General features: G+C 40.5%; 2 protein-coding genes and 1 non-coding gene across 3 annotated transcripts; 1 reads left to right on the top strand and 2 right to left on the bottom strand.

Moving 5' to 3' along the window:
* Positions 1 to 57,003: 57,003 nt before the first annotated feature.
* On the bottom strand, positions 57,004 to 175,046 carry LOC124775287 (juvenile hormone acid O-methyltransferase-like). Its single transcript, XM_047250125.1, has 6 exons — positions 174,886 to 175,046; positions 117,593 to 117,821; positions 105,480 to 105,700; positions 102,813 to 102,945; positions 88,638 to 88,785; positions 57,004 to 57,188 (listed from the first exon to the last, which is right to left on the bottom strand). Exons 1-6 carry the CDS (start codon positions 175,044 to 175,046, stop codon positions 57,004 to 57,006), a joined length of 1,077 nt encoding a protein of 358 aa, XP_047106081.1.
* Positions 148,249 to 148,321, top strand: Trnaa-cgc. Its single transcript has one exon. It is a non-coding gene; the product is annotated as a tRNA-Ala (tRNA).
* Positions 175,047 to 237,274: 62,228 nt separating the features above from the next.
* Positions 237,275 to 270,760, bottom strand: LOC124775286 (juvenile hormone acid O-methyltransferase-like). Its single transcript, XM_047250124.1, has 3 exons — positions 270,752 to 270,760; positions 256,792 to 256,939; positions 237,275 to 237,459 (listed from the first exon to the last, which is right to left on the bottom strand). Exons 1-3 carry the CDS (start codon positions 270,758 to 270,760, stop codon positions 237,275 to 237,277), a joined length of 342 nt encoding a protein of 113 aa, XP_047106080.1.
* Positions 270,761 to 273,711: the final 2,951 nt, after the last annotated feature.

Genomic DNA, 273,711 nt, shown 5'->3' with positions numbered 1-273,711 from the left:
AACAGTTTGCTCCATGGGAACAGTTTTTAAGTATCTTTACAAAAGTTTAAGGTCGCCTATTCCGGTCCAGAAGGGTGTCTATTATTCAGAAACACACATTAACAATATATTTCCAGCAGCCATAACGACTTTAGCTAGTAGTAAATTTCAGTTTAAGAGGATCCTATGGGATTTATTGGTGACCCACTCCTTCTATTTCATTCCTGAATTTCTTACTAGAAGCGTTTGATGGGCGCTTTGTATATATTTATAACATCAAATAACACGAGCTTTTCGTAAAATAAGACTTCTGTACGTCTTCAGACCCGTAATGTGATCAGTATAAGTAAGTGTTGTGAACCGATTTTGTCTTTGGTGGTGCACGGTTAGAACAGCCTGAAAATTATAATATACACCCCAGTGTACTGTACGAGTACGTTTACATGTTTCGTGGCAAGTTGGTTACTGATTGCATACAGATTAGAATACGAGTTGCTGTTTTCCTTTTCCTGTGTATGTCAATGGCGCTGCGTTAATAATCACTTGGAAAACGCCCCTGGTGGATGAAACCGGTTCTAGCGTTCAAAAACAAAGTTACAACTGATGCCGTGGCATGTTTTCAGTTGGTTACAACTCGCGGATACCATAAACAATCATGTTAAAACGTAACCCTTAACTGTACATAATTTAACTTCCAATAGTCTTTCCCTGTGTTTTTGTATGATTTTTTATGCAATAACTTTTATCAATCATCCGTGCACGCCGTTGTGCTCTCTAGCAGAAGCGCATTTGTCTCTATGTTAAATAGTAGCATCATAGACCGCACAGTAATTTTTGTGACACTGGACATGTTTGTACTACATTTTACGAGTTACTCACTGTAACGAAATTCTGATGCTATGCTCAGTCATTTTCTTTTCTTTTTAAACGGTAAACATTGTAAGTAGGTAGAAGTATTTTCGAACAATATTTTTTCTGTCTATTTTAAATACGAAAATCATGAGTTAGCAATCGAGACAGAGCATCTTTTTATAAATGTGCGATCAAGACAAATTTTATATTAAAAATCAAGATAAAGTACTCCACAAACTTTGATCGTGTCAGGTCTCATAGAATTTTAGTTAACGTTCCTTCGAGGGTTTTACTCTAAATGGCACCAAGCGTCTGGCCCTTCGTTATCTGGTGGTGATGGTGGTGGGAGACCCTGCATCCGTTATGTGTCAGTTTTAAGTGGCATATAAGTTGCTCCTACATAGATCGTATAATTTGTGGTCGTTCCTGTGACCGCCGGAAGAAATCTTTTGGTTGTTTCTTAAATAAAAATTTAAAATAACTCGACTGGTTACACGGATAACGCAATTCACGCCAACGTGTACTGAGACCCACCATTTACTTTGGCAAATTTGTTACAAAAACACAAGCGCGCGTTAGCGTTGCGTCCAATAAGCTCCACGTTTACCAGAAGAAGAGTGACATCTGCCTCTCCCTTTTTTTCATGTGGCTGGAGAAAGTGAGACGGCGTCAGAAATAAAATCGTTCACACGAGCTTCCAATCGGTAGTGAAGGATACTTGAAAAGAAAATATAAAGATGAAAACGCTACATAAAAGCACGAAACCTAACGGAAGGTTATTTTATCGCAACTTCGGGAGTTCTGACACAGTACAATAGCTGTAAGAGAACACTATATCATAAGGCTAGTGATAGAAATACAGGAGACTACAAATCTATGTAGCCAAGGCGAACCCATTTATGTTAATAGTATTAAACTTTGTTAATCAAACTGTTCTGGGTTGTTGGCCGCATTGTCGATACATAAACTGTCGGACGTTTCGGCCACTATTGTAGACGGCCTGTCTCAGGGCTTTATGCTGAGCTACACTGCCTAATAAGAGAGACGTTAGATAGCGGACAGCGCGCAAAGCGACTTACACGTGCGAGCGGGGCACCGCGGTGGTCGTACGCACACTGAGCGCGGGCACGCCGCTGCCCGCATTTGACGAATACGCAGTGCTACGTCACAACTACATTCCGTTTGTGATTCACCTGTTTCCACCAATGGCAAGAAGTAATCTTAACACCAGTGAGATACGTCTTTACCCACCAATGACAAGCAATAATATAAAGACCAACAACGAACGCTGAACACCCCTTCTCCTATCCTCAAGTGCCCCATCAAATTACGTAAAGCTATTTCCTCCGCCTCCTGAGGAAGGTCGTTTGCAGTAGTGACCGAAACGTCGGACAGGTCGCTTGCAGAAGTGGCCGAAACGTCGGACAGTTTTATATATTGATAATGCTGTCAATAGCTCAGAAGAATTTTATTGATAGTGACAGCTATCGGGCTCTGTAAACGTGTTAACGGTATACTACGCCTTCCACATCGCTGGCAACTGGTTCTATACAATGCTGGTGACTATTTTGAAGGACAGTAACAAGTGCAAACAAGCAACTCTTTTGTATCGGTTGTGAAGAAATAGTTGCCACTATTTAACATCCAAACCTCGCATAATACTTATGGTTATTTGGCTTTCTACACTTATGTATTTTACTAATGTTTTAAATTTCACTGTGGAAGCTATTATACAATTTTATTCCTTAATAGAAAATGCTGTTTTAAGGGTTTGTTTGTTTTTCTTTGCTAAGTGTAATTACGAAGTGGCTTTCGTCCTCTGGTGATTTAAAGAACTAATAGTGAAATACTTATAAATTGGCTGTACACTTCATACAAAATGGCCTTAATTCAGCATACATATTTGTTGCTCAATAAGGTTTTAATTTGTCCTACATCAGGTGCAACTGCCACAAAAAGATCGTTACATGGGATGTTGATCGAACTAACTGACTATGGCATCGGGAGTATTATACTCGTATTTGTTATACTGTAATACATTCAGACAATTGAGTTAGGTACACATTTTATGTGTCTGTATGGCCTGTTCCTTAAAAGATACTTAACGACAGAAGGATTGGACATATGGCTGCAGCTTGTTTCACACTACCGTCTACGTGTAAGTCGTTGCTGAGCTGTGCTGACCCCGGCTTGTGTGTTGCTTTAAAACTTGGCTGTTACTCTGCGTTTGGTTTCCCGCGGTTATTGCGGTTATGCCGTGGTTCTTCCTCTTTTTACGTGTGGCAGCAGCGGTGTGTATCGATATTTGCACCGTATACCATCTTCGGTCTGGTGTCCATAGTTCCGGCTTGGCGGTGTGCAGTCAATCGGTCGGTTGGAGCGGATCAGCAAGCAAGTGTCTGCGTGGCACATTCGGCCGGGCCCGCTGTCGGTCTCTGTGCAGTGTCAGAGCATGTGGGGGCTGTTCCGAGTGCTACGAAGTTCGTGGCTCACCGACCCAGGACATGAAAGTTGAGTTGTGATTTAATTACCGAAGCCACGTCTGTTCACGTTGTTCCCTTGGTTGGTGGTTCGCTGTTGGTGGTATTCCTGGGAGCAACAGCGAGTGTTCGAGTTGGTGAAGATTTAGCCGCCGTGTGGTGGAATTAACTACATTTGCCGGTTTGAAATTCAAGTGCACCAGCGGAATTTTCTGCCTTGTGGCCGTTAGGATTCCGGTTACCTGCCCAACTCGCTGACTAAATTCAGGCGGTGTCCTTTCCTCACCTCTTGTCACTGTCCAACATGGTGTGTAGTTTTTGACAGCTCAATGTATTTTTGGTTGTGGGCGGCTACGTCTGTAACTTTTTGGCTTTGGAATTCTCGTATACTGGTCGGTGGTTAGCAAGTGGTCTTGTCGGTGGGTCCCTGACTGTCTCTTGGTTGTGTTATCGGCGAATCGAGTATAGTTGGGCCGACTTCTTGTCTCACCTAAGCGAATTTTAAGATTTCAAGGGCAGACCGAGCGCCCTGGAAACTTATGAGCACCGTTGCCTATACTGCCTTTCGTGTTGGCGTTTAAGTGTGTATTTTTAATGGCTCATAGCCGATGGTTGGAAATCGTATGCTTGTAATTGTGTTTTTAAGTAAGTAAGTTTTTCTGAATTGGGCAAGTCTTACATTGTCTGAAGATAAAGCTTGGGCCTTTTGCCTGTGGAAAATTTATTATATTGTTTTAAAGCATCGGCCTTCAGCCGCTTTAAGTTTTAAGGATCTTACTTATCAAGTATCACCCTTTGGAAGATAAAGCTGTGGGCTTTCTGCCTGTTGAGAATTTATTGTAGTGTGTTGTTTTTAAAAGCACCGGCCTTCAGCCGCTTTAAGTTTTAAGTTTCCTACTTATCAAGTATTACATTCTTTCAAGATAAAGCTGTGGGCCTTCCGCCTGTTGAAAATTTATCGTAGTTGTATTGTTCTTAAAATGATGGGCCTTCAGCCGCTTTAAAATTTTCGATTCTTACTTATCAAGTCTTACATCACTTGGGCTTAAACACTAATTAAGGTTAAAGCCTGGAGCCTTCTGTCTCAAAAAAAATATTTATAGTTGTTGTATTTCATTCATGGGCCTTCAGCTGTTTTAGAATTAAAGGCGTTTTCTGTCGACAGTCAAGCTTAGAAGTGGCGCTGTAATGTTTGGACAACTACATAAAGTGTAATGTTTGGACATTAACTTACAGCCGATCATTCTGGCTCCCTTCCACAGTTCCTACTACTTGTCCTGTCCTGCGGGTTTAGCAGGACGTCTCAGCTGCTTTCAGGCATTTTATTCAGGTCATCGCAACTGCATTTGTAAGACCCTTAAGATCCTAGAATATGAGCAGTAGAGTACTGAAGCTCCCAGGACACTTTTGATATCAAATTGATATATAAATTTATTCAGTTGATCAATTATAACTCCCACCCCCACCCCTACAACAGTCCCACCACCCACTACCACCTATAACCCCACCCCAAATCCACCACATACCCAAGTGACATCATGTGTTTTCCTCAGCCTGCACATCGCTCCCCAACGCCTTCCCCTCACCCATTCCCATTGGTGGGAATTTCAAATATGATTGCAATTTCGAATTATGGCGAGAATATCGAAATTTGGTGGAAATTTGTTTGTCCCACCGCTACCCTGACATCCCATCTCTCCCCTATCCCACAAAGGAAGTGGTCTGAAATTCAAAATGATGTTGCTATTTCCAGGACTCGAACTCTGGGCCTTTTGGACAGAAAGCCCAAGTGCACCCACAACACAAGGAAACTGTCCAGATGCAGGAGAGGAAGGTTAGGTTAGTGTATTTTATTTATTTTGGTTGGGAAATTGAACTACAGATTGGTCTTAATGACATAATTAATTGTAGAGATCAGTCCTAATTACATAACTATATGCATATCACTGCGTAAGTAATGCAGAAAATAGCAATAGGACTCAAAAATTTCCATACAACTGACGTTATCTCTCTGGGAAAGATTTCACAATACCACTCAACAGAGAGGAGTTTAATAAGTGTATTACTTGTAAGCTTGCAGCTGAGGACTGTAACTGTCGCTGTTTGGCGTCAGAGTTCGCTACAGATGCCTGCTCGACAATCACATTACAGCCCAGGTAATGGAAGCCAATACATGCTACTGCAGCTGATGGAAAACGCTTCACTGTTTTAATTACGCAGTCAGTTGGTCGTGAAAAGAAAAACTAGCACTCATAATCAATGGAGAAAAATGTAGTTCCTAAAGATGGCAGAGGGGTGGCAGTTGAACATGCATTTTCCTCATAGTACAGCTAAGAACTAGCAAAATTATAGGCACTTCCACCTCCCATAATTCACTCCCCTACCTCCCTCACCCCTCCTTCCACCTTTGCGGGGTGGGGGGGGGGGGGGGACACAAGTGCTTTCAACTGCTACAGTGTGCCATCTGTGGCATACTGCCATTCTCCTTGTCCGCTGGCTGCACCCAGCCTTCAGGTGTTGGTCTAGGCAACGGCCCTTCGCAAACATAAAAGGATGTAAAGCCAACTAAACAGTATGAGATAACTCAGGACCATCCCAAGTACAAACTGTTCGTTCATCTAAAATGCAGCTTCACTGCACTGCCCCTCACACTGCCCCTTCTGTTGTGGGGCAGCTGCCCTGGTGACCTCACACACAGAAGGTCCACCCCAGAAAGTGGCTACCTTTCTGAACGTGAAAACGCTTCACTGTAACAAAAGTATTTAATGTCAAGGCACTTTTTGTATGCGAGCATCTTTTAAAAAGGAAAATACACTCAATATATCTTCAATTTTTATAGTCCTGTCTTCCTCAGTTGCGTGTAATATTACGGTATATTAATAATTTTACTTGTAAGCTTGCAGCTGAGGACTGTATCTGCTGTTGTGGAATTGGGGAAAAAACCGCAAATTGGCGTTCATAAGGAGAAGAACAACACCAAAAATGCAACAGGAGCGTAATATGTAGGAAATTGTCCACGCAACCTGTAAGTAGAGTTCAAATCATTGCTACTTTATAGGAAATACGAACCACCAGAACTGTTTATAACCTATAGGCACAATGAAAAAAATTTAAATAAAATAGCTAACATATGTACATATTCCAGGCCACTGTGATGCCTTGCAGAAAATAAAGGCGAAACGCGTATGGCACAGAAACTGTGTTTTATTCAGTTGCTGTCAGACGGTCCATAAGTAAAAATTATTAATATACCGTAACACTCAATATAGTTTTTACGTTTGCTGCAGGCTACAATGCGCATCTTATTATTTTGCGACACCTAACGAAGTGAAAAAAAATTACAGCACCGCCATCGATCACAGATGACCAGACTGCTGAGGCCTATACTGTAAGTAGGCTATTTAGATTTTTATATTGGTAACGCCACGTAGCGTTCTGTATGAAAATCACTGGCTGTGCTGTGTGCGGTCTGTGGCTAGTTTGCATTGTTGTCTGCCATTGTAGTGTTTGGCAGATGGATGTTAACGGCGCGTAGCGTTGCGCAGTTGGAGGTGAGCCGCCAGCAGTGGTGGATGTGGGGAGAGAGATGGCGAAGTTTTGAAATTTGTAATACTGGATATCATGAACTGCTATATATATTATGACTTTTGAACACTAGTAAGGTAAATACATTGTTTGTTCTCTATCAAAATCTTTCATTTGCTAACTATGCCTATTAGTAGATAGTGCCTTCCGTAGTCTGAATCTTTTATTTAGCTGGCAGTAGTGGCGCTCGCTGTATTGCAGTAGTTCGAGTAACGAAGATTTTTGTGAGGTAAGTGATTTGTGAAAGGTATAGGTTAATGTTAGCCAGGGCCACTCTTTTGTAGGGATTATTGAAAGTCAGATTGCGTTGCGCTAAAAATATTGTGTGTCAGTTTAAGGACAGTCATGTATAATTGTTCAAAGGGGACATTTTCATATGTCGACCCTAAACCGAGGATACCACACTGGAATCTTCTGATTTTTTTCCTTGTAGTTTGTGTAATTAGTGTAGCTATTGTTTATTGCTAGCGCGTAATTGTAGAGAGAATCTCCTTTGTAGTTGCTTTTTGTTGTGGCATGCATGTAGATTTGCACCAAGTATTTCGCAGCTGCACTTGCAATTAACTAGATATTATTTTCAGTTCTATGTTAATGTGTTCTCTTATTTTTGCTCTTCAAATTGTGTTTTTCTGTGTTATCGTGTGAAATATTGTGACAATAATGGCGTGTGAAAATATAATACTAGGCTCCAAAGTAAACTGAGACATGACAGTGGAGACGAAAGCAGTGTGTTAGCGCCACCGTGTAATGAATTAACTAATGTTCAAAGTAGTAATTTGGTAATGGTGCATAGGGAAATGGAGCGGGCTGCAAATAATGGTGTAGGCAGTGAAACAATTAGTGAACAGGGAAGCATTATCGATCGATCGGTTGGCAACAGCTTGCATCAGGAATCCGAAAGGACAGGACACATTCTCGCAAATACTGTAGATTCGGGTTTTGGGACCTCACAGTTTTCTGAAATAAGTCAAGACACATTTTCTGCTTGTCAAAATGTGAATGTTGCTGGTGCAAATTCACTGCCGAAAAGCACTGAGGAACATGTTTCAGACACCAGTGCGTTGTTATTACAATTAATACAACAAATGGGACAAACACAGCAAAAGCTTCAAAAGTTAGACACAATGGAACAAAATCTTCGAAAGTTAGACACAATGGAACAACACCAGAGACAAACACAGCAACAGTTAGACGCAATGGAACAAAATCTTCGCACCACGCTTGAACAAACACGTGAAGATTTAACTACTGAGTTACATAAAATAGAATCGAAATGTAAAAAAGTCTGTAATGACTTAAAAACACGAATTTGTGAGCATTTCTAACCTATTTTTTCGCGTCATGAATGCATTACAAAATCACGAAGCAGCCATAAAAGAACTTCAATCTATTGTTCATGAAAATTACGACACCTTGCAAGCTAAAATTGACTCAGTTGCATCTACCGATTCGGTTACGCAACTTGCAAAAACTCAGAAAACTTAAAGGACACAGTAGATACGATTTCAACACAAATGGACACTCTGAAACTTGGTTCAGAAAAACACACAGAGGAAATAATTTCACTATCGGATAAAGTAGCCGAACTTTCAGATCAGTTCACTAACTTATCTACATAGGTAGATGATGATCTGAATGACACAAGACCTGTAGCCTTCATGGACACTGAAGAGTATGAACAAATTAGAAAATTCAAACAAAATCAAAATCAAATCAATACACAGTACAAAAGAGAAACCCGGGAAGTACAAGATCAGTTGGTACAACTAATACAAGAATTACATATTTCAGAGGACACTTGCACTCCAGTACGGGAAGAGGGACATAGAAATACAGAACAACCACAAAATAATAACACAGGACATTTCGGAAATTATGAAAGAAATTGGCAAGGTGCATTGAATTTTGAGATGGAACCGCCGAAACGACGTAACAATGACCGATATACGACTCGCCAACATGATGATTTTGACTATAAGCTGTTCATTACTAAACGTAAATTCAAAACATTTAAGAATGCTGGCAACGACATTCATCCACAAGCGTGGCTCCATCAATTCTCTCATTGTTTTCGTCCCAACTGGTCATTAGAGCACAGATTAGAATTTATGTATGGCTACTTAGAGAATGAGCCAGCTGTAAGAATGCGATCGATCATTCACGACTGTCACAGTGAAGGAGAGTTTTATCATGCCTTCCTCTCAGCATATTGGTCTCAAGCTACACAACACCGAGTAAAACATAGCATCATAATGATGAAACATTTCGAACAATCTGAATTTTCCAGTCTTGTGAAATATTTTGAAGACATGTTGCATAAGAATCAGTATCTGTCAAACACATACAGCTCCTCAGAACTCATCTGCATTTGCTTAATCAAATTGCCTGAAATTTACGACATATTATTTTAGCAGGACGTTGCAAAGACGATATTGAAGCTTTTTAGGGACTATTACAACAACTGGAAATTGACACTGACAATCGCGGAACGCGAAAACAGGAGCACAACAATTACAGGTCACATCCGTCACAATTCCACGATGACAGAAATAATAACTGGACACGACAAGGCTATTCTTACAACGTAAATCGTGACCAAAACAGACACCACCCGTATGACAGCTGTTGGCAGAATAATAGTTACAGAGAAAGATCGCATTTCCATAGTAATGAATATGACAGAGATAACCATAGAAACAGACAATATGGAAACCAAAATAATTATTATGAAGGGAGACAGAATAACTTCAGACGCGACAGTTCAGCGTGCAGTTACGAGTCAGGGAGAAATTCTCCACCACTTGACCGACAAGAAAGAAACAATGGAATCTACCAACATGACGACATACGATACGATCATAACGACAGACCTGAATTGCATCAGAACTGGCGGGATTCAAACAGAGCAGGGCCCTCTTGACAAGGTGAATTTGTAGAAGTTAGGTCTCCTAATCCCAATAACGACGCGCTCCAACAAGGGAACAGATAATGACGCGCACTGCAGGCAGCCGCGTGCGCCGGCTGGCTCAGAGAAAAATAACATAGACGCTAACCTTGAGAAAAATTTTAGCATTCCTCACCGACGTAAACCGCATGATAATTCCGTTCAAGTTGAACCTCTGCGTACTAGGAAGAGTAAAGGATTGCACCACATTTCACATGTAAAACCGTTTATTGAAAGATAATCTACTTTTTAACTTTGTATTTGCCATAATACTTTTCACTTCACATTTCTAGTATTCATTGTCAGACTTAGAAACTGTTACCATGCAACAATGTTTGAAGTTAAATATCCAATCAAGAAACAAGAGAAATTATTTAAACAGAAATTACGAATGTATTGTTATAGTGAACAGACGTCACAGTGTTACTGCATGTGTACATTCTTGCTTGTTAGTTGCACGATTACATAACGACTATAAGGCTCACATACTTAGAACATATACCGGCACTGCTAATGAGATTTTCATGCAACATTTTGGTTTACTTGAAAAGAGATTCTTTATTTGAAGTACTTTCTGTGGGATTAAAGATGACTTAGCACTTGGTTTCTTTGACAGCTACACAGTTATATCACGACGCTACTAATGTGTGACACTATTTACACTGTTGCTTTTGTGCTGTATCTGCTTTATATCTGCACAGTTTTTCTGAATTCTTCTGGAAAGTAAAACATGTTTAATAGTAACTTTGTGGTATAGCTACAATAAGACAGCCTTTTTTTGTTTTGTAGCACAACAATACGTTACAGTGTAGTACTTTCTTGATCACTGTACTGTACGTAATAACTATGATATCTATACACAAAGCATTTCACTTTTGTTTATCGTGAGGTAAGTACATTGGCTTCTGCAGAACTTAGCTTTCGGAGGAAAATAACTATGACACTTCGACAGAGATTATCTTCCAGCAAGACGCACATTTAGCGCTACAGGACACGTATTTGAGTGATTAATTTTGTACTTAAATCATTTATTTTTAAAGATATTTGAAGTACAATGATACAAAGGTTTTCCGTGATACATTTCATTCCATTGCTGTAATCTGTAACACCTGAGGGTATAATTACATTAATCCTCAGGGGGGTACACGCCATTTTGTGTACCATGTGTTTGGCAAGCACAGAGAGCCCTAGCTAATATGGTATTTGCTTATACAACTTTACACATCGGTACCATATTTCTCTAACACACAAATTACACAGCTATCTGATCATTTAACTGAGAGATAAACATTTTTTTTACTACATCAGTGACACATGTTTATGCAATTACACAGTTGGGTAACTTCACACTTATGAAATTGTATTTTGTCTGTACTTTGTAAACTGTTCATATTTTTTTTGGAACCATTGTGATACTATGAGAGCTTTGAATGATATATTTGGTAAGGGAACATAATTTTAAAGTACGTTTGAGGTAGATGACACTATTGAAATGTGCAGAGAATTTTTTTTAGGTTTTCACATTATTGCAGAAAGCTACGACGATTTTGAGATTTGATTGAGGTGCTATGATGTTATTTTTATGACGACGATGTGTATTATGCTGTTGAGGTATGTTTATGATCAATAAGCTGATGCTATATGAGGAATTTGATAATGCTACATATTTATAGTGATGAAATATTGAAGAATGTCGATGAATATGTATGTGTAACAAGGTAAGGAATAATGAGTAGTGGTTAGGGACTCTGACTTGTGGAAAAGTATGTTGGAAACCAAGAATCGTACTTTAAGAGTTATGAAATGTGTTTAAATGCGTGAATGTATCACAATGCCGGCGAAAATTTTTTGGGCACTGTTATATTCATAAGATTTTGTTTCTACACATTTGCAATGCAAATTCTCGACCCATGAAATTTTGAATATGGGACTGCCACTGTAGTGCAAACTGGTGTTGTAAATATTTCAGTAAGAAAGCCAAGTGACCTTGACGTAATGCGTCTTGAGTGGCCAGCTGTGTCAGACGCCTGGAGAAAAAGCCATTAGTGTGTGCCTTTTCAGAGGCACAGGTAAAAAAAAATAAATAAAAAAAAGAAGCCATTATCCTCACTATTGACATTTCTTTGTCGAAAGCATCGCAAATACGAGACGCTCAAACTTGAAAACATATGATTACACTGTGGACCTCTTAATTTATGATATTTACTAAAATTACTAATGAAACGATGAGAAACATTTCACGGTTATTGTCTTGCTAGTTGAGAGAAATGCCATATGGCTTTCTTTATGTATTTATTTACTCATTTTGTTTAATATCTAGTTTCTAGCTGCACTGCAGCATTGGTTAAAATAAAATTTAATAGATGTACTAATATAGTTATTTTATGCCTACAGATCCGGTCAATTATAAATTTATGATCTACTTCCAAGAAAATGAGGGCACATAAATAGACATTTCCCTTCACAGGAATTGCATAAATAATTTTTTTGCGATTTGGTAACTTATCTGCTAGCGTACTTTTTTGTGATTCATCACTCTAGTGTTAAGATGTGACATAGTTATTAAACATGAACATTTTTACTGTAATATTTTTTCTGCTTGAGCTTTGTCATGTTTAGATATAAGTTATTGCATTTGCTGCTGCTGTTTTCCAGGCATAGTACTACTAAATTTCACTTTGTATTACTCTGTTAAGCTAGTTTTACTACTGATTTATTTTTCTTGTTGCTGCACATTGGCTCATATTAGTTGTAATGTTGCATTGCTTGGTAATTTAGATTTACTGCAGCTTGCTTTGCCAATTTGAATTTTTTTGTCACTGCTGTTTTTGTTAATTGTTTTGTGCTGTTGCATTGCCTTGCCCCTTAGTTTAGCATCTGAGCTCAGTAGATTTCAGTTAGCTTAAGAGGGGATAGACTATATAAGAGAATGAGTTGCGATGAAATGGAAGAAATGCATTGAGAAATTTTATGAAAAAAGTACAGAAAGCAGGTATAGATAGCACTTTTTGAAATAATGAAGAATGAAGGGAGATCTCCAAGAAGTAAAGAAAGTTTTGTTTGCAAGATACTGCAGTAAAACAAACCATGTCCTTTCCCTTTCTGTTATTCTGCTATGTGTTTGTGTACTGTTGTATATTTGTGTTCTTCCTGTCCTTATGTGTTTATCTGATGAGAGTTACATTGTAGAATTTTTCTGATAATATGTTATTTACTTTGAAAAGATGTTTAGACATTATTTATTCTGTTTTGTTGCTCATATGTGAAGGTGATGTTTCAAAAGTTATTCTGATCTTTATGTATGTACTTATGTCATAATTCCTGTAACACTGATGTTTCTGTTTATTTCTATTCTTTTGTAAACCCTGTACTACTACAGAGTTATCTGTATTGTTATGTTCTTTAATGATGTATTTTGTACCTTTGTAATCGTTTTCTTATGTTATAAAATTGTAATTGACACCAGTTCATCATATTATTAACTTGTAAGTTCCACTTCACTGTACACATTTCTGTTGGTCATAGTATATGGACAATATGTGGGAAGTAGGGACTGTTAGTATTTGCATGTGTGTTAATAATTCAGCAAGGGACTGGGAAACAGCATTGCTGATTCTAAGGACAATTTCAAAAAACTTTGTGAGTGCACAAGTGGTGGTTATGGACTTGCTATATTATCTGCAAGACTCTTCAATGGTGATTGTGCACCTGCACAGTCACAACAGATGGCTGCTGGCCATCTCTAAAAGGACTACAGAGGGTCTGCATCTTTGATGACCCACCAATACCATTATTTCTACAAGGACTACAGTGGGTCTACACCTTTGCTGACTCACCAGTACCATTATTTCTACAAGGACTGCAGTGGGTCTGCACCTATGGTGGCCCACCAATACCGTAATCTCTACCAGGACTACAGTGGGTCTACTCTGTGATGACCTACCTACCAATATTCTTCAAAACTTCGAATGACTCTGCTGTGGGTTTGCTCTGTTGTGACCCATTACCTGTCTGAATGTCAAGAGTCAGCAATGTCTTTCTGTTTGAAGGACAACACTGCTTCTTCAAGACAGCATGGAAATCCACTACTTCCTTGTGCATTGTCTTTTACTATTCAGACTTTGAGAAAAACACTGCAATTTTACTGTGATGAACGATCAGGACTGTCTTTATGGACTGTGAGAAAGTTTTAGCTTTTGACCAACATTGTATCGATAAATGTGTGCATTTCATTTCTTTGTTATTGTAATTATGAAAAATTTTTTCAAATCTGTATTGGCCACTGCCCAAAACAATTTCTAAAATTTTTTGTGGGGAGCATGGGGGCTATGTAAGTAGGCTGTTTAGATTTTTATATTGGTAACGCCACGTAGCGCTCTGTATGAAAATCACTGGCTGTGCTGTGTGCAGTCTGTGGCTAGTTTGCATTGTAGTCTGCCATTGTAGTGTTTGGCAGATGGATGTTAACGGCGCGTAGCGTTGCGCAGTTGGAGGTGAGCCGCCAGCAGTGGTGGATGTGGGGAGAGAAATGGCGGAATTTTGAAATTTATAAGACTGGATGTCATGAACTGCTATATATATTATGACTTTTGAACACTAGTAAGGTAAATACATTGTTTGTTCTCTATCAAAATCTTTCATTTGCTAACTATGCCTGTTAGTAGTTAGTGTCTTCCGTGGTCTGAATCTTTTATTTAGCTGGCAGTAGTGGCGCTCGCTGTATTGCAGTAGTTCGAGTAACGAAGATTTTTGTGAGGTAAGTGATTTGTGAAAGGTATAGGTTAATGTTAGTCAGGGCCACTCGTTTGTAGGGATTATTGAAAGGCAGATTGCGTTGCGCTAAAAATATTGTGTGTCAGTATAAGGACAGTCATGCATAATTGTTCAAAGGGGACGTTTCATAATACATGTGCAACCTGCATAAAACTGAGGGAAAAATACTTCCACCATGTTGCAGCGATAACTACTGATCACCGCAGAATGTTCTCATCATTTAGAAATCATCAATGGAGTAAAGAAAAAGCGAGAATTTAAACTCCAAAGAAAATACATTTGTGTTAAGCAATGTTTTTCAGCTTGCTCGACAAATTACACAACCTGAGAGCCTCACGTTCAAATCAATGTCTGTAAAAAAAAACTGTTATATGTGTGTGTATTACAAACATTTCAGACACGTGAAATAACATTACAGAATACAGCCCTTCGCTCCATTTGCTCCACGTCAGACAAAACACAATCATTTTACATTCGACAATAACAAGCTATAATTGAAGAGTACGGTGTTCTTTTGTACACTATGGCAGGACCCGTTTTGCCAGTGTAATGTTATATCACACTGGCGTTTAGAAACAATTCATGAGAGTCTATCTTGTAGTAGAACCTCCTATAAGTTTTTACTGTGTCTATCTCTTCCGATACATCGAAAGTATATACTGTCTGCATGCTTGCATGTGACATTTTTACTCGATAACTGCCCTCTACTGACCTGTCTGTAAAGATTCTGTCATAGAGCAACTATCATTTGCAATAGCATCAGATTTTTGCGTTCTAGTTTTATCAGCAATTTGATCATGTCAACTTGTTTCACACAACATACTCACATGTCGGGAAAAGCACTATCATTTCAATGCTCTACAACGAGCTATAATTAAGGTGGTGTCTACCTTATAATTAGAGATTATGGAGTATGAAATAACATAGGACTTGTGGTAAGACATATTTTTAAACACACAGTCGCGATGATAATAATAAAAACAGTGGTGATTCCATGAGAATAGATACAGTGGAGTTCTGTTGGTTTCATGTGCAAAATTGGTGTAGTTTTGAGAGACCTATATGTATGCAAACTTTAATCAGTTATACCACTCCTTATAATAGAACCTCCTATAAGATTTTACCATATATCTCTGTCTCCTGATGTATCAAAAAACAAATTTCATCTTTGTGTTGAAACCAAGCACATTACATATATACGTATCACTCCACTGGAGCTGGTGGGCAGTGGTCGAAGTCTCTTGCGCAGATCTGCACAAAGTTTTTCAACTATACTAGAGGAAGACCAAATCCAACAGACTATAAATCACAAGAGAGGGTTCCTCTGTTATTCCTTCATAACCAATTTAGTATATTGTTTTGTCTTTTTTGTTGTTGTAACAGTTCCAAGCAGTATACAATTACAGCTTTGTGCACTGCCACTTTTTCTGTTATGTCCTAAAGGTCTGTGTCACGTGCTAAACCGACATTATTACGTTTCAATCCATTGGTTCTTACAGAAAGCTGAACACCACATGGTGTAACTATGCAGCTACCACCACACACAGGTTGGTACAAATAAAATGCACACTTGACGTTACCCAATGAGAAAAGTCGGGAATACATCGCAACATGTTGAAACTGGAACAGCTTGCGGGATTGTAGAACATTTCCAACAGCTATCAGAAGGTGGTACCCTGTACAGTTAATCTCATCTTCCACAGTGATGGGATAGTGGATGCCTCAGCGTTCTGTTTCGAAGAACATTGTTTCCTCATTTTTCAGTCATGTACATGATTACTGTTCTGGTGTTGACCCTCACTGGAAGGTGTTTTCACAGTACATGTGAGGCACTAATAATAAAAAAGGTACTGTTATCTTATTGGTGGAAAAAAACATCTGAAGGGTATTGCAGCATATGGAAATAGGATTAGTCTGCAGAATTGAGGAACGTATCCAAATAACTGGCAAGGTGATGACCCCAACGTTTAATATTATGCTCCACAGTGACAAGTAGCAGATATTCAATGTTCCGCCTAGGCTCTGTCTATCTCAACCAATTTTTTTTTAAGCGTGTCAGAAGCATCGTACATAAAATCAGAATTATTAACACATACATATCAAGTATATAACAAATACAGAAAGAGTGTAAAAGTATACAGATATATAAGCAGGGTCAAGTAGTTTTTTATTTTATGAAGTCTTGGACCAGAACCTGGCCACAACCTGCACATCCGGGGTGGCATTCATCAAATCCTTCATGGCGCAGGTGCTTGGGCACAGCACACACTGCGTGAGGTGGGTGGTGGTTTGGGTGTGTCCACAGTCACACAGCGCCGGTTCATTTGAGAGGCCCTATTTGCGCATATTCTCTTTGGATCGTGTAACACCAGAGATTTCCATGTCGTCCATCATTCCATATGGCCAGGAGGGAGTACTTCGTTTGGAACTAACCATTCCCCAAGGTGCGCGTTTTCTTCTCGCCACATTGCCAGCCTCATTTGCTGCGGTGTCCCGACGATGTTTTCCACAGTGTGCAGGAAGCTTTTTCTAGATTTTAGTCGACAGCTGGCTGGCTGGTGTTTGTATAGCGGGTGAGCAGGTGAGGTCAACGCCTTTGTCTTTTCCTTCCTGCCCGCTATTTTCCTTCTAATATCTGGTGGGGCCACGCCTGCCAGGCAGTACAATTTATCAGTCGAGGTTGGTCTCAGACAGCTTGTGATGATGCGGCAGGATTCATTAAGCGGTATGTCCACTTGCTTGGCGTGGCTAGAATTGTACCACTTTGGGCACGCGTACTCCGCTGTTGTATAGCACAAAGCAAGAGCTGTGGTTCTCACTATTCCAGGCTGTGCCCCCCATGTAGTTCCCGTTAGTTTGCGCACAATGTTGTTTCTCGCGGCTACTTTATGTTTAGTGTTCATGCAGTGCTTTTTATAGGTGAGTGCTCTATCCAAGGTGACGCGTAAGTATTTTGGTGTTTCGTAATGTTCCAGGGGCACTCCTTCCCAGTTAAGTTGTAGTCTTCTTGCAGATTGTTCTTTAGGTGGAAGGTGCAGGTTTGGGTTTTCCCTGGGTTGGGTTTGAGATGGTTCCCCTTATGGTAGGTGGCAAGTTGTTAGAGGGCTTCTGACAGATTCTGTTCAACAGTTTCAAAGCTGTCTGCTTGAGCGGTAATGGCGCAATCATCTGCAGGTATGAAGCTTTCGGTGCCTTGGGGGAGGGGCTGGTCATTAGTATATATATTAAAAAGTGTTGGGGCCAGTTGTAACCTTGCCCTCAGTTATCGACCTTAATGACAGTGAAAAATTAAACCGCGTGTATCTAATGGAAATTTGGGAAAAGCAATTGTCACCGAAGTTAATCTGTCGGTAAAGAGGGAGGAAAGGGTTACATCTAAATGAAAGGAAAAATGCAAATGAAATTGATGAAAATTAATTTTGAGAAAAGGGTAAAATTAATAAAGAAAGTAAATGTGCGGCCGTTACGTTAACAATTAACTAGCGGTAATTAGATATTTGAGATTTGGAGGAAAGTACGGTCGCCAGTCCTGTGGACAATTACTATAGTAACTGAAAAAGAAAGGTTATTACACATATAACTAGCACTAGAAACGTGGCAACTGAAGGATGACACGTGTAGTGTGTAAACTGAAAGTTTGTCAGAAGTAATAAATTTCGCTACACTCTGACTTAATTTAGCAAAAGAATTAATAAAACCGGAAAATTGAAAGTTAATTTAGTGACTGAAATTAATAGTGAGCTTTGTTTCTGAAGCACATCGAAATTCAGTAAAATACGGTTAGTCTTGGGCTACCTCAACAATCATTTCAAAAGCTACTTGAATCTACGCAATTTAGAAATAAGAGATTTAACTTTGAACTTGAATTAAATGATTCTGAACAATTAACAACAGTAAAATTTAGTACGTACCAAGCTGAACTGCAGTCACAGGTAAGCTAAAATATGCTAACAAAACTCGCACTCTTAATTTGTGCTTGTGTAATCTAAATATTGTAGGCAGCTATGAATACCTTAACTGAAATTTGAAATTAAAGCAGTGAAATGGAATGATATTACTTTAATGCTGACGTCTGAATTTCAACGACACTCGAGTTCATTTCGGAAACGGAAGGGACCCTGGTTGGTAATGCAATTGGGACAATGAGCAACAAAGGTTCATGCTACGTTGCTGTAATTTAGTTAAGAAAATGGAACAGTTTGAAAAGCTGAGGTCTGCCATACAGTTCTAAAACTTTACGTGCTTCCAGTCTTGTTGGTTGATTGAAGGTTTGAAGCCGTGGATCGAGGAGGTGGCGACAGTCACTCATTGTCGCTGTTGCAGAAGCTGGATGTTGGCGCGCCTTCTTCTCCACACGGCCTCCAGCCGAAGCGGGCTCTTGATGTGTGCCAGCTAACGCTTCCCGTCCGCGACACCATGTCCAAAACTATCATAGCAAGTCGAGCCCAATTACATGCTGCCAAACCCCGAAAGCGTGGCAACTCGCGGGAGCGTCACACAACACACCTGCTCCACTGCACTACCCCATCCAGACTCCACGCGGCCGAGTTCACACTACCAAAGATCCTAAACACTTTGGTTCTCCACGGGACCTAGCGATGTATTCGTTCGATACCATAGTTTTCCCTAGCCAAGACCCAGCGTAAAAATACAAATAATATTTGCAAAACAACCAATTACACATCGACATAAATGCATAAATAAATAAATAAATAAATAAATAAATAAATAAATAAATAAATAAATAAATATATGTATATATATATATACAAATAGTAAAACAATTGCAATATATAAAGACACAGAAATGTCATATCTTGAGGTAACAAGGTAACAAAACAAGGAATAAAATTATAGTACAATAGATGGAAATAGGAGGATATGCATTTCCAGCGTTACACAGTACGCTTCCTTGGGGGAATCTCAACCAAATGGTGTCATTCAATATCATGTGGCAATGAAAAGCTTATCAGTGGATGGATTGGACTGTCAAAAGTCGTTCAATATGGGATGATGTACTCTAATACACACTGCAGTTGACGGTGTGCAAATTTTTGCAGTTTCACCAGTCGTTCAGTAATTTCAATGCCAGCCAGTGATACAGCACAATGCTTCCCAGTTTCTGTACCATCACTAAATCACCCCTCCAATACTTTGTAAGTACCATATACCAGATTGTGAATGCAGATAGACGACTGTCCAGTACGTCCACTCGGTCATATACACCACATACTTGATTGCGAAAGCAAATAGATGACTGTACAGTATGTCCATTCAGTCACATACACCAGACTATACCACTTGTTCCACAGTTTCGACGCCACACAGTAGAATGATTACCAGATTCTGTATCATCTCTAAATCACCCGTCCAATTCTATGCAAGTACCGTATACTGAATTGTGACTGCAAGTAAATGACTGTGCTGTACATTCTTTCGGTCATATACACCAAAGTATATTAGACAGTGTTCCATACCGATGCAGTTAGGTTATCTATATATTCCACCACATCGATCATAGCGCAGAATTTATGGTTACAACTGGTCATCTTTCCCTGTATGATAGGTGTCACAGAGTATTCCAGGATTTGTAGGATAAAATTGGAGATTGGCAGAGCCCTCCCACGTTTTCCTTGACGAATCCTCCCTGCAACACTGTCGCCAATTTAATTAATTTATTTTTTATTTATTTACACGTCAAATTCCGTAGGACCAAATTGAAAAATAAATCTCCACGGTCATAGAGCGTGTCAGTTCATGAAATTACAACTTAAAGTAATAACAGATGAAAATAAATGTTCATGAACCCGAAAAACGTCAGTCCGTAAGTTTAAGTAAATGCAATCAACAATACAATAAGAATCAGCTTAATTTTTCAAGGAACTCCTCGACAGAAGGAGTGCCCCATGAGGAAACTCTTCAGTTCCGATTTGAAAGAACGTGGATTACTGCTAAGAACTTTGAATTCGAGTGGTAGCTTATTGAAAATGGATGCAGCAGTATACTGCGCACCTTTTTGCACAAGAGTTAAGAAAATTCGATCCAAATGCAGGTTTGATTTTTGCCGAGTATTAACTGAGTGAAAACTGCTTATTCTTGGGAATAAGGTAATATTGATAACAAGAAATGACAGTAAGGAATATATATATATTGAGAGGCTAATATTAAAATACCCAGACTCGTGGAGAGGGGTCGACAAGGGATTCGTGAACTTACACCTCGTATTGCCTGAACCGCCCGTTTCTGAGCCAAAAATATCCTTTTAAATATAATATCATACGACATAAGCGAATGAAAATAAGCGAAGTAGACTAATTTTCGTGTCGAATGATCACTCAGTTATGATACCGTTCGAATAGTGAAAGTGGCAGTATTAAGTCTTTGAACAAGATCTTGAACGTGGGATTTGCACGACAGCTTACTATCTATCTGATACCTAGAAATTTGAACTGTTCATTTCCACTTATCATATGCCGGTTCTGTAAAATTAAAACGTCAGGTTTTGTTGAATTGTGTGTTAGAAACTTTAAAAACTGAGTCTTACTGTGATTAAACATTAGTGTATTTTCTACAAGCCATGAACTTACGTCATGTACTGCACTATTAGAAACCGAGCCAATGTGGCAATAAGAAACAGGTGTGGCCTCAACACTGACCCTTGGGGCATCCCCCACTTGACAGTACCCCGCTTAGACCCCTACATCACAGCCGTTATCAACATTGTGAATAGTGATCTTTTTCTGCCTGTTGCTAAAGTAAGAGGTGAACCAGTTGTGAGCTGCTTCCCGTATTCCGTAATGGTCCAATTTCTGGAGCAATCGTGTGATATAAAATGATCAATTATCCTTACATACAAGCCTTTTCAATAACTTTTAATAACACTGATGGCATAAAAAATGGTTGACATGGCTCTGAACACTATGGGACTTAACATCTGAGGTCATCAGTCCCCTAGAATTTAGAACTTCTTAAACCTAACTAACCTAAGGACATCACACACAACCACGCCCGAGACAGGATTCGAACCTATGACCGTAGCGGTCACGCGGTTCCAGACTGAAGCCCCTAGAACCGCTCGGCCACACCGGCCGGCACTGATGGCATAGAAATAGATCTAAAATTATCTGCATTATTCCTTTCTACCTTTTTATAAAGCGGCTTTACTACTGAGTACTTTAATCGCTCAGGAGACTGACCACTCCTAAAGGAAAAATTACAAATATGGTTAAATACAGGGCTAACATGTGCAGCACAGTACTTTAATATTCTGCTGACACTCCATGATAACCATGAGAGTCCATAGACTTTAGTGATTTAATTACTGACCTATCTCCTTCGTGTCTGTATCACAGAGGAGTATTTCAGACATCAATCTCGGAAAGGCATTTGCCAAGAAAGTTATATAATTTCCTGTATAAACTAAATTTTTATTTAAGTCACCAGCAGTGGTCAGAAAAGATTGTTAAATACTATACGTATATCAGATTTATCAGTAACAGAAATATTTTTATTGCGAACTGACTTTATATCGTCGACCTTGTGCTACTGACCAGACACTTCCTTCACAAGTGACCACATAGTTTTAATTTTATCCTGTGAATCTGCGGTTGACACCTACCACATTCCACGTCTCGTGAAAAACAGGGCGAGCTGTGTCTGTAACTGCCATTCAGAAAAGACTGTTCCGCTTCAGTCTTACCCACGGCATCCATCCAAATGTACAAGATGTCTCCAGATCAGTGCATATCGAGGTGGGTAGCACCTCTTATCGGTGTGTAGTAGACCTGGGAGTGTTTCAATCATATAACGGATGGTTAAGAATAAACGTGTGGTTTATACACGATGGAGCTCCAGACAGACGGGGTTTGAAACATTTCATGTATATCAACTGTGTTATCAATTATGAAGTATTATTACACTGTCTGGAGTAACTACCAGGAAGGTACCAGCATGAGAGAAATGATTACAGGGCATAAACACGCATTTCTGTAGCTACAACGTACTGCCCCTAAAAATGCTATATTGTTAAAGCCATATGGTTTCTGAAGTATTAATCATGTGGAATGCAACGCTCTTAACACTCCAATGCACGATATATTTGTGTGACATCGGACAGTTACCCTGCAAGTTTCCTACCCCAACCACTAATTCGACAAACCTTAAAATGATAAAACTACTTCCTTTTGCACTACTCTGGTGACCTAGGAAGGCATCGTCAGTGTATAACCATTGCTCGAGCAGTTTAAAAACCAACTAGAGCGAAGACACGACACTGCTGTCTGTCTCTTATGAAATTAATGGTTTTTATATGTCTTTTTAAGGGGAGTTGGAACACCGTATCCTGACAACGTAAAATTTAGTGACTTGGCTTCAATGTATTTCCGGAACCCCTGTTGCCATTGACATGAAACTTTTACAGGACATTAAACTGTATGTTCTGAGTTTACTGAACTATAATAATTACATTTCAGCCACTGCTTTCGGAAATACAATTTTTTAATCACACAGTTAAAATTTTGTGTACTTTTTTGTACGTTATTCTAAATAATTTTAGTTCTACATAACAGTATGTTCTTCTGCTAGTTCAATATACATATACATATATATATATATATATATATATATATATATATATATATATATATTATTACTCCCTAACATTTGAATACTCTATTCCAAGTGATTTTTGAGATTAAGTGAAAAATGCAACCGAAAACCTAAATTCTCATGAACGGCTTCTGAAGTTTCGAAAGACTGTAATTCACTTAATATATGCTAATATTTTATTTTTAGTCACTCAGAAGCATCCTGCACCATAGTGTGTATCATACTCTTGATCTTTTTCCAAGTTTTTTCTTCTTTTCTTCTTTCTGGACTCCTTAGTGGCCAAATGCGCTGCATACTCTGCTTTATCAATGTAAACCTTGTCCACTTTTCAGGTTCTCTGATGCAGTTTCCTCCAGCATTAATTCGCACATGCTGTAGCACTTTCACCCTACCAATGTTGCCATCAATAAACGCAATAACAACATCACTGAGCCCCCACTTTAGTGTCTTCATTCCAACAAAATCATTTTTTGGTAAGGGAGTCCATATAAGTTTATTGACGACTCATTGGGATTTTGAGTCTCACCATGCAGACACTTCAGTAATCCAGGATTTTCCAGGTCTCTGTAAATAAGTTTTATAATATTCATGACTGCTGCTGGGATGGAATGATAGTGGCTGTATGAAATGTTTCAGTAGTGGGCATTGCGGTTATTGCACCATGAATCACGTCCTGGAGGACAAAGGTGGCGTACTTGTTTTTCGTTCCCTTTACTCGAAAATCTATTACCATGAAACCCAAGTTTCTTAAAAACACTTCATTTTGGCGTCATACTTTACTTTTTGAGAGATTTACCAATATATTCGTCACTTTTCCTCTTAAAAACGTTAGCACTTCGACGTACAACGCGTGTTTATGCTACGAAAGACACGATACTGTTTTTGACAGTGCTACCAATGAAACACATAATTTAACCTTTATAACACAGAAATCCACAGCTTTCAACACAAAAAATACCGGTTTTATTAGGTCTTGAAGTAATGCACGTAAAAATTTTAACACCATCGGTGTAGATTATATATATATAAAAAATTCTTCGCATGTGAGTTTATAAGTTTGAGATATAAATAATCATTTTATTCAGAAAATTGCAAATTTTATAATGAGATAAAAATCCGTTCTGTGTCGGCAACGTATGAACCCTCAATGAGATTTGCCGATTCAGTTGCGCTTACTATTAGTATTAGTATCGGCTTTAATGGATACAGCTATGTCTCACTAGGAAACAGAGTGAGAGAAAACCGACTTGACTATTTTCGATAGCTGATACATTGAGGTACAACCCATGCCCTGCTACACGAAACTGCACACAAAGAAGTCGTAACATCTTACAAGGGAGTAAGCACCACGAACTGCAGCCAAAGGAAATGTAACTGTCTTATTGCTGTTTATTGTAGCATTACCACAGCTCTGGTACCATTCCTCTTGCACAAAGAAGACCTGGTCTGATGTTAGGTAGTTTTGCTCGTGTGGGATAATACAGAAATTTCGTCGTAACTCCACATATCTTGAGTACAGCCTTCTCACACTACTGGAGGTGGCATTCGCGGCTTCAGCCCACTCTCCTACAGAACACTCTAGGGAATGGGTTAAGTCTGATAAACGCATTGATTCTTATTCTTAATATTTAAGGAATAACATTGGTTGTGAGAACCAACTATAATTCAGTAATATCTAGATTTGACAGCATGTGTGAGAACACAGCTACGGATTGTTGATTCATGTTTTCCGTATGTATATGGTCATATTGCTGGCATACCCATGCGTTGTTTGATTTTTTTACGAGATTATGTATGAGTTCTATACACCAACCTACTAAAAAATCCTAAGAATTCCCCCCTTACCAATGATCTACGTGCATGCATTTTTGGATAAAAAGTTCATGAAAAATATAGTAACACTCGCCTCGTACCTAAATGAGAGTTAAAGAATGGTATAGATAGGAAACTCGTAGTCTGGGAAAAAATAAGTGTACTGCAATGAAACATCAGTGAGCTTTCCTGCAGACTCATGTAGGGATGCACTTTGTGGAAACTCAAAGTCTGGCAAAGCTCTACACATTCATCTGACCCTCCCTCCGCCGTGTAGGAATATGCAACAGGAAGTTGACATGTGTACAGAATTGATTTCTGCTGCTGCTCTCATATCTTTTCCCATAAATATATGCTCTTATTTCTTACCAGACGAGCTTCGCTACCTTTTTTTACTCCTTCCACCGTTGATACGTCTCGAAAACCATGTCAGGACTTCTACAAACTGTAGACTTCGGGTTTTTTATCCTAGTAATATGTTATCCGTTAGCGGACAGTGTGTCAACTGCATTGAGTATCCTGGAATGTGAGAATTTCCCCTCCTCGTACCTACATAGTACACTCCCCTGGCAACGTAATTTATATACAAACAGCAAGTTATGCTTTTGTACTGCAACCATCCACCGCTGACAGCTCTCCATGCATGCGTGCATGATAACAGCTGCGGAGTATCGGTTTCAGCAGCATGTATGTTATTTTAGATACTGCTACAGCCCCGCAAATAACGAAAAACTCTTTGCAAAACGATTCTATTTCATTCTGCTAATGAGCATAACATCTTCGATGCAAATTATATTACTAACATTTCGTAACAATATTGTCCATGTTCTCCAGTAATAACAAAGGCATCCTTCTACGCCTATCACAGCTCTTAAAGATGCACGATAAAGGCACTTTACCAACCAAATTTCGCTATTTTGTGTGCTATATGTCCGCTGGATGGATGGAGCATCCTTCGTGAGTATTATTCTTATGTACAACGTAGAACAGAACATTAGTCGAATGGTGCAGTATAGCTCTGTACTCGAATGCGGCCACTCGCTAGCAAATATTCTACAGAAGCTATGCATTACCTCTATTTTCTGTATGTCTGTGTCCATGTGTTTGTTGCAGATGGCTCCAATAAACCCGACCCCCGTCTTCCCGCTGGTGGATCCACCACGCATTATATCCAGAATTGTGTCAAGAGGATTAATCGCAAACCACTGTGTCTCGGATAGAGTTCGAAGTGGATCCACAAGCGAGAGGACGAGGTAAGATTTATGACAGCCATCCATGACAGTCGCATAGACATAGACATACAGAAAAATAAGCACATGCATTGCATCTGTAGAATATGTGGTTGTGCGTGACTGGGTGCATTCAAGGACGGTGCGATACAATACCGTCTGACTTATGTGCTATTCTATCTTGTACTTAGGAGCAATACTCACGAAAGGAATGTCACCCTCCGTAAAACTAACACCTCGCATGCAAAATAGCTGAACTGGAATGATAATGTGCCCGCATTGGAGATCTTTAAGAGTATAAAAGGAAGAGTGATAGGCGCAGCAGGATGCCTTGGTTTGTTGTTAATACTGGAGATTACGGGCAATATTGTTAAGAAATATCGGTAATACAACTTGAATCGAAGATGTCATGATCTTTATCAGGATTAACTAAAATATGCTTACATCCCGACAGAATCGTTTTGCAAAGATATAAGAAACTATCACCCTCGATTACGGTAATGAAACCAACATTTACCTAGTTTTCACCCCAAATAATTGAGCCTTCGTCAAAAGATGTATCTGAATCTATAATTTGTCTAAGAGGGCATGGTCTAGAAATAAAACTAAAACAGTCTGAATAGGCGTAGCCACATTTTAAAAATGCGATACATAAGTCCTACGTCAACATGAAGACTTGACTTAAGCTCTGACGTGCGCCTCATCTCCATGGACGCCGTACGGTGAGCCTCGGGAGCTCACGTTAAGCTAAGTGGGACTAGATAACGTGCTGCAAATCAACATGGCCCGCCGTGTTGATTTGCAACGCGTTATCTAGACCTACTTTGTTTCACGTGAGCTCCCGAGGCCCGCCATGTTGATTTGCAACGCGTTATCTAGTCCTACTTTGTTTCACGTGAGCTCCCGAGACCCGCCGTGTTGATTTGCAACGCGTTATCTAGTACTACTTTGTTTCACGTGAGCTCCTGAGGCCCACCGCACGGCGTCCATGGAGACGAGGCGCACGCCAGAGCGTAAGTCAAGTCTTCATTTTGACTTAGGACTTGTGTACCGCATTTTTAAAATGTGACTACACCTATTCAGGCTATTTCAGTTTTATTTCTAGACCATGCCCTCTTACACAAATTATAGATTCAGGTATATCTTCTGAAGAAGGCTCAATTACTTGGGCTGAAACCAAGGTAAAGGTTTGTTTCATTACCACAATCGAGGCTGATAGTTTTTTGTATATTAGATTATCACGATTGCTGACTGTGCTGCAATGTTGAAAGTACAAAAGGTTTTACAAAGAGTTTTTCGCTATTTGCGGGGCTTGTTGTTGGCCCACCAAGTACATCACCCAAACAGATGACTATTATCACGTAGCCTATGGTCACTGCTGACCATAGAAGCGTACAGAAATAACGGCTGAGATTGTGAACTTTAACAAATTAAAGAGAATAACAGATAGAATAAAGATTTACAATAAGTTTCAGAGATTGAAAGTGACCAACTGCACAAATGGTGGCCCTATGCAGAGCATTATACTGGACGATATAATTGAGTTAGAGTGGAGAGCCAGAGAAACTGGTACACCTGCCTAATATCAGGTAGGGTCCCCGCGAGCACGCAGAAGTGCCGCAATACGACGTGGCATGGACTCGACCGATGTCTGAAAAGGTGCTGGAGGGAACTGACACCTTGAATCCTGCAGGGCTGTCTATAAATCCGTAAGAGTACGAGAGGGGTGGAGATCTCTTCTGAACAGCACGTTACAAGGCATCCCATATATGCTCAATAATGTTGATGTTTGGGGAGTTTGGTGGCCAGTGGAAGTGTTTAAATTCAGAAGAGTGTTCCTAGAGCCACTCTGTAGCAATTCTGGACGTATGGGGTGTCGCATTGTGCTACTGGAATTGCCTATCTCCGTCGGAATGCACAGTGGACATGAATGGATGCAAGTGATGAGACAGGAGTCTAACGTTTGTGTCACCTGTCAGAGTCGTATCAAGTCGTATCAGGGGTCCCATACCACTCCAACTGCACACGGCTCACACCATTACACTAGCCCGAACAGTTCCCTGCTGACATGCAGGGCCCATGGATTCATGATGTTATCTCCATAGCCGTCCACGTCCATCCGTTCAATACAATTTGAAACGAGACTCGTCCGACCAGGCAACACGTTTCCAGTCATCAACAGTCCAATGTCGGTGTTGACAGGCCCAGGCGCGGCGTAAAGCTTTGTGTCGTGAAGTCATCAAGGGTGCACGAGTGGGCCTTCTGCTCCGAAAGCCCGTATTGATGATATTTCGTTGAATGGTTCGCATGCTGACGCTTGTTGATGGCCCAGCATTGAAATCTGCCGCAATTTGCGGATGGGTTGCACTTTTGTCGCTTTGAACAATTTTCCTCAGTTGTCGTTGGTCCCGCTCTTGCAGATCTTTCTCCGGCCGCAGCGATGTCGGAGATTTAATGTTTCAACGAGTTCCTGATATTCATGGCACACTCATAGAATGGTCGTAGAAAAAATCCGCACTTCATCGCTACCTTTGAGATACTTTACCCCATCGCTCTTTCGCCGACTATAACACCACGTTCAAACTCACTTAAATCTTGATAACCTGACAGTGTAACAGCAGTAGCCGGTCTAACAACTGCGCCAGACACTCGTTGTCTTGCATAGCCGTTGCCGACCGCACGCCGTATTCTGTCTCTTTGCATATCTCTGTATTTGAGTACGCATGCCTATAGTACAGTAGTTTCTTTGACGCTTCAGTGTAGTATTGAGATTGAGGTGAAGAAAGAACGTTTACGAGAGGTAATGAAAAAGAAAGCCGACGCGCGAATACGGCGTCATGACGCGAAATCGCAGTTTGCTAAGTTCGCAAATGGCGGCCTCGTTCTCGTTAATGATAACGAGAAATCAAGCGAGATTGATAATGAGATTCCAAAATTTAAATTGATTTATGGTGGACCATTTAAGATTGCCAGTATACCTCACACGAATCCTTACTGTTTAGTTTTTCCTAATTCTGGCAAGCTGTTAGGCGTTCGTAACATTTCTGACCTGAAGTTGGATCAGACAAGAACTGATTATTCTGAGAAATAATTTCCAGTGAACACCTAATTAAAACTGTAATTTTCAAAATTCATTCCAAATTTATTTCTTGGACCAGACTATCATCAACGAGAAATTTAGCATAAAGAGTAAATGTTCTGGAAGCAACTGAAATGAAAGGGAAACCCAAGCTGTGACCAATGTGTGTAAATGTCCCTCTGATATTTGCATCATCTGTAAGTTTGTAAATAATATGTTGTAAAAATTCTTTGATACCATGTATTATGTAGGCGAATACCGATGCACTCAGAAAATGTGTGAGTTTCAGGTCTGTGTATGCGTGTTAATATGGACAATTTTGAGTTACCCACTTTGACAGAAATATGAGGACTCATTGAGATTACTCGGAAGTGACTTTTTGAAGCATGGAAAACAGGTGAACGTTCTGGAATGTCACAACACAAACTGAGAAATCAAGCGTGCCACTGTGCCATACGCAACAACGCCAGGTCGGCACTGAGCCTCTGCGGGCTCTTAGAACGCTGTGGCGTCCTTTGTAAATAGGCGTGTGGAACGCGGTGTTTCCCTTTTCAGCACAACTTCTGTAAACCTTTGTTGTAGACATTTAAGTTTGCTCGGGACGCTTGCTTGAAACACAGAAACTGTCATAATGAGAAACGAAATCTGTTAATAATTATGATATTTATGAAAAATTGTCTAAAGTAAACGTTGTAACAAGAGATTTCTTCTCTCGCTTCTTATTCTTTTAGTCATTTTTTGTATACCTTTAACTATATTCCTTACGTTTTCTTGTACAGCAGTGACTGGAGTTTTCATTTCAAATGTATGGATTTTTTTAAATGTCATGGTATACTATGATGATTTGAGTTATAATGGTTCAAATGGTTCAAATGGCTCGGAGCACTATGGGGCTTAACATTTTAGGTCATCACTCCCCTAGAACTTAGGACTACTTAAACCTAACTAACCTAAGGACATCACACACATCCATGCCCGAGGCAGGATTCGAACCTGCGACGGTAGCGGTCTCGCGGTTCCAGACTGAAGCGCCTAGAACCGCTCGGCCACACCGGCCGGCTGAGTTATAATGCCACAGTGCTGTCATTTTAATTAAATGCCCTCACTTATTTATGACAATTAATGAGAAGCTTAATGAATGATTAACAAATTTTATGTAAACAAAATTGAATGCATTTACCCACCTGCATTTCCTTTCGTATTCGTCGGACATTCCCGATTCTTTTTTCCCTCAGGAAAAAACTTAAATAATGTAGGGCATATGTACACCAAAAATGCAGATGAAATACCTTCTGTACCATACAAATTTTTTCGCCGTTTAATATCCGTCCATAACTTGTGCTGTATTTTTGATTCTGAATGTGTAAGCTTTATCACAGAAACTATATTTAATACATAATCGATTTAACGGTGTATTTATTTCTGTCTACACACATCAAAAAAGTTTTGCATCACCTCGGTTCCGAGAGTTTCGTAACGTGTACAGAAAATTGGAATAGAGATCAACATAAACATCATTTCCGATCTTTTTATTGCTTATGAAAACCTCAAATTGCATGTTGTACCACCATACGGCGAGACCTGCAGAGGTAGTTGTCCATATTGCTGTACACACCGGTACTTCTAATACCCACTAGCACGTCCTCTTGCATTGATGCATACCTGTATTCGTCGTGGCATACCATCCACAAGTTCGTCAAGACAGTGTTCTACAGATTGTCCTACTCCTCAACGGCAGTTCGGTGTAAATCCCTCAGGATGGTTGGTGGCTCACGTCTTCCATAAACAGCCCTTTTCAGTCTATCCCAGGCACGTGCGATAGTGTTCATGTCTGCAGAACATGCTGACCACTCTAGTCGAGCGATGTCTGAAGACGAATGTCTCGCCAATATGTTGCCGATATGATTGCGCTATCGTTCGGAGGATGGCATTCGTGTATCGTACAGCCATGAGCACCAGCGACATACGTCGACCCCACATAATGTCACCCCAAAACAGCAGGGAACCTCCAACTTGCTGCACTCGCTGGAGAATATATCTAAGGCGCTCAGGCTGATCGGGTTTCCTCCAAACACGTCTCCGACGAGTGTCTGGCTGCAGGCATATGCGACACTCATCGGTGAAGAGAACGTGATGCCAATCCTGAGCGGTCCATTGGGCACGTTGTTGGGCCCATCTATACCGCGCTTCATGGTGTCGTGGTTACAAAGAAACACCTCGCCATGGAAGTCGGGAGTGAAGTTGCGCATCATGCAGCCTACTGCACACAGTTTGAGTTGTAAGACGACGTCCTGTGCCTGCACGAAAAGCATTATTCAACATGTTGGCGTTGCTGCCAGGGTTCTTCCGAGCCATAATCCGTACGTAGCAGTTATCCACTGCAGTAGTAGCCCTTGGGCGGCCTGAGCGAGGCATGTCATCGACAGTTTCTGTCTCTCTGTATCTCCTCCATGTCCGAACAACATCGCTTTGGTTCACTCCGAGACGCCTGGACACTTCCGTTGTTGAGAGCCCTTCCTGGCACAAAGTAACAATGCGGACACCATCGAACAGTGGTATTTACCGTCTAGGCATGGTTGAACTACAGACAACACGAGCCGTGTACCTGTTTCCTGGTGGAATGACGAACTGATCGGCTGTCAGACCCCTCCGTCTAATATCCTCTGTTCGTGTATATCACATGTCTGGCCGAGTTTAGTGACATCTCTGAACAGTCAAAGGAACTGTGTATGTGATACAATATCCACAGTCAACGTCTATCTTCAGGAGTTCTTGGGTCTGGGGTGATGCGAAACTTTTTTTGATGTTTAAATAATTGATCGTAATTATAATGAATATAATGTAAATTGCTGGGTAATAGCCAAGGGAAGTTTATTTAACTGTCCCGAAAGCATCGACGAAATGGCAGTAGCTGTCCCATTGTTTATCTTTGCATATGGAGAGTCTCTGTCCCGTTGCGAGGAGAGAGGAAGCAAAGTCGATTGAGTCATGAAAGAGTGCGGAAGTGTTTGTTGGACACTCCCGCAAACACAGTGTGCAGCTATGATCGCGCCAGTGTATGCTCACCAAATTCGTTAATTCGCGAGTATTGACAGCACGGTAGGAGGGGACAGGCGGAGGAAGCTGCAACTGTATCTATTGCCTGCCCCATAATTATTTTTTCTATGCACCGTGTTTTTGCATTGGATGGCATCAATTAGACAGCAACCTTACACATCACAACAGACACCTACTTGGAGTACAAATACAGATCACGACCATTGTGGAATAATGTTAATTGTGAACAGTGCAGCCCCACACTGTGCGAATGTTTAACAGAATACAACGAATTCTACCAGATCAACTTGGTATTGTTGGTGTGAATGGCTCCTCTCCCTGCTAGACAACAATTATTAGAGGAAACATCATCGCAGGCAGCGCAGAGAGCAGCAGATCAACCGCCACGGGAAAGACCAAGTACGTGGGTTTAGGCACACGGTCGTTAAATATCCAGCCCCGTTCCTGTGTGTAAGGAGTGTTGTACAGTCTCGAGTCCTAAAGGCTAGCTTTTATTTGTACTGCATATCTACCACCATTTCCTCCCAGGCGTGTTACAAGTCTTCTGTTTCCACGCCAGTGGTTATTTGCCTAAAATTCTTTGCTATTACCTTTCTTAAGATTCTGGGGACTCAATGCCATAGAGAACTGGCGACCGTTTAATTGTTTCATGCAGGAGTTTAGTTTATCTGGATATATCACAGTAACTACCATTAACGAAACGATAGGCAGATCAACATGAAGCTAACGAATTAAGCTGTGAGATGTGTGAGAATCAAACTTTTTACCAAATAATGTCCTTATAATCGATTGAGACAGACTGCAGGTCGGTTAGGGGCGCGTGACATTCAGTTTCACTTCGAGAGTTAACTGCGGTTGTCTGAGAGTTCTCACCCTGTAGGTCTTGATGTCAGATGCCGAGCAGGACTCATGACTGGCCAGCGCAGGAAGCATTCAGGGAACCTTATAAGGACTTACCAGGAAAACAGTAACAGAGCTGTCATGGAAAATGTGTCTACTGTAAGGAAGTTTCCAAGAATACTAGTGAAACAGAGAGAATTTTTTTGGAGAGTTTAAAACGTTATACTTGAGTTTACAATCAGATTCCAATAAATTCCATGAATATACGGGGACATCTGAGCCTACATTTGATTATATTTGGAAAAAGCTCGGTGCACACTTGAGAGTACCTGCACCAATTTCCATTCAACTATATTGCCAGAGGGAAAGCTTATAGTTACCTTGAGATAAGTAGATCTGAAATTTTTGTTGGTTTTTCACAATTTTATTTTTAACGAAAATAGTTTAAACAGTTGCTTGTAATATAATTGCGTACGCTTCCGCGGCCAGAGTCAGTCGACATAAAAGTTTTCTGGGTGTGGTACCGCTTCATAACGTATGAAACTACTGCTGCTGGAGAAAAACTACCGTTTTGGCCACGGTTGCCGCAGCCGTCTTCTGGGTCTACTGGTGCGTCCTAGCTATGCAGTGTCCTTATGTTTTGTTGTTACTGTTCACTACGCTTGCCATTATGTCATAATTTTAATAGTTCGTTTCGTAGATCGAGCCCAACAGACCGTACTGTCAACACGAGGAACGAGCACTACCGGCGAGTGACTTCCGCCGCGGGGAAGACGTCCAGCATTTGATAAATAGGAGCCAACTTCTCATTCAATGGTGACCACCAATCACCGCACGTAACACAAGAGCCAATACACAAAAGGGGTTACGCTCTCCCTCCACCGCAATAACCTATTAAAATTAAGATCCCTCTCCTTCTTCCTTAAGTGACCAATGTAACGAACTATCTTTTTAAAATTATGACGTAATGGCGTGCGCAGTGAACAGTAGCAACACAATATAAGGCACTCTGCATAGCTAGAACGCACGAGTAGCTCCAGACGACGGCCGCTGCAACCGTGGCCGGAACGTTGGTTTTTCTCCAGCAGCAGTAGTTTTACACATTATAAAGCGGCAACATACCCAGAAAATATGTCAAATGCTTATAACATCTTATAGTGTAAAGGCAAGCACAACAGAGGTAATTTGAGTAATGTGTGATGTGTAAATTATCAAGACTAATTTGGCTGATACTGTCATAGACTGGGAAGAGAAGAATAACCAGTCTGATTCTCACTCGCAGCTTCAGTCAACCACTCACCGATTTTTTTCCCTGAAAACACAATTTCTGTATTGTAGACAACTTCTTCACAGAAGACAAAATACTCATGAGAAACATATGACCCTCATCTTGTTTTAATTTCTCATGTGGTTCATTTTCATTTGAACTTTTCTCCATCAGTAAAAATTTTTGATTTTGGAATGCCAGCATGTCTTATTGCTTCCTTTTTGTAGAAGCCAATGGGTAAGATGTGGGTTGAGATAATCCATCAGTCTCGTAATGTTCAACATAGCGATCTCGGTAGACGAAATAATAGTTTGTCACCAGTAGCAAGAAATGTGTGAGACATGTTTGTGAATTACTTTTGTCAAAACAGTTTGACACAATAAAAATGTTTATTAACATTAATCTTAAATACTTACAATCGACCTATTTTTATATTGACAGTGACTAGACAGCCAAATTTCTGGCCTTTATTGTACCACTGTGATAATTTTTTCAATGGACACAGCTCATTGCTCCCTGAACGCTCGAGAAACACAAATTGGCCTCCATCACATGTGCACGCGCTGCTGGACGCTGGTATTGCTAATTGCAAATGCCCCCCAAAATGCTTGCATCCAGGACACTATATCTAACCAAGTTTGCGTTGCTTGTTGCAGGGGAAATCACAATCATGCTGCTTGCCCCACTCCATTCAGACCACGCCTAAGGGCCAGACTTCAGCAGCTTAGGGAAACAATTTCTGCTAAGGAGACGATCATACTTGGCACTTACAGCACAATGAATTATAAATTAATAATACAAGAAAATGTTTTTAATGAAAAGTTTCGATTTTTGATTAGTGTGAAATTTATTAACTACAGCTACCTCAGCTGTAATTAGAATTATACAAATGTAGCATCGTAGCTGAATTGATTTTAGTCAACACTAGGTACATAGCCATGTAATTACATCTAAACAAGTTCAGAAACTACTACTGGCGTGTGCTTAATTGTAGGCACAACATCTACCAGTAACAAGCAAGAATGTGTGGACAACATCAATCACGTTCCCAAACCTTGGCTTAACATTAATCTCATTTAACTTTTCTACTGTGTTCAGCACCAAAAAAAAAAAATCACTCATAAGTATGAGAAATATTTATGAGCAAATAGTAGGTTCACTCAATCAAAATTGGAAGTTAAAAAAATATGAGAAGATACCAAGTGAGCATCTGTATATGATCTACGAATTTGCTACAGATTCTAATTTGCAAATTAGTATAGTGTATTTTGCATACTGTTTGCTCTTCCTGGAGCCTGTGTATGAATGTAGCCCATGCTTAGCGACCAACAATCGCGCAATATCACATCATTAGAATTATTGCCATTTAACATACACAAAAAGGAAGTAATATATAATGGGGTACTAAAAGGTAGTATTTTCGTAATTTTGAGTTCCACCAAAGTACAAAAATCACGAACATGAAGTTTTAACAGCTTATTGTTTTAGAAAGGAAACGTTCTTCTGATAACCTTATTGAATTAGTTCCTTTATTTTCCAAGTTATTCACCAAATTGTGTATTCGCGATGTAAAGACGAAAACCCTTTAGCGATTATGAACTCCTTTTATTATTTAATTGCGGAATAGGAATTTCAGCACCTTATTCGCAACATACTACGGGGTGTCACAGAAGGAATAGTCAACATTTAGGAATATTACAGGTATTCTCATTTGAAACCAAAAACTTCATATGGACATATGTCGCACTTAGAGTGTTACTATGCAGACTGCAAATCATGTTATTGATTGAACACTAGATCAAATACTGCACTAGTATGAAATGTTCCCCTGGTAATTTGGTTATGCTTAGTGATCATACAATCTTTTACTAGCATCTGATGCAAAAGCAATTCCGAGGCTTCATATCAATTACAAGGTAATAATTATAAACAATTCTGTTGGTGGAACATTCCCAACTGAGCATTATACCAGAGGCTGCAAATCCCGCTACAGTTGTAAAGTTCTTTTATTATCACACGACCGGCTTCAGGCTCTTATAAGCCCATCCTCAGGTGTCGTAACATGGTGCTGTGACCCCCAAGAGCCGAGGTGGTACACTTTCACCGCGGCGCTCGGGGGACACACCACCAAGTTACGACACCTGAAGATGGGCTTATAAGAGACTGAAACCGGTCGTGTGATAATAAAAGTAATAAATATAACTAATCTCTGAAGTATTTTCAGTCAGAATAAATTAAATATCGTTAAAACTTGTTTATTTTCTTCAAACAAGAAAGAAATCTATGCTTGTGTGTCCTTTTCTTATTGATGCAGAGCTAGGTAGCACATACCGCATTTCCAATTATGTACAGATACTAGGCATTGTACAGAACGAATAAAACAGTTCGCTTAATAAATAAATTCCTATTACAAAAATAATTAATTGGTTGCTACTATAAATAGCCATAAAATCTTGTTGAATGTCTAATACAGATTACTTTTTTGCAACAAATTCTGAATAAGAACAACATCCATCAGTCTCAAGACGAAATATTTAGTGAAAGAAAATCAGTAATCGATTAACACGACAGAACCCACAGATATTATAACTACAGCCTTCACTGTGTATCGATTTCAATGCAAAAAAACATTGATATTCCATTTAACAAAATTATTCTGTGATGTATGTTATTTTTTTCATGATGATGGCAGAACTGATGATGATACTATCTAGTGACCGGTAGTCAGCACTAATATTGCACTTTTAAAAATTGTTCAAATGGCTCTGAGCACTATGGGACCGCTGTGGTCATCAGTCCCCTAGAACTTAGAACTACTTAAACCTAACTAACCTAAGGAAATCACACACATCCATGCCCGAAGCAGGATTCGAACCTGCGACAGTAGCGGTCGCGCAGTTCCAGACTGTAGCGCCTAGAACCGCTCGGCCACTCTGGCCGGCTATTGCACTTTCAAGTCGATATAGCAGATAATATCTATCTCGAGATACACGCTTATCTTTGCACAGGGAAGAAAAAAGAAAGAGGTACGTGTTAGTAATTACTGTTATCACCTGATACTCAGGTTGTTAAAGTTATTAAATATTGTTATGAAATGTGACTTAACAGCAGAGCCATATATCAGGGGAGAAACAATGTAACAGCCCCCATAACGTAGGCAAAATTCACGATAATCTGATGGTAAGACTAAAAAATGACGGGTACTAGCTAGCTATAAGAAAATGTGGCTTACCATTGTGTGATCACACTGGTTCGTTACACTGTTTCACTTAAGCGCCTTTTAGTCTCCACTGTGTGATAAAAAATGTTAGCATTATTAGCAGAAGATGACAGGTGTTTTGTACAACACCTTACAGTCACAAAACATTCCTCTAAAAATGTTAAATGCCAGTATAATTCTGACAAACCTGGCATTACCCGAGTATTCATTTTTTTGAATTTTCTGGTAGATACAGCAACAAAAAATGAACTGTATTTGTAGTGAAGTATCGAAAAAATTTCATTTCCATGTATTCGTGAAAACACCTTTGAAATTGTGAAACAGTCGTATCAAAGAAATATGCACGATGTACCGATGTATAAGTACAGTATTCAGATTAAGAAACGTGATCACGGATGGTTTCTGTACACTCGACTCAGCTAACTCGCGTGTCTACAAAGCGGTTCTGTAAACGTCTCTATGGCAACAGCTCTTCATAGCTCTATAGACGGCCGTCGTTTCCGCCTACAACCGTTCGCGGTGCATAGTTGAAAGCTGTCAAAGGTGTTTCAAGGTGTCAGGGATTTCCTTAAGTTGACTGACTGTTGGAGTGCCTTATTGTTACCAGTAAAGAATAAGTGTATTAAAATTTCATGCGTGTTGTGGCGTTTTTTTCACACATCTCAGTGTTTTTGACGTCATATCTCTCGAACTATATGTCGTGTAGTAATATATTTGTGTAGGCACTTTCAACGGCATATGTGGATTATGACAGCGAAATATGTTGTTGGCAAAGACGTAAAAAATGTAAACGTCTTAACACGATGCGGTAGTTTTTGCGCGTCTCAGTGTTTACGATGTCATATCTCCCGATCTATATGTCATATAATGATATACTTTAGCAAGTACATTCAGTGGTATATTGGATACCGTCTACAAAATCTGTTGCGCATATAAGTAGTAGAAAAGAAGTAATAAATTTAAATTTCATGCGCAATGCGGCAGTTTTTCATAAATCTCAGTGTTTATGACGTCATGTCTGCTGAAAAATACGTGGTTCCATGATGTAGTTTTTAAAGTGCATTTAGCGGCATACGTGGATACTGCCTAAGAAACGTATTGCGAAGTCAATACGTCACACACGACATGGCAGTTTCTCACGCATCTCATTGTTTAAGACGTCATTACTTATCTCCAGAACTATAATAGGTAGTTGGTTCTTACCCCCAAAGCGATTGTTGCCTGACAGTAAGGGCTACGTGTACTAGACTTGTTTGAAACTGATCTAGGTGGCTTGGAAGGAAATGTGAAACTTACATACATACATACATACACATACACACACACCCACACACACACACACACACACACACACACACACATACACACACACACACACACACACACACACACACAAACACACTGCATTTTTATAATATGTATGGACTTACAACAAGGTACAGTCATTAAGCCCATGAAGATACTAGCCCCAAAAATTATAACTACAAAAAAATTTTAATTTAAATTCTAGCACCACGTTTTTATATTGTAGCATTAAACAAAATGTTGGTCCAGCGAACTTAGGACAGCAGTTAAATACATAGTTTTGCTCCAAAATTCAAGATACAACAAGACTCTTAAGACAACGATAGTTAAAACTTTTCAGTGTCATAGCATACGAGGCAATAAGGTTCTTTAAGTTCAGAATGGTCTGGACTCGATTTCATTTTGTTGATAATCACTCAGTTAAGAAGAATGAGGTAATAATTACAATAAACACGAAGCTCTCATTGGAAGGAGCCCAATGTGTTACACAGGCCTTGGTACCGTAGCCACAGTCCATTAGTAAATACACAAATAAGGAAATGTCAAAGGCTACCCTGAAACAGCTTAGTGGTACCAATACTAAACTAGGAATTCTTGCCGCGCTAAGAGAGTATAACAACCCTTTGTGCAAGTTTCACCAGCTGGCTGCACATGAACAATGTGCCGTCCTGCAAGGCTTCAGTTACAGAACAGCTTTAAAATATACGTGCGATTCATACATGGTTGTAGGTAATCATACAACTGTCCATCCACAACTCACACTCACACGAAGTCTATCGCTATTAGAACCAGACGACACAACGTAGGGTCAGGTGCCCTAAACATGATACAGCCAAAACTTTCCAACCATCTTATACATCGAGTCTGTACATAAGAAAACTATACCTACTACAAACATTCCTACTGCCAGTTATAGAGCCAAAATTTAGGAATAGATAATCATAATTTCCTTTTTCAACAGAAACATCACTTTTGAATTAAAATACTGAAGATAAATATGCACAAAGTTCTAAAATATTTGCCACATTTACACAATTAACGAAATTTGTGCTACATAGATAACTGTGCTGTGTAGGTTGGATTATTCATTATTTACAGATTTATTATAATGAGATAATTGTTAAGCAATCGCTATAAGTCTTAAATATGATACGCTTCAATCCAAAATACACGGAGGTGACAAAAGTCATGGGATAGCGATATTCACGTATACAGATGACGATAGTATAAATTATACAAGGTGTAAAAGGGCAGTCCGTAGGCGGAGCTATCATTTGTACCCACCTGTTTCATGTGAAAAGGTTTCCGACGTGATTACTGTCGCGCAGTGGGAATTAACGGGCTTTGAACACGGAATGGTAGTTGGAGTTAGACTATGGGACATTCCAAATCATTAGGGAGTTCAACATTCCGTGATCCACAGTGCCCAGAGTGTGGCTAGAATACTAAATTTCGGGCAGTACCCCTTACCACGAACAATGGTGTCACCGGCAACGTTCACATAACGACCGAGAGCAGCGGCGTTTGTGTAGAGTTGTCAGTGCTAACAATCAATGTGGGGCGAATGGCTAACGTATCCATTATGACAGTACGAAGAAATTTGGCAGCAGAAGACCGGCGCTAGTTTCTTTGGTAGCAGCACAACATCGCCTCTCCTGGGCTCATGACCATAAACGTTGCATCCCAGACGACTGGAAAACCGTGAGCTGATCAGGTGAGCCCCGATTTCAGTCGGTAAGAGCTGATGGTAGGGTTTGAGTGTGATACAGACCGCTCGAAGCCATGGACCCAAATCATCAACAAGGCACAGTGCAAGCTGTTGGTGGCTCCATAAAGGTGAGGCGTGTGTTTACAGGGATTGGACTGGGTCCTCTTGTCCAGCTGAATCAAGCACTGATTGTACATGGTTACGATGAGCTGCTTGGAGACCATTTGCAGCCATTCATGGACTTCTTTGTTCCCAAACAACGATGGAGTTTTTATGGATAACAAGGTGCCATATCACGGGGCCACCATTGTTCACTAATGTTTTTTAGAACGTTCTGAACAGTTCGAGCGTATGACTTGGCCACCCAGATCGCCCGACATAAATCCGATCGAATATTATGGGAAATCATCAAGAGGCCAGTTCTGGCTCAATATTCTGCAGCGGCAAACTTTTAGGAATTATAGGCGACTGTAGAGGCAGTACGGTTCAGTATTTCTGTAGAGTACTTCTAACGACTTGTTGAGTCCATACCACGTCGAGTTGCTGTACTACGCCAGGCTATGGTTGGACCAAAGCTACGACAAGTACACAAAAAAGAAAAGAAACTAAGGAGACTTATTCTGTTTCTGACATCTCTTTCAAGAGTGATGACAGCGTAGATAATGTCAACCCATTTGGAGAATCCACACTGGATCCTTTTGTAATGACAGATCAAGACCATATTGTTGGAGGACGTTGCATCTTGGCTAAATTTCAAGGAGGAAAGAGGAATTCATACAGATACAGATATGTCTACAGCATACAAAGAGTAAAATAAATATCTCTTATTAATAAAACTGATTTGATACGGAAACTGGCGATTTCTTATATTCCTACAGAGGTCGTAAACATATTATACGAGGGACCTGCTTCATGTTTAACGGTCCTGTTGATGTAAAACAGTGATTATCTTTTGCGAATCTCCTATTTTTGTATTACTGTCAGTATAGTCAGTTCGACTGTAAACAGTTCCTATCCATTGCTGGTTGACGTTATAGTACTCACATTAAAACAGTAAAAAGAAATAGACATTTCTGTAGTTCAGTCTGACATATATTTCTTGCCATAAATTTCCTAGAATTACGCCCCATAGGAATATCCCATTTGCATTTATGTATCGCTTTGTGGGTTCTCTATCTCATTTTTAAGATCTCAATTTTCCTCTTCTGTGTACATAACAACATCACATTTATATTATGTTTTGGAACTACGTATCACATCTAAGAATTTTAGTCCACGAAAATGATACACAGTTTTTATTTTTTCTAGTCTGCATTTGTAACTTTAAAGAATTAAATACATTTATTTTAAAGCAAACTCTCTGAAATTTACAATTTTTTCGCAACAATTACTCTTTTTCTTTCAAGCGTACAGACAAATTTTCTCATTCTGTATCATATTTAAGTCATCTTAGCTTATATCCGAATCTGTTAACACAGTTTAAATAACTTGAAAGTTATTATCAAAAATTATAACTATTGTAGGGCTAGTGATAGCTTCAACATCAAAAATTATTATTATGGCAACACATACACGAAAATGTGTAAAGCTCTCTCTGACCATATTATCGTTATCTACACTTTTTCTCCAGAAGTTGCTAGGCTATCTAGCGAAACTTTATTGTTGTTACCATAAACTCTCATTAGATGGTTCATTCCATTCAGCAGAACATGTAACTCTTCTTCACCTTCTATCAGGATAGCAAGGTCATCATCGAATCATATCATTTACGTTCTTTCACCTTGAATTTTAATCCCACTGCTGAACCTTTCTTCTGTTTCCATCATTGCTTCTTCGGTGTACAGATTGAACAGAAGGGGCGCAAAACTACATCCTTACCTTGCACGCTTTTTAATCCGAGCACTTCGTTCTTGGTCGTCCACTGCTAGTATTCCCTCTTGGCTCTTTTACATACTTTATATTACCAGTCTTTCCCTATAGCTTACCTCTATTTTTCTCGGAATTTCGAATTTCTTGCACCATTTTACATAGACGAACGCTTTTTTCAGGTCTACAAATCCTACGAACGTGTCTTGATTTTTCTTTAGTCCTGTTTCTATCATAAACCGCAACTGATCGTCATCTAACACATCCTCAATTTTCCTTTTCATTCTTATATATATTATTCTGCTCAGTTACCGGAATGTATGAACTGTTAAGTTGATGGTGCGATAATTCTCGCACTTGTCAGCTCTTGTAGTACTCGGAATTGTGTTGATGTCGCCAAACTCATACATTCTACGCGTGAATAGTCGGTTTGTTACCACTTACCATGATGATTATAGAAATTCTGATGGAAGGTTATCCATCCCTTCTGCCTTATTTGATCTCAAGTCCGCCAAAGCTCTTTTAAATTTTGATTCTAATATGGGTTCCGCTATCTCTTCTCAATCGATTCCTGTTTCTTCTTCTATCACAGTGGACAAATCTTCTACCTCATAGAGCCTTCAATGTACTCTTTCCACCTGTCCGCTCTCTCCTCTGCATTAACAGTCGAATTTCCGTTTCACTTTTAACGTTACGACTCCTCTTTTAATTTCACTGAAGGTTATTTTGACTTTGCTATATTCCGAGTCAGTCCTTCGGTCAATTATTTTCTTTTTAGATTCCTTCACTTTTTTCCTGCAGCCATTTCGTCTTACTTCCTCTGCGCTTCCTATGTATCTCATTCCTCAGCGAATTGTATTTCTGTATTCCTGAATGTACCTGAACATTTTTATACTTCCGTCTTTCATCGATCAACTGAAGTACTTCTTCTGTTACCCATGGTTTTTTCGCAGATATCCTCTTTGTACCTATGTTTATCTTTCCAACTTCTATGATTGCTCTTTTTAGAGATGTCCACTCCTCTTCAACAGTACTGCCTACTGAGCTATGCCTTATGGCAGTACCTATAGCCTTAGAGAAATTCAAGCGTAGCACATCATTCCTTAGTACTTCTGTATCCCACTTCCTTGCGTATTGATTCTTCCTGACTAATGTCTTAAACTTCAGCCTACTCTCCATCACTGCTATATTGTGATCTGAGTCTATATCTGCTCCTGGGTACGTGTTACAATCCAGTATCTGATTTCGGAATCTCTGTCTCACCATGATGTAATCAAACTGAAATCTTCCCGTATCATCCGGCCTTTTCCAAGTATACCTCCTCCTCTTGTGGTTCCTGAACAGAGTATTCGCTATTACTTACTGAAATTTATGACAGAACTCAATTAGTCTTTCTCCTCTCTCTTTTCTCGTCCCAAGCCCACATTCTCCTGTAACCTTTTCTTCTACTTCTTCCCCTACAGCTGCATTTCACTCCTCCATGACTATTAGATTTTCATCTCCCTTTACTGTATTACCCGTTCAATATCATCACACACTTTCTCTGTCTCTTTGTGTTTAATTTGTGACCTCGGCATGTATACCTGAACTATTGTTATCGGTGTTGGTTTGCCGTCGATTGTGATGAGAACAACCTTATCACTGAACTGTTCACAGTAACACACTCTCTGCCCTACCTTGCTAGTCACGACGAATCCTACTCCCGTTATACCATTTTCTGCTGCTGTTTATATTACCGTATGCTCATCTGACCAGAAATCCTTGTCTTCTTTCCACTTCTCTTCACTGGCCCCTACTATATCTAGATTGAGCCTTTGCATTTCCCTTTTCAGATGTTCTAGCTTGCCTACCTCGTTCAAGCTTCTGACTTTCCACGCCCCAACTCATGAACGTTATCCTTTCGTTGGTTATTCAATCTTTTTCTTATTGTCGCGTTCTCTTTGGCAGTCCGCTCCTGGAGATACGAGACTATTCCAGAATCGAGACTATTCCGGAATCTTTTGCCAATAGCGAGATCATCATGACACCTTTTCAATTACAGGTCAGATGTCGTGTGGATACACGTTATGTGTCTTTAATGCATGGTTTCCATTGCCTTCTGTATCCTCTTGCCGTTGTTCATTGCTGATACTTCCACCCTTAGGTGCAGTTTCCCATCCCAAGGACAAGAGAGTGCCATGATTCTCTGTCTGTTCCTACGTCCTCTTTGAAATGGCTGCTGGAAGAATGAGGGTGACATCCTATGCTGGAAATCTTCAGCTGTCAACGGTCATTATCAATCAATATTTAAGCTGTGGCAGTTTTCGAACTCGGGACCGATGACGCTACCGCTACACCAGGAAAAATTAAGTCTTTTGTATGTGACCGCAATTTTTAAAATATTCAGTTATATTGTAATGTTCCTGCACGCAACAGATAACTTACCTCGTCTTTCCGTTGGAACTGCTTGAATATTCTGCATCCAGCAACATGCAAAAATAATTCAAAAGAAATACTGCGATCCATGCAGAGTGCAACGCATGTTCACAACTAATGATGCAACCACTCCCCTTTTTTCATAGAAATTAAATGTAAGGAGTGGTTTAGCCAACAACCCTTTTAAGCGGTGAAAAAAATTAAAAGAATCAATAAAAACTTTTAACTCGCTATATTCCGAAAACTGACGATTCGCACACTGACAAACCTCATCAGACCTTTCTTTTCCTTGAACATTTTGAAAACATTATGAAACGTCCCCTTTGAACAATTATACTATACGGCTTAACCTGACACACAATATTTTTTAGCGCAACGCAATCTGACTTTCAAAAAATCGCTACAAAAGAATGGCCCTGACTAACATTAACCTATACGTTTCACAAATCACTTACCTCACAAAAATCTTCGCTACTCAAGCTACTGCAATACAGCGAGCGCCACTACTGCCAGCTAAATAAAAGATTCAAACTACTGAAGGCAATAACTACTAATAGGCATAGTTAGCAAATGAAAGATTTTAATAGAGAACAAACAATGTATTTACCTTAACAGTCATAATATATACAGCAGTTCATGACAAATTACAAAACTCCGCCATCTCTCTCCCCACATCCACCACTGCTGGCGGCTCACCTCCAACTGCGCAACGCTACGCGCTGTTCACATCCAGCTGCCGCTGCCCAACACTACAATGGCAGACAACAATGCAAACTAGCCACAGACTGCACACAGCACAGCCAGTGATTTTTATACAGACCGCTACGTAACGTTGCCAATAAGAAAACATAAATAGCCTACTTACAACATCAATTTTTCTACAATTTCGTACATCAATAATTACGTATCTGGTGACAACAAAGATATGAATATTACTTTCAATGTGTGCACACACAAAATTGAGTAAATCCCTTCAGCGCTCAACTAGGCGCACCAAATTGCAAATGACAGGAAATCCTCGACTAATACAGAGCTCTGCTCCGCCGCCACCATCGCGGTCAGGGCGCGCTGCAACCTCTCCTGACGCGCAGCTTCTCCCCACGCCAGGCTGCGTCCCACTACTACCTACAACTGACTGTTCGCTCGCTACCACTCGCAATAATAATATCTCAAAGTTGCTGTATGCACGCAGCAGCAGAATCAATAGCGAACTCTCCAAAAGACGCTATGAACGTCCTACTTTCAAACTCTATCGGTGCACAATCCGTTTAAATAGTAACTAGAAAATGGCGATATGGCCACTCCAAGACAAAGTATCTGTTTCAAACAGAAGCATACATAGATTCCTTCCGTACTACGAACTTGAGTAAACGCGCTATAATAGCTGCCGTGGTTCCGACCAAGGACCAGATGACTGATCTCGTCTGTGTCTTGACTGCTGCCAATAACCACCTCTGCCACCAGAGAGGAAAGAGCAGAAAACAGTAGGCAGTATAGGTACCCGATGGCCTTGGGCCGCTAATGCAAACCTAGGCAATAGTGCCGCATACGGAACAGTTCATCTCCTTATGGTACACTGAGTGTGCAACTGGTATTGAGCCAAAGAAATTTCCATTACATAAAAGTACATCTTTCAGCTATGTTTTGACAAGAATATAAATAACCTCCACTGATTTGGATCATAAACGTTCAGTGTCACAACAAACAGCCATATGTTCTTCTATAAATAATTTTACTTATTCTGTTTCTCTCTTCCCGTACAAAGTGAATGAGCCCGTACAATTTGGCAGGATCTCTTGTCAGAGTCAAGGCACGAGTTAAATACTTAGATCGTTTTAACTAAATAATTGTGGTACATAATCTTTTTCTATCTTGTAATCATCACCATCATCGCATTCATTTTTGGAGCTGCTCTCCTCTGGCAAATTCTTAAGAATCGTAGGTGGGTTTGGAATAGGGAGAGATTCACAATGCATAACTGGTCGTAAGGGCGAAGAAATATTAGGATATTTTATATCCTTCTTTCTTTTTGTGTCCAACACTAACCATACAACAACAACAACAACAACGATATATATCTTTTTGCAACTCCCTCTACACTATGTGAATTGCAAAATGCACTGATTTCCTCTTCACATTATTCCACAATCTCAGTCCCTCAACATATGTACTACGTATCTTGTGTTGTGCTCAGCTTTTGTCTTGATTGCCAAGCCTTATACGAAAAAAGTTTGTTTAGCAGACATTTTTCACAAAACTATTAATGACCATTCTTACCAATTACACAGTTAACACAAACATAATAGAATACGTTTGTGTTATTCAAACACTTGTTGAAACTCATTTCTAAGAAACTGGAAAAGTGCATCTAACAATACAAATGTAGTCTCACGACACTGTAGCATGTCCACAATCAATTAATACTTCCCCCTAACAGTCAGATGGTTGTCACAAGTGTAGCCAGCTACTCCATGTTATTAAAATACAATTTTCCTTACTTGCAACAAAATTTCTCCTGGCCAAACATAAATCTAAATGAAAAATGAGTTTACTTCGCTTGTGAAAAAGCTGTACACGATACAAAAAAATTAATAACAGATCCGAAATGAGTACGAAAAAGTTCTCCAAGAACAGTGAAAATTTCACAGATTCAAAAATTATATTGGGTTGTATAATCGAGTGCCTTTAAATGTGGCACAAAATCCAAATCGTTCAGATACTTTTGAACATAGCGCCGTCCTGGACTGTAGGGTCAGCAGTCTTGCAAGGTAAAACTGGTGTACTTCCAACGTTTTTGGATTTTTTAATTTTTCTAATTTAATTGTTTTTAATTGCCCAATAGCACAACTGGGTTATTTTCACATCTCCTAATTTTTAGTTTTCCACCAACGCCATCTTAAATTTTATATTCTACCATCAGCGTCATTGTGATATGGGACACACACTCAAGGATACTTCAACGCAATAAAGACAAGGCATTAATTATCAATGAAACACTCACCCTGGCTTATAATTTCCAACATATTTTATTTAACAATTGCATGGCAACAGCAGACTGTTGTTACCCCAGAATAATATACATAATTACCCTAGAAATTGAAGCATTACTAAACAGACAAAATGTCTACGGGCGTCAAAGCCCATCCCAAACAAATAATATCAGAACCCTCTTTAGATAAATCTTAAGAACTATACAAACAATAAATGGTTTACTGACAAACACTCCCACAGAAGCAAGACACCTTTCTAAGATATAACAGCAGTAAGATATTAAAAACACAGTAGAATGAAAGGCATCCTTCAGATATTACAAAATTTCAGTGACAAGTAGTACCATATCTGGGGTTCGAAAACTACAACTCAGATCAAGCCTGAATGAAATCTGAAAGGAACGGTGAAGAAGGAAAGACGGACGCCTCGGCGTCACCAGGAACAAATAATGAAATACTCAACTTAGATTCAACGAACAACTGGTGTCTACTGGCAAACACGGCGACTGTGCTATCGGTTACAGTTCAAACTGGCCACCGTCAAGGCGTCGTCCCCCAGTTAAACGATCAGCCACAACAGACGACGCGCACCGCTGATTATACCACGGAAACACCAACATAAAACCAAAACAGGCAAACCTCATTCAGACAGGTAACCACTGTTCAATACGTTGTGCACCAGTGGTCAATACGAAACAGACTACAAGGGAGTCCAAACACTATACTCGTAAGATCCCTTAACTGCAAACAGGACGAAACTCAATAAACATGTATACAGCAGAACTCTAAGAACCTGAATAAATCCCACCGTTTAATTCTTTAGCGTATCTGGTTGCAGGCTGATGTATATGAAAGGCACTTTCACATGTTCACATCGTTTAGCAGCACAGACGATAACATCGCCCTCTCACAAGACGCAATACAGACACGCCGACCGCACGCAAGTCTCTGTCCGCAGCGCCACTGCCGACGTGACAGAAACAGGCAGAAAACGCGCGAAGAGCGACCGTCGACAACCAGACTGCACACCGGAGCGCCAACCAACCGACCAAAACCAGCCCTCTCCCCATTTTTTTTTCCTTATTGTGATTTCATTCCCCTGCGCCATATGGGCAGGGGTGGGCTGTCAGCGGCACAATCCGCCGCTTTTCAGCCGAGTGACATGACAATAATATGAGAATAAAATGTTACATAAAATGCGATAAAAAAGGGAGACGTAAGACAGAGTAAGGGGAGATAATGGAGGTAAAAATACTCTGACATGGAGGCGTTCATTGGGAGACAATTAAAAAAATCGACATAAAGTTAAAAAACACAGTTGGCAATTCTCAAAACACTAAGAAGACACTGAAGGCAAACGCACAGATTAAATGTCAGCCACAATGTTAAAAGCACTCCAGAACAACACACTTTAAACCCACTTGGAGCACATACGATAAAGAATAAAACTGACAGGTGGGACCTGCCCAGGGAGAGGCCAGAGAGGACGGAAAAGGAGGGGAGAGCAAGGGGCAGCAGGGGAGGCGGCGGGATGAAAAGAGTAGGGGTGTCAGCGGCTACACCAAGAGGCAGGAAACAGATGGGGCAGGAGATGAAGAGGGAAGACAAGGCAGGAGGGAGTGCAGAGACACTGAAGGGGAGCACAAGAGAGGGAGGGGGAGTAGGAGGGGAAAGACACGAGAAGCAAGGGGGAGAAGAGGGAGCCCTGAGGAGGAGGTAGAAGGAAGATGGGGTTAGAGTTGGTAGGAAGGGTACATGTCAGGGCGAAGCTCATCATCCGGGAGGGGTAGATGGTTGAAGTTGTGTTGGGAAAGGAGGCAGAGGGTATGGAGATGGACAGAGGGTGGGACACAGCGGTAAAGGCTCAGCAATGGGCTGGGGTTGGAGAGGAAGGGAGACACGAGGGGGTGAGGGGGATCAATGTGGTGGACAATATATAGTGTGCAGATGTGTTCAAGGAAAAGGAGAATATGAGGGAAGGCGATGAGGTCGTAGAGGATGTGCATGGGGGACGGAAGGCCGATGCAGAAGGCAAGGTGGAGCGCACGGTGTTCGAGGATTAGGATGGATTTATGGAACCTGGGAGGGGCGGAAATCCAAGCCACGCTGGCGTAACAGAGGATGGGGTGGATCAAGGATTTGTACGTGTGAAGGATGGTGGAAGGATGCAGACCCCATGGCCAGCCGGACAGCAGTTTCAGGAGGCGGAGTCTGTTGCGAGCTTTGTGTTGGAGATGGGGAGTCCAGGTGAGGTGGCGGTCGAGGGTGAGGCCAAGGTATTTGAGGGTAGGAGTGAGGTGGATAGGATGGCCATAAATGGTGAGGTAGACATCATGGAGATGGAAATGGCGGGTGGTTCGACCTATGATGATTGCCTGGGTCTTGGAGGCGTTGATACGGCGGAACCACTGGTTGCACCAAGCAGTGAATTGGTCAATTTGGAGGGTACGTTGGGACCGTTGAATGTTAGGATAAAGGGCTAGGAAGGCGGTGTCATCAGCCAACTGGAGGAGATGACACCTCTCCCCACAGCGTGGTGTGCTTAAATAGCCAAAAAGCGACCAAAGAGGAAAAACCACGGCTACGCGATACAGAATCGGTGGCAGATATCTTAAATGAACATTGCAGATGACGCTGTCGTTTATCGAGTAGCAAAGTCATCAGAGGGTCAAAACAAATTGCAAAACGATTTAGAAAAGATATCTGAATGGTGCATAAATTGACAGTTCACCCTAAATAACGAAAAGTGTGAGGTCATGCAGATGAGTGCTAAAAGGAATTCGTTAAACTTCGGTTACACGATAAATCAGTCAAATCTAAAGGCACTAAATTCAACTAAGTACCTAGGAATTACAATTACAAACAACTTAAACTGGAAAGAACACATAGAAAACGTTATGGGCAAGGCTTACCAAAGACTGCGTTTTATTGGCAGGACACTTAGAAAATGTAACAGATCTGCCTACACTACGCTTGTCCATCCTCTTTTAGACTACTGCTGTGAGGTGTGGGATCCTTACCAGATAGGACTGACGGAGTACATAAAAAAGTTCAAAGATGAGCAGCATTTTTTGTACTAACGCGAAATAGGGGAGAGAACGTCACTGAAATGATACAGGATTTAGGATTAACATCATTAAAACAAAGGGGTCTTCGTCGCGTAGCTATCTTCTCACGAAATTCCAATCACCAACTTTCTCTTCTGAAAGCGAAAATATTTTGTTGACGCCGACCTAGATAGGGAGAAACGAACACCATGACAAAATAAGGGAAATCAGAACTCGTATGGAAAGATATAGAAGTTCGTTCTTTCCACGCGTTGTACGAGATTGGAATAATAGAGAATTGTGACGGTGGTTCGATGAACCCTCTGCCAGAAACTTAAATGTGATTCGCAGAGTATCCATGTAGATGTAGATGTTGATGTAGTGACTCTCCACGTTCAGGAAGACATTCGGGGTTTGATAAAGGTCATTTAAACACATTAATCCATTTTATAAAAAGTTGTTTCTGCAGATTGAAAATATCATTCTGGAAACATTCCCTAGGCTGTTGCTAAGACCTGTCTCCGCAGTATCCTTTCTTCCAGGAGTGCTAACGAGCGAGGTGGCGCAGTGGTTAGCACACTGGACTCGCATTCGGGAGGACAACGGTTCAATTCCGTCTCTGGCCATCCTGATTTAGGTTTTCCGCGATTTCCTTAAATCGTTTCAGACAAATGCCGGGATGGTTCCTTTGAAAGGGCACGGCCGATTTCCTTCCCAATCCTTCCCTAACCCGAACTTGCACTCCGTCTCTAATGACCTCGTTGTCGACGGGACGTTAAACACTAACCACCACCACCACCGGGAGTGCTAGTTCTGAAAGGTTCACAGAAGAGCTTCTGTGAAGTTTGGAAGGTAAGATACGAGGTACTGGCAGAACTGAAGCTGTGAGGACGGGTCGTCAGTCGTGCTTGGGTGGCTCAGTTGGTAGAGCACTTGCCCGCGAAAGGCAAAGGCCCCAAGTTCGATTCTCGGTCCGGCACACATATTTAATCTGCCAGTAAGTTACAGTAAGGTATTTCTTTCGCCCTCGTACCTTACATTATTTGCGATAATGTAAATGCAGAGGGAGTCACACCTAGTGATACGTGGCTGGCGACCACAGGGCCCCGAGCTGAGTCCTGGCATTGCTTCCACTTACTTACGCCAGGCTCCTCACTTTTATTTTTCCTATCTGGCCACCCTCGGCCAGCTCTTGTTCTTTTCCGACCCTGACGCTATTAGGTTTCGAAGGCTAGGGGTCTTTCATTTTCCAACGTATACTTCTCATGCAGCGTTTGACCCGGAGCGGGCGGCTGCAAAAGGCGTCTGTATCCCATGTTAGGGGCGGCCTCCGGAACTGCGGAAGTCAACGTAATACCACTGCAGATTTTCTTCCCTGCATAATGCAGTCTCCATTTTATGCACAAAAAATGGCTTCCTCTCATGTTAAATCAGTGTCCGGAGGTAAAATAGTCCCCCATTCGGATCTCCGGGGGGGGGGGGGGGGGGGGGTGACAACTTGAAAGGAGGCAAAAAATCAAAACGAGAATTGGTACCTGGAATGTCAGAACTCAGCTACCAGCAGGAAAACTAGAAAACCTTAAAAGAGAGATGGAAAAAAATCATTTGGACCTCGTAGGAGTTGCTGAGGTAAGATGGAATGAACATGGAGAGTTGCAGTCAGATGAATATGTATTCTACTACTCAGGAGAAGAAGTAATAGGAAATAATAGAGTAGGAATGATTATGACAAAGGAATTGGCTAAATGTGTGGAATATGTAGACTATGCAAATGACCGGGTTATTGGTGTAAGGCTGAAAGGAGCACAAAAAGATTTACTGATTGTCCAGGTGTATATGCCAACTTCAGAACATGATGACCAAATTGTAGAGGAAACATACAATGTAATAGAGAGAATAATGGACGAAAATAAAAAATGCTGCAAAATGGTAATGGGAGACTGGAACGCCATTGTCTTGGAAAGAGAAATGACAGAGGTGAATGGTTAATTGACTTCTGCAGGGAAAGGCAGCTGATAGCGGCAAACACATGGTTCAAGAACCATAAGAGGAGGCTCTACACTTGGAAATCACCAGGGGATAAATACAGAAACCAAGTCGATTTTATACTGGTAGAAGAAAGATACAGGAATGGAATCAAGAAGGTGCACACATTACCAGGTGCAGATATTAATAGTGACCACAACTTACTTATAGCAGAAATAGAAATAAGAATGAAAAAACTGAAAAAGGCGACAATGGTGAAGAAGTGGGATCTAGAGAAGATAAGGTTCAACAAAGAACAAATTACAGAAATGCTGTCTCGGGACTTTCTAAACACATTACGAGACAAAGAAGCACCTGATATTGCCAACGAGTACTGGAATATGCTGAAAGAAGGAATCATTAAAGCAGGACAGCAAAATATAGGATATGTAAAAGGGAAAAGGTCAAAAAAACCATGGGTCACACAAGAAATGATTTCCAAGATGGAGGAGAGAAGAAAATTGAAAAACAAGAACACTGAAGATGCAAGAAAGATATACCGAAGGTTAAATAACGAACTGCGAAGAGAAACAGAGCAGGCTAGGAAAAAATGGCTAAAAGAGGAATGTGATGAAATTGAAGAACTGGACAGGAAGGGAAGATACGACTTACTATACAGCAGAGTAAAGACTATGACATGGGAACAAAACAGTGCAGGAAGTGCTACTATGGTAATTTTGAGTAAAGACGAGGAGGTAGTGTACAAAGATCGTGACGATGTCCTCCAGAGATGGGAAGAATATATAAAGGAGCTATATGACGCAAATAGCAAACCAGAAACTCTGGAACTTGAATCACACAACAGTGCAAGTGATGAAGAGAAAGGACCGACCATCATAATGGAAGAAGTAAAGTCTGACATTGCTGCAATGAAAAATGGCAAAGCAGTAGGTACAGATACAATACCGGGAGAAATACTAAAATGCTTGAACCACAATGGAATAAGAGATATATTGAGGTTATGTAATAAAATATATGACAGTGGTGAATGGTCTGAGGACTTTTTGACAACAGTAATGATTCCATTGCCGAAAAAACAAGGAACCAAGAAATGCAGCGAGCACAGGACAATCAGCCTCATTTCACATGCAGCCAAAGTGATGTTAAGAATAATTAATAAAAGACTTGAAAAAGTAATAGAGGAGAATCTCGGCGAGGAGCAGTTTGGCTTTAGACGGAATACGGGCACCAGAGATGCAATAGGGCTCCTACGAATCTTGGGAGAAAGGTTTATTGAAAAAGGAAGAGACCTATGTATGTGCTTCATCGATTTAGAAAAGACATTTGACAATGTGGTTTGGGACAAGCTGGCGACTATTATGAGGGAAAACAGAGTGGGCTGGAAAACCAGAAGACTTATAAACTCATTATACCTTAATCAAAAAGTTACAGTTAAAGTGAGAGGAGGAAGTACAAACTGGATCAGACCAGGGAAAGGAGTAAGACAAGGATGCTGTTTATCACCTACTATTTTCAACCTGTACTTGGAAAATATGATTGACCAATGCTCATTAGATGACAAAGGAGTAGAAATTGGAGGAAGAAGAGTAGGGTGCTTGAGATTTGCTGATGATATGATCCTTCTAGCCACAGGGAAAAAAGAATTACAGGATTTGGTGGACACCATTGCAACTAACGGAAAAAAATATGGAATGAAAATTAACACAAATAAAACAAAGGTATTGGCAATAGGAGGAAATAAGGAAATAAAAATTGTGCTGAATGGAGAAACGCTAGAACAGGTGTAAAATTTTAAGTAACTTGGAAGCAGGATAGACACCGACTGGAACTGCACCACAGAAATTAAAACAAGGAAAGCAATGGCAAAAGAGGCGTTTTATAAGAAAAGGAGAATCTTCTGCAGCGGTCTCGACAGAGAACTCAGAAAGAGACTCATAAAATGTCTTGTATGGAGTGTTCTTCTATATGGCGCTGAAACATGGACTATGAGGAAAAAAGACAGAGAAAGGCTGGAGGCTTTTGAGATCCGGACATGGCGGAAGATGGAAAGAATAAGTTGGATGGACAGAGTAAAAAATGAAGAGGTACTGAGAAGAGTGGGAGTGATAAGACAGTTACTAGATGTAATAAAGAGAAGAAAAAGAAATTGGATTGGGCCTATATTAAGAAAGAATGACGGACTGGTAAAAACAGTTTTAGAAGGTTATGTAGAAAGGAAAAGGAAGCGAGGAAGGAAGAGATTCCAGATACTGGATGACATGATGGGCGGTACAACATACAGCAGCCTTAAGAAGGAAGCAATGGATCGCAGAAAATGGAGAGGCAAAGGACCTGCTAATATAGCAGATATCTGATGATGATGATTAAATGCACAGGTTTGATGTCATTTTCCTTTGTGACACTTCTCCAGCTTATTCTGCTTAGAAATGTAAACACTTTAAGTTTTCTAGTGGCACTTTCTTCACAAACCTAAATAAATTCATGCCACTACTGCCCACTCTGAAAACATTTAGATATGCATAGATATCAAATATTGGGCAACAAGGATCTTCGCTGAAGATTGCTTTTCTGATCGGCCCTTAACTTCAAATACCACACTGTCCGATTACGAGGGCGCGTTTAAAAGTAATGCATCCGAATTTTTTTTTATTTTTTTTTTCAATATCGGCTGTTACATGACACTGATATTAGCCGGTAGACTTTTCCGCATCGCTGACGTAAGTTCCAACCCTCTGCCGCTAGAGGGCTCCAAACTATAGTATGTAGCATGGCGATGTGTATCGTAACAGTGTAAGTGTACTGCGAGATACTCAGAAACCCGAAAGCGCGAATTCCAAGAGTTTGTCCGCATATCGAACACCCTGTCCTTCAGCACGATAATGCCAGACCACACACGAGCGCTGCGACATCTGCTACAATCCGACGTCTTTGGTTCACCGTCATCGACCATCCTCGATACAATGTCGACTTGGCTCCATCTAATTTTCAGCTGTTTCAAAACCTTAAAGAACAGCTTTGAGGACTTCAATTTGATAGGGTTGAAGCGGTGCCACCAGAGGTGAGGGCGTGGCTCCGTCAACTTTGTCAAACATTCTGCAGTGACGATATTAACAAACATGTCCCTCGTTGGAAGAAATGTGTTCTTCGCCAGGGTGCCTAGGCATGAACAATGAAGATGCATTATCTTCATGAGGTTGGATTATTTAAAAAGTTGTAAGAGTATTCACATAGAAAATTGGAGACATTACTTTTCAGCAAGCCCTATTAGTTCACACTATTTGCGGGGTAAACGTTCTGCTTGTGGCATTGTTGGTATTGCAGGGTTCACAAAATTTGCCATGAGAATAAATTATGCAATAGTAACCCCTTTCGTAATAATCTGAGCTGCATCTCTCAGTGAATACCAGTGAAGGTATAAATTACAACTCTTCTTAACAATATATTTCCTTTCACCACCCTTGTCGACATGAAGAACGACTAAAGGTGCAAATCTTTAGTAGTCTCTCTGTTCGGTTACTTCACTCCGTTCGATTGGTAAGCTTTCTGCTTACACTTCTGTTGGTCTTTATACTAAAGCAGCAAACCTTTAGTAGTTCTTCATTTCCACAGAGGTGCGAAACGAATCATTTATGCTCCTGATGTTAAAGTGAGAGAGAAGCCAACGAATTAAGGGAGCAAAGGAGCGTCATGTTGACATCCTGGTAATTAAAAACGGAACACTAGCACAGTTGGAATATCTTTGGCAGGAGTATCGTCAAAACTCTACAGATCAGGATACTCTCATAGTGCCATTTACACCTGAGAGGCTTTTCCAAATAGATAGTTTACGGGAAGATAATTACATATAAATGTCTATAGTTTAATTCTCTGTTAACAACAGACTAGCCGGGGTTGTGCTCTGTGTTTGTCATTTCCGTTATTAAATATTGTTTCTTGTTCACGCGGTGGTGCAAAACTCCCAATTACAGTTTTCTGGCCATAGCCACCATTATGTTAAAGTGGATGTAGTATTTCGGCCCTTCACTGCTTCCAACGTCCTTTGATAATCCATTCAGTTTCTCCATATGCTGTAGCCAATCATCTAAGAAATTATCCTTCTGGTCTTCCGGAACTCGGTTTAGGAATGGACATACTGACTTCAGAAAATCTAAAAAAATAAAAAGACAAATATTAGATTACGATGAAAAATAACAAAGCATACAAATATTATATTTGAATATTAGTTTAAGATATCGAAAGCAGCATTTTATCAAGATAAAGTTCGCGAAAGAAGGATGTTCAATGCTTCAGACTTTATCTAACGAGGCACTGTTTATCAGTTGTTTATTCATCCATAGAGCATTTACAGACTGTGTCAGACATGTCATCTTAGTAGAAAAACAAAACAATTTAAAAAAAATTGAAGGTATAGCTCTAGGGAGCTTACATAATTAATTTTCCCTTTATTGTTTTGTTTTATTCATTGTGTTTAGTGGTAAACGTCAAGACGTTCAGATAGTAGTTCTACCTGAACATTAATTTTTCATTGTTTCTGTTTATATCCATGCTATAAAAGTGCCTGTTTTCGACAACACAGGGTGATTTTTTTCCCTCATGTACAAAGTCTATGGATTGATCGACGAGATGATACGGAACAGAAAAGATCTAATGAACTTATGTCCGGAAATTCATGATTTCCGGGTATTCGATCATACACTGTTAACAGACTGCGGTCTAATGCACGCTGCACCATGCAGCCATAGCTACAGTATGTCTTGAAAATGATTTTCGAGTGCCTCAAGGCATGTATGTACGCGCTGTAGCAAGCTCTGTCTCACACGTTCACGTGGGCCAGGCTGCATCGGAACAGTGTCATAGGCAGCATGAATATCCTCCTTCCTTGTCTGCATATCTGGAATGATTCTGTGTACAGGATACTTTTGAGATGGCCCCATAACCAGAAACCACACCGGTTGAGATCCAGTAAACGTGAAGCCATGCAACTGGACACCCTCGTCCGGTCCACCGACCTGGCAAGACACGATTGAGATGCGTCCAGTAGGCTGGAGAACCATCATGTAGCCGCCACGTAACCCTTCGAATCATCAATGGCACTTCTTCCAGTAAGGGAGGCAAAGTCACCCGCAAGAAACGCCGATAGTTCCGGCCCGTTAGGCGACGCTGAAGGAAGACTGGCGCCAAAAGACGATCGCCAATTATCCCGGCCCACACATTCCGGCTGCTCTGATGCTGATAATTCGCTGTCACCATACCATGGGGATTCTGCATATTATAGCACAGATCACTGATAAGAAAGTTGAACATACCAATTCTCGTAAAGGTGGTCTCAGCTGTGAATAGGACAGACGACACAAATCCCAGAATCGTGGTTGCCTGGGGAAGAAACCAGTGACGAAACTGCTCCCGACGAGGAAAGTCTGTCTCTAGAACGCCCTGCGCACGTCTGAAGCGATGAGGGTAGTAACAACTGATATAGAGAAAGTTCCACACGGTCGTCTGGCTTACCCCTTACTGGCGGGCAAACCGAATGGTACGGTCGCCTTCCTGATGTGTTAATCATATTTTCTTCCAAGTCTGGTGTTCGAACATTTCGGGTACGTTCTTCATGGTTTCCTGTTTCCTGAAACAACCCTGTCTCAGACAAATGGCGATACACTGTTGCAAATATTGAATGCTGTGGCTACTGTCGGTTAGGACAGCTCTCCTGATACAATCTTGCTGCTCCCGCCCCCTCGCCCCTTTGCCATTTGCCTTTCCGCAAGTGAACACTATGTCGGAACCAATGCGTACAACACTGTATCACACCCACTTCAACATGAATCACATAGAGAAGTGAATCGGATACAACGTTACCAATTACTATGGCAGGAGAGGGCTCTAGGGCATGACATCTGAGGAACTGTACCACCCTCTAGAAGAAAACCATGCATACTGTAAGTGTGGCTGCATGGTATTGCAGCGCGTATTAGACCGCAGTCTCTGTGTCAAAGTATGATTGAATAAATGATCTCTAGCGTGGAAACCATGCACATTCGGACGTATTTCATTAGACTTTTTTTCAGTGTACTCTCAGTACATGGTGAAAAAAAATCACTCTGTAGAGACTGAACAATCGAGTTGTAGGACCGTGAGTAACATGAGGACGCGGACTGCAGACATGTGGCATGGCTGGTGCGTTGGTTTTCATGCGTTAAATCATGGATAAATCATTTAAATTAATACGTGCTGAGACATGGCTTAGCCACAGCCTGGGGAATGTTTCCAGAATGAGATTTTCACTCTGCAGCGGAGTGTGCACTGATATGAAACTTCCTCGCAGATTAAAACTGTGTGCCGGACCGAGACTCGAACTCGGGACCTTTGCCTTTCGCGGGCAAGTGCTCTGAGCTACCCAAGCACGACTCACGCACCGTCCTCATACCTTTACTTCTGCCAGTACCTCACCTCCTACCTCCCAAAAGGCAAAGGTCCCGAGTTCGAGTCTCGGTCCGGCTCACAGTTTTAATCTGCCAGGAAGTTTTAATGTAGTACGGTATCTGGTTTCTCTTTAAAACAGAATTTGCTCCGGTCATAATATTTTGTCAATCTGGTTTCCCGTTAAAACAAAATTTGCTCCAGTCATAATATCTGGTCAATATACGACAATGTTTTCAAAATTTTAGAAAACATTTTGTAGATGGAGCATAGTGATCGGTATAAAATGCTAAAGAACCGTAATTACACGGATCTCGCTCCGTCTGCGGTCACCAGCAGCCATAACGGCAGAAAGAGCCTAAAGATGGTTCGAGGAACGAACCGAAACCTGTTGCTAACAAATGAACAATCTGGAAACGCGATCAGGACTGTTTTCATTTAATTTTTAAGACAATGTTGTCATTGGAACAGTACGAACACATAAATGTACTGTTCGCTCCATTCCGCACCCTATAATTTTTTTACTATTTAGTAAATTAATAGCCATACTTGCTCGCATTCATTCATTGGATTAACCACGTTGTATAGCGTCATGTTCCTGAAGTAATACATAAATAACTTTATGAAATGAAGATATTTACAAATCCATTACACTGTGTACTGACACACCTATTATAAGTGTGCTTTGTTCTGACCGGTCGAGAACTGTAGCCCTCGCAATATTCAAATCTGACAGCTGGCGTACATGTGTTTGAGGTTAGTTAGTTTACAACATTATGTTAAATTTAAGGGTTGTGCATATTAGTGTGTTTCACGTAAATGAGTACATTTCTGGGTGCACGCATACATATTATTCAACAACATTTTCACGGTATACTTGTGGGAACTAAATGTCAGAGAATGACTCAATATTTCATATTGCCCAATGTTATTGGCTGTCTGTAGGTAAGATTGAAAGTTGTGTAATATATTATACGGCATACTGACGGATGTACTGAAATAAGATTTTAAGTAAAATGTCTCATGCTAATGGCGCTGGCTAATATTGAATGCCTGTCAGAGCTGTCTGTTACGGTGTTTATTTTGTGCATTTTGATGCGTTGTGAAATGGAAATGGGTTCGAAATAGAGGAACGGACATTTATTATTGAAAATACTTAGTGGTTTCCAGTCTCACAATAGTACTTAATTGTTGCATTGCACATTTACACAGTAAAATAATACTGATGGAGAAACGCTATTTAGGAACATATTTTTTACTATATTTGATGTATTCCCCGTAATTTAGAAAGACATACTACAACAAGAATGCAACACATAACATCTAGCATATATACCAAGACTACATACATTGGGCCAGGAGGTCTAAACATGTCAACTCAATGCTGACACACATAACACATATTTCGAGCACGAACATTCAACACTTCCTGTTGAACAAATGTTTTATGTGCTCACAATAATCATGAACACTACATCGTTTTGGAGCACTACGCATTGTACTCTATGTTGTTAAACCATACAGTTTTTCAAATACCTGGAATTTGTCTTTACTGAGAGCCTTGGTCAATAAATCAGACCCGCTTCCTCCGCACACAAACAGTTTATAACCGTATCCTTCTGTTTTAGGCGATACCTAGTAAAATGGTACCCAATATCAATGTGCTTGAAACATACACTTGTTATTTGCTTCTGAGCTAGCTTGACAGTTCCCTTGTTGTCGGAAAACATTTTGGTAGACTCGATAATCGTATGTGGCTCAGTTTCACGTATTAGAGCTCTTAATCATAACACTTCTAGTATGGTGAAAGAAAATGCCATATAGTCAGCCTCAACAGTAATCAAAACCACTGTTGGTTCATTCTTGCAAGACCAAGATATTAATCCTCCCATCAACCTGAAACAGCTGCCTGTAATAGAATGTCTGTTACGCAGTTCTTTTCCCCAGTCTGCATCAATATAACTTTCCAGGTTCTAGTTCACTGTCTAACAATTACTTAATTGGTAATCAACGGTTCCTTTCAAATATATAAATTTTCTTTTAACTGCAACCCAACGTTTAATTCTAGGGTCTTAGCAAATTTTGTTCACAATATGCTGCAAATAAGGTAATTGCTTTTTCACATTCTACCTTCGTTTTCTACTAACAGCTTTGTGGCAGGCGTGCCGAGAAATGCGCGAGCTGTAGCTAGTGCCGGCCGAAACTAGCGGTGCCCGCCGCCACAACACCCGCAGATTTACCATTTGGCCAGATTTTGGGAATGGTGCGAAGTACACGGGCTCGCACAAGACAAAGTGGAGACCAGTGTGAGCTGAGCAACGGACCAATATAGACGTGTATCCATGTGTATAATTCTGTTTGCCGCAAACCAAAGCGTCGAGCTCTGGACCAAAGTGTCGAGCTTAAACTGAGTTCCCCACAACGCGATCTGGATCTTCTAGACAGTACCACGCGTATCGTTACGTCGCGACCACAAAGTACACGGCGCTCAGTGGGTGGGAAGACCGTTATCGGTTTTGTCTGTTCACGCGTCCATTGTTTCATCGCCATTACACGATCGGATCACGTGCTCTATAGTTAAGGAGTGTACAATCCCCATCTCACTCGTATGGTTTCTTTCCTTGTGGTGCACTCGTAAATATCATTCGTAGAAAAAAAAATGGTTCAGATGGCTCTGAGCACTATAGGACTTAACATCTGAGGTCATCAGTCACCTAGAACTTAGAACTACTTAAACCTAACTAACTTAAGGGCATCACACACATCCATGCCCGAGGCAGGATTCGAACCTGCGACCGTAGTGGTCGCGCTGTTCTAGACTGAAGCGCCTAGATCCGCTCGGCCACACCGGCTGGAGTAGAAAAAGACTCTAATTCCTTTTCTGTAGCTTTCTTCCAATAAACTGCACTCGGGCTAATCAAGGCTTCTTCAACTGTAAGAGATTACTGTTGAATATTTGAGCATCCACACACATTTTATATTCTGGATACAATTTAGATTATATTCTACAAGATGAACGCCGCAAATTTACGTCCATTGTTGCTGGAGTTTCATGGTTCTCATTATCCTTTTCATCTTCAGTCAACATATCTGATTCTACCTGAACAGCTCTTTCATGTACATTAAATCCAAAATTTTCTGGTGCTTTTGAACGTCTTGGACATCTTATTCAGATTAATATGTGCACATACTTTTTCGCTGTACGTTTCATTCTCACCAATTATAAAAATATTACCTCTCTGCTAGTTAGTCCCGTTTTTGATTCAGGCTTTACGATTCAGTAACCTTGGAAATCTTCACATTTTCCAATAAATATGATTTTCAAATTTAGAGCACCATTTTCTTCTAAGTAGTTTGGGAACTTGTACCATGGCCTTACATTTAAATATTCTTAGATGGTCTAGATCTGGCTTCTTTCCAGTCCAAATTTCATATGTGGTCGTGTTTGGTAAGTCTTTAGTTGGCGATTTACTATTCAGATACTCTGCACTTTATTCTGCTTCTGCCCAATAACATATGAGTAATTCTGGATCCTTTAAACATGCTCCTTGCTTTTTACAGAATTTTTCTGTTAGCCTGTTGTGCTACTGCGTTATGGTCAGAACTAAAGCAAGGTGCAGTTTGATTTCTGATTCCAAGTTCACTCAGTCGTTGTCTAAAGTGTATATTGACGCATTCGGTACTATTTTCTTACCTGATAACTTTTATATTCTTACCACTCCTTCTTTCAGCCATGACGCGAAAGTGGCAAATATCTCGCTCACTTTGTCCTTGGTTCCAGGGAAATAAACGTGGGTATATCTCGAAAAATTACCAATCAAGGTAAGGAAACAACAAGTGCTCTGATAGATTCCTTTTAAATGCGTCCAAACGTCTGTGAGTATCAGCTGTGAAAGCTCAGTACATCTATTTTTACTTGTTTTAAGCGATAATCTGGCTTGATTTCATTGTAAACAAATTTTACAACGAGAGTTACAACGCTTATATTCCTTTAACTCTGTTGCCGTGTGTTTTAACAAGGCCGTACTTCTCCTACTATGATGTCCAGTCCTTTATGATATAAAAAACCTTTTGCGGAATGTAAAGGACAACTATTTCAAACTTCAGGAACATCTAATTCATAAATAACTTTTTCTTTAGTATCTGTGGGTCTCACACTGGCCCTTCTGATCAATTATTTCTCCACAATTTAAATAGAATAATTATCTTGTAGCCCTTATTCACTATTTCACTAACTGAAGGAAAAATCTTTAGCAGCATTCTTAATATAATGTACATTATGAGCTGTAATGCCGTGTGATTCTGCATTAGCATTCAAATTAAAGTTTATCTTTCTTTCCCATTCACATTGTAATGAAGAAACATCCACTGTTAGGCGAACAATGTACGTTCTAGGTGAAACATCGTATAAAACTCATTGGCCTTTGGTTATATTCAAAGACACTGCACAATCAAGGAACTAACCTGTACTCTTACTCCAAATTTCGCCAAGAATAATATGCTGTGCCTTACCTTTACTGTTTTCTTTCCTTTGTGTTCCCTTTGAAACAAGACTTTTTCTTGTGTACTTCTTTTTCCTTGGCATTTATAACATCGAACAGGTTTCTTCTTTTTGTATTTTAGATACGAAGCCATTCCTATGTCCTGGATAGAATATTTTTATATATTCTTAATATCTTGACTTTTACGCTGTCGCCTGTAATTGGTTTACCTGAATTCTCTAGGCCCATAATTATGTGGGAGAACTTAGAGGTAGTTCCGCTAGTAACAAGGTACCAATCCATTTATTAGCGACGTCGAATGCATTATTTCTTAAACGATTCAAAGTAGAAGAAGATTTTGTTCACATATTCATCAACATTTTTACATTCGTCTAGGCGTGTGGTGATAAGCTCTCTTTGCAAATTCATTTTCCTAATCAAACTTCCTTCTTCAAACGCTCTTCTTAGATTGTCCCATACTTCCTTCGCCGTACTGGCCTTTTCTGTGTGAAGGTAATTAACATGATCCGACTAGAAGAATTAATTTGGATTTTGCCTTACGATCTTTGTTCTGGAAATCTAAATCTCTGAAATTCAACGTTCCATCAATGACATCCCAAAGATCGTCCAAGTGCAGATAAGCTTATACTACAGACTTCGAAGCTGCATAATTATCTCGACCAATGAACTTGAAACACGTATGTAATATAGCAGCGATGGCGAGGCATTGTAGCATCTGTGACCAGAGAGTTTGCGCTTGACCGCGCGAGTGTTGCGAGCGGGTCTCAGTCAGTAGTCGTTGCGAGTAGCAGTCAGTCAGTCGTTGCGAGTCTGTCAGTTCTGTAGTCGTCATGCAGAGCGGTCGGTCAGTAGTAGCAGCCCAGTGCGGTTGTGTGATGTAGGCGGTCGGCAACACTGGTCAAGATGAGGAATAAGGTATACTGTTAATTAATATAATCATTAGATAATGAAAAATTTTATTTATTGTAATTATTCTCCAACAAGTCTCCCAATAATAATTTTTTATTTCAAAAGCATTTTCTCAAAAATTTAATTTTTTTTTGAACTCAAGATTTCGTTGCACTTCCCATTTCATTCCACTTCTTTTGAAGAAAAATTCCACTAAAATCACAAAAAAAAGAGAATATTATTATTTGCAATGCAGTTCCTCCAAGCGGTGCGCAACAACAAGAGCAGATATGTGACATCCATTTATTCTGAGGTAAGACTTTAATTCTGATTGTTTTACACAGGGCCAAACACCGATATTTCGGTTTAATTGTAATTTCTTGTCACTGAACGGACTTTAAATTTTGTGAAGAATTTATATTTGAGTCAGATTGCGTATTTCACATTTTTGTTGCCACTTTCAATACCTCTCATTGTGGGCGAGGTTACGCTTAGAGCAATGACCATTAGCATTCATAATTAAATATTGTCGTGTTTCTTTCCTTCAAAATTTTGTGGGGAGGTTACACTTGGCGACACCCAGTCCAGGATCGTATTTCGTTGAGAGTCTTTTGAGCAACAGTCAGATATCTGCTCTTATTTGCTTAAATATAATTAGGATTTGGCGCAACGCTTTTATTAACTTGTGACTTTCTCTCTACAGGTCAACGGCAATTCGTTGCTCTATTGTATTTGTGTGTTGCTTTTGCATATGTGCTTAATTGTTTTGTGAATAATTTTGACTATTGTTAAAATGCCGCGAAAGACTGTGAATAGTGTATCGCGAAGTATTTTGAATGAAACTACCGACTCAAACAACTTTACCGATAGGACATGTGACACGCAATGTAATGATGACAATCCTGCGTTCACTAACAATCAGTGCATTCCAACCACTAATGATGCCTTTTACCTTAATGATGAACAAACGAACTCAATTGTCTCGTCTGTTAATTTGACGACAATTGATGACGCGGGACGCTCTATTGCAATGAGCGCTGCCGAGCTTAACACACCCGATTCGGAAAACTCAAGTAATGTACAGACAAATTTGTCTAATGAAAATGAACAGATCACACAAAGTAGGACAGATTTATTTAATTCCGAAACAATGACTGATAGTATACATTTGACTGACAAACCTTTTTGTAAATTTCAAAATGACCAAATGGTTACAGAAAGTGAAACAATTCCAGATCCACTATTGAACAGCACAGAGAATAGAAATGCTGACGTTGAGTCGAATCCAATTATGGCTTTGTTGCGACAAATGAGTAAACAACTTAATGAACAGAACAAAAAACTTGACAATAATGACAAAAAACAAGACAAACTTAGTGAACAGGTCAAACAAGATAATGAAAAACTCAATCAACAGTTAAATGAAAAATTAGACGACAGTTCCAGACAGCTTAGTGAACAAATAAGAGCCGTTGCCGCGCAGTGTCATGACACTAAGGAACAGTTGCGAGTGGAAATTGAGGCTTGTTCACGAAAAAATAGCGAAGAAATAAAGTCTGTTGCACAAGAATTAAGGGAAATGCAAACAGCCGCAACAGAAACACTCAGAGACGAAATTAGCGGAGTCGCTAAACAATGCTCTGAAAAAGCTACACAATTACGGGACGAGTTTAAAGCAATGACGGTAGAACTTTCGCGCTCAGTGGACGCAAAGATAGACGCGAAATTCGAACAGCAGAACACCCAGATTAACGAGCGCTTTAATCAGCACATACAGAACAGTGATACGCGTTTCCGCAGATTTATTCAGGATCAAAACAAAGTAAAACGACAAGTCATGGAAACAATCACTGCACAAAGACAAGAGGACAAACGTAAAATATTCGCGAAAGCGAAGACGTATGTAGACAATAATATTACTACAGTGTCCGACAAAATTAATACCATAGAACAATTGAACGCGGAATTACGGGATGAAATTTCTGACCTTAAATCAAAAACAGATACACACACAGTAAATATTCAAACAGTGACAGATAGATTCGAACAATTAGATCTAACACAGGATTGTGATGTTATCAAAGGTGATGTTAAAAAACTGAGCGAAACTACGCGCAAGCTGCAAAAACAGATTAATGCGTCTGATTCTAAAACCGATGATCAGGTTAAAATACTGACTGAAAAATATGATGAATTGGCCAGTCGTATTGATGTTATCGAAAATACTAATGACAATAAATCAGACGATACTGCACCTGTTTCTTTTATCCAAACACCTGAATTTCAAAATTTACAGCAGACAATTAATGAGATCGATTCATCTAACAACACGTTACGTAGGAAGTTATCAAATTTACAACAAGAAGTAACAGAAATGAAAAACACTTCTGTTAATAACATGCCACAACAGACGCCACTTTATGAACATGTGTCAGACTTACGCAGCGTGTATAATGTGAACAATTTACAGCAACTACGCGACTTAAAATCCGAAAAGCCACGCGACTTAAAATCTGAAAAGCTACGCAACTTGAAATCCGAAATCACACAGACAAACAGACTTTCACACAAACCTGAACGTATTATCAAACTAAGTGACGAGAACGTAGATTTCGAGCAATTTGCATTTGTAAGAAAATCTAAAGAATTTAATAATGACAGAACACAGGTACACGCTTTGAGCTGTATACGACAATTTGTTTTTATGCTTTCACCGCTATTGCCTGTAATGCAGAAGCTAACTTTGAACCAGATGCGACAATTTATTTTTGTATTTACAACAGCATTGCCTGTAATGAAGAAATTTGAATTAGCACGGATACAACAATTTGCCTTTGAAATTTTACCGCTATTGCCTGTAACACAAAAGCTAAAATTTATTCTCAGTGCGTAATAGACCTCAGGGGATTCATTACGCTTTAATGAATATGTGCCGTAGCGAGCATGGGGCCCCGAGCTGTAGTAGTGCTGTTTCATCTTTAGTTTTCTGCACTGCTGCCTTCTCTTCTACTATCCTATATATCTATCCAAACTGCTCTTTAACTATTGCTCTTTGTAGAATTAAGAAACGTATGAAATGAAAACCGGATACGACAAATCTTTTACCGAATGTGACAATTTTATTAAGCACTCCCGTAATGACAACTACCGCCGTAATTTTAATAACAGATAAAATCGTAATCATCAGTATGTGTAAAATTATTAGTAACAGGAACCACATTTTGGTAACAATAGACGTTTTTCACCACAGCAGCATGAAAGTCAGCCGCTTAGCATACCTAACCAACAATGCAGTCTACAAGGTCAACCAAACTTTAATGTTTCGCCGCGTGCACGTATAGTCCCAGCTCCAACAAATAGTAACGCATGGCAGCAAAGAAATAACTACGTACAGACAACACACCATTTCAACTCGTATCGCAATGCGCCGTATAGAAATTACTATCATGACAGACGTAAAAATAACGAGCACAATTTTCAGCGTACATTTAATAACAGTCGATCTTATGAGCAGCAACAACATCAGCAACAACGAATAATCATGAAGGAAACAGACAATAGGTGTCATCGATAGCGTAATACGTCAGTAAGAAATAACAGAACAGTTCATATAGTGGATATGCCACAACATTCTCCCGTAAATAATAACACGTACGATAGATTTTAACCAGATACAGCACAGATTGCATACTACAGTAACGCAAACATTACTTTTGACACGCAGAATTTTGTTCACGAGAATGTAATTTGAAACATGCTCTGTTGAATGCACCACTATTATCGCACCCAGATCTTACTAGAAATTTTTCCATTGCCACCGACAGTTCCAACACCGCTTTAGGCGTACATATTTTCCAGGAAATAGAAGAAGATGGTTCAATAGTAATCAAAAACATCGCATTTGCAAGCCGCATTCTGTCACCTGCTGAACGAAATTATTCTGTTACAGAATTGGAAACATTATGTGTTGTATGGGCTTTCACGAGATTTAGGCACTTTCTTTATGGCAGACATACCACCGTTTACACAGACCACAGAGCGATACAATTTTTGCTTTCAGCCAAATTCACTCACGATAGATTAAGTAGATGGAAGCTGTATTTACAGGAATTTAATTTTACGATTGTTCACATTCCCGGCACACAAAATGTTATAGCAGACGCACTATCGCGTTCTCTCGGCAACAATCAGCAAGACATCGTAACCAACTTCTGCAAAGCAAATTTCAGCGTCATGTACATTCAACAAGTTGCATTTGAAAATTTCATTTCGTCGTCATTACGAGACATAGTATTCCTTTTTTCTTTCACATGCTTTGGTCAGCTGCGCGAGCTAATGCTTCTGTCCGTCAGCTGTGTTGTCTTCTGCTGTCACTACCAATTTACGACACTCACAAAACATAAACAAATGTTTTTCAGCAAATGATTAATTTTGACACGTGCAAACTATTACGGATAGTAACAAAGTAGAATCGGAACACAAAAGAACATGTCCGACCTCATTACCATGTTTTTGCTACATCTTTGTCGCTGTTGAACTCACTTCAACATTTGTTACTTTCACTCCGTTACGCAAAGCTACTGCTAAAACTGTTTCGAAAGCATTTGTAAAACATTTTCTATCTCATGTAGGGCATGTAATGAAAGTAATTTCTGATAATGGATCTCAATTTCGTAGTAGTGTATGGACACGCATGTTACGAGCCAGAAACATTTCTCCGATTTATATATCCAAGTACCACGCTTCTTCGAACCCTTGTGAAAGATTAATGAAGGAAATTGGTAAGCTGTGCCGAATATACTGCCACAAAAGACATATTGATTGGGATACACACATACTCTCATTCCAAGATGTAATTAATTCCATTCCAATTGAATCCACTATGCTATCTCCGACTGTTATACTGAAAAACGTTGAACCACCGAACAAAATTAAAGAATTAATAGAATTTCCCAAAAGTCGTCGCCTACGACACCACGAAATAATTGACATTGCGCTGAAGAACCTCAAACGTGCCGCAGAGCGCCGGAGAAGACAGCAAAAACAGGTTTGTACACGCCGCGACTTTCACGTTGGACAGAAGATACTAGTACGTACACACTATTTATCCAGCAAATTAAAAGGTAAGTGCAGTAAATTTGAACTTATATACGCAGGTCCGTATCGGATTCGCAGCATCCCTCACCCCAATGTAGTACACGTCGAAACTTTGAGAACCAGAAAATCGAAAGGCAATCACCATATCTCAAACATTAAACCGTTTATTGAGTGAAACCACTGTATGATTCAACACACTATGATGCCATTTACTAAAGCAATTATATTTATGTGACTACTTATTGATGATTATCGTGTTTTTTCTTGGCAAGTGCCCGGCAAGGTAAGGTTAGCAGGTCGCTTTTCTTGTCGTTACACATCAGACCGTGCACATTTTCCATTTTTTTTGTGTATGTGACTGTACTCCAGTTTTGTTTGTATGTACTGTGAAATAGTTAAGATATAACACACACCAGTTGACTTTGACATTTTTTGTTGCCCTATGACACCTCAAGATCGTGACTGTTTTACATTTTTTTTTTTGCTGCTGCATTGTATTATTCTGTGTACATTTTTGCATCTGAACACTGTCAACGTCTTTAACATATTACGTTTTCTGTCATGTTATGCTGTATGGTTAATTGTGTCACCATAAACCAGTCATTATTTAGTGGGTATATGATTTAAATGCAAGACATTAATCTTTGTTCATGAATTTCAGAAAGGAATGATGATTCTAAGAAATAAATTTACCATAAATGGGAATTTCACCTAGGGAATAAACAAAAGAAGATGCAATAACTTTATGAGGAAGAGTAAATGGATCAGGATTGGCAGGCATTAACAAGAATATACAATACTCATCACAGAATAGCAGTCTTAACTAATTTTTTCTTTCAGAATACAAGGTGATTGATGCAGGCTGTCAGACTGAACTACACATCTTAGTTTTAGTGATGAAATATGCTAGAGATAAGGAATAGTTGTATAATGAGTATTGAAGTGATTTTTTGCAGATGATAATGAATACTGATGAATAATGACGAAGGAAATGATGTTATGAATAATGAAGTTTTTCTTTACAGGTGATGATGATAATGAAGTTATGATGATATGGATAATGAAGTTTTTTTCTTTACAGATGAGGATAAGGTTGAAGTTATGTATTTACGCTATGTAGTTATTTAAGTATTTGTTGCAGTTTGCTTTGACAGCAGGTGTTACATTGCATAGTAGGATGACTGAAAGTTTTGGAAAGGACAGCGATGGAACACATTTTTATACACATTTCACTACCTGTTAATTCAAAGTTCACTACTTTTCAGCATAGTGTGCGTTTCTTCTTTCAGGTCAATAATCCATTTTGTATTTTTTCCAGGAGAAGCTTTTCATGATACTTACTAAACCTGTTACTTATTATACCTGTTCTAGTACTTGCATTTTTATTTTTTACCCATTTGTGTTTATCATTTATAAATGTGATCACATATACTGCCTTGTTACATAACCTTGCTACAGCTGACTCATGACGAATGACGTTACCTATCCTCATTTGCAGCAATAGGTCAAAAGCAAATAGTGTTATGTTTCAGCAATTAATTATCGATCCCAACGCAATGCATTGCTACCAAAAAAATGTATTACCAGTCCCACATAATGTCACTAGTTTATGATAATTCTGAATAATACTGATCAACTCTGAATAGCATGTCACTTGAGTAATGACCTCTTAAATGAGACTATATTCAAAATAATGCTTTGTCACTAGCTAATAACTGCCACTGTTTATTGTAATGATACTACTTATAATGCCTGTGATTATTAATGATTTGACTGTAATTAACTGATTTTAATAATGACTTTGTAATGATCTGAATACTACTGAAGGAGGAACACTGTTTATTGTAATGATACTACTTATAATGCCTGTGATTATTAATGATTTGACTGTAATTAACTGATTTTTAATAATGACTTCGTAATAATCTGAATAATACTGAATGATGATTCTATTCAATACTTGCTGGCCACTGAGTGCCAATAATTAATGTCACTCCACGAATTGTGATTAATTATGCCATTGATTAGCTCTTGTTTCCAATGTTGATACTTTGTAACCAGAAAAGAATGTGACTGTTTAATAATGCTTTGTAATTAGAAGAAGGCTAATGATTCTTAATAGATTAGAATGACAAATGATTAATTAACTGTCATTAAGATGTTTTGTAATTAGAAGGCTAATGAATCTTAATTACTGTTTAATAATGCTTTGTAATTAGGAGAAGGGTAATAATTCTTACTACATTGGTATGACACAATTAATTAGCTATGGTACTGTTTCATAATGCTTTGTAATCAGGAGAAGGCTAATGATTCTTATTATATTAGAATGACAAATGATTAATTAACGACAAATGATTAATTAACTGTAATTAGACAAATGATTAATTAACTGTAATTAGACAAATGATTAATCAACTGTAATTAGGAAAAGGCTAATGATTATTATTGGAATGACGAATGATTAATTAACTGTAATTAGGAGAAGGTTAATGATTATTAATTATTCTGTAACTGAAAAGAATGCGATTATTTCATAATGCTTTGTAACCAGGAAAAGAAGGCTACTGATTCTATGTACAACAATTAATGAACATTTTTCTGTAATACTACATACTTGGTACAGAAATGTTCAATAACTGGGCTATGAATGCCACAAACTACTAATTAAGTCTGTAATTGTCAATATTATGTGACATAATGTCCTTCTCCTCATAAGCTAACTACCCTGAATTACTGCAATGTCCATTTGTCCTGTTTATCCCAGTGATCATGGAGCACTATATTTGGTTTTGCACTAATTCTACGTTGGTGTGCCTTGTAAGAGTGTGGTGTTGACACGACATGCTGTCCACCACCGTGAGCAATGAAGACGTTATTATGGTCCCACTGTTTGGTGTACCTAATGTACTGCCAAAATGAAAACATGGAACATTACTACGACAGTTCAGTGTCTTTGCTACACTGATAAATTCTGATGGGAAAAGATCTTCAAGTTGTGTCACTTGGTGTTGTACTTCTGTGGAAAGATATGGACTTTCAGAGCAGCTGTGTGCAATCTAAAGTGCTACAACCATGATGCAATCCTTCCCTTTCCTATCCTGATTCTTGTCACATAAAGAAAAAATTTTTTTGGTAACATCATTTATGTTCATAGGTTATATATTTTTCGATTCGCTGAACTCCAATGCGAGTACACTTATGTCACTTGTCAACATAATATTTTTTGCCAGTCTGTTTATTTGTTCTGAATATGCTAAAGAATTTTTTCAGTGCCTGTGCACTTTATCTGTCAAATAATTTGTATATACTTTTCTGATTTGCTACTATGTTTTGTACTCACATTTTGTCTTTGTCTGATATATTTTGTACTTAGTGCGTGTGCACAACATTTACTTTATGTACTACATCTAATTATTCTTGCCAGTCTGTTTATTTGTTCTGCATATGCTAAAGAATTTTTTCAGTGCCTGTGCACTTTATTATCTGTCAAATAATTTGTATATACATGTTTTTCTGATTTGCTACTATGTTTTGTACTCACATTTTGTCTTTGTCTGATATATTTTGTACTTAGTGCGTGTGCACAACATTTAAATATTCTGTAAGTTGTAGAATTTTGTTAATTAAAGAAAAATTTTGCCGCGCTTGGCAAGTCCAAATGACTCACCATCGCTGCCAAATTTTTGCCCCCCCAGTGGAGGGTTATGAAACACGTATGTAACATAGCAGCGATGGCGAGACATTGTAGCATCTGTGACCAGAGAGTTTGCGCTTGACCGCGCGAGTGTTGCGAGCGGGTCTCAGTCAGTAGTCGTTGCGAGTAGCAGTCAGTCAGTCGTTGCGAGTCTGTCAGTTCTGTAGTCGTCATGCAGAGCGGTCGGTCAGTAGTAGCAGCCCAGTGCGGTTGTGTGATGTAGGCGGTCGGCAACACTGGTCAAGATGAGGAATAAGGTATACTGTTAATTAATATAATCATTAGATAATGAAAAATTTTATTTATTGTAATTATTCTCCAACAAGTCTCCCAATAATAATTTTTTATTTCAAAAGCATTTTCTCAAAAATTTAATTTTTTTTTGAACTCAAGATTTCGTTGCACTTCCCATTTCATTCCACTTCTTTTGAAGAAAAATTCCACTAAAATCACAAAAAAAAAGAGAATATTATTATTTGCAATGCAGTTCCTCCAAGCGGTGCGCAACAACAAGAGCAGATATGTGACATCCATTTATTCTGAGGTAAGACTTTAATTCTGATTGTTTTACACAGGGCCAAACACCGATATTTCGGTTTAATTGTAATTTCTTGTCACTGAACGGACTTTAAATTTTGTGAAGAATTTATATTTGAGTCAGATTGCGTATTTCACATTTTTGTTGCCACTTTCAATACCTCTCATTGTGGGCGAGGTTACGCTTAGAGCAATGACCATTAGCATTCATAATTAAATATTGTCGTGTTTCTTTCCTTCAAAATTTTGTGGGGAGGTTACAAACTTCATAATCTGCCTCATTTGGGCAGAAGTTCTTTGCGCAGTTGCAATACAAGTACTGTAAGTTATGGACTTCTCACAAGTAATATTAAGTATACCACAATTTACTGGTCAAAGTTATTCAATTCGGTCTTCCTAGGACCATAACCAATTGAATTTTATATCTGTACAGTAAAATAATATAGGCGGAGAAATACTGTTCACGAAGATAGATTTTATTTATTATATTTAATTTGCTCCTGGCAGTTTGCAAAGGCAAACACACAAAAGCATACAACGCAAAATCTAGCATAGATAGCTAATAATACATATAATAGGTGAAAAGGTCCATACACATTAACTCATTGCCAATACACATAACAAATCTTTTGTTCACCAAATCTCAACATAAATGGAACGAATATAGCAGACACCATGAGAAAATGGAGCAATTCTATCAGTTGTTGTCGAAATATAGGGAAACGTACCTGGGAGCACATAAGCTTCATTTAGTAAAGAAATTAAATTCATTGTGGAAAAATTATAAGAAAGAGCTGAAAAGAATTACAAGTGCATCGAAAAGCGAGGCTGATGGTGCCGAGCTACTGGAACCACCACTTTGGTGCGTTGGTGGCTTGAGCTTTATACAAGGGCAAGAAATTTTTTAACGCAATTTGAGTAAAATTATGTGTACTTCTTGTTTTCAAAACTGGATGTAAATAAGTAAATACTAACCATATATAATCAGAATTATAGATGTAATCACGTGAAACAGTATATCTAATGAGCGAGCGTCCATCGTCAGAAATATCCGATACTCATTTCGCTCCTTATTGTCAAGTCACTTAGGACGTTTACATGTGTCAATTCTCCTCTCTTATTATATCACTCCTTTATTCGTTTACGCTTTCTCTTTTCTTGCATGAGTGCAAAACCAGCCCAAGAGCCATATAAGAGCTGGCATCAGAATTTGCCATGTTTGCACATCCGGGATTTGACACCAACATTGTGCCAATCGATTCATTGTCTGGAACCAGCTGCTGATATGTTGCACAATATTGCTGCCCAATATTATTAATAGTTTAGGGGCCACTTAATGAGATCAGGCAATCACTTGATTCCACAGTCATTAACACTGTTTGAACTTAGGTCGACCATTCACGCACCTCTTAAGGTCAAGTCGCACTTCCCATCATGTCATGTCATGTTAAAATATTCCACTTCAAATAATTGCACTCACACTGGCCATCACATCACGTCACATCATGGCAACATCAAAGTTTCTCGGGTACAAAGTTTTGAGACAGCTGACGTCATCGTCCGTTGTTGACTATGTGACCTCAGGTCATTTCTTCCCAACACTCAGCTTTGCGCTTCGTTTCAGGTTACGTCGTAATATTATTTCCTGGGTGAACATTTATGATTGATAGGGGGAATTTTCATCAGGATGACTCACTTGAAAGCTACAACACGACAGCAGATGTACATATTGGCGACCCTGCCAAGATGAAAGAACGTAAGTTTCCAGAGTTGTCTAACGAATAAAATTTACCTATCGAATGGGTATTTTTGTTAATGTTCAGAAATCTTTTCATCTATTTGTTGAAAATTTTGTTCTCTGAAACAGTTATCTGTTTGGCATACATTTTATTACAGACTATCGTTGCTTATGCTGAGAACACAGGACAATTTGCGTTAAAGCATATGATACACGTTATCTTCTCTCCTTCTTTAAGCACTTCATAGATCAGTAATGAGTGCATACTTGGCGCGGTTCAAAAGAGTTTCTTCACTTCATTCTTGATATAACTCACTGTGAGGGAAAATAGTAAAGAATACTTTGTCATGATTATGTGATAATTACCGTGATTAGTAAGGACAATATGGAAAGTAATTTTTTGATGTTTGTGGTCTAAACACGAATGACGGTTGCTAATAATTACTTCTTGCACTATTCTGCATACTGAAACAAGAGACTGTCGAAAGTGGTGAAACACTTCTGAAATTTAAAGTATAATCAGCATTTTGTTATTTAAGTTTAAATTTGGAGTGATATATTTTTTTCAGATAAAAGATTGGCAGATGTTAAGCATCAGAATATTTGCGACTGTTGCAGAGTGAAATAATTTACTTTTCTTTCTAACTTTTTTTAGTGTTAAATTGATAAACATTTTCTTCTTACCGTGTGTTGAGGTGTTGTACTGTGTCTTAAGAACTGGATCCTGCATTGCTAATTTTCATTCTTAATCATTGTATATTTTGGCATGTGACCTGATTTTCTGGATTTGGATGTTTGTTCTTTGGAAGTGTGTTTTCTGTGTAGAAAATTGGTGCTGATATACTGTTTATTTTGTTCAACTTGGAAAGTCGTCTGAGCGGCTCTAGGCGCTACAGTCTGGAACCGCGCGACCGCCACGGTCGCAGGTTCGAATCCTGCCTCGGGCATGGATGTGTCTTATGTTCTTATGTTAGTTAGTTTTAAGTAGTTCTATGTTCTAGGGGACTGATGACCTCAGACGTTCAGTCCCATAGTGCTCAGAGCCATTTGAACCATTTTCAAAGTCGTCTGCTCATAAATAGAAGCAAATCTGGAACTTCTGTGATGTGTTTCAGCAGTTGATTCTATGATAGCATAGACAGTGCTACAAATGGTTGATTCAGTTATTAGTGTCGATTTCGAGGGCATCCTCCTCCCCAGGTACCCTTTATCGCAGTTGTTCTGCACGGAAGTGCCAAACAAACTGGTATAGGCATGCGTATTCAAATAAAGAGAAACGTAAACAGGCAGCATACGGCGCTGCGGTCGGCAGTGGCCATGTAAGACAGCAAGTATCTGGCGCAGTTGTTAGATCGCTTGCTGATGCTACGGTGACACGTTATCAAGATTTAAGTGAGTTTGAACGTCGCGTTATAGTAGGCGCACGAGCGATGGGACACAGCATCTCCGAGGTAGCGATGAAGTAGGGATTTTCGCGTACGACCATTTGACTAGCATACCGTGAATATCAGGAATCCGGTAAAACATCAAATCCCCAACATCTCTGCAGCCGGAAGAAAAACCTGCAAGAACGGGACCAACGACTGAAGAGAATCGTTCAGATTGACAGAAGTGCAACCCTTTCGCAAATTGCTGCAGATTTCAACGCTTGGCTATCAACAAGTGTCAGCGTGCAAACCATTCAACGAAACATCATCGATATGGGCTTTCAGAGCAGAAGGCCCATTCTTGTATCCTTGATGACTGCACAATACAAAGCTTTACGCGTCGCCTGGTCCCATCAACATTGACATTGTGGTGTTGCTGACTGGAAACGTGTTGCCTGGTCAGACGAGTCTCGTTTCAAATTGTATCGAGCGAATGTGTGTGTACGGGCGTGGATACAACCTCATGAATCCATGGACCCTGCATGTCAGCAGGGGACTCTTCAAGCTGGTGGAGGCTCTGTAATGGTGTGGGTCGTGTGAAGTTGGAGTGATATGGGACGCCTGATACGTCTAGATACGACTGTGACAGGTGACACGTACAGAAGCATCCTGTCTGATCACCTGCATCATTCATGTCCATTGTGCACTTCGACGGACTTGGGCAATTCCGTGGTGTCCGTTCCCTCCAGCACTACTTCCGATATTAGTCTAATCCATGCCACGTCGCGTTACGGCATGCTCGCGGGGTCCCTACACGATATTCGGCAGGTGTAATAGTTTCATTGGCTCCTCAGTGTAGAAGACTGATGGAAGAGGGATTTCAAATAATTTAAAGCATACCAAATTCATTGGTTACTTTAAATTCATCTCATTTAATTAAATTTATCTCATTTAATTTTTGGTTGGAGCCATCTAGAACTTAACAAGCTTTGCATAGGATTTAGGGTCTCGTGTGATGTTAAGGATACTGATGGATCGTGTAGAGTATTTGAGTTATTGTGTACAATCTGGCAGCACTTCATATAAACACCTTTCAGAATGTTGTTAGTTATTTCAATTTTACAAGCATTTTCCTTAACCTATTTTCATCTCTTCATAGTTTCCCGAACGAGAGTCTGATCGTATGTGAGGTACACCAGTGGCAACACGCAATCCATACATTTATTGCACGATAACAATGCTGACGTCACTGACGACAGTACCACTAAAGTAGAGTTACTAAACACAGTTTTCCGAAACTAGCATACCAACGGAGACAACGTAAATATTCCAAAATGGCAGTCTAGAACAACTGCCAACATGAGTAACTTACAAGGGGATATCATCGGTTTAGCGAAGCACCTAAAACACTTAAGAAAGGCAAATCTTCCGCTCCAGATTGTGTACCAATCAGATTCCATTCAGAGTACGTTGACACAATGGCTCTGTACTTAGCAATCATATACAGTCGCACTCTCGTGGAAAGATCCGTCCGCAAAGACTGGAAAGTTGCACATGTCATACCAATACCCAACAAAGGAAATAGGAGTAATCCGCTAAATTACAGACTAATATCCTTAAGGCAACTTGCAGAAGAATTCTGGAACATAAACAGTGCTTGAACATTATGAATCGCCTCGAAAACAACGATTTATTGACAAACAGTCAACAATGATTAAGGAATATCATTCTTGTGAAACACAATTAGTTCTTTATTCTCAAGAAGCAATGACTGCTATCGACAGGAGACGTCAAATTGATTCCATATTTTTAGATATCCAAAAGGCTTTTGACACCGTTTCCCCACAAGTGACTTCTAATTAAATTGCATCCCCATGGAGTATCGTCTCAGTTGTGTGACTGGATTCGTGATATGTTGTCGGAAAGGTCACTGTTCGTAATAACTGACGGAATGTCTTCGAGTAAAACAGAAGTAATGTTCGGCGTACCCCAAGGAAATGTATTAGGCTCTCTATTGTTCCTAATATGCATAAACGATTTAGGAGATATCAGAGCAGCCATCTCAGATTTTTTGCAGTTAATGCTGTCATTTACAGTCACATAAAGTCATCAGATGATCATATCGAATTGCAGAATGATTTAGACAAGCTAACTGTATTGCGAAAAAAGTGGCAGTTGAGTCTAAATCATCCATATGATCACTAAAAAGAATCCGCTGAATTTTAGATCCAGGATAAATCACAAAGTTCAACAGGCTGTAAACCAGCTAAATACTTAGGGATTACAACACAAATAACTTAAATTGGAATGAGTTCACAGATAATGTTCTTGCGATTTATTCCGCATGAGACAGGATTCATGAAGGACATCTAAAAAGTTCAAAGAAGGACATTTCGTTTTGTATTATCACGAAATAACGCGGAAAGTGCCAGGGATATGATAAACGAGTTGTGCTGGCAGGTATTAAAACAAAGGCAATTTTACCTGCGGCAGGACCTTCTCATGAAATTTCAGTCTCCTATTTCTCCTCAGAGTGTGAAAATATTTTGTTGGCGAACACCTACATAGGGAGAAATGATTACCATAATAAAATAAGAGAAATCAGAGCTCGCACAGAATGAATTAAGTGTTCGTTTTTCCCGCGCGCTGTTTGAGTGGAACTGTAGAAAAGTAGCTTCAAGGTGTTTCGATGAATCCTCTGCCAGGCACGTAATTGTGAATTGCAGAGTAATCCTGTAGATGTAGATGTGAATGTTGTAGTACTGATTAGTAAGAGACCCAGTATTTTAGCTTGACTTGTTGTGTTACCCAGCGCATGTGTTGTTTTGTGGGTAACTAATTACTATATACTGTGGTTTGAAAATATTAATTTTGATACTGATGATGTTGTAAAAAAAACAGAATTTCCAGTTTGGGTGCTTCACAGTACTCACTGGTAATCTGGAATCACTGAAACAAAGTAAAGACTACATGATGCAGATAGATGTTTACTGTTACAATCGTTTTGATAATCATTTCCTTTCATCATTAGTGTAGTGTGTGACTCAGTAATGGTTTCTACTTTTTATGTACTATAGCTTTATGCTTTACACAATTCACATTTTATAGGCAAGTTGTGTAAAGGTAACAATGTAACCTTGTATCATGTAAATTAATCATCATTTTATGAAACGTTACGAAGAGAACAGAAAGGGCGAGGGGAAATCGTATCAACGGACTTGATAAGAAAATAAAAACGAGTAATCTAGAACTGAGCAAGAAATTTAGCTGAGAATACAGAAAGTAGTGTTGCTACCGTGCAGGGACAGTTACAGAAATATGAATCTGTTAATGGAGAGGTTACCGTGAAATTCAATGTATTTAGCATTCAGTAGAGGTGGGACTTCCACACAAAATTTGATGTAAGAATTTCTAATGTTGAGACTAAACTTTCCATTGTTGCACAGAATTGGTTAATCTCTGGCGGATGTTAATGAACAAATAAGCAGTTGCAAAACAATTTTCAGAGTTTTAGGGAAGAGTGTTAAAAAAATAAGACAGAAGTTGGGTTTTAAGATAACGAAGATTGAAATGATCAGGAGGAGAAGGGAATTAGGACAAAATTGTGTATGACTGAAGAAAGGTTAAGTGAAGTTAGTGCATGTCACTGTTACAGTAGGGATCACGTACTGCACAGTGATATGGATTCAGATCATGAAGACGAACCAGATCCTTTGTGCCATTACGGAGTTGGAGAACCCAGAGTAGTCATAGAGATCTTGATCAAGAGAATGAGATTTCTGAGGGTGTGTCTGAATTTGCTTATAGTAATTCCTTACCTGTCAGGAATACAGCAATTGTCATTCACCCTCATGTTTGTTGGAGCAATTTGATTTTAAACTTCTGCCTAGTCTCCCTGCTGCCCGCAAGACTGAATTTGTGTACGGTTACTTGGAAAGTGAATATGCTGTGCAGATATATATATTGACTAGAAATTGTGAATCCTATGAGGTGTTTAGGCCTATGTGCCTGCCTGCTTATTGGTCTGTGGCAGCACAACACTGACTTAAACACGGTCTTGTAATGATGTAAAATTTTTGCAATTGTGGTTTATACAATCCTGCTTGATTATTTGAACATATGTTATTGAAAAATCAATTCTTATACAGTCCTTATAGTCTTGCAACATCGATTCGTATCTGTGTAATGAAACTTTTGTCATATTTACATCAAATTATTCTAGCTGCTTGAGTAAAAGGTGACTTAGGTTGTCAGAGTTTATTACAGATGTTGGAAAATGATAATAGTGATGAGAATGCTCCTGGAAGGAGTAATAATCAGTCTGTGTATCTTGATTGAAGTCTACAAGGGATTAGAAATTACGACCGCGAGCAGTATATTGACGACGAAATAAATGTGGTAATGGGAAGTGGTAGCATCGAGAATCATGATGATAGGACAGGTAGAGACGGTTAGAATGGTAGACGCTTTATTAACAACAGAGGTAGCGGGGGATATACCAGGGATGGCCACTGGAGTGATAGGAACTAAGGTCTAAGCACTGCAGTCAGCTGATCCACGGAATAAAGTGCATGTGGAGAGCCCACCAACACGGGACTGACACTTCCATACGTAGCCGATTTCGATGCTGGAAAAATGACAGAGAATAGCTATGAACAGGTAGACATGCTGAATTTGAAGATGTAGAGTAACTTTTACCTCGATGAGAAATGGGAGAATGTGAATACTTTGGTGAATACAATGCTTCAGATAGATGTTAATGGAGTTGTTTTGTCTTTTGTTCTTGATAAGCCTAGCCAGACATAAGTTGTTGATAGAATAAGATTATAAAATGAGACTCTCAAGAAACTGATCAGTAGTTTTGTTACTCAGGCAGCAAAATAACTGATGGTGGCCGAAGCAGAGACAATATAAAATGCAGAATGGCATTAGCAAGATAAGCGGTTTTCAGAAGGAGAAATTTTTTAACATACCATAAATTTATATGTCACGAAGTTCCTCCTGAAGAACTTCTTATGGAGTGTAGCCCCGTATGGAAATGAAACTTAGACGATAAAGAGTAGACGCAGCAAGAGAATAAGAGCATTTGATATGTGGTGCTACAGAACAATGCTGCAGGTTTGATAGGTATAACTAAAGGAGAGGTATTGAATATAACTGAGGAAAAAAAAAGTTAATGGCGCAACTCGACCAAAAGAGCGGATCAGCTAATATGAGACGTCCTGCACTATTAGTGAATAGTTAGTCTGGTAATTACTTATGGGAGAGTAACATTTTCAGAGCCCAAGTATTCAGTGGAGAATGCAGGTTCATAGATTGTAGTAATCACGCAGAGATGAAAAGGCTTGCTCAACATTGACTAGTGTGGGGAACTTCATCAAACCTACCATCAGATTGAAGATCACAACAATAACAACAAGAGTAGCGAGGCCTTTGCCATAACGGACCTGTTGATATTACATGTATGCGCTATCAACTGAACCAAACAAGGCCATATAATTGGAAAGGTACACTTATTTTAACGAGACCATCACCATGTTCAAAGAGTAATAACAATGAAGTCTTAAATACAAATTCCACGGAATATTCAAAGGGCAGATGCGATTCATTTTGGAATGTTAGCACCATGGAATAAATAAACAACGGCTTTCCTGCAATGTCTGCCACTGTCTGCCACTGGCGTTTGTTTAGCATCTCTGCAATGCTTTCGCGTCTACTTATCGCGCTGCTCCTTACTGGCTCTATCTCGTCTGTTAACCCAACTTGGTAAGGATCTTAGAATGATGAGCAGAACTCACGAGTAAGCCTTAAGAGTGTTTTGTAAGGTACTCGCTTCGTGAATGAATTACATTTCCTAAAGATTTTTCCTTTACTTAATTCTAGATGAGTGGTCGCAAACATTCCTGTTTAAGAGCCAATACTTACATTGTTGGGCGGTAGCTAATTCTGATTTAGTGATCGTCATACTTTTCTGTAGAAGAGCCAATACTGGCATTGTGGGGTGTGTGATGCCATGACTAATAACGATATATAATTTTTTTCTTTTACTACCTTGTACTCCATAGATATGTTTCTTATGACGTAGAATATTTTTCATTTGGTTATATAGTGTAGCACATGAAGTGTGTGTGCCTATACCGGACATTCTTTTGTTAGACCGGTTTGAAATCTGACTTTATGGTGGATGTTCTCAACGGACGTTGTATTATGCAAACGCTGTTGGTTTTCCAAAACGATGCCTGTGGCAGTGACAATGCACTCGTGAACAGACAGTATAGTTGTCGGTTTAGAATTGAGCAGCATTACATAAATTGTGAATTTAATATTGCGCATTTTCTTGACTACGATATATGACATGTGCTAAAATACTAACTGCCAATGTGGAAACTGTGAACTGTTTTGCTATATTAGTGACTGTTTTCGTGAGAAAAGTGTTATTATTAACCATGAATATTAACGGTAGATGGACTGTCTAGTTTCGCAATTGGCAAAGTATAGCAAGTGGAAGGTTAATTTAAACACGATGTGGAGTGTGCCAAACTATCCCCTGTGAAAGTTGCAGGTGAACTAATACGACCTTCAGGTGCTACATCAGCAGTTACTTTGTTCCGGCCTACGACAAATGGATGCTACGTCACTTATTACCACTGCCAGCCAAAACAGCATGAAAAGAACGAGGATATTTTAATGCCAGGGACATGACTGGATGAACTTACAATAGTCATATCAGCAACTTCACACTGCTTACACCGCCGTCGCCACAGCACGCCGACCCAGAACAGATAAGACTCAAAAAACATTCCCCTCTTCGAGAAACACAATTGTAAGCAATTTAATTGCTTTATGCTCTGTAACAGACTAATGTCTGTAAATAAAAGTAGTGTATTGTAAAGATTGTTCACCTTCAGTGATTGTTGACCCGATCACTAACAGCAGTTACTCCCATCATCTATTTGGTTTTGCTTTTCAGTGTATTCGTACTAGTCGTTGCATGCGTTGTATGTGTCTTTTGGAAGGGAGTGCTTCGATGTGTATATACAGTAATTTAGACAGGAGAATTGATGTGTTGGACTGGCGAAATGTGGCCAGACGTGTAAGTTGAGGCATCTGCCATTGAAGTTATTTACACCGACCAATTACAAAGATGTAGCTTATTCGCCATTGGTTCAAGTTAGCGTATTAGAAGAAACTTTGAATCTGACAACTGTCATAGTACGCGATCTTAATGTAATATTTCCATTCATTCATGTTTAGATGCATATTGATCTGGGTTTAACTGTTACAGAGGAAACTTTGAATCTGACAACTGTTATTGTATGTGATCTTACTGTAATATTTCCATTCATTCATGTTTAGATGCATATTTGTCTGGATTTAACTATTACTGGTAAGGAAAGCTACAGTACATTGTGTCATTATTTATCAAATTAACTTCAGGTTGTTTTACTGTTTTCCAATATCAAAGGATTTTATTATCAGAATTTTAACAGGGTTGGGAAACTTCGCATATAGAGGTATGCTTTTGAAGTTTCCGGAAGTAAAACGGGTTCGTGGGGTTTACACAATATTAATTTGCTTCATGTAGTTTTTCTTTAAACCTTTTCTGAATACAGATTCACGGTCATAGTCAATCTCCAGGAATCGTTTCCTTCACAGGTGGCACCTGGGGCCTCCTATGTACTGATATTATTATTAATCAGTAACCTACACGTTACACACCTACAATAGACTAGCTGTAGAAAGGGCATGATGAGTTGGATGCCGCCCTACCCCCACCCCTCCCCCCCACAAAAAAAGAAAAACATTCTGATCGTTAGAAGTTGTCACCATTCGAACACTTCGTGTCGACTGTTCTATTTTCGAGACTACTGCCACCCTCACAGACCCCAGAGTTGTGACACTGTAATTGCATGACGAAGTGTTGTTGTCTTGTGTGTCAGCAAACGATTAATTGACTAATAACAGCAACTGTACTTATGTTTAAATGATGAGTACCCAGCATTCCCCTGGTATGTATTTGTTCCATTCCTCTACTGATTCATCTCTGCCTTCCTCATCTCTCTGTCCTTTTCATCTTCCTTATTCTCTGTCTGTCTTTTCTCCACCTCTCTCTGTCCACCTCCTCCATCCACTAGTCCTAGGAGGATAAAAATCACAGGGAGACCAAGAGATGAATACCCCAAGCAGATTCAGAAGTATGTAGGTTGCAGTAGTTCCCTACTTTCCGTGGAATTAATACATGTTCGTTTTCAGAGTGCCCATCTAAATGTTAACCTGCCTTCCTTTTGTTGCTGATGGATTACTTACCGCATTAGAGCAAGGGAACTGAATGCTATTGAAGGTTCAATCTGCGTCTTTGCAGTACACCATATATAACGGCGGTCAGAATTTGCTCACATTTGTTTAATTGGAGGCCATAGTGGAGATGTGGGAGCATGTCTCACAATTTTGGAGTGACTCGATGTGCTACAAGAATTTATTTAAAGATTTTAGTAATTGTACTGAACAAGATGTTTCACAGAATTGTTGAATATTGTCCTAAATGTTTGAACTAATAAATATTGACGGACAGCTTCACAGGATTGCCTGAATTCCGATGCTAAGAGATCGGTTCGGGCAATTTGCGAGGAAATTTTGCGCGTCAGCGCGTAACTCGGAAAACTGTCTCGTCAGTAGCCTGAGCAACAAGGTGCACCGGCGAACGACTACGAGGTGGTCGGACCTTCTGCTTCATTAGTTACGAGCACCACACGCAACAACAGCAAGAAAAACAAGCAAGAGATGCAACAAGATGACCTACGCGAAGAGAAGTACAAGAACCAGCATATCCAAAAATGAAATAGGTAAGGCAGTCAGTCTGCTATAAGCTACAGTACGCGTAGGTCAGAATCCCCGAGAAGGCACAACGACAACACGATGACGACAACAATGTTTAAATGAGCTTGTGTTTTGATAACTTGCAGCAGACTTTAATTCTGCAGACATTAAATCCCATGAGTGTTGTTTACCAGTTGAATGATTGCATTGTGTTATTTAAACAGAGCAAACATTTACTAATGAAGATTGTCTTCGGGTTAATGTTTTTGTATTCTCAAAAAAATATGTAATGAAATGTTCAACTTGAGTGTAAAGTAGTACAGCCCTCCCCCCTACCTCTCCCCCCTCCCACACACACACACACACACACACACACACACACACACACACTTCCTCTCTGTTAGTTGTGTTGTTCACCCCTAATGGAGGGAGAATAATTGGCACTCAATATCTAATTTAAATTGAAGTCTCTCCCTATGACAAGAAAACCAACCAACAACGACACTATGAAACACTCTGCACATCTGCTCCTATGGCTCGTTCTACGAGAAGTTGGGTCAAACCTGCAACCAGCTCGTCCCGGAACTGGGCCACCAACAACACTGCCGGGCTGACGAGACATTGTCCGGAACTGATGCGAGAATAATTTTCTCCACAGAAGCCTGAGGACACCTCATCTCCACCTCAGATGAGGACAATCTTGCTGCGAGAGAAAATTTCTCCACAGCAGCTGGAGGGAAAGTATCTTCATATTCCCTGAGGCCAGTCTACCAGAGTCCGGGTAGTTATAACATCACATCGAGGGGTTCATCAGGAGTAACATTCTAATGTTTAACCTGCACACATACTGAGCAAGGAATGCACACTAGATAAGCGATTAGCGACTAGAGAGACAGGGGGTCTGTAAAAGCATTTGATTTACAGTTTGGGCCCACTTTTGCTGCTTTCACCCAAACCTCCAAGATGTCACACACTCAGATCGGTACCACGTATTGTACGTCGATAGAGCATCAACCAAAACACCGATTTAGTTCGAGCTACGTGCTGTCATCTGGTAGAAGATGCGTAAACGGTAATTAAAAGTAACACTACGGAGCATTGGAAAAGCGTATCTGTGACCGATTGTTTTGTAGATCTCGGGGTGTGTTAGTTGGTAGAGTGTGAGGTCGTCGTACCATAGGTCCCGGGTTCGCACCCCTCTGATTAAAAATCCTTTTAAGTGTTTAGGCGTGAAATTTATATGAGAGAAACTTCTGCTAATAGTGGATTCGTATGGACCCCACGAAGACATTAGTGTTCTTTGTGACAAGCACACACAAAATAACCTACCAGGAAACAAAATCGCAATTCACGTAATTCCAGCAAACACAACCTTCATTTATCAACCGTCCGATCTTCATTTCTTCAGAGTGTACAAGCATATGACGCGTAAAATGTCTGATGGTGCTCTAGATTCTTCGGAAAAGATTGTCAGCAAAAACGGAAAAATCTTCTTAAGCTGCAGCCCGTCACATACAGTCAGTTTGGTTCTCCACATTTGCATAATTCTCACCGTCATCGGTGGATAATGCCTTTAAAACTTCGACAAAGTTCTGTTTCAGGCACAATCTTTCATTCGGCAATCTTCAGGGTGGATGCACAAATGTAAACTTTATCAAATGGTTCAAATGGCTCTGAGCACTATGGGACTTAACATCTGAGGTCATCAGTCACCTAGAACTTAGAACTACTTAAACCTAACTAACCTAAGGACATCACACACATCCATGCCCGAGGCAGGATTCGAACCTGCGACCGTAGCGGTCGCGCGGTTCCAGACTGAAGCGCCTAGATCCGCGTGGCCACACTGGCCGGCAAGCTGTATCAAATGTGCTTGGTGAACAAAAGTAATTTTCTTCATACGCTTCTTCTTAAGCAGCCAGTATTGTGAAGCCTTAATTCCTGAATGGATCACGCTCTTTATTATTACGGCTATTACTTTTATTATTGTGTCCATTATTATTATTATTATTACTTCTGCACATGTGATGCAACTGTTTCTTCCTTTCTGTTCTGGTTGTATATTATGTGAAATTGCAAATGTACTCTGTAGGTTTACCACGTGCTTTCAATGAAAAGAAGCGAAAACAGACTGCCAAGTGCACAGTTCTATAAACATGACGTAGTTCCATATAACACTTTCATTCGTAATATAGTAAAGAAAAATTGCAGTCATTGGGTTTTAAACCCAGTATGCTTAGTACAACAATCAAACGTTCTACCAACTTCCCCACGGAAACTATACATGACAGTTACTGATCGTAGTGCTTTTTGTGTGCTCCATAGTTCTCATGTTGCTTTTAATTAACGTTTACGTCGTTCTACTGGACGACAGCACATAGCACAAACTAAATCGGAGCTTTGGTTGACACACTATCGACATACAACGATTGGTACAGGTGTCGGACAGCTGGGGGTTTTGGCGTTAGCTGCACCCAGGCACATGTAAAGCGTTGTTTCTGAGACACTGGCTGACACTAAAGGTAAAGGAGCTGCTCACCTCTACGCTGCATCTCACTCGGGAAGAAGACCACCTGTGGCGCCACGTCGCAGTGCAGCACCTGGTAGCCCTCGCTCTGCAGCAGCTGGCGGAAGTCGCTCACTGGGTCCTCACTGTGCTGGTACGGAGAAACGAACTCCTCCACGTCCTGAGAGGAACGGCAAAATCCGTGAACATCGACACTCCACTACAACGCTTGCAAACGATTTGTCTTCAGAAAAGAATACATCACATTCTGCTCCCAACCCCATGCCTCATGGCACATATCCCCGTAACAGACCTAGATGCAACAACTGTCCCATACGTCCCTCTATAACACCCCCCAACTTCCCGGGATTTGCGAAATTACAAGTTAACAATGACCGTGAATTATGAATTTTCACCCGTGTCGGGATAAGGCATCCGAATCCGAAGTAAATAATGAATATTCCGCGGGAAAAAGGAGACGTTATAACTTGATCGTTATTGAATGAGTAATTACATTCCATAACGATCGGTAAATGAAATAATGGAAATAATGGAAATAATTTGGAAATAAATTTTGCCAGTGGAAATTTTGCCAAAAGAAATGATTAAGTTGTAAAAGCAATTAAAAAATCGGTCGCCAGCTCAACTGATGAGCGACACTACTGTTAAGTACGTGAATTATTGTGTCAAAGATAAAGTTTACCTGTTTGTAGAGCAGCAGGTGGAATGTGAACTTTTACATGAGTGCTGTGTCAGGCTCAGTAGTCATATAAAATAATGTCATAACAATCTAACTACACTTAAACATTAGTGGTTAACTTTCAATAAGTATTTTGATAGTTATTTTGTTCATAATTTGTCAGCTAAGTGCAATGCTGACAACAAAGATAATTATCTATCTAGATTTTGAATAATGGACTGACATTCTGTCTTTAAAATTACGTACTTTGCACAGTTTAATCTACTGGTAATGAAATATATTGTCAATAATTGATTAACTATGTTTTGAATGATAATAATTCATTAATTGGGCGATTGTCATGTGGAATAAGCTTTATAATTTCATGAAATATCCTTGAACTAACTTCAGCTGAAAAAAATGGTTCAAATGGCTCTGAGCACTATGGGACTTAACATCTGAGGTCATCAGTCCCCTAGAACTTATGAACTACTTAAACCTAACTAACGTAAGGACAACACACACACTGATGCCCGAGGCAGGATTCGAACCTGTGACCGTAGCGGTCGCGCGGTTCCAGACTGAAACGCCTAGAACCGCTCGGCCACACCGACCGGCCACTTCAGCTGAATATGCATTGAAATAAATCTTAATAATCAATTTTATTACTTCAGTCTATTATTAAGTTACTACGGTTGGCATAAGCTTATTAAGTGCAACAATTAACTATGATAACCAATCGTTCAAAATAGTCTGAAATTTACTCTTCGCCGTCTATGCTAATAATTTGATAATTAACATATTTTCTCTTGATTATGGCGTGACACGCTCGGTTCGATAAAATAAGTAAGGATCGGAAGGAACCTACTTGGTGATATTGTCGGGTGGAATGCAACACTTCGATTATACAATACTTGTCATTAATTGTTCAACTTCAGAGAAAAGCAGTCACTGGCAAGCCTTCTACAATTTTATCCTACGAAAATTACGTAGGTCTTACTTCCCTCGTTGTCGGTGGATCGACGGAAGTCCACGGCGGCGACACAATGTGGCAGTGGGCTTTTACTGTTGCGACTTGGGCCCACAGTGCGCTTCAGATTTAAGCCCTCGTTTCTTCAGCACTATGCCCATTAGTCCATAATAACTTGCCGAGCCATGCTTCCAGATATGCCGACCATAACTTTCCCGTCGTACTTAGATCCACACACTAGCCGTTAGATGTAACATAGCTAGGAATAGCAGCATTCGACTGAACATCTTACTCCGAGCACGGCGTCACTGCTACTACTGCCCGCTGGCGCGCTCCCGCACCCAGCGGCATGGCAAAACAATCTCTCTGACTTCAACGTTACCTACATATGCTCTGACTTGCCAGTGTTAAATAGTACATAATTTAAACGTAGTACTTACAATACATGTTTACACTAGACAATACATCGTATACAAACCGTTTCATGTGTTAAGTAAGCGAAAAAATTCATAGCAAGGACTGCGTTGTAGCGTCACACTTCCACCATCACCTACTCCAGTCCATCAAAGGCAGGGCTACCTGTGAAACCAGTGATCCAAAAGCTAAGCTGCAATTACTGTGCTGCATTTATGTGTGTGTGGCTGCTAACAAGCTGTCTGTCTGCATGAACGGCCACTGACAAACGGTGGCCAAGAAACAGCTGGACAGCACATTGCTGAGCATGCTGCCAGCACAACTTTCTTCATGTAAATGGTTGCTTCACAGCCTGCACCACCTCGATCCTTCCCACCAGCAACAGCATCTCTGAACTGCTTAGGTGGGAACTCTCCCTGCAGTATATTCTACGTTCCCGTAACCCTCCTGGCCTCAACTGTCGTTAGTCTTTGTCCTAATCTTTAGCCCCTCGCCTGTTTCTGTTCCAGCACTACACAGACCTCTATTCACCAATGTACCCACAGTCTTTTTATTAGTCTCCTTTCCCGTTAACCCCCTACCCCACCCTCCGTCTAACCTCCTGCCTGCACCTACCTGCCCTACTCGCTCTCCATGGTCCGTGTAAGCTCCCACAGGTAGCACTTTAGCGTCCCCCAGTCCACACTGCTACCCCTCCCCCTCCCCCTCCCCCCGCCCCAAGGCTTCTCATTACCCACACCACAGAGTTCCGTCTCCCATTATGCGCAGCTGATCCCAGTGTTGCCTCAGTAGCCAGAGAGGGCTGTGGTCTCTAAGCGGTGTAAAAATTGTAAGGTTCTAAGTCGATGCAGTCAAAAGATACAGCTATGTACGTCACATATTTCCATATTCGCAAAATTCATTCATCAAGACCTATAGGATACTTCCGTTGACCTACAATCATGAAATTTGGCTAGTAACAGTACCATTCTAAAGCAAAAAAAAAAAAAAAATATTCGAAAGTGCTTAATTTGTAAAACTATAACACGGAAAAATAGTTTTTGGTCATTTTTCATCGGTCTGTTTGTCTGTCCGTCCCTTAAGACAAACTTTGTCTCTAAGAGGTTGGCGTATCATATTCAAGGTCTATGGCCCCTTCGCAGTGTAAAAATTTAAGCTTCTAAGTCAATACTATCAAAAGAAATGGCCGATTATGACAAATTTTGATACTCGAAACCTCACTCACCAAACCCTATGGGGTACTTCCCATTGACTTAGAACCAAGAAATTTGGCAAGAATCAAGGTTTCACAGTATAAGTAAAGCAAAAATCAGAAATTATTAATCTTTAAATATATAACACGAAGAAAAATATTTCTTTTGTCATATGTTATCGACTTCAAATTTGAAGGTAAAACATTATCGAAAGTCTTGGAATCCCTGCGGCCGATATCTTGCCAATATCAATGTCGATAACAGGAACAACTAGTCAGCATCATCATCGATTCCCATAATGGGGGGAAAATGACACCGTGATTCCTGCAGGGCTGTCCATAATTCCGTATGAGTGCGAGGGGTTGGAGATCTCTTCTGAGCACGTTCCAAGGCGTCTCAGTTATGATCAAAACGTTCATGTCTGGGGAGTTTGGTGGCCAGCGTCAGTGTTTAAATTCAGAAGAGTGTTCCTGGAGCCACTCTGTAGCAATTCTGGACCTGTGGGGTGTGGAACTACCCTGCTGGAGTTGCCGAAGTCCGTCGGAATGCACAATGGACATGAATGAATGCAAGTTATCAGACAGGATGCTTACGTACGTGTCACCTGTCAGGGTCGTATCTAGACGTATCAGGGGTCCCGTATCATTCCAACTGCAGACGCCCCACACCATTACAGAGCCTCCACCGGTTTGAACAGTGCCCAGCTAACGTACAGGGTCCATGGATTCATGAGGTTGTCTCCACAGCCGGACACGTCTATCCGCTTGACACAATTTGAAACGAGACTCGTCCGACAAGGCAATATGTTACCAATAATCAAGAGTGCAATTTCGGTGTTGTCGGGCCAAGGCAAGGCGTAATTCTTTGTGTTGTGCAGTCATCAACGGTACACGAGAAAGCCTTCTGCTCTGAAAGCACATATCGATGAAGTTTCGTTAAATGGTTCGTATACTGACACTTGCTGATGGCCCAGCATTGAAATCTGCAGTAATTTCTGGAAGGCTGTCATGCTGAACGATTATCTTCACTCGTCATTGATCCCATTCTTGCAGGATCTTTTTCTGGCCGCGGCGATGTCGGAGATTTAATGTTTTACTGGATTCCTGATGTTCGCGGTACACACGTGAAATGGCCATAGGAGAAAATCCCCACTTTATCGCTACCGCGAAAATGCTGCGTCCCATCGCTCCTGGGCTGACTATAACACCACATTCAAACTCACTTAAATCTTTGTAACCTGCCATTGTAGTAGCAGTAACCGATCTAACAACTGCACCAGACACTCTTTGTCTTATGTAGGCGTTCCCGGCCGCTGCGCCGTATTTTGCCTGTTTACATCTCTCTGAATTTGAATACTCATGCCTCTCCCAGTTTCTTTGGCGCTTCAGTGTAGCTTAAAATTATTCCACATGTGGTTCAATCTGCATGGGTGTCAGATTTTCTATAGGCAATGAGAGTAGGACGTTTTGGTAGATTATATCTCACTTCTAGCTCACTAGCTGATTCGTTCCTCGTGAGCTAGCTCACTAGAACTTACACAGAACATAACAAAACAACTACCTTTCAGGTCTAAATCGCTTAATTTGTTTTAAATTACTTAGAAAAGTTAATAAATCTGAACATTTTTTCGTATCACGTTCACCAATTTCCAAATTATTATTTTTTTTATACAAAAGGTGAATGCAAGGAAATAAAATTTAATATTTCATATAAAATGTAAATGTAAGAAAATAAAATTTAATATTTCTTTATAAAAAGGAAACGTAAGAAAATAAAACGTAATGAATTATGGTGAATATAAGAAATCTATTCTTTGCTCAAAATTTTCCTAATTATTTCTTCTTGAGCAGCCATACGGTTTTTATGAACTGTCGATTGTACTTGATTTTTGAGTGTTCTTCTTTTACCAACAGTTCTACCACATCCACATGTAACCTTAATTTTCTGATGTCTCGATACACTTTCTTTACAAATCCATCTTTTCGTTACTTATCTTTATGAAATTCATTAATATTCTTTTTTCTAGACAGTCACCACACTGCTTTAGCTGTTTGATATTGCCCGTTTAAAGATTATGAAATTTAATAGGACAAAATTAACTTCATTCCTAAAAAGTGCAAAACGTTCGCTAGCGAACACCTTCCACTGTGTTAGTCCTATAAACAGAGCTTCCGGGCTCTGACCTCCCGTACGTCAGTGCATCTTGCTTCTGAGATAACAGAGGGCTCCATTATTTCGGGATGAAACACACCACCCGCCCTTTAGGATGGGTCTTAAACTTGCCCTTTACATGGTGATAGATCGTACAGAAGCGAGAATAGAAAAAGTTTTGTCAAATAGCTAGTTCTTCTCTAACCACTGACGCTTTGATTATTTCATGAGATAATGGTCAAAATCCTTCAGTCTTCATACTGGTTTGGAGCTTTGACACAGTAAATATCCTCTAAAATGGTATATATATTAGGTATTCGAGTGACAAAGTACATTCTACAAGCACTACTCCATCAGTTCATTTTGGATGTAAATAAGTTATTTTCTTCACATTTTCATGTTTTATTTGAAGTGAAGAAATGTGAATAACATGTAAATGATAGTATGAATACTGAAGACAACTTTAAAAACAATTAATTTATGTTTAAAGTAAAACATTTACCGCTATTATTTTCAATGGATCGTCCATCAGCGCCATCTCTGAAAGAAGTTTTGAACTGCTTTAGATTGGCGCGAGAGAATGTTTCACGTAAGTCATACTACAAATAGAGCAAAAGAATGTTTACGTAAGTTCACTGAGTGCGCAACCTTTCTTTCACTGATGGAAATTGTTGCTCTAGGTCAGTATTATCTTTATCTAGAGGCCACCTGCCACCGGATAAAATACGAGTTGCAAACTCCTAGTTCAGCTGAATCAGACTTGTCCTTGTCCTGCAGCCAGCGCTTTCCATCGATCTCACGCAAATCTTAATTGATTTTGAAAATTCAAAATGCTAATATAATCTACATAAAAAGAGCTATACACAAGAAATACAATGAGTAATCATTTTCTAATTAACATCTAAATTTTCAGTTTTGTTTTCTTTATCTTCCTGAAAATATTTTAAAATGAAATGAAAACATGATGTTAAAACTTCTTTAACTATTTCTAATTTTTTATTCATTTATATAGTTAAAAACGTTCAGTAAATATTCTGTGCCAAGCATTGTAAGTTACATTTTTCTTACTATACATTCCTACATACGTTGAAGTATCTGAAGGAATTTGTTCATTAAAAGTTCCACACAAAGATTCCTAGTCCTTTCCTGTGAACTTACAATATTATTTCTACACGTCACGTTAATCACATGGATAGGATAGTTCGTTATGAAATTACATGGAATTATGTCAGCATCTGATATGAGTAGTGTAACTCATTTAAAATCGAGAAATGGATTGTATGCTTTGAGAATATTATTTGGTGGGTTAATATTCCAGATTTACTGTGGGAAAATTTCATTTGTTCCATTTAATGTGGTCGAATAACGAAGAGTGAAGTAACTGATTATTTTTACGATTTGTCTGAAATGTAATAAATTCGAAATATGGCATATCAAATTCTGCAGAGTTATGTGACATGTAGTTTGGAATTTTTCTTGCTACTCAATCCTGCTACTTCTACAGTTGTACTTCATAAAAAGATATCTTAACTTTCGATTTTTTCAGAATATTTTCTCGTTGTTCTAACTCGTAAGTTGGTTCATATTTCATAGTTAGTACACGAATTTCCATCAATTCTATTACAACTTTTCCTAGGAAGTCTATCTATAATTTCATTGCAACTACATTATAATCAGGCCATCTAAGAATTGCCTCTCCAGAACTAGAAGACCTAGTAAAAATTGCGTTATCGCACGTAATTTCTTTATAACCTTTAAAAAATCCACCAACAATTGATAATAGATAAGGTACTTTATTTTTCTTACTGTTTATTTTTCTGTTATCTAGAATATGTAATTCTAAGCTTATTTTATCAGTAACAGATGAAGTCAAACACAACAAAGCTGTTGAAGAAATCAAAGAATGTGCTACTTTTGAATACATTGTGGGAAAGGCAGTGATCAATGTCTTACAAATATTTACTAGTAAAAACAGTCTTGGTCACGATTTATTTATCAAGGTGACTGTGGTCGTCTTCAAACCTACAGGTTGTATACAAAGCTTTAATTAGAGGTCTACATACATTAAAGAAGATACATAAAGTTATAAAACTATAAAAAGGTGAATTACCATTGAGTAGGAACCTCCTTCTGTTGGCGAATCAATACTGGAGAAACCAGTTTTTCTTCTTTATTGTTATTTTAATCACCTTATAGAAAGGTGGGCTGTCAGCAGCATATTACGCTGCTCTTCAGCCTTGAGTGGTACAAGAAATATGACATAAAAGGTGGTACAGATAATACAATAAAAATGGCAGGCAAAAACTCTAGACACGAAAAACAATAAACACGAAGCCGTTCACGCTGTACGAGAAAAAACACTAAAACCCATTGACACGGCGCACAAAACACAGACGACTGCGACGGCACAGGTGGTGGCGTAACGGCGAAAGCACACTAAACTCAAACGAAGGCACACACACGAGACACTGATGGCGATGATCTCCAGCGCCCAAATGACGACTGAGCGTGTAAGAGTCTGGGGACCAGCCAAGAGAGGAGAATGGGGGCTGGGAGAGGGAGAAGGGAGAGCAGAGATGCCACAGGCAGGGGAGAGAGGGGGGAGGGACTAAGGGACGAAGGGGGAGGGGAAGCCCAGGGGAAGAGGGGTGGAGGAAGCGCGGATGGGGGGAAAGGAGAGAGAAGGGAGGGTGGGTGCCCAAAGGAAAAGACACAGGAAGTGGGAGGGGAGGATCAAAGTTGATAGGAGGGGTAGATGGAGGGGAGGAGGACATCATCAAGGAAGGGGATCTGGCGGAAGCCACCTTGGGAGAGGGTAAGGAGGGTGGAGAGATGGAGACCGGGTGGGACATGGGAATACAGGCGCAGCAGCAGGCGGGGGTGGGAGAGGATGAGGGAGACAAACGGGTGAGGAGGATCGTGTTTTTGGGAGGTGTGCAGGATCCGTATCCAGAGAAACCAGTGCACATCTCACTGTATATAATGGAGGCTCCACCCACTTCAGACTGCATGATGTCATTACTAACATATGAGTTATAAGTCGAATTACAAATAAAAATTTCTTAGTTAAAAGAACATTTTCAAGAATTAAAAATAAATACACACTAAACTTAGCTTATTAAACAGCTATTGTCAATTAAGAAGCGTTAAAAATATTTAACTATGTAGGAAAAACGAACTTCGGTTTGGCAGTACATGGGATGCCCTCTCAAGGCCTGTTAGTGAACCATTTGGTACCAGTGGTTGCCATGGTGAAGTTGGACGCCGTTGCAAAGACGAGGCAGCAGGCTTCTTTCCACTGATAGTTGTTGTAAAGTCGATTGTCGAACTAGTGTTTGCCATGGTGAGGACAAACGCCAGTGCAAAGATGTGGCAGCAGGCTTCTCTCCAACTTCACAAAAGTTCAACAATCGACTTCACTATGGCAACCAGTGGTTCCAAATGGTTCACAAACAGGCCTTGAGAGGGCAACCCATGTACAGCCAAACCGAAGTTCATTTTTCCTACATAGCTCAAAATTTTTAACGCCTCTTAATTGACAATAGCTGTTTAATAAGCTAAGTTTACTGTGCATTTATTTTTAATTCTTGACAATGTTCTTTTAACTAAGAAATTTTAAATTGTAATTCGACTTATAACTCATTGGTTAGTAATGAAATCATGCAGTCTGAAGTAGGTGGAGCCTCCATTATGTATAGTAAGACGTGCACTGGTTTCTCCGGTATTGATTCTGCAACAGAAAGAGGTTCCTACTCAATGGTAATTCATCTTTTTATAGCTTTAATGTATGTAGCCCTCTAATTAAAGCTTTGTATACAACCTGTAGGTCTCAAGATGACCACAGTAGTGGTCGAAATCGGTCACCTTGATAAATAAATAGTGATCAAGACTGTTTTTAATAGTAAATATCAAAGAATGTGCGATTCTACATAAAATGTTATTTCTTTCCTTTACAGTCACAAAATGAAACAGTTTTGTCACATTATTATTGGATTTTCAATCATACGTTGGATAATACGATTCTGATTCATTTCGATTAGCTATAACAGTTCTTAAGTTCACCAAAAATTGTGTGTAGTTTGGATGAAGTCATCAATATTTATTTCAAAATGGTTCAAATGGCTCTGAGCACTATGGGACTTAACATTTATGGTCATCTGTCCCCTAGAACTTAGATCTACTTAAACCTAACTAACGTAAGGACATCACCCAACACCCAGAGATCACGAGGCCTAGAAAATCCCTGACCCCGCTGGGAATCGAACCCGGGAACCGGGGCGCGGGAAGCGAGAAGGCTACCGCACAACCACGAGCTGCGGACAATATTTATTTCAATCTCTGTACCCTCGTTGCGTACATTTAAATTATTTTTACTTTTCTCATTTGCAAGGAAAGAGTTTTTTCATTTCCCGCCACTTTCAAGTTAAAAAAGTGACCTAGGAAATGTGTTCGCATTCCCAGGCCCACTATCTTGGATCGCCATTTGAATTCTGATGTCATGTCAAATATCACATTATATCCTAAGTGATAGTACTTTCGACAATAAGCGAAATTGTCAGATTACATGACATATACACACATACTTTGCAAGAAACTGCACAAAGCATGGCAAAGGATAGCTAATGTTGTAGCACACATTAGGGTTTCTCTGCCACACGAAAAGCTGTCCCGAGTAGCGATGAGTCGGCAACGTCTGACTGAAACGAACATGGCGCCCTTGGTAGTAGAGGGGGCGTGGCACAATCGCTTAAAGCTGTCACTGCAGAGAAGACTCACCTCGCGAAGGACAGGTATAAGTAAAGACGCGGAAATGTCAGACTTCGCGTGGCTGGTGCGTCCATGTACTGGTCATCTGATTACGTGCGTTGCTTGTATTCGAAACGATTTACTTTTGTGTTTGTGTTGCTGCACCATAAAAGGTCAGAGAAGCATAATATATCCTCTTAAAGTGCTCGAAACGCTGAATATTTCGTTATAATTGTATCAGTAGCAAATAAAATTAACAGAGGTTCGTTGAGGCGAAGAAAATGGTAACGCACAAATCTTGGAAAACTTTTTAACGAAACACTCAAGGAATCAGATGCATTAAGTACAAGAAGTCTGTGCTAGCAGAAAAGGACGTAATTTGCCATTGGAATGATACGACTCTTTGTTTCCTAGTAGTAATTTTAGGCAGTTTTAATAATTTAGTGATACTGTGCAGTCACTCTAGTTATATTTGTTATCATTTATGGGTGAACTTTCTTGTAAACTGGTGTCTATCTCGGCTTCCCCTGCGACGCCGCCAACCCGCAACGTACCTCTGTTCAGCGGGTTATCGTCAGTCCAACACCTGCGGTCATGCTGGTTCCCGCGGTATCTTACTCAACCAACAGAGGGTCTCCCGGTAAGCAGCTAGAGGGCGCAGAACAGGAGTCACTCCAGACATGCACCCCTTGTTGCATCCGCTGCAGCTTCGCTAGCCAGTAGAAAAATTATAACCTTCCGCCGCGCGAGTTTTCTCCCGGCACGGATCCGACTAGAGACAATTCCGTCTGCGCCAGCCAGCGACTGAAGTACCACCACTGCTTGGATACAGCCTCAGATGGGACGTCGCCCGCGACCTGCACTCCGAGACTCTGTGTTCCGCGCCGTGGACTAGTAGCACTGCGCGTGATATACAACTTTGCATACGTACTTTGTTTCGAAGACAGACTTTTCGTTGTTCACGAGAACGTAATCTAAACTCTCAAGAATCTATTCTGGCTTCGTTGAAGAACAGTTGTTTGTGACGAAACTTTCCTACACAGAACTAAGAAGAATTTCTGGAGAATGTTTGTTTTCTTCTGTTGTACTCTATCAGAAACAGTAACTGTTTCTGTTCGAGGTTTACCTATTCACATAAATAAAGTTTAATTATGTTTACTTGTGATATTGTGGAAACATTCCGAGTGAGGAACACTTTATTGTAACAACTAGAATGAATCAGCGCAAAAGCGTGCATCTTCCTCTGTGTTAGAATTTATCTGGCCTTAAGGATATACAGGGTGGCAATTACTGAAATATATGAAATAAAATCGTCATAACTTCTGAACGGATTGCGTTAGGACGTTCAAACTGCACTGTTGGCCGCGTGGCACAATGGGAATTAGTATGCCCATTGTTGTTTTGTTTAGTGACGAGGCCCAACTTCACCTGGATGGGTTCGGCAATAAGCAAAATTGGCGCATTTCGGGACTGAGAATCCGCATTTCACAGTCGATATGTCTCTTCCCCCTCAACGGGAGACTGCGTGGTGTGCAATGTGCAGTCACGGAACAATCGGTGCGATGTTCCTTGATAGCGCGGAGACTAACGAACGGTACGTGAGGGTTTTGGAAGATGATTTCATCCCCATCCCAGATTTCGGCAAGGTGTGGTCATGGAAAACGGAGTTCGGCCCTATCGAAGCAGGAGAGTGTTTGATGTCCTGGAGGAGGACTTTGGGGCACACATTCTGGCTCTGGAGTACCCAGAGGCCACTGGCATGGGCCTCGACTGGCCGCCATATTCTCCGGGTCTGAACGTATGCGACTCCTTCTTGTGGGGCTGAAAACAGCCATTTAGGAAGTCATGGACAGCATCGAAGTTCCACCACTTCAGTGGATCATGCAGAATTTTGCTCTTCGTCTGTCTCTCATCATCGTCAATGTGGCAGATATATCGAACATGTCATAATCTAAATCTGAATATCTGTGGAGACGATGTTGAATAAATTGTGTACACGCCGTAGTTTGTAAGAAATTTACGTTTTATTCAAATAGTTCAATAATTGTCTTCCTGTAAAAGTCATACTTATATACTGGTGCAGAGTATGCGCCTAAAAACTATTTATTATGGAATTTCCCACAAGAGGACGTCGGAAGCCCCTTTTACATGAACGATTTTGTGGCCTCCTTTGACTACACGTGGCAAGTGAATCTACTGCAGCGCCCTGCCATTTTATTCCTGTAGCGAGTCTCGTCTGTCGTGAGTTGTTGCTCTTTTTGACACATCAGCGCCGAAATTGCTTCCTTGTGAGAGCTGTCTGCTCAGCAGTTTGTTTCCTGTTTGGTGAAAATGAGGTTATCAGGAACATCCCTTTTTACTAAAATAAAATCTACATATAGTAACAGGTGTAAGAAACAGCAATGAAAATCAAGTCTGTTAATGACCAAGACGAAGTTCATAGAGGATGTTCTGGATAAAGGGTGTATGCTGAATTCTCCACACTCTAGAGCAATGAAAAAATAGCTTGAGTGTTACCCAAACACTTCGAAACATCTACATTTAGTTACTCTGTAAAATCCACTGAACAATAGAAGTTTTGCATTGCCCCTTTATTTGGAAATCCACGGCACACAAACCAAAAATTGGCTCTGAGGCAAGCGTGTATTTTTATTTGCGATGTGTCTAGAGCACCAAATCAGGAACACAGGCATTTGTGTAACGGCAAAATCCTCTGTTTCCCATAGGAGGTTTTTCACAGCACTCCTGAGCCAAAGTTAATACATGGTGGAATGTTTCGTTGCTCGGATGCACAGTTGAAACCGCCCTCTGTGTACCATCGATGAGACTATCCAGCCAGCCCTGGTCCAAATTGATCCACTCTCCAATGACGATTCTGCGTAACTGGCAGAGTACGTGGGAGTTGTCGATGTCCGACTGGTTTCACAGTATCGAAAATGAAGAAGAGCTAATAGCTCATAAAATGCCAGTTTTATAGTCCATGTTTACCTGACAATTTTTCTTCCTGTCCTACTCCTGAATACTGACCATTCCTCCCGGGACTCCCCCCCCCCCCCCCCCAATCAGGTTTGTGGCTCGAGTTCAGTAGAGAATCGTAATTAAGAGGGTGTACTGAAATATAGTTGCTCCTAATTTTTTAATTTGAAATCTCGTAACGCTATTTAAGTAAACCAAACTTTATTAACATTCTACTTCATTGTTCTTCATGTCTACATATTTGCTGCTCAACAAAGTTACCTTGGTGACGAACACGTGCCCCCAATGAGAGATCAGTTTGTTGACAGAGTCACTGTAGAATGTCTGACTTTGTTGACTGAGCTAAAACCTTACCTCTAACTGCACTGATTCATCACTATCAAAATGAAGTCCTCGGAAGTGTTTCTTAGGTTTTGGAAAGAGATGACGCTCTGCCACATACAATGAGGTTGTTGTTGTTGTGGTCTTCAGCCCGAAGACTGCTTTGATGCGGCTCTCCATGCTACTCTATCCTGCGCAAATCTCTTCATCCCGAAATAAGTACTGCAACCTACATTCTTCTGAATCTGCTTATTGTACTCATCTCTTGGTCTCCCTCGACGACTTTTACCAGCTTCATTACGAGCCCGAACAACCCAGCATCGCACATTACTGATGTCGATACAATCATCACTGTACACAGTTTTCATTCATCTACAGATTTCAATTAGAGGCATGTTGTCTGCGGTTAGAAACTCGATTACAGCATTTCGTTTGTTACGCACCTACTTAGTTAACGTTACACACCTCTCTTTTACACGCAACAGCTCGAAACCATGTCGACCGAGTAATGTGCAAGATCTTTAATGCCTCGAACTGTATAGAGAACAGAATTAAAAATTCGGAGGAATTACTTTTTAGCACGCCCTCGTATCTGCAGAACAGTGACTTACTAGGCCCATCAGCGCTCAGAAGTTAGAAATTTTACCGTAGCAAAGCAAGTTGACTACTCCTGAGGTAGGGCATTTTTCGTATTATTAATCATCATTTGCCAAGTATTTCTGAGATTTAGCAGGACGTCAACTAGACCTAAGATTTACCTGCATGTACTGGGCCCAACGCGAGTCTTTCGCCATTTCTTCAAACGCTGTGTAATGAGTCATGTTAGCCATTACGCTGAAGACAGCCTCTCCGCCAGAAACCAACAGCTTGTGAATGTTCTGGACAGCACGCCTGTGAAAATATTAATTAATTAGGGGGCTTCGCCCCAGTGGAAAATACGCAAGACTTGTTGAATTTTTCTAAGAATCGTACGAACGAATTACAACAAAACTATTTTGTGGTGAAAATATACAATAACAATACTGAAAGCCCAAAAAATAAGATGTTTTTAATTCCATTAAGTAAGTTATGCAAAAGTGGTTAAATTAATGAGCTTCAACTTGCTGTTCCCTGCACCGAACACATAATGAGAACAAAAACATTGTAAATGTGAGCACAAAAATGAAACTAAATGTGACGGTAACTTCAGTGTCGTTATAGGTATTCAGTCTAATCATTCCTTGTTCTCTGTTGATATCTTGTGCTATTTGAAAGCTATCAGACTGCACACACCTTGGTGAAAATTCAGAATGGCACTTCATTAATCCCATAAAAAAATTCTGACTACAACTTTTTTGCTCCTGTACCGTTTTATTTTTACTGTGACCAGCAGGAGCTTCTCCCCTGTACCAATCGCTAGTTTCCTTTCCTTCTTATTCCGTTGAGTTCAAAGCGTGAATGAGATTTTTTTTTCATGTCTCATGGAGATTAAAGGGGCTTATTTCCTCCAAAGTAGTTTTACAGCTTCTAGATCTATACTACTCTCCCCGTAGTCTCTCGTACAAAGATGCCTTGCAGAACAACCTGTAGCGAATCATGAACTTTCGTGGTTTTTTATGCATATCGAGAAAGAACATATTCAGTAAACAGTATGCCTTTGCAGCTTTTATTTTTCTTCCAGTTGACTTGTCGAACATGTGCCATCTCCTCTCCTGATAAAAAAAAAAAAAAATGTCGGTTCTAACGGGAGACCAGACGTGTGCTCCATCCTTTAAAATTTGTCTTCATCTAAAGAGAAAAAAGGAAACATTTTATAGTGAGCGGACGCTAAAAGGCTTCAAAAAGGGGCTGGATTGGCAATAAAATATTGTCACTTCTACAACGTCGCTGCAGTACGCAAGTTACTATGTGGAAAGTATAAGGTGGCAGTGTCTTTCCGGTGTGAGTTAGGGCAGCTCGGTGAAGGGCAAAGCAAAACACCAGCCTAGAAGGCAAAGCAACGCTCTATTTCTTTTAGAATACCATATCTGGGTGAATTACGCGAAAAAATGCAGTCATACGAGATGTAAAATATTACTTCAGCGTGTTTTACATTTTCGGATATAAGCAGTAAACCCAGGCAAAAAGCTCTTGTGAACAAATATAATGAAGCGGCTGGATACTGTTTTACATGCAGTGATTGCCGTAAGAAATATATAGGACAAACCGGTAGGTCATTTCAAATATTTCAGGAACACCTTATCTTAAATAACCCACGAGCTAAATTAACAGCGCACTTAGCGAAGAGGGACACAGCATCACAAGCCCTTCAGAAAATTTAAAAATATTCCATAAGAAAGCAAAAAGCCACATTTTGAATATGTTAGAGAGTAGAAATTTTTAGCTATAAAAACGAAAACGCTCAACTCACGTTGAATAACCAATTGGAATTAAAGCACCATATCAGTCTGGCGAATTTTGATTGTTTGTATGATTTCGTTTAAGAACGTAATAAAATTCTGTATTATTCTCGTGTGTAAAGATATACCCAGCGCTCCTAGTCATGAGTACATGATGTCACACTGTCCGTATGAGGCCCACGAGAAAGACAGCACTATGGGACTTAACATCTGAGGTCATCAGTCCCCTAGAACTTAGAACTACTTAAACCTAACTAACCTAAGGACATCACACACATCCATGCCCGAGGCAGGATTCGAACCTGCGACCGTAACGGTCGCTCGTTTCCAGACTGCAGCGCCCAGAACCACACGGCCACTTCGGCCGGCTGGCGATGTGGCCTTAGGCAGCGAAACTTATTGTGTTTTAATGAAAAACAATTTAAATATCTGTTAGCGGACTCCTTCCTAACGTCATGCCTTTCAAAAGCTGCGGTTGGCCTGATTATAAAATAGTTCATTTCTATTTTAAACAGTGATCTTTACCTTTTGCCTTCCCCTCGTAGTTACATGGTGCTCTGTCAATTCGTTTTAATACATAATACATTCAAAAATGATTGAAATTGCTCTGAGCATTCCGGAACTTAACATCTGAGGTCATCAGTCCTCTAGACTTAGAACTACTTAAACCTAACTAACCTAAGGACATCACACACATCAATGCCCGAGGCAGGATTCGAACCTGCGACCGTAGCAGCAGCGCGGTTCCAGACTGAAGCGCCTAGAACCGCTCGGCCACAAAGGGCGGCTAATACATTCTTCTGCCACTCTGGCAACAAGCCTTACATAATCTAGTTTTATCAGTAACATAAGATATAAATATCGATAAACTAAAAATGTTATTGGAGAAAATGTATGACTGATTGTTACGGCATTTCTTACTCTTGGAAGTACCACAACAGCAATAGTTGGAGTGTTCAAGTTTAACCCCTCTTGAACTACAATCGGAGAATTAAGACAGGCCAGTTGTTGCACAGTAGTTGGTAAGGCGACAAAATGAGTACACACCTGTTGTCGGGGACCCAATGCAGCAGCAGCAAACAGAACACCTTGCCGAAGGGCGCGTACTGCCACACGGCGGAGTTCTCCAGGTCGGGCTCAACCACGTCCAGCTGCTCGTACGTGATGGTGCCTGGCAGCGCGTTGTGTTGCCTGCAGAACTCCAGCATCTTTTTGCTGATGTTGCAGGCCACCAGCTTCGTACCCGGTGGCAGCCGCGGGGCTAAAACCTGCCAGTGCAGAAATGTACTTTCTGATTTGCTCTTCTAAGCTATACAGCTTATAAAGTTAATCAGTGCTTCCGTTTCTTTTAAGAGGCAAAGCGATCCACAGGTATTGCAGATCTTTGATACAACCGTGCTGTGCAATTTCCAGACATGTCGAATATTGAGAAAAAAGGAGGGCGATGAAAGAGGCCACAGTTGTCGAATGGAGAGCACGGTGCAGATTACAGAGCGTCCACTCCGTGTGTCGTGGCCTGGTACATGGGGGTGGGTCGCCGCGTTGTCCGCGGAACATAGCTCACCGGGCCAGCTAAAGCCTGAGAGTTGTATAGGGCGGTCGGGAACGGTCTGAAAAGCTTGCAAGGGTGTTACAGGGTAGGTTGCACTGGTAACTGATTATAAATCGTTCCCGATTCTGTTTTTGTTGAAGATAGCTAAACAAGTCGTTGAACGCGTGAATTCAAGCAGGGTACCGGAGAAGCTGTTGCCAAATGTGTTCTTCGCTCGTTTCCTCAGACAGCACAAACGTAAACCGAGCGAGGTGGCGCAGTGGTTAGCACACTGGACTCGCATTCGGGAGGACGACGGTTCAATCCAGTCTCCAGCCATCCCGATTTAGGTTTTCCGTGATTTCCCTAAATCGTTTCAGGCAAATGTCGGGATGGTTCCTTTGAAAGGGCACCGCCGATTTCCTTCCCAATCCTTCCCTAACCCGAGCTTGCGCTTTGTCTCTAATGACCTCGTTGTCGACGGGACGTTAAACACTAACCACCACCACCACCAGCACAAACGTAGCTTCTCCTCACCTATCTTAAACTTATAACTTCCGGAAAAGGCACATTGTAACTGGTAATAAGCATTTGAAGAAGTGATAACTCACGGACTAACAGATGTCTGTGCATTGCCGCACTTTTGCCTGTACAAATGCTTGAATTGCTAATTAAATCGGACTTGCCGCAACGTATGAATTTTGTTCTCAATAGTAATTTCTCAGTACAGCCTACCCTGCAACCCCCCTACAAGCTTTTCAGACTGTTTCTGTCAACCCTGCGACAACTGACAGATAGTTCAGGCGGCGAGTCATCAACCGAAGTCTATTTGAAAACCCGCCGGTATCTTGGAAACTGCACCGGTGGCCGGCTTATGTACACAGGGTGTGCTTGTCGGGTCCACGCCTTCAGTGAGCGTTGAACTCTTATGTGAGAAATATCGGCTGCGTTTGGGATTTATTGGAACTGGATTCGTTTCCAGATTGGTGTCTCTTTGTGTCAGAACACTGCTCATAAACTGGCGAAAACACAATGTACGTACAATTAGTTTCTTTTTAGGGTTCCTTACTTCAGCCGGTAAAAATCGAACCTCTGTTGGATTACTTTTCTGTCTGTATGTCTGCCTTACTGTAAAAATTTATGTCACATGCTAAGATCTACGGTCCCTTGACGGAGTAAAAAAGTGAAGCTTCCAAGACAGTGAAATCACAAGGTACGGCCATTTATGACACATTTTGACATTTGCAAGCTCACTCATCAAAACTATAGTTACTTCCAGTTCACCTAGAATCATGAATTTAGGCAAGAAGCAAAATTGCACAGTTTAAGTAAATTTGTAATTGTATCACTAAAAAAAATATCTTTTTGTCATTTGATATCCGACTTCAAACTTGAAATTAAAACATTCTCGAAAGCCTTGCAATTCCTGAGACCAAGATTTTGCCAGTATCAATGTTGATAACAGGCAAACGTTGTCGATATTCTCGGTTTCCGGTACAGATGAACATAATTAAGATTGTATCGAACCCTCACAGCGTGAGACCTAAACGCAAAGGCCAATGTTTCGTTATACTGGAAGTTAAAAAAAATCGTACCGTATATTGAAAGGTGGCAATATGGACTAAACCAAGAAAAAAAACTCCAGTATACATGGGCTATAAAATGTATACCTTAAGTGCTATGAGCATTTGTTCATATAGGCTCATGTGAAACAAATTTCTAATACTGAACAAATGGTCACAGCTCTTAATATATACGTTTTAGAAGCCATGTTTACTGGATATTTTTGTCTTGGTTTGGACCACACCATCGCCTCTCAAAAATAAAAACTCCGTCCGAACAGGCCCTGAAAGACCCAACGGTACCGACTGGCCACCGTGTCATCGTCCGCCCACAGGCGTCACTGAATGTGGATATAGAAGGGCACGTGGTCAGCACACCGCTCTCCCGGCCGTAAGTCAGTTTACGAGACCGGAGCCGTTACTTCTGTATCAAGTAGCTCCTCACTTTGCCTCACAAGGGCTGAGTGCACCACGCTTGCCAACAGCGCTCGGCAGACCGGATCGTCACTCATCCAAGTGCTAGCACAGCCCGACTGACGAAACCGGTGTTACCACTGCGGCAAGGCCGTTGGCATCGCCTCTCAAATTATGGGATAATTTTGTGACATCTTGCATAAATAATCCCTGTTTAATCGTGAGCACCATGTTTTTTCTTGCTTTCGAAAAGGATATATCGATCTGTTACTTATTACGCAATGGAAAATTCAAGACAGAAAGTAACAGTACTACGAAAAAGATAGTTGATGCTATATTACGGAGGTACCGAGTCGAAGATAGGCACAACAAAAATACTGTCAGAAAATGAGCTTTCGGCCAACAGGGCCTTCATCGAAAATAGTCGGAGATTATGATCATGTATGTGTGAGCTGCGATTGCGAGTGTGTGCGTGTGTGTGTGTGTGTGTGTGTGTGTACGTTGCCTATTTTCGACGAAGGCCGTGGTAGCAAAAAAGCTCACTTTCTGATAATCTTTTTGTTGTGGCTGTCGGCGACTCACCATCTCCGCTATATGGTGAGTAGCAACTATCCTTTTCTTGTTAATTATTACAGGTGCCTGAAATTTGGTGCACCTGTTGTGTAAATCTGGAGATGAAGAAGGAATATGCAAGTAGCATAGAAATCCCACAGAATGTCTCAAATCTATTGTCGTACATAGGATGTTATGTATAGCTTTCTTTATTAAAATTCATGAAAGGGTGTGATAAATGTAAAGTCCTTGTTGCTACTGGTGATGAGTTCCCTGTGAGTGGGATGGACAGTGACATTATCTCATTTACTCAATATGTGCAGCGGCGCATTAAAGCTACCATTTACTGGTAGTCTGGCATATCAAATTGTTGTTGAAGAAGAAGATAGTGAAGTAGCTGTAACAGTGGCAGCGCACCACAGCCCACGGATAAGCAATTACACCGCGATTCGAATATGTTCGTAGGTAGTATTGTACAATATTGCATTGTCATAGGGATTATCCACACCACAAGTCGTTGCATCAAGAATTGCATGGCGCCGATTTCCATAACCGGGTAGTGGTTTTGTAAGTAGGCTGTTTATGTTGTCTTATTGGCAACGTTACGTAGCGCTCTGTATGAAAATTGCTGTGTGCAGTCTGTGGCTAGTTTGCATTATTGTCTGCCACTGTAGTGTTGGGCAGCGGCAGTTGGCTGTTAACAGCGCGTAGCGTTGCGCAGTTGGAGGTGAGCCGCCAGCAGTGGTGGATGTGGGGAGAGAGATGGCGGAGTTCTGAAATTTGTAACACTGGTTGTCATGAACTGCTGTATATATTATGACCTTTGAACACTAGTAAGGTAAATACATTGTTTGTTCTCTATCTAAATCATTCATTTGCAAACTATGCATATCAGTAGTTAGTGCCTTCGGTAGTTTGAATCTTTTATTTAGCTGGCAGTAGTGGCGCTCGCTGTATTGCTGTAGCTTGAGTAACGAAGATTTTTGTGAGGTAAGTGATTTGTGAAAGGTATAGGTTAATGTTAGTCAGGGCCATTCTTTTGTAGGGATTTTTTGAAAGTCAGATTGCGTTGCGCTAAAAATATTGTGTGCCAGTTTAAGGACAGTCTTGTACAATTGTTCAAAGGGGACGTTTCATATGTCGACCCTTAGCCGAGGAGACCTCGCTGGACTCTTCTGATTTTTTTCTTGTAGTTTGTGTAATTAGTGTAGCTATTGTTTATTGCTAGCACGTAATTGTAGAGAGAATCTCCTTTGTAGTTGCAGTCTTTCATTGTAGTACAGTAAAACAGTTGTGGCATGCATGTAGATTTGCACCAAGTATTTCGCAGCTGTGCTTGCAATTAACTCCATGTTATTTTCAGTGCTATGTTAATGTGTTCTCTTACTTTTGCTCTTCAAATTGTGCTTTTCTGTGTTATCGTGTGAAATATTGTGACTATAATACGGAACACCCACAAAATAATAACACAGGACACTTCGGAAATTATGAAAGAAATTGGCAAGGTGCACCGAATTTTGAGATGAAACCGCCGACACGACGTAACAATGACCGATACGCTACTCGCCGACATGATGATTTTGACTATAAGCTGTTCATTACTACACGTAAATTCAAAACATTTAAGAATTGTGGCTCCATCAATTCTCTCATTGTTTTCCTCCCAACTGGTCATTGGAGCACAGGTTAGAATTTATGTGTGGCTACTTGGAGAATGGAGTTTTGCTATTTGGGGAGAGAAATAACTGATGATGGTCGGAGTAGAGAGGATATAAAATGTAGACTGGCAATGACAAGGAAAGCGTTTCTGAAGAAGAGAAATTTGTTAACATCGAGTATAGATGTAAGTGTCAGGAAGTCATTTCTGAAAGTATTTGTATGGAGTGTAGCCTTGTATGGAAGTGAACCATGGACGATAAATAGTTTGGACAAGAAGAGAATAGATGCTTTCGAAATATGGTGCTACGGAAAAATGCTGAAGATTAGATGAGTAGATCACATAACTAATGAGGAAGTATTGAATAGGATTGGAGAGAAGAGAAGTTTGTGGCACAACTTGACCAGAAGAAGGGATCGGTTGGTAGGACATGTTCTGAGGCATCAAGGGATCACCAATTTAGTATTGGAGGGCAGCGTGGAGGGTAAAAATCGTAGAGGGAGACCAAGAGATGAATACACTAAGCAGATTCAGAAGGATGTAGGTTGCAGTAGGTACTGGGAGATGAAGAAGCTTGCACAGGATAGAGTAGCATGGAGAGCTGCATCAAACCAGTCTCAGGACTGAAGACCACAACAACAACAGCAACTTGGAGAATGAACCAGCTGTAAGAATGCGATCGGTCATTCACGATTGTCACAGTGAAGGAGATTTTTATCATGCCTTCCTCTCAGCATATTGGTCTCAAGCCACACAAGACCGAGTAAAATATAGCATCATAATGATGAAACATTTCGAACAATCTGAATTTTCCAGTCTTGTGAAATATTTTGAAGACATGTTGCACAAAAATCGGTACCTGTCAAACCCATACAGCCCTTCAGAACTCATCCGCATTTGCTTAATGAAATTTCCTGAACATTTAAGAAATATTATTTTGGCAGGACGTTGCAAAGACGACATTGAAGCTTTTCAGGGACTCTTACAAGAATTAGAAATTGACACAGACAGTCGCGGGATGCGAAAACAGGAAAACAATCACTACAGGTCACATCCGTCACAATTCCGTGACGACAGAAACTGGACACGACAAGTCTATTCTTACAACGCAAATCGTGACCAGAACAGACACCACCCATATGACAACCACTGGCAGAGTAATAATAGTTACAGAGAAAGATCGCATTTCCGTAGTAATGAATATGATAGAGATAACCATGGAAACAGACAATATGGGAACCAAAACAATTATTATCAAGGGAGGCAGAATAACTTCAGACGCAACAGTTCGGCGCACAGTTACGATTCAGGGAGAAATTCTCCACCACGTGACGGACAAGGAAGAAACTACTGAATCTATCGACATGACGACAGACGATATATTCGTAACGACAGACCTGAATTGCATCAGAACTGGCGGGATTTAAACAGGGCAGGGCCCTCTCGACAAGGTGAATTTGTAGAAGTTAGGTCTCCTAATCCCAATAATGACGCGCGCCAACAAAGAGACAGACAATGACTCGCACCGCAGGCAGCCGCGTGCGCCGGCTGGCCCAGAGAAAAATAACATAGACGCTAACCTTGAGAAAAATTCCAGTATTCTTTACCGACGTATACCGCATGATAATTGGGTTCAAGTTGAAACTCTGAGTACTATGAAGAGTAAAAGATTGCATCACATTTCACATCTAAAACCGCTTATTGAGAGATAATCTGCTTTTTAGCTTAGTCTTTGCAATAAAATTTTTCGCTTTACGTTACTAGTATGCTTTGTTAGACTTAGAAACTGTTAACATGCGACAGTGTTTGTAGTTAACTATCCAATCTAGAACCTAGGATACATATTTAGACAGTAGTTACGAGTGCATTGTTATAGTGAACAGACGACACAGTGTTATTGTGTGTGTATATTCTTGCTCGTTAGTTGCACAATTACGTAACGACTATAAGGCTCACATACTTAGAACATTTACCAGTACTGCTAATGAGATTTTAATGCAACATTTTGGTTTACCTGAAAATATGTTCTGGATTTAAAGTACTTTCTGTGAAATACCAGATGACACAGTGGTTAATTTATGTGATAGCTACACGATTTTATCACGGCACTAGTAATGAGTGACAATTTACAATAATGCTTTTGCGGTGTATCAGTTTTATATCTGCACAGTTTTTCTGAATTCTTCTGTAAAGTAAAACATGTTTTAGTAGTAACTTTTGTGGTATGGCTACAAGGAGACAGCTTTTTCCGTAGGACAACAATACGTTACAGCACAGTGCTTTCTTCATCAGAGCAATAAGCGTAATAACTAAGATATCTATACGCAAAGCATTTCACTTTTGTGTATCATTAGGTAAGTACATTGACTTCTGCAGAACTTAGCTTTCGGAGGACGATAACTACGACACTTCCACAGAGATTATCTTACAACAAGACGCACAGTTTAGCGCTACAGTACACGTATTTGAGTGATTAATTTTGTACTTAAAACATTTATTTTTTAAAGATATTTGAAGTACAATGATACAAAGGTTTTCCGTGATACATTTCATTCCATTGCTGTAATCTTTAACACCTGAGGGTATAATTACATTAATCCTCAGGGGGGTACACGCTTACTTTGTGTACCATGTGTTTGGCAAGCACAAGGAGCCCTAGCTAATATGGTATTTGCTTATACAACTTTACACATCAGTACCATATTTTTCTAACACACAAATTACATAGCTATCTGATCATTTAACTGAGAGGTAAACATTTGTTTTACTACATCAGTGACACATATTTACGCAATTACACAGTTGGGTCACTTCACACTTATGAAATTGTAGTTTGTCTGTACTTTGTGAACTGTTCATATTTTTTCGGAACCATTGTGATACTATGAGAGCTTTGAATGAGGTATTTGGTATGGGATCATGACTTTTAAAGTACGTTTGAGGTAGATGAAACTTTTGAAATGAGCAGAGAATTTTTTTTAGGTTTTGAAATTATTGGAGGAAGCTACGACGATTTTGAGAGTTGACTGAGGTGTTATGATGTTATTATTACGATGACTATGTGTATTATGCTGTTGCGGTACGTTTATGATCAGTAAGCTGATGCTATATGAGTTATTTGATTATGCTACGTATCTGTTATGATGAAATATTGAAGAAGTGTCGACGAATAAGGTAAGGAATAATGAGTAGTAGTTAGGGACTCTGGTTTGTGAATAAGGTTGTTGGAAACCAAGAATCGTACTTTAAGAGTTATGAAATGCATGTAAATGCGTGAATGTATTACAATGCCGATGAAAATTTTTTGGTCACTGTTATATCAATAGGATTTTGTTTCTACAGATTTGTAACGCAAATTCTTGCCCTGTGAAATATTTTTATATGAGACTGTCACTGTAGTGGAAACTGCTATCGTTAATATTTTGGGAAGAAAGGTAGGTCTCTGTAAGCACCCAGCTGCGCGACAGACGCCTGGAAAAAAAAGCCATTAGTGTGTGCGTTTCAGAGGCTCAGGTGGAGAAAAAAGAAGAAGGGAGGCCATTATTCTCGCTATTGACATTCCTTTGTAGAAAGCATCATAAATACTACACGCTCAAACTTGAAAACATGATTACACTGTAGAGTCCTTAATTTATGATATTTACTGAAATGAAATGATGAGAAACATTTTATGTCTATTGTCTTGCTAGTTGAAAGATTGTTTACTGCATTATGAAATGCCATATGGCTAGTGAATGACGTTTCACGCCTTGCTTCACCTATTTTGTTTAATATCTAGTTTCTAGCTGCACTGCAGCATTGGTTAAAATAAAATTTTATAGATGTACTAATATAAATATTTTCTGTCTATGGATCGAGTAAATAATAATTTTTTTCGAAAAAATTAAGGAGCACAAAAAGACATTTAACTTCACAGGAACTGCATACATAATTTTCTTTTCAAGTACTTGGTAATTTATTTTGTAGAATTAGTTTTTGTGGTGCACCACTTTAATGTCACAGATATTAAGATGTGAACAGACATTTCCCTTATTTGCGTTGTTGTCTTTAGTGTACTATTTTTTCTGCTTGAACTTTGTCATGTTTAGGTATAAGTTATAGCATTTGCTGCTGCTGCTTGCCAGGCATAGTGTTACTGAATTTCACTTTGTATTACTCTGTTAAGCCAGTTTTACTACTGATTTATTTTTCTTGTTTGCTGCACATTGCCTTATATTAGTTGTAATATTTCATTTGCTTTGCTAATTTATGCTGCTTGCTTTGCCATTTGTATTTTTGATCATTGCTGTTTGTGTTAATTGTTTTGTGCTGCTGCATTGCCTCGTCCCTTAGTTTAGCATCTGAGCTCAGTAGATTTAAGTTAGCTTAAGAGGGGGTAGACTATATAAGAAACTAGCTATGATTGATTGGAAGAAATGCATTGAGAAGCTATAAGAAAATGGTTTGGCCAAAAAAGTAGTGTACAGTGGAGAAAAACTATTTTAGAAAGAGGATGTGAACAGAATACAGAAAGCATGCTTGGATGGGATTTTTTTGGTGGAAACAAATGTTTTGGGTTGGACTGCAGTACCAAATGTTACACTGAAAACAAACCCTGTCCTTTCCTCCTGTGTTATTCTGCTATGTGTTTGTGTACCCTTGGGTATTTGTGTTCTTCCTGTCTTTATGTGATTATCTGATGAGAGTTACATTGTAGAATTTTCCTGATAATATGTTATTTACTTTGTAAAGATGTTTAGACATTATTTATTCTGTTTTATTTAATGCTCATGTGTGAAATTAATGTTACAAAAACTATTTTCATTATTTTATGTATTTACTTATGTCATAATTCTTGAAACACTGATGTGCATGTTTATTTCTATTCTTTTGTAAAGTCTGTATTACTACAAATGTTATCTGTATTATTATGTTTTAATGATGTTTTCTGTATCTTTGTAATTGTATTCTCATGTTATACAATTGTAATTGTCACCAGTTCATCATATTATTAACTTGTAAGTTACATTTCACTGCACATGTTTCTGTTGGTCATAGTATATGGACAATATGTGAGAAGTAGGGACTGTTAGTATTTGCATGTGTGTTAATAATTCAGCAAGGGACTGGATAACAGCATCGCTGGTTCTAAAGACATTTCAAAAAAATTTTTTGTGAGTGCACAAGTAGTGGTTTATGGACTTGCTATATTGTCCTTAAGACTCTTCGATGGTGATTGTACACCTGCACAGTCCCAACAGATGGTTGCTGGCCGTCTCTACAAGGACTACAGTGGGTCTACACCTTTGATGACTCACCAACACCAATTTCTACAAGGACTGCAGTGGGTCTGCACCTTTGATCACCCACCAATACCATTATTTCTACAAGGACTGCAGTGGGTCTGCATCTTTGATGGCAAACCAATTCCATTGTTTCTACAAGGACTGCAGTGGGTCTGCACCTCTGGTGGCCCACCAATACCGTAATCTCTACCAGGAATACAGTGGGTCTACTCTGTGATGACCTACCTACCAATATTCTTCAAAATTTCGACTGACTCTGCGGTGGGTTTGATCTGTTGTGGCCCATTACCTGTCTGCATGTCAAGAGTCAGCACTGTCTTTCCGTTGGAAGGACAACACTACTTCTCCAAGACAGCATGGAAATCCACTACTTCTGTGTGCATTCTCTTTTACTGCTGAGACTTTGAGAAAAACACTGCAATTTTACTGTGATGAACGATCAGGACTGTCTTTATGCACTGTGAGAAAATTTTAGCTTTTGACCAACATTGTATCAATAAGTGTGTGCATTTGATATCTTTGTTATTGTAATTATGAAAAATTTCATCAAATCATTATTGGCCACTGCCCAAAACAATTTGTAAAATATTTTGTGGGGAGCATGGGGGCTATGTAAGTAGGCTGTTTATGTTGTCTTATTGGCAACGTTATGTAGCGCTCTGTACGAAAATTGCTGTGTGCAGTCTGTGGCTGGTTTGCATTGTTGTCTGCCATTGTAGTGTTGGGCACGCTCAGTTGGCTGTGAGCAGCGCGTAGCGTTGCGCAGTTGGAGGTGAGCCGCCATCAGTGGTGGATGTGGGGAGAGAGATGGCGGAGTTCTGAAATTTGTAACACTGGTTGTCATGAACTGCTGTATATATTATGACCTTTGAACACTAGCAAGGTAAATCCATTGTTTGTTCTCTATCTAAATCTTTCATTTGCTAACTATGCATATCAGTAGTTAGTGCCTTCGGTAGTTTGAATCTTTTATTTAGCTGGCAGTAGTGGCGCTCGCTGTATTGCTGTAGCTTGAGTAACGAAGATTTTTGTGAGGTAAGTGATTTGTGAAAGGTATAGGTTAATGTTAGTCAGGGCCATTCTTTTGTAGGGATTTTTTGAAAGTCAGATTGCGTTGCGCTAAAAATATTGTGTGTCAGTTTAAGGACAGTCTTGTACAATTGTTCAAAGGGGACGTTTCAGTTTATAAATGGACACGTCAACAAATGCAATCGACCTCTACGTTATTTGCCGAGGAACAATTTTCCCGTGAGTTTACAATCACAAACTATGGTTGCGTTAACCTGGATAATATGCATTACTGGAGTGAAGACAATCCCCACTGGTTGCAGCAAGTTGCCCATCAGTGTCCTTGGCCGGTTTACATATGTTGTGGCGTCATAAGAAACAAACTTATTAGTCTGTATCTTATCGACGGCACGTAGAAGGGGCACAAACGGGAACTATCGGTACAACTGTAAGATATTGCCCCTGACGTTCGACAACGAATGTGGCTTTAGCATGACGGTTGCACATTGCATTACGCAATTGAAGTACCAGAGCTATTAAACCGTTTTTACACTGGTAGGTTGATCAGGAGAAGTGGCCCTGTTAATTATTCTGCTAGGTCGCCGGATTTGATGTCACTGGATTTCTTCCTTTGGGGATATGAAAAAGATGAAGTGCAGCAGCAAGTGCCAACAGGCCGTGAAGATATGGGCGACAGCATCGGAAACGGCGATGCTGCTATTGCCGCATCTATGCTTCTGTCCTGTGTACGTTCATTTGGAAAGTGGGTCACTAAGTGTATTGAAGTTGGCGATACTACGTTTGAACACTTACTCGAAATGGAAAAGGAGAGTAGAGTTCGTCGCGAGCCATGGCCACAGTGCCGCGTCAAGTACTCCCCTGTTCGAGGATTACAACGTTGTGAATGGGGTTCCAATTAAAAGTTACGAAATGTCCCCCTCCGAGACAAGCAAATTGGAATTTGAACTGTTTTTTGGTCCGAAGTGTAGTTTCGAGATACTTCAGTGTCTTCTGTGAAAATGAACACTCTGTATACCTCCTTTTCTCGGTGGTCCTAGGTATCCAGGAGCGACGATACTTTACAAAAGAGAGTTGCTTAGTCGTCGATTGCTCTGATGAAGTAGTAACGTGCCTGAAAGTGAAGAACCCACCTTCCTGGCGACGTCACCGGGCCCGCAGCCAATGTCGAGCACCGGCAGCGGCTGCCTCGGCCACGTGAGGACCGGCCACAGGTCGTCAACCTGTTTGGCGGCCAGCAGCGTGAGGGGAGCACACCCGAGGTTGTACAAGTCCGGCTTATCCATGCTGGTGTACACTTCTTGTTCTTCCAAGCTGGTTACAAGTCTATCCCCCTCACAGCCAGGAACAAGATGCTGATGCCTGGAAGAAAAAAGTTTTTAGAGAAATCCCCCTCCACATCGGATACAGTTTAATGGGAAGGTGGACGTTAACCCTTTGTCAATAGAGACGGAATACTAGTCAGTTTATGGAAGAGGTCTTTAAACCAAGGCCGAAATAAACTGACTGTGGCTTCCCAGTTATTTACGCGTTAATGACATTTATCGTAAATAATACCTCATTTTTCAAACCAACAGTTCGCTCCATGGGAACAATTTTTAAGTATCTTTACAAAAGTTTAAGGTCACCTACTCCGGTCCAGAAAGGTGTCCATTATTCAGAAGCACACATTAACAAAATATTTCCAGCAGCCATAACGACTTTAGCTAGTAGTAAAGTTCAGTTTAAGAAGATCCTAAGGGATTTATTGGTGACCCACTCCTTCTATTTCATTCCTCAATTTCTTACTAGAGCCGTTTGATGGACACTTTGTATATATTAATAACATCAAATAACACGAGCTTTTCGTAAAATAAGACTTCTGTACATCTCCAGCCCCGTAATGTGATCAGTATAAGTAAGTGTTGTGAACCGATGTTGTCTTTTGTGGTGCACGGTTAGAACAGCCTGAAAATTATAATATACACCACAATGTACCGTACGAGTACGTTTACATGTTTCGTGACAAGTTGGTTACTAATAGCATACAGATTAGAATACGAGTTGCTGTTTCCCTTTTTCTGTTTATCTCAACGGCGCTGGGTTCACAATGATTTGCAAAACGTCCCTGGTGGATGAAGCCGGTTTTAGCGTTCAAAAACATAGTTAAACTAATGGCGTGGTATGTTTCCAATTGGTTACAACATGCGGATACCATAGAAAATCATGTTAAGATGTAATCCTTAACTGCACATAATTTAACTTCCAGTAGTTTTTTCCTGTGTTTTTGTATGATCTTTTATACGATAACTTTAATCATGCTACCGTGCACGCCGTTGTGCTCTCTAGCAGATGTGCATTTGTCTCTATGTTAAATAGTAGCGTCATAGACCGCACAGTAATTTTTATGACACTGTACATGTTTGTATTACATTTGATGAGTTACTCACTTTAACGAAACTCTGATGCTATGCTCATTCATTTTTTTTTCTTTTTATAAGGTAAATATTATAAGTAGGTAGAAGTATTTGCGAAAAATGTTTTTTCTGTCTATTTTAAATATGAAAATCATGAGTTAGCAATCGAGACAGAGCATCTTTTTTATAAATGTGCGTTCAAGACAAATTTTATATTAAAAATCAAGATAAAGTACTCCAGAAACATTTATCGTGTCAGGTTTCATACTAAATGTAGTTAACGTCCCTTCGAGGGTTCTAGTCTAAATGTCACCAAGTGTCTGGCCATTCGTTATCTGGTGGTGATGATGGTGGGAGGGGGGGCGGGGGAGAGAACCTGCATCCGTAAGTGTCAGTTCTAAGTGGCATGTAAGTTGCTCCTACATAGACTAGTATCATTTGTGGTCGTTCCTTGTGACTGTCGGAAGAAATCTTTTGGTTGTTTCTTCAGCGGAAATTTAAAATAACTCGACGGGTTAAATGAACAGCGCAGTTCACGCCAACGTGTACTGAGACCCACCATTTACTTTGGCAAATTTGTTACAGAAACACGATGGCACGTTAGCATTGCGTCCACCAGAAGAAAATTAACATCTGCCTCTCACTTTTTTTCATGTGGCGCTCACACGAGCTTCTAATCGATGGTGAAGGGTACCTGACAAGCAAATATGAAGATTAAACGCTACCTAAAAGCACGAAACCTAACGGAAGGTGTTTTATCGCAACTTGGGGAGTTATGACGCAGTACAATAGCTGTAAGAGAACACTATATCATTAGGCTGGTGACAGAAATGCAAGCGACTACAAATCTATGTATCCAAGACGAATCCATTTCTGTTAATACTATTGAACTTTGTCAAACAAACTGTTCTGGGTTGTTGGCCGCATTGTTAATACATAAAGTGACCGATGTTTCGGCCAGTATTGTAGACGGCGTTCCTCAGAGCTCTGTGCTGGGCTACACTGCCTAATGAGAGAGAGACATTAGATAGCGGACAGCGCGCAAAGCGACTTACACGTGCGAGCGGGGCACCGCGGTGGTCGTACGCACACTGAGCGCGGGCACGCCGCTGCCCACACCTGACAACGAGTGCGCAGTGCTACGTCACAACTACCGTCCGTTTCTGATTCGTCTGCTTCCACCAATGGCAAGAAGTGATCTAAACACCAGCGAGACACGTCTCTACCCACCAATGACAACGACCCACCAATAACGAACGCCTAACACCCCTTCTACCGTCAAGCGCCCCATCAAATTACGTAAAACAGCTTCCTCCGCTGCTATATAAGATCTAAAGTCTCTCACATTCAACAGTCTAGCTTAATACAAAGTCCCGAGGAAGATCTTTTGCAGTAGTGACTGAAACGTCGGACAGTTTTATGTATTGATAGTGCTGTCGACAGCGCTAAAGAATTTTATTGAGAGTGACAGCGGCTGCAGCAGCCTACGCTTACACTATTGAACTCTTTTTTAATTTTTTTCATTTAAATGTCCATACGCTACAGCATGCTACTGGCACATATAGTGAGTCCAAACTGTCAGCTCAGCACCCAGGGTGTTTCATAACAATTAAAGTCTGTAGACGGACTCGAGAGACCCTATACAATGTACTCATCACTGTCACATTGGGGGTGATAAAGCTCATAATCAATCAAAGTTAAATTTCAAATTAACCGCATCTTTCGAGTGTCGTTCATTCACGACAATAAAAAGTGCTGTCTGTTCGTTAAACCACTAATAAATCCATTTCCCGAGGGTTGCGACTCATGAAAAGTTGCAAAGTTCTAACCAGCAATTACTATTGAATAACAGCGCAAGTTCTCATAACCGGAGGGAGGAAAGTAAAAATCGTTAAATATTATAGGAGACTGAACTAGGTCACTGAAAAATTTACAAGCGCTGAGAGCACACACATGTAAAACAGTGTGTCAGCCGGGAATGTGCTGCTGAGTGACACGCGAACCGACATGGATCCTGCCAAGTTCGTGGTCCCAAACTCTGAAAGTTCCACTGCTTTTTTTTTTTTTTTTTTTTTTTTTGATCACGCAAAGGGTAGAGCCCGTCCACGCCCACAATGACGTGGTGACCATCTCATAAAAACTACTGTCACCCCCATATTTGTTAATTACTACACGAGGACTTCATGGAATGTGGACTTGTGATGTTATCCGTATATCTGGGCAAGATTACCCACTAATACGGTCGCATCAAGAAGATAGATAGTGGACGAAAAGCGAGCGATGGGCAGCGGTTTCAAGGGCAGAGGTGAAAATGTGTCAAGGAAAGCGCCAAGGGCAAAATACTTCTGCGATTGTTTGGAAGGGTAGTAAGAGCAGTAGCGAATTGCTTGCTGTCAGTGACAGAGCTTGCGAAGATAGGGTGGTTGTTAGTTTTGGGTATCGTGCAATGCCCGGTACTGTTGTCATAGCTTAGGTCGACATAAAGAGTTTTCAAGAAGGGGTACCGCTGGGACTGGGCACCTGCGAGATATCCTGGGCCAGCTGCAGCGTCTGTGACAGGCCAAGAGTGTCATTTAAGTGGTCGATTGGTCGTAAATCGATTACGGTATAAGAGCTGTGGTTGGGTTTATCTGCTTTTAGTGTGCAGTTCCGCTTCCCTGCGCTGCCTCTTGGTCGACTAGTTTACACCTGGCGGTTCCAGTTAATTTTGATGTGCTGCAGGGATTCACCAGTGTTTGTCACGTTTGTGTGTTCGTGTTATCCATAAACAGTTAAATGTCCCCAAGTAGTAGTGTTCCACTGCAGCCTCTGGTCGGTCTCATATAGCCGCGAGCTGTACTTTCCGTAATGACTAGTCGTTGCACTCCAAATTATATACCTTTGCACAGTCTGATCAAACGTATCCAGACAGTTGTTAGTTGACACTAATACGAGCTGTATCCACTGAACGCCCTTATGACGGCTTGAACTGTACTGGAGACATTTTCACTGAGGTGTCTGGATGTCTTGCGAGAAATGAGAGTCAATTGTTCCTCAAGATCGGGAAACTGGAGAAGGTAATTAGAGGCTGGCGTGTGGGACGAAGCCGATGTACAAACTCAACCCAAAGATGTTCCATTGTGCTCAGGTCAGGACCCACGGGAGACCAGGCAATTGTCAGGAATGTTACTGTCCACAGACCACTGCATGATAGATGCTACTTTATTACTGGTTGCATTGTCCCGCTGATCGAACACGTAGTGCTGTCAAACGAGCTTTAAAATTCGTTCATAATATTCCGCATTTAGCATTGACTTACGTGCAATTAGCGGAACACTCCCTAACCACGAAAAAACACCCCCATGCGATCACAATCATCATCATCATCTTGGACAGTTTCCAGCCACTGGCTGGGTCTGTCGGGAACACAAGCCTCTCCACCGTGTTCTGTCTTTCCACCATTCCCCCTCTTCCACCTTCGTCCAGTTCTCTCCTCTTCTCATCACACATTCCTTCACTCCCTTCACCCATCTATCTCTTGGTCTTCCTCTGGGCCTCTTCCCCTCCAGTTGCAGATCAAACATCCTCTTTGGAATTCTTCCCTCATCCATTCTCTTCATGTGTCCATACCACTGCAGTCTTGATTTTTCTATCCTGTCCTGTACTGGTTCCTCCTTTAGTCTTTCCCTCACATACAAATTTCGCAATCTGTCTCGTCTTGTTACACCCAACCTGCTCCTCTGGAACTTCATTTCACTAGCCTGTATTCTACTTTTGTCGCTTTTGTGCATTACCCATGTCTCACTTCCGTATGTCAATATGGGGACAAAGTAGGTTCGGTATATAATTCCCTTGGATTTCTGTGGCACCTCCTTGCTCCAAATAAGCCCCCTAATGCATTTGTAGAACTGCCCTGCTTTTCTGCATCTTTCATTTATTTCCATTGCGTTTCCCCCCTTACTTTCAATCACGCTTCCCAGGTACTTGAAGTTCTCTACCACTTGTAGTTTTTCCCCTCCACAAGTTATATCCACATTTGGCCTATTCTTCTTCCTTGTTGTGACGATTATTTCACTTTTCTTTGCAGAGAAATGCATTCCATATTGTGCTGCCGTTGCCTCCCATGCATCTAACTGCTCTTGCACCTCCTTCACGCAATTTCCCCATAACATCAGGTCATCGGCAAAAAGCACTGCTTTCATTTTATGATCTCCAATTGCATCTGATACTTGCTGTAGGATTTCATCCATAACAATAATAAACAATAAAGGCGAAAGTGCACTTCCCTGTCGCAGCCCATTTTCCAGCTTGAACCATGCAGTACGTTCCCTCCCCACTTTCACACAACTCTCACTTCCCTCATACATTTTTCTGACTTTTCGTGTAATCTCTTCATCTATCCCTTTTGCGTTCAGCACATCCCAGAGCTTGTCCCTACAGATACTGTCATACGCCTTCTCAATATCCAAAAAGGCCATGATTAAGTCCTTCCCGTACTCATAGTGCCTTTCCTGCAGTTGCCTTACCGCAAATATGAGGTCCGTTGTTGATCTTCCCGGTCTGAAACCGTACTGCTCCTCTTGCAGTCTACTTTCAATACTGCTTCTTATTCTCTTCTCCAGCATCTTTTCATAGATTTTTCCACAGTGGCATAGCAGGGTGATTCCTCTGTAGTTCTCACATCTCCTTTTATCCCCTTTCTTGAAGATCGGGACTATAATTCCTTTCTTCCAATCCTCAGGAATTCTGTTCTCCTTCCACACCACCCTCAGCACTCTGTATAGCCACTGGGTTCCTACTTCTCCTGCTGCTCGTATCATATCCACTGTTACTTCGTCCCAACCTGGTGCCTTGCCCCCTTTCATCCTCTTTATGGCTTCTTCCACTTCATTCCAAGTTAGATCATCAATTTCCCCACTATTATAATCGTCTGCTGCCTTAGGCTCTCCATCGCTGTTAGTTACTTGCTTGGCAGCATTCAACAGATCTTCAAAGTACTCCTTCCAAATCTTTTTGAGCTCATGCATTTCCTCCACAACTCTTCCATTATTATCCATGATCCTCAGGCACTCGCTTCTGTCATTCCTCTTATTTCTTACCATGGTGTAAAGTACTTTTTTGTTCCCTTCACTGTCCTCTTCTAACATTCTTGTCCATTTTTCCATCCACTTCTTCTTCTCCGCCCTTACTATGGTCTGTGCCGCTTTCTTGCTTTCCTTATATTTTACCCTAGCTTCCTCTGTTCGGGTCTGGAACCATTCTCTGAAGGCTTTGTTCTTTCGAAGTACTGCCTCTTTACATATGTTGTTCCACCATGGGGTTTCCCTACTTCTCCTCTTTGTGCTAGTTCTTCCGCACACAGTCTCAGCTGCCTCAACTAGAGCCCTCTTAAAATCGCCCCATTCTTCTTCCACTGTTCTCTGATCTTCCTTTGGCAGCTTCTTCCTGATCAGTGTCTGGTACTGGGTCCTCTGTTCATCCTCTTTCAGCATCCATGTCTTCAACCTTTTCTCCTGTATATCTGTTGCCCTCCTATCTTTTTTCTCTCTTAGGGTGGCTACCAACAGCCGATGGTCGCTGTCTAAGGCCTCAGATGGTATGACCTTAACATCTGTGAGGCTGCTCATCATCTGCCTATCCACTAGTACATAGTCTACTACTGAAGTTTGGGACCAGTCCCCACTGTACCAAGTTATTTTGTGACTACTCCTCTTCTTGTACCACGAATTTGCGATCGCCAGCCCATTCCTCTTGCAGAATTCCAGCAACAATTTTCCTTCTCTATTTCGGTTCCCCCAGCCCTCTGGTCCCATTATCTCCTCGAATCCTTTCCTGTCTGTGCCAACATGTGCATTGAGGTCCCCTATTATAATCTGATTTCCTCCATTTAGCTGCTTTTGCATGTCATCTTCAAATTCCTCCTTCTCCTTTTTTGTACACCCCACCTGTGGGGCATATGCTTGGATGATTTCAATGCTTTTTCCTTTCACCCGTACTCTGGCTTTTATCATTCGATCATTGATACCTTCCACCTCCTCCTGCAGACCCTCTCTGACCACTATTGCCACTCCATTTCTTCCCCTCTCATTCCCTATCCAGTACAGTTTACATCCTTTACTTAGTGGTTTTTCACCAACTCCTCTCCACCTAGTCTCAGCAAGTCCCAAGATGTCCAATTTCCTCCTTTCCATCATTTCTACAATTTCTTCTAACTTCCCAGTTAGAGTCCTTACGTTTAAGGTGCCCAGCCGTAAACCATCTCGTAATCCTTTTCCATTGCTTGGTCCGTTTCCTTTAAATCCGTTCCGTGATCCGAGGCATGTTCCCTTTTTGAAAGCAGTTGATTTATCCACTACTGGCTTGCTAGGCCTATCGCAGCTTCACCAGAGCCCCGTTAGCCGTCACGTTTCAGGGTTCCCATAGGGCCTTCTCAGCTACCGTAGCGGTCCTGGGGCACACGAAGTCCCCGCTGTACATCGCCCCTAAAGGCAATCCCCTACTTTGTGCCGTTGCCCATCTCCCACGACTTGGACGAGGGGTTGGACTTATGGGAGACCATGCGATCACAATACTTCCTCCAAATTTAAATATTCGCACTACACATGATGACAGGCAATTTTCTCTAGGCGTTTCCAAACCCAAACCTTTCCATCCGACTGCCACAGGATATAGCGTGACTCATTGCTCCTAGTCAGTGTAAACCGCTGTCCATCCATCTAAAGAGATGCTCAGCACTGACTACATGAATTTGTGGCTCATGAGGATCTGCGAGAGCATTTTATCCCATTCCTTTTTAACTCCCTATGCAGGGTGTTGAGTGGTGCAGAGCACGGAACTCGGTAGGATTCGGTCGGGGACGGGATGTAAATCAAATATCGGTAGGAAGGAATACATTCCCTGGAAGTATCCCCTGGCACATCCCATGTTTACAAGTTACTATTTACAAGTATGCAGAAGTGGTCATATTAGACTGTACTGCTCTTGTCTTCAAATGAAGGGTTTATTTCAATAGTGGTACAAGTCCATTTTTGTTCATTCTGAGATACAGAGTCCTAAAGTTAAATGAGCGCTGAAAAATCTGAGTTGAGATACCAGAAATATTCAAGTATATATACTTTAACAAAAATGGACTTGTACCACTATTGCAATAAGCCCTTCAAATACAAGTCCTACTGCGGCTAAGTCTCGAGAATCTTTCTAAATACTGCCTATTCCAAATAATACAAGTACAACCCTTGACCCCGAGCGACACAGAGGTAGTGCCCCAGACAACTACCGATCTGTTCTCCCCCTGCAGGCGGTGGTTGGCCTATTTATAAGGAGCAGTTGCACACTGCACCACCCGTATGGTGGAGAATTGTCTGGAGAGTTTAATGCATTGTACGTGAGTTTACAATCAGTTCCCAATAAATTCCACGAATACATGGGAAAGTCTGTGCTTACGTTTGATTATCTTTAGAAAAAGCTCGATGCTCATTTGGGAGTACCCTGCACCAATTTCCATTCAACTACATAGCCAGAGGAAAAGCTTATAGTTACCTAGAGATAAGTAGATCTGAAATCAACAATTTTTGTTGGTTTTTCACAACTTTATTTTTAACGAAAGTAGTTTAAACAATTGCTTATAATATAATTCCGTAGGCTTCCGCGGCCAGAGTCAGTCGACATAAGAGTTTTCTGGGTGTGGCACCGCGTCATAATGTATAAAACTACTGCCGCTGGAGAAAAACCAACGTTTTGGCCACGGTTGCAGCGGCCATCTTCTGGGTCTACTGATGCGTCCTAGCTATGCAGTGTCCCTATATTTTGTTGTTACTGTTCACTGCGCATTCCATTACGTCATGATTTTAAAAAGATAGTTCGTTTCATAGGTCACTTAAGGCAGAACGAAAGGAAACTTTTTGTGTTGCGTGTTTAAGTATTTCTATGGCTTCCCTGCCTCGTGATGACTGGGTGTTGTGTGATGTCCTTAGGTTAGTTAGGTTTAAGTAGTTCTAAGTTCTAGGGGAATGATGATCATAGATGTTAAGTTCCATAGTGCTCAGAGCCATTTGAACCATTTCTATGGCCTCTCTGATTTTGCGTTTCGTCACAACCGGCTGCTTGGCCAACACACAATCTTCGCTCAAGCAGCTGGTTATGACGAAACGCAAAATCAGATAGGCCATCGAAATATATAAAACCCTAAGAATGTGAATAGAGAGGATGGACTCAGGCTTGCCACATCTTGGCTGCCAGCAATCGGAGCCCAACAGACCGCACTGTCAACACGAGGCATGAGCATTACCGGCGAGCAACTACCGCCGCGCGACCGACTTCCAGCATTTGGTAAACAGCAGCCAGTCTCAATGGACGGTGACCACCAATCATGGTACATAACACAAGAGCCAATACACAAAAGAGGTTACGCTCTCCCTCCACCGCAATAACCTATTAAAATAAAATTCCCTCTCCTTCTTCCTTAAGTGACCAATGTAACGAACTATCTTTTTAAAATTATGACGTAATGGCATGCCCAGTGAACAGTAACAATACAATATAAGAGACTCTGCATAGCTAGAACGCACCAGTAGACCCAGAAGAAGGCCGCAGCAACCGTGGCCGAAACGATGGTTTTTCTCCAACAGCAGCAGTAGTTTTATACTTTATGACGCGGCACCATACCCAGAAAACGTTTATGTAAATTACCAATAACATCTAATAGCGTAAAGTCAAGCACAACAAAGGTAATTTGAGTAATTAGTGATGTGTAAATTATGAAGAATAATTTATTTGATACTGACATAGTCTGGGAAGAGAAGAATAACCAGTCTGGTTCTCACTCGCAGCTTCAGTCAACCACTCATTGATTTTTTCCTGAATGTACAATTTCTGTATTGTAGACAACTTCTTCACAGAAGACAAAATACTCATCAAAACAAATGACCCTCATCTTGTTTTAATTTCTCATTTGGTTCATTTTCACTTGAACTTTCCTCCATTAGTAAAAATTTCTGTTTTTGGAATGCCAGCATGTCTTATTGCTTCCTTTTTGTAGAGGCTAGTAGGTGAGTTGTGGGTTGAGATAATCTATCAGTCTCGTAATGTTCAACATAGAGATCTCAGTAGGCGAAATAATAGTTTGTCACTAGTAGCAAGAAATGTGTGAGACATGTTTGTGAATTACTTTTGTCAAAACAGAATGACACAATAAAAATATTTACTTACTGTTAATATTAATCTTAAATACTTACAATCGACCTATTTTTATACTGACAGTGACTAGACTGCCAAACTCCTGGTCTTCATTGTACCAGTGCGATAATTTTTTCAATGGACATAGCTCATTGCTCCCTGCATGCTCGAGAAACACAAACTGGGCTCTGTCACATATGCACGATCTCCTGGACGCTGGTAATGCCAATTGCACATGCCTCCCAAAATGCATGCATCCAGGACACTACCGAATCATCTAACCAAGTTTGCCTTGCATGTTGCAGGGAAAATCGCAATCATGATGGTTGCCCCATTCCATTCAGATTATGCCTAAGGGCCAGACTTCAGCAGTTTAGGGAAACAATTAATTTCTGCTAAGGAGACGATCATACTTGGCACTTGGAGCGCAATGAATTATAAATGAATAATGCAAGAAAATATTTTTATTGAAAAGTTTCGATTTTTGATTATCTGAAATTTATTATCTACAGCTACCTCAGCTGTAATTAGCAATTATACAAATGCAGGATCGTAGCTGAATTGATTTTAGGCAACACTAGGTGCATATCCATGTAATTACATCCAAATAAGTTCAGAAACGGCTGCTGACGTGTGTTTAATTGTAGGCACATCATCTACCAATAACAAGTAAGTATGTGAGGACAACGTCAGTCACATTCCCAAACCTTGACTTAACATTAACTTCATTTAACTTTTCAGCTATGTTCAGCACTAAAAAAAAAAAATCACCCATAAGTATGAGAAATCTTTTTGAGCTAGTAGTGGGTTCACTCAATCGAGATTGTAAGTTTACAAAAATATAAGAAGAAGATACAAAGTGAGCATCTGAAACTTATTCAGTCTGTATATCATCTACCGATTTGCTACAGATTTTAATTTGCATCAGTATAGTATCTTTCGGATACTATTTGCTCTTCCTGGCCGGCCGGTGTGGACGAGCGGTTCTAGGCGCTACAGTCTGGAACCGCGCGACCGCTATGGTCGCAGGTTCGAATCCAGCCTCGGGCATGGATGTGTGTGATGTCCTTAGGTTAGTTAGGTTTAAGTAGTTCTAAGTTCTAGGGGACTGATGACCTTAGAATTTAAGTCCCATAGTGCTCAGAGCCATTTGTACCATTTTGCTCTTCCTGGAGCCTGTGTATGAATGGAGCTCATGCTTAGCGACCAACAACTGCGCAATATCACATCATTACAATGGTTACCATTTAACATACACGAAAAGCAATGGAATGTGTACAAAAGTAAAGTCTGAAGCCAACATACATAATGGGGTACTAAGAAATGTAGTAGTTTCGTAATGTTGAGTTCCACCAAAATACAAAAGTCACAAACCTGAAGTTTTAACACCTTATGATTTTAGAAAGGAAATGTTCTCCTGATAACCTTGTTCAGTTATTTCCTTTATTTTGCAAGCTATTGACGAAACTGTGTATTCGTGACGTATAAACGAAAAACCTTTAGCGATTTTGAACACCTTTGTCTTAAATTACGGAATAGGAATTCTAGCACCTTATTCAAACCTAGTACGGGGTGTCCTAGGAGGAATAGGAATTCTCATTTGAAACCAAAAACTTCATACGGACATATGTCGTAGTTCGATTGTTACTAGGCAGACTGCAAATCATGTTAGTGATTGAACACTTCGTATGCCAGCAGAGCTCTAGACGACATGTTACACTAGTATGAAATATTCCTCTGGTAATTTGGTCATGGTTAGTGATCATACGATCTTTTACTTGCATCTGATGCAAAAGCAATTCCGAGGCTCCATATCCATTACAAGGAAATAATTATAAACAATTCTGTTGGAGGAATATTCCCAACTGAGTGTTATGCCAGAGCTTGAAAATCCCGCTACAGTTGTAAAGTCCTTTTATTATCACACGACCGGTTTCAGGCTCTTGTAGGCCGATCTTCTTCAGGTGGCGTAACTGGTTGCTGTGATCCTCGAGCGCCGTGGTGGTACACGTTCGCCACAGCGCTCGGGGGACACACCACTAAGTTACGACACCTGAAAATGTGCTTATAAGAGCCTGAAACAGGCCGTGTGATAATAAAAGTAATAAATACAACTAATTTCTGAATTATTTTCACTCAGAATAAATTAAATACCGTTAAAACATGTTTATCTATTTCAGACGAGAAAGAACCCTATGCTTGTGTATCCTTTTCTTATTGATGCAAAAGCTAGGTATCATATACCGCATTTCCAGTTATGTACAAATACTAGGCATCGCACAGAACGCCTAAAATAGTTCCCTTCCTAAACAAATTCCTAACATAAATAATTAATTGGTTGGTACTTTAAGTAATCAATCATAAAATCTTGATGGATGTCTAATGCAGATTACCTCTTTGTAACAAATTCTGAAAAATTCTGATGGTGAGGAAGGGAGTAGTGATGACTCGAGTGAAGATGAATTCTCAGGTGTAAACGAAGGTGAATATACTTCTACTGAAAGAGGGTACGAAAAAATTGATTACATTTTACCAAAGCAAGATACAGAAAGTAGAACTGGGCCAAAACCGAATGAATTATTCAGTTATGTAACACAGGTGCATAATTTGCAGGAACCTCCAGATGATACTATATTGGGGCAAGCCTTAACAAATGTTTTGGAAGAGTGTGAATTACAGGGACAAAAAGAGCCTCCTGATAAAATAATAGCAGAACAGGAGATGTTGTATCTTGCTAAAGACTTTGAAATTCCAAGACCTAAAAAGCCACCTAATGAAACAAAACGTTGGCAAGATCTGGATAGGTTAGTGAAAGATGTAGAAAATAGGAGGCCTAAAAAACCACCAGATTCAAGGGGCTGTTTTATGAACCATAAAAGACTGCCTTGTTAATTAAGTGACTGGGGGCAGGATGTATGTATATACTCTGTTAATATAATGCATGACTTTATTATTGTTGTATCTGAGTGTTATCTGAAAGTGAATTATTGTTTTGTTGACCTTGAGGCCTGTGGCAGTTTGCTGCTTATTTTCTGTAGTGCACTGTTTGTCTTTGCTTAGGAAATGTTTATTTTCAATTGAATACTTATTGTTGCCAGTCTAATTATGAAGAGAGGGCCATCTAGTATGAGAAACCTGAAACCTTTATGAATAACGATGCTTATGGTAACTTAAATGAAAGTGCAAAGAACTCCACAAGATGATAATTAAGTTCTAATATACTTAAAGACCAGAAAGGGCTTATGTTTAGACTATGTTTTTTATTTAAAGGTACATGTCCTCAGATGAGGTTTGTTAACCCTCAGGGGACATGCACTCCTTGCATTGTCAGGTGCCTGAGGAGCACCAGGGATCCGAGTCGTTGCCAGCACTACTTCCATTTCTTTTCGTGCTGCCAACCTTCCTCTTCATCATTCAGAACTTTTACTATCTTCTTTCCTTCCTCTCTATCAGAATAAACTGGAAAGTGTAGAAATAATGTAAGATACTGTGTATTGTTTGTGGACTAGTAAATGAATAATTAAATTGGGTACACTAGAAAATGACCAAGAATAATGAAAGTATAGTGGGTATTGTAAAGGAAAAATGTAATGGAAAAATAATTGGAAAGAAAAATATAGATGGGAAAAGGTAAGAATACTGAAAACAGGGTAAATGAATACTATATTATCACTAAATGTAAATGTTTTTGAAAATAGGGATAATTATGATGTTGAAACACTGTGTGTGTCAAAAAACTGACGAGTTGAACCCGGCTAATGTATGTGAAATAGATGTGAGAGGGATGTGTGTGTCTAGTGCCACCAAAAGGGTTGGCAGAAATCACTTGCAATAGGATATAAAATTATTGTCCTAATCTTGATGTATGTAATGACCTAACTGTGTGTGGAAAAGCAATGGTAAAGGAGTAGTAAGAAATTCTTAATCCTGACCTGATCCCAAGTATGGCATTTAATTTTTTCTTGATTAATGTATATGTTACCTGATGTCATTTGAAAAGAAATGGTTTTGTTACCAGTGTCTAGTTACTGTTTCAAAGTTACAGGTTTTATGTTTTATACCATTAATGCAATGGGTAACAAAGATGTGACATAATGATGGAAAACTTGGAGATGATGACAATAAACTGCTCAAAAATATGTTGTTGGGCAAAAAAACAAGACAAAACAACAAAAATGCTGTGGTCCTGAAGTTGAGGGCTACCAAATATGCTGTGTGAGCAGTAGCCAAAGGACTTGCCATTGTGGGGCAAGAAGTTGATAAGTGGTCACGAACTGCCAAACCTAGAGGATGGGGCAGTGTATTAACTGAAAAACGTGTCTTTAAGTGTTCTTAATCTAAAAATGTGTTTATATGCCTAAATGTTTACATACAAAGACTACCAAACCAATAATGGGCAGAATGTGTAGCATCGATTGCTGGTGCTGAGGCAAGCAGTGAAGTAAGTTAGGTTTTTTGGTCAATGTGTTGTGAACTGACTATTCTTTTTGAAGTCAGTGAAAAGCTATTATATAATATATATATGCAATTTTATTGAAAAGGATGTAGATGTTCTTGATACTAGTTTTTTCTGGAATAACTTAAAGTTTTGGACTGTCTGTTTTAAAACACAGCAGTGATGATTAAAGATAGGTTCTGAATATGTTAGTGTGTTTATGAAAAAAAGGCATTTTGCACTGCTATTAGTGAAGAGCAGCTTTAAAGTTGATTATTTTGAAAAAAACATCTTGAAAAGTTACTTTCATATTTAAAGAATCATTTGGAAAAGGTTATCATAACTGTTTGTGTAGATATTTGTGCACAAGTGAATGCAAACTGAAATTTTCAATATTTCATTAATTGCTGAACCTTGCAAAATGTACTATGATCATTAACATGCTTGTGTGTCTGTGAATATTTACTTTCTTTGAAAATATTGAAAGACAAATTTCTGCTTTGTTAAGTTAAAATGTTCTGTGCTTTTGAATGCGTGTTTATTTTCGTTTCTTTTATTTGAAGGCTATACCTATTCTACTAATATGCAGATGTATTTGTGTACTGTTTGTCTGTTACTTGAACTGTATGTGTATGAAATTAACATGCTTAAAGAGATATTGTATAATGATGAAAATTAGTCTTCTTAATCCAGTCTGTGGATGAAAATTACTGTAAATGTTTTATTTTTGAAAATGTTTTGGGAAGAAATGTATGAAGTTGTTAGATTGTATACTGTATATCTGTAATATGTTTTTTTTCTACCAACTGAAGTTGGATGGAATAATTTTCTTTTTTGCCAACACCACTTAGGTGTTATAGATGTTTCCTTGAAGTATCCCTTACAGGAAACTTCAATGAAACATGGGGCATGTGTAACACCATAGCTCTAATGCTGTACTGATTTATTTTGCTTTTGTTTCATTTAATGTTACATTGCTGTGCTTCTGTAAATGTGTTTGATTGAATAGATGACACAAAATTGTATACTCTTTCCTTTGTTAAAACTTTGATGTCATGATGTGATCTGTCGTTTAAATGCTTTGTCCCATTTGGAGGGAACAAAACTTAATGTAAATGATTGTAATTTTGTGTGAATAATTTTTGGTAGAAATGTCAATATGTGCAAATATTCTGTTTTATTTAATGTATTTGGTTGCTGTTATGTAAACTGCTGATCCTCACTTAGGATTCTTAGTTATTCTGTACATAAAAGTTGTTGCGGTTCCCCTCGGGAACGGAACTGTGTAGCGCGCGAAAATTGTGGTTGGCCTAGGTAGGAAAGGTGGAACTGATAGTCAGTCGGGGACGAGCTACCAGTCGGGGACGAGCTACGAGCTGGGGACGAGCTACCAAACTGTGCACTGTCAAGTAAATGTTGCATATCGTGCTGGTTCCGAGAGACGCTTTTCCTGCCGCTTTCCAATGCCTCGGATGGATGGATAATTAGCTGGAACTATTCTGGAATTTGTATCTGTCGTCGCCACCAAGGAATGACAGAGTCCAGCAATTCTGTCTGCGAATCCACCTACCAACATGCAGTTGCCACCATGCTGCGCAATCACTGTAACGTAATACTATAATGATGTACAGTGAAGGATCAGCTTAATGGATGTGTTAGTGTGCTCAAATATAAAGTAATTTATATCTGAATTTATGTACCTACCTTGATTTTCCTCCTTATCATAACACCTCTCAGGTTCCTCTCCGTTTGAACTAAAGTGATTTCCGAGTGTCCTTACTGAAAGTACATTACATCCCAGTGTTTTGCTAATTGGTTCCTCTTGAACATAGTAAAGAGAAAGTTAAAGTTAATGTGGCAAGAGAGTGAGTTAAAGTTAAAGTGGCTTGCTGAAAATAATTTTCCAAGTAAAATTGCTTATTAATGTGTTGTTGCCAACTACAAATTAAAATTTCTCAAGACTGAGGCTTATAAAGTTTTGCTTAGTTAATGATCACATTGCTGTCTGTAGTAAATTCTAAAAGGTGAGTTAGTTTCTTGCAATTTTGCCAACATTGTGTTTCACTGTAGTAAAAGTGGAAAGCTGTAGTTGTGGAACTGTATATACTCATGTTTGTTAAGTGTATGTCTCTCTTGTGTATAGGAAGTACATATTAATAATATAACGGGATCCACAGTTTGTCTATTGTATTAATGCTGGGTAACTAGTAATGGGAAGACCACTGATTATAAAAACCATAATTTCTTTATTCAAATGATAGTGAGAAGCAGCCTTTCAGTGGATTCCAATTAACTTTCATTTTAAATAGTAAAGTATTTAACTGAGAGAGACTTAACCTATATCCACTTAATGATTCTGCAGTGAATGTTAATAGTAATGTTATAAAGACCATTCAGTTTGAACAGGCCCTGACAGTAAAACTGTTTTTCGTCATCTATTATAATTTTACAAATAGTTTGTGCTGCTCTAGCTGTTTGTTCCAACCTTAACGTTAACATATGCAGGTGTCAGAGTTCATTGCACTCGCGTGTGGCCAAGTCTAGGTAGTGTTTGTCCGTTAAAGTTACGCATACCTACTGTCTTAAACGAGAACGTTAATCTTTCTCTTGCCTAATTAGGCTGGCGACCGTTTTCCATTATCAGTTAAACAGTGCAGATAGGCAAAATTTCGTTTGTTACTGTTCAAACATTTACGTAATTCTGACTTTCATTTCCGAAAAGCTACCTCCGTTAGGTACAACACGGTCAACATAACAAATTTCCTCTTAGAGGGTAACACTGCTCTGTTGCTATATACCATAATTGCTTTAACAAAATAGTTTTATTTCTCAACCTGTTTCCAGTTTTAAGGTTATGGTATAGCAGTAGCAGACAGTAGTGTTATAAGTTCCTGTGAATTATGATGGGTGGAGGTTACACTGAACAACCGAGCTAGGTTAATAATTGGCTCCTTTTACCGACCTCCAGACTCAGCAGCATTAGTGGCAGAGCAACTGAGAGAAAATTTGGAATACATTTCACATAAATTTTCTCAGCATGTTATAGTCTTAGGTGGATATATCAATTTACCAGATATAGACTGGGACACTCAGATGTTTAGGACGGGTGGTAGGGACAGAGCATCGAGTGACATTATACTCAGTGCACTATCCGAAAATTACCTCGAGCAATTAAACAGAGAACCGACTCGTGGAGATAACATCTTGGACCTACTGATAACAAACAGACCCGAACTTTTCGACTCTGTATGTGCAGAACAGGAAATCAGTGATCATAAGGCCGTTGCAGCATCCCTGAATATGGAAGTTAATAGGAATATAAAAAAAGGGAGGAAGGTTTATCTGTTTAGCAAGAGTAATAGAAGGCAGATTTCAGACTACCTAACAGATCAAAACGAAAATTTCTGTTCCGACACTGACAATGTTGAGTGTTTATGGAAAAAGTTCAAGGCAATCGTAAAATGCGTTTTAGACAGATACGTGCCGAGTAAAACTGTGAGGGACGGGAAGAACCCACCGTGGTACAACAACAAAGTTAGGAAACTACTGCGAAAGCAAAGAGAGCTTCACTCCAAGTTTAAACGCAGCCAAAACCTCTCAGACAAACAGAAGCTAAACGATGTCAAAGTTAGCGTAAGGAGGGCTATGCGTGAAGCGTTCAGTGAATTCGAAAGTAAAATTCTATGTACCGACTTGACAGACAATCCTAGGAAGTTCTGGTCTTACGTTAAATCAGTAAGTGGCTCGAAACAGCATATCCAGACACTCCAGGTTGATGATGGCATTGAATCAGAGGGTGACACGCGTAAAGCTGAAATACTAAACACCTTTTTCCAAAGCTGCTTCACAGAGGAAGACCGCACTGCAGTTCCTTCTCTAAATCCTCGCACGAACGAAAAAATGGCTGACATCGAAATAAGTGTCCAAGGAATAGAAAAGCAACTGGAATCACTCAACAGAGGAAAGTCCACTGGGCCTGACGGGATACCAATTCGATTCCATACAGAGTACGCGAAAGAACTTGCCCCCCTTCTAACAGCCGTGTACCGCAAGTCTCTAGAGGAACGGAGGGTTCCAAATGATTGGAAAGGAGCACAGGTAGTCCCAGTCTTCAAGATGGGTCGGCGAGCAGATGCGCAAAACTATAGACCTATATCTCTGACGTCGATCTGTTGTAGAATTTTAGAACATGTTTTTTGGTCGAGTATCATGTCGTTTTTGGAAACCCAGAATCTACTATGTAGGAATCAACATGGATTCCGGAAACAGCGATCGTGTGAGACCCAACTCGCTTTATTTGTTCATGAGACCCAGAAAATATTAGATACAGGCTCCCAGGTAGATGCTATTTTTCTTGACTTCCGGAAGGCGTTCGATACAGTTCCGCACTGTCACCTGATAAACAAAGTAAGAGCCTACGGAGTATCAGACCAGCTGTGTGGCTGGATTGAAGAGTTTTTAGCAAACAGAACACAGCATGTTGTTATCAATGGAGAGACGTCTACAGACGTTAAAGTAACCTCTGGCGTGCCACAGGGGAGTGTTATGGGACCATTGCTTTTCACAATATACACTCCTGGAAATGGAAAAAAGAACACATTGACACCGGTGTGTCAGACCCAGCATACTTGCTCCGGACAATGCGAGAGGGCTGTACAAGCAATGATCACACGCACGGCACAGCGGACACACCAGGAACCGCGGTGTTGGCCGTCGAATGGCGCTAGCTGCGCAGCATTTGTGCACCGCCGCCGTCAGTGTCAGCCAGTTTGCCGTGGCATACGGAGCTCCATCGCAGTCTTTAACACTGGTAGCATGCCGCGACAGCGTGGACGTGAACCGTATGTGCAGTTGACGGACTTTGAGCGAGGGTGTATAGTGGGCATGCGGGAGGCCGGGTGGACGTACTGCCGAATTGCTCAACACGTGAGGCTTGAGGTCTCCACAGTACATCGATGTTGTCGCCAGTGGTCGGCGGAAGGTGCACGTGCCCGTCGACCTGAGACCGGACCGCAGCGACGCACGGATGCACGCCAAGACTGTAGGATCCTACGCAGTGCCGTAGGGGACCGCACCGCCACTTCCCAGCAAATTAGGGACACTGTTGCTCCTGGGGTATCGGCGAGGACCATTCGCAACCGCCTCCATGAAGCTGGGCTACGGTTCCGCACACCGTTAGGCCGTCTTCCGCTCACGCCCCAACATCGTGCAGCCCGCCTCCAGTGGTGTCGCGACAGGCGTGAATGGAGGGACGAATGGAGACGTGTCGTCTTCAGCGATGAGAGTCGCTTCTGCCTTGGTGCCAATGATGGTCGTATGCGTGTTTGGCGCCGTGCAGGTGAGCGCCACAATCAGGCCTGCACACGACCGAGGCACACAGGGCCAACACCCGGCATCATGGTGTGGGGAGCGATCTCCTACACTGGCCGTACACCACTGGTGATCGTCGAGGGGACACTGAATAGTGCACGGTACATCCAAACCGTCATCGAACCCATCGTTCTACCATTCCTAGACCGGCAAGGGAACTTGCTGTTCCAACAGGACAATGCACGTCCACATGTATCCCGTGCCACCCAACGTGCTCTAGAAGGTGTAAGTCAACTACCCTGGCCAGCAAGATCTCCGGATCTGTCCCCCATTGAGCATGTTTGGGACTGGATGAAGCGTCGTCTCACGCGATCTGCACGTCCAGCACGAACGCTGGTCCAACTGAGGCGCCAGGTGGAAATGGCATGGCAAGCCGTTCCACAGGACTACATCCAGCATCTCTACGATCGTCTCCATGGGAGAATAGCAGCCTGCATTGCTGCGAAAGGTGGATATACACTGTACTAGTGCCGACATTGTGCATGCTCTGTTGCCTGTGTCTATGTGCCTGTGGTTCTGTCAGTGTGATCATGTGATGTATCTGACCTCAGGAATGTGTCAATAAAGTTTCCCCTTCCTGGGACAATGAATTCACGGTGTTCTTATTTCAATTTCCAGGAGTGTATATAAATGACCTAGTAGATAGTGTCGGAAGTTCCATGCGGCTTTTCGCGGATGATGCTGTAGTATACAGAGAAGTTGCAGCACTAGAAAATTGTAGCGAAATGCAGGAAGATCTGCATCGGATAGGCACTTGGTGCAGGGAGTGGCAACTGTCCCTTAACATAGACAAATGTAATGTATTGCGAATACATAGAAAGAAGGATCCTTTATTGTATGATTATATGATAGCGGAACAAACACTGGTAGCAGTTACTTCTGTATAATATCTGGGAGTGTGCGTGCGGAACGATTTGAAGTGGAATGATCATATTAAGTTAGTTGTTGGTAAGGCGGGTACCAGGTTGAGATTCATTGTGAGAGTACTTAGAAAATGTAGTCCATCAACAAAGGAGCTGGCTTACAAAACACTCGTTCGACCTATACTTGAGTATTGCTAATCAGTGTGGGATCCGTACCAGATCGGGTTGACGGAGGAGATAGAGAAGATCCAAAGAAGAGCGGCGCGTTTCGTCACAGGGTTATTTGGTAACCATGATAGCGTTACGGAGATGTTTAATAAACTCAAGTGGCAGACTCTGCAAGAGAGGCGCTCTGCATCACGGTGTAGCTTGCTCGCCAGCTTTCGAGAGGGTGCGTTTCTGGATGAGGTATCGAATATATTGCTTCCCCCTACTTATACCTCCAGAGGAGATCACGAATGTAAAATTGGAGAGATTAGAGCGCGCACGGAGGCTTTCAGACAGTCGTTCTTCCCGCGAACCATACGCGACTGGAACAGGAAAGGGAGGTAATGACAGTAGCACGTAAAGTGCCCTCCGCCACACACCGTTGGGTGGCTTGCGGAGTATAAATGTAGATGTAGATGTAGTCAACAGGCTCATCATTGCACAGGGAAGAAAAAAGAAAGAGGTACGTGTTAGTAATTATTGTTATCACCTGACACTCAGGATATTAAAGCTATTAAATATTGTTATAAAAAGTGACTTAACAGCAGAGCCACATATCAGGGGACTGACAATATAATGACAACCATAATGTAGGCAAAATTCACTATAATCTGATGGTAAGACTAAAAAATGACGAGGTCTAGATAACTATATGAAAATGTGGCTTACCGTTGTCAGATCACTCTAGTTCGTTCCATTGTTTCACTGAAGCGCCTTGTAGTCTCCACTGTATGAAACGTATGTTAGCATTAACAGCAGAAGATGACAAATGTTTTGTACTGCAGGATAAAGTTGATGATTATGCATTGCAATCACTATATCTTTGAGTAACTTTTCGATTTTAATCGAACTAAGATATGTGTTTGACAAAATAAAACAGGCTGTTTATACTTGGACTAACATTGTTTACTTTTGTACAAAGGTCAAACTATTCTTGTCGACAAGTGCACTTTAAGCTATAAGTTATATCAGTAGTAACAACTGTAAGTGTTTTGTCGTGTTATAGAACAAACTTTTATGTATTTAGATAAATAATACACACTGTTTTGGTATTATTGAAGTTTGGTACCAAGATCGAACTAAGCTCATCGACAAGTGTCACTTAACCTGTAGGTTAAATTAATAGTGCTATGAGTGGGCCATGTCTATTTTTCTAACGTTACAGAAAAATCAGGCTAGGTGGGAATGCTATGTGTATTTTGTACTCGAAATATTACGTATTTTGATAAATAATTTTATTTTGGTCCAAAGATCGTACTGTAATAAGAAACCTGTGTGTGTGTTATGTACTAGATATAATTAGGCATTTGATGAGTACTTTTAGTTTGGTTAAAGACCGTGTTTTCAAGATAGCAAATTTTCACCTCCATGTGGAAGTTCGTTCCACCAATGCCTCTGGTGGTGTGGGCATGTTGTGTGTTTACAACTCATATTTGGAACATTATGAAGGCATATATATGTATTCCATCACCGCTATATTGTGATCTGAGTCTATATCTGCTCCTGGTTACGTCTTACAATCCAGTATCTGATTTCGGAATCTCTGTCTCACTATGAAGTAATCTAACTGAAACCTCCCCATATCACCCAGCCTTTTCCAAGTATACCTCCTACTCTTGTGATTCTTGAACAGAGTATTCGCTATTACTAGCAGAAATTTGTGACGAAACTAAATTAGTCTTTCTCCTCTCTCTTTTCTTGTCCCAAGCCCATATTCTCATGTAACCTTTTCTTCTACTCCTTCCCCTACAGCTGCATTCCGCTCTCCAATGGCTATTAGATTTCCATTTCCTTTTAGGTATTGTATTACCCGTTCAATATCGTCATATACTTTTTCTGTCTCTTAGTCTTCAGTCTGCGACATCGGCATGTATACCTGAATATCGGTGTTGGTTTGCCGTCGATTGTGATGATGACAAACCTATCACTGAAATGTTCGCAGTAACACACTCTCTTCCCTATCTTGCTAATCATAACGAATCCTACTCCCCTTATACCATTTTCTGCTGTTGTTTATATTACCCTATGCTCATCTGACCCGAAATCCTTGTCTTCTTTCCACTTCTCTTCACTGGCCTCTACTATATCTAGATTGAGCCTTTGCATTTCCCTTTTCAAATGTTTTAGCTTGCCTACCTCGTTCAAGCTTCTGACTTTCCACGCCCCAACTTATGAACGTTATCCTTTCGTTGGTTACTCAATCTTTTTCTCATTGTCGCGTCCTCTTTGGCAGTCCGCTCCTAGAGATACGAGACTATTACAGAATCGAGACTATTCCGGAATATTTTGCCAATAGCGAGATCATCATGACACCTTTTCAATTTCAGGTCAGGTGTCCTGTGGATACACGTTATATGACTTTAACTCATTGTTTCCATTGCCTTCTGTATCCTCATGCCGTTGTTCATTGCTGATACTTCCGCCCTTAGGTGCAGTTTCCCATCCCAAGGCCAAGAGAGTGCCATGAATCTCTGTCCGTTCCTTTGTGTTCTTTGAAATTGTAAGTAGGCTGTTTAGGTTCTTATACTGGTAACGCCGCCGCCACGTAGCGCTCTGTATGAAAATCACTGGCTGTGCTGTGTGCAGTCTGTGGCTGGTTGGCATTGTTGTAATACTCGCCATTGCAGCGTTGGGCAGTTGGCTGTTAAAAGCGCGTAGCGTTGTGCAGTTGGAGGTGAGCCGCCAGCAGTGATGGATGTGAGGAGAGAAATGGCGGAGTTTTGAGAGCGGATGATCTGGACGTGTGTCCATTAGACACATTAGACACATTTGTAAGACTGGATGTCATGAACTGGTATATATATTATGACTTTTGAACACTATTAAGGTAAATACATTGTTTGTTCTCTATCAAAATCTTTCGTTAGCTAACTATGCCTATCAGTAGTTAGTGCCTTCAGTAGTTTGAATCTTTTATTTAGCTGGCAGTAGTGGCGCTCGCTGTATTGCAGTGGTTCGAGTAACGAAGATTTTTGTGAGGTAAGTGATTTGTGAAAGCTATAGGTTAATGTTAGTCATGGCTATTCTTTTGTAGGGATTATTGAAAGTCAGATTGCGTTGCGCTAAAAATATTGTGTGTCAGTTTAAGCACAGTCATTTATAATTTTTCCAAGGGGACGTTTCAAAATTGCTGCTTGAAGAATGGGGGTGACTTCCTATGCCTGAAATCTTCAGCTGTCAACGGTCATTATCAATCAAAATTTAAGCTGTGGCAGTTTTTGAACTCGGGACCGATGATGCTAGCGCTATACCAGGAAAAATTAAGTCTTTTGTATGTGACCGCAATTTTTAAAATATTCAGTTATATTGTAATGTTCCTGCACGCAGCAGACAACTTACCTCGTCTTTCCGCTGCAACTGCTTGAATATTCTGCATCCAGCAACATGCTAAAATAATTCAAAAGAAATACTGCGATCCATGCAGAGTGCAACTCATGGTCACCACTAATGATGCAACCACTCCCCTTTTTTTTTATAGAAATTAAATGTATAGATGTGGTTTAGTCACAAGCATTAAGCGGTGTAAAAATTTAAAAGAATCAATAAAAACTTTTAGTTCGCTATATTCCGAAAACTGACGATTCACACCCTGCATACTTTACTCGAAACTTCTTTCCCTTTAACAGTTTTATTGCCAAAAACTTTAATTATTCCACAATTTCTTTCATGACGTATCTGGTCACAACGAAGATACGAATATTACATTCAATGTATGCGCACACAAATATGACAACATCCATGCAGTGGACAAGCAAGCAACATCAAGGAGCGGCCAAAAGGCAAATTACCGAAAATCCTCGATTAATACAGAGCTCTCGTCCGGCACCACCATCACGGTCAGGGCGGGCTGCAACATCTCCTGACACGCGGCTTCTCCCCACGCCAGGCCGCGTCCCACTGCTACCAACAGCTAACTGTTCGCTCGCTACCACTCGCAATAATAATACCTCAGACTCAGAGTTAGTGTATGCACGCAACAGCAGAATCAACAGCCAACTTCCCAAACGAAGATATGTACGTCCAACTTTCAAACTCTATCAGTGCACAATCCGTTTAAGTAGTAACTATAAAATGGCGATATGGCCACTCCAAGACAAAGTACCTGTTTCAAACAGAAGCATACATGGATTCCTTCCGTACTGCGAACTTGAGTAAACGCGCTATAATCTCTGCCGTTAAATTCAGGCTGCTCCATTCCCAGAACTCACATTACTCCAGGCCAGCAATCACTCAGTGGTGGCCCCATAAACAAACCACATTGAGAGCTGGTGGAAAAGCTCTTCTTGAGCGAACAAGCGACTGCCTTTCTTACTGATCCGACCAACGACCAACTCACTGATCTCGTCTGTGTCTTGACTACTGCCAATAACCACTTCTGCCAACAGAGAGGGAAGAGCACAAACTACTAGGCAGTATAGCCAACCAATGGCCTGGGGCTGCTAATGCAAACCTAGGCAACAGTGCCGCATACAGCACAGTACATCTCCTTGAGGTGCACTGAGTGTGCAACTGGTATTGAGCCAAACAAATTTCCATTACGTAAAAGTACATCTTTCTGCTATGTTTTGACAAGACTAAATAACCTCCACTGATATGGATCATAAACGTTCAGTATCACAACAAAGAGCCATATCTTCTGCAATAAATAGTTTTACTTATTCTGTTTCTCTGTTCCTGTACAGAGAGAATGAGTCTCCAGGTAACAGGTGTTTTGCTTCCAGTCTACGCCCATACGGTTTGGCAGACCTCTTATCAGAGTCAAGTCACGAGTTAAATCACTTAGATCATTTTAACTAAATAATTGTGGTACATAATCTTTTTCTAGCTTGTAATCATCACCATCATCGCATTCATTTTTGGAGCTGCTCTCCTCTCGCAAATTCTTAAGAATCGTATGTGGGTTTGGAGTAGGGAGAGATTCACAATGCATAACTGGTCGTAAGGGCGAAGAAATATTAGGATATTCTATATCCTTCTTTCTTTTTGTGTCCAACAACAACAACAACGATATATATGTTTTTGCCGCTCTTTTCTTACCAATTACATAGTTAACACAAACATAACAGAATACGTTTGTGTTATTCAAACACTTGTTGAAACTCATTTCTAAGAAACTGGAAAAGTGCATCTAACAATACAAATGTAATCTCACGACACTGTAGCATGTCCACAATCAATTAATGCTTCCCTTTAACAGTCAGATGGTTGTCACAAGTGTAGCCAGCTACTCCATGTTATTAAGATACAATATTCCTTACTTGCAACAAAATTTCTCCTGGTGAAACATAAATCTAATTGAAAAATGAGTTAACTTCGCTTGTGAAAAAGCTATACACGATACAAAAAAAAAATTAATAACACATCCGAAATGAGTACGAAAAAGTTCTCCAAGAACAGTGAAAATTTCACAGAATCAAAAATTATATTGGGTTGTATAATCGAGTGCCTTTAAATGTGGCACAAAATCCAAATCGTTCGGATACTTTTGAACAAAGCGCCGTCCTGGACTGTAGAGTCAGCAGTCTTGCAAGGTATAACTGGTGTACTTCCAACGTTTTTGGATTTTTTAATTTTTCTAATTTAATTGTTTTTAATTGCCCAATAGCACAACTGGGTTAGTTTCACATCTTCTAATTTTTAGTTTTCCACCAACGCCCTCTTAAATTTTTGATTCTACCATCAACGTCATTGTGACGTGGGACACACGCTCAAGGATACTTCAACCTAATAAAGACAAGACATTAATTATCAATGAAACACACACCCTGGCTTATAATTTCCAACATATTTTATTTAACAATTGCATGGCAACAGCAGACTGCTGTTACCCCAGAATAATATACATAATTACCTTAGAAATTGAAACATTACTAAACAGACAAAATGTCTATGGGCATCAAAACCCATCCCAAACAAATAATTTCAGAACCCTCTTCAGATAAATCTTAAGAACTATACAAACAATAAATGGTTTACTGACAAACACTCCCACAGAAGCAAGACACCTTTCTAAGATATAACAGCTGTAAGATATTAAAAACACAGTAGAATGAAAGGCATCCTTCAGATATTACAAAATTTCAGTGACAAGTAGTACCATATCTGGAGTTTGCGAAAACTACAACTCAGATCGAGCCTGAATGAAAGCTGAAAGGAACAGTGAAGAAGGAAAGACGGACGCCTCGGCGTCACCAGGAACAAATAATGAAATACTCAACTTAGATTCAGTGAACAACTGGTGTCTACTGGCAAACATGGCGCCCGTGCTATCGGTTACAATTCAAACTGGCCGCCGTCAAGGCGTCGTCCGCCAGTTAAACGATCAGCTACAACAGACGACGCACACCGCTGATTATACCATGGAAACACCAACATACAACCAAAACAGGCAAACCTCATTCAGACAGGTAACCACTGTTCAATACGTTGTGCACCAGTGGTCAATACGAAACAGACTACATGGGAGTCCAAACACTATACTCGTAAGATCCCTTAACTGCAAACAGCACGAAACTCAATAAACATGTATACAGCAGAACTCTAAGAACCTGAATAAATCCCACCGTTTAATTCTTTAGAGTATCTGGTTGCAGGCTGATGTACATGAAAGGCACTTTCACATGTTCACATCGTTTAGCAGCACAGACGATAACATCGCCCTCTCACAAGACGCAATACACACACGCCGACTGCATGCAAGTCTCTGTCCGCAGCGCCACTGCCGACGTGACAGAAACAGGCAGAGAACGCGCGAAGAGCGACTGTCGACAACCAGACTGCACACCGGAGCGCCAACCAACCGACCAAAACCAGCCCTCTCCCCATTTTTTTTTCTTTATTGTGATTTCATTCCCCTGCGCCATATGGGCATGGGAGAGCTGTCAGCGGCACAATCCGCCGCTTTTCAGCCGAGTGACATGACAATAATACGAGAATAAAATGTTACATAAAATGCAATAAAAAAGGGTGACGTGTAAGACTGAGTAAGGGGAGATAATGGAGGTAAAAATACTCTGACATGGAGACGTTCATGGGGAGACAATTAAAAAAATCGACATAAAGTTAAAAAACACAGTTGGCAATTCTCAAAACACTAAGAAGACACTGAAGGCAAATGAACAGGTTAAATGTCAGCCACAGTGTTAAAAGCACTCCGGAACAACACACTTTAAACCCACTTGGAGCACATACGATAAAGAATAAAACTGACAGGTGGGACCTGCCGAGGGAGAGGCCAGAGAGGATGGAAAAGGAGGGGAGAGCAAGGGGCAGCAGGGGAGGTGGCAGGATGAAAAGAGTAGGGGTGTCAGCAGCTACACCAAGAGGCAGGAAACAGGTGGGGCAGGAGATGAAGAGGGAAGACAAGGCAGGAGGGAGTGCAGAGACACTGAAGGGGAGCACAAGAGATGGAGGGGGAGTAGGAGGGGAAAGACATGAGAAGCGAGGGGGAGAAGAGGGAGCCCTGACGAGGAGGCAGAAGGAAGATGAGGTTAGAGTTGGTAGGAAGGGTACATGTCAGGGCGAAGCTCATCATCCAGGAGGGGTAGATGGTTGAAGTTGTGTTGGGGAAGGAGGCAGAGGGTGTGGTGATGGACAGAGGGTGAGACACAGCGGTGAAGTCACAGTAACAGGCTAGGGTTTGAGCAGAAGCGAGACACGAAGGGGTGAGGGGGATCAATGTGGTGGCCAATATATAGTGTGCAGATGTGTTCAAGGAAAAGGAGAATGTGAGGGAAGGGGATGAGGTCGTAGAGGATGTGCATGGGGGATGGAAGGCCGATGCAGAAGGCAAGGTGGAGCGCACGGTGTTCGAGGATTAGGAAGGACTTATAGAACCTGGGAGGGGCGGAAATCCGATCCACGCTGGCGTAACAGAGGATGGGGTGGATCAAGGATTTGTACGTGTGAAGGATGGTGGAAGGATGCAGACCCCATGGCCAGCCGGACAGTAGTTTCAGGAGGCGGAGTCTGTTGCGAGCTTTGTGTTGGATGGTAAGGAGATGGGGAGTCCAGGTGAGGTGGCGGTCGAGGGTGAGGCCAAGGTATTTGAGGGTAGGAGTGAGGTGGATAGGATCGCTATAAATTGTGAGGTAGAGGTCATGGAGATGGAAATAGCGGGTGGTTCGACCTATGATGATTGCCTGTGTCTTGGAGGGGTTGATACGGAGGAACCACTGGTTGCACCAAGCAGTGAATTGGTTAATTTGGAGGGTACGTTGGGACCGTTGAAGGTTAGGATAAAGGGCTAGGAAGGCGGTGCCATCAGCCAACTGGAGGAGATGACACCTCTCCCCACAGCGTGGTGTGCTTAAATAGCCGAAAAGCGGCCAAAGAGGAAAACCACGGCTACGCGATACAGAATCGGTGGCAGATATCCTAAATGAACATTGCAGATGACGCAGTCGTTTATCGACTAGCAAAGTCATCAGAGGGTCAAAACAAATTGCAAAACGATTTAGAAAAGATATTTGAATGGTGCATAAATTGACAGTTCACCCTAAATAACGAAAAGTGTGAGGTCATGCAGATGAGTGCTAAAAGGAATTCGTTAAACTTCGGTTACACGATAAATCAGTCAAATCTAAAGGCACTAAATTCAACTAAGTTCCTAGGAATTACAATTACAAACAACTTAAACTGGAAAGAACACATAGAAAACGTTATGGGCAAGGCTAACCAAAGACTGCGTTTTATTGGCAGGACACTTAGAAAATGTAACAGATCTGCCTACACTACGCTTGTCCATCCTCTTTTAGACTACTGCTGTGAGGTGTGGGTTCCTTACCAGATAGGACTGACGGAGTACATAAAAAAGTTCAAAGAAGAGCAGCATTTTTTGTACTAACGCGAAATAGGGGAGAGAACGTCACTGAAATGATACAGGATTTAGGATGGACATCATTAAAACAAAGGGGTCTTCGTCGCGTAGCAATCTTCTCACGAAATTCCAGTCACCAACTTTCTCTTCTGAAAGCGAAAATATTTTGTTGACGCCGACCTAGATAGGGAGAAACGAACACCATGATAAAATAAGGGAAATCAGAACTCGTTTGGAAAGATATATATATTCGTTCTTGCCACGCGCTGTACGAGATAGGAATAATAGAGAATTGTGACAGTGGTTCGATGAACCCTCTGCCAGGCACTTAAATGTGATTTGCAGAGTATCCATGTAGATGTAGATGTAGATGTAGTGACTCTCCACGTTCAGGAAGACATTCGGGGTTTGATAAAGGTCATTTAAACACATTAATCCATTTTATAAAAACTTGTTTCTTCAGATTGAAAATATCATTCTGGAAACATTCCCCAGGCTGTTGCTAAGACATGTCTCCGCAGTATCCTTTCTTCCAGGAGTGCTAACGAGCGAGGTGGTGCAGTGGTTAGCACACTGGACTCGCATTCGGGAGGACGACGGTTCAATCCCGTCTCCAGCCATCCTGATTTAGGTTTTCCGCGATTTCCCTAAATCGTTTCAGACAAATGCCGGGATGGTTCCTTTGAAAGGGCACGGCCGATTTCCTTCCCAATCCTTCCCTAACCCGAGCTTGCGCTCTGTCTCTAATGACCTCGTTGTTGACGGTACGTTAAACACTAACCACCACCACCACCGGGAGTGCTGGTTCTGAAAGGTTCACAGAAGATCTTCTGTGATGTATGGAAGGTAAGATACGAGGTACTGGCAGAACTGAAGCTGTGAGGACAGGTCGTGCTTGGGTGGCCGAGTTGGTAGAGCACTTGCCCGCGAAAGGCAAAGGCCCCAAGTTTGATTCTCGGTCCCGCACACATATCTAATCTGCCAGCAAGTTTCAGTAAAGTATTTCTTTCACCCTCGTACCCTATATTATTTGCGATAATGTAAATGCACAGAGAGTCACACCTAGTGATACGTGGCTGGCGACCACGGGCCCCGAGCTGAGTACTGGCATTGCTTCCACTTACTTATGCCAGGCTCCTCACTTTTATCTATCCTATCTGGCCACCCTCGGCCAGCTCTTGTTCTTTTCCGACCCTGACGCTATTAGGTTTCGAAGGCTAGGGGTCTTTCATTTTCCGACCTATACTTCTCATGCAGCGTCTGACCCAGAGCGGGCGGCTGCAAAAGGCGTCTGTATCCCATGTTAGGGGCGGACTCCAGAACTGCGGCAGGCAACGGAATACCACTGCAGATTTTCTTCCCTGCATAATGCAGTCTCCATTTTATGCACAAAAAATGGCTTCCTCTCATGTTAAATCAGTGTCCGGAGGTAAAATAGTCCCCCATTCGGATCTCCAGGGGGGGGGGGGGGGTGACAACTTGAAAGGAGGCAAAAAATCAAAACGAGAATTGGTACCTGGAATGTCAATGGAATGGACATGGAGAGTTGCAGTCAGATGAATATGTATTCTACTACTCAGGAGGAGAAGTAAAAGGAATTAATGGAGTAGGAATGATTATGACAAAGGAATTGGCTAAATGTGTGGAATATGTAGACTATGCAAATGACCGGGTTATTGGTGTAAGGCTGAAAGGAGCACAAAAAGATTTACTGATTGTCCAGGTGTATATGCCAACTTCAGAACATGATGACCAAATTGTAGAGGAAACGTACAATGTAATAGAGAGAATAATGGACGAAAATAAAAAATGCTGCAAAATAGTAATGGGAGACTGGAACGCCATTGTGGGAGAAGGGAAAGAGTGAAACATAGCAGGCAGTCATGGTCTTGGAAAGAGAAATGACGGAGGTGAATGGTTAATTGACTTCTGCAGGGAATGGCAGCTGATAGCGGCAAACACACGGTTCAAGAACCATAAGAGGAGGCTCTACACTTGGAAATCACCGGGGGATAAATACAGAAACCAAATCACCCTATAATAATAATAATAATAATAGTGAATATGTTGGGTATCAATGTACGTTGTCTCTTAGACAGTGGAATTGAGGTGAGTGCGATATCTCAGTCCTTCTTTGATGCGTTACCTGGTAAAGACGAGCTTACAGTAATGAGGGTATCAGGACTAAGAATAATTGGTGCTACGGGCAAGGTGTCAAAAACGGTAAAGCAAGAAGCTTTGCTGCCCTTTAACATTAATGGTAATTTAATTGATCATCCATGCTTAATTGTAAACAATCTCAGTAATGAGGTTTTAATTGGCATAGATTCTTTGTCGAAATATCAGAGTGTTGTTGACTTTTAAAGATGCCAGTTAAAAATGGTCTTGCAGATAACCGGAGTTATTACGGTACCTTTTATTGATAAACATGAAGTAACTAATGATGAAACTTGGGAGCTGTCTATACGAGTTCTGAAAAATAGGAGATACTGGGACGAAGGTGTTAATCTTAGTACAAGTAAGCTAAACACAGAAGAAGAAGAAGCAATTATTTTGGACAAAATAGAAGCTAAATTGCAGGAAATCGATAAAATTTCAGCTAATCAGAAGGGAGAACTGAGACAGGTTTTAAAAAGACTTCATAAGGTATTTTAAAATCGACCTGGCGTGGTCAAAGTTCATGAATGAATTCTGTAGGGAGGAGGTTGTTCTGTAACCTCTACACAGTGTGGCAGCTGTGCATTCCCAGCTGTGTGGGATCTTCTTTCCATTTCAGGTCTCACTCATTCTTCATCTTTCCTATCCACAAAAATTTCGGCGCTTACTCTCAAATACTAAAATTTTCCGTTATGACTACCAAGCCAGCATGAAGCTAATGAATCCTGTAGGGAGGAGGTTGTTCTGTAACCTCTACACAGTGTGGCAGCTGTGCAGTCCCAGCTGTGTGAGATCTTCTTTCCTTTTCAGGTCTCACTCATTCTTCATCTTTTCTATCCACCTAAAATTTCGACCTCTTCTTTCCAACACATTAAATTTTCCGTTATGGTTATCAAGCCAATAATAAACTAATGAATCCTGTAAGGAGGAGGTTGTTCTATAACCTCTACACAGTGTGGCAGCTGTGCAGTCCCAGCTGTGTGAGATCTTCTTTCCATTTCAGGTCTCACTCATTCTTCATCTTTCCTATCTACAAAAATTTCGACCCCTTCTTTCCAATATGAAAATTTTCTTAAACCAATGAATTCTATAGCGAGGAGGTTGTTTTGTAACCTCTATATAGTGTGGCAGCTGTGCAGTCCCAGCTGTGTGAGATCTTCTTTCACATTTCAGATCTCACTCAATCTTCATCTTGCCTATCCACCAAAGTTTCGACTCCTTCTTTGCAATACAAAAATTTTCCGTCATGGCTATCAAGCCATGAGTTCTGTAATCATTCTATCCACCGATTAGTGAAGAAAAATACCTAATGTGACAAACCTAATAGTGACATAAACAACAGAGAAGTATGATGTAATTAAGATACAATGTATTTGAGTAACAAGTATGTATAGAACCCTGGTAGTATTATAAGTACAAAGTTGTTGTATTATTGGAAATGGTCCCACAATAATATTTTAAAAAAGATATACAAATTCGTGTACAAGCAGGATCTGAAGTGGCAGTGAAACCTATTGTATGCTGTAGAGCTAGCTAACTAATTAGTAATAAAAGAGATTGCTTAGTGTTATGAAAAATATGCAGATAAGTTGTAAGAATGAACTCACCTTGTGTAGTAAGAAATGGCAGTGTAATAGAATTGAACAGTGTTTGTGGTTGAGACGTGAAGGACATGTCTTTGAAATATTTATAAGGTTGGAGCTGGCCGTTATTTGGTGTAGTGTGTGACAGGACACACCTACACGTATTGAGGTTATGAGTTGGAGGCGTGAATGCGACCATAGGTACCCTTATGTTAGATGAGACAGAGCAGCTCATGGTGTCCTATAGGTTTAAGGAATTTAGCATTGCGCTCGTCCATAATTACTTGATGCACTTTAGTGGTAGATCGAGAGAGACTATCTGTGGTTTCAGCGTCCGATCGAGTGGAAATGGATTGCCACGTGAGCAAACTGATCACCTGCAACACACTATAGATATGAAATAAATGTGCTATCCTATGCTTTAAATGTTAATAGAGTGAGTATTAAATACGTACATGCACTAGCAACGTAATTGAGTAACACAATGACAGACGTGAAACATTATTTATAGCTCAGCATAAATACACTTCGATGAAGTAAGTACATAATTGCAGATGTGGAACTGACACAGCAACAGAGAACCAATAAGTGGATTTAGTAGTCAACTCAACGTAGTGTGTTTTGAACACTCAGAACTGTACTATTACCACAAGTTACTCACAGGTACAAAGAAGCTGAGAATACAACTACTAATCAAATATACTCATACCATCTCTAAGAAAAAGGTAATCGAAGATGAGTCAGCTAAGTAAATAAAATACAGATTTGTCAGGAATGTACCGAGCATTGGTTCAGTGTTCCGGCCCAGAAATAATAAATTGAAATTAAATAGGATTCATGATTGTATGCCTTGAGCATTAATTTTCTCTAGTACGTGACTAACGGCGTTTTGAGCCATTTGTTTACCGATTTTATGACAGTTAAGTAACCGTGACAGTAAAATTGAAAATGTTCTGTTAACTTTGTTCCAGTAAAATATTGAAGGATAAAATGTATATATCCCCATTTCATTGTGACCCACCCTTGGATAATAAGTGAGCCTGAGGCACTCTTTTTGTTTGTTCTACAGGACAAACCAGATTATGGCAGCCTGGTAGCTGCGTGAAAGCGTGGAGTGACTTGGACACAACTCACAGTGACCCCTCCCCTTTCCCCATGTAATTTAGAGTGAACGTGAAGGACGCACACCATAGCAACTTCCCCTCCTGTACCCTTGTGAATGGAAGTGTAGAACGCCAGCCAAAGTGGCTACAACCACGTGTGTAAAAATGAAATTGTCATGATTATAAAATTTTCTTTCAGGTTTAGAAAGGACTGCTAAGATATAATCATCTGTTTGTGCATCATGAATAACTGTGTTATTTTCTTTGAATTTGTGTATGTAAAAATGTATTTAATGGATTAAAATTTTCATAATTTTACATATTTTTATGTGTTTGTTTGTCTAAGGCAATATGTATGCCAAAGTTTTTCATTGATTTTGCTAAAATTTTGAGGGACAATATTGCTTAAGAAGCAGTGAACATGCCAGTAATTTAAATAATTGAAGTAGGTAATCAGTTTTCTTTTAATATTTCTATATGTTTACATTTCAATTTTAATTTTTCATAGGGAGTTAAGCTGTACTCTTGCTTCCCTTTTTGTAATTAAAGTTTTTTTTTCTTTCATTAACATTCGAAAAGAAAAAATTTAAGTAGAGGGTGATGGAGGGAAGCAGCCTACTCACGCCATAGTAAATTCATATCAGTCTTTCCATTGTGTGCCAGCCTAGTCCGCTGTAACTAGCTCTGACGTCATAAATGTTGCGCAATACTTTAAAAATCAAGTAAATAACCTGAAACGGTTCTAGCATGTCAGGAGTAATACTAAATCAATATGTGTTGAATGTCAGTTCATTAACTTTAAACATTTTCGAAATTTGTACGTTTTTCTGTAAAATTCATTGGCGCAACAGAAAAGAGCTAGAGATTTAAAAATTTATATTTAGATTCCTTTTTCATAATAATTTAATAGAAACAGTACTTTGGATTTCACAAATTAAAATTTTATTGGAAATTCATGATATCTGGTTTTTGTCTTAAAAATTGAGGAAGCAAGATAGATTAAGTAGGCGAATAAATAAGGCTAGGATATTTAAATTTAAGTAGAAGGGAGATCCGCTATAATCATAAAGATGTGAGAAGTTTCAATTGAATAACTATAAAACTATAGCGATAGCGTATCTCCAAAGGGCAAGTTCAGAGCTCGTCTACTGCGTGTAGTGTAATTAAATTAATTCTCTCGCCCAAACTATTTTACTTAGCCACGTCAGACTGTTATTATATTACTTACCTGTGTGCTGAATGCGCATTTAAATTGAGAGCTTCATCTGCCATCAGCAAAAGAAGCTATGATTTATTCGGTAACTTAGAGTGGTGCTTTACCAGCCCAGCGGCTAGTAGGGAGAGCCGATTTGATCAGGCGTTCCCTTAGCCGTCCGCTCCGCGGCTTTATATATAAGAACGCTGCATGGGGAAGCAAGGCCCCAGTTCTCTCCAGACACTAAATAGCACACCATCTGTGTCGGCAGTCGCGTCGCGTCGGTATCATTGCTATAAACCGCCTCGGATGCCGTATTTACTCGGGATATGCGTAACCATGAAATCATTTTCGAGTGAAGTGATAATTCTGGGATGACTTTAATTATCTATCTTCAGTTTGCGTATGTCGTATTTTCACGTGCCGCTGCGGGACAGACATTCTACCATTATGTTGCGCGGCGTTTCATGAACCTAATCATCAAATTATGGCGAGCATTGACTTAAACATTTAATTTGGACAGTTATAGTTGCATCAGCGCATTAGACTCTGAACTGCTCTGTTAGTCTGATTGTGTGGATTCTTTTTTTTTTTTTTTCGTCTGTGACTTTCAGAATATAGAGAACGTTTTTTTTTCACGATCGTTTTTGATTATGAATCCCAGACAATCTCCTAATTCCTCAGAGCTATAAGCTGTAGCTATAAGTGTATTTCTCAGATGAAGTGGGCACTAGGAATTCTAATTACAGGCTTCATGTTTTGCTAATCACTTTCTGGGTGCCAAAATTGTAGTTATAGAGCCAGTGTTGAGAATGGCGAAACAACAGCATGAATAATAGGAACATTTTAAACAACATAATTCCACCCGCAGCCCCACATATGGTTAAACATCAGGGAAATGCAGTGTTTCTACATCACAAAACATTATATATAAATATATACATAAATTCCACCAGCCGCCCCACATATGGTTAAAACGGCCGGGAGCACTGCAATAATTTCTACATTCTACATTACATTTATAAAACAAATAATTTCCACTCGCCGCCCCACAACACCCCTCCGATTAAAAATCTTTTTAAGTGTTTAAGCGTGAAATTTATGTGGCAGAAACTTCTGCTAATACTGGATTCGTATTGACCCCACGAAGACATTAGTGTTCTTCGTGACAAGCACGCTCAAAATTACCTACCAGGAAACAAAATCGCAATTCACGTAATTCCAGCAAACACAATCTTCATTTATCAACCGTCCGATCTTCATTTCTTCAGAGTGTACAAGCATATGAAGCGTAAAATGTCTGATGGTGCTCTAGATTCTTCGGAAGAGATTAGTCACCAACAACGGAAAAATCTTCTTAAGCTGCAGCCCGTCACATACAGTCAGTTTGGTTCTCCACATTTGCATAATTCTCACCATCACCGGTGTATAATGGCTTTAAAACTTCGACAAAGTTCTGTTTCAGACACAATCTTTCACTCGGCAATCTTCAGGATGGATGCACAATGTAAGCACTTATCAAATGTGCTTGGTGAACAAAAGTAATTTTCTTCATACACTTCTTCTTAAGCAGCCAGTACTGTGAAGCCATAATTCCTGAATGGATCACGCTCTTTATTATTACGGCTATTACTTTTATTATTGTGACCATTATTATTATTATTATTACTTCTGCACATGTGATGCAACTATTTCTTCCTTTTTGTTCAGGTTGTATATTCTGTGAAATTGCAAATGTACTCTGTAGGTTTACTACGTGCTTTCAATGAAACGAAGCGAAAACAGACTGCCAAGTGCAGAGTTCTATAAACATGACGTAGTTCCTTATAACACTTTCTCTCGTAATATAGTAAAGAAAAATTGCAGTCATCGGGTTTTAAACCCAGTATGCTTAGTACAACGATCTATTGCTCTACCAACTGCCCCACGGAAACTATACCTGATAGTTACCGATCGTAATGCTTTTTGTGTGCTCCATAGTTCTCATGTTGCTTTTAATTAACGTTTACGTCGTTCTACTGGACGCCAGCACATAGTACAAACTAAATCGGAGCTTTGGTTGACATACTATCGACATACAACGATTGGTACAGGTGTCGGACAGCTGGGGGTTTTGGCGTTAGATGCACCCAGGCACATGTAAAGCGTTGTTTCTGAGACACTGGCTGACACTAAAAGTAAAGGAGCTGCTCACCTCTACGCTGCATCTCACTCGGGAAGAAGAGCACCTGCGGCGCGACGTCACAGCGCAGCACCTGGTAGCCCTCGCTCTGCAGCAGCTGGCGGAAGTCGCTCACTGGGTCCTCACTGTGCTGGTACGGAGAAACGAACTTCTCCACGTCCTGAGAGGAACGGCAAAATCCGTGAACATCGACGCTCCACTACAACGCTTGCAAACGATTTGTCTTCAGAAAAGAATGCATCACATTCTGCTCCCAACCCTATGCCTCATGGGCTCCGGGGATTTGCGAAATTACAAGTTAACAATGACCGTGACTTATGAAATTTGACCCGTGTCGGGATAAGGCATCCGAATCCGAAGTAAATAATGATTGTTCCGCGGGAAACAGGAGACGTTATAACTTGATCGTTATTGAACGAGTAATTTCATTCAATAACGATCGGTAGATGAAATAATGGAAATATTGTTGGAAATAAATTTTGCCAGTGGAAATTTTGCCCAAATAAATGATTAAGTTGTAAAAGCAATTAAAAATCGGTCACCAGCTCAACTGATGAGAGACAGTACTGTTAAGTACGAGAATAATTGTGTCAAAGATAAAGTTTACCTGTTTGCAGCACAGCAGGTGGAACGTGAACTTTTACGTGAGTGCTGTGTCAGGCTCAGTAGTCATATAAAATAATGTCATAACAATCTAACTACACTTAAACATTAGTGGTTGACTTTCAATAAGTATTTTGATAGTTATTTTGTTCATAATTTGTCAGCTAAGTGCAATGCTGACAACACAGATAATTATCTATCTAGATTCTGAATAATGGACTGTCATTCTGTCTTTAAAATTACGTACTTTGCACAGTTTAATCTACTGATAATGAAATATATCGCCAATAATTGATTAACTATGTTTTGAATGATAAAAATTCATTAATTGGGCGATTGTCAGGTGGAATAAGCTTTATAATTTCATGAAATATCCTTGAATTAACTTCAGCTGAAAAAATGGTTCTAATGGCTCTGAGCACTATGGGACTTAACATCTGAGGTCATCAGTCCCCTAGAACTTACGAACTACTTAAACCTAACTAACCTAAGGACATCACACACACCCATACCCGAGGCAGGATTCGAACCTGCGACCGTGGCGGTCGCGCGGTTCCAGACTGAAACGCCTAGAACCGCTCGGCCACACTGGCCGGCCACTTCAGCTGAATATGCATGGAAATAAATCTTAATAATCAATTTTACCACTTCAGTCTATTATTAAGTTACTACGGCTGGCATAAGCTTATTAAGTGCAACAATTAACTATGATAACCAATCGTTCAAAACAGTCTGAAATTTACTCTTCACCGTCTATGCTAATAATTTGATAATTAACATATTTTCTCTTGATTATAGCGTGACATACTCGGTTCAATAAGATAAGTAAGGATCGCAAGGAACCTACTTGGTGTTATTGTCGGGTGGAATGCAACACTTCGATTATACAATGCATGTTATTAATTGTTCAACTTCAGAGAAAAGCACAGTCACTGGCAAACCTTCTACAATTTTATCCTACGAAAATTACGTAGATCTTACTTCCCTCGTTGTCGGTGGATCGACGGAAGTCCTCAGCGGCGACATAATGCGGCAGTGGGCTTTTACTGTTGCGACTTGGGCCCACAGTGCGCTTCACATTTAAGCCCTCGTTTCTTCAGCACTATGAACATTAATCCATAATAACTTGCCCGGCCATGCTTCCAGATATGCCGACCATTACTTTCCCGTCGTACTTAGATCCACACACTAGCCGTTGGATGTAACATAGCTAGGAATGGCAGCATTCGACTGTACATCTTACTCCGAGCACGGCGTCACTGCTACTACTGCCCGCTGGCGCGCTTCCGCCCTCAGCGGCACGGCAATACAATCTCTCTGACCTCAACGTCAACTAAATATGCCCTGACTTGCCAGTGTTAAATATTACATAATTTAAACATAGTATTTACAATACATATCTACACTAGACAATACATCGTATACAAACCGTTTCATGTGTTAAGTAAGTGAAAAAATTCATAGAAAGGACTGCGTTGTAGCGTCACACTTCCACCATCACCTACTCCAGTCCATCAAAGGCAGGGCTACCAGTGAAACCAGTCAAGTGATCCAAAAGCTAAGCTGCATTACTGTGCTGCATTTATGTGGGCGTGACTGCTAACAAGCTGTCTGTCTGCGTGAACGGCCACTGACAAACTGTGGCCAAGAAACAGCTGGACCACCACATTGCTGAGCATGCTGCCAGCACAACTTTCTTCATGTCAGTAGTTGCTTCACAGCCTGCACCACCTCCTTCCTTCCCACTAGCAACAGCTTTTCTGAACTGCTCAGGTGGGAACTCTCCCTGCAGTATATTCTACGTTCCTGTAACCCTCCTGACCACAACTGTCGTTAGTCTTTGTCCTACTCTCTAGCCACTTGCCTGTTTCCGTTTCAGCACTACACAGACCTCTATTCACTAATGTACCCACAGTCTTTTTATTAGTCTCCTTTTCCGTTAACCCCCCACCCCACACTCCATCTGCACCTAGCTGCCCTACTCGCTCTCCATGGTCCCTGTAAGCTCCCACAGGTAGCACTTTAGCGACTCACTCCACACTGCTATCACTCCCCCTCCTCCCGCCCCAGGCTTCTCGTTACCCACACCACAGAGTCCCGTCTCTCATTATGCGCAGCTGATCCCAGTGTTGCCTCAGCAGCCAGAGAGGGCTGTGGTCTCCAAGCGGTGTAAAATTTGTAAGGTTCTAAGTCGATGCAGTCAAAAGATACAGCTATGTATGTCACATATTTCTATATTCGCAAAACTCATTCATCAAGACCTATACTAGAATACTTCCGTTTACCTAGAATCATGAAATTGGGCTAGAAACAAGGTTTCACAGAACAATTGTAAAGCAAAAAATAGTCGAAAATGCTTCATTTGTAAAACTATAACACGAAAAAATAGTTTTTGGTCATTTTTCATCCGTCTGTTTGTCTGTCCGTCCCTTAAGACAAACTTTCTCTGTAACAGGTTGGCGTATCATATTCAAGGTCTATGGCCCCTTCGCAGTGTAAAAATTTAAGCTTCTAAGTCAATACTATCAAAAGAAATGGCCGATTATCACATATTTTGATACTCGAAACCTCACTCACCCAAACCTATAGGGTACTTCCCATTGACTTAGAAACAAGAAATTTGGTAAGAATCTAGGTTTCACAGTATAAGTAAAGCAAAAATCCGAAATTATTAATCTTCAATTATACAACACGAAGAAAAAGATTTCTTTTGTCATTTGTTATCGACTTCAAATTTGAAGGTAAAACATTATCGAAAGTCTTAGAATCCCTGCGGCTGATATCTTGCCAATATCAATGTCGATAACAGAAACAACTAGTCAGCATCATCATTGATTCCCATAATAGACGGAAATGACACCATGATTCCTGCAGGGCTGTCCATAATTCCGTATGAGTGCGAGGGGTTGGAGATCTCTTCTGAGCACGTTCCAAGGCGTCTCAGTTATAATCAAAATGTTCATGTCCGCGGAGTTAGGTGGCCAGCGTCAGTGTTTAAATTCAGAAGAGTGTTCCTGGAGCCACCCTGTAGCAATTCTGGACGTGTGGGGTGTGGAACAGTCCTGCTGTAGTTGCCGAAATCCGTCGGAATGCACAATGGACATGAAAGGATGCAAGTGATCAGACAGGATGCTTACGTACGTGTCACCTGCCAGAGTCGTATCTAGACGTATCAGGGGTCCCGTATCATTCCAACTGCAGACGCCCCACACCATTACAGAGCCTCCACCGGTTTGAACAGTCCCCAGCTAACATGCAGGGTCCATGGATTCATGGGGTTGTCTCTATAGCCGTACACGTCCATCCGCTTGACACAATTTGAGACTCGTCCGACCAGGCAATGTGTTACCAGTAATCAAGAGTGCAATTTCGGTGTTATCGGGCCAAGGCAAGGCGTAATGCTTTTTCTGGCCGCGGAGATGTCGGAGATTTAATATTTTACTGGATTCCCGATATTCGCGGTACACACGTGTAATGGCAATACGGGAAAATCCCCACTTTATCGCTACCGCGAAGATGCTGCTCCCATCGCTCCTGGGCTGACTATAACACCACGTTCAAACTCACTTAAATCTCTTTAACCTGCCATTGTAGTAGCAGTAACCGATCTAACAACTGCACCAGACACTCTTTGTCTTATGTAGGCGTTCCCGGCCGCTGCGCCGTATTTTGCCTGTTTACATCTCTCTGTATTTGAATACTCATACCTCTCCCAGTTTCTTTGGCGCTTCAGTGTAGCTTAAAAATATTCCACATGTGGTTCAATCTGCATGGGTGTCAGATTTTCTATAGACAATGAGAGTAGGACGATTTGGTAGATTATATCTCAGTTCTAGCTCACTAGCTGATTCGTTCCTCGTGAGCTAGCTCACTAGAACTTACACAGAACTTAACAAAACATCAACTTTTCAGGTCTAAATCACTTAATTTCTTTTAAATTACCTAGAAAAGTTAATAATTCTGAACATTTTTTCGTATCACGTTCACCAATTTTCAAATTATTATTTCTTCATTCAAAAGGTGAATGCAAGGAAATAAAATTTAATATTTCATATAAAACGTAAATGTCAGAAAATAAAATTTAATATTTATTTATAAAAAGTGAACGTAAGAAAATAAAACGTAATGAATTATGGTGAATATAAGAAACCTATCCTTCGCTCAAAATTTTCCTAATTCTTTCTTCTTGAGCAGCCATACGATTTCTATGAACTGTCGATTGTACTTGATTTTTTAGTGTTCTTGTTTTACCAACAGTTCTACCAAATTCACATGTAACTTTAATTTTCGGATGTCTCTATGCACTTTCTTTACAAATGCATCTTTTCGTTACTTCTCTTGATGAAATTAATTAATATTCTTTTTTCTAGACAGTCACCACACTGCTTTAGCTGTTTGATATTGTCCATTTAAAGATTATGAAATTTAATAGGACAAAATTAGCTTCATTCCTAAAAAGTGCAAAACGCTCGCTAGCGAACACCTTCCACTGTGTTAGTCCTATAAATCGAGATTCCGGGCTGTGACTTCCCGTACGTATTGTGAATACATAGAAAGAAGGATCCTTCATTGTATGATTATATGATAGCGGAACAAACACTGGTAGCAGTTACTTCTGTAAAATATCTGGGAGTATGCGTGCGGAACGATTTGAAGTGGAATGATCATATAAAATTAATTGTTGGTAAGGCGGGTAGCAGGTTGAGATTCATTGGGAGAGTGCTTAGAAAATGTAGTCCATCAACAAAGGAGGTGGCTTACAAAACACTCGTTCGACCTATACTTGAGTATTGCTCATCAGTGTGAAATCCGTACCAGATCGGTCTGACGGAGGAGATAGAGAAGATCCAAAGAAAAGCGGCGCGTTTCGTCACAGGGTTATTTGGTAACCGTGATAGTGTTACGGAGATGTTTAATAAACTCAAGTGGCAGACTCTGCAAGAGAGGCGCTCTGCATCACGGTGTAGCTTGCTCGCCAGGTTTCGAGAGGGTGCGTTTCTGGATGAGGTATCGAATATATTGCTTCCCCCTACTTATACCTCCCGAGGAGATCACGAATGTAAAATTACAGAGATTAGAGCGCGCACGGAGGCTTTCAGACGGTCGTTCTTCCCACGAACCATACGCGACTGGAACAAGAAAGGGAGGTAATGACAGTGGCACGTAAAGTGCCCTCCGCCACACACCATTGGGTGGCTTGCGGAGTATAAATGTAAATGTAGATGTAGATGTAGATGTACGTCAGTGCATCTTGCTTCTGAGATAACAGAGGGCTCCATTATTTCGGGATGAAACACACACTACCCGCTCCTTAGGATGGGTCTTAAACTTGCCCTTTACATGGTGATAGATCGTACAGAAGCGAGAATAGAAAAAGTTTTGTCAAATAGCTAGTTCTTCTCCAACCACTGACGCTTTGATGATTTCATGAGATAGTGGTCAAAATCCTTCAGTCTTCATACTTGGTTTAGAGCTTTGACACAGAAAATATCCTCTAAAATGGTATATATATTAGGTATTCGAGTGACAAAGTACATTCTACAAACACTACTTCCATCAGTTAATCTGGATGTAAATAAGTTATTTTCTTCACATTTTCGTGTTTTATTTGAAGTGAAGAAATGTGAATAACATGTAAATGATAGTATGAATACTGAAGACAACTTTAAAAACAATTAATTTATGTTTTAAGTAAAACATGTACCGCTATTATTTTCAGTGGGTCGTCCATCAGCGCCATCTCTGAAAGAAGTTTTGAACTGCCTTAGATTGGCGCGAGAGAAAGTTTCACGTAAGTCATACTACAAATAGAGGAAAAGAATGTTTACGTAAGTTCACTCAGTGCACAACCTTTCTTTCACTGACGGAAATTGTTGCTCTAGGTCAGTATTATCTTTATCTAGAGGCCACCTGCCACCGGATAAAATACGAGTTGCAAACTGGTAGTTCAGTTGACGCAGACTTGTCCTTTAGCCACCGATCTCACGTAAATCTTAATTGATTTTGAAAATTCAAAATGCTAATATGATCTACATAAAAAGAGCTATACACAAGAAATACAATGAGCAATCATTTTCTAATTAACATACTAAATTTTTCAGTTTTGTTTTCTTTATCTTTCTGAAAATATTTTAAAATGAAATGAAAACATGATGTTAAAATTTCTTTAACTTTTTCTAATTTTTTATTCATTTATATAGTTAAAAACGTTCAGTAAATATTCTGTGCAAAGCATTGTAAGTTAAATTTTTCTTACTATACATTTCAACATACGTTGAAGTATCTGAAGGGATTTGTTCATTAAAAGTTCCACACAGAGATTCCTAGTCCTTTCCTGTGATCTTACAATATTATATCTACACATCACATTAATCACATAGATAGGATAGTTCGTTATGAAATTACATGGAATTATGTCAGCATCTGATATAAGTAGTGTAACTCATTTAAAATGAGAAATGGATTGTATGCTTTGAGAATATTATTTGGTGGGTTAATATTCCAGATTTCCTGTGGGAAAATTTCATTTGTTCCATTTAACTTGGTGAAATAACGAAGAGTGAAGTAATTGATTATTTTTACAATTTGTCTGAAATGTAATAAATTCGAAATATGGCATAAATTCTGCAGTTATGTGATATCTAATTCGAAATTTTTCTTCCTACTCAATCCTGCTACTTCTGCAGTTGTACTTCATAAACAGATATCTTAAATTTCGATTTTTTCAGAATATTTTCTCGTTGTTCTAACTCAGAAGTTGGTTCATATTTAATAGTTGGCACACGAATTTCCTAAAAGTCTTAATAATTTTTTAAAAATTTTAAAAAACAAAGGACAGAAGAGTAAACATTCTAAAGAAGATCATCAAAAAGTTCAAATAAATGTTTATTTTTGAACTGAAGTTGTTCGTTTAAAACATATAATGGATTACTATTGTGAAGTGAAAAGATTTCAATTTTTCTCAGGTATTTAGCAGTGGTGCTTTTGGCACAGTATGTAATATTTTCAAAGTGTTAGAAATGCAACCTTCTGAATTATTGTAACCATCAAGATGTTGACCAAATATTGATTTGGTACATGCAGTACCAGTAGTATGTTCTTTGAAACGTGTTAAAAAGTTTTCGCTAACAACTCAAATAATTTACAATTAAAACTTGTATTTACAGTAGGTTACGAAAGTAACAATAGTATTAATTTGCTGGACCTCACAATTACAAATAAGAATGGAAAACATAATATTTCTATTTATAGAAAACCCACATCAACCGACGTAATAATAAATGCTAAATCATGCCATCCATCAAGATACAAAATGGCATTTTTTAAAACTATGATACATAGGATACTGAAATTTCCTCTCGAACATGATGCAATCCAGAAGGAAATTGATACATCAAAACAGATAGCAGTTGCTAACAATTATAATTCCCATCAGGTATTGATCTGTTACATCAAAAATTACAAGAAACAAATGATGCTGTTACAAATTCCAAAAAGAGATTTACAAAAATGACATACATGGGACCTATTTCAGATAAAATAAATAAATTATTTAAGAACACAAGCGTGACAATAGCATTTAAAACTAATAACCCCCTACAGATGAAACTGAAACACACAATTGGAGACTCAAATATATACCAAAATTAGGGGTTTACAAAATAACATGTAACGACTGTGAGAAACAGTATATTGGCCAAACTGGCCATAACTTTTTAACACATTTCAAAGAACATACTACTGGTACTGCACGTACCAAATCAATATTTGGTCAACATCTTGATGGTTACAATCTTTCTGAGGGTTGCATTTCTACCACTTTGAAAATATTACATACTGTGCCAAAAGGACCACTGCCAAATACCTGAGAAGAAATTGAAAACTTTTCACTTCACAAAAGTAATCCATTATATGTTTTAAACAAACAACTTCAGTTCAAAGATAAACATTTCTTTGAGCTTTTCGATGATCTTCTTTAGAATGTTTACTCTTCTGTCCTTTGTTTTTTAAAATTTAAAAAAAATTATTAAGACTTTTACGAAATATTTTATCTTCACATTGTAATTTTATTCACCAAATATTATTTTATGACTGACTATCTGTTTTAGAATTTTTGCTTATATGCTTTTAGACTGCATATTGCTAATTCACATCATTTTATTTTTGACACTATGGCTCATAATTTTATAATTTTTCCTCCTTTTTCATTATTTTTATTTGCTTATAAGACTGGCATATAACTTGAGGAATAGCAATGCCTTTAAAAATTGTCGCATGTAATTTACATACCAACTTCATAGACAATATTTCATATATATGGACAACTACTTCGTATTGTATCTGTGCAGCACGTAGTATGCATGTCAGCTATAGATTATTGCAGCTTACACATTGAAAATCGTTTCAATAAAGACATGTTGCTGCTCAATAATACATCGTCTGACGCGCCATTCCACTTTCACAACAACTTCGTTGGAGAGAAGCCTACTGCCACATCTTTGCACTGGCGTTTGTCCTCATCATGGCAACCATTAGTTCGACTATCGACTTTACAACAACTATCAGTGGAAAGAAGCCTGCTGCCTCATCTTTGCAACGGCGTCCAACTTCACCATGGCAACCAGTGGTTCCAAATGGTTCACTAACAGGCCTTGAGAGGGCAACCCATGTACAGCCAAACCGAAGTTCATTTTTCCTACATAGTTAAATATTTTTAGCGCTTCTTAATTGACAATAGCTGTTTAATAAGCTAATTTTAGTGTGTATTTATTTTTAGTTCTTGACAATGCTCTTTTAACTAACAAATTTTAAATTGTAATTCGACTTATAACTCAGTGGTGAGTAATGACTTCATTCAGTCTGAAGTCAATGGAACCTCCATTATGTATAGTAAGACGTGCACTGGTTTCTCCAGTATTGATTCTCCAACAGAAAGAGGATCCTGCTCAATAGTAATTCATCTTTTTATAGCTTTATAACTTTATGTATCTTCTTTAATGTATGTAGCCCTCTAATTAAAGCTTTGTATATAACCTGTAGGTCTGAAGATGACCACAGTTGTGGTCGAAACCGGTTACCTTCATAAATAAATCGTGATCAATAGTAAATATCAAAGAATGTGCGATTCTAGATGAAATGTTATTTCTTTCCTTTACAGTCACAAAATAAAACAGTTTTGTTACATTATTATTGGATTTTCCATCATACGTTGGATAATACGATTCTGATTCATCTGGATTAGCTATAATAGTTCTTAAGTTCAACAAAAATTGTGCATAGTTTGGATGAAGTCATCAATATTTATTTAAATCTCTGTACCCTCGTTGGGTACATTTAAATTGTGTTTACTTTTCTCCTTTGCTAGGAATGATTTTTTTGATTTCCCGCCACTTTCAAGTTAAGAAAAGTGACCTAGGAAGTGTGTTCGTATTCCCAGGTCCACCATCTTGGATCGCCATCTTGAATTCTGATGTCATGTCAAATATCACACTATATCCTAAGTGATAGTTCTTTCGATAATAAGCGAAATTGTGAGATTACATGACATATACACACATACTTTGCAAGAAACTGCACAAAGCATGGCAAAAGAAGGTAGTGTTGTAGCACACGTCACGGGTTCTCCGCCACACGAAAAGTTGTCCCGAGTAGCGATGAGTCGGCAGCGTCTGACTGAAACGAACATGGCGCCCTTGGTAGTAGAGGGGGCGTGGCACAGTCGCTTAAAGCTGTCACTGCAGAGAAAACTCACCTCGCGATGGACAGGTATAGGTAGCGTCACGGAAATGTCAGACTTACGCGTGGCTGGTGCATCCATGTACTGGTCATCTGATTATATGAGTTGCTTGTATTCGAAACGATTTACTTTTGTATTTGTGTTGCTGCACCATAAAAGGTCAGAGAAGCATAATATATCCCCCTAAAGAGCTCGAAACGCTGAATATTTCATTATAATTGTATCAGTAGCATATAAAATTAACAGAGATTCGTTGAGGCGAAGAAAATGGTAACGCATAAGTCTTGGAAAGCTTGTTAACGAAACATGATAAAATAAAAATCAAGTAATCAGATGCATTAGTTACAAGAAGTCTGTGCTAGCAAAAAAGGACGTAATTTGCCATTGGAATGATACGCCTCTTGGTTTCCTAGTAGTAATTTTAGGCAGTTTCAATAATTTAGTGATACTGTGCAGTCATTCTAGTTATATTTGTTATCATTTATGGGAGAACTTTCGTGTAAACTGGTGTCTATCTCAGAGTCGCCTGCGACGCCGCCAACCCGCAACGGATCTCTGTTCAGCGGGTTATCGTCAGTCTAACACCTGCGGTCATGCTGGTTCCCGCCGTATCTTGCTCAATCCACAGAGGGTCTCCCGGTAAGCAGCTAGAGGGCGCAGAACAGGCGTCACTCCAGACACGTATCTCTAGCTGCATTCGCTGCAGCTTCACTAGCCAATAGGGAAATTAAAACCTTCCGCCGCGCGAGTATTTCTCCCAGCACGGAGCCGGCTAGAGCCAGTTCTGTCTTCGCCAGCCAGCGACTCAAGTACCACCACTATTTGGAAACAGCCTCAGATGGGACGTCGCCCGCGACCTGCGCTCTGAGCCTTTGTGTCCCGCGCCGTGGACAAGTCGTACTGCCCGTGAGATACAACTTTGCATACGTACTTTGTTTTGAAGACAGACTTTTCATTGCTCATGAGAGCGTAATCTAAGCTCTCAAGAATCTATTCCGGTTTCGTTTAAGAACAGTAATTTGTGATGAAACTTTCCTTCACAATACTAGGAAGAATCGCTGGAAAACGTTTATTTTCTTCTGTTGCGCTGCTTCAGAAACAGTGACTGTTTGTGTTCGAAGTTTACTTGTTCAAATAAACGAAGTTAAATTATGTCTACTTGTGATAGTGTGGAAATATCCCGAGTGAGAAACACTTCATTCACATCTTATTGTAACATCTTGAATTAATCAGCACAAAAGCGCGCATTAGAATTTAACTGGCCTTAGTGATATACGGGGGGAGGGGGGCGGGGCAATTATTGAACTACATGAAATAAAATCGTCATAGCTTCTCTGAATGGTTTGCGTTAGGAAGTTCAAACTGCGTAGCATGATGAGAATTAGCATGCGCATTGTTGTTTGTCTTAGCAACGAAGCCCACCTTCATTTGGATGGGTTCGTCAGTAACTAAAATAAACGCGCTTGGGGGACTGATAATCCGATTTTCGCGATTGAGAAGTCTCTTCACTCTCAGCAGGTGACTCTGTGGTGGGCAATGTCCAGTCACGGATTGTCGGTTCGATATTCGTTGATGGTTGATGCCACGGTGACTACCGATCGGCACGTGACGGTTTTGGAAGATGGTTCCATCTCCATTATACAAAGTGACCCTCATTTCGACAAGATATGGTTCGTGAGAGACGGAGCTCGACCCCATCGAAACAGGAGAGTGTTTGATGTTCTGGAAGAACACTTTGGGGACACACATTATGGCTCTCAGGTACTCAGAAGCCACTGCATGGGCCTCAACTGGCCGCCATATTCTCTGGATCGGAACACATGCGACACCTTTTTGTGGGGCTATATTAACGACACGTTTGCAGCAATAACCCCAAAACCATCTCTGAGCTGCAAACAGCCATTCAGGAGGTCATCGACAGCACCGCTGTTCCGACACTTCAGCGGATCATGCAGAATATCGTTATTCGTCTGCGCCACATCATCGCCAATGATGGCTGCACTATCGAACATGTCGAAATCTAAATCCGAATTTTTGTAGTGATGATCATATGTTGAATAAGTTGTGTGCACGCCGTAGTTTGTGACTAATTTACGTTTTATTCAAATAGTTCAATAATTCTCACCCTGCAGAAGTCGTAATGATATGCTGGTGCAGATTCGGCTCCTAAGAACTGGTTATTTTGGAAAGTCTCGCCAGAGTATGTCTAAAGCCCCTTTCACGTGAACGATTTTGCTGTCTCCATTGACTACTCGTGACAAGTGAGTCTACTGCAGGACCTCTGGCGTTGTACTAATGTAACAAGTCTAGTCCGTCACGAGTGGTTGCTCTTGAAGACACCTCAGCGCCAAAAGTGCTTGCGTTGTGAGAGCTGTCTGCTCAGCAGTTTGGCTCTCGAAGTGAGGTTATGAAGAGCAATCCGTTTTACTAAAATAAAATCTACATATTATTATTATTAATGATCAAGGCGAAATTCATAGCAGATGTTCTGGACATAGGACGTATGCTGAATTCTCCACTCTCTGGAGAAATGAAAGAATAGGCAAATTGTCACCCAAACACTTCGAAACATCTGCATTTATTTCCTCAAGAAATACACGCAACAACAAATGTTGTGCATCGCCCTTTTATTTGGAAAATCACTGGACAGAAAACAAAAATTGGCTTCAATCATGCGATTGTTTTCATTTGGGATGTGTTCAGATCACCAAATCAAACACACAGACCTTTGAGTAAGGACAAAATCCTCTGCTTCCCACTGGAGGCTTTTCACAGCATTCCTGGGCCAACGTTAATATGTTCAGACTTTAAACCTTCGCTTATGTATCTTCGATGAGATTATCAAGTCCGCCCTGGTCCAGTTTGTCCCACTCTCCAGTGACGATTCTGCGTAAGTTGCAGAGTATATGGTCGTTGTCGATGTGCGATTGGTTTCACAGTATCGATGACGAATAGGTGCTCAAGGCTCATTAAGCATGAATTTTACAGTCAATGTTTACTGGGCATTGTTGCTTCAAATGATCGTTCCTGTCATATTCCTCAATACTGATCACTGCTCCCGGGATACCCGCTAGGTTTGTGGCTTGAGTTCAGTCGAGAATCGTATTTGCGGGGATGTGCTGAACTTGAATGACTCCGAACTTCCTTAATCCGAAAACTCGCAAAACTTTTTAAATTAAACAAGCTTTATTAATATCTACTTCATTATTTTTCATGTCTATAGACTTATTTCTCAACGCAGTCACCTTGGTGACGAAGACATTCCCCCAACTAGAGGCCGGTTTGTTGATCAGCCATTGTAGAATATTTGACTTTCTGACGGAACCAAAACCTTACCTCTAATTACACTGCTTCATCGCTATTAAAGCGAAGTCTTCCAAGCTGGTCTTTAAGATTTGGAAAGAGATTGTGCTCTGTCACTCACGATTAGGTTGTTGTTATTGTGGCCTTCTGTCCGAAGACTGGTTTGATGCAGCTCTCCATGCTGTTCTATACTGTGCAAGTCTCTTCATACCCAAATAAATACTGCAGGCTACATGGTTCTGAATCTACTTACTGTATTCATCTCTTGCTCTCCTTCGACGATTTTCACTCCCTTCATTAAGAGCACGAACAGCCCAGCGTCGGATATTAGTGATGTCGATACAATAATCACCACACATCGCTTTCATTTTTCTATGGATTTCAATTGGATGCACGTTGTCTGCGGTTAGACACTCCTTTACAACACATTGTTTCTTACGCACCGACATAGTTGCGGTACATACCGCTATTTTACACGCTACAATTCGAAACCATCTTACGTCAGTCGACTGAGAAATAAGCCAGACCTTTAGTACCTGTACCAGTATAGAGAACAGAATTAAAAATTCGGAGGCATTGCTTTTCTACAAGCCCTCTATGGACTTTCACATTTCCTTTTAAGCACATCTGGTGCACGATTTTGCTTTAAATACCAGTTGAGACGGACAAAAGGCACCAGGAAAAGTGTTTATGGAATCTGTTGAAATAAATTTTTTAAATTTATTGCAAATTCTTTGCATTGGCCACAAAATTTATTGTGACTTATTTGTTTGTACAGTTCGAGGGAACTGCGTTCATGTGAATTATCAATTGAACAAGATCCGGCTGATGCAATCAGACACCTAGACAACGTAGAGCCATAGACAGTAGTGTGATTGCATTACAGTTCAGCCATATTCCAAGGGATAGTGCAGTATAATTTATTGTTATCAGCTTGGCCGGTAATACCGCATCTTCCGGTTCTTATCATACATGAAACTCGGGAAGACTGAGTGCTCGGATGCCTCTCTCTGCCCTATGATTAGCCCTGTTCATTAACCATGGGACACTAGAAGACTCCTGTTGATGATCGCAGAAGGGGGGTCGAAACGTCGAGTACTCGAGAACGTTGAACAACTCTGAGAATCTTAAAGTCAATCGTAATGGGTACGACAGTCCTCAGATTTATAAAAGAAAATTCTCCCTGGCTAGTAACTTTAGTTTCGTTTGAGGAAAAGGCAGAATGCAGTGGTGGTCAACATGGTCCCTCCCACCCACAAGTGGGCGTTTCAGCTTTCGTGGTGGGCGGTAGCCGGTAGGGATTTTGAAACTTTTATTATGCTTTAAAGAAAAACTTTGAAAATAAGGGACTGACTATTGTATGTTTTAACTTGATGTAGCTCGGCTTTATAAATTTTCTAAAGTAAACTTATCCCTACTTCATAAATCATATTTACTGTGTAATCGGTGGACGGTTAGAAAATTTTACAACTAACACAGAAACAAAAGTGGGTGGCAGGCTAAACAAGTTGACTTCTCCTGAGGTAGGACATTTTTAGAATTATTAAACATAATTTCCCAAGTATTTCTAAGATTTAGGAGAATATCGGGTAGACCTAAGGGTTACCTGCATGTACCGCGCCTAACGCGAGTCTTTCGCCATTTCTTCAAACGCTGTGTAAAACACCATGTTAGCTATTATGCTGAAGTCAGCCTCTCCTCCAGGCACCAACAGCTTTTGAATGTTCTGGACAGCGCGCCTGTGAAAATATTAATCTCTTAGGGGCCGTTGCCCCAGTGGAGGACACAAAAGACTTTCTGGTTTTTTGTAAGAATCAAATGAACGAATTACAACAAAACTATTTTGTGATGAAAATGTACAACAATAATACTAAAAACCCACACAAAATAAGGTGATTTTAATTTCACATTATGCAAACGAAGTTAAATTAACAGGCTTGAACTTGCTGTTCACAACGCCGAACACATTATGAGAACGATAACATTGTAAATGTGAGCACATAAATGAAATTACATGTAACGGTAAATTCAGTGTCGTTATAGGTCTTCAATGTAATCATTCCTTGCTCTCTGTTGATATCTTGTGCTATTTGAAAACCAGCAGATTGAGAACACCTTGGTGAAAATTCAGAATGGCACTTCATTAATTCCATAAAAAAATTACTGACTACAGCGTTTTTGTTCCTGTGGCTTCAAATGTTGCATTAATTTATAGGCTAATTGTAAAATTACTACCTTTTAGGGGCAAAGAACAGTTTTTCTAAAAATTTAAGATGTCTGTCCTCCAACCGATTAATGAATGAGTTTTTAAATTTATCTTACGAATATACCATTGTTGTACATAGCCCGGTATTAAAGCGACATGTTCTTCTAACGGACTCTTAGGGCCAGGGAAGGACCCTTTTGCTGAATTTTGCAGCTAAGGCGCTATCGACGGCATTTTTTTTACTATCACTGCATCCCATTGTGATTTCTTTGAAATTCTCATTCTGGCACGATGAAAGGGATACGTTTTCGCGTCCAACAACTTTCCTAATATTATTTCATAACGACCATGTTGTCTTCATTTTCTTCTGCTATATCACAATGCTCGAATAGATGCCGATACTGTGGACGGCGGGGGGAGGTGGGGGAGAAGCCACAACGGGATATGCCGTTTTGTTTTTAATGAAACCAGCAGCTTCTCTCCTGCACCCATCTATAGTGTCCTTTCCTTCTTTTTCCGTTGAGTTGAAAGCGTGAATGAGATTTTTTTCATGTCTCGTAGAGACCAGAGGGGTTTATTTCCTCCAAAGTAGTTTTACAGCTTCTAAATCTATACTACTCTCCCCGTAGTCTCTCGTTCAATGATGCCTTGCAGAACAACCTGTAGCGAATCATGAACTTTCGTGGTTTTTTATGCATATCGAGAAGGAACATATTCAGTAAACAGTATGCCTTTGCAGCTTTTATTTTTCTTCCAGTTGACTTGTCGAACATGTGCCATGTCCTCTCCTGGTAAAAAAAAAATGTTGGTTCTAACGGGAGACCAGTGGTGTGCTACATCCTTTAAAATTTGTCTTCATCTAAAAAGAAAAAAGAAAACCTTTTATAATGAGCGGACGTTAAAAGTTTACAAAAAGGGGCTGGATTGGCAATAAAATATCATCACTTCTAACACGTCGCGGCAGTACGCAAGTTACTATGTGGAAAGTATAAGGTGGCAGTGTCTTTCCGGTGTGAGTTAGGGCAGCTCGGTGAAGGGCAAAGCAAAACACCACCCGAGAAGGCAAAGGAACGCTCTATTTCTTTTAGAATACCATATCTGGGTGCAGTACGCGAAAAGAATGCAGTCATACGAGATGTAAAACATTACTTCAGCGTGTCTTACTTTTTCGGATATAAGCAGTAAACCCAGGCAAAAAGCTCTGGTAAACAAATATAATGAAGCGGCTGGATACTGTTTTACATGCAATGATTGCCGTAAGAAATATGTAGGACAAACCGGTAGGTCATTTCAAATAAGATTTCAGGAACACCTTATCTTAATTAACCCACGAGTAAAATTTACAGCGCACTTAGCGAAGAGGGACACAGCACCACAAGCCCTTCAGAAAATTTAAAAATATTCCATAAGAAAGAAAAAGGCCACATTTTGAATATGTTAGAGAGAGTAAACAAAAACGCACAGTTCACGTTGAATAACCAATTGAAATAAAAGCACCACATCATTCTGTCTAATTTTGATTGTTTGTATGATCTAGTTTTAGAACGTAATAAAATTCTGTATTATTCTCGTGTGTAAAGGCATCGACCCAGCGCTCCTAGTCATGAGTACATGACGTCACACTGCCCACATCTAGGCCCACGAGAAAGACAGGCCACCGCGCGTACGTCACGGAGGTAGGCCTGAATTCGCTCGCTCGCTCAGCTCAGGAGACAAAATGCGTTCCTAGACCTGTTAACTTGCAGCTTGGTGTGAACACACTAATGAGAATTGCATCTTCTACTGTAATTTGCTATTATGTAGTCCTACTGATGAACAGTAGTACAACAAAATGTAATTTAAGACTAATACTTGATATAAATGTGTATCGCATTTAGTCTCTTCTGCTCAACAGTCCTCATTTCATACAAGAAGTGGTTCCTTATGCAACTGATAATCATTTTGGCATGATTTTAAGTTCATTGTACCCCAGTACAGCCGTAGTGGACTTCCTATCATTGTAGGACTAATAACAGTAATAATCCATAACAGCGGATTCCAGCAAAAGATGCAATTCTCGTTTGCACGTACACATTTAGTTACGAGTTAAAAGACGTATAAACGTAGTTTTTGTCTGCTGAGTTGAGCGAGCGAGCGAGCGCAGACCTACATTCGTGACGTACGCGCCACGTCCTGTCTTTCTTGTGGGCCTCGGTCCACATGGATAGCTTCCGTTCCAGGAGCCAGCTAGTCTCTCCTTGTCGGTCATGCAGGGCGCTTTTGCTTTATCCTACACCGACCTGCCCTTCTGTCACACTGGTAAGACACTGTCACCTGACACTTTCCACACAGTAATCTGCGTAGTGTCGTGACTAATCATGATAGTAGTGACAATTTTTTAACGCTAAACCGTCCCTTTTTTAAAAACTTTTAGCGTCCACCGACTATAAAATATTTTCTTTCGTCTTTTTTGATGCAGGCAAATTTTAAGAAATGAAGGTACGCCATATGACGATATTCACTGAATAGTAAATCCTTACTAGGAGCGACCGGTATGCCTGCAATCTTTTTAAGTTGTGACTATATTTTTGACATTCCTTTACTAATTTTAACATCCACATTATATGGTGACGCTGTACTTTGCTTTTTACCGCGTATGTTGCACCTGACGATGAGGCTTTAGGCAGAGAAACCCATTGTGCTTCAATGAAAATCAATTTAACCAACTGTTAGCGGACTTCTGCCTAACGTCATGCATTTCAAAAGCTGAGGTTGGCCTGAATATAAAATATTTTATTTCTATTTTAAACAGTGTTCCTTACCCTTTGACGTGCCCTCGTGGTTGCATGGTGCTCTGTGACTTCGTTTTAATACATAACACATTCTTCTGCCAGTCTGACAACAAGCCTTACATAATCTAGTTTTGTCCGTACCGTAAGATATACATATCGATAAACTTAAAATATTATTGGAGAAAATGTATGACTGATTGTTATGGTATTTCTTACTCGTGGAAGTACCACAACAGCAATCCATAGCTGGAGTGATCAAGTGTAACCCCCTTGCATTACAATCGGAGAAATAAGGCAGGCCAGCTGTTGTACGGTATTGGATAAGGCGACAAACTGAGCACACACCTGTTGTCGGGCACCCAATGCAGCAGCAGCAGACAGAACACCTTGCCGAAGGGCGCGTACTGCCACACGGCGGAGTTCTCCAGGTCGGGCTCAACCACGTCTAGCTGCTCGTACGTGATGGTGCCTGGCAGCGCGTTGTGCTGCCTGCAGAACTCCAGCATCTTTGTGCTGATGTCGCAGGCCACCAGCTTCGTACCCGGTGGCAGCCGCGGGGCTAAAACCAGCCAGTACAAAAATATACTTTCTGATTTGCTCTTCTAAGCTATACAGCATATAAAGTTAATCAGTGGTTCCGTTTCTTTGAAGAGGCAAAGCGATCCACAGGTATTGCAGATCATTGATACAAGCGTGCTGTGCAATTTCCAGACATGTCGAATATTGAGAAAAGAGGAGGGTGATGAAAGAGGCCACAGTTGTCGAATGGAGAGCACGGTGCAGATTACAGAGCGTCCAGTCCGTGTGTCGTGGTCTGGTACATGGGGGCGGCTCGCCGCGCTGTCCGCGGAACATAGCTCACCGCGCCAGCTAAAGCCCGTACAGGGCGGTCGGGAACGGCCTGAAAATCTTGTAAGGATGTTGCAGGGTAGGTTGCACTGGGAAATAATTATTAATCGTTTCTGATTTTGTTATTATTGAAGTTAGCTAGACAAGTAGTTGAACGCGTGAATTCAAGCAGTGTACCGGAGAAGCTGTTGCCAAATATGTTCTTCCTTCGTTTCCTCAGACAGCACAAATGTAACTTCTACTCACCTAGATTAAATTTATAACTTCCGGAAAAGGCACATTTTAGCTGGTGATGTGCATTTGAAGAAGTGGTAATTCACGGACTAACAGGTGTCTGTGAATTACCGCACTTTTGCCCGTGCAAGTGCTTCTATTGCTAATTAAATCGGACTTGCCGCAACGTATCAATTTTGTTCTCAACAATTACCCTGCAACACTCCTACAAGCTTTTCAGACTGTTTATGACCACCCTGTAGAGCCTGTGTCAACTGGAAGGTAGTTCAGGCGGCACATCATCAACCGGCGTCTATTTGAAAACCCGCCGGTATCGTGGAAACTCCATGGGTTGTGGCCGGCTCCTGTATACGTAGGGTGAGCCTGTCGGGTCCACGTCATCAGCAAGCGTTCAACGCTTGTGTGAGGAACATCGGCTGCGTTTGAGCTGGATTCGTTTCCAGATTTGTGTGTCCTTCTGTCAGAACATTGCTCATAAACTGATGAAAACACAATGTACTTACAGTTCGTTTCTTTTTAAGGTTCCTTACTTCAGTCGGTAAAAATCGAACCCCTGCTGGATTACGTTATTGCCAGTCCATCTGTCTCTCCAATTGTCAAAAACCCATTTTCTCAGGAACGAGTAAACGTATCAAGCTCAAATTTATGCCACATGCTAATATCTACTGTCCCTTGACGGAGTAAGAAAGTGAAGCTTCCAAGACAGTGAAATCACGAGGTACGGCCATTTATGACATATTTTGACACTCGAAAGCTCACTCATCAAAACTATAGTTACTTCCCGTTCACCTAGAATTGTGAATTTTGGCATGAAGCAAGATTTCACAGTTTATGTAAATTTGTAATTGTATCACACGAAAAAATATCTTTTTGTCATTTGAAATCCGACTTCAGACTTGAAATTAAACATTTTCGAACGCCTTGCAATTCCTGGGACCAATATTTTGTCAGTATCATTGTTGATAACAAGTTGATAAGTTGTCGACATTCTCGATTTCCGATACGGATGAACTGTCTATATAAATGATGAAGTTTGTATGGAACCCTCACAGAGCGAGAACTAAACGCACAGGCCAATGTTTCGTTATACTGGATGTTAAAAAAATTGTACCGTATATTGAGAAGTGGCAGTATGGACTAAAACAAGAAAACAGTCCAATATACATGCGCACTTAAATGTATACCTTAAGTGCTATGAGCATTTGTTCATATAGGCTCGTGTGAAACAAATTTCTAATACTGAACAAATGGTCACAGCTCTTAATATATACGTTTTAGAAGCCATGTTTACTGGATATTTTTGTCTTGGTTCGGACCTCACTATCGCCTCTCAAAAAAAAAAACTCCGTCCGCACAGGCCTTGGAAGGCCCAAAGGTACCGACCGGCCGCCGTGTCATCGTCAGCCCACAGGCGTCACTGAATAAGGATATGGAGGGGCACGTGGTCAGCACACCGCTCTCCCGGCCGTAAGTCGGTTTACGAGACCGGCGCCGCTACTTCTCAATCAAGTAGCTCCTCACTTAGGGGCTGATTGCACCCTGCTTGCCAACAGCCCTCGGCAGACGGGATGGTCACCCATCCAAGTGTTACCACAGCCCGAAAGCGCTTAACTTCGCTGATCTGACGGGAACCGGTGTGCCCACTGCGACAAGGCCGTTGGCATCGCCTCTCAAATTATGGGATAATTTTTAACATCTTGCATAAATAATCCATGCTTAATCGTGAGCATCATGTTTTTTCTTGCTTTCGAAAAGGATATATCGATCTGTTAGATATTACACAATGTAAAATTCAAGCTAGAAAGTAACAGTACTGTGAAGAAGATAGTTGATACTCACTGTATAGCGGAGGTGCCGAATCGAAGATAGGCACAACAAAAATGTCAGAAAATGAGCTTTCGGCCAACAGGGCCTTCAAAGAAAATAGTCGGTGATTATGATCACGTGTATGTGAGTTGCGGTTGCCAGTGTGTGTGTGTGTGTGTGTGTGTGTGTGTGTGTGTGTGTGTGTGTGTGTGTGTGTGTGTGTGCGTTGTCTATTTTCGACGAAGGCCTTGTTAGCCGAAAGCTCACTTTCCGACAGTCTTTTTGTTGTGGCTGTCTGCAACTCACTATCTCCGCTATATGGTGACAAGCAACTATTCTTTTCTTGTTAATTATTATAGGTGCCCGAAATTTGGTGCACCTGTTGTGTACCAGGTAGTACTGTAAATCAAGAGATGAACGAGGATTATGCAAGTAGAATAGAAATCCCACAACAAGTCTAAAATCTATTGTCGTACGTAGGACGTTATGTATACCTTTCTTTACTGAAATTCATGAATGGGTGTGATAAATGTAAAGCCCTTGTTGCTGCTGGTGGTGAGTTACCTGTGAGCGGGATGGACAGAGACATTATCTCATTTACTCAGTATGTGCAGCGGCGCATTAAAGCTACCATTTACTGGTAGTCTGGCATATCAAATTGTTGTTGAAGGAGAAGATAGTGAAGTAGCTGTAACAGTGGCAGTGCACCACTGCCCACGGATAAGCAATTACACCGCGATTCCCATATGTTCGTAGGTAGTAATGTACAATATTGCTTCGTCTTAAGGATTATCCACACCACAAATCGCTTCATCAAGAATTGCATGGGGCCGATTTCCGTAACCGGGTAGTGGTTTGTAAATGGACACGTCAACAAATGCAATCGACACCCATGTTATCTGCCGAGAAACTATTTTGCAGTGAGTCTACATTCACAAACCACGGTTGCCTTAACCGGGATAATATGCATTACTGGAGTGAAGACAATCCCCACTGGTTACAACAAGTTGACCATCAGCGTCCTTGGTCGGTTAACATATCTTGTGGCGTCGTAGGAAACAAACTCATTAGTCCGTATCTTATCGACGGCACGTAGAAGGGGCACAAACAGGAACTACCGGTACAACTGTAAGACGCTGTCCCCGACGTTCGACAACGTATGTGGTTTCAGCATGACAGTTCCCGGGGCATTATGCAATTGGAGCACCGGAGCTATTAAATCGTGTTTACACTGGTCGGTGGATCTGGAGAAGTGGCCCTGTTAATTGTTCTGCTAGGTCGCCGGATTTGATGTCACTGGATTTCTTCCTTTGGGGTATGTAAAAGATGGAGTGCAGCAGCAAGTGCCAACAGGCAGTGAAGACATGGGCGACAGCATCGGAAACGGCGATGCTGCTATTCCCGCATCTATGCATCTGTCCTGTTTACGGTCATTTGGAAAGTGGATCATTAAGTGTACAGAAGTTGGTGATACTACGTTTGAACACTTACTCGAAATGGAAAAGGAGAGTAGAGTTCGTCGCGAGCCATGGCCACAGTGCCGCGTCAAGTACTCAGCTGTTCGATATGTCGTAGGATTACAACGTTGCGAATGGGGTTCCAATTAAAAGTTACGAAACATTGGCCTGGCCTAACTTCACAGCATGGAGGTGCGGTCCCAAATGCCATTCAAGGGCCACTGAGTATCATGTCATAAATGACGATGGGGTACCCATTTCTGTTCCTCTGATTACAGCGTCATCTGTGGCGAAAAGAAGAAAATGCTTCAGACAAAAGTATACAGATTTGGCCGTAAAATCATAATCTGCAATAAAAAAAACGGGGGTTCTCATTGAAGATTTCAAAGTTGCCCATACCAGCCACGCACGGGGTTGGGTGGCTGGTTGAGTGTGATGTCACTGGATGTCCCCCTCCGAGACAAGCAAATTGGAATTTGAACTGTTTTTTGGTCCGAAGTGTAGTTTCGAGATACTTCAGTGTCTTCTGTGAAAATGAACACTCTGTATACCTCCTTTTCTCGGTGGTCCTAGGTATCCAGGAGCGACGATACTTTACAAAACACAAGAGAGTTGCTTAGACGTCGATTTCTCTGATGGAGTAGTAACGTGACTGGAAGTGAAGAACCCACCTTCCTGGCGACGTCACCGGGCCCGCAGCCAATGTCGAGCACCGGCAGCGGCTGCCTCGGCCACGTGAGGACCGGCCACAGCTCGTCAACCTGTTTGGCGGCCAGCAGCGTGAGGGGAGCACACCCGAGGTTGTACAAGTCCGGCTTATCCATGCTGGTGTACACTTCTGCGCTCAGCCAAGTTGGTTAGAAGTCTATCTCCCTCACAGCCAGGAACAAGATGCTGATGCCTGGAAGAAAAACGTTTTTAGTGAAATCCCCCTCCACGCCAGATACAGTTTAATGGGAAGGTGGACGTTAACCGTTTGCCGTTAGAGACGGAATACTAGTCAGTTTCTGGAAGAGGTTTTTAAACAAGGCCGAAGGAAACTGACTTCTGCTTCCCAGCTATTTACGCGTTAATGAAATTTATCGTAAATAATATACCTCATTTTTCAAACCAACAGTTCGCTCCATGGGATCAATTTTTAAGTATCTTTACAAAAGTTTAAGGCCACCTACTCCGGTCCAGAAAGATGTCCATTATTCAGAAGCACACATTAACGATATATTTTCAGCAGCCATAACGACTTTAGCTAGCAGTAAAGTTCAGTTTAAGAAGATCCTAAGGGGTTTATTGGTGACCCTCTCCTTCTATTTCATTCCTGAATTTGTTACTAGAACCGTTTGATGGACACTTTGTATATATTAATAACATCAAATAACACGAGCTTTTCGTAAAATAAGACTTCTGTACATCTCCAGACCCGTAATGTGATCAGTATAAGTAAGTGTTGTGAACCGATATTGTCTTTGGTGGTGCACGGTTAGAACAGCCTGAAAATTATAATATACACCACAGTGTACCGTACGAGTACGTTTACATGTTTCGTGACAAGTTGGATACTAATAGCATACAGATTAGAATACGAGTTGCTGTTTCCCTTTTTCTGTGTATCTCAACGGCGCTGGGTTCATAATCATTTGCAAAACGTCACTGGTGGATGAAACCGGTTTTAGCGTTCAAAAACATAGTTAAACTAATGCCATGGTATGTTTCCAATTTTTTTACAACATGCGGATACCATGCAAACTCATGTTAAAATGTAATCCTTAAATGCACATAATTTAACTTCCAATAGTTTTTTCCTGTGTTTTTGTACGATTTTTTTATACGATAACTTTAATCATGCTACCGTGCACGCCGTTGTGCTCTCTAGCAGATGTGCATTTGTCTCTATGTTAAATAGTAGCATCACAGACCGCACAGTAATTTTTGTGACACTGTACATGTTTGTGTTACATTTGACGAGTTACTCAGTGTAACGAAACTCTGATTCTATGCTCATTCATTTTCTTTTCTTTTTATAAGGTAAATATTGTAATTACGTAGAAGTATTTGCGAACAATATTTTTTCTGTCGATTTTAAATATGAAAGTCATGAGTTAGCAATCGAGACAGAGCATCTTTTTATGAATGTGCGTTCAAGACAAATTTTACATTAAAAATCAAGATAAAGTACTCCAGAAACTTTGATCGTGTCAGGGGGGGGGGGGGGGGGGGGGAGAACCTGCATCCGTAAGTGTCAGTTCTAAGTGGCATGTAAGTTGCTCCTACATAGACTAGTATCATTTGTGGTCGTTCCTGACTGTCGGAAGAAATCTTTTGGTTGTTTCTTTAATGGAAATTTAAAGTAACGCGACGGGTTAAATGAACAGTGCAATTCACGCCAACGTGTACTGAGACCCACCATTTACTTTGGCAAATTTGTTACAAAAACACGATGGCACGTTAGCATTGCGTCCGCCAGAAGAAAATTAACATATGCCTCTCACTTTTTTTCATGTGGCGCTCACACGAGCTTCTAATCGATGGTGAAGGATACCTGACAAGAAAATATGAAGATTAAACGCTACATAAAAGCACGAAACCTAAGGGAAGGTGTTTTATCGCAACTTGGGGAGTTCTGATGCAGTACTATAGCTGTAAGAGAACACTATATCATTAGGCTGGTGACAGAAATGCAAGCGACTACAAATCTATGTAGCCAAGACGAACCCATTTCTGTTAATACTATTAAACTTTGTCAATCAAACTGTTCTGGGTTGTTGGCCGCATTGTCAGTACATAAACTGTCCGACGTTTCGGCCACTATTATAGACGGCCTGCCTCGGGGCTTTATGCTGAGCTACACTGCCTAATGAGAGAGACATTAGATAGCGGACAGCGCGCAAAGCGACTTACACGTGCGAGCGGGGCACCGCGGTGGTCGTACGCACACTGAGCGCGGGCACGCCGCTGCCCACACCTGACAACGAGTACGCAGTGCTACGTCACAACTACCGTCCGTTTCTGATTCGCCTGTTTCCACCAATGGCAAGACGTAATCTAAACACCAGTGACATACGTCTCTACCCACCAATGACTAGGACCCACCAATAACGGACGCCTAACACACCTTCTGCCCTCGAGCGCCCCATTAAATTACGTAAAGCAGCTTCCTCCGCTGCTATATAAGATCTAAAGTCTCTCACATTCAACAGTCTAGCTTAATCCAAAGCCCCGAGGAAGATCGTTTGCAGTAGCGGCTGAAACGTCGGACAGTTTTATATATTGACAATGCTGTCGACAACGCAAGAGAATTTTATTGAGAGTGACAGCAGCCGCAGAAACCTACGCTTACACTATTGAACTCTTTTTTAATTTTTTTTGTTAAAAGTCCATACGCTACTGAATGCCACTGGCACAGATAGTGAGTCTAGACTGTCAGCTCAGCACCCAGGGTATTTCATAACAGTGAATGTCTCTAGACTAACACGAGAGTCCCTACTCAGTGTACTCATCACTGTCACATTATGCGTCCTTGGGTGATAAAGCTCATAATCAATCAAGTTAAATTACAAATTAAGCGCATTATTCGAGATTTTTCGAGTGTCGTTCACTCGCGACAGTAAAAAGCGCTGCCTCTTCGTTAAACCACTAATAAATCCATTTCCCGAGGGTTGCGACTCATGAAGAGTTACGAAGTTCTAACCAGCAATTACTACTAAATAACAGCGCAAGTTATCATAACCGGAGGGAGGAAAGTTCAACCCGTTAAATATTTTCGTAGACTGAATTAGGACACTTAAAAATTTACAGGCGCTGAGAGCACACACATTTAAGACAGTGTGTCAGCCGGGAATGTGCTGTTGACTGGCCACGTGAACCAACATGGATCCTACACAGTTCGTGGTTCAAACTGAAAGTTGCACTGCATTTTTTTTTTTATTACGCAAAGGGTAGAGCCCGTCCACGCCCTCAATGGCGTGGTGACCATCTCATAAAATCTACTGTCACCTCCATATTTGTCAGTTACTAACCGAGTACTTCATGGAATCTGGGGCTGGGCAAGATTACCCACTAATATGGTCGCATCGAGGAGATAGATGGTGGATGAAAAGTGAGCGAAGGGCAGTGTTTTCAAGGGCAGAGGGAAAAAATGTGCCAACGCAAGTGTCAAGAGTCTGCGATTGTCTTGTAGGATAATAAGAGCAGTAGCGAATGGCTTGCTATCTGTGACAGAACATGCGAGGATAGGATGGCCTTTAGTTTTGGGTATCGTGTAATGCCCGGTACCGTTGTCATAGTTTAGGTCGACATAAAGAGTGTTCGAGAAGGGGTTGCGCTGGGGCTGGGCACCTGCGAGGTATCCTGGGCCAGCTGCAGCGTCTGGCCCTGTGACAGGCCATTTAAGTGGTCGAATGCTCGTAAATCGATGACGGTGTAAGGGCTGTGGTTGGGTTTTATTTTGTTATAGTGTGCAGATCAGCTCCCCTGCGTTGCCGCTTGGTCGGCTAGTTAACACCTGGCGGTGCCAGTTAATTTTGATGTGCTGCAGGGATTCACCAGTGTTTGTCATGTTTATGTGTTAGTGTTATCCATAGGCAGTTAAATGCCCCCAAGTAGTAGTGTTCCACTGCAGCCTCTGGTCGGCCTCATATAGTCGCGAGCTGTACTTTCCTTATTGACTAGTCGTTGCATTCCAAATTACATATCCTTACACAATCTGATCAAACAAGCCAGACAGCTATTAGTGGACACAAATACGAGCTGTGTCCACTATTCGCCCTTATGGTGGCTTGAACTCCGTTGGAGACTCATTCACTGAGGTGTCTGAATGTCTGCGGAGAAGTGGCAGTCGATTATTCCTCAAGATCGGGAAACCGGAAAAGTTAGTTAGACGCTGGCGTGTGGGGCGAAGCCGATGTTCAAACGCACCCCAAAGATGTTCCATTGTGCTCAGGTCAGGACCCACGGGAAACCAGCTGAATTTCAGGAAAGTTATTGTACACAAACCACTGCATGATAGATGCTACTTCATTACAGGTTGCATTGGCTTTCTGATCGAGCACATAGTGCTCTCAAAAGAGCTGTAAAATTGGTTCATATCGTTCCGCACTTAGCATTGACTTAAGCGCAATTAGCAGAGCACGCCCTAACCACGAGAAACAACCCCATACGATCACAACACTTCCTCCAAACTTAAATATTCGCATTACACATGATGGCAGGAAATTTTCTCTGGCCGTTTCCAGACCCAAACCTTTCCATCAGACTGCCACAGGGTATAGCGTGACTCATTGCTCCGAGTCACTCATTTAGCGTAAACTGCAGTCCGTCCATCCCAAGAGGTGCTCAGCATTGACTACACGAATTTGTGGTTCATGAGGACCTGCGAGGTTATTTTAACCCATTCCTTTTTAACTCCCTATGCACAGTCATTGTGCTAGGTGGACTGTTACTAGCACTTTGTAATTCAGGAGTGATTCTTTCCTCCGATTTCATGTAGTTTTTTACAACCACTCAAGGTAATGCTTCTCCGTTGGTACATGAGGCATGCATGATCTTAGTTTAGCTGTAAATGTTGCATCGCGTTTCCAGTTCTCAGTTGCAGTACCAGCAGTCCGCAGTCGACATCCAGTGTCACTGAGTTCTCGTGTCTGATCCATTCTGCAGTTATTGATCGTCTACTGACAACACAATACTCACCACCTGCATTTATACTGGGGGTGGGGGGTGGGGGTACGCTTCTCGTGACATTTGGTGATCAACTCCACATCACATATAGGTCTCCATATACTTCTGATCACACAACTTCAATCACCGCCGATTTTGATATTCAACACATTCGCCCTAGCAATAGCAATGCATTTTCAGTAACGGCTCTTACCAGTTTTGGGAGGGGGATACTTATGCAAACCAACAAAACAAAAAACAAAAAGAAATTCGTTAACTGCTGTTGACTCATATTAACAACGTAGTTTTTATAAACTACGTTGTAGAACTTCTTAGCACATACTTAGCAAAATCAATGCCCTTTTTAATGTGTACAACTAGTGGGTGGGGGGTTATTTTATGACCTCGACAAAAAATTTTAAAAATATACATTTCATTAATTATAGTTGACTTTTATTCACAACATACTTTTTAAAGAGATATTAATTTGTGCATATGATCGTGAAGCTGAAAATCCTGAAGATGACATTCATTGTGAAACATTACATCTATTGCTACGACAGTTTTTAGGTCATGTTTTACTGAAGGATTTTAAACAAATATGGAATCTGGTATATGGGTTCATTAGGAACGATAAATATTTAAAGCAAAATTTTAGAATATAAATTACCTGTCTACATTGCAATATTTTCAAAACATAGATACAAATTACCGCCTCCAGCCCCCTTGGTACCGCGAAGGTTAATCGACAAGAATTAACGAAATACATGACAAAAAATGTAGAGTGATTAGATTTATTTTAATCTGGAAAGTAAACCAACCGTGGTCTCTGCCTCCTGTTCCCAAGACCGAAACTGAATTTATTGTGTGGTGTCTCTCCTTGTCACTCCCGTAAAGCCAGCCAGCGCCCTTAAACACACTAGTATGAATCCCTTCATAGGGAACAGCGAAAGTGGTTGCTGGACAGGGAAGTGTAGCAGCTAACCCCCTCCCCCTTCCCCCCTGTTCATCACACTTGCCATTTGGCGGCTTCTGTGAAGTTTGGAAAGAAGTGGGAGATGAGGTATGGGAGATGAGGTACTGGCGAAAGTAAAACTGTGAAGACTGGTCGTGAGTTGTGCTTAGGTAGATTAGTAGGTAGAGCATTTGCCTGCGAAAGGCAAAGAAACTGGGTTCCAATCGCAATGAGGTGCACGGTTTTAATCAAATTGAAATGGTTCAAATGGCTCTGAGAACTATGGGACTTAACATCTGTGGTCATCAGTTCCCTAGAACTTAGAACTACTTAAACCTAACTAACCTAAGGACATCACACACATCCATGCCCGAGGCAGGATTCGAACCTGCGACCGTAGCGGTCACGCGGTTCCAGACTGAAGCGCCTAGAACAGCTCGGCCACCACGGCCGGCGGTTTTAATCAGCAGGGAAGTTTCGTGTCAGTGTACACTCTGCTGCAGAGTGAAAATCCATCTGGAAACATTCCCCCAGGTCTGTCAGTCTAATGTCTAATACGACATGTCCTTCACTTCTTAAAATCTGTGCTAGATTTCAGCCATAAACGAGAAAAACGGTGAATGTCGGCTCCAGTTCCTACAGTCAGCAATGACAGAAACACAGCTCTTCGCCCTGCGTCACACTTCTTACATTTAGTTTCAAAATTTGACATGTTAGAGGTACGATTCAGAGTCATTTTGATGACCCGTTCTATGTCTTTAAATGGTTACTCGATCCGTTTTTTAAATAATTACCCATTCCTTTTTTGTAAAAAAGGACAGTGGTCAATTCTGAATTTGTAAATGGCTACCCTCGCCATTTCTTTAAGGACTGCCCTACACCGAGAGGCAAATATAGCATTTTATGTAAAATATCTTATACCATTTTATGTAAATATCTTTGACTTTCATGGAAATTTATGAACATGATACCAATTATCACATCATTTTAATATTACGTTGATCAAATACAGACATACGTATGTATATGCAAATGTCAATGACTGCCACGAAAATAATGGAAGTTGACGCTATTTTTACAGATAGTTTTGATATCACATTGCTTAAAAACACAGCTACGTATGTGTACAGAATTACATTAGACCTTCTCCGAAATAATGCATATCTTGACTTTGGTACCTATTCAAGTAAAGTTTATGTAGTTCCTTACTGCATAGCTTCGAACTTGCCGGCATTTTAATACATTTTACTGTCTCATTGTAATACTACCCTGTGACTGCCTGGAGAGGAGGAGGGGAGATGGTACGAAACACAGTTGTGCTAGTTCTACCATCTTTAATTAATTTTTCACGCTAGCACAAGTGGTTCGGCTATTTTGGGTTATAACTGATTTTAGAGGAGAGAAGGAGGCTTAATGATAAGATTGCCACTCCATGTAGGCAGCCCACTCTAACACTTGCATTTTTTTAGTGCCAAATGACCTCTATCTTGGAGTGTGACTTCAGTGGTATCACATACTTCCACACTATATTTAAGTGCAAAGTGGGCTAGTATGCCCATAGATGCGAGGATTGGAACTTAAATAGTGCCAACTATTTATTCACAACCGATACAAAAGAGTTAGATGTTTACACCTGTTACTGTCCTTCACAGTAGTCACAAGCGTTGTGTAGAACCCGTTGCCAGCGATGTGGAAGGCGTAGTATACCGTTAGCAGCGCCTGTTCTGTTGATGGTGCGAATGGAGCGGCCTAAAGTTATAGTTATTCTAGTGTATGCCTGTGATGGTGTTATCCTAACGCATCACGTTCCTCCACCTCAGACGGTCAATGCACAGTATTACTGTTCGTTTTTGGAGCATCACCTGCGACCAGCTTTGCGAAAGAAGCGGCGACACTTTCTGTGCAACCCACCCATCATTTTGCACGACAATGTGCGGGCGCATACAGCGCAAGCTGTGGCTGCTCTGTTCGATCTATGGGACTGGGAAGTATTGTGCCATCCACAGTACTCCCCGGACTTAAGTCCTTGGGACTTTGATTTGATTCCGAAAATGAAGGAACCACTTCGTGGCATTCGCTTCAGAACTGTTCCAGAGATTCGACAGGCAGTAGACCGCTCCATTCGCACCATCAACAGAACAGGCTCTGCTAACGGTACACTACGCCTTCCACATTGCTGGCAACTGGTTCTATACAATGCTGGTGACTACTTTGAAGGACAGTAACAGGTGCAAACATGTAACTCTTTTGTATCGGTTGTGAATAAATAATTGCCACTATTTAAGTTCCAACCCTCGTATTGTACTTGTGGTTAGCTGGCTTTATAAACTTATGTATTTTACTAATTTTTTAAATTTCACTGTGGAAATTATTATACAATTTTATTCCATAGCAGAAAATGCTGTTTTAAGGATTTTTTTTTATTTTTGGTATATGTAATTACGAAGTGGCTTTCGTCCTCTGGTGATTTAAAGAACTAATAGTGAAATACTTATAAATTGGCTGAACACTTCATACAAAGTGGCCTTAACTCAGCATACATATTTGTTGCTCAATAAAGTTTTAATTTGTCCTATATCAGGTGCAACTGCCACAAAAAGATCGTTACATGGGATGTTGATCGAACTAACTGACTATGACATCGGGAGTATTATACTCGTATTTGTTATACTGTAATACATTCAGACCTTAAAAGATACTTAACGACAGAAGGAATGGAAATATGGCTGCAGCTTGTTTCACACTACCGTCTACGTTGCTAAGCCGTGCTGACCCCGGCTTATGTGTTGCTTTAAAACTTGGCTGTTACTCTGTGTTTGGTTTCTCGAGGTTATTGCGGTTATGCCGTGGTTCTTCCTCTTTTTACGTGTGGCAGCAGCGGTGTGTATCGATATTTGCACCGTATACCATCTTCGGTCTGGTGTTCATAGTTCCGGCTTGGCGGTGTGCAGCCATTCGGTCGGTTGGAGCGGATCAGCAAGCAAGTCTCCGCGTGGCGCAGTCGGCCGGGCCCGCTGTCGTTCTCTGTGCAGTGTCGGAGCATGTGGAGGCTGTTCCGAGTGCTACGAGGTTCATGGCTCACCGACCCAGGACATGAAAGTTGAGTGGTGATTTAATTACCGAAGCCACGTCTGTTCACGTTGTTCCCTTGGTTGGTGGTTCGCTGTTGGTGGTATTCCTGGGAGCAACAGCGAGTGTTCGAGTTGGTGAAGATTTAGCCGCCGTGTGATGGAATTAACTATATTTGCCGGTTTGAAATTCAAGTGCACCAGCGGAATTTTCTGCCTTGTGGCCGTTAGCATTCCGGTTACCTGCCCAAGTCGCTGACGTAAATTCAGGCAGTGTCCTTTCCTCACCTGTTGTCACTGTCCAACATGGTGTGTAGTTTTTGACAGCTCAATGTATTTTTGGTTGTGGGCGGCTATGTCTGTAACTTTTTGGCTTTTGAATTCTCGTATACTGGTCGGTGGTTAGCAAATGGTCTTGTCGGTGGGTCCCTGACTTTCTCTTGTTTGTGTTGCCGGCGTATCGAGTATAGTTGGGCCGACTTCTTGTCTCACCTAAGCGAATTTTAAGATTTCAAGAGCAGACCGAGCCCCCTGGAAACTTATGAGCACCGTTGCCTATACTGCCTTTCGTGTTGGCGTTTAAGTGTGTATTTTTAATGGTTCATAGCCGATGGTTGGAAATCGTATGCTTTTAATTGTGTTTTTAAAATCAAAGGCCTTCAGCAGTTTTAAAAGTAAGTTTTTCTAAATTGGGCAAGTCTTACATTGTCTGAAGATAAAGCTTGGGCCTTTTACCTGTTGAAAATTTATTATATTGTTCTAAAGCATCGGCCTTCAGCCGCTTTAAGTTTTAAGGATCTTACTCATCAAGTATCACCCTTTGGAAGATAAAGCGGTGGGCTTTCTGCCTGTTGAGAATTTATTGTAGTGTGTTGTTTTTAAAAGCACCGGCCTTCAGCCGCTTTAAGTTTTAAGGTTCCTACTTATCAAGTATTACATTCTTTCAAGATAAAGCTGTGGGCCTTCCGCCTGTTGAAAATTTATCGTAGTTGTATTGTTCTTAAAATGATAGGCCTTCAGCCGCTTTAAAATTTTCGATTCTTACTTATCAAGTTTTACATCACTTGGGCTTAAATACTACTTAAGGTTAAAGCCTGGAGCCTTCTGTCTCAAAAAAAAATATTTATAGTTGTTGTATTTAATTCATGGGCCTTCAGCCGTTTTAGAATTAAAAGCGTTTTCTGTCGACAGTCAAGCTTAGAAGTTGCCTTGTAATGTTTGGATAACTACATAAAGTGTTAATGTTTGGAGAGTAACTTACAGCCGCTCATTCTGGCTCCCTTCCACAGTTCCTACTACTTGTCCTGTCCTGAGGGTTTAGCAGGACGTCTCAGCTGCTTTCAGGCACTTTATTCAGGTTACCGCAACTGCAATTGTAAGACCCTTAAGATGCTAGTATATGAGCAGTAGGGTACTGAGGCTCCCAGGACACTTTTGATATCAAATTGATATGTAAATTTATTCAGTTGATCAATTATTACTCCCACCCCCACCCTTATAACAGTCCCACCACCCACTACCACCTATACCCCCACCCCAAATCCACCACATCCCCAGGTGACATCATGTGTTTCCCTCAGCCTGCACATTGCTCCCCAACGCCTCCCCCTCACCCATTCCCATTGGTGGGAATTGCAAATATGATGGCAATTTCGAATTATGGTGAGAATATCGAAATTTGGTGGAAATTTGTTTTTCCCACCGCTACCCTGACATCCCACCTCTCCTCCATCCCACAAAGGAAGTGGTCTGAAATTCGAAATGATGTTGCTATTTCCAGGACTCGAACTCTGGTCCTTTTTGACAGAAAGCCCAAGTGCACCCACAACACAAGGAAACCGTCCAGATGCAGGAGAGGAAGATTAGGTTAGTGTATTTTATTTATTTTGGTTGGGAAATTGAACTACAGATTGATCTTAATGACATAATTAATTGTAGAGATCAGTCCTAATTACACAACTATATGCATAGCACTGCGTAAGTAATGCAGAAAATAGCAATAGGACTCAAAAATTTCCATACAACTGATGTTATCTCTCTGGGAAAGTATTTCACAATACCACTCAACAGAGAGGAGTTTAATAAGTGTATTACTTGTAAGCTTGCAGCTGAGGACTGTATCTATCGCTGTTTGGCGTCAGAGTTCACTACAGATGCCTGCTCGACAATCACATTACAGCCCAGGTAATCGAAGGCGATACATGCTACTGCAGCTGATGGAAAAAGCTTCACTGTTTTAATTACACAGTGAATTGGTCGTGAAAAGAAAAACCAGCACTCATAATCAATGGGGAAAAATGTAGTTCCTAAAGATGGCAGAGGGGTGGCAGTTGAGCATGCATTTTCCTCATAGTCCAGCTAAGAACTAGCAAAATTATAGGCACTCCCACCTCCCATAATTCACTCCCATACCTCCCTCACCCCTCCTTCCACCATTGCGGGGGGGGGGGGGGGAGGCACACAAGCGCTTTCAACTGCTACAGTGTGCCATCTGTGGCATACTGCCATTCTCCTTGGTCGCTGGCTGCACCCAGCCTTGAGGTGATGGTCTAGGCATCGACCCTTCGCAAACATAAAAGGATGTAAAGCCAACTAAACAGTATGAGATAACTCAGGACCATCCCAAGTACAAACTGTTCGTTCATCTAAAATTTAGCTGCACTGCACTGCACTGCCCCTCACACTGCCCCTTCTGTTGTGGGGCAGCTGCCCTGGTGGCCTCACAAACAGAAGGTCCACCCCAGAAAGTGGCCACCTTTCTGAACGTGAAAACGCTTCACTGTAACAATAGTATTTAATGTCAAGGCACTTCTTGTATGCGAGCATCTTTTAAAAAGGAAAACACACTCAGTATAGTTTTTACGTTTGCTGCAGGATACAATGCGCATCTTATTATTTTGCGACACCTAACGAAGTGAAAAAAAACTACAGCACCGCCATCGATCATAGATGACCAGACTGCTGAGGCCTATACATGTGCACCCTGCATAAAACTGAGGGAATAATACTTCCACTATGTTGCTGCGATAACTACTGATCACCGTAGAATGTTCTAATTATATCGAAATCGCCAATGTAGTAAAGAAAAAGCGAGAATTTAAACTACAAAGAAAATACATTTGTGTTAAGCAATGTTTTTCAGCTTGCTCGACAAATTACGCAACCTGAGAGCCTCACGTTCAAATCAGTGTCGGAAAAAAAAAACACTGTTATGTGTGTGTGTGTATTACAAACATTTCAGACACGTGAAATAACATTACGGAATACAGCCCTTCGCTCCATTTGCTCCACGTCAGAGAAAACACAATCATTTTACATTCGACAATAACAAGCTATAATTGAAGAGTACAGTGCTCTTTTGTACACTATGGCAGGACCCGTTTTGCCAGTGTAATGTTATATCACACTGGCGTTTAGAAACAATTCATGAGAGTCTATCTTGTAGTAGAACCTCCTATAAGATTTTACTGTGTCTATCTCTTCCGATACATCGAAAGTATATACTGTCTGCATGCTTACATGTGACATTTTTACTCGATAACTGCCCTCTACTGACCTGTCTGTAAAGATTCTGTCATAGAGCAACTATCATTTGCAATAGCAGCAGATTTTTGCGTTCTAGTTTTATCAGCAATTTGATCATGTCAACTTGTTTCACACAACGTACTCACATGTCGGGAAAAACACTATCATTTCGATGCTCTACAACGAGCTATAATTAAAGTGGTGACTACTTTATAATTAGAGATTATGGAGTATGAAATAACGTAGGACTTGTGGTAAGACGTATTTTTAAACACACAGTCGCGATGATAATAATAAAAACAGTTGTGATTCCATGAGAATAGATACAGTGGAGTTCTGTTGGTTTCATGAGCAAAATTGGTGTAGTTTTGAGAGACCTATATGCATGCAAACTTTAATCAGTTATACCACTCCTTATAATAGAACCTCCTATAACATTTTACCATATCTCTCTGTCTCCTGATGTATCAAAAAACAAATATCATCTTTGTGTTGACACCAAGCACATTACATACATACGTATCACTCCACTGGAGCTGGCGGACAGTGGTCGAAGTCTCTTGCGCAGATCTGCACAAAGTTTTTCAACTATACTAGAGGAAGACCATATCCAACAGACTATCAATCACGAGAGAGGGTTCCTCAGTTATTCCTTCATAAGCAATTTAGTATATTGTTTTGTGTTTTTTGTTGTTGTAACAGTTCCAAGCAGTATACAATTACAGCTTTGTGCACTGCCACTTTTTTCTGTTATGTCCTAAAGGTCTGTGTCAAGTGCTAAACCGACATCATTACGTTTCAATCAATTGGCTCTTACAGAAAGCTGAACACCACATGGGGTAACTATGCAGCTACCACCACATACAGGTTGGTAGAAATAAAATGCACAGGTGATGTTACCCAATGACAAACGTCGGGAATACATCGCAACATGTTAAAACTGGAAGAACTTGCGGGATTGTAGAACATTTGCAACAGCTATCAGAGGGTGGTACCCTGTACAGTTAATCTCATCTTCCACAGTGATGGGATAGTGGATGCCTCAGCGTTCTGTTTCGAAGAGCATTGTTCCCTCATTTTTCAGTCATGTACATGATTACTGTTCTGGTGTTGACCCTCGCTGGAAGGTGTTTTCACAGTACATGTGAGGCACTAATAATAAAAAAGGTACTGTTATCTTATTGGTGAAAAAAAAACATCTGAAGGGTATTGCAGCATATAGAAATAGGATTAGTCTGCAGAATTGAGGAACGCATCTAAATAACTGGGAAGGTGATGACCCCAATGTTTAATACTATGCTCCACACTGACTAGTAGCAGATATCCAGTGTTCCGCCAAGGCTCTTTCCATCTCAACCAATTTTTTTTAATCGTGTCAGAAGCATCGTACATAAAATCAGAATTATTAACACATACATATCAAGTACATAACAAATACAAAAAGAGTATAAAAGTATACAGATATATAAAAATGGTTCAAATGGCTCTGAGCACTATGGGACTTAACATCTGTGGTCATCAATCTCCTAGAACTTAGAACTACTTAAACCTAACTAACCTAAGGACATCACACACATCTATGCCCGAGGCAGGATTCGAACCTGCGCCGTAGCAGCCGCGCGGTGCGGACTGCGCGCCTAGAACCGCTAGACCACCGCGGCCGGCAGATATATAAGCAGGGTCAAGTAGTTTTTTATTTTATGAAGTCTTGGACCAGAACCTGGCCACGTCCTGCGCTTCCGGGGTGGCATTCATCAAATCCTTCATGGTGCAGGTGCTTGGGCACAGCACACACTGCGTGAGGTGGATGATGGTTTGAGTGTGTCCACAGTCACACAGCGCCGGTTCATTTGAGAGGCCCTATTGGCGCATATTCTCTTTGGATCGTGTAACACCAGAGCGCAGCCTATTAAGAGATTTCCATGTCGTCCATCCTTCCATATGGCCGGGAGGGAGTACTTCGTTTGGGACTAACCATTCCCCAAGGTGCCCGTTTTCTTCTCGCCACATTGCCAGCCTCACTTGCTGCGGTGTCCCGACGATGTTTTCTACTGTGTGCAGGAAGCTTTTTCTAGATTTTAGTCGACAGCGGGCTGGCTGGTGTTTGTATAGCGGGTGGGCAGGTGAGGTCAACGCCTTTGTCTTTTCCTTCCTGCCCGCTACTTTCCTTCTAATATCTGGTGGGGCCACGCCTGCCAGGCAGTACAATTTATCAGTCGGGGTTGGTCTCAGGCAGCTTGTGATGATGCGGCAGCATTCATTAAGCGGTATGTCCACTTGCTTGGCGTGGCCAGAATTGTACCACATTGGGCACGCGTACTCCGCTGTTGAATAGCACACAGCAAGAGCTGTGTTTCTCACTATTCCAGGCTGTGCCCCCCATGTAGTGCCCGTTAGTTTGCGCACAATGTTGTTTCTCGTGGCTACTTTATGTTTAGTGTTAATGCAGTGCTTTTTATAGGTGAGTGCTCTATCCAAGGTGACGCCTAAGTATTTTGGTGTTTCGCAATGTTCCAGGGGCACTCCTTCCCAGTTAAGTTGTAGTCTTCTTTAAGTTGTAGTCTTCTTGCAGATCGTCTGTTCTTTAGGTGGAAGGCGCAGGTTTGGGTTTTCCCTGGGTTGGGTTTGAGATGGTTCCCCTTATAGTAGGTGGCAAGTTGTAAGAAGGCTTCTGATAGATTCTGTTCAACAGTTTCAAAGCTGTCTGCTTGAGCGGTAATGGCGCAATCATCTGCATGTATGAAGCTTTCGGTGCCTTGGGGGAGGGGCTGTTCATTAGTATATATATTAAAAAGTGTTGGGGCCAGTACGCTTCCTTGGGGGAATCTCAACCAAATGGTGTCACTCAATATCATGTGGCAATCAAAAGCTTATCAGTGGATGGATTGGACTGTCAAAAGTCGTTCAATATGGGATGATGTACTCTAATACACACTGCAGTTGACGGTGTGCGAATTTTTGCAGTTTCACCAGTCGTTCGGTAATTTCAATGCCAGCCAGTGATACAGCACAATGCTTCCCAGTTTCTGTACCATCACTATATCACCCCTCCAATACTTTGTAAGTACCATATACCAGATTGTGAATGCAGATAGACGACTGTCCAGTACGTCCACTCGGTCATATACACCGCATACTAGATTGTGAAAGCAAATAGATGACTGTACAGTATGTCCATTCAGTCACATACGCCAGACTATACCACTTGTTCCACAGTTTCGACGCCACACAGTAGAATGATTACCAGATTCTGTATCATCGATAAATCACCCGTCCACTACAATGCAAGTACCGTATACTGAATTGTGACTGCAAATAAATGACTGTGCTGTACATTCATTCGGTCATATACACCAAAGTATATTAGACAGTGTTCCATTCCGATGCAGTTAGGTTATCTATATTTTCCACCACAGCGATCATAGTGCAGAATTTATGGTTACGACTGGTCATCTTTCCCTGTATGATGGGTGTCACAGAGTTTTCCCGCATTTGTAGGATAAAATTAAAGATTGGCAGATCCCCCCAACATTTTCCTTGACGAATCCTCCCTGCAACACTGTCGCCAATTTAATTAATTTATTTTTTATTTATTTACACGTCAAATTCCGTAGGACCAAATTGAAAAATAAATCTCCACGGTCATAGAACGTGTCAGTTCATGAAATTACAACTAAAAGTAATAACAGATGAAAATAAATGTTCATGAACCCGAAAAACGTCAGTTCATAAGTTTAAGTAAACACAATCAACAATACAATAAGAATCAGTTTAATTTTTCAAGGAACTCCTCGACAGAAGGAGTGCCCCATGAGGAAACTCTTCAGTTTCGATTTGAAAGAGCGTGGATTACTGCTAAGATTTTTTAATTCGAGTGGTAGCCTATTGAAAATGGATGCAGCAGTATATTGCACACCTTTTTGCCCAAGAGTTAAGGAAATTCGATCGAAATGCAGGTTTGATTCTTGCCGAGTATTAACTGAATGAAAACTGCTTATTCTTGGGAATAAGCTAATATTGATAACAAGAAATGACAGTAAGGAATATATATAAATTGAGAGGTGGATGTTAAAATACCCGGACTCCTGGACAGGGGTCGACAAGAGCTTCGTGAACTTACACCTCTTATTGCCTGAACCGCCCGTTTCTGAGCCAAAAATATCCTTTTAAATATAATATCATACGACATAAGCGAATGAAAATAAGCGAAGTAGACTAATTTTCGTGTCGAATGATCACTCAGTTATGATACCGTTCGAATAGTGAAAGTGGCAGTATTAAGTCTTTGAACAAGATCTTGAACGTGGGCTTTGCACGACAGCTTACTATCTATCTGAAACCTAGAAATTTGAACTGTTCATTTTCACTTGTCATATGCCGGTTCTGTGAAATTAAAACGTCATATTTTGTTGAATTGTGTGTTAGAAACTTTAAAACTGAGTCTTACTGTGATTACGCATTAGTTTATTTTCTACAAGCCATGAACTTACGTCATGTACTGCACTATTTGAAACCGAGCCAATGTTGCACACAACATCCCTTACTACCAAGCTAGTGTCATCAGCAAACAGAAAAATTTTTGAGTTACGTGTAATACTAGAGGGCATATCATTTATATAAATAAGGAACAGGTGTGGCCTCAACACTGATCCCTGGGGCATCCCCCACTTGACAGTACCCCACTTAGACCCCACATCACAGCCGTTATCAACATTGTGAACAGCGACCTTTCTCTGCCTGTTGCTAAAGTAAGAGGTGAACCTGTTGTGAGCTGCTTCCCGTATTCCGTAATAGTCCAATTTCTGGAACAATATTTTGTGATCAACACGATCAAATGCCTTAGTAAAATCTACAAATATTCCAAGCGTTCGAAACATTTTTTTTAGCCCATCCAGTACCTCACAGAGAAAAGAGAATATAGCATTTTCAGTTATTAAACGACTTCTAATGCCGAACTGTACATCTGATACATAATCGTGTGATATAAAATGATCAATTATCCTTACATACAAGCCATTTCAATAACTTTTGCAAACACTGATGGCATAAAAAATGGTTGAAATGGCTCTGAACACTATGGGACTTAACATCTGAGGTCATCAGTCCCCTAGAATTTAGAACTACTTAAACCTAACTAACCTAAGGACATCACACACATCCACGCCCGAGGCAGGATTCGAACCTGTGACCGTAGCGGTCGCGCGGTTCCAGACTGAAGCCCCTAGAACCGCTCGGCCACACCGGCCGGCACTAATGGCATAGAAATTGATCTAAAATTATCTGCATTATTCCTTTCTACCTTCTTATAAAGCGGCTTTACTACTGAGTACTTTAATCGCTCAGGAAACTGACTGCTCCTAAAGGAAAAATTACAAATATGGCTAAATACAGGGCTAACATGTGCAGCACAGTACTTTAATATTCTGCTACACACTCCATGATAACCATGAGAGTCCTTAGTCTTCAGTAATTTAATTACTGACTCAATTTCCCTCGTGTCTGTATGACAGAGGAGTATTTCAGACATCAATCTCGGAAAGGCATTTGCCAAGAAAGTTATATCATTTCCTGAATAAACTAAATTTTTATTTAATTCACCAGCAATGCTCAGAAAAGATTGATAAATACTATACATATATCTGATTTATCAGTAACAGAAATATTTTTATTGCGAACTGACTTTATATCGTCGACCTAGTGCTACTGACCAGACACCTCCTTCACAACTGACCACATAGTTTTAATTTTATCCTGTGAATCTGCAGTTGACAACTACTACATTCCACGTCTCGTGAAAAACAGGGCGAGCTGTGTCTGTAGCTGCCATTCAGAAAAGACTGTTCCGCATCAGTCTTACCCACGGCATCCATCCAAATGTACAAGATGTCTCCAGATCAGTGCATATCGAGGTGGGTAGCACCTCTTATCGGTGTGTAGTAGACCTGGGAGTGTTTCAATCATATAACGGATGGTTAAGAATAAACGTGTGGTTTATACACGATGGAGCTCCAGACAGACGGAGTTTGAAACATTTCATGTATATCAACTGTGCTATCAATTCTGAAGTATTATCACACTGTCTGGAGTCACTGCCAGGAAGGTACCAGCATGAGAGAAATGATTACAGGGCATAAACACGCATTTCTGTAGCTACAACGTTCTGCACCTAAAAATGCTATATTGTTAAAGCCATATGGTTTCTGAAGTATTAATCATGTGGAATCCAACGCTCTTAACACTCCAATGCACGAGATATATTCGTCTGACATCGGACAGTTACTCAGCAAGTTTCCTACCCCAATCACTAATTCGGCAAACTTTAAAATGATAAAACTACTTCCTTTTGCACTACTCTGGTGACCTAGGAAGGGATCGTCAGTTTGTAACCACTGCTCGAGCAGCTTAAAAACCAACTAGAGCGAAGACAGGACACTGTTGTCTGTCTCTTATGAAATTAATGGCTTTTATATGTCTTTTTAAGGGGAGTTGGAACACCCTATTCCGGCAACGTAAAATTTAATGACTTGGCTTCAATGTATTTCCAGAACCCCTGTTGCCATTGACATGAAACTTTTACAGGACATCAAACTGTATGTTCTGAGTATACTGAACTACAATAATTTCATTTCAGCCACTGCTTTCGGAAATACAATTGTTTAATTACACAGTTAAAATTTTGTGTACTTTTTTGTACGTTAACCTATATAATTTTAGTTGTACATAACATTATGTTCTTCTGTTAGTTCAGTATATATATATATATATATATATATATATATATATATATATATATATATATATTATTACTCCCTAAAATTTGAATACTCTATTCGAAGTGATTTTTGAGATTAAGTGAAAAATACAACAGAAAACCTAAATTCTCATGAACGGCTTCTGAAGTTTCGAAAGAATGTAATTCACTTAATATATGCTAATATTTTATTTTTAGTCACTCAGAAGAATCCTGCACCATAGTGTGTACCATACTCTTGATCTTTTTCGAAGTTTTTTCTTCTTTTCTTCTTTCTGGACTCCTTAGTGGCCAAGTGTGCTGCATACTCTGCTTTATCAATGTAAACCTTGTCCACTTTTCAGGTTCTCTGATGCAGTTTCCTCCAGCATTAATTCGCACACGCTGTAGCACTTTCACCCTACCAATGTTGCCATCAATAAACGCAATAACAACATCACTGAGCCCCCACTTTAGTGTTTTCATTCCAACAAAATCATTTTTTGGTAAGGGAGTCCATATAAGTTTATTGAACGACTCATTGGGATTTTGAGTCTCACCATGCAGACACTTCAGTAATCCAGAATTTTCCAGGTCTCTGTAAATAAGTTTTATGATATCCATGACTGCTGCTGGGATGGAATGATAATGGCTGTATGAACTGTTTCAGTAGTGGGCATTGCGGTAATTGCACCATGAATCAGGTCCTGGAGGACAAAGGTGGCGTACTTGTTTTTCATTCCCTTTACTCGAAAATCTATTACCATGAAACCCAAGTTTCTTAAAAACACTTCATTTTGGCGTCATACTTTACTTTTTGAGAGATTTACCAATATATTCGTCACTTTTCCTCTTAAAAACGTTAGCACTTCGACATACAACGCGTGTTTATACTACGAAACGACACGATACTGTTTATGACAGTGCTACCAATGAAACACGTAATTTAACCTTTATAACACAGAAATCCACAGCTTTCAACACAAAAAATACCGGTTTTATTAGATCTTGAAGTAATGCACGTAAAATTTTTAACACCATCGGTGTAGATTATATATATGAAAAAAAATTCTTCGCATGTGAGTTTATAAGTTTGAGATATAAATAATCATTTTATTCAGAAAATTGCAAATTTTGTGATGAGATAAAAATCCTAAAATATAGTCGGCAACGTATGTACCCTCAATGAGATTTGCCGATTCAGTTGCGCTTATTATTAGTATTAGTATCGGCTTTAATGGATACAGCTATGTCTCACTAGGAAACAGAGTGAGAGAAAACCGACTTGAATATTTTCGATAGCTGATACATTGAGCTACAACCCACGCCCTGCTACACGAAACTGCACACAAAGAAGTCGTAACATCTTACAAAGGAGTAAGCACCACGAACAGCAGCCAAAGGAAATGTAACTGTCTTATTGCTGTTTATTGTAGCATTACCACAGCTCTGGTACCATTCCTCTTGCACAAAGAAGACCTGGTCTGATGTTAGGTAGTTTTGCTCGTGTGGGATAATACAGAAATTTCGTCGTAACTCCACATATCTTGAGTACAGCCTTCTCACACTACTGAAGGTGGTATTCGCGGCTTCAGCCCACTCTCCTACCGAACACTGTAGGGAATGGGTTAAGTCTGATAAATGCATTGATTCTTATTCTTAATATTTAAGGAATAACATTGGTTGTGAGAACCAACTATAATTCAGTAATATCTACATTTGACAGCATGTGTGAGAACACAGCTACGGATTGTTGTTTCATGTTTTCCGTATGTATATGATCATATTGCTTTCATACCCATGCGTTGTTTGGTTTTTTTACGAGGATATGTATGAGTTCTACACACCAACCTACTAAAAAATCCTAAGAATTCCCGCCTTACCAATGATCTACATACACGCATTTTTGGATAAAAAGTTCATGAAAAGTATACTAACACTCGTCTCGTACCTAAATGAGGGTCAACGAATGGTATAGATTGGAAACTCGTAGTCTGGGAAAAAATAAGTGTACTACAATGAAACATCGGAGAGCTTTCCTGCAGAGTCATGTAGGGATGCACTTTGTGGAAACTCAAAGTCTGGCAAAGCTCTACACATTCATCTGACCCTCCATCCGCCGTGTAGGGATATGCAACAGGAAGCTGACATGTGTACAGAATTGATTTCTGCTGCTGCTCTCATATCTTTTCCTATAAGTATATGCTCTTATTTCTTACCAGAAGAGCTTCGCTACCTTTTTTTACTCCTTCCACCGTAGATACGTCTCGACAACCATGTCAGCACTTCTACAAACTGTAGACTTCGGGTTTTTTATCCTAGTAATATGTTATCCGTTAGCGGACAGTGTGTCAACTGCATTGAGTATCCTGGAATGTGAGAATTTCCCCTCCTCGTACCTACGTAGTACACTCCCCTGGCAACGTAATTTATACACAAACAGCAAGTTATGCTTTTGTACTGCACCCATCCACCGCTGACAGCTCTCCATGCATGCGTGCATGATAACAGCTGCGGAGTATCGGTTTCAGCAGCATGTATGTTATTTTAGATACTGCTACAGCCCCGCAAATACCGAAAAACTCTTTGCAAAACTATTCTGTAAGCGATGTAAGCACATTTTATTTCATCCTGCTAATGAGCATAACTTCTTCGATGCAAGTTATATTACCGACATTTCGTAACAATATTGTCGTATTCTCCAGTAATAACCAAGGTATCCCCGCCCTGCCTATCACAGCTCCTTTTATACTCTTAAAGATGCACGATGAAGGCACTTTACCAACCAAATTTCGCTATTTTGTGTGCTAGATGTCCGCTGGATGGATGGAGCGTCCTTTGTGAGTATTATGTACGAGATAGAACAGAACATTAGTCGAATGGTGTAGTATAGCTCTGTACTCGAATGCGGCCACTCGCTAGCAAATATTCTACAGAAGCTATGCATTACCTCTATTTTCTGTGTGTCTGTGTCCATGTGTTTGTTGCAGATGACTCCAATAAACCCGACCCGGTCATCCCGCTGGTGGATCCACCACGCATTATATCCAGTTGTGTCAAGCGGATTAATCGCAAACCACTGTGTCTGGGACAGAGTTCGAAGTGGATCCACCAGCGAGAGGACAAGGTAAGATTTATGGCAGCCATCCATGACACTCACATAGACATAGACATACAGAATAAGAAGCACATGCATTGCATCTGTAGAATATGTGATTGTGCGTGACTGGATGCATTCAAGAATGGTGCGATACTATACCGTCTGACTTATGTGCTATTCTATCTTGTACTTAGGTGTAATATTCACGAAAGGAATGTCGCCCTCCGTAAAACTGATACCTCGCATGCAAAATAACTGAACTGGAATGATCATGTGCCTTCACTGTAGATCTTTAAGAGTATAAATGGAGGAGTGATAGGCGCGGCAGGATGCCTTGGTTTGTTGTTAATACTGGAGATTACAGACAATATTGTTAAGAAATATCGGTAATACAACTTGAATCGAAGATGTTATGATCTTTAGCAGGATGAACTAAAATATGCTTACATCTCCGACAGAATCGTTTTGCAAAGATACAAGAAATTATCACCTTCGATTGCGGTAATGAAACCAACGTTTACCTAGTTTTCAGCCCAAATAATTGAGCCTTCTTCAGAAGATATATCTGAATCTATAATTTGTCTAAGAGGTCATGGTCTAGAAATAAAAATAAAACAGCCCGAATAGACGTAGTCACATTTTAAAAATGTGGAAACTCTGGCGTGCGCCTCGTCTGCATGGACGATTTATGGCAGATTTATGGCAGCCATCCATAACACTCGCATAGACATAGACATACAGAAAAAGAAGCACATGCATTGCATCTGTAGAATATGTGATTGTGCGTGACTGGATGCATTCAAGAATGGTGCGCCTCGGGAGTTCACGTGAAACTAAGCAGGACTAGATAACAAGCTGCAAATCAACATGGTCCAGCATGTTGATTTGCAGCGCATTATCTAGTCCTAGTTAGATTCACGTGAGCTCCCGAGGCCCACCGCACGGCGTCCATGGAGACGAAGCGCACGTTAGAGCTCAAGTTAAGTCTTGGTGTTGACTTAGTACTCATGTACCGCATTTTTAAAGTGTGACTACGGCTATTCAGGCTCTTTTAGCTTTATTTCTGTACCATGCCCTGTTAGACAAATTATAGATTCGGGTATACCTTCTGAAGAAAGCTCAATTATTTGGGATGAAACCTAGTTAAAGGTTGGTTTCATTACCGCAATCGAAGCTGATAATTTCTTACATAATAGATTATATCGATTGCTGACTGTGCTGCAATGTTGAAAGTATAAACAGTTTTGCAAAGAGTTTTTCGCTATTTGCGGGGCTTGTTGTTAGCCCGCCAAGTACATCACCCAAACAGATGACTATTATCACGTAGCCTATGGCTATTGTGGACCAAAGAAATGCACAGAGAAAACGGCTGAGGTTGTGAACTTTAACAATTTAAAGAGAATAACAGATAGAATAAAGATTTACAATAAGTATCAGAGAGTGAAAGTGACCAACTACACAAAGCGTGCCCCTATGCAGAGCATTATACCTGACGATGTACTTGAGTTAGAGTGTAGAGCCAGAGAAACTGGTTCACCTGCTTAATGTCGGGTAGGATCCCCGCGAGCACGCAGAAGTGCCGCAACACGACGTGGCATGGACGCGACCAATGTCTGAAGTAGTGCTGGAGGGAACTGACACCATGAATCCTGCAGGGCTGCCCATAAATCCGTAAGAGTACGAGAGGGTGGAGATCTCTTCCGAACAGCACGTGGGAAGACATCCCATATACGCTCAATAATGTTGGTGTTTGGGGAGTTTGGTGGCCAGTGGAAGTGTTTAAATTCAGTAGAGCCACTCTGTAGCAAATCTGGACTTATGGGGTGTCGCATTGTGCTACTGGAATTGCCCATCTCCGTCGGAATGCACAGTGGACATGAATGGATGCAAGTGATAAGACACTCCAACTGCACGCGGCTCACACCATTACACTAGCCTGAACAGTTCCCTGCTGACATGCAGGGCCCATGGATTCATGATGTTATCTCCATACCCGTACACGTCCACCCGTTCAATACAATTTGAAACGAGACTCGTCCGACCAGGCAACACGTTTCCAGTCATCAACAGTCCAATGTCGGTGTTGACAGGTCCAGGCGAGGCGTAAAGCTTTGTGTCGTGCAGTCATCAAGGGTACACGAGTGAGCCTTCTGCTCCGGAAGCTCGTATTGATGATGTTTCGTTGAATGGTTCGCACGCTGACACTTGTTGATGGCCCAGCATTGAAATCTGCCGCAATTTGCGGATGGGTTGCACTTCTGTCACGCTGCACAATTTTTCTCAGTTGTCGTTGGTCCCGGTCTTGCAGGATCTTTTTCCGGCCTCATTGATGTCGGAGATTTGATGTTTTACAGAGTTCCTGATATTCATGGCACACTCATGAAATGGTCGTAGGAAAAAGTCCCCAATTCATCGCTACCTCGGAGATGCTTTGTCCCATCGCTCTTGCGCCGACTATAACACCACGTTCAAACCCACTTAAATCTTGATAACCTGACAGTGTAACAGCAGTAGCCGGTCTAACAACTGCGCCCTACACTCGTTGTCTTGCATAGCCGTTGCCGACCGCACTCCGTATTCTGCCTCTTTGTATATCTCTGTATTAGAGTACGCATGCCTATAGTGCAGTAGTTTCTTTGACGCTTCATTGTAGTATTGACATTGAGGTGAAGAAAGAACGTTTACGAGAGGTAATGAAAAAGAAAGCCGACGCACGAATACGGCGTCATGACGCGATATCGCAGTTTGCTAAGTTCGCAAATGGCAGCCTCGTTCTCGTTAATGATAACGAGAAATCAAGCGAGATTGATAATGAGATTCCAAAATTTAAATTGATTTATTGTGGACCACTTAAGATTGCCAGTATACCTCACACGAATGCTTACTGTTTAGCTTTTCCGAATTCTGGCAAGCTGTTAGGCGTTCGTAACATTTCTGACCTGAAGTTGGATCAGACAAGAACTGATTATTCTGAGAAATAATTTCCAGTGAAGACCTAATTAAAACTGTAATTTTCAAAATTCATCCCAAATTTATTTCTTGGACCAGACTATCATCAACGAAGCTGTGACCAATGTGTGTAAATGCCACTCTGGTATTTGCATCATCTGTAAGTTTGTAAATAAAATGTTGTAAAAATTCTTTGATACCATGTATTATGTAAGCGAATACCGATGCACTCAGAAAATGTGAGTTTCAGGTCTGTGTATGCGTGTGAATATGGACAATGTTGAGTTACCCACATTGACAGAAATATGAGGAATCCTCTAGATTACTCGGGAGTGAGTTTCCGAAGCATGCAAAGCAGGTGGACGTTCTGGAATGTCACAACACAAACTGAGAAATCAAGCGTGCCACTGCGCCATACGCAACAACGCCAGATCGGCACTGAGCCGCTGCGGGCTCTTGGAACGCTGTGGCGTCCTTTGTAAATAGGCGTGAGGAACGCAGTGTTTCCCTTTTCAGCACAACCTCTGTAAACCTTTGTTGTAGACATTTAAGTTTTCTCGGGACGCTTGCTTGAAACACCCAAACTCTCATAATGAGGAACGAAATCTGTTAATAATTATGATATTTATGAAAAATTGTCTAAAGTAAACATTGTTACTAGAGTTTTCTTATCTCGCTTCTTATCCTTTTAGTCATTTTTATATACCTTTAACTATGTTCCTTAAGTTTTCTTGTACAGCAGTGACTGGAGTTTTCATTTCAAATGTATTGATTTTTTTAAATGTTATGGTATACTATGATGATTTGAGTTATAATGCTTCAAATGGCTCGGAGCACTATGGGACTTAACATTTTAGGTCATCAGTCCGCTAGAACTTAGGACTACTTAAACCTAACTAACCTAAGGAGGTCACACACATCCATGCCCGAGGCAAGATTCGAACCTGCGACGGTAGCGGTCGCGCGGTTCCAGACTGAAGCGCCTAGAACCGCTCGGCCACACCGGCCGGCTGAGTTATAATGCCACAGTGCTGTCATGCTAATAACTGCCCTCACTTAATTATGACAATTAATGAGAAGCTTAATGAATGATTAACAAATTTTATGTAAACAAAATTGAATGCATTTACCCATCTGCATTTCCTTTTGTATTCGTCGGACATTCCCCGATTCTTTTTTCCCTTAGGAAAAAACTCAAAGAATGTAGGGCATATGTACACCGAAAATGCAGATGAAATACCTTCTGTACCATACAAATTTTTTCGCCGTTTAATATCCGTTGATAACATGTGTTGTATTTTTGATTCTGAATGTGTAAGCTTTATCACAGAAACTATATTTAGTACATAATCGATTTAACAGTGTATTTATTTCTGTCTACACACATCAAAAAAAGTTTTGCATCACCTCGGTTCCGAGAGTTTCGTAACGTGTACAGAAAATTGGAACAGAGATCAACATAAACATCATTTCCGACCTTTTTATTGCTTATGAAAACCACAAATTGCATGTTGTACCACCATACGGCGAGACCTGCAGAGGTAGTTGTCCATACTGCTGTACACACCGGTACTTCTAAAACCCACTAGCATGTCCTCTTGCATTGATGCATACCTGTATTCGTCGTGGCATACTATCCACAAGTTCGTCAAGACACTCTTCCACAGATTGTCCCACTCCTCAACGGCAGTTCGGTGTAAATCCCTCAGGATGGTTGGTGGGTCACGTCATCCTTAAACAGCCCTTTTCAGTCTATCCCAGGCATGTGCGATAGTGTTAATGTCTGCAGAACATGCTGACCACTCTAGTCGAGCGATGTCTGAAGAAGAATGTCTCGCCAATATGCTGCCGATATGATTGCGCTATCGTTCGGAGGATGGCATTCGTGTATCGTACAGCCATGATCACCAGCGACGTACGTCGGCCCCACATAATGTCACCCCAAAACAGCAGGGAACCTCCAACTTGCTGCACTCGCTGGAGAATGTGTCTAAGGCGCTCAGGCTGACCGGGATTCCTCCAAACACGTCTCCGACGAGTGTCTGGTTGCAGGCATATGCGACACTCATCGGTGAAGAGAACATGATGCCAATCTTGAGTGGTCCAATGGACACGTTGTTGGGCCCATCTATACCACGTTTCATGGTGTCGTGGTTACAAAGATGCACCTCGCCATGGAAGTCGGGAGTGAAGTTGCGCGTCATGCAGCCTACTGCGCACAGTTTAAGTTGTAACACGACGTCCTGTGCCTGCACGAAAAGCATTATTCAACATGGTGGCGTTGCTGTCAGGGTTCCTCCGAGCCATAATCCGTACGTAGCAGTCATCCACTGCAGTAGTAGCCCTTGGGCGACCTGAGCGAGGCATGTCATCGACAGTTTCTGTCTCTCTGTATCTCCTCCATGTCCTAACAACATCGCTTTGGTTCACTACGAGACGCCTGGACACTTCCGTTGTTGAGAGCCCTTCCTGGCACAAAGTAACAATGCGGACACCACCGAACAATGGTATTTACCGTCTAGGCATGGTTGAACTACAGACAACACGAGCTGTGTACCTCTTTCCTGGTGGAATGACGAACTGATCGGCTGTCGGACCCCTCCGTCTAATATACTCTGTTCGTGCATAGTTGTTCACATCTCTGGCCGAGTTTAGTGACATCTCTAAACAGTCAAAGGAACAGTGTCTGTGATACAATATCCACAGTCAACGTCTATCTTCAGGAGTTCTTGGATCTGGGGTGATGCGAAACTTTTTTTGATGTGTGTATAATTGATCGTAATTATAATGAATATACTGTAAATTGCTGGGTAATAGCCATGGGAAGTTTATTTAACTGTCCCGAAAGCATCGACGAAATGGCAGTAGCTGTCCCATTGCTTATCTTTTTGCGTATGGAGAGTCTCTGTCGCGTTGCGAGGAGAGAGGAAGCAAAGTCGATTGAGGCATGAAAGAGTGCGGAAGTGTTTGTTGGGCACTCCTGCAGACACAGTGTGCAGCTATGATCGCGCCAATGTATTCTCACCAAATTCGTTAATTCGCGAGTATTGACAGCACGGTAGGAGTGGACAGGCGGAGGAAGCTGCAACTGTATCTATTGCCTGTCCCATAATTACCCGTGGCTCTGGAGATGACTCGCGGTTACCAACCAGCCTCAGCAGCAATAGCGGCAGTTCAGCATTGTCGTCTACACAGCTACAATTATAAACTGACATAGGCATTACCTAGAGGCATTTCTTTCACAAAGTATCGCTCTTCTGAATAATAAAGTGCAATAGCTAAAACTTGTAGGGTACCTATGTTGTCATTGTCCTCAGTTTCAGTCTAAATTTTCTGCCTCAGTAACAGTAACTGTTCATTCTCATATTGCATAACAGGGGCTTAACTAATTTGCAATTTTGAGTATTCATTCATTTGAATTAACGGAAACTTTCAATGGAAATACTAGTAACTACAGATACAGCACTAATTAAGAGCGCACAGTATCGTTTATTAAGTATTTAGCTTAGCGAGTGACTTCTGTTGGCTTGGTATGTATTTTACTGTTGTTATTTTAAAATTAAAATCAGTTGCTCACTCGGTTACAATAAATTCAATTCAATCTTTCAATAATCAAAAGTAAATTGCTTGACTTTTTCTAAATTTTGCATTATGTTGCACTGAGGTTACTGAAAGTCATTTTTTTACATAGTAAATTTGAAGTTAAGCCAGTCATTTATTTAACCAGTAGCTTCATTTACTTTACTTTCAAAATTTAGTATTTCAGAATAAATATCTGCAAACTCACTGTTTTCTGATTTATTTATTTTCTCGTGAAGTGTTCTGCTGTGGAATAGCGTGACAGCCTGTAAGCATAGAACTGTATCGTTGACTATCGATAGTCGCCTCTCTGCCGAGCGCAGAGCAAGGGTGGGGAGTGTGGCGTAGCTTTCGTGGAGCGTGGGCGCAGTGTTGTGTTGATGCCGTGGCTCCAGCACCTATCTTACAAGTTATGGAGAGGTAATTGAAAATGTTTTCCACACAAATTTTGCCTTTAATTTCAGTGTTCACGACGCAGTATCATTATTTATCCAAAAGGTGATGTATCTCGGTTTCAGGTGTCGTGTAGGGAGAACAACAATCAACCACGACGCGACGGTTACGAAAAAATAATGTGGACTGGTATAATCCTGATTGCAAGTTCTGCATGAAAGAAACACATATCGTTTTGACTGCCTGAATATCACGAGAGCAGGTACTTTCCCGTTCGTATATTGTACCCGAAATTTTATGGAGCATCCGCATCGCGATTCGGTCACGAGCATGCTAGTGTTATTAGCTGTTCAAATGTTTAGCACTCTAGGAAGAACTATGTCAATCGTCGACTGATAAAACACCCGTTGAACAGTGATTATTTTTTCTATGCACCGTGTTTTTGCATTGGATGCCATCAATTAGACAGCAACCTCACACATCACAACAGACACCTACTTGGAGTACAAATACAGATCACGACCATGGTGGAATAATGTTAATTGTGAACAGTGCAGCCCCACACTGTGCGAATATTTAACAGAATACAACGAATTCTACCAGATCAACTTGGTATTGTTGGTGTGAATGGCTCCTCTCCCTGCTAGACAATAATTATTACAGGAAACATCAATGCAGGCAGTGCAGAGAGCAGCAGATCAACCGCCACGGGAAAGACCAAGACGTGGGTTTAGGCACACGGTCGTTAAATATCCAGCCCCGTTCCTGTGTGTAAGGAGTGTTGTACAGTCTCGAGTCCTAAAGGTTAGCTTTTATTTGTACTGCATATCTACCACCTTTTCCTCCCAGGCGTGTTACAAGTCTTCTGTTTCCACGCCACTGGTTATTTGCTTAAATTTCTTTGCTATTACCTTTCTTAAGATTCTGGGGACTCTATGCCCTAGAGAACTGGCGATCGTTTAATTGTTTCATGCAGTAGTTTAGTTTATCTGGATATATAACAGCAACTACCATTAACGAAACGATAGGCAGATCAACATGAAGCTAACGAATTAAGCTGTGAGATGTGTGAGAATCAAACTTTTTACCAAATAATGTCCTTATAATCGATTGAGACAGACTGCAGGTCAGTTGGGGGGCGCGTGACATTCAGTTTCACCTCGAGAGTTAACTGCGGTTGTCTGAGAGTTCTCACCCTGTAGGTCTTGATGTCAGATGCCGACTCATGACTGGCCAGCGCAGGAAGCATTCAGGGAACCTTATAAGGACTTACCAGGAAAACAGTAACAGAGCTATCATGAAAAATGTATCTACTGTAAGGAAGTTTCCAAGAATACTAGTGAAACAGAGAGAATTTTTTGGAGAGTTTAAAACGTTATACTTGAGTTTACAATCAGATTCCAATAAATTCCATGAATACACGGGGACATCTGAGCCTAGATTGGATTGTATTTGGAAAAAGCTCGGTGCACACTTTGAGAGTTCCTGCACCAATTTTCATTCAACTATATTGCCAGAGGAAAGGCTTATAGTTACCTTGAGATAAGTAGATCTGAAATTTTTGTTGGTTTTTCACAATTTTATTTTTAACGAAAATAGTTTAAACAATTGCTTGTAATATAATTGCGTACGTTTCCGCGGCCAGAGTCAGTCGACATAAAAGTTTTCTGGGTGTGGTACCACTTCATAACGTATGAAACTACTGCTGCTGGAGAAAAATTACCGTTTTGGCCACGGTTGCCGCAGCCGTCTTCTGGGTCCACTGGTGCGTCCTAGCTATGCAGTGTCCTTATGTTTTGTTGTTACTGTTCACTACGCATGCCATTATGTCATAATTTTAATAGTTCGTTTTGTAGATCGAGCCCAACAGACCGTACTGTCAACACGAGGAACGAGCACTACCGGCGAGTGACTCCCGCCGCGGGGAAGACGTCCAGCATTTGATAAATAGGAGCCAACTTCTCATTCAATGGTGACCACCAATCATCGCACATAACACAAGAGCCAATACACAAAAGGGGTTACGCTCTCCCTCCACCGCAATAACGTATTAAATTTAAGTTCCCTCTCCTTCTTCCTTAAGTGACCAATGTAACGAACAATCTTTTTAAAATTATGACCTAATGGCGTGCGCAGTGAACAGTAGCAACACAATATAAGGCACTCTGCATAGCTAGAACGCACGAGTAGATCCAGACGACAGCCGCTGCAACCGTGGCCGAAACGTTGGTTTTTCTCCAGCAGCAGTAGTTTTACACATTATAACGCGGTACCATACCCAGAAAACGTTTATGTCAAATGCTTATAGCATCTTATAGTTTAAAGGCAAGCACAACAGAGGTAATTTGAGTAATTTGTGATGTGTAAATTATCAAGACTAATTTGTCTGATACCGTCATAGACTGGGAAGAGAAGAATAACCAGTCAGATTCTCACTCGCAGCTTCAGTCAACCACTCATCGATTTTTTCCCCTGAAAACGCAATTTCTGTATTGTAGACAACTTCTTCACAGAAGACGAAATACTCAAGAGAAACATATGACCCTCATCTTGTTTTAATTTCTCATGTGGTTCATTTTCACTTGAACTTTTCTCCAGCAGTAAAAATTTCTGATTTTGGAATGCCATCATGTCTTATTGCTTCCTTTTTGTAGAAGCTAATAGGTGAGTTGTGGGTTGAGATAATCTATCAGTCACGTAATGTTCAACATAGAGATCTCAGTAGACGAAATAATGGTTTGTCACTAGTAGCAAGAAGGGTGTGAGACATGTTTGTGAATTACTTTTGTCAAAACAGTATGATACAATAAAAATGTTTATTTACTGTTAACATTAATCTGCTAAGGAGACGATCATACTTGGCGCTTACAGCACAATGAATTATAAATTAATAATACAAGAAAATGTTTTTAATGAAAAGTTTCGATTTTTGATTAGTGTGAAATTTATTAACTATAGCTACCTCAGCTGTAACTAAAATTATACAAATGTAGCATCGTAGCTGAATTGATTTTAGTCAACACTAGGTACATAGCCATGTAATTACATCTATACAAGTTCAGAAACTACTACTGGCGTGTGCTTAATTATAGGCGCAACATCTACCAGTAACAAGTAAGAATGTGTGGGCAACATCAATCACGTTCCCAAACCTTGGCTTAACATTAATTTCATTTAACTTTTCTACTATGTTCAGCACAAAAAAAAAATCACTCATAAGTATGAGAAATATTTTTGAGCTAATAGTAGGTTCACTCAATCGAGATTGTAAGTTAAAAAAAAAAATGAGAAGATACAAAGTGAGCATCTGTATATGATCTACGAATTTGCTACAGATTCTAATTTCCAAATTAGTATAGTGTATTTTGCATACTGTTTGCTCTTCCTGGAGTCTGTGTATGAATGTAGCCCATGCTTAGCGACCAACAATGGCGCAATATCACATCATTAGAATTATTGCCATTTAACATACACAAAAAGGAAGTAATATATAATGGGGTACTAAAAGGTAGTATTATCGTAATTTTGAGTTCCACCAAAATACAAAAATCACAAACATGAAGTTTTAACAGCTTATGGTTTTAGAAAGGAAACGTTCTTCTGATAACCTTGTTGAATAATTTCCTTTATTTTCCAAGTTATTGACCAAATTGTGTATTCGCGATGTAAAAACGAAAACCCTTTAGCGATTATAAACTCCTTTTATTATTAAATTACAGAATAGGAATTTCAGCACCTTATTCGCAACATAGTACGGGGTGTCACAGGAGGAATAGTCAACATTTAGGAATATTACAGGTATTCTCATTTGAAAACAAAAACTTCATATGGACATATGTCGTACTTAGAGTGTTACTATGCAGACTGCAAATTATGTTATTGATTGAACACTAGATCAAATACTGCACTAGTATGAAATGTTCCCCTGGTAATTTGGTTATGCTTAGTGATCATAAAATCTTTTACTAGCATCTGATGCAAAAGCAATTCCGAGGCTTCATATCAATAACAAAGTAATAATTATAAACAATTCTGTTGGTGGAACATTCCCAACTGAGCATTATAACAGATTCTGCAAATCCCGCTACAGTTGTAAATTTCTTTTATTATCACACGACCGGCTTCAGGCTCTTATAAGCCCATCTTCAGGTATCGTAACTTAGTGCTGTGACCCCCAAGAGCCGAGGTGGTACACTTTCACCGCGGCGCTCGGGGGACACACCACCAAGTTACGACACCTGAAGATGGGCTTATGAGAGCCTGAAACCGGTCGTGTGATAATAAAAGTAATAAATATAACTAATCTCTGAAGTATTTTCAGTCAGAATAAATTAAATATCGTTAAAATCTGTTTATTTTCTTCAAACAAGAAAGAAACCTATGCTTGTGTGTCCTTTTCTTATTGATGCAGAGCTAGGTAGCACATACCGCATTTCCAGTTATGTACAGATACTGGGCATTGTACAGAACGAATAAAACAGTTCGCTTAATAAATAAATTCCTATTACAAAAACAATTAATCGGTTGCTACTATAAATAGCCTTAAAATCTTGTTGAATGTCCAATACAGATTACTTTTTTGCAACAAATTCTGAATAAGAACAACATCCATCAGTCTCAAGACGAAATATTTAGTGAAAGAAGATCAGTAATCGATTGACACGACAGAACCCACAGATATGATAACTACAGCCTTCACTATGTATCGATTTCAATGCAAAAAACATTTATATTCCATTTAACAAAATTATTCTGTAATGTAAGTTTTTTTTTCATGATGGTGGCAGACCCATATATTGGCAGCTCTTGAACTGGTGATGATACTGTCTAGTGACCGGTAGTCAGCACTAATATTGCACTTTTAAAAATGGTTCAAATGGCTCTGAGGACTATGGGACTGCTGTGGTCATCAGTCCCCTAGAACTTAGAACTACTTAAACCTAATTAACCTAAGGACATCACACACATCCATGCCCAAAGCAGGATTCGAACCTGCGACAGTAGCGGTCGCGCAGTTCCAGACTGTAGCGCCTAGAACAGCTCGGCCACACTGGCCGGCTATTGCACTTTCAAAACTATATAGCGGATAATATCTATCTCGAGATACACGCTCATCTTTGCACAGGGAAGAAAAAAGAAAGAGTTACGTGTTAGTAATTATTGTTATCACCTGATACTCAGGTTGTTAAAGTTATAAAATATTGATATAAAATGTGACTTAACAGCAGAGCCATATATCAGGGGAGAAACAATGTAACAGCCCCCATAACGTAGGCAAAATTCACGATAATCTGATGGTAAGACTAAAAAATGACGAGATCTAGCTAGCTATATGAAAATGTGGCTTACCATTGTGAGATCACACTGGTTCATTACACTGTTTCACTTAAGCGCCTTTTAGTTTCCACTGTGTGATAAAGAATGTTAGCATTATTAGCAGAAGATGACAGGTGTTTTGTACAACAAGATAAAGTTAATGATTATGCATTGCGGTCACTGTACTCTTTGGCTCACTTTTCGATTTTAATCGAATTAAGATATATTTTTGACAAAATAATACAGACAGTTTAGACTTAAACTAATGTTGTTTACTTTTGTGCAAAGGTCAAACTATTGTCGACAAGTGCACTTTAAGCTATAAGTTACATCAATAGTAACATCTGTAAGTGTTCTGTCGTGTTATGGAACAAACTTTTATGTATTTCGATAGATAATACACACAGTTTTGGCTTTATTGAAGTTGTGTACCAAGATCGAACCTAATTCGTCGACAAGTGTCATTTAACCTGTAGGTTAAATTAATAGTGCTTTGAGTGGGCCACGTCTATTTTTCTAACAGAACAGAACAATCAGGTTTGGTGGGAATGCCATGTCTATTTTGTACTCGAAATATTATGTAGTTTGACAAATAATTTTATTTTAGTCGAAAGATCGTATTTTGGTTCACCATTAGAGATCTGAAATTGTACTTACATACTGTGACAAGCAACCTGTATGTGTGGTATGTTCTAGAAATCATTAGGTATATGATGAGCACTTTTAGTTTGATGCAAAGATCGTCTTTTCAGATACCAAACTTTCACCTCAGTGTGGAAGTTTGTTTCACCAATGTCTTTGGTGGTGTGGGCATTTTGTGTGTTTACAACTCATATTTGGAACATTATGAAGGCATATATCTGTACTACGAAAATGTGTAGTTTAAGTGATACACTTTGTTAACTATATAAACAAAATGCAACATTTTTTGGTATGGTTCCGTCTGCTAAAGTGTCGGAAAATGTAACGTTGGTGGATGACCATGCCACCACAGGTAGGCTCTAGTCCAAATGTGACGAAATCTATATTAGCTAGTCAGTAACACCAATTATATTTTTCTAGTGTAGAACATGAACCTTATTCATCGTGCTTTGTGAGGTGATGCGTTACTGAAAAACTTCTGAAAAGTCAAGGCAACGGATTTGTGTACCACAACTAAAATAGCTCCAAGTATGCCTACATATTACAGAAAATTTAGACATGGAACAGACTTTCTCCTCTGTGTGGAACCTTGTCCAACATTTTATTTGATAATTTTGTGTGTTTACATACCGTATTTTGCTCGTTACGATTAGATCTCGGTATTATTTAGCAGTTGATTAGGGAAAGAAAAGGGAATACACGCTGAAATGTTTTGGAAACCCTCTGCGCCGTAGTTCCAATCAGTAAATGTCGCAGCCTTTCTTAAAAGATCATATTCGTGCACAGCCTCATGTATACCCAAAAACGAAGTATCAACTAATTGTTTAGCATGTTATTTTTTGCAAAATGTGCTATATGTTGTTATATGACAATTAGGCATGGCAATAACAATTTGTAAGTTAATTTGAGGGTCCACAGTCAAGTTTCAGGCATCGCACATTAATTGAACTGTTCCATTTGGTGACAGTTACAGAACAGTGATTCGGACTGCCTATTTTTTTGCATGTTTGCATGCTGAGATTTGTATTGTAAGTAACATGTGTTTTGCACTGTTATAGGCCTGGTCAGTTCGTGTTTGGGCAGAAGCTCGTTTAGGTCTGCTTAGGATGTTATTTTAGCCACATGTGTTTTGTATAGTTGGATCACGTTTTTCTAGTGCAGAACTAATCTTCTTCCCCCATAAAATGATGCTTTGTAAGGTGTAGCATTACTGAGCAACATCAAAAGTGTGTTCTTCGTAACACTTCCTGAAGAATGTTTAAAACTGAAATGCTGTGCTTGCGTGTGTGAATTTAATTCATCTTACACTAAGTGTGTGGTGTATTAATCGGAATAAGCTTGTTCACATGAGCTGTTCAACGTGTAAGTTAGATCCTTAATCCCTAGTTACTGCAGTATTGTCACACTTTTATCTGTTTTTAATTAATAGAATTATACTGGCCTTTAACAATTTTAGAGAAATATTTTGTGACTGTAAGGTGTTATTTGACATATTTCCCATTCTGATTTTGGCTTTTCTGTATCACGTCAGCTTTTTGTACATATGACATCTAATGTTTTAGATGAAATCACATTTTATTCTAACAGGGGATTTTTTTATTCCATTAAAATTGCTTATTTTGTATCATGTGTATAATTACTACACACTGCGTTAGAATAGATAACAGCATATGTTAACTTAAAATGCTAATAATTAGGGGACTGATGACCCCAGATGTTAAGTCCCATAGTGCTCAGAGCCATTTGAACCAGCTAATAATTGTTACAAAGCACAACACATGTGTGGCAATTTAATTTCGCTTCGCTAGTTCCACTGCATGAAGTTCCTTCTGACAACGGGCAAAACTTCTCGTCATTGATTGTCTGCCTTCGCAACTGCTATCTCTGTTTTGCATAATGTTTACGTTTCCCCTTCCGTGGTGAAACCGTTCTACTTGTTCTTCAGTGACAGTACCCAGGTTTGCAGGCAAAAAATCAGTATGTCAAGGTAGAAAATGAAACTTCACACTCATGTTACACCCAAATTTCATGAAATCTGGCAACATTGTTTTAACCGTGGTTTTGTAATTTAGATGTTTGTTGTAGCTCCCGAAATTGGTCACTACTTCTTCAAAAAGAATCAAAGCCCTTTTCTCCACTGGATGCATTGTACTTTCAGACAAATTATCTTTCATTAAATTTCTGATCTGTGGCCACACAAGAAGCCCTTATTTATGTTTCTCATAAGATACTTTTGGAAATCTTGTTACCAGTTACATGAAGCAGTCACCATTTCTTGGAAATGCTTTAGTTAACTGTTTCGTTAGTCCAGGCGTGATATGAAAAGAACATCATTGTATCTTGGATTGTTGAAGAACTAGTTCATTTACTACATTCTATGAATTCAATTGGAGGGTTTTTCTTTTACGTCAGTTCGTTGCCCCCAAAAGCCTGTATTTTGCTTGGCTGTCCCATTCACAAATGACATAAGGCATTTTTGTGAAGCCGGATTGTTGACGTAGTACCGTGCTAACTGCTTTCAAATCCCCACATATCATGCCAAAATATTTCTGATAGTTCCTGTACTTCAACAAAGCTTTCAGGTTTTCATATTGTGGCAAGCAGGTAGGCTCAAGGACAAATAAAAGGCTGACATCTATAGATTGAGTTACCAGTAAAATAATATCCGTATACTGAAAACACTAAAATTACAATTTGACTAGCTGACACACCTGGCATTATCCGAGTATTCATTCTTCCAATTTTCTGGTAGATACGGCAACAAAAAATGAACTGTATTTGTAGTGAAGTATCGAAAAAATTTCATTTCCATGTATTCGTGAAAATACGTTTGAAATTATGAAACGGTCGTATCAAAGAAATGTGCACGATGTACCGATGTATAAGTACAGTATTCAGATTAAGAAACGTGATCACGGATAGTTTCTGTACACTCGAATCAGGTAATTCGCATGTCTACAAAGCGGTTCTGTAAACGTCTCTATGGCAACAGCTCTTCATAGCTCTATAGACGGCCGTCGTTTCCGCCTACAACCGTTCGCGCTGCATAGTTGAAAGCTGTCAAAGGCGTTTCAAGGTGTCAGGGATTTCCTTAAGTTGACTGACTGTTGGAGTGCCTTATTGTTATCAGTAAAGAATAAATGTATTAAAATTTCATGCGTGTTGTGGCGTTTTTTTCACACATCTCAGTGTTTTTGACGTCATATCTCTCGAACTATATGTCGTGTAGTAATATATTTGTGTAGGCACATTCAACGGCATATGTGGATACTGACAGCGAAATATGTTGTGGGCAGAGTTAGTAGCAAAGCCGTAAAAAATTTAAACGTCTTAACACGGTGCGGTAGTTTTTGCGCGTCTCAGTGTTTACGATGTCATATCTCCCGATCTATATGTCCTATAATGAAATACTCTAGCAAGTACATGCAGTGGTATATTGGATACTGTCTACAAAATCTGTTGCGCATAGAAGTACAAAGCGTTTCTGTAAACGTCTCTATGGCAACAGAAGTAATAAATTTAGCTCTCATGCGCAATGCGGCAGTTTTTCATAAATCTCAGTGTTTATGACGTCATGTCTGCTGAAAAATACGTGGTTCCATGATGTAGTTTTTAAAGTGCATTTAGCGGCATACTTGGATACTGCCTAAGAAACGTATTGTGAATTCAATACGTCACATACGACATGGCAGTTTCTCACGCATCTCATTTTTTAAGACGTCATTACTTATCTCCTAAACTATAATAAGTAGTTGGTTCTTACCCCCCACAGCCATTGTTGCCTGACAGTAAGGGCTACGTGTACTAGACTGGGTTGAAACTGATCTAATGGTGGCTTGGAAGGAAATGTGGAACTTACATACATACATACACACACACACACACACACACACACACACACACACACACACACTGCATTTTTATAATATATATGGACTTAGAACAAGGTACAGTCATTAAGCCTATGAAAATATTAGCCCCAAAAATTATAACTACAAAAAAATTTTAATTTAAATTCTAGCACCACGTTTAATATTGTAGCACTAAACAAAATGTTGGTCCAGCGAACTTAGGACAGCAGTTAAATACATAGTTTTGCTCCAAAATTCAAGATATAACAAGACTCTTAAGACAACGTTTAATTAAAACTTTTCAGTGTCATAGCGTACGAGGCAATAAGGTTCTTTAAGTTCAGAATGGTCTGGACTAGATTTCATTTTGTTAGTAATCACTCAATAAAGAAGAATGAGGTAATAATTACAATAAACACGAAGCTCTCATTGGAAGGAGCCCAATGTGTTACATAGGCCTTGGTACCGTAGCCACAGTCCATTAGTAAATACACAAAAAACGAAATGTCAAAGGCTACCCTGAAACAGCTGAGTGGTGCCAATACTAAACTAGGAATTCTTGCCGCGTTAAGAGAGTATAACAACACTTTGTGTAAGTTTCACAAGCTGGCTGCACATGAACAATGTGCCGTCCCACAAGGCTTCAGTTACCGAACAGCTTTAAAATATACGTGCGATTCATACATGGTTGTAGGTAATCATACAACTGTCCATCCACAACTCACACTCACACGAAGTCTATCGCTATTAGAACCAGACGACACAACGTAGGGTCAGGTGCCCTAAACATGATACAGCCAAAACTTTCCAGCTATCTGCTACATCGAGTCTGTTCATAAGAAAACTATACCTACTACAAACATTCCTACTACCAGTTATACAGCCAAAATTTAGGAATAGGTAATTATAATTTCCTTTTTCAACAGAACCATCACTTTTGAATTAAAATACTGAAAATAAATATGCACACAGTTCTAAAATACTTGCCACATTTACGCAAGTAACGAAATTTGTGCTACATAGAAAATTGTGCTGTGTAGGTTGGATTATTCATTATTTACAGATTTATTATAATCAGATAATTGTTAAGCAATCACTATAATTCTTAAATATGATACGCTTCATTCCAAAATACACGGAGGTGACAAAAGTCATGGGATAGCGATATTCACGTATACAGATGACGATAGTATAAATTACACAAGGTGTAAAAGGGCAGTGCGTAGGCGAAGCTATCATTTGTACCCACCTGTTTCATGTGAAAAGGTTTCCGACGTGATTATTGTCGCGCACTGGGAATTAACGGGCTTTGAACATGGAATGGTAGTTGGAGTTAGACTATGGGACATTCCAAATCATTAGGGATTTCAACATTCCGTGATCCACAGTGCCAAGAGTTTGGCTAGAATACTAAATTTCAGGCATTAACTCTTACCACGAACAATGGTGTCACCGACAACCTTCACATAGCGACCGAGAGCAGCGGCGTTTATGTAGAGTTGTCAGCGCTAACAATAAATGTGGGGCGAATGACTAACGTATCCATTATGACAGTACGAAGAAATTTGGCAGCAGAAGACCGGCGCTAGTTTCTTTGGTAGCAGCACAACATCGCGTCTCCTGGGCTCGTGACCATAATGGTTGCATCCCAGACGACTGGAAAACCGTGGGCTGATCAGATGAGTCCCGATTTCAGTCGGTAAGAGCTGATGGTAGGGTTTTAGTGTGATACAGACCCCTCGAAGCCGTGGACCCAAATCATCAATAAGGCACAGTGCAAGCTGTTGGTGGCTCCATAAAGGTGAGGCGTGTGTTTACAGGGATTGGACTGGGTCCTCTTGTCCAGCTGAATCAAGCACTGATTGTACATGGTTACGATGAGCTGCTTGGAGACCATTTGCAGCCATTCATGGACTTCATGTTTCCAAACAACGATGGAGTTTTTATGGGTAACAAAGCGCCATATCACGGGGCCACCATTGCTCCCTAATGTTCTTAAGAACGTTCTGAACAGTTCGAGCGTATGACTTGGCCACCCAGTTCGCCCGACATGAATCCGATCGAATATTATGGGACATAATCAAGAGGCCAGTTCGTGCACAAAATTCTGCAGCGGCAAACTTTTAGGAATTATAGGCGACTGTAGAGGCAGTACGGTTCAGTATTTCTGTAGAGTACTTCTAACGACTTGTTGAGTCCATACCACGTCGAGTTGCTGTACTACGCCAGGCGACGGCAGGTCCGACTCGATATTAGGAGGTATCCTGTGACTTTTGTCATCTCGGTGTATGACAGTTCATTTCAAAAAGTGATACACTGTCATCTAATACACAGCACCCAGCCTTACAGCGGTGTACCGTGAGCTGTCGCCTTTCCGTAAGCTGGCAACACAACCGCGGGAGACTACATTTCTAGCAGTAAACTCATTGCTGAAAAAGAAATGCCTCCTAACAAAGAAGGAGGTCGAATCTCGGTCCTGCACACAGTTTAAATCCGCCAGGAAGTTTTTTATCAGCGCACACTCTTCTGTAGAGTGAAAACCTCATTCTGGAGACCCCACCAGACTATGGCTAAGCCATGTCTCCGCAATATCCTTACTTCTAGGAGTGACAGTTCTGCAAGGTTCGTAGAAGAGCTTCTGTGAAGCTTGGATGGTAGGGGACGAGGTACTGGCAGAATTGAATCTGTGAGAACGGGTCGCGAATGGTGCTTGGGCAGTTCAGTCGGTAGAGCACTTGCCAGAGAAAGGCAAAGGTCCTCAGTTAGAGTCTCAGTCCGGCACACAGTTGTAATCTGCCAGGAAGTTTCATATCAGCGCACACTCCGCTGCAGAGTGAAAATCTCATTCTTGCCGCTCAGGAAGTTTCAAAAAATGAGCGGGCCAAAAACAAGAGATACAGGAAGCTATGCTTGGACCAAAGCTATGGCAAGTACACAAAAAAGAAAAGTAACTAAGGAGACGTATTCTGCTTCTGACATCTTTTTCAAGAGTGATGACAGCATAGATAATGTCAACCCATTTGGAGAATCCACAGTAGATCCTATTGTAATGACAGATAAAGACCATATGCAATTGCAGGCTTCCTCGGCCTATTTCAGCTATGAATTCTTCACGGGTTATCAGCCGAGTGGCGTCGTCTTCTAGTCGCAACGTTTCAATGGATTGCGTATCTTCAGGCCTGAAGACGATGGACGCGCAATCCACTGAAACGTTGCGACTAGACGACGACGCCACTCGGCTGATAAACCGTGAATATTTCATAGATCAAGACCATATTGTTGGAGGACGTTGTATCTTGGCTAAATTTCGAAGAGGAAAGAGAAATTAATACAGCTACATATGTCTGCACCATACAAAAAGTAAAATAAATTCCTCTTATTAGTAAGACTGATTTGATACGGAAACTGACGTTTCTCATATTGCTACAAGGCTCATAAATATGTTACACGAGGGACCTGCTTCATGTTTAACGGTCCTGTTGATGTTCATGAAAAAATATAAAACATTGATTCTCTTTTGTGGATCTCCTATTTTTTGTATTACTGTCAGTATAGTCAGTTCAATTGTAAACAGTTCCTATCCATTGCTGGTTGACGTTATAGTAATCATATTAAAACAATAAAAAGAAATAGACATTTCTGTAGTTCAGTCTGACATATATTTCTTGACATAAATTTCCTAGAAATACGCCCCATGGGAAAATCTCATTTGCATTTATGTATCGTTTTGTGGGTTCTCTACCTCTTTTTTAAGATCTCAATTTTCGTCTTCAGTGTACATAACAATATCACATGTATATTATGTTTTGGACCTGTCGTGTCATATCCAAGAATTTCAGTCCACGAAAATGATACACAATTTTTAGTTTTGCTAGTCTGCATTTGTAACTTTAAAGAATTACATACATTTATTTTAAAGCAAACTCTCTAACATTTACAATTTTTTCGCAACACTTTTTCTTTCAAGAGTACAAACAAATTTTGTCATTCTCTATCATATTTAAGTCATCTTAGCTTATGTCCAAATCTGTTAACACAGTTTAAATAACTTGAAAGTTATTATAAAAAATGATTACTATTGTAGGGCTAGTGGTAGCTTCAACATCAAAAATTATTATTATGGCAACACATACACGAAAATGTGTAAAGCTCTATCTGACCATATTATCGTTACCTACACTTTTTCTCCAAAAGTTTCTAGGCTATCTAGCGAAACTTTATTATCGTTACCATAAACTCTCATTAGATGATTCATTCCATTCAGCAGAACATGTAACTCTTCTTCACCTTCTATCAGGATAGCAAGGTGATCAGCGAATCATATCATTTATGTTCTTTCACCTTGAATTTTAATCCCACTGCTGAACCTTTCTTCTATTTCCATCATTGCTTCTTCGACGTACAGATTGAACAGAAAACTACATCCTTACCTTACACGCTTTTTAATCCGAGCACTTCGTTCTTGGTCGTCCACTGTTAGTATTCCCTCTTGGCTCTTGTACATACTTTATATTACCAGTCTTTCCCTATAGCTTACCTCTACTTTTCTCGGAATTTCGAATTTCTTGCACCATTTTACATAGACGAACGCTTTTTTCAGGTCTACAAATCCTAAGAACGTGTCTTGATTTTTCTTTAGTCCTGTTTCTATCATAAACCGCAACTGATCGTCATTTAACACATCCTCAACTTTCCTTTTCATTCTTATATCTATTATTCTGCTCAGTTACCGGAATGTATGAACTGTTTAGTTGATGGTGCGATAATTCTCGCACTTGTCAGCTCTTGCAGTACTCGGAATTGTGTTGATGTCGTCAAACTCATATATTCTACACGTGAATAGTCGGTTTGTTGCCACTTACCATAATGATTATAGAAATTCTGATGGAATGTTATCCATCCCTTCTGCCTTATTTGATTTCAAGTCCCCCAAAGCACTTTTAAATTTTGATTCTAATACTGGATCCGCTATCTCTTCTCAATCGACTCCTGTTTCTTCTTCTATCACATCAGACAAATCTTCTCCCTCATAGAGGCTTCAATGTACTCTTTCCACCTGTCCGCTCTCTCCTCTGCATTTAACAGTCGAATTTCTGTTTCACTTTTAACGTTACGACTCCTCTTTTAATTTCACTGAAGGTTATTTTGACTTTGCTATATTCTGAGTCAGTCCTTCGGTCAATTATTTTCTTTTTAGATTCCTTCACTTTTTTCCTGCAGCCATTTCGTCTTACCTCCTCTGCGCTTCCTATATATCTCATTCCTCAGCGAATTGTATTTCTGTATTCCTGAATGTATCTCAACATTTTTTTTCTTCCGTCTTTCATCGATCAACTGAAGTACTTCTTCTGTTACCCATGGTTTTTTCGCAGATATCCTCTTTGTACCTATGCTTATGTTTCCAACTTCTATGATTGCCCTTTTTAGAGATGTCCACTCCTCTTCAACAGTACTGGCTACTGAACTATGCCTTATGGCAGTACCTATAGCCTTAGAGAAATTCAAGCGAGCCGGCCGGAGTGGCCTTGCGGTTCTAGGCGCTACAGTCTGGAACCGAGCGACCGCTACGGTCGCAGGTTCGAATTCTGCCTCGGGCATGGATGTGTGTGATGTCCTTAGGTTAGTTAGGTTTAATTAGCTCTAAGTTCTAGGTGACTGATGACCTCAGAAGTTAAGTCGCATAGTGCTCAGAGCCATCAGCCAGCCAAATTCAAGTGTAGCACATCATTCCTTAGTACTTCTGTATCCCACTTCTTCGCGTATTGATTCTTCCTGACTAATGTCTTAAACTTCGGCCTACTCTCCATCACTGCTATATTGTGACCTGAGTCTATATCTGCTCCTGGGTACGTGTTACAATCCAGTATCTGATTTCGGAATCTCTGTCTCACCATGATGTAATCAAACTGAAATCTTCCCGGATCACCCGGCCTTTTCCAAGTATACCTCCTCCTCTTGTGGTTCCTGAACAGAGTATTCGCTATTACTAACTGAAATTTATGACAGAACTCAATTAGTCTTTCTCCTCTCTCTTTTCGTGTCCCAAGCCCACATTCTCCTGTAACCTTTTCTTCTACTTCTTCCTCTACAGCTGCATTTCACTCCCCCATGACTATTAGAATTTCATCTCCCTTTACATACTGTATTACCCGTTCAATATCATCATACACTTTCTCTGTCTCTTTGTGTTTAGTTTGTGACTTCGGCATGTATACCTGAATATCGGTGTTGGTTTGCCGTCGATTGTGATGAGAACAACCTTATCACTGAACTGTTCACAGTAACACACTCTCTGCCCTACCTTGCTAATCATAACCAATCCTACTCCCGTTACACCATTTTCTGCTGTTGTTTATATTACCGTATGCTCATCTGACCAGAAATTCTTGCCTTCTTTCCACTTCTCTTCACTGGCCCCTACTATATCTAGATTGAGCCTTTGCATTTCCCTTTTCAGATGTTCTAGCTTGCCTACCACGTTCAAGCTTCGGACTTTCCACGCCCCAACTTGTGAACGTTATCCTTTCGTTGGTTATTGAATCTTTTTCTTATTGCCGCGTTCTCTTTGGCAGTCCGCTCCTGGAGATACGAGTCTATTCCAGAATCGGGACTATTCCGGAATATTTTGCCAATAGCGAGATCATCATGACACCTTTTCAATTACAGGTCAGATGTCCTGTGGATACACATTATGTGTTTTAATGCATGGTTTCCATTGCCATCTGTATCCTCTTGCCGTTGTTCATTGCTGATACTTCCACCCTTAGGTGCAGATTCCCATCCCAAGGACAAGAAGTGCCATGACTCTCTGTCTGTTCCTACGTCCTCTTTGAAATGGCTACTGGAAGAATGAGGGTGACTTCCCATGCTGGAAATCTTCAGCTGTCAACGGTCATTATCAATCAAAATTTAAGCTGTGGCAGTTTTCGAACTTGGGACCGATGACGCTACCGCTACACCAGGAAAAATTAAGTCTTTTGTATGTGACCGCAATTTTTGAAATATTCAGTTATATTGTAATGTTCCTGCACGCAGCAGACAACTTACCTCGTCTTTCCGCTGCAACTGCTTGAATATTCTGCATCCAGCAACATGCTAAAATAATTCAAAAGAAATACTGCGATCCATGCAGAGTGCAACTCATGGTCACCACTAATGATGCAACCACTCCCTTTTTTTTTATAGAAATTAAATGTACAGATGTGGTTTAGTCACAAGCCTTAAGCGGTGTAAAAAATTAAAAGAATCAATAAAAACGTTTAGTTCGCTATATTCCGAAAACTGACAATTCACACACACCCTGCATACTTTACTCAGACCTTTTCCTTTAACAGTTTTATTACCAAAAACTTTAATTATTCCACAATGTCTTTCATGACGTATCTGGTCACAACGAAGATACGAATATTACATTCAATGTATGCGCACACAAATATGACAACATCCATGCAGTGGACAAGCAAGCAACAACAAGGAGCGGCCAAAAGGCAAATTACCGAAATTTTTCGATTAATACAGAGCTCTCTTCCGGCGCCACCATCACGGTCAGGGTGGGCTGCATCCTCTCCTGGCACGCGGCTTCTCTCTACGCCAGGCCGCGTCCCACTGCTACCAACAGCTAACTGTTCGCTCCCTACCACTCGCAAAAAAATAATATCTCAAAGTTGCTGCATGCACGCAGCAGCAGAATCAATAGCCAACTCTCCAAAAGACGCTATGAACGTCCAACTTTCAAACTCTATCGGTGCCCAATCCGTTTAAATAGTAACTATAAAATGGCGATATGGCCACTCCAAGACAAAGTATCTGTTTCAAACAGTAGCATACATGGATTCCTTCCGTACTACGAACTTGAGTAAACGCGCTGTAATAGCTGCCGTTAAATTCAGGCTGCTCCTTTCCCAGAAGTCACACTGCTCTAGGGCAGCAATCATCAGTGTGAGCGGTGGGCAGACAACCACATTGAGAACTTGTGGAAAAGCTCTTCTTGAGCTAACAAGTGGTTCCGACCAAGGACCAGATGACTGATCTCGTCTGTGTCTTGACTGCTGCCAATAACCACCTCTGCCACCAGAGAGGAAAGAGCAGAAAACAGTAGGCAGTATAGGTACCCGATGGCCTTGGGCCGCTAATGCAAACCTAGGCAATAGTGCCACATACGGAACAGTTCATCTCCTTATGGTACACTGAGTGTGCAACTGGTATTGAGCCAAACAAATTTCCATTACGTAAAAGTACATCTTTCAGCTATGTTTTGACAAGAATATAAATAACCTCCACTGATTTGGATCATAAACGTTCAGTGTCACAGCAAACAGCCATATGTTCTTCTATAAATAATTTTACTTATTCTGTTTCTCTGTTCCCGTACAAAGAGAATGAGTCTCCAGGTAATAGGTGTTTGGCTTCCAGTCTAAGCCCGTACAGTTTGGCAGGATCTCTTGTCAGAGTCAAGTCACGAGTTAAATACTTAGATCGTTTTAACTAAATAATTATGATACATAATCTTTTTCTAGCTTGTAATCATCACCATCATCGCATTCATTTTTGGAGCTGCTCTCCTCTCGCAAATTCTTAAGAATCGTATGTGGGTTTGGAATAGGGAGAGATTCACAATGCATAACTGGTAGTAAGGGCGAAGAAATATTAGTTTATTTTATATCCTTCTTTCTTTTTGTGCCCAACAACAACAACAACGATATATATGTTTTTGCAGCTCCCTCTGCACTATGCGAATTGCAAAAAGCAACGATTTCCTCTTCACATTATTCCACAATCTCAGTCCCTCAACATATGTACTGCGTATCTTGTGTTGTGCTCAGCTTTTGTCTTGATTGCCAAGCCTTATACGAAAAAAGTTTGTTTAGCAGACATTTTTCACAAAACTATTAATGACCAGTCTTTTCTTACCAATTACATAGTTAACACAAACATAATAGAATACGTTTGTGTTATTCAAACACTTGTTGAAACTCATTTCTAAGAAACTGGAAAAGTGCATCTAACAATACAAATGTAGTCTCACGACACTGTAGCATGTCCACAATCAATTAATGCTTCCCCCTAACAGTCAGATGGTTGTCACAAGTGTAGCCAGCTACTCCATGTTATTAAAATACAATTTTCCTTACTTGCAACAAAATTTCTCCTGGTGAAACATAAATCTAAATGAAAAATGAGTTTACTTCGCTTGTGAAAAAGCTGTACACGATACAAAAAAATTAATAACAGATCCGAAATGAGTACGAAAAAGTTCTCCAAGAACAGTGAAAATTTCACAGAATCAAAAATCATATTGGGTTGTATAATCGAGTGCCTTTAAATGCGGCAGATACTTTTGAACATATCGCTGTCCTGGACTGTAGAGTCAGCAGTCTTGCAAGGTAAAGCTGGTGTACTTCCAACGTTTCTGTATTTTTTAATTTTTCTAATTTAATTCTTTTTAATTGCCCAATAGCACAACTGGGTTAGTTTCACATCTTCTAATTTTTAGTTTTCCACCAACGCCATCTTAAATTTTTTATTCTACCATCAGCGTCATTGTGATGTGGGACACATGCTCAAGGATACTTCAACGCAATAAAGACAAGGCATTAATTATCAATGAAACACTCACCCTGGCTTATAATTTTCAACATATTTTATTTAACAACTGCATGGCAACAGCAGACTGCTGTTACCCCAGAATAATATACATAATTACCCTAGAAATTGAAACATTACTAAACAGACAAAATGTCTACGGGCGTCAAAGCCCATCCCAAACAAATAATATCAGAACCCTCTTTAGATATATCTTAAGAACTATACAAACAATAAATGGTTTACTGACAATCACTCCCACAGAAGCAAGACACCTTTCTAAGATATAACAGCAGTAAGATATTAAAAACACAGTAGAATGAAAGGCATCTTTCAGATATTACAAAATTTCAGTGACAAGTAGTACCATATCTGGGGTTCGAAAACTACAACTCAGATCGAGCCTGAATGAAATCTGAAAGGAACGGTGAAGAAGGAAAGACGGACGCCTCGGCGTCACCAGGAACAAATAATGAAATACTCAACTTAGATTCAGCGAAGAACTGGTGTCTACTGGCAAACACGGTGACCGCGCTATCGGTTACAGTTCAAACTGGCCGCCGTCAAGGCGTCGTCCCCCAGTTAAACGATCAGCCACAACAGACGACGCGCACCGCTGATTATACCACGGAAACACCAACATAAAACCAAAACAGGCAAACCTCATTCAGACAGGTAACCACTGTTCAATACGTTGTGCACCAGTGGTCAATACGAAACAGACTACAAGGGAGTCCAAACACTATACTCGAAAGATACATTACGAAACTCAATAAACATGTATACAGCAGAACTCTAAAAACCTGAATAAATCCCACTGTTTAATTCTTTAGCGTATCTGGTTGCAGGCTGATGTATATGAAAGGCACTTTCACATGTTCACATCGTTTAGCAGCACAGTCGAGAATATCGCCCTCTCACAAGACGCAATACACACACGCCGACTGCACGCAAGTCTCCGTCCGCAACCCCACTGTCCACGTGACAGAAACAGGCAGAGAATGCGCGAAGAGCGACCGTCGACAACCAGACTGCACACCGGAGCGTTAACCAACCGACCAAAACCAGCCCTCTCCCCATTTTTTTTCTTTATTGTGATTTCATTCCCCTGCGCCATATGAGCAGGGGAGGGCTGTCAGCGGCACAATCCGCCGCTTTTCAGTCGAGTGACATAACAATAATACGAGAATAAAATGTTACATAAAAGGCGATAAAAAAGGGGGACATAAGACAGAGTAAGGGGAGATAATGGAGGTAAAATTACTCTGACATGGAGACGTTCATGGGGAGACAATTAAAAAAATCGACATAAAGTTAAAAAACACAGTTGGCAATTCTCAAAACACTAAGAAGGCACTGAAGGCAAACGCACAGATTAAATGTCAGCCACAATGTTAAAAGCACTCCAGAACAACACACTTTAAACCCACTTGGAGCACATACGATAAAGAATAAAACTGACAGGTGGGACCTGCCGAGGGAGTGGCCAGAGAGGATGGAAAAGGAAGGGAGAGCAAGGGGCAGCAGGGGAGGCGGCGGGATGAAAAGAGTAGGGGTGTCAGCGGCTACACCAAGAGGCAGGAAACAGGTGGGGCAGGAGATGAAGAGGGAAGACAAGGCAGGAGGGAGTGCAGAGACACTGAAGGGGAGCACAAGAGAGGGAGGGGGAGTAGGAGGGGAAAGACATGAGAAGCGAGGGGGAGAAGAGGGAGCCCTGAGGAGGAGGTAGAAGGAAGATGGGGTTAGAGTTGGTAGGAAGGGTACATGTCAGGGCGAAGCTCATCATCCGGGAGGGGTAGGTGGTTGAAGTTGTGTTGGGAAAGGAGGCAGAGGGTATGGAGATGGACAGAGGGTGGGACACAGCGGTAAAGGCTCAGCAACGGGCTGGGGTTGGAGAGGAAGGGAGACACGAGGGTGTGAGGGGGATCAGTGTGGTGGACAATATATAGTGTGCAGTTGTGTTCAAGGAAAAGGAGAATGTGAGGGAAGGGGAAGAGGTGGTAGAGGATGTGCATGGGGGATGGAAGCCCGATGCAGAAGGCAAGGTGGAGCGCACGGTGTTCGAGGATTAGGATGGATTTATGGAACCTGGGAGGGGCGGAAATCCAAGCCACGCTGGCGTAACAGAGGATGGGGTGGATCAAGGATTTGTAGGTGTGAAGGATGGTGAAAGCATGCAGACCCCATGGCCAGCCAGACAGCAGTTTCAGGAGGTGGAGGCTGTTGCGAGCTTTGTGTTGGATGGTAAGGAGATGGGGAGTCCAGGTGAGGTGGCGGTCGAGGGTGAGGCCAAGGTATTTGAGGGTAGGAGTGAGGTGGATAGGATGGCCATAAATGGTGAGGTAGACATCATGGAGATGGAAATGGCGGGTGGTTCGACCTACGATGATTGCCTGGGTCTTGGAGGGGTTGATACGGAGGAACCACTGGTTGCACCAAGCAGTGAATTGGTCAATTTGGAGGGTACGTTGGGACCGTTGAAGGTAAGGATAAAGGGCTAGGAAGGCGGTGTCATCAGCCAACTGGAGGAGATGACACTTCTCCCCACAGCGTGGTGTGCTTAAATAGCCAAAAAGTGACCAAAGAGGAAAAACCACGGCTACGCGATACAGAATCGGTGGCAGATATCTTAAATGAACATTGCAGATGACGCTGTCGTTTATCGACTAGCAAAGTCATCAGAGGGTCAAAACAAATTGCAAAACGATTTAGAAAAGATATCTGAATGGTGCATAAATTGACAGTTCAACCTAAATAACGAAAAGTGTGAGGTCATGCACATGAGTGCTGAAAGGAATTCGTTAAACTTCGGTTACACGATAAATCAGTCAAATCTAAAGGCACTAAATTCAACTAAGTACCTAGGAATTACAATTACAAACAACTTAAACTGGAAAGAACACATAGAAAACGTTATGGGCAAGGCTAACCAAAGACTGCGTTTTATTGGCAGGACACTTAGAAAATGTAACAGATCTGCCTACACTACGCTTGTCCATCCTCTTTTAGACTACTGCTGTGAGGTGTGGGATCCTTACCAGATAGGACTGACGGAGTACATAAAAAAGTTCAAAGAAGAGCAGCATTTTTTGTACTAACGCAAAATAGGGGGAGAACGTCACTGAAATGATACAGGATTTAGGATTGACATCATTAAAACAAAGGGGTCTTCGTCGCGTAGCTATCTTCTCACGAAATTCCAATCACCAACTTTCTCTTCCGAAAGCGAAAATATTTTGTTGACGCCGACCTAGATAGGGAGAAACGAACACCATGACAAAATAAGGGAAATCAGAACTCGTATGGAAAGATATAGAAGTTCGTTCTTTCCACGCGTTGTACGAGATTGGAATAATAGGGAATTGTGACGGTGGTTCGATGAACCCTCTGCCAGAAACTTAAATGTGATTTGCAGAGTATCCATGTAGATGTAGATGTAGTGACTCTCCACGTTCAGGAAGACATTCGGGGTTTGATAAAGGTCATTTAAACACATTAATCCATTTTATAAAAACTTGTTTCTGCAGATTGAGAATATCGTTCTGGAAACATTCCCTAGGCTGTTGCTAAGACATGTCTCCGCAACATCCTTTCTTCCAGGAGTGCTAACGAGCGAGGTGGCGCAGTGGTTAGCACACTGGACTCGCATTAGGGAGGACAACGGTTCAATCTCGTCTCCGGCCATCCTGATTTAGGTTTTACGCGATTTCCCTAAATCGTTTCAGACAAATGCCGGGATGGTTCCTTTGAAAGGGCACGGCCGATTTCCTTCCCAATTCTTCCCTAACCCGAGCTTGCACTCCGTCTTTAATGACCTCGTTGTCGACGGGACGTTAAACGCTAACCACCACCACCACCGGGAGTGCTAGTTCTGAAAGGTTCACAGAAGAGCTTCTGTGAAGTTTGGAAGGTAAGATACGAGGTACTGGCGGAACTGAAGCTGTGAGGTCGGGTCGTCAGTCGTGCTTGGGTGGCTCAGTAGGTAGAGCACTTGCCCGCGAAAGGCAAAGGCCCCAAGTTCGATTCTCGGTCCGGCACACATATTTAATCTGCCAGTAAGTTACAGTAAAGTATTTCTTTCGCCCTCGTACCTTACATTATTGGCGATAATGTAAATGCACAGGGAGTCACACCTAGTGATACGTGGCTGGCGACCACGGGACCCCGAGCTGAGTCCTGGCATTGCTTCCACTTACTTACGCCAGGCTCCTCACTTTTATCTTTCCTATCTGGCCACCCTCGGCCAGCTCTTGTTCTTTTCCGACCCTGACGCTATTAGGTTTCGAAGGCTAGGGGTCTTTCATTTTCCAACGTATACTTCTCATGCAGCGTCTGACCCGGAGTGGGCGGCTGCAAAAGGCGTCTGTATCCCATGTTAGGGGCGGCCTCCGGAACTGCGGAAGTCAACGTAATACCACAGCAGATTTTCTTCCCTGCATAATGCAGTCTCCATTTTATGCACAAAAAATGGCTTCCTCTCATGTTAAATCAGTGTCCGGAGGTAAAATAGTCCCCCATTCGGATCTCCAGGGGGGGGGGGGTTGACAACTTGAAAGGAGGCAAAAAATCAAAACGAGAATTGGTACCTGGAATGTCAGAACTCTGCTACCAGCAGGAAAACTAGGAAACCTTAAAAGAGAGATGGAAAAACATCATATGGACCTAGTAGGAGTTGCTGAGGTAAGATGGAATGGACATGGAGAGTTGCAGTCAGATGAATATGTATTCTACTACTCAGGAGGAGAAGTAAAAGGAATTAATGGAGTAGGAATGATTATGACAAAGGAATTGGCTAAATGTGTGGAATATGTAGACTATGCAAATGACCGGGTTATTGGTGTAAGGCTGAAAGGAGCACAAAAAGATTTACTGATTGTCCAGGTGTATATGCCAACTTCAGAACATGATGACCAAATTTTAGAGGAAACGTACAATGTAATAGAGAGAATAATGGACGAAAATAAAAAATGCTGCAAAATAGTAATGGGAGACTGGAACGCCATTGTGGGAGAAGGGAAAGAGGGAAACATAGTTGGCAGTCATGGTCTTGGAAAGAGAAATGACAGAGGTGAATGGTTAATTGACTTCTGCAGGGAAAGGCAGCTGATAGCGGCAAACACATGGTTCAAGAACCATAAGAGGAGGCTCTACACTTGGAAATCACCAGGGGATAAATACAGAAACCAAATCGATTTTATACTGGTAGAAGAAAGATACAGGAATGGAATCAAGAAGGTGCACACATTACCAGGTGCAGATATTAATAGTGACCACAAATTACTTATAGCAGAAATAGAAATAAGGATGAAAAAACTGAAAAAGGCGACAATGGTGAAGAAGTGGGATGTAGAGAAGATAAGGTTCAACAAAGAACAAATTACAGAAATGCTGTCTCGGGACTTTCTAAACACATTACGAGACTAAGAAGCACCTGATATTGCCAACGAGTACTGGAATATGCTGAAAGAAGGAATCATTAAAGCAGGACAACAAAATATAGGATATGTAAAAGGGAAAAGGTCAAAAAAACCATGGGTCACACAAGAAATGATTTCCTAGATGGAGGAGAGAAGAAAATTGAAAAACAAGAACACTGAAGATGCAAGAAAGATATACCGAAGGTTAAATAACGAACTGCGAAGAGAAACTGAGCAGGCTAGGAAAAAATGGCTAAAAGAAGAATGTGATGAAATTGAAGAACTGGACAGGAAGGGAAGATACGACTTACTATACAACAGAGTAAAGACTATGACATGGGAACAAAACAGTGCAGGAAGTGCTACTATGGAAATTTTGAGTAAAGACGAGGAGGTAGTGTACAAAGATCGTGACGATGCCCTCCAGAGATGGGAAGAATATATAAAAGAGCTATATGACACAAATAGCAAATCAGAAACTCTGGAACTTGAATCACACAACAGTGCAAGTGATGAAGAGAAAGGACCGACCATCATAATGGAAGAAGTAAAGTCTGACATTGCTGCAATGAAAAATGGCAAAGCAGTAGGTACAGATACAATACCGGGAGAAATACTAAAATGCTTGAACCACAATGGAGTAAGAGAAATATTGAGGTTATGTAATAAAATATATGATAGTGGTGAATGGTCTGAGGACTTTTTGACAACAGTAATGATTCCATTACCGAAAAAACAAGGAACCAAGAAATGCAGCGAGCACAGGACAATCAGCCTCATTTCACATGCAGCCAAAGTGATGTTAAGAATAATTAATAAAAGACTTGAAAAAGTAATAGAGGAGAATCTCGGCGAGGAGCAGTTTGGCTTTAGACGGAACACGGGCACCAGAGATGCAATAGGGCTCCTACGAATCTTGGGAGAAAGGTTTATTGAAAAAGGAAGAGACGTATGTATGTGCTTCATCGATTTAGAAAAGGCATTTGACAATGTGGTTTGGGACAAGCTGGCGACTATTATGAGGGAAAACAGAGTGGGCTGGAAAACCAGAAGACTTATAAACTCATTATACCTTAATCAAAAAGTTTCAGTTAAAGTGAGAGGAGGAAGTACAAACTGGATCAGACCAGGGAAAGGAGTAAGACAAGGATGCTGTTTATCACCTACTATTTTCAACCTGTACTTGGAAAATATGATTGACCAATGCTCATTAGATGACAAAGGAGTAGAAATTGGAGGAAGAAGAGTAGGGTGCTTGAGATTTGCTGATGATATGATCCTTCTAGCCACAGGGGAAAAAGAATTACAGGATTTGGTGGACACCATTGCAACTAACGGAAAAAAATATGGAATGAAAATTAACACAAATAAAACAAAGGTATTGGCAATAGGAGGAAATAAGGAAATAAAAATTGTGCTGAATGGAGAAACGCTAGAACAGGTGCAAAATTTTAAGTAACTTGGAAGCAGGATGGACACCGACTGGAACTGCACCACAGAAATTAAAACAAGGATAGCAAAGGCAAAAGAGGCGTTTAATAAGAAAAGGAGAATCTTCTGCAGCGGTCTGGACAGAGAACTCAGAAAGAGACTCATAAAATGTCTTGTATGGAGTGTTCTTCTATATGGCGCTGAAACATGGACTATGAGGAAAAAAGACAGAGAAAGGCTGGAGGCTTTTGGGATCTGGACATGGCGGAAGATGGAAAGAATAAGTTGGATGGACAGAGTAAAAAATTAAGAGGTACTGAGAAGAGTGGGAGTGATAAGACAGTTACTAGATGTAATAACGAGAAGAAAAAGAAATTGGATTGGGCATATATTAAGAAAGAATGACGGACTGATAAAAACAGTTATAGAAGGTTATGTAGAAGGGAAAAGAAAGCGAGGAAGGAAGAGATTCCAGATACTGGATGACATGATGGGCGGTACAACATACAGCAGCCTTAAGAAGGAAGCAATGGATCGCAGAAAATGGAGAGGCAAAGGACCTGCTAATATAACAGATAACTGATGATGATGATGAAATGCACAGGTTTGACGTCATTTTCCTTTGTGACACTTCTCCAGCTTATTCTGCTTAGAAATGTAAACACTTTAAGTTTTCTAGTGGCACTTTCTTCACAAACCTAAATAAATTCATGCCACTACTGCCCACTCTGAAAACATTTAGATATGCATAGATATCAAATATTGGGCAACAAAGAGCTTCGCTGAAGATTGCTTTTCTGATGGGCCCTTAACTTCAAATATCACACTGTCCGATTACGAGGGCGCGTTGAAAAGTAATGCCTTCGAATTTTTTTTATTTTTTTTTTCAATATCGGCTGTTACATGACACAGATATTAGCCGGTAGACTTTTCCGCATCTCTGACGCAAGTTGCAACCCTCTGCCGCTAGAGGGCTAGAAACTATAGTATGCAGCATGGCGATGTGTAACATAACAGTGCCAGTGCACTGCGAGACACTCAGAAACCTGAAAGCGCGAATTCCAAGAGTTTGTTCGCATATCGAACACCCTGTCCTTCAGCACGATTATGCCAGACCACACACGAGCGCTGCGACATCTGCAACAATCCGACGTCTTTGGCTCACCGTCATCGACCATCCTCGATACAATGTCGACTTGGCTCCATCCAATTTTCAGCTGTTTCAAAACCTTAAAGAACAGCTTTGAGGACTTCAATTTGATAGGGTTGAAGCGGTGCCACCAGAGGTGAGGGCGTGGCTCCGTCAACTTTGTCAAACATTCTGCAGTGACGATATTAACAAACATGTCCCTCGTTGGAAGAAATGTGTTCTTTGCCAGGGTGCCTAGGCATGAACAATGAAGATGCATTATCTTCATGAGGTTGGATTATTTAAAAAGTTGTAAGAGTATTCACATAGAAAATCGGAGACATTACTTTTCAGCACGCCCTATTAGTTCACACTATTTGCGGGGTAAACGTTCTGCTTGTGGCATTGTTGGTATTGCAGGGTTCACAAAATTTGCCATGAGAATAAATTATGCAATAGTAACCCCTTTCGTAATAATCTGAGCTGCATCTCTCAGTGAATACCAGTGAAGGTATAAATTACAACTCTTCTTAACAATATATTTCCTTTCGCCACCCTTGTCGACATGAAGAACGACTAAAGGTGCAAACCTTTAGTAGTCTCTCTGTTCGGTTACTTCACTCCGTTCGATTGGTAAGCTTTCTGCTTACACTTCTGTTGGTGTTTATACTAAAGCAGCAAACCTTTAGTAGTTCTTCATTTCGACAGAGGTGCGAAACGAATCATTTATGCCCCTGATGTTAAAGTGAGAGAGAAGCCAACGAATTAAGGGAGCAAAGGAGCATCATGTTGACATCCTGGTAATTAAAAACGGAACACTAGCACAGTTGGAATATCTTTGGCAGGAGTATCGTCAAAACTGTATAGATCAGGATACTCTCATAGTGCCATTTACACCTGAGAGGCTTTTCCAAACAGATAGTTTACGGGAAGATAATTACATATAAATGTCTATAGGTTAATTCTCTGTTAACAAAAGACTAGCCGGGGAATTCTGTTTGTGCTCTGTGTTGTTTGTCATTTCCGTTATTAAATATTGTTTCTTGTTCAAGCGGTGGTGCAAAACTCCCAATTACAGTTTTCTGGCCATAGCCACCATCATGTTAAAGTGGGTGTAGTATTTCGGCTCTTCACTGCTTCCAACGTCCTTTGATAATCCATTCAGTTTCTCGATACGCTGTAGCCAATCATCTAAGAAATTATCCTTCTGGTCTTCCGGAACTCGGTCCAGGAATGGACATACTGACTTCAGAAAATCTAAAAAAATAAAAAGGCAAATATTAGATTACGATGAAAAATCACAAAGCATACAAATATTGTATTTGAATAATGGTTTAAGATATCGAAAGCAGCATTTTATCAAGATAAAGTTCGTGAAAGAAGGATGTTCAATGCTTCAGACTTTATCTAACGAGGCACTGTTTATTCATCCATAGAGCATTTACAGACTGTGTCAGACATGTCATCTTAGTAGAAAAACAAAACAATTTAAAAAAAAATTGAAGGTATAGCTCTAGGGAGCCTACATAATTAATTTTTCCCTTTATTGTTTTGTTTTATTCATTGTGTTTAGTAGTAAACGTCAAGACGTTCAGATAGTAGTTCGACCTGAACATTACTTTTTCATTGTTTCTGTTTATATCCATGCTATAAAAGTGCCTGTTTTCGACAACACAGGGTGATTTTTTTCCCTCATGTACAAAGTCTATGGATTGATCGATGAGAAGATACGGAACAGGAAAGATCTAATGAACTTATGTCCGGAAATTCATGATTTCCGGGTATTCGATCATACACTGTTACAAAGACTGCGGTCTAATGCACGCTGCACCATGCAGCCATAGCTACAGTATGTCATGAAAATGATTTGCCTCAAGGCATGTACGTACGCGCTGTAGCGTGCTCTGTCTCACACGTTCACGTGAGCCAGGCTGCATCCGAACAGTGTCAAAGGCAGCATGAATATCCTCCGTCCTTGTCTGCATATCTGGAATGATTCTGTGTACAGGATACTTTTGAGATGGCCCCATAACCAGAAACCACACCGGTTGAGATACGGTGAACGTGAGGCCATGCAACTGGACACCCTCGTCCGGTCCACCGACCTGGCAAGACACGATTAAGATGCGTCCAGTAGGCTGGAGAACCATCATGTAGCCGCCACGTAACCCTTCGAATCATCATTGGCACTTCTTCCAGTAAGGGAGGCAAAGTCACCCGCAAGAAACGCCGATAGTTCCGGCCCGTTAGGCGACGCTGAAGGAAGACTGGCGCCAAAAGACGATCGCCAATTATCCCGGCCCACACATTCCGGCTGCTCTGATGCTGATAATTCGCTGTCACCATACCATGGGGATTCTGCATATTATAGCACAGATCACTGATAAGAAAGTTGAACATACCAATTCTCGTAAAGGTGGTCTCAGCTGTGAATAGGACAGACGACACAAATCCCAGAATCGTGGTTGCCTGGTGAAGAAACCAGTGACGAAACTGCTCCCGATGTGGAAAGTCTGTCTCTAGAACGCCCTGCGCACGTCTGAAGCGATGAGGGTAGTAACAACTGATATAGAGAAAGTTCCACACGGTCGTCTGGCTTACCCCTTACTGGCGGGCAAACCGAATGGTACGGTCGCCTTCCTGATGTGTTAATCATATTTTCTTCCAAGTCTGGTGTTCGAACATTTCCGGTACGTTCTTCATGGTTTCCTGTTTCCTGAAACGATCCTGTCTCAGACAAATGGCGATACACTGTTGCAAATATTGAATGCTGTGGCTACTGTCGGTAAGGACAGCTCTCCTGATACAATCTTGCTGCTCCCCCCCCCCCCCCCTTTGCCATTTGCCTTTCCGTAAGTGAACACTATTTCGGAACCATTGTGTACAACACTGTATCACACCCACTTCAACATGAATGACATAGAGAAGTGAATCGGATACAACGTTACCAATTACTATGGCAGGAGAGGGCTCTAGGGCATGACATCTGAGGAACTGTACCACCCTCTAGGAGAAAACCATGCATACTGTAGGTGTGGCTGCATGGTATCGCAGCGCGTATTACACCGCAGTCTCTGTATCAAAGTATGATCGAATAAATGATCTCTAGCGTGGAAACCATGCACATTCGGACGTATTTCATTAGACATTTTTTCAGTGTACTCTCAGTACATGGTGAAAAAAAATCACTCTGTAGAGACTGAACAATCGAGTTGTAGGACCGTGAGTAACATGAGGACGCGGACTGCAGACATGTGGCATGGCTGGTGCGTTGGTTTTCATGCGTTAAGTCATGGATAAATCATTTAAATTAATACATGCGCGTATTCATGGGAACTGCCGAAAGAGAGCGAGTAATATTATGTGAACTGTGTGTTGCACTTTTATTCTTGAATAAACTGAGTTTTTGGGCGCAAGTCGGTAGGTCACTGGTGGAACAATGTGTGTGCGTGGTACCTCGTTTGAGTGTTTCGAAGACTGAACTTTTATGTGAGTAAATCTAAAACTGAGTCGTATAAATCACTTAATTGAAATTGATCGCAAGTTCCACTGAGCAGAACTATATACGAACATATGTTCGCATGTTTCAAATTATGCATACTCTGGAACTGCAATTCCACGACATCTAGATCACGCCGACAACTGCGCCAGTATCGGAGTCCTGTCTCTACCTCAGATGTATAACGGACCTAAAAACATTTTCAGCATATTATCGTCCAATACCAGACTCATCATACTATCTTGGATTACTGCAGCCGAGTGAGCTGCAGTCACAGCGAGTATTTTTGAAAAAGGCTGCTACGTGGCTAGCCACAGCCTGGGGGATGTTTCCAGAATGAGATTTTCACTCTGCAGCGGAGTGCGCGCTGATACGAAACTTCCTGGCACATAAAAACTGTGTGGCGGACCGAGACTCGAACTCGGGACCTTTGCCTTTCGCGGGCAAGTGCTCTACCAACTGAGCTACCCAAGCACGACTCACGCCCCGTCCTTATACCTTTACTTCTGCCTGTACCTCGCCTCCTACCTTCCAAAAGGCAAAGGTCCCGAGTTCGAGTCTCTGTCCGGCTCACAGTTTTAATCTGCCAGGAAGTTTCAATGTAGTACGGTATCTGATTTCTCTTTAAAACAAAATTTGCTCCGGTCATAATATTTTGTCAATCTGGTTTCCCGTTAAAACAAAATTTGCTCCAGTCATAATATTTGGTTAATATACGACAATGTTTTCAAAACTTTAGAAAGCATTTTGTAGATGGAGCATAGTGATCGGTATAAAATGCTAAAGAACCGTAATTACACGGATCTCGCTCCGTCTGCGGTCACCAGCAGCCATAACGGCAGAAAGAGCCTAAAGATGGTTCGAGGAACGAGCCGAAACCTGTTGCTAACAAATGAACAATCTGGAAACGCGATCAGGACTGTTTTCATTTAATTTTTAAGACAATGTTGTCATTGGAACAGTACGAACAAATAAATGTACTGTTCGCTCCATTCCGCACCCTATAATTTTTTTACTATTTAGTAAATTAATAGCCATACTTGCTCTCATTCATTCAGTGGGTTAACCACGTTGTATAGCGTCATGTTCCTGAAGTAATACATAAATAACTTTATGAAATGAAGATATTTACAAATCCATTACACTGTGTGCTGACACACCTATTATAAGTGTGCTTTGTTCTGACCGGTCGAGAACTGTAGCCCTCGCAATATTCAAATCTGACAGCTGGCGTACATGTGTTTGAGGTTAGTTAGTTTACAACATTATGTTAAATTTAAGGGTTGTGCATATTAGTGTGTTTCACGTAAATGAGTACATTTCTGGGTGCACGCATACATATTACTCAACAACATTTTCACGGTATACTTGTGGGAACTAAATGTCAGAGAATGACTCAATATTTCATATTGCCCAATGCTATTGGCTGTCTGTAGGTAAGATTGAAAGTTGTGTAATATATTATACGGCATACTGACGGATGTACTGAAATAAGATTGTAAGTAAAATGTCTCATGCTAATGGCGCTGGCTAATATTGAATGCCTGTCAGAGCTGTCTGTTACGGTGTTTATTTTGTGCATTTTGATGTGTTGTGAAATGGAAATGGGTTCGAAATAGAGGAACTGACATTTATTATTGAAAATATTTAGTGGTTTCCAGTCTCACAAAGTACTTAATTGTTGCATTGCACATTTACGCAGTAAAATAATACTGATGGAGAAACGCTATTTAGGAACATATTTTTTATTATATTTGATGTATTCCCCGTAATTTAGAAAGACATACTACAACAAGATTGCAACATATAACATCTAGCATATATACCAAGACTACATACATTGGGCCAAGAGGTCTATACATGTCAACTCAATACTGACACACATAACATATATTTCGAGCACGAACATTCAACACTTCCTGTTGAAGAAATGTTTTATGTGCTCACAATAATCATGAACACTACATCGTTTTGGAGCGCTACGCATTGTACTCTATGTTGTTAAACCATACAGTTTTTAAAATACCTGGAATTTGTCTTTACTGAGAGCCTTGGTCAATAAATCAGACATGCTTCCTCCGTACACAAACAGTTTATAGCCGTATCCTTCTGTTTTAGGCGATACCTAGTAAAATGGTACCCAATATCAATGTGCTTGAAACATACACTTGTTATTTGCTTCTGAGCTAGCTTGACAGTTCCCTTGTTGTCGGAAAACATTTTAGTAGACTCAATAATCGTATGTGGCTCAGTTTCACCTATTAGAGCTCTTAATCATAACACTTCTGGTATGGTGAAAGAAAATGCCATATAGTCAGCCTCAACAGTAATCAAAACCACTGTTGGTTATTTCTTGCAAGACCAAGATATTAATCCTCCCATCAACTTGAAACAGCTTCCTGTAATAGAATGTCTGTTACGCAGTTCTTTTCCCCAGTCTGCATCAATATAACTTTCCAGGTTCTAGTTCACTGTCTAACAATTACTTAATTGGTAATCAACGGTTCCTTTTAAATATATGAATTTTCTTTTAACTGCAACCCAACGTTTAATTCTAGGGTCTTAGCAAATTTTGTTCACAATATGCTGCAAATAAGGGAATTGCTTTTTCACATTCTACCTTCGTTTTCTACTAACAGCTTTGTGGCAGCCGTGCCGAGAAATGCGCGAGCTGTAGCTAGTGCCGGCCGATACTAGCGGTGCCCGCCGCCACCACACCCGCAGATTTACCATTTGGCCAGATTTTGGGAATGGTGCGAAGTGCACGGGCTCGCACAAGACAAAGTGGAGACCAGTGTGAGCTGAGCAACGGACCAATATAGACGTGTATCCATGTGTATAATTCTGTTTGCCGCAAACCAAAGCGTCGAGCTCTGGACCAAAGTGTCGAGCTTAAACTGAGTTCCCCACAACGCTATCTGGATCTTTTAGACAGTACCACGCGTATCGTTACGTCGCGACCACAAAGTACACGGCGCTCAGTGGGTGGGAAGACGGTTATCGGTTTTGTCTGTTCACGCGTCCATTGTTTCATCGCCATTACACGATCGGATCACGTGCTCCAAAGTTAAGGAGTGTACAATCCCCATCTCACTCGTATGGTTTCTTTCCTTGTGGTGCACTCGTAAATATCATTCGTAGAAAAAAAAAATGGTTCAGATGGCTCTGTGCACTATAGGACTTAACATCTGAGGTCATCAGTCCCCTAGAACTTAGAACTACTTAAACCTAACTAACTTAAGGGCATCACACACATCCATGCCCGAGGCAGGATTCGAACCTGCGATCGTAGCGGTCGCGCTGTTCTAGAGTGCAGCGCCCAGATCCGCTCGGCCACACCGGCCGGAGTAGAAAAAGACTCTAATTCCTTTTCTGTAGCTTTCTTCCAATAAACTGCACTCGGGCTAACCAAGGCTTCTTCAACTGTAAGAGGTTACTGTTGAATATTTGAGCATCCACACACATTTTATATTCTGGATACAACTTAGATTATATTCTACACGATGAACGCCGCAAATTTACGTCCATTGCTGCTGGAGTTTCCTGGTTCTCATTATCCTTTTCATCTTCAGTCAACATATCTCATTCTGCCTGAACAGCTCTTTCATGTGCTTTAAATCTAAAATTTTCTGGTGCTTTTGAACGCTCTTGGACATCTTATTCAGATTAATATGTGCACATACTTTTTCACTATACGTTTCATTCTCACCAATTATAAAAATATTACCTCTCTGCTAGTTAGTCCCGTTTTTGATTCAGGCTTTACGATTCAGTAACCTTGGAAATCTTCACAATTTCCAATAAATATGATTTTCAAAATTAGAGCACCATTTTCTTCTAAGTAGTTTGGGAACTTATACCATGGCCTTACATTTATATATTCTTAGATGGTCTAGATCTGGCTTCTTTCCAGTCCAAATTTCATATGTGGTTGTGTTTGGTAAATCTTTAGTAGGCGATTTACTATTCAGATACTCTGCACTTGATTCTACTTCTGCCCAATAACATATGAGTAATTATGGATCCTTTAAATATGTTCCTTGCTTTTTACAGAATTTTTCTGTTAGCCTGTTTTGCTACTGCGTTATGGTCAGAACTAAAGCAAGCTGCAGTTTGATTTCTGATTCCAAGTTCAATCAGTCGTTGTCTAAAGTGTTAATTGACGCTTTCGGTACTATTTTCTTACCTGATAACTTTTATATTCTTACCACTCCCTCTTTCAGCCATGACGCGAAAGTGGCAAATATCTCGCTCACTTTGTCCTTGGTTCCAGGGAAATAAACGTGGGTTTATTTCGAAAAATTACCAATCAAGGTAATGAAACAACAAGTGCTCTGATAGATTCCCTTTCCATGGGCCCAAACGTCTCTGCGTATCAGGTGTGAAAGCTCAGTACATCTATTTTTACTTGTTTTAAACGATAATCTGGCTTGATTTCATTGTAAACAAATTTCACAACGCAAGTTACAACGCTTATTTTCCTTTAACCTTGTTGCCGTGTGTTTTAACAAGGCCGTACTTCTCCTACTATGATGTCCAGTCCTTTATGACATAAAAAACCTTTTGCGGAATGTAAAGGATAACTATTTCAAACTTCAGGAACATTTAATTCATAAATAACTTTTTCTTTAGTATCTGTGGGTCTCACACTGGCCATTCTGATCAATTATTTCTCCACAATTTAAATAGAATAATTATCTTGTAGCCCTTATTCACTATTTCACTAACTGAAGGAAAAATCTTTAGCAGCATTCTTAATATAATGTACATTATGAGCTGTAATGCCGTGTGATTCTGCATTAGCATTCAGATTAAAGTTTATCTTTCTTTCCCATTCACATTGTAATGAAGAACCATCCACTGTTAGGCGAACAATGTACGTTCTAGGTGAAATATCGTATAAAACTCATTGTCCTTTGGTTATATTCAAAGACACTGCACAATCAAGGAACTAACCTTTACTCTTACTGCAAATTTTGCCAAGAATAATATGCTGTACCTTACCTTTACTGTTTTCTTTCCTTTGTGTTCCCTTTGAAACAAGACTTTTTCTTGTGTACTTCTTTTTCCTTGGTATTTATAACATGGAACAGGTTTCTTCTTTTTGTATTTTCGATACGAAGCCATTCCTATGTCCTGGATAGAATATTTTTATATATTCTTAATAGCTTGACTTTTACGCTGTCTCCTGTAATTGGTTTACCTGAATTCTGTAGGCCCATTATTATGTGGGAGAACTTAGAGGTAGTTCCGCTAGTAACAAGGTACCAATCCATTTATTAGCGATGTCGAATCCATTATTTCTTAAACGATTCAAAGTGGAACAAGGTTTTGTTCACATATTCATCAACATTTTTACATTCGTCTTGGCGTGTGGTGATAAGCTCTCTTTGCAAATTCATTTTCCTAATCAAACTTCCTTCTTCAAACGCTCTTCTTAGATTGTCCCATACTTCCTTCGCCGTACTGGCCTTTTCTGTGTGAAGGTAATTAACATGATCCGACTAGAAGAATTAATTTGGATTTTGCCTTACGATCTTTGTTCTGGAAATCTGAATCTGTGAAATTTTAGGTTCCATCAATGACATCCCAAAGATCGTCCAAGTGCAGATAAGCTTATACTACAGACTTCGAAGCTGCATAATTATCTCGACCAATGAACTTCTCTATCTGCCTCATTTGGGCAGAAGTTCTTTGCGCAGTTGCAATACAAGTACTGTAAGTTATGGACTTCTCACATGTAATATAAAGTATACCACAATTTACTGGTCAAAGTTATTCAATTCGGTCTCCCTAGGACCATAACCAATTGAATTTTATATCTGTACAGTAAAGTAATATAGGCGGAGAAATACTGTTCACGAAAATAGATTTTATTTATTATATTTAATGTGCTCCTGGCAGTTTGCAAAGGCAAACACACAAAAGCATACAACGCAAAATCTAGCATAGATATCTAATAATACATATAATAGGTGAAAAGGTCCATACAGATTAACTCATTGCCAATACACATAACAAATCTTTTGTTCACCAAATCTCAACATAAATGGATCGAATACAGCAGACACCATGAGAAAATGGAGCAATTCTGTCAGTTGTTGTCGAAATATAGGGAAACGTACCTGGGAGCACATAAGCTTCATTTAGTAAAGAAATTAAATTCATTGTGGAAAAATTATAAGAAAGAGCTGAAAAGAATTACAAGTGCATCGAAAAGCGAGGCTGGTGGTGCCGAGCTACTGGAACATTCAAGTAAAATTATGTGTACTTCTTCTTTTCAAAACTGGGTGTAAATAAGTAAATACTAACCATATATAATCAGAATTATAGATGTAATCACGTGAAACAGTATATCTAATGAGCGAGCGTCCATCGTCAGAAATTTCCGATACTCATTTCGCTCGCTTATTGTCAAGTCACTTAGGACGTTTACATGTGTCAATTCTCCTCTCTTATTATATCACTCCTTTATTCGTCTACGCTTTCTCTTTTCTTGCATGAGTGCAAAACCAGCCCAAGAGCCATATAAGAGCTGGCATCAGAATTTGCCATGTTTGCACATCCGGGATTTGACACCAACATTGTGCCATATCGATTCGTTGTCTGGAATCAGCTGCTGATATGTTGCACAATATTGCTGCCCAATATTATTAATAGTTTAGGGGCCACTTAATGAGATCAGGCAATCACTTGATTGCACAGTCATTAACACTGTTTGAACTTAGGTCGACCATTCACGCACCTCTTAAGGTCAAGTCGCACTTCCCATCATGTCATGTCATGTTAAAATATTCCACTTCAAATCATTGCACTCACACTGGCCATCACATCACGTCACATCATGGCAACATCAAAGTTTCTCGGGTACAAAGTTTTGAGACAGCTGACGTCATCGTCCGTTGTTGACTATGTGACCTCGGGTCATTTCTTCCCAACACTCAGCCCTGCGCTTCGTTTCAGGTTACGTCATAATATTATTTCCTGGGTGAACATTTATGATTGAAAGGGGGAATTTTCATCAGGATGACTCACTTGAAAGCTACAACACGACAGCAGATGTACATATTGGCGACCCTGCCAAGATGAAAGAACGTAAGTTTCCAGAGTTGTCTAACGAATAAAATTTACCTATCGAACGGGTATTTTTGTTAATGTTCAGAAATCTTTTCATCTATTTGTTGAAAATTTTGTTCTCTGAAACAGTTATCAGTTTGGCATACATTTTATTACAGAATATCGTTGCTTATGCTGAGAACACAGGACAATTTGCACATGTCATACCAATACCCAACAAAGGAAATAGGAGTACTCCGCTAAATTACAGACTAATATCCTTAAGGCAACTTGCAGAAGAATTCTGGAACATAAACAGTGCTTGAACATTATGAATCGCCTCGAAAACAACGATTTATTGACAAACAGTCAACAATGATTAAGGAATATCATTCTTGTGAAACACAATTAGTTCTTTATTCTCAAGAAGCAATGACTGCTATCGACAGGAGACGTCAAATTGATTCCATATTTTTAGATATCCAAAAGGCTTTTGACACCGTTTCCCCACAAGTGACTTCTAATTAAATTGCATCCCTATGGAGTACCGTCTCAGTTGTGTGACTGGATTCGTAATATCTTGTCGGGAAGGTCACTGTTCGTAATAACTGACGGAATGTCATCGAGTAAAACAGAAGTAATGTTCGGCGTACCCCAAGGAAATGTATTAGGCTCTCTGTTGTTCCTAATATGCATAAACGATTTAGGAGATATCAGAGCAGCCATCTCAGATTTTTTGCAGATAATGCTGTCATTTACAGTCACATAAAGTCATCAGATGATCATATCGAATTGCAGAATGATTTAGACAAGCTATCTGTATTGTGAAAAAGTGGCAGTTGAATCTAAATCATCCATATGATCACTAAAAAGAATCCGCTGAATTTTAGATCCAGGATAAATCACAAAGTTCAACTGGCTGTAAACCAGCTAAATACTTAGGGATTACAACACAAATAACTTAAATTGGAATGAGTTCACAGATAATGTTCTTGCGATTTATTCCGCATGAGACAGGATTCATGAAGGACATCTAAAAAGTTCAAAGAAGGACACTTCGTTTTGTATTATCACGAAATAACGCGGAAAGTGCCAGGGATATGATAAACGAGTTGTGCTGGCAGTTATTAAAACAAAGGCAATTTTCCTTGCGGCAGGACCTTCTCATGAAATTTCAGTCTCCTATTTCTCCTCAGAGTGTGAAAATATTTAGTTGGCGAACACCCACATAGGGAGAAATGATTACCATAATAAAATAAGAGAAATCAGAGCTCGCACAGAAAGAATTAAGTGTTCGTTTTTCCCGCGCGCTGTTTGAGTGGAACTGTAGAAAAGTAGCTTCAAGGTGTTTCGATGAATCCTCTGCCAGGCACGTAATTGTGAATTGCAGAGTAATCCTGTAGATGTAGATGTGAATGTTGTAGTACTGATTAGTAAGAGACCCAGTATTTTAGCTTGACTTGTTGTGTTACCCAGTGCATGTGTTGTTTTGTGGGTAACTAATTACTATATACTGTGCTTTGAAAATATTAATTTTGATACTGATGATGTTGTAAAAAAAACAGAATTTCCAGTTTGGGTGCTTCACAGTACTCACTGGTAATCTGGAATCACTGAAACAAAGTAAAGACTACATGATGCAGATAGATGTTTACTGTTACAATCGTTTTGATAATCATTTCCTTTCATCATTAGTGTAGTGTGTGACTCAGTAATGGCTTCTACTTTTTATGTACTATAGCTTTAGACTTTACACAATTCACATTTTATAGGCAAGTTGCTGTAAAGGTAACAATGTAACCTTGTATTATGTAAATTAATCATCATTTTATGAGACGTTACGAAGAGAACAGAAAGGGCGAGGGGAATTCGTATCAACGGACTTGATAAGAAAATAAAAACCAGTAATCTAGAACTGAGCAAGATACTTAGCTGAGAATATAGAAAATAGTGTTGCTACCGGGCAGAGACAGTTACAGAAATATGAATCTGTTAATGGAGAGGTTACCATGAAATTCAATGTATTTAGCTTTCAGTAGAGGTGGGATTTCCACACAAAATTTGATGTAAGAATTTCTAATGTTGAGACTAAACATTCCATTGTTGCACAGAATTGGTTAATCTCTGGCGGATGTTAATGAACAAAGAAGCAGTTGCAAAACAATTTTCAGAGTTTTAGGGAAGAGTGTTAAAAAAATAAGGCAGAAGTGGAGTTTTAAGATAACGAAGATGGAAATGATCTGGAGGAGAAGGGAATTAGGACAAAATTGTGTATGACTGAAGAAAGGTTAAGTGAAGTTAGTGCATGTCACTGTTACAGTAGGGATCACGTACTGCACAGTGATATGGATTCAAATCATGAAGACGAACCAGGTCCTTTGTGCCATTACGGAGTTGGAGAACCCAGAGTAGTCATAGAGATCTTGATCAAGAGAATGAGATTTCTGAGGGTGTGTCTGAATTTGCTTATAATAATTCCTTACCTGTCAGGAATACAGCAATTTTCATTCACCCTCATGTTTGTTGGAGCAATTTGATTTTAAACTTCTGCCTAGTCTCCCTGCTGCCCGCAAGACTGAATTTGTGTACGGTTACCTGGAAAGTGAATATGCTGTGCAGATACATATATTGACTAGAAATTGTGAATCCTATGAGGTGTTTAGGCCTATGTGCCTGCCTGCTTATTGGTCTGAGGCAGCACAACACTGACTTAAACACGGTCTTGTAATGATGTAAAATTTTTGCAATTGTGGTTTATACAATCCTGCTTGATTATTTGAACATATGTTATTGAAAAATCAATTCTTATACAGTCCTTATAGTCTTGCAACGTCGATTCGTATCTATGTAATGAAACTTTTGTCACATTTACATCAAATTATTCTAGCTGCTTGAGTAAAAGATGACTTAGGTTGTCAGAGTTTATTACAGATGTTGGAATATGATAATAGTGATGAGAATGCTCCTGGAAGGAGTAATAATCAGTCTGTGTATCTTGATTGAAGTCTACAATGGATTAGAAATTACGACCGCGAGCAATATATTGACGACGAAATAAATGTGGTAATGGGAAGTGGTACCATCGAGAATCATGATGATAGGACAGGTAGAGACGGTTCGAATGGTAGACGCTTTATTAACAATAGAGGTAGCGGGGGATATACCAGGGATGGCCACTGGAGTGATAGGAACTAAGGTCTGAGCACTGCAGAGCTGCAGTCAGCTGATCCACGGAATAAAGTGCATGTGGAGAGCCCACCAACACGGGACTGATACTTCCATACGTAGCCGATTTCGATGCTGGAAAAATGACAGAGAATAGCTATGAACAGGTAGACATGTTGAATTCTGAAGATGTGGAGTAACGTTTGCTCGATGAGAAATGGGAAAATGTGAATACTTTGGTGAATACAATGCTTCAGATAGATGTTAATGGAGTTGTTTTGTCTTTTGTTCTTGATAAGCCTAGCCAGACATAAGTTGTTGATAGAATCAGATTATAAAATGAGACTCTCAAGAAACTGATCAGTAGTTTTGTTACTCAGGCAGCAAAATAACTGATGGTGGCCGAAGCAAAGTCAATATAAAATGCAGAATGGCATTAGCAAGATAAGCGTTTTTCAGAAGGAGAAATTTTTTAACATACCATAAATTTCTATGTCACGAAGTTCCTCCTGAAGAACTTCTTATGGAGTGTAGCCCCGTATGGAAATGAAACTTAGACGATAAAGAGTAGAGGCAGCAAGAGAATAAGAGCATTTGATATGTGGTGCCACAGAACAATGCTGCAGGTTTGATAGGTATAACTAAAGGAGAGGTATTGAATATAACTGAGGAAAAAAAAAAGTTAATGGCGCAACTCGACCAAAAGAGCGGATCAGCTAATGTGAGACGTCCTGCACTATTAGTGAATAGTTAGTCTGGTAATTACTTATGGGAGAGTAACATTTTCAGAGCCCAAGTATTCAGTAGAGAATGCAGGTTCATAGATTGTAGTAATCACGCAGAGATGAAAAGGCTTGCTCAACATTGACTAGTGTGGGGAACTTCATCAAACCTACCATCAGATTGAAGATCACAACAATAACAACAAGAGTAGCGAGGCCTTTGCCAGAACGGACCTGTTTATATTACATGTATGCGCTATCAACTGAACCAAACAAGGCCATATAATTGGAAAGGTACACTTATTTTAACGAGACCATAACCATGTTCAAAGAGTAATAACTATGAAGTCTTAAATACAAATTCCACGGAATATTCAAAGGGCAGATGCGATTCATTTTGGAATGTTAGCACCATGGAATAAATAAACAACGGCTTTCCTGCAATGTCTGCCACTGGCGTTTGTTTAGCATCTCTGCAATGCTCTCGCGTCCACTTATCGCGCTGCTCCTTACTGGTTCTATCTCGTCTGTTAACCCAACTTGGTAAGGATCTTAGACTGATGAGCAGAACTAACGAGTAAGCCTTTAGAGTGTTTTGTAAGGTACTCGCTTCGTGAAAGAATTACATTTCCTCAAGATTTTTCCTTTACTTAATTCTAGACGAGTGGTCGCAAACATTCCTGTTTAAGAGCCAGTACTTACATTGTTGGGCGGTAGCTAATTCTGATTTAGTGGTCGTCATACTTTTCTGTAGAAGAGCCAATACTGGCATTGTGGGGTGTGTGATGCCATGACTAATAACGATATATAATATATTTCTTTTACTACCTTGTACTCCATAGATATGTTTCTTATGACGTAGAATATTTTTCATTTGGTTATATAGTGTAGCACATGAAGTGTGTGTGCCTATACCGGACATTCTTTTGTTAGACCGGTTTGAAATCTGACTTTATGGTGGATGTTCTCAACGGACGTTGTATTATGCAAACGCTGTTGGTTTTCTAAAACGATGCCTGTGGCAGTGACAATGCACTCGTGAACAGACAGTATAGTTGTCGGTTTAGAATTGAGCAGCATTACATAAATTGTGAATTTAATATTGCGCATTTTCTTGACTACGATATATGACATGTGCTAAAATACTAACTGCCAATGTGGAAACTGTGAACTGTTTTGCTATATTAGTGACTGTTTTCGTGAGAAAAGTGTTATTATTAACCATGAATATTAACGGTAGATGGACTGTCTAGCTTCGCAATTGGCAAAGTATAGCAAGTGGAAGGTTAATTTAAACACGATGTGGACTGTGCCAAACTATCCCCTGTGAAAGTTGCAGGTGAACTAATACGACCTTCAGGTGCTACATCAGGAGTTACTTTGTTCCGGCCTACGACAAATGGATGCTACGTCACTTATTACCACTGCCAGCCAAAACAGCATGAAAAGAACGAGGATATTTTAATGCCAGGGACATGACTGGATGAACTTACAATAGTCATATCAGCAACTTCACACTGCTTACACCGCCGTCGCCACAGCACGCCGACCCAGAACAGATAAGACTCAAAAAACATTCCCCTCTTCAAGAAACACAATTGTAAGCAATTTAATTGCTTTATGCTCTGTAACAGACTAATGTCTGTAAATAAAAGTAGTGTATTGTAAAGATTGTTCACCTTCAGTGATTGTTGACCCGATCACTAACAGCAGTTACCCCCATCATCTATTTGGTTTTGCTTTTCAGTGTATTTGTACTAGTCGTTGCATGCGTTGTATGTGTCTTTTGGAAGGGAGGGCTTCGATGTGTATATACAGTAATTTAGACAGGAGAATTGATGTGTTGCACTGGCGAAATGTGGCCAGACGTGTAAGTTGAGGCATCTGCCATTGAAGTTATTTACACCGACCAATTACAAAGATGTAGCTTATTCGCCATTGGTTCAAGTTAGCGTATTAGAAGAAACTTTGAATCTGACAACTGTCAATGTACGCGATCTTAGTGTAATATTTCCATTCATTCATGTTTAGATGCATATTGATCTGTGTTTGACTGTTACAGAGGAAACTTTGAATCTGACAACTGTTATTGTATGTGATCTTACTGTAATATTTCCATTCCTTCATGTTTAGATGCATATTTATATGGGTTTAACTGTTACTGGGAAACAAAGCTACAGTACATTGTGTCATTATTTATCAAATTAACTTCAGATTGTTTTACTGTTTTCCAATATCAAAGGATTTTATTATTAGAATTTTAACAGGGTTGGGAAACTTCTCATATAGAGGTAGTATGCTTTTGAAGTTTCCGGAAGTAAAACGGGTTCGTGGGGTTTACACAATATTAATTTACTTCATGTAGTTTTTCTTTAAACCTTTTCTGATTACAGATTCACGGTCACAGTCAATCTCCAGGAATCGTTTCCTTCACAGGTGGCACGTGGGGCCTCCTATGTACTGATATTATTATTAATCAGTAACCTACACGTTACACACCTACAATAGACTAGCTGTAGAAAGGGCATGATGAGTTGGATGCCGCCCTACCCCCACCCCTCCCCCCCACAAAAAAAGAAAAACATTCTGATCGTTAGAAGTTGTCACCATTCGAACACTTCGTGTCGACTGTTCTATTTTCGAGACTACTGCCACCCTCACAGACCCAGAGTTGTGACACTGTAATTGCATGACGAAGTGTTGTTGTCTTGTGTGTCAGCAAACGATTAATTGACTAATAACAGCAACTGTACTTATGTTTAAATGATGAGTCCCCAGCATTCCCTTAGTATGTATTTGTTCCCTTCCTCTACTGATTCATCTCTGCCTTCCTCATCTCTCTGTCCTTTTCATCTTCCTTATTCTCTGTCTGTCTCCTCTCCACCTCTCTCTGACCACCTCCTCCATCCACTAGTCCTAGGAGGATAAAAATCACAGGGAGACCAAGAGATGAATACCCTAAGCAGATTTAGAAGTATGTAGGTTGCAGTAGTTCCCTACTTTCCGTGGAATTAATACATGTTCGTTTTCAGAGTGCCCATCTAAATGTTAACCTGCCTTCCTTTTGTTGCTGATGGATTCCTTACCGCATTAGAGCAAGGGAACTGAATGCTATTGAAGGTTCAATCTGCGTCTTTGCAGTACACCATATATGTCGGCGGTCAGAATTTGCTCACATTTGTTTAATTGGAGGCCATAGTGGAGATGTGGGAGCATGTCTCACAATTTTGGAGTGACTCGATGTGCTACAAGAATTTATTTAAAGATTTTAGTAATTGTACTGAACAAGATGTTTACAGAATTGTTGAATATTGTCCTAAATGTCTGAACTAATAAATATTGACGGACAGCTTCACAGGATTGCCTGAATTCCGATGCTAAGAGATCGGTTCGGGCAATTTGCGAGGAAATTTTGCGCGTCAGCGCGTAACTCGGAAAACTGTCTCGTCAGTAGCCTGAGCAACAAGGTGCACCGGCGAACGACTACGAGGTGGTCGGACCTTCTGCTTCATTAGTTACGAGCACCACACGCAACAACAGCAAGAAAAACAAGCAAGAGATGCAACAAGATGACCTATGCGAAGAGAAGTACAAGAACCAGCATATCCAAAAATGAAATAGGTAAGGCAGTCAGTCTGCTATAAGCTACATTACGCGTAGGTCAGAATCCCCGAGAAGGCACAACGACAACACGATTACGACAACAATGTTTAAATGAGCTTGTGTTTTGATAACTTGCAGCAGACTTTAATTCTGCAGACATTAAATCCTATGAGTGTTGTTTACCAGTTGAATGATTGCATTGTGATATTTAAACAGAGCAAAAATTTACTAATGAAGATTGTCTTCGGGTTAATGTTTTTGTATTCTCAAATAAATATGTAATGAAATGTTCAACCTGAGTGTAAAGTAGTACAGCCCTCCCCCCCCCCTCTCCCCCATCCCACACACACACACACACACACACACACACACACACACACACACACACACACTTCCTCTCTGTTAGTTGTGTTGTTCACCCCTAATGGAGGGAGAATAATTGGCACTCAATATCTAATTTAAATTGAAGTCTCTCCCTATGACAAGAAAACCAACCAACAACGACACTATGAAACACTCTGCACATCTGCTCCTATGGCTCGTTCTACGAGAAGTTGGGTCAAACCTGCAACCAGCTCGTCCCGGAACTGGGCCACCAACAACACTGCTGGGCTGACGAGACATTGTCCGGAACTGATGCGAGAATAATTTTCTCCACAGAAGCCTGAGGACACCTCATCTTCACCTCAGATGAGGACAATCTTGCTGCGAGAGAAAATTTCTCCACAGCAGCTGGAGGGATAGTATCTTCATATTCCCTGAGGCCAGTCTACCAGAGTCCGGGTAGTTATAACATCACATCGAGGGGTTCATCAGGAGTAACATTCTAATGTTTAACCTGCACACATACTGAGCAAGGAATGCACACTAGATAAGCGATTAGCGACTAGAGAGACAGGGGGTCTGTAAAAGCATTTGATTTACAGTTTCGGCCCGCTTTTGCTGCTTTCACCCAAACCTCCAAGATGTCACACACTCAGATCGGTACCACGTATTGTATGTCGATAGAGCATCAACCAAAACACCGATTTAGTTCGAGCTACGTGCTGTCATCTGGTAGAAGATGCGTAAACGGTAATTAAAAGTAACACTACGGAGCATTGGAAAAGCGTATCTGTGACTGATTTTTTTGTAGATGTCGGGGTGTGTTAGTTGGTAGAGTGTGAGGTCGTCGTACCATAGGTCCCGGGTTCGCAACCCTCTGATTAAAAATCCTTTTAAGTGTTTAGGCGTGAAATTTATATGAGAGAAACTTCTGCTAATTGTGGTTTCGTATGGACCCCACGAAGACATTAGTGTTCTTCGTGACAAGCACACACAAAATAACCTACCAGGAAACAAAATCGCAATTCACGTAATTCCAGCAGACACAACCTTCTTTTATCAACCGTCCGATCTTCATTTCTTCAGAATGTACAAGTATATGACGCGTAAAATGTCTGATGGTGCTCTAGATTCTTCGGAAGAGATTGTCAGCAAAAACGGAAAAATCTTCTTAAGCGGCAGCCCGTCTTATACAGTCAGTTTGGTTCTCCACATTTGCATAATTCTCACCGTCATCGGTGGATAATGCCTTTAAAACTTCGACAAAGTTCTGTTTCAGGCACAATCTTTCATTCGGCAATCTTCAGGGTGGATGCACAAAGGTAAGCTTTATCAAATGGTTCAAATGGCTCTGAGCACTATGGGACTTAACATCTGAGGTCATCAGTCCCCTAGAACTTAGAACTACTTAAACCTAACTAACCTAAGGACATCACACACATCCGTGCCCGAGGCAGGATTCGAACCTGCGACCGTAGCGGTCGCGCGGTTCCAGGCTGAAGCGCCTAGAACCGCGTGGCCACACTGGCCGGCAAGCTTTATCAAATGTGCTTGGTGAACAAAAGTAATTTTCTTCATACGCTTCTTCTTAAGCAGCCAGTATTGTGAAGCCTTAATTCCTGAATGGATCACGCTCTTTATTATTACGGCTATTACTTTTATTATTGTGTCCATTATTATTATTATTATTATTACTTCTGCACATGTGATGCAACTGTTTCTTCCTTTCTGTTCTGGTTGTATATTATGTGAAATTGCAAATGTACTCTGTAGGTTTACCACGTGCTTTCAATGAAAAGAAGCGAAAACAGACTGCCAAGAGCACAGTTCTATAAACATGACGTAGTTCCATATAACACTTTCATTCGTAATATAGTAAAGAAAAATTGCAGTCATTGGGTTTTAAACCCAGTATGCTTAGTACAACAATCTAACGTTCTACCAACTTCCCCACGGAAACTATACATGACAGTTACTGATCGTAGTGCTTTTTGTGTGCTCCATAGTTCTCATGTTGCTTTTAATTAACGTTTACGTAGTTCTACTGGACGACAGCACATAGCACAAACTAAATCGGAGGTTTGGTTGACACACTATCGACATACAACGATTGGTACAGGTGTCGGACAGCTGGGGGTTTTGGCGTTAGATGCACCCAGGCACATGTAAAGCGTTGTTTCTGAGACACTGGCTGACACTAAAGGTAAAGGAGCTGCTCACCTCTACGCTGCATCTCACTCGGGAAGAAGACCACCTGTGGCGCCACGTCGCAGTGCAGCACCTGGTAGCCCTCGCTCTGCAGCAGCTGACGGAAGTCGCTCACTGGGTCCTCACTGTGCTGGTACGGAGAAACGAACTCCTCCACGTCCTGAGAGGAACGGCAAAATCCGTGAACATCGACGCTCCACTACAACGCTTGCAAACGATTTGTCTTCAGAAAAGAATACATCACATTCTGCTCCCAACCCCATGCCTCATGGCACATATCCCCGTAACAGACCTACATGCAACAACTGTCCCATACGTCCCTCTATAACACCCCCCTACTTCCCAGGATTTGCGAAATTACAAGTTAACAATGACCGTGAATTATGAATTTTGACCCGTGTCGGGATAAGGCATCCGAATCCGAAGTAAATAATGATTATTCCGCGGGAAAAAGGAGACGTTATAACTTGATCGTTATTGAATGAGTAATTTCATTCCATAACGATCGGTAAATGAAATAATGGAAATAAAGGAAATAATTTGGAAATAAATTTTGCCAGTGGAAATTTTGCCAAAAGAAATGATTAAGTTGTAAAAGCAATTAAAAAATCGGTCGCCAGCTCAACTGATGAGCGACAGTACTGTTAAGTACGTGAATAATTGTGTCAAAGATAAAGTTTACCTGTTTGTAGCGCAGCAGGTGGAATGTGAACTTTTACGTGAGTGCTGTGTCAGGCTCAGTAGTCATATAAAATAATGTCATAATAATCTAACTACACTTAAACATTAGTGGTTAACATTCAATAAGTATTTTGATAGTTATTTTGTTCATAATTTGTCAGGTAAGTGCAATGCTGACAACACAGATAATTATCTATCTACATTTTGAATAATGGACTGACATTCTGTCTTTAAAATTACGTACTTTGCACAGTTTAATCTACTGATAATGAAATATATTGTCAAGAATTGATTAACTATGTTTTGAATGATAAAAATTCATTAATTGGGCGATTGTCATGTGGAATAAGCTTTATAATTTCATGAAATATCCTTGAACTAACTTCCGCTGAAAAAAATGGTTCAAATGGCTCTGAGCACTATGGGACTTAACATCTGAGGTCATCAGTCCCCTAGAACTTATGAACTACTTAAATCTAACTAACCTAAGGACATCACACACACAGATGCCCGAGGCAGGATTCGAACCTGCGACCGTAGCGGTCGCGCGGTTCCAGACTGAAACGCCTAGAACCGCTCGGCCACACCGGCCAGCCACTTCAGCTCAATATGCATTGAAATAAATCTTAATAATCAATTTTATTACTTTAGTCTATTATTAAGTTACTACGGTTGGCATAAGCTTATTAAGTGTAACAATTAACTATGATAACCAATCGTTCAAAATAGTCTGAAATTTACTCTTCACCGTCTATGCTAATAATTAGATAATTAACATATTTTCTCTTGATTATGGCGTGACACGCTCGGTTCGATAAGATAAATAAGGATCGGAAGGAACCTACTTGGTGATATTGTCGGGTGGAATTACGTAGGTGTTACTTCCCTCGTTGTCGGTGGATCGACGGAAGTCCACGGCGACACAATGTGGCAGTGGGCTTTTACTGTTGCGACTTGGGCCCACAGTGCGCTTCACATTTAAGCCCTCGTTTCTTCAGCACTATGCTCATTAGTCCATAATAACTTGCCCAGCCATGCTTCCAGATATGCCGACCATTACTTTCCCGTCGTACTTAGATCGACACACTAGCCGTTAGATGTAACATAGCTAGGAATAGCAGCATTCGACTGTACATCTTACTCCGAGCACGGCGTCACTGCTACTACTGCCCGCTGGCGCGCTCCCGCACCCAGCGGCATGGCAAAACAATCTCTCTGACTTCAACGTTACCTACATATGCTCTGACTTGCCAGTGTTAAATAGTACATAATTTAAACGTAGTACTTACAATACATATTTACACTAGACAATACATCGTATACAAACCGTTTCATGTGTTAAGTAAGCAAAAAAATTCATAGCAAGGACTGCGTTGTAGCGTCACACTTCCACCATCACCTACTCCAGTCCATCATAGGCAGGACTACCTGTGAAACCAGTGATCCAAAAGCTAAGCTACAATTACTGTGCTGCATTTATGTGTGTGTGACTGCTAACAAGCTGTCTGTCTGCATGAACGGCCACTGACCAACGGTGGCCAAGAAACAGCTGGACACCACATTGCTGAGCATGCTGCCAGCACAACTTTCTTCATGTAAATGGTTGCTTCACAGCCTGCACCACCTCGATCCTTCTCACCAGCAACAGCTTTTCTGAACTGCTTAGGTGGGAACTCTCCCTGCAGTATATTCTACGTTCCTGTAACCCTCCTGGCCGCAACTGTCGTTAGTCTTTGTCCTAATCTTTAGCCCCTCGCCTGTTTCCGTTGCAGCACTACACAGACCTCTATTCACCAATGTAACCACAGTCTTTTTATTAGTCTCCTTTCCCGTTAACCCCCCACCCCACCCTCCGTCTAACCTCCTGCCTGCACTTAGCTGCCCTACTCGCTTTCCATGGTCCGTGTAAGCTCCCACAGGTAGCACTTTAGCGTCCCCCAGTCCACACTGCTACCTCTCCCCCTCCCCCTCCCCCCGCCACAAGGCTTCTCATTACCCACACCACAGAGTCCCGTCTCCCATTATGCGCAGCTGATCCCAGTGTTGCCTCAGCAGCCAGAGAGGGCTGTGGTCTCTAAGCGGTGTAAAAATTGTAAGGTTCTAAGTCGATGCAGTCAAAAGATACAGCTATGTATGTCACATATTTCCATATTCGCAAAATTCATTCATCAAGACCTATAGGATACTTCCGTTGACCTACATTCATGAAATTTGGATAGTAACAAGGTTTCACAGTACCATTCTAAAGCAAAAAAAAAAATCGAAAATGCTTAATTTGTAAAACTATAACACGAAAAAATAGTTTTTGGTCATTTTTCATCCGTCTGTTTGTCTGTCCGTCCCTTAAGACAAACTTTCTCTGTAAGAGGTTGGCGTATCATATTCAAGGTCTATGGCCCCTTCGCAGTGTAAAAATTTAAGCTTCTAAGTCAATACTATCAAAAGAAATGGCCGATTATGACAAATTTTGATACTCGAAACCTCACTCACCAAAAACTATAGGGTACTTCCCATTGACTTAGAACCAAGAAATTTGGCAAGAATCAAGGTGTCACAGTAAAAGTAAAGCAAAAATGCGAAATTATTAATCTTTAAATATATAACACGAAGAAAAATATTTCTTTTGTCATATGTCATCGACTTCAAATTTGAAGGTAAAACATTATCGAAAGTCTTGGAATCCCTGTGGCTGATATCTTGCCAATATCAATGTCGATAACAGGAACAACTAGTCAGCATCATCATCGATTCCCATAATAGGGGGAAATCGACACCGTGATTCCTGCAGGGCTGTCCATAATTCCGTATGAGTGCGAGGGGTTGGAGATCTCTTCTGAGCACGTTCCAAGGCGTCTCAGTTATGATCAAAACGTTCATGTCTGGGGAGTTTGGTGGCCAGCGTCAGTGTTTAAATTCAGAAGAGTGTTCATGGAGCCACTCTGTAGCAATTCTGGACGTGTGGGGTGTGGAACTGCCCTGCTGGAGTTGCCGAAGTCCGTCGGAATGCACAATGGACTTGAATGGATGCAAGTTATCAGACAGGATGCTTACGTACGTGTCACCTGTCAGAGTCGTATCTAGACGTATCAGGGGTCCCGTATCATTCCAACTGCAGACGCCCCACACCATTACAGAGCCTCCACCGATTTGAACAGTCCCCAGCTAACATACAGGGTCCATGGATTCATGAGGTTGTCTCCATAGCCGTACACGTCTATCCGCTTGACACAATTTGAAACGAGACTCGTCCGACCAGGCAATATGTTACCAATAATCAAGAGTGCAATTTCGGTGTTGTCGGGCCGAGGCAAGGCGTAATGCATTGTGTTGTGCAGTCATCAACGGTACACGAGAAAGCCTTCTGCTCTGAAAGCACATATCGATGAAGTTTCGTTAAATGGTTCGTATACTGACACTTGCTGATGGCCCAGCATTGAAATCTGCAGAAATTTCTGGAAGACTGTCATGCTGAACGATTATCTTCAGTCGTCATTGATCCCATTCTTGCAGGATCTTTTTCTGGCCGCGGCGATGTCGGAGATTTAATGTTTTACTGGATTCCTGATGTTGGCGGTACACACGTGAAATGGCCATAGGAGAAAATCCCCACTTTATCGCCACCGCGAAGATGCTGCGTCCCATTGCTCCTAGGCTGACTATAACACCACATTCAAACTCACTTAAATCTTTGTAACCTGCCTTTGTAATAGCAGTAACCGATCTAACAACTGCACCAGACACTCTTTGTCTTATGTAGGCGTTCCCGGCCGCTGCGCCGTATTTTGCCTGTTTACATCTCTCTGTATTTGAATACTCATGCCTCTCCCAGTTTCTTTGGCGCTTCAGTGTAGCTTAAAATTATTCCACATGTGGTTCAATCTGCATGGGTGTCAGATTTTCTATAGGCAATGAGAGTAGGACGTTTTGGTAGATTATATCTCACTTCTAGCTCACTAGCTGCTTCGTTCCTCGTGAGCTAGCTCACTAGAACTTACACAGAACTTAACAAAACAACTACTTTTCAGGTCTAAATCACTTAATTTCTTTTAAATTACTTAGAAAAGTTAATAAATCTGAACATTTTTTCGTATCACGTTCACCAATTTTCAAATTATTATTTTTTTCATACAAAAGGTGAATGCAAGGAAATAAAATTTAATATTTCATATAAAACGTAAATGTAAGAAAATAAAATTTAATATTTCTTTATAAAAAGGAAACGTAAGAAAATAAAACGTAATGAACTATGGTGAATATAAGAAATCTATTCTTTGCTCAAAATTTTCCTAATTATTTCTTCTTGAGCAGCCATACGGTTTTTATGAACTGTCGATTGTATTTGATTTTTGAGTGTTCTTCTTTTACCAACAGTTCTACCACATTCACATGTAACTTTAATTTTCTGATGTCTCGATACACTTTCTTTACAAATCCATCTTTTCGTTACTTATCTTTATGAAATTCATTAATATTCTTTTTTCTAGACAGTCACCGCACTGCTTTAGCTGTTTGATATTGTCCATTTAAAGTTTATGAAATTTAATAGGACAAAATTAGCTTCATTCCTAAAAAGTGCAAAACGCTCGCTAGCGAACACCTTCCACTGTGTTAGTCCTATAAATCGAGATTCCGGGCTGTGACCTCCCGTACGTCAGTGCATCTTGCTTCTGAGATAACAGAGGGCTCCATTATTTCGGAATGAAACACACAATCCGCTCCTTAGGATGGGTCTTAAACTTGCCCTTTACATGGTGATAGATCGTACAGAAGCGAGAATAGAAAAACTTTTGTCAAATAGCTAGTTCTTCTCTAACCACTGACGCTTTGATGATTTCATGAGATAATGGTCAAAATACTTCAGTCTTCATACTTGGTTTAGAGCTTTGACACAGAAAATAGACTCTAAAATGGTTATATATATTAGGTATTCGAGTGACAAAGTAGATTTTACAAGCACTACTCCATCAGTTCATTTTGGATATAAATAAGTTATTTTCTTCACATTTTCATGTTTTATTTGAAGTGAAGAAATGTGAATAACATGTAAATGATAGTATGAATACTGAAGACAACTTTAAAAACAATTAATTTATGTTTAAAGTAAAACATGTACCGCTATTATTTTCAATGGATCGTCCATCAGCGCCATCTCTGAAAGAAGTTTTGAACTGCCTTAGATTGGCGCGAGAGAATGTTTCACGTAAGTCATACTACAAATAGAGCAAAAGAATGTTTACGTAAGTTCACTCAGTGCGCAACCTTTCTTTCACTGACGGAAATTGTTGCTCTAGGTCAGTATTATCTTTATCTAGAGGCCACCTGCCACCGGATAAAATACGAGTTGCAAACTCCTAGTTCAGCTGAATCAGACTAGTCCCTGTCCTGCAGCCAACGCTTTCCATCGATCTCACGCAAATCTTAATTGATTTTGAAAATTCAAAATGCTAATATAATCTACATAAAAAGAGCTATACACAAGAAATACAATGAGTAATCATTTTCTAATTAACATCTAAATTTTTCAGTTTTGTTTTCTTTATCTTCCTGAAAATATTTTAAAATGAAGTGAAAACATGATGTTAAAATTTCTTTAACTATTTCTAATTTTTTATTCATTTATATTGTTAAAAACGTTCAGTAAATATTCTGTGCTAAGCACTGTAAGTTACATTTTTCTTACTATACATTCCTACATACGTTGAAGTATCTGAAGGAATTTGTTCATTAAAAGTTCCACACAAAGATTCCTAGTCCTTTCCTGTGAACTTACAATATTATTTCTAGACGTCACATTAATCACATAAATAGGATAGTTCGTTATGAAATTACATGGAATTATGTCAGCATCTGATATGAGTAGTGTAACTCATTTAAAATCGAGAAATGGGTTGTATGCTTTGAGAATATTATTTGGTGGGTTAATATTCCAGATTTCCTGTGGGAAAATTTCATTTGTTCCATTTAATGTGGTCGAATAACGAAGAGTGAAGTAACTGATTATTTTTACGATTTGTCTGAAATGTAATAAATTCGAAATATGGCATATCAAATTCTGCAGACTTATGTGACACGTAGTTTGAAATTTTTATTACTACTCACTCCTGCTACTTCTGCAGTTGTACTTCATAAAAAGATATCTTAACTTTCCATTTTTTCAGAATATTTTCTCGTTGTTCTAACTCGTATGTTGGTTCATATTTAATAGTTAGTACACGAATTTCCATCAATTCTATTACAACTTTTCCTAGGAAGTCTATCTATAATTTCATTCCAGCAACATTATAATCAAGCCATCTAAGAATTGCCTCTCCAGAACTAGAAGACCTAGTAAAAATTGCGTTATCGCACGTAATTTCTTTATAACCTTCAAAAAATCCACCAAGAATTGATAATAGATAAGGTACTTTATTTTTCTTACTGTTTATTTTTCTGTTATCTAGAATATGTAATTCTAAGCTTATTTTATCAGTAACAGATGAAGTCAAATACAACAAAGCTGTTGAAGAAATCAAAGAATGTGCTACTTTTGAATACATTGTGGGAAAGGCAGTGATCAATGTCTTACAAATATTTACTAGTAAAAACAGTCTTGGTCACAATTTATTTATCAAGGTGACCGGTTTCGACCACTACTGTGGTCGTCTTCAGACCTACAGGTTGTATACAAAGCTTTAAGTAGAGGTCTACATACATTAAAGAAGATACATAAAGTTATAAAACTATAAAAAGGTGAATTACCATTGAGTAGGAACCTCCTTCTGTTGGAGAATCAATACTGGAGAAACCAGTTTTTCTTCTTTAATGTTATTTTAATCACCTTATAGAAAGGTGGGCTGTCAGCAGCATATTAGGCTGCTCTTCAGCCGCGAGTGGTACAAGAAATATGACATAAAAGGTGGTACAGATAATACAATAAAAATGGCAGGCAAAAACTCTAGACACGAAAAACAATAAACACGAAGCCGTTCACGCTGTATGAGAAAAAACACTAAAACCCGTTGACACGGCGCACAAAACACGGACGACTGCGACGGCACAGGTGGTGGCGTGACGGCGAAAGAACACTAAACACAAACGAAGGCACACACACGAGACACTGATGGCGATGATCTCCGGCGCGCAAATGACCACTGAGCATGTACGAGTCCGGGGACCAGCCAAGAGAGGAGAATGGGGGGTGGGAGAGGGAGAAGGGAGAGCAGAGATGCCACAGGCAGGGGAGAGAGGGGGGAGGGACGAAGGGAGGAAGGGGGTGGGGAAGCCCAGGGGAAGAGGGGTGGCGGAAGCGCGGATGGGGGGAAAAGGAGAGAGAAGGGAGGGTGGGTGCCCAAAGGAAAAGACACAGGAAGTGGGAGGGGAGGATCAAAGTTGATAGGAGGGGTAGATGGAGGGGAGGAGGACATCATCAAGGAAGGGAATCTGGCGGAAGCCACCTTGGGAGAGGGTAAGGAGGGTGGAGAGATGGAGACCGGGTGGGACATGGGAATACAGGCGCAGCAGCAGGCGGGGGTGGGAGAGGATGAGGGAGACAAACGGGTGAGGAGGATCGTGTTTTTGGGAGGTGCACAGGATCCGTATCCAGAGAAACCAGTGCACATCTCACTGTATATAATGGAGGCTCCACCCACTTCAGACTGCATGATGTCATTACTAACCAATGAGTTATAAGTCGAATTACAATTTAAAATTGCTTAGTTAAAAGAACATTGTCAAGAATTAAAAATAAATACACACTAAACTTAGCTTATTAAACAGCTATTGTCAATTAAGAAGCGTTAAAAATATTTAACTATGTAGGAAAAACGAACTTCGGTTTGGGAGTACATGGGTAGCCCTCTCAAGGCCTGTTAGTGAACCATTTGGTACTGGTGGTTGCCATGGTGAAGTTGGACGCCGTTGCAAAGATGAGGCAGCAGGCTTCTTTCCACTGATAGTTGTTGTAAAGTCGATTGTCGAACTAGTGGTTGCCATGGTGAGAACAAAAGCCAGTGCAAAGATGTGGCAGCAGGCTTCTCTCCAACTTCACAAAAGTTCGACAATCGACCTCACCATGGCAACCAGTGGTTCCAAATGGTTCACAAACCGGCCTTGAGAGGGCAACCCATGTACAGCCAAACCGAAGTTCATTTTTCCTACATAGCTAAAAATTTTTAACACCTCTTAATTGACAATAGCTGTTTAATAAGCTAAATTTAGTGTGCATTTATTTTTAATTCTTGACAATGTTCTTTTAACTAAGAAATTTTAAATTGTAATTCGACTTATAACTCATTGATTAGTAATGAAATCATGCAGTCTGAAGTACGTGGAGCCTCCATTATGTATAGTAAGACGTGCACTGGTTTCTCCGGTATTGATTCTCCAACGGAAAGAGGTTCCTACTCAATGGTAATTCATCTTTTTATAGCTTTAATGTATGTAGCCTTCTAATTAAAGCTTTGTATACAACCTGTAGGTCTGAAGATGACCACAGTAGTGGTCGAAATCGGTCACCTTGATAAATAAATCGTGATCAAGACTGTTTTTAATAGTAAATATCAAAGAATGTGCGATTCTAGATAAAATGTTATTTCTTTCCTTTACAGTCACAAAATGAAACAGTTTTGTCACATTATTATTGGATTTTCAATCATACGTTGGATAATACGATTCTGATTCATTTGGATTAGCTATAACAGTTCTTAAGTTCACCAAAAATTGTGCGTAGTTTGGATGAAGTCATCAACATTTATTTCAAAATGGTTCAAATGGCTCTGAGCACTATGGGACTTAACATTTATGGTCATCAGTCCCCTAGAACGTAGATCTACTTAAACCTAACTAACGTAAGGACATCACACAACACCCAGTGATCACGAGGCCTAGAAAATCCCTGACCCCGCTGGGAATCGAACCCGGGAACCGGGGCGCGGGAAGCGAGAAGGCTACCGCACAACCACGAGCTGCGGACAATATTTATTTCAATCTCTGTACCCTCGTTGCGTACATTTAAATTATTTTTACTTTTCTCATTTGCAAGGAATGATTTTTTTCATTTCCCGCCACTTTCAAGTTAAGAAAAGTGACCTAGGAAGTGTGTTCGCAATCCCAGGCCCACTATCTTGGATCACCATTTGAATTCTGATGTCATGTCAAATATCACATTATATCCTAAGTGATAGTACTTTCGATAATAAGCGAAATTGTCAGATTACATGACACATACACACATACTTTGCAAGAAACTGCACAAAGCATGGCAAAGGATAGGTAGTGTTGTAGCACACATTAGGGGTTCTCTGCCACACGAAAAGCTGTCCCGAGTAGCGATGAGTCGGCAACGTCTGACTGAAACGAACATGGCGCCCTTGGTAGTAGAGGGGTCGTGGCACTGTCGCTTAAAGCTGTCACTGCAGAGAAGACTCACCTCGCGATCGACAGGTATAGGTAAAGACGCGGGAATGTCAGACTTACGCGTGGCTGGTGCGTCCATGTACTGGTCATCTGATTACGTGCGTTGCTTGTATTCGAAACGATTTAGTTTTGCGTTTGTGTTGCTGCACCATAAAAGGTCAGAGAAGCATAATATATCCCCTTAAAGAGCTCGAAACGCTGACTATTTCATTATAATTGTATCAGTAGCAAATAAAATTAACAGAGGTTCGTTGAGGCGAAGAAAATGGTAACGCATAAATCTTGGAAAGCTTTTTAACGAAACACTCAAGGAATCAGATGCATTAATTACAAGAAGTCTGTGCTAGCAGAAAAGGACGTAATTTGCCATTGGAATGATACGACTCTTTGTTTCCTAGTAGTAATTTTAGGCAGTTTCAATAATTTAGTGATACTGTGCAGTCACTCTAGTTATATTTGTTATCATTTATGGGTGAACTTTCTTGTAAACTGGTGTCTATCTCGGCTTCGCCTGCGACGCCGCCAACCCGCAACGTACCTCTGTTCAGCGGGTTATCGTCAGTCCAACACCTGCGGTCATGCTGGTTCCCGCGGTATCTTACTCAACCAACAGAGGGTCTCTCGGTAAGCAGCTAGAGGGCGCAGAACAGGAGTCACTCCAGACATGCACCCCTTGTTGCATCCGCTGCAGCTTCGCTAGCCAGTAGAAAAATTATAACCTTCCGCCGCGCGAGTTTTCTCCCAGCACGGATCCGACTAGAGACAATTCCGTCTTCGCCAGCCAGCGACTGAAGTACCACCACTGCTTGGATACAGCCTCAGATTGGACGTCGCCCGCGACCTGCACTCCGAGACTCTGTGTTCCGCGCCGTGGACTAGTAGCACTGCGCGTGAGATACAACTTTGCATACGTACTTTGTTTTGAAGACAGACTTTTCGTTGTTCACGAGAACGTAATCTAAACTCTCAAGAATCTATTCTGGCTTCGTTGAAGAACAGTTGTTTGTGACGAAACTTTCCTACACAGAACTAAGAAGAATTTCTGGAGAATGTTTGTTTTCTTCTGTTGTACTCTATCAAAAACAGTAACTGTTTCTGTTCGAGGTTTACCTATTCAAATAAATAAAGTTTAATTATGTTTATTTGTAATATTGTGGAAACATCCCGAGTGAGGAACACTTTATTGTAACAACTAGAATGAATCAGCGCAAAAGCGTGCATCTTCCTCTGTGTTAGAATTTATCTGGCCTTAAGGATATACAGGGTGGCAATTACTGAAATATATGAAATAAAATCGTCATAACTTCTGAACGGATTGCGTTAGGACGTTCAAACTGCACTGTTGGCCGCGTGGCACAATGGGAATTAGTATGCCCATTGTTGTTTTGTTTAGTGACGAGGCCCAACTTCACCTGGATGGGTTCGGCAATAAGCAAAATTGGCGCATTTCGGGACTGAGAATCCGCATTTCACAGTCGATATGTCTCTTCCCCCTCAACGGGAGACTGCGTGGTGTGCAATGTGCAGTCACGGAACAATCGGTGCGATGTTCCTTTATAGCGCGGAGACTAACGAACGGTACGTGAGGGTTTTGGAAGATGATTTCATCCCCATCCCAGATTTCGGCAAGGTGTGGTCATGGAAAACGGAGCTCGGCCCTATCGAAGCAGGAGAGTGTATGATGTCCTGGAGGAGCACTTTGGGGCACACATTCTGGCTCTGGAGTACCCAGAGGCCACTGGCATGGGCCTCGACTGGCCACCATATTCTCCGGGTCTGAACGTATGCGACTCCTTCTTGTGGGGCTGAAAACAGCCATTTATGAAGTCATGGACAGCATCGACGTTCCACCACTTCAGTGGATCATGCAGAATTTTGCTCTTCGTCTGTCTCTCATCATCGTCAATGTGGCAGATATATCGAACATGTCATAATCTAAATCTGAATATCCGTGGAGACGATGTTGAATAAATTGTGTACACGCCGAAGTTTGTAAGAAATTTACGTTTTATTCAAATAGTTCAATAATTGTCTTCCTGTAAAAGTCATACTTATATATTGGTGCAGAGTATGCGCCTAAAAACTATTTATTATGGAATTTCCCACAAGTGGACGTCGGAAGCCCCTTTTACATGAAAGATTTTGTGGCCTCCTTTGACTACTCGTGGCAAGTGATTCTACTGCAGCGCCCTGCCATTTTATTCCTGTAGCGAGTCTCGTCTGTCTTGAGTTGTTTTGCTCTTTTTGACACATCAGCGCCAAAATTGCTTCCTTGTGAGAGCTGTCTGCTCAGCAGTTTGTTTCTTGTTTGGTGAAAATGAGGCTATCAGGAACATCCCTTTTTACTAAAATAAAATCTACATATAGTAACAGGTGTAAGAAACAGCAATGTAAATCAAGTCTGTTAATGAACAAGACGAAGTTCATAGAGGATGTTCTGGACAAAGGATGTATGCTGAATTCTCCACACTCTAGAGCAATGAAAAAATAGCTTAAGTGTTACCCAAACACTTCGAAACATCTACATTTAGTTACTCTGCAAAATCCACTGAACAATAGAAGTTTTGCATTGCCCCTTTATTTGGAAATCCAAGGCACACAAACCAAAAATTGGCTCTGAGGCAAGCGTGTATTTTTATTTGCGATGTGTCTAGAGCACCAAATCAGAAACACAGGCATTTGTGTAACGGCAAAATCCTCTGTTTCCCATAAGAGGTTTTTCACAGCACTCCTGAGCCAAAGTTAATACATGGTGGAATGTTTCGTTGCTCGGATGCACAGTTGAAACCGCCCTCTGTGTACCATCGATGAGACTATCCAGCCAGCCCTGGTCCAAATTGATCCACTCTCCAATGATGATTCTGCGTAACTGGCAGAGTACGTGGGAGTTGTCGATGTCCGACTGGTTTCACAGTATCGAAAATGAAGAAGAGCTAATAGCTCATAAAATGCCAGTTTTATAGTCCATGTTTACCTGACACTTTTTCTCCCTGTCCTACTCCTGAATACTGACCATTCCTCCCGGTACTCCCCCCCCCCCCCCCCCCCCCAATCAGGTTTGTGGCTCGAGTTCAGTAGAGAATCGTAATTAAGAGGGTGTACCGAAATATAGTTGCTCCTAATTTTTTAATTTGAAATCTCGTAACGCTATTTAAGTAAACCAAACTTTATTAACATTCTACTTCATTATTCTTCATGTCTACATATTTGCTGCTCAACAAAGTTACCTTGGTGACGAACACGTGCCCCCAATGAGAGATCAGTTTGTTGACAGAGTCACTGTAGAATGTCTGACTTTGTTGACTGAGCTAAAACCTTACCTCTAATTGCACTGATTCATCACTATCAAAATGAAGTCCTCGGAAGTGTTTCTTAGGTTTTGGAAAGATATGACGCTCTGCCACATACAATGAGGTTGTTGTTGTTGTGGTCTTCAGCCCGAAGACTGCTTTGATGCGGCTCTCCATGCTACTCTATCCTGCGCAAATCTCTTCATCCTGAAATAAGTACTGCAACCTACATCCTTCTGAATCTGCTTATTGTACTCATCTCTTGGTCTCCCTCGACGACTTTTACCAGTTTCATTACGAGCACGAACAACCCAGCATCGCACATTACTGATGTCGATACAATCATCACTGTACACAGTTTTCATTCATCTACAGATTTCAATTAGAGGCATGTTGTCTGCGGTTAGAAACTCGATTACAGCATTTCGTTTGTTACGCACCTACTTAGTTAACGTTACACACCTCTCTTTTACCCGCAACAGCTCGAAACCATGTCGACCGAGTAATGTGCAAGATCTTTAACGCCTCGAACTGTATAGAGAACAGAATTAAAAATTCGGAGGAATTACTTTTTAGCACGCCCTCGTATCTGCCGAACAGTGACTTACTAGGCCCATCAGCGCTCAGAAGTTAGAAATTTTACCGTAGCAAAACAAGTCGACTACTCCTGAGGTAGGGCATTTTTAGTATTATTAATCATCATTTGCCAAGTATTTCTGAGATTTAGCAGGACGTCAACTAGACCAAAGTTTTACCTGCATGTACTGGGCCCAACGCGAGTCTTTCGCCATTTCTTCAAACGCTGTGTAATGCGTCATGTTAGCCATTACGCTGAAGACAGCCTCTCCGCCAGAAACCAACAGCTTGTGAATGTTCTGGACAGCACGCCTGTGAAAATATTAATTAATTAGGGGGCTTTGCCCCAGTGGAAAATACGCAAGACCTGTTGAATTTTTCTAAGAATCGTATGAACGAATTACAACAAAACTATTTTGTGGTGAAAATATACAATAACAATACTGAAAACCCAAAAAATAACATGTTTTTAATTCCATTAAGTAAGTTATGCAAAAGTGGTTAAATTAATGAGCTTCAACTTGCTGTTCCCTGCACCGAACACATTATGAGAACAAAAACATTGTAAATGTGAGCACAAAAATGAAATTAAATGTGACGGTAACTTCAGTGTCGTTATAGGTCTTCAGTCTAATCATTCCTTGTTCTCTGTTGATATCTTGTGCTATTTGAAAGCTGTCAGACTGCACACACCTTGGTGAAAATTCAGAATGGCACTTCATTAATCCCATAAAAAATTACTGACTACAACATTTTTGCTCCTGTGCCGTTTTATTTTTACTGTGACCAGCAGCAGCTTCTCCCCTGTACCAATCGGTAGTTTCATTTCCTTCTTTTTCCGTTGAGTTCAAAGCGTGAATGAGAATTTTTTTCATGTCTCATGAAGATTAGAGGGGTTTATTTCCTCCAAAGTAGTTTTACAGCTTGTAGCTACATTTTTAGGGGCAAAGAATAGTTTTTCTAAAAATTTAAGATGTTTGACTAGTTCATCCTCCAACCGATCAATGAAAGAGTTTTTAAATTTATCATAAGAACATAACATCGTTGTACATAGCCTGGTATTAAAGGCAGCGACGAGTTCTTCTAATGGACTCTTAGGGACAGGGAACGACCCTGCTGTTGAAAGTTGCAGCTAATGCGCTATTGACGGCATTTTTTCCCGTCACTGCATCCCATTTTGATTTCTTAGAAATTCTCAATCTGACACGATGGAAGGGACACGTTTTCACGTCCAAATTTTCTTCTGCTGTATGTATCACACAACTCGAATAGATGAATAAATGCCGATACCGTGGACCGGGGGTGGGGGGTTGGGGGGTGGGGGTGGGGGAGGGGGTGAGAGAAATAACAACGGCGGGATATGCCGTTTTATTTTTACTGTGACCAGCAGCAGCTTCTCCCCTGTACCAATCGCTAGTTTACTTTCCTTCTTTTTCCGTTGAGTTCAAAGCGTGAATGAGAATTTTTTTTCATGTCTCATGGAGATTAGAGGTGCTTATTTCCTCCAAAGTAGTTTTACAGCTTCTAGATCTATACTACTCTCCCCGTAGTCTCTCGTACAAAGATGCCTTGCAGAACAACATGTAGCGAATCATGAACTTTCGTGGTTTTTTATGCATATCGAGAAAGAACATATTCAGTAAGCAGTACGCCTTTGCAGCTTTTATTTTTCTTCCAGTTGACTTGTCGAACATGTGCCATCTCCTCTCCTGATAAAAAAAAAAATGTCGGTTCTAACGGGAGACCAGAGGTGTGCTCCATCCTTTAAAATTTGTCTTCATCTAAAGAGAAAAAAGGAAACATTTTATAGTGAGCGGACGCTAAAAGGCTTCAAAAAGAGGCTGGATTGGCAATAAAATATTGTCACTTCTACTACGTCGCTGCAGTACGCAAGTTACTATGTGGAAAGTATAAGGTGGCAGTGTCTTTCCGGTGTGAGTTAGGGCAGCTCGGTGAAGGGCAAAGCAAAACACCAGCCTAGAAGGCAAAGCAACGCTCTATTTCTTTTAGAATACCATATCTGGGTGAATTACGCGAAAAAATGCAGTCATACGAGATGTAAAACATTACTTCAGCGTGTTTTACATTTTCGGATATAAGCAGTAAACCCAGGCAAAAAGCTCTTGTGAACAAATATAATGAAGCGGCTGGATACTGTTTTACATGCAGTGATTGCCGTAAGAAATATATAGGACAAACCGGTAGGTCATTTCAAATATTTCAGGAACACCTTATCTTAAATAACCCACGAGCTAAATTAACAGCGCACTTAGCGAAGAGGGACACAGCATCACAAGCCCTTCAGAAAATTTAAAAATATTCCATAAGAAAGCAAAAAGCCACATTTTGAATATGTTAGAGAGTAGAAATTTTAGCTATAAAAACGAAAACGCTCAATTCACGTTGAATAACCAATTGGAATTAAAGCACCATATCAGTCTGGCGAATTTTGATTGTTTGTATGATTTCGTTTAAGAACGTAATGAAATTCTGTATTATTCTCGTGTGTAAAGATAGACCCAGCGCTCCTAGTCATGAGTACATGATGTCACACTGTCCATATGAGGCCCACGAGAAAGACAGCACTATGGGACTTAACATCTGAGGTCATCAGTCCCCTAGAACTTAGAACTACTTAAACCTAACTAACCTAAGGACATCACACACATCCATGCCCGAGGCAGGATTCGAACCTGCGACCGTAACGGTCGCTCGTTTCCAGACTGCAGCGCCCAGAACCGCACGGCCACTTCGGCCGGCTGGCGATGTGGCCTTAGGCAGCGAAACTTATTGTGTTTTAATGAAAAACAATTTAAATATATGTTAGCGGACTCCTTCCTAACGTCATGCCTTTCAAAAGCTGCGGTTGGCCTGATTATAAAATAGTTCATTTCTATTTTAAACAGTGATCTTTACCTTTTGCCTTCCCCTCGTAGTTACATGGTGCTCTGTCAATTCGTTTTAATACATAATACATTCAAAAATGATTCAA

Source organism: Schistocerca piceifrons, chromosome 2 (genome assembly GCF_021461385.2).
Source record: "Schistocerca piceifrons isolate TAMUIC-IGC-003096 chromosome 2, iqSchPice1.1, whole genome shotgun sequence".
In the NCBI taxonomy this organism is placed as follows: Eukaryota; Metazoa; Arthropoda; class Insecta; order Orthoptera; family Acrididae; genus Schistocerca; species Schistocerca piceifrons.
Note: the sequence above shows the minus strand (reverse complement) of the source record. Positions and strands in the feature narration are given on the sequence as shown.

Bases quoted from the DNA above. Each gene is read 5' to 3' on its own strand.
- LOC124775286 (XM_047250124.1), bottom strand. The intron at 237,460-256,791 runs GTGAGCAGCTCC...TTATTTTTTTAG, and splicing joins GAGTGAGATGCAGCGTAGAG to ATTTTCTGAAGTCAGTATGT.
- LOC124775287 (XM_047250125.1), bottom strand. From the start codon at position 175,046: ATGCTGGAGTTCTGCAGGCAGCACAACGCGCTGCCAGGCACCATCACG. The intron at 105,701-117,592 runs GTGGGTTCTTCA...CTGCACTGGCAG, and splicing joins CCGGTGACGTCGCCAGGAAG to GTTTTAGCCCCGCGGCTGCC. The intron at 57,189-88,637 runs GTGAGCAGCTCC...TTATTTTTTTAG, and splicing joins GAGTGAGATGCAGCGTAGAG to ATTTTCTGAAGTCAGTATGT.